This window comes from Coffea arabica, chromosome 7c, assembly GCF_036785885.1.
Source record: "Coffea arabica cultivar ET-39 chromosome 7c, Coffea Arabica ET-39 HiFi, whole genome shotgun sequence".
Taxonomy (NCBI): domain Eukaryota; kingdom Viridiplantae; phylum Streptophyta; class Magnoliopsida; order Gentianales; family Rubiaceae; genus Coffea; species Coffea arabica.
Window position 1 is genome coordinate 13,411,213 of NC_092322.1, and position 283,757 is coordinate 13,694,969.

The 283,757-nt window shown below is 35.5% G+C and overlaps 34 protein-coding genes, 2 long non-coding RNA genes and 4 pseudogenes across 40 annotated transcripts; 21 read left to right on the forward strand and 19 right to left on the reverse strand.

Annotated features, from left to right (window-relative positions):
* The first annotated feature begins 1,527 nt into the window (after window positions 1-1,527).
* LOC113699263 (uncharacterized) lies at window positions 1,528-10,306 on the forward strand. Its single transcript, XM_027219502.2, has 13 exons — window positions 1,528-2,354; window positions 4,160-4,238; window positions 4,380-4,436; window positions 4,890-4,945; window positions 5,360-5,585; window positions 6,127-6,213; window positions 6,318-6,392; window positions 6,497-6,580; window positions 7,351-7,415; window positions 7,495-7,687; window positions 7,817-7,905; window positions 8,872-8,986; window positions 10,019-10,306. The coding sequence occupies exons 1-13, from the start codon at window positions 1,729-1,731 to the stop codon at window positions 10,058-10,060; spliced, it is 1,794 nt and encodes a 597-aa protein (XP_027075303.1). The 5' UTR covers window positions 1,528-1,728; the 3' UTR covers window positions 10,061-10,306.
* Window positions 10,307-13,101: 2,795 nt separating this feature from the next.
* Window positions 13,102-15,704, forward strand: LOC113699580 (pentatricopeptide repeat-containing protein At4g19191, mitochondrial-like). The gene has a single exon (XM_027219952.2). The coding sequence runs from the start codon at window positions 13,224-13,226 to the stop codon at window positions 15,177-15,179; it is 1,956 nt and encodes a 651-aa protein (XP_027075753.1). The 5' UTR covers window positions 13,102-13,223; the 3' UTR covers window positions 15,180-15,704.
* Window positions 15,705-22,014: 6,310 nt separating this feature from the next.
* LOC113700056 (cellulose synthase A catalytic subunit 5 [UDP-forming]) lies at window positions 22,015-30,892 on the reverse strand. Its single transcript, XM_027220488.2, has 14 exons — window positions 29,932-30,892; window positions 28,837-29,032; window positions 28,524-28,741; window positions 28,299-28,401; window positions 28,023-28,209; window positions 26,353-26,619; window positions 25,798-26,143; window positions 25,479-25,616; window positions 24,816-24,941; window positions 24,502-24,714; window positions 24,149-24,422; window positions 23,571-23,767; window positions 23,088-23,438; window positions 22,015-22,990 (listed from the first exon to the last, which is right to left on the reverse strand). Exons 1-14 carry the CDS (start codon window positions 30,016-30,018, stop codon window positions 22,406-22,408), a joined length of 3,288 nt encoding a protein of 1,095 aa, XP_027076289.1. The 5' UTR covers window positions 30,019-30,892; the 3' UTR covers window positions 22,015-22,405.
* A 12,255-nt stretch (window positions 30,893-43,147) lies between these two features.
* Window positions 43,148-45,625, forward strand: LOC140010496 (uncharacterized). The gene is made up of 3 exons (XR_011817779.1): window positions 43,148-43,391; window positions 43,959-44,010; window positions 45,270-45,625. It is a non-coding gene; the product is annotated as an uncharacterized lncRNA (long non-coding RNA).
* Window positions 45,626-70,823: 25,198 nt separating this feature from the next.
* On the forward strand, window positions 70,824-71,992 carry LOC140010184 (uncharacterized). The gene has a single exon (XM_072056688.1). It carries the CDS (start codon window positions 70,877-70,879, stop codon window positions 71,990-71,992), a length of 1,116 nt encoding a protein of 371 aa, XP_071912789.1. The 5' UTR covers window positions 70,824-70,876.
* Window positions 71,993-73,401: 1,409 nt separating this feature from the next.
* Window positions 73,402-74,535, forward strand: LOC140010546 (uncharacterized). The gene is made up of 2 exons (XM_072057835.1): window positions 73,402-73,961; window positions 74,028-74,535. The coding sequence occupies exons 1-2, from the start codon at window positions 73,402-73,404 to the stop codon at window positions 74,533-74,535; spliced, it is 1,068 nt and encodes a 355-aa protein (XP_071913936.1).
* Window positions 74,536-75,944: 1,409 nt separating this feature from the next.
* Window positions 75,945-77,078, forward strand: LOC140010547 (uncharacterized). Its single transcript, XM_072057836.1, has 2 exons — window positions 75,945-76,504; window positions 76,571-77,078. The coding sequence occupies exons 1-2, from the start codon at window positions 75,945-75,947 to the stop codon at window positions 77,076-77,078; spliced, it is 1,068 nt and encodes a 355-aa protein (XP_071913937.1).
* A 1,410-nt stretch (window positions 77,079-78,488) lies between these two features.
* On the forward strand, window positions 78,489-79,622 carry LOC140010548 (uncharacterized). The gene is made up of 2 exons (XM_072057837.1): window positions 78,489-79,048; window positions 79,115-79,622. Exons 1-2 carry the CDS (start codon window positions 78,489-78,491, stop codon window positions 79,620-79,622), a joined length of 1,068 nt encoding a protein of 355 aa, XP_071913938.1.
* A 1,409-nt stretch (window positions 79,623-81,031) lies between these two features.
* On the forward strand, window positions 81,032-82,165 carry LOC140010549 (uncharacterized). The gene is made up of 2 exons (XM_072057838.1): window positions 81,032-81,591; window positions 81,658-82,165. The coding sequence occupies exons 1-2, from the start codon at window positions 81,032-81,034 to the stop codon at window positions 82,163-82,165; spliced, it is 1,068 nt and encodes a 355-aa protein (XP_071913939.1).
* A 1,408-nt stretch (window positions 82,166-83,573) lies between these two features.
* On the forward strand, window positions 83,574-84,707 carry LOC140010550 (uncharacterized). The gene is made up of 2 exons (XM_072057839.1): window positions 83,574-84,133; window positions 84,200-84,707. Exons 1-2 carry the CDS (start codon window positions 83,574-83,576, stop codon window positions 84,705-84,707), a joined length of 1,068 nt encoding a protein of 355 aa, XP_071913940.1.
* Window positions 84,708-86,116: 1,409 nt separating this feature from the next.
* Window positions 86,117-87,250, forward strand: LOC140010551 (uncharacterized). The gene is made up of 2 exons (XM_072057840.1): window positions 86,117-86,676; window positions 86,743-87,250. The coding sequence occupies exons 1-2, from the start codon at window positions 86,117-86,119 to the stop codon at window positions 87,248-87,250; spliced, it is 1,068 nt and encodes a 355-aa protein (XP_071913941.1).
* A 1,410-nt stretch (window positions 87,251-88,660) lies between these two features.
* On the forward strand, window positions 88,661-89,794 carry LOC140010552 (uncharacterized). The gene is made up of 2 exons (XM_072057841.1): window positions 88,661-89,220; window positions 89,287-89,794. Exons 1-2 carry the CDS (start codon window positions 88,661-88,663, stop codon window positions 89,792-89,794), a joined length of 1,068 nt encoding a protein of 355 aa, XP_071913942.1.
* A 1,409-nt stretch (window positions 89,795-91,203) lies between these two features.
* On the forward strand, window positions 91,204-92,337 carry LOC140010553 (uncharacterized). Its single transcript, XM_072057842.1, has 2 exons — window positions 91,204-91,763; window positions 91,830-92,337. Exons 1-2 carry the CDS (start codon window positions 91,204-91,206, stop codon window positions 92,335-92,337), a joined length of 1,068 nt encoding a protein of 355 aa, XP_071913943.1.
* Window positions 92,338-93,748: 1,411 nt separating this feature from the next.
* Window positions 93,749-94,882, forward strand: LOC140010554 (uncharacterized; annotated as a pseudogene).
* A 558-nt stretch (window positions 94,883-95,440) lies between these two features.
* LOC140010555 (protein NODULATION SIGNALING PATHWAY 2-like) lies at window positions 95,441-96,419 on the reverse strand. Its single transcript, XM_072057843.1, has one exon. It carries the CDS (start codon window positions 96,284-96,286, stop codon window positions 95,441-95,443), a length of 846 nt encoding a protein of 281 aa, XP_071913944.1. The 5' UTR covers window positions 96,287-96,419.
* A 180-nt stretch (window positions 96,420-96,599) lies between these two features.
* Window positions 96,600-102,516, reverse strand: LOC140003988 (uncharacterized). 2 transcript variants are annotated; one of them, XM_072058122.1, is made up of 9 exons: window positions 102,220-102,516; window positions 101,756-101,858; window positions 100,708-100,815; window positions 100,013-100,122; window positions 99,816-99,923; window positions 99,663-99,708; window positions 99,287-99,418; window positions 97,869-98,024; window positions 96,600-96,736 (listed from the first exon to the last, which is right to left on the reverse strand). In XM_072058122.1, exons 1-8 carry the CDS (start codon window positions 102,435-102,437, stop codon window positions 97,941-97,943), a joined length of 909 nt encoding a protein of 302 aa, XP_071914223.1. In that variant the 5' UTR covers window positions 102,438-102,516; the 3' UTR covers window positions 96,600-96,736; window positions 97,869-97,940. The 2 variants fall into 2 exon arrangements, with proteins under 2 accessions (XP_071914223.1, XP_071914222.1); XM_072058121.1 differs by lacking the exon at window positions 96,600-96,736 and adding an exon at window positions 97,308-97,638.
* A 1,688-nt stretch (window positions 102,517-104,204) lies between these two features.
* Window positions 104,205-104,612, forward strand: LOC113700583 (egg cell-secreted protein 1.2). Its single transcript, XM_027221054.2, has one exon. The coding sequence runs from the start codon at window positions 104,205-104,207 to the stop codon at window positions 104,610-104,612; it is 408 nt and encodes a 135-aa protein (XP_027076855.2).
* A 2,643-nt stretch (window positions 104,613-107,255) lies between these two features.
* Window positions 107,256-108,323, forward strand: LOC113700584 (egg cell-secreted protein 1.1-like). The gene is made up of 2 exons (XM_072057844.1): window positions 107,256-107,394; window positions 108,016-108,323. Exons 1-2 carry the CDS (start codon window positions 107,256-107,258, stop codon window positions 108,321-108,323), a joined length of 447 nt encoding a protein of 148 aa, XP_071913945.1.
* Window positions 108,324-110,227: 1,904 nt separating this feature from the next.
* On the reverse strand, window positions 110,228-112,587 carry LOC113699581 (putative late blight resistance protein homolog R1B-16). The gene is made up of 5 exons (XM_027219953.1): window positions 112,291-112,587; window positions 111,425-111,857; window positions 110,922-111,310; window positions 110,667-110,808; window positions 110,228-110,511 (listed from the first exon to the last, which is right to left on the reverse strand). The coding sequence occupies exons 1-5, from the start codon at window positions 112,585-112,587 to the stop codon at window positions 110,228-110,230; spliced, it is 1,545 nt and encodes a 514-aa protein (XP_027075754.1).
* Window positions 112,588-115,294: 2,707 nt separating this feature from the next.
* On the reverse strand, window positions 115,295-116,271 carry LOC113698295 (citrate-binding protein-like). Its single transcript, XM_027218071.2, has 2 exons — window positions 115,928-116,271; window positions 115,295-115,769 (listed from the first exon to the last, which is right to left on the reverse strand). Exons 1-2 carry the CDS (start codon window positions 116,174-116,176, stop codon window positions 115,386-115,388), a joined length of 633 nt encoding a protein of 210 aa, XP_027073872.1. The 5' UTR covers window positions 116,177-116,271; the 3' UTR covers window positions 115,295-115,385.
* Window positions 116,272-122,395: 6,124 nt separating this feature from the next.
* On the reverse strand, window positions 122,396-124,009 carry LOC113698144 (citrate-binding protein-like). Its single transcript, XM_027217850.2, has 2 exons — window positions 123,705-124,009; window positions 122,396-122,919 (listed from the first exon to the last, which is right to left on the reverse strand). The coding sequence occupies exons 1-2, from the start codon at window positions 123,951-123,953 to the stop codon at window positions 122,536-122,538; spliced, it is 633 nt and encodes a 210-aa protein (XP_027073651.1). The 5' UTR covers window positions 123,954-124,009; the 3' UTR covers window positions 122,396-122,535.
* A 6,026-nt stretch (window positions 124,010-130,035) lies between these two features.
* Window positions 130,036-134,811, reverse strand: LOC113699379 (putative disease resistance protein RGA3). The gene is made up of 2 exons (XM_027219719.2): window positions 131,206-134,811; window positions 130,036-130,447 (listed from the first exon to the last, which is right to left on the reverse strand). The coding sequence occupies exon 1, from the start codon at window positions 134,666-134,668 to the stop codon at window positions 132,524-132,526; it is 2,145 nt and encodes a 714-aa protein (XP_027075520.1). The 5' UTR covers window positions 134,669-134,811; the 3' UTR covers window positions 130,036-130,447; window positions 131,206-132,523.
* Window positions 134,812-141,863: 7,052 nt separating this feature from the next.
* LOC113699583 (gallate 1-beta-glucosyltransferase 84A24-like) lies at window positions 141,864-142,776 on the forward strand. The gene has a single exon (XM_027219955.2). The coding sequence runs from the start codon at window positions 141,864-141,866 to the stop codon at window positions 142,677-142,679; it is 816 nt and encodes a 271-aa protein (XP_027075756.1). The 3' UTR covers window positions 142,680-142,776.
* Window positions 142,777-143,294: 518 nt separating this feature from the next.
* Window positions 143,295-148,137, reverse strand: LOC113699584 (citrate-binding protein-like). 3 transcript variants are annotated; one of them, XM_027219956.2, is made up of 4 exons: window positions 147,865-148,137; window positions 146,773-146,851; window positions 144,812-145,161; window positions 143,295-143,927 (listed from the first exon to the last, which is right to left on the reverse strand). In XM_027219956.2, exons 3-4 carry the CDS (start codon window positions 145,091-145,093, stop codon window positions 143,544-143,546), a joined length of 666 nt encoding a protein of 221 aa, XP_027075757.1. In that variant the 5' UTR covers window positions 145,094-145,161; window positions 146,773-146,851; window positions 147,865-148,137; the 3' UTR covers window positions 143,295-143,543. The 3 variants fall into 3 exon arrangements, with proteins under 3 accessions (XP_027075757.1, XP_071912781.1, XP_071912782.1); XM_072056680.1 differs by having other exon boundaries at window positions 144,812-146,851; XM_072056681.1 differs by lacking the exons at window positions 144,812-145,161; window positions 146,773-146,851.
* A 1,262-nt stretch (window positions 148,138-149,399) lies between these two features.
* On the reverse strand, window positions 149,400-151,618 carry LOC113699585 (citrate-binding protein-like). The gene is made up of 2 exons (XM_027219957.2): window positions 151,134-151,618; window positions 149,400-150,014 (listed from the first exon to the last, which is right to left on the reverse strand). Exons 1-2 carry the CDS (start codon window positions 151,464-151,466, stop codon window positions 149,625-149,627), a joined length of 723 nt encoding a protein of 240 aa, XP_027075758.2. The 5' UTR covers window positions 151,467-151,618; the 3' UTR covers window positions 149,400-149,624.
* Window positions 151,619-155,329: 3,711 nt separating this feature from the next.
* LOC113699586 (citrate-binding protein-like) lies at window positions 155,330-157,094 on the reverse strand. The gene is made up of 2 exons (XM_027219958.2): window positions 156,822-157,094; window positions 155,330-155,738 (listed from the first exon to the last, which is right to left on the reverse strand). Exons 1-2 carry the CDS (start codon window positions 157,092-157,094, stop codon window positions 155,352-155,354), a joined length of 660 nt encoding a protein of 219 aa, XP_027075759.1. The 3' UTR covers window positions 155,330-155,351.
* A 3,443-nt stretch (window positions 157,095-160,537) lies between these two features.
* LOC113699587 (citrate-binding protein-like) lies at window positions 160,538-161,762 on the reverse strand. The gene is made up of 2 exons (XM_027219960.2): window positions 161,386-161,762; window positions 160,538-161,020 (listed from the first exon to the last, which is right to left on the reverse strand). The coding sequence occupies exons 1-2, from the start codon at window positions 161,659-161,661 to the stop codon at window positions 160,637-160,639; spliced, it is 660 nt and encodes a 219-aa protein (XP_027075761.2). The 5' UTR covers window positions 161,662-161,762; the 3' UTR covers window positions 160,538-160,636.
* Window positions 161,763-166,173: 4,411 nt separating this feature from the next.
* On the forward strand, window positions 166,174-167,120 carry LOC113699588 (citrate-binding protein-like). Its single transcript, XM_027219961.2, has 2 exons — window positions 166,174-166,446; window positions 166,625-167,120. Exons 1-2 carry the CDS (start codon window positions 166,174-166,176, stop codon window positions 167,012-167,014), a joined length of 663 nt encoding a protein of 220 aa, XP_027075762.1. The 3' UTR covers window positions 167,015-167,120.
* Window positions 167,121-168,905: 1,785 nt separating this feature from the next.
* On the reverse strand, window positions 168,906-171,584 carry LOC140010556 (receptor-like protein EIX2). The gene has a single exon (XM_072057845.1). It carries the CDS (start codon window positions 171,582-171,584, stop codon window positions 168,906-168,908), a length of 2,679 nt encoding a protein of 892 aa, XP_071913946.1.
* Window positions 171,585-175,484: 3,900 nt separating this feature from the next.
* On the reverse strand, window positions 175,485-180,297 carry LOC113700128 (probable mannitol dehydrogenase). The gene is made up of 5 exons (XM_027220615.2): window positions 180,118-180,297; window positions 179,198-179,311; window positions 177,417-177,930; window positions 176,618-176,771; window positions 175,485-175,896 (listed from the first exon to the last, which is right to left on the reverse strand). Exons 1-5 carry the CDS (start codon window positions 180,213-180,215, stop codon window positions 175,694-175,696), a joined length of 1,083 nt encoding a protein of 360 aa, XP_027076416.1. The 5' UTR covers window positions 180,216-180,297; the 3' UTR covers window positions 175,485-175,693.
* Window positions 180,298-185,498: 5,201 nt separating this feature from the next.
* Window positions 185,499-188,345, reverse strand: LOC113699155 (probable mediator of RNA polymerase II transcription subunit 26c). The gene is made up of 9 exons (XM_027219297.2): window positions 187,546-188,345; window positions 187,390-187,458; window positions 187,190-187,275; window positions 187,027-187,097; window positions 186,827-186,888; window positions 186,705-186,738; window positions 186,439-186,566; window positions 185,920-186,004; window positions 185,499-185,772 (listed from the first exon to the last, which is right to left on the reverse strand). Exons 1-9 carry the CDS (start codon window positions 187,996-187,998, stop codon window positions 185,663-185,665), a joined length of 1,098 nt encoding a protein of 365 aa, XP_027075098.1. The 5' UTR covers window positions 187,999-188,345; the 3' UTR covers window positions 185,499-185,662.
* A 2,644-nt stretch (window positions 188,346-190,989) lies between these two features.
* LOC140010745 (uncharacterized) lies at window positions 190,990-197,377 on the reverse strand. The gene is made up of 3 exons (XM_072058123.1): window positions 196,837-197,377; window positions 193,957-195,499; window positions 190,990-192,489 (listed from the first exon to the last, which is right to left on the reverse strand). Exons 1-3 carry the CDS (start codon window positions 197,237-197,239, stop codon window positions 191,280-191,282), a joined length of 3,156 nt encoding a protein of 1,051 aa, XP_071914224.1. The 5' UTR covers window positions 197,240-197,377; the 3' UTR covers window positions 190,990-191,279.
* A 6,707-nt stretch (window positions 197,378-204,084) lies between these two features.
* On the forward strand, window positions 204,085-209,545 carry LOC113701660 (WAT1-related protein At5g64700). Of its 2 annotated transcripts, XM_027222415.2 has the most exons (7): window positions 204,085-204,383; window positions 204,481-204,543; window positions 204,707-204,823; window positions 204,974-205,226; window positions 208,425-208,583; window positions 208,671-208,822; window positions 209,073-209,545. In XM_027222415.2, the coding sequence occupies exons 1-7, from the start codon at window positions 204,211-204,213 to the stop codon at window positions 209,269-209,271; spliced, it is 1,116 nt and encodes a 371-aa protein (XP_027078216.2). In that variant the 5' UTR covers window positions 204,085-204,210; the 3' UTR covers window positions 209,272-209,545. The 2 variants fall into 2 exon arrangements, with proteins under 2 accessions (XP_027078216.2, XP_027078217.2); XM_027222416.2 differs by lacking the exon at window positions 208,425-208,583.
* A 5,605-nt stretch (window positions 209,546-215,150) lies between these two features.
* On the reverse strand, window positions 215,151-216,379 carry LOC113699589 (uncharacterized; annotated as a pseudogene).
* A 2,523-nt stretch (window positions 216,380-218,902) lies between these two features.
* On the forward strand, window positions 218,903-220,816 carry LOC113699145 (trimethyltridecatetraene synthase-like). Its single transcript, XM_027219281.2, has 2 exons — window positions 218,903-219,871; window positions 220,106-220,816. Exons 1-2 carry the CDS (start codon window positions 218,966-218,968, stop codon window positions 220,727-220,729), a joined length of 1,530 nt encoding a protein of 509 aa, XP_027075082.1. The 5' UTR covers window positions 218,903-218,965; the 3' UTR covers window positions 220,730-220,816.
* A 2,378-nt stretch (window positions 220,817-223,194) lies between these two features.
* On the reverse strand, window positions 223,195-227,479 carry LOC140010471 (uncharacterized). The gene is made up of 4 exons (XM_072057634.1): window positions 227,132-227,479; window positions 223,792-226,536; window positions 223,617-223,718; window positions 223,195-223,545 (listed from the first exon to the last, which is right to left on the reverse strand). Exons 2-4 carry the CDS (start codon window positions 225,463-225,465, stop codon window positions 223,288-223,290), a joined length of 2,034 nt encoding a protein of 677 aa, XP_071913735.1. The 5' UTR covers window positions 225,466-226,536; window positions 227,132-227,479; the 3' UTR covers window positions 223,195-223,287.
* A 4,562-nt stretch (window positions 227,480-232,041) lies between these two features.
* On the reverse strand, window positions 232,042-234,746 carry LOC140010403 (uncharacterized). Its single transcript, XR_011817693.1, has 2 exons — window positions 234,022-234,746; window positions 232,042-232,228 (listed from the first exon to the last, which is right to left on the reverse strand). It is a non-coding gene; the product is annotated as an uncharacterized lncRNA (long non-coding RNA).
* Window positions 234,747-236,943: 2,197 nt separating this feature from the next.
* Window positions 236,944-238,183, reverse strand: LOC113699590 (uncharacterized; annotated as a pseudogene).
* Window positions 238,184-240,713: 2,530 nt separating this feature from the next.
* LOC113699026 (trimethyltridecatetraene synthase-like) lies at window positions 240,714-242,855 on the forward strand. Its single transcript, XM_027219064.2, has 2 exons — window positions 240,714-241,812; window positions 242,145-242,855. Exons 1-2 carry the CDS (start codon window positions 240,907-240,909, stop codon window positions 242,766-242,768), a joined length of 1,530 nt encoding a protein of 509 aa, XP_027074865.1. The 5' UTR covers window positions 240,714-240,906; the 3' UTR covers window positions 242,769-242,855.
* Window positions 242,856-261,043: 18,188 nt separating this feature from the next.
* Window positions 261,044-281,271, forward strand: LOC113699591 (trimethyltridecatetraene synthase-like; annotated as a pseudogene).
* The last annotated feature ends 2,486 nt before the right edge of the window (window positions 281,272-283,757 follow it).

Below are 283,757 nucleotides of genomic sequence, written 5' to 3' on the forward strand. Positions count from 1 at the left end.
AGCCCTATTGGGGAGGGGTCTTAGAGAAGAGGATGCTATATTATAAGGAGTCTTTGGGGAAGGGGATTTTGGGCAAAGGGAGATCCCTCCTACTGTTATTTCTATGGTATGCCTATTACTATTGTTGCTACTCCTTGGCGGATTGACCTGTTTGGAAGGTGAGTTTTTTAGGTGTTTGTCTAAAACTTTATTAGAGTTTACTGTAGAAGTTTTTAAAAAAATTTTTGAAGTGTGTTTTTTTTTAATATTTTGAAGTGTATAGTTTAAAAACTTTGAAAATTTTTTTAAGATTACTGTAGTTAAAGTTTTTAAAAAACTTGTAGCAGACAAATTTGGCAAAAAATTTGTAAGGTCTGGGGGTCGAACCTCGCCCAAGGCGGGTTTAAGGGGTGAGAGTCATGTGACTGCTCCCATCCACTATAAGTACGGTTGCTGGGCCTCCCCTAACAGCTTAAGCTTTTAGGTCAAGATTCAAACCTTGACAGATACTCCAAGGAGGAACTGAAGTTCCCCTGGTGGCCACCGGACCAAGGTTCTGTGGTTCACAAGTATGTTAACTAATCTAGAAAAATGGAGGGAACTATCTAAATTGACTGAAATTGAGTTACTCATACTTGATTGACGGTCAAAGCCTAACTTGGGTGCTAGGGAAAAACAAAAAAATGGTGGTTATCAGGATAATAGTGACAAGATATACACAATATTAATAATTAGTGACAGCAGTAGGCCTAGTAGAAGCGGGAGTGAGCATGATTTTGTTGTCTTCACTCCACATTTGGCACATTGTGATCATTTTTATTTAGTTTTTTTTTATTATATAGCTACATTTTTCTTAAAAAAAAAAAAGAGAATAATGATAAAGTAAGTAAAGAAGAATTTGGGGAAAATTAGAGAGGGTAGGGTTTATAAGTTTTGGACAAAAACTATATGGGCCGTCTATTTTGCCACACTAATTCAAGCATATGATCTGTGTATGATTTTTCAACAAAAATATGACTAGAAAAATCTTCAAGGACAAAATAGTTGTGTTTCTTATTTGTAAGACAATAAAATGCTTCATACATTTTCTATGATTGAAGACAATTTTCATATGACTTTGAAGACGAAAATATTTGCAAGTAATTAGTTTTATCTGGTGTCATTGTTTTAAATGTGAGCCGAAGAGGTTTCGAACTCGAATATTTCGGGTTTGTTAAGATTGAGCATTATTTTTTCAATTTTATTTGCTTATATCATCATTACAATTTTCAATATACCTTTCTATTTTTTCAATTATTTTTTTATCTCACGTACATCATGTCACAAAAAATGCTACGATAAAAATATTCCAAATAACTTACAATCCAAACAAACCCTCCCTCCTCCCGTACGTTCTCCTGTATCACTCAAGTTTCAACCCTTCTCTCGTCACAAGTAATTAGTTGACTCATCGGTTGAACCAAGAACCCACCCAGCCACCTCCTTCCCGACTTTCTCAATTGGCCCGACACGACTCGAAGTCAAATTGCCAATAAAACCACATTCCGTCTCAGAATTCCATCCAAGTCCCAGCCCATCCTGACTACCAAACAAACGCATGATATACACCACAATCCCCCACCGATTTCCACCTCTCAAAAACCCTAACAACGACAATAGTTTACCTCTCGCACACACTCCCATAGTAGGGTTCTGATAAACCAACCGGCGGCACCGCCACCAGCATTCCCACGTCGGGGAACACTAGCAATGGACTTCGACGAGTACGATTATTTGGAGAAAACCGTGGAAGAAACCAACGGTCCTCCGTCCAAAACGAAGGAGACTAAGGACTCCGCCGAGAAAGAGAGAGACAAGGAGAAAGGATATCGGAGAAAAGAGCGTGGCGACGAGGACGAAGGTGATATTGACGAGGACGAAAGAGATCGGAAAAATTCCTCCAGCAAAAGGTCCCGCGGAGATGACGAAAACGGCCGAGATAGAGACCGCGAGAGGGAACGAGATAGGGATAGGGAGAAGGAGAGGAGCTCGCTGCACCGGAGTCGAGATAGGGAGAGTGAGAGGAGTTCGAGGGACAGGGATAGAGACAAGGAGAAGAGGGAGAAAGAGAGAGATAGGGATAGGGAAAGAGACAGGGAGAGGAGAGACAGAGACAAGGAGAAGGAGAGGGAGAGGGATAGGGACAGGGACAAGGAGAAGGAGAAGGACAGGGAGAGGAGGGATAGGGAAAAGGAGAAGGAAAGAGATAGGGAAACGGAGAGGTCGAAGGAAATGGAGAGGTCAAGGAGGAGCCGAAGCAGGTCCAGGCTCGATCGTGAAAGGGAGAGAGAGTTGATCAGGGAACGAGAGCGCGAGCTCGAGATGAGGGAAAGCAGGTGATGCTCAGTTTTAACTTGTTTCTGCCGTTGCATTTTATAGATTTCTCAACACAGTTATGGTTACATACATTGCTGGTGCTTTACTTGGCAAATAATTCTTGGTTAATTACGTTTAGAGTGCTTTCAGATGGGGCATTACTTGCTAATGATTTGAGAATTTTTTTCCTCGTTGGTGGTTAAGATTCTTTGCACTTGCACGGGGACTTTGATATCATTAGAATCACATGATGGGTAAGTGAATTTGTTTGCTTGGAGTGGTTTTTCGTGAACTGATATGGAAAATTGGAACATATGATTTATGAAGTTCGGTTTTTGATGGTTTAACTTCACTGACTTATGAAGGGCCTTTTCGATTAAAGGTTATTTGCCCTACCTATACTTATGGAGGTAGCTTATTTTAATTATGTGTGTTTTTGCTTATTGTTTTTGCATCACCGATCTTGGAATTTATCAATCAAATGGACTCCGAGTAATTGCAGGAAAAAAAATGTTGAGTTCATATGTAGACATACATATATAGCACACGTGTGTACACACAATTGTTTCCAGTGTGGCTTGTTCTGTTATATGCATGTGTATCCAAATCTCTGCCAACAGATGAAATCACAGAAAGAATTTGTAGAATGGCTAAGTGCAGAAAAAAGTCTGAGTTTATGCATGAAGAATATAACTTTCTAACTTGGGTTGAAATCGTAGATGCATCTTAATGGGCTAACATGCGGAAACTTCTTCACGGCTTGTCTGAAGAAAGTGGCTTTTCCACATATTGGTTTTGATAAGGTCTGTTGTGTTTCTCTTTTCCGGCCTTAAGATTTGGCTCACTCTTCAATCCTTCTAATGTTTTTTGCATACCTGGATTAAGCTTGATTTCTTACATCTAAGCTGAGATGTTGATCAATGATGTATTCAATTTTTAGGTTGGCAACGCATGTGGTGAGGCTGTATCAGTTTTCCAGCCTTTTGTTCACTGTGAAGACGAAAATGCCTTATCCCCATAATTCTTGTTCCCACTTTGCAGTGAAACAGGGACCAGAATAGCAAATCCTCTGTTTGAATGACTTTTTTGATTCAAAATATCAGTGAACTCGAGTGTCCTAATGAACACAATCTTAATTGAAGTATAAATAATCAACGGTCTTAAATCATCCAGAATAGTGATTGGAGTGAACTTATGAACGTTATTCCAGTCATTTTCCTTGCTGAAATCATAAGCCAGATTTTAGGTTTCTGGTTTACTTCTTGTTATCCCCCCTGTTTTTCTTTGATATTCCTTCTAATCTTAATTGTACTTAAGCTTAAAACTGTTTTTTAATTTGAGTCATCCATTGCTGTTGGGTAGAAGTGACTTGGTCTACATGAATAAGGGGGCTTTAGTTGACAATTAGCGAAAACATTTAGTTTCTAATCTGCTTGTTATTGGAACCATTGAAGGTGGATTGCTAATGAAGTATAAAAATTTGCTAAGCATTGAAAAATGATGTGCTTGTTCTCACTTTCTTGCTGACCACTGGCTGAGGAACTTTATACAATCTTAGTCTAGAATGTTTTATGTTTATACTTGTTAAATTTGAAGTTGGTATTCGTTTTTGGTATTTCTGTTATCAAAAAGTTTGATTTATGGAAAAGTAGGGTGCTGGCTTGGAATTTAAGGAGGTTGATTATCTCTGTGGTAGGGAGGAGAACATGATGTTGAGGTTGAGATAAGTTTTTCTACAAGAAAATACACCTATAAGGCTTTATATGTTAATATGTTCCTCTCATTGTAGGGTTTATACTTACTATTTTCTGAGTCATTTATGCAGGAGATTTAAAGAAAAGAAAGAAGCGGTGGAACCTGAGGCTGACCCAGAAAGGGATCAGAGAACAGTATTTGCTTACCAGGTGGATGGCTTAACTTCCCAGATTTTTATAGATCAAGTGTTACAGGAATTACTTGCCTGTTCGAAGTTGCTTCTTTTTTGTAGAGGAGAGGCGTAGGATTAGACAATATTGTTTGCTGATGTATACATATTTTGATTGCAGATGCCCTTGAAGGCAACTGAGAGGGATGTTTACGAGTTTTTCTCAAAAGCAGGAAAGGTTGGTGTTCTTCTGTCTATTGTTTGGATGGATATCATCATTTTATGTATTTATGTGGTGTATTATAACTCCAACCTTTGCTGTATTTCTTTAAGAATAAATGATTCTCAATTTCTGTTTATGCTAATATTCGTACACTGTTATGCATATACATAAGGGAAAAATCTCACGGTCTGAGTGCGCTGAATTGCAAAAGATTCATGGTCTCATTGCATGGAATACGTGGTATTAGTTGCACGTTTTGCTTGTTGCTACTGATTACTAACTGATTTTTGATTATAACATAATAATTCTTGTGCTTGTTTGAGTAGATATGTTTTGTATGCATATGAATTCAATTTGTGAAGAATGACAAGTTATAAGACCCATTTCTTTGCTCTTTAACTTTTATTTTTCTTTTGTGGATCAAATTATTTGGCATTTCTTCTCAGTTTTGCTATTTTTAATTTCCAGGTGAGGGATGTACGTCTTATCATGGATCGAAATTCGAGGAGATCAAAAGGAGTTGGGTATGTGCTCCTTATGTATCTTTCTCCTTTTCTGGTTGCTCTCTATTTCTACCTTTTTTTAATATTATAAAATTGTAGTGCTGTCAAGTCTTGCTTTTGGATAATGTTCCAAAAGGAGTTCAAGCTAAATTCATGGATTTGGTAGAAGGCCTTCAAATGTAGTTAGCTGGTCTCTTTTGACGCATCTTTGAGATACGTTGGTATTCCCATGATTTTGAGCTTGATTCACTTTGGGGCTTTTTTTTTTTGTTATTCTTGGTTAGTTATTACTTAATACTATTAATCTCTTAGTTCTGAGCCTTTTAAGTTGGGATTCATCTTCCACAGCGATTTCTTTCACAACCATTGGTTTTCCAACTTTTTTCTTGACTTCTGTGTCTTGCAGTCTTGATATTGATTCCCTTGATACTGCAGGTACATTGAGTTCTTTGATTCCATGTCTGTGCCGATGGCAATTGCTCTATCTGGGCATCTACTTCTTGGACAGCCTGTTATGGTTAAACCATCAGAGGCAGAAAAGAACCTTGTTCCATCAAATGCTTCCAGTAATTCAAGCGTTGTGGGCCCGTATGGTGCAACAGATAGGAAACTCTATGTTGGAAATTTACATTTCAACATGACTGAATTTCAGCTTAAACAGGTAAGCTTTGCAAATTATGTTTTACCATAGTAAGCAGTTGGATGAAAGCAAACTTCATACCATTGTTCAACTAGTGTAGGAGATGAAAGTTGTAGGAGTTGGGGAAATTGCTCCTTTTAGAAGTTATCAGTCTACAAGGCACTTTTTTCCCCTCCATAATCATCGATCACCTCTGGTCTTTGGAGGTAGATGGGTTTTTAACTCTTGCACCTTTTTTTAAGTTGAACGTGTTGGCATATCAACAGATTCACTAATTCTTTGAGGTCTGCGAGTTTAGGTGAAGCAAAATAAATTTTAGCTTTAGGTAATTCAAAGGTAAATATCCTTGCCACTTCCTTTATGTATCAGAAATTGGCCATGGGATGATCTCTCCTTTTATCTGACTTGGTCTTTTTAAAGCTTTTTGTCACTGGCCTATTGGATTTTAATCTTTTATGCAATGGTCATTAGCTTGTAGTCCAGCTTTTATTGCACCTCCTGTTTAGCAGTGTTTTGTGGTATCTGGCTTCATTTGCTAAATCTGGTAACTATTTATTTGCAGATTTTTGAAGCATTTGGGCCCGTTGAACTTGTACAGCTGCCTACTGATCCTGAGACTGGACATTGCAAAGGTTTTGGCTTTGTTCAAGTCGGTATTGGTTAAGATTTTGATGTCTTGATTCTCTAGCTAATTATATCAGTTCAATGAATCCTTAATTCTGACAATGTTGATGACATGATTATTATTTTTAGTTTGCTCAACTAGAACATGCAAAGGCTGCGCAAGTTCTAAATGGGAAATTGGAGATTGCTGGTCGAACTATTAAGGTGCGCTTATGAAATTCAAGCTTCATTAGATGGTTAATATATTGTACTTCATTTTTTATAATTTTTATTGATGCAGTGTCTAATTCTAATGTTTTTGAGTGCAGGTTTCATCTGTTACAGATCATGTTGGAGTGCAAGATTCAGGGCAGAAAACTGCCGATTTTGATGATGATGATGGGGGTGGATTGGTTAGTTGATTTTGTGAAACTGCAGTTTTTTAAATGCCCTAATTTTGGATATAGTTAATTGATAATATATCTGTTTTTAAATTTTTTGCCAACCTAGTATTCCCGTAATAAATCAACATTTATTTGAATGTATGTTTTTGGAGAGGCAGGACTGAGGGTACTTTGTTATAATACAGTGGCTGATAGGTTGCAATAGCAGCATATCCTGGGATTATAGAATATTACTGTGGTGTTGATTATAGAATATTACTTTTATCTTATTGGGATTCTGGAACTTGTTTTCTAATTAGTATTATCTTTTCATCACGTCCCTAGTAGGATGGACTACTTAGCAAATGCATTTGAGACATTGCTTGATGGAATTGATAATTAACGAATGTGTCATTTGGTGCATTAACAGTGTAAATCACTAAATTGTTCAAATTCAACAGCAATATGATGCATGAATGTTGTCTAAGTGGGTTTTAGGTGTCAACTTGTGAAGTATGATCAAATTTCTTTTGGATTTTCAACGATTTCTATTCAAGATGTTAAATTATAATTTAAAATAGTTCTTGAAGGCAATTATTCTGAAAGCATCACTGTTCTGTTAAAAAACAGTTTAGCTTTAAGTTGAGAGATATTGTTTGTTGCATCACACACATTGAGCAAATTCTGAAGTAACAAATCAAATTGAGAATTTGACTGCTCTGACATTTGTTGAATCTAGTATATTGATTCCTTTTAGTTGCTAATTTTAAACACTTATTTATGGGTTTAAACTTATTCAGGCTTTGAATGCTCAATCAAGAGCAATGCTAATGGCAAAACTGGATCGTAGTGGGATTGCGTCAAGGTTTGTCTGTAGTATTATGTCTTTTTTCTGTGGAAATTCACTTTTTGCTGCGGAAGTTTGATATCTTTTGCCTATGCAGTGTTGCTGGTTCCCTTGGAGTACCTGCGCTTAATGGCGCAACTCCTGCACAACAATCCATAACCATGCCCATGGTTGCACCTACAGCAATGTCTGCTCCAGTACTTCCAGCACAAGTTTTAATGCCCCCAGAGCCCATTGGCAACCCAAGCGAGTGTTTACTTTTGAAGAATATGTTTGATCCTGCAACTGAGGTTTGTTAATTGTTTGATGATCTATGTACAAGTACACATACTTGCCATACGTGCATGGAATTCCTAATCAAAGATTTATGCGTTTGTCATTGCCTTTCCTTTTGCTTATTCTTGGAATTTTGTTTGCAGATGGATCCAGAATTTGATTTGGACATCAGGGATGATGTGCGTGAAGAATGTTCAAACTATGGCCCGGTGAAGCATATCCATGTGGACAAGTAAGAATCTTGACTCGAGTGTATGCTTGGTATTTGACTTCTGATGTATCCGCAACCAGAAATCATTTAGTTGCTGAGATGAATACTAGTTGAAGATGGTTGGCATTTCAAAAGGAGGAGGCTCTCAGAAAGATTGTTTAAACTTGAAACAGGATTTTTAGCAGAGTCCCATTATTAATTTTAGCTTTATAGACTCAAGATTTTCATTAATCAGCAAAGCTCTAAAATTAACTGCCAAAGCAACATTTTCTATGATAGTAACCAATTGTCAGGTGACAATTATCCTTGGTGCAATATGTCAAATATATGGAAAGAGAATAAAAAATGTGTTGGGTGTGATCTTGTCTTTTACTGTTAAGGTGGAAAGAAATTCAAGTAGGTAGGAGTGCAGCTATAAGGGGCTGTATGCGTAAACTGGAAGAATGAAGGAGAACGAATGGAAAAACTAAAAGAAGAATGAAGCATTAGAAGAAAGGACCCAAATTTGGATCATGCTAACAGGAATAAGCAAAATTTGGTTAACAATGAAATTGAGAACTAGGTATAGGAGTGAGAAAAAAGGGAATAGCTGAAAAGTTGGAGGGGGAGGGTAGTAGAGAACAGTTGGCATGGAAAAGGCAAAAAGAATTGAGGATACCTACCTTTTCCTGGCATAAGGGAAGTCAGTGAAGAAAAACAATTAAAATTTGAGAGTATAAACTTTTGAGCGACAGACATTCTATTGCATTGTATGTCTACTTGTTATGTTCCCGTGCTTTTACCATTCAGTCTATAAATCATAATGATGGTCCACTTCTCAAGAAATTATGAAGCTTAGCTGAAGATAATTAACAGCAGTTGAGAACCGGCCTCATGTACTCTCTTTTCCTTGGTATTTTGTATTTGTAGCAGCAAATTTGAGCTTTGTCAGTTGTTGCATTGTATTATTTATGCTTGATTTTGTCTTCCATTTTATGTCAATTACAGGAATAGTGCTGGCTATGTTTATTTGCGCTTTGAGAATGTGGAGGCTGCAGCACGCGCTCAACAAGCCATGCACAAGCGATGGTTTGCTCGCCGATTGATTTCAGCAATCTTCTTGGTAATATATTGGACCATAGTTTTTGCAAAATGGGAGGAGCACATTCACTATTTTTTTCCTTAATATTTATTCATGTGCTCTCTCTCACTTTCACACACACACACACACACACACAGACATTCACATTATATGTATATGTGTATATGCATGCATGCATATTTGTGTGTGTGTATGTACATACATGTGTGTGCATGTATGTGCATATGTATATATAGACACACACACACACACACAGGCAAACAGAGAGATATAGACATGTGTGTGCGCGCGTGCATGTACATTTGTTTGGTTCTGATACTACAATCAGTAATGCAATCGCAAAATGGCTCTTTTCTTTAGTTTGACCGACATGTTGTAGACAGAGGCCACCTGGGTGCCTGTCCTAACTGGTAGCTTAACTGATGAATTTAAAAGACTAGTTTCCTTCCACAGTTGAAATATGTGTGGAAGCATTCTTCAATTGAATAATAAACTAATTATGGTGATGTTGAACTCAACTGTCGATGTCAATGCTAAGTTACAACATTAGCTATGTTTGTGGAGAGTAAAGCCATATATGTTTAGCGAAGGTGCGCTGACAAGCACATGCAGACTAGTGTTCTTGCATTGCATTTCTCGTGCAAAAAGTAGAGCATTTGAACTTAAAAAACATGAAGCAACTTAAGTAGTTCTTATTAGTCAAGTTTTTATCTAACAGAATGTGTCTGTGAACTTGGGGCACTTGTATAGCTGGCCTCAAATTGTATGTTAGTGTGTATGGATCTTTAATTTCTTTCATTATTATTACTGCAATTTTTTGTATCTCCAGTCTATGATGCTCCTTTGAGGTTTAGAAATTGTAATTCTTGTCTGATTATGATGTGAAAATATTGGGGGCAATGCAAGCTAGTCTGGAGGCAAATGCTTCATTTGAATGTGATTGAAGGTTGAGAATTTGGAGCATTATGACTACTGGTGATATGTTTGTGTGTACATTGACCAATGCATATGTTTGGGTTGCTTAATTTTGACGAATATTTTATTTGTTTGCAGCAACCATATGAATATGATGCAAAATTTAAAGGGGCTGCTTGATACTGTTCTGCATGCTGGAATCAATGTGGATGGAGTACAACCTTAAAGTGGAGTTGCTGAGCGTGTTTGCTTATGGTTTCATTACGATGTGGATGACAATAACTCTACTTGCTTCACATGTATAATTTGGTTTTAGATTTGGTTATTGTTATGTGGTGGATGTGTATACAATTTGATCGGTTATTTTCCCTTTGAAATGTAGTACCGAATATTTTTATTAGCATGATAGCAAATGTTGTTGGGATAGTTCAAAATTTTCTACATATTTAACTCTATACTCCTTCCCCTTCACCTTCACCTTCCCCTTTCCGCCTTGCAATTTGGGTTGTAAATGAACCAAGTCGAGTCAAAGTTTTGGTCTAATTGAATCAAGTTTAATATCGAGCTCAAGTTTTGCATTGAAAGTTCGATCACAAATTCGAGCTTGATCGAGCATAGTCAAGCTCGAACAAGCCTATTTGAGTTTAAAAAATTAAAATAATTATTTTATCTTTAAAAAATGAATAAAATATTTATTTTTTAATAAATAAAAATATTAGAGATATATGTATAAAATTGGATGAGCTATTGAGTTTGAGTATCTTTATGCTCGCTCAAGTTAGGTTGTTTGATTTGGTCGACTCGATTTTAGTATTAATTGAGTTTGAATTGAATTTTAATCGAATTGCTCGAGTTCGGTAGTTTGACTTGAATTCAGTATTAATTGAGTTTTAGTCAAATTTTGATCGAACTGGCTTGGGAGCACTTGCGAATGAATTGATTCATTTGCAATCTTATTTGTTATGGATGGAATGTAATTTGACCATTTAAAGAATCTTTTTCGTTTTAGATCTAAATTATGTCCCTTTTTGATAGAGGTGGCAATTTTTTCCATGTTCCAATGGGCTATCTATGCTTAAAGGAATTTTAGACGGGATCGATATTTTAATTTTGATGTTGGGTTTGCAACGGGACTAATCTCATTTATACCCATCAATTGATGGGAATTTTTGGAAAATACTTGGGTAGCCATTGGGGCCCAATTGCCCAAATATCTTACCAAATATTTATTTGATCAATTGTTGTATATCTTTTAATGACTCTTTTTTTTTTCAACGGAAGAACACAACTCACACACACAACACCTAAAGTAACTCCACAGCAATAGTCAAAAGGTACCAACTTTTAACTACCACTGAGGACCCTAAATACTGAAGATGCAAACCACATCCTACCGATGTGGGAACTAGAGGGGTGGGGAAAGGGAACACACAGACGACTCTCCTGAATCTATCCTTACCAGTTTTTTTACCTCTCCTGAATCTCTGTTTCTTTTCAACGGAAGAACACAACTCACACACACAACACCTAAAGTAACTCCACAGCAATAGTCAAAAGGTACCAACTTTTGACTACCACTGAGGACCCTAAATACTGAAGATGCAAACCACATCCTACCGATGTGGGAACTGTATATCTTTTAATGACTCAAGTGTACCATTTTTATTCTTCCACCTAGGTCCTTCAATTTTTTCCTTGTAATTATGTTTAAAATCCCCATCTAGTTTTCATGAACTCTTTTGTCCCTTGGAAATAAGTTTTTTTTTTTTTTTTTAATTCTTTCCCCTTTTTTCGTAAAAATTCTCTGTTGCCAGACTTAATTTAGAGTGTACTTGAAAATTATCGAAAGAAACATCTTGTTTTCAGACGGGGACTTAATGGCTGCTCAATCAGGTCGAAGAGGGCCTGAACGAGGCTGGTGGGTGCTCTTTGAGACCTGTAAATGGTTTTGAGCTCCTTTTTTAGTTGAATGCTGGTCAAAATAAATATTGGAAGTTATATGGAAGTCATTAATTTGTAATCTTACTAGAAAATATTTTGTTCAATTTTAATGATTTTATGATGGCTTATAGTTCCAAACACCATCTTTGTCCAGAAAGAAGAAGAAGGTGACAGGCAGGCTGGCCACTTCAAAAGCTACATCCATGATCAAAGCCCCCCAAAAGGCCTCTATTGCAAAAACATGATGGTTTCACAGTCACTCAGTGCAAATTCCAGCTGCGTGGTCCAAATGGAGTATGAACCAACGCAGGCCTGGCTACATTTATAAAATGCAGCCAGCGTCTATTTCTCTCTCTCTTTTTAAACTACCTAGTCGCATTTCCAAAATGCAGCTATGTTGATTTTTTTTTTTTGCCCTTTTCAAATTCTTGCCCAAGACACATTTCACAACGTGTCAGTTAAACACACAAATGCATCTAGTGTTGGCTAGACACATTTTAAAAATTCATCGGACTTATATTCATAAAGACCCCCAAATTTACTCTATTTGGACCATTATTTCAAGAGATAGAATCATGTCTAACCCTTTTTTTATTTTTTTTTATTTTTATTGTAAAACCAAGCAACTTGAAAGAACAATTCTAATATTTTTTCTTCCCTCCCCACAAAACCCCCCCTTTTTTTTTTCTAACTTAAACTTTTTTTCTTTTTTCTAACTTTCAAACTAAACTTCATAATTTGTAAGACAGGTGTTTGTAGGGTTAAATAGTATAATATGATGATAAAATACTGTCCAAATTAACTCTATTTGAGCGTTTTTTTTTTTAAAAGACCATTATTTCAAGAGACAAAACCATGCCTAACCCTTTTTTTTTTCTATTTTTTTATTGTTAAAACTGAGCAACCCCAAAAAACAATTCTATTATTTTCTCTTCCTTTTTTTTTTTTCTTAACTTAAACCTTTGTTTTTTCTAACTTCCAAACTAGGCATTAACGCATCACAATTTGTAAGACAAGTGTTTGTAGGGTTAAAAAATATGAGACGATGATAAACTACTGTCCAAATTAACTCTGTTTGGGTGATTTTTTTAAAAAGACCATTATTTTGAGAGATAAAACCATGCCTAACATTTTCTTTATTATTTTTTTTATTGTTAAAACTGAGCAACCCAAAAATAAAATAACAATTCTAATCTTTTCTCTCCCCTTTTTTCCCCTAACTTGAATTTTTTTCCTCTAACTTCTAAACTACACATTAACGCGGTACAATTTGTAATACAAGTGTTCGCAGAGTTATAAAGTACAAGATAATGAACTAAACTACTGCCCAATAAGGAAAATTTTTTATATTAAAGGGAACTTTGAGCAAGGCCTTGAAAATTTCCCCAAATGAAAATGACACATGAGGAAGTCGAAATCGACCGTTTCTCCAATCCTCAACCGATTTTCAAAGTTCTCCAGGGTCACTTCAATGAACTCTGGTGTAAGGGATGCAGTTAGCCAAGGCTACCCAGACAAAGCGCTTATTCTCTTCCGCCAAATGAAGCAAAACGGCTTAGAACCCAACAAATTGACCTTCCCCTTCATAGCCAAAGCCTGTACAAAACTCTCTAGCCTCAAGTGCTCCCAAATGGTCCACACCCATATGTTAAAATCTCCTTATTATTCAGATAAATATGTACAGTCGGGCTTGCTTAATATGTATGTAAAATGTGATGAGGTAGAAAATTTTGCTTACGCAGTGTTTGATAGAATGCATGCAAGGGAGATTGCTGCTTGGAATGCAATGCTCATGGGTTTCGTGCAAGCGTCGTGTTTTGATAGAGCTTTGTGTTTATTTAATGAGATGATGGTTGATGGGGTTAGACCGGATTCAGTTACGGTTATGGGGTTAGCACAGTTGGCTTCTGGTCTGAAGGATGTTAAATTATTGACTTCTGTTCACTGTCTGGGGATTAGAATTGGGGTAGAAGCTGATGTTTCAGTTGCTAACACTTGGATTGCTGCATATTCTAGATGCGGTGATTTGTCCTTGTCTGAGATGGTTTTTAATGAGATTGATTTGGATGTTCTAACTGTTGTTTCTTGGAATTCAATGATTACTGGGTGTGCTAATGCAGGAGAAGGATTTATGGCTATGGAGTTGTACCATAATATGTTATATGGTGGATTTAGGCCTGACTTGAGTACCATTCTTAACTTGCTTGGATCATTTGCCAAACCTAATGCTTTGTTGCTTGGGAAGTTGGTCCACTCTCATGGAGTTCAATTAGGTTGTTGCTCAGATGTTTCTGTTCTTAATACCCTTGTTTGTATGTACTCCAGATGTGCAGACATAGATTCGGCAAGAAGTTTGTTTGACTCCATAGTGGACAGAACTCGTGTTTCTTGGACTGTCATGATCGGTAGTTATGCTGAGAAAGGGGATTTGGAGGACGCAATGGCCTTGTTCCATGCCATGGAAGCAGCTGGCGAGCAACCTGACTTAGTTACGGTGATATATTTAATTTCAGCCTGTGGCCAAGTTGGAGCCCTCGATTATGGGAGATGGATAGACAGTTATGCCATCTCAAGGGGATTGAAGAGTGATATAAGGGTCTCGAATGCACTATTAGACATGTACTCTAAGTGTGGAAGCGCAAGGGATGCTGAGGAACTCTTTTCTTCCATGAATGAGAGGACTATTGTTTCTTGGACTGCCATGATATCGGGTTATGCACTGAATGGACAATCTGGAAAAGCATTGGATTATTTTAATGTGATGTTGATGTCAGGTTTAGAACCAAACCATATTACATTTCTTGCTGTTCTTCAGGCCTGTGTTCATGCAGGTCTGATGGAGAAAGGATGGGAATTATTTCATAGGATGACTGAACTATACAAGTTAAGTCCTGGTCTGGACCACCATGCTTGCATGGCTGATCTCCTTGGACGTCAGGGAAAGCTGAAAGAAGCATTGGAGTATATTCAATGTATGCCTATTAAACCAGATGCTGGCATTTGGGCTGCTTTGCTTAGTGCTTGCAAGATTCACCGAAATGCAGATATTGGAGAGTATGCAGCTCATCATCTTTTTGAACTGGAACCCCAGGCTGCTGCTCCATATGTTGAAATGGCCAACATATATGCATCAACGGGAAGGTGGGATGGTGTTGCTTCCATTAGAACAAAAATGAAAAGCAATCAAGTCAGGAAATATCCCGGGGAAAGCACTATTCAAGTAGATGGCAAGAGCTATACTTTCAGAGTGGATGACAAATTTCATCCCAAAGGCTGCCTAATATATGAAGTACTAAGTAGTTTGGGATTGTATTCCAAGAAGCAGATAGATACGTTTAGGTCTGAGGAATTCTTTTGACAGTAGAATTGTTTTCTTTAGATTAGTGATTTAAGGTAGAGCTAAGAAGTTGAAGCTTCCCAGAACAGGATGTCAAGGAAGTGATACAGTTTCTTTAAGCAATTACCTGATCAATTTCCAGCGGACCTGAAGAAGTACTCTTCGACCATGTCCTTAACTAAGTCCTAAAGACAAGCGACTGCTACCCATCTGAGGGTCAAAGATCTTCTTGATTCTTTTCCAATAGGTCCCCTCCTCAAGTCAATAGCAGTTTCACTACGGAGCACAAACATCTTAACTCTGGAGATAATGTCAGCTTTCAGGATCCCTTGTATAATCCCTGATTGGGGCAGAAACAATTCTGGGCACTCATTTCATGTATACATGCGTCTTCTTCAACTGATGCAGATAAATGCAACAAAGTTGTGTACATTCATTGGTTTGGATCGTACACAATTTAGACCATAAGTTTGTTTTCAAAATCAATGTATCAATTAAATTTCATGACATACAAAAATTTTCTATGAATTCAGAAATATTCTTACTCATATTACCAAGTTACTATCAATATATATTTAAATTAAATGTCATCCGAATAGTTGGAAACAAAAAATGAAAAAAAAAAAACTCCACAAAGTTTTGAGAACAAACTAAATCCCCACCCTTTTGTTTGAATTATCAAGGGCAATTTGATGATTATTTCAACGAGTTACTAGCCCCAACAAGTAGCATGAACTTCACATGAACGTTAATTCAAATTGGTGAATTAAGTGACATGCATCCTACGATATCAATGTATATATTCTCAGTGTATTAAGATTAATCCAAATAAATATTAATGATCACAAAATTTTCTAAGTAATATAATTATCCCAATTTCTTTCCTTTCTCTTTCTCTTTTTTGCTCTTTCTGTCACACAATTGGAACAATCAAACGGTTTGTACCATGCTTATTACTTTGTTGTACGCTATCAAAAGTTATTGTTTTCAATCTTAAGTAAAGCATAATTAGATAAGATTGTTGCTAGCAAACAAGGCCACATCCAGGGCACCAACAAAACTAGTTTCATCTAAACTTGAGTGTTGACATTTACACATGGTTGGCCTGTTTCTACCATATACTTTAACTAATTTTCGTCAATCAATCCTTGATTGAATGAAATTGCTTGGTTCTTTTCTCTTATATATCAATGCTGGTACGTGAAGAAAATGAAATTTATGAACGTGTGTGAGAACATTTCTATTAGGGTAAATTATTGCACACCACCCTGTGGTTTTATTTATTCTTATATGATCCTCTTAACAATTCAAAATATTCATATAACTCTACATGATTTCATGTAAAGCATAAATTTAACAAAAGTAGCCCCATAACATCATTGATTGAAAAGCCAATATTATCCTTACTTAAACATTAAACATAACGAGAGGCTAACCACTTTGTATAAAATCATAGGAAGATTACTGTGAGATCTCTAGTTTGACTCTCATGCCTTTTCCTTCCCCGTAAGGCTTGGAGTCTCTCACTTTAAAAAAGAAAGGAAGAAAGAAAATTGTGTGGATATATATATGTAAAATAATATAGGGATTTACCGGATACTATGATCTCAACCTACACGTTTCTGCTAAGGTTATCCGTCAATTACAGTAACCAAAGTTCGTGTCCATCTATTTTCAACTTCACATAAAATAATAGGGTAATAATATAAATATCTCGAAAAAATTGAGTTATGTGGTAATAAGCGAAATCACATATGATGTATAGTAATTTAGCCTTTCTATTACTTGTGAGCATATGCTTACAAACATGTGTATACACGTATCAGTTTGACAAATTACCTCGAAGAATTGAGAAATACACACCTGATTGAAGATCTCGGCATCGCCAAACGTTGATCCCAGATGTTAAACGTCATAATGTAACATGTCACGATCCAAAATTTGGCATTTTCTTACTATAGTCGAGCAATCCTGGCCCTCCAGCAGAGGATAGTATTTTGTGAAACACAAGAAGTCAAAAGAAAATGCACTCTAGCCGTTAGATTGAAGACTGATGAGGAATTCTAAAGTCGGTGAAGCAATAGTTAATAATATGAAATGGACAGCACTAATTAAGGGTCTTAATAATAATTTCTCAATTTGATTGCAGGCAATTCACTTTTGACATGAAAACTACCGTCAGTCAAAACAAATTAACCATCCAGTTGAGATCAGTTGGAATGTGGATGGTAGAAAAATTCATCCCAATTTTATCTTTTAATTTTTTTTTTTTTGGTATGTTTCTTTTGGTCAAACTTCTACAATAGTCCATAGTGTAGGGTAAAATACTAGCCTTGATGCCTCTTTTTTGGGGTGGAAAAGCGCAAAAGAAAAGGAGAAAAAATTCAAGCAAGGATAAACATTGTTATTCTTGAAATTATGTTCAAAGATGAAGACCGCCAAATTCATGTCTTAGGGTTAAAAGGGCTTCTAGATACACATTTATCAATTTAATTTCTATAAAAATGTCGTTAAAAAGTCACATAGTAAACCAGCAGATATACTGGTGTATTGGTATAGATTGGTTAAAATATTCAGGCTCCTTTAGACTAGATGATGAATCTTGGATGGTTTGAAACGGTCATCCTTTTACTTTTTGCTTACTCATTGAAACTCGTCAAGTAAAAATGCAAGAGCAATCGTGCAATTGTTAGTTTTGTAATACCAATTTCTTAGCAATAAATATCCAAGTGTGAAAGATTAAAGTGCCAAAAATGAAGACCTTAGATAAGTTTTCAAAAGGAAAAACACATGTTAAAGGAACTAGGGGGGTTTATACCTGATTGGTCATTAGCAGTTGTTCAGTTATTAAATTTCGGTCAATTTTTTGTTTTATCTCAAGAAGCTACAGTCGGTTCCAAACCATCTTGACTTCTATCGCTAGATAAAGCACTAAAAGTAACATTTGATTATTAATCAACTGTTGACTCAATGACCAACATAATAGTAGTAGTAGTAGTAGTAGTACCGCTACCATTAGGGGTGGATGGTGGGCAAAAATACATGTTTACCCGAAAATCCAACATCTTCGATTCGATTCAATTCGATTTGAAAATTATGATATTCAATCCGTATTATTTGATCGAATCAAAAGAGGATCAGATATCCATTTAGATGTGGAGCAGGTTAGGATCACATAATTAAAAATTCGTAGGTACCTGACTCGTACCACATGTACATTTTTTTAATACACATAATTAAAAATCCGTGGATAAGGAACAGAAAATGATTGCTTCCCAAGATACGGATCGAGTCAGCCAAATGGTGTATGAGATGGATACCCGACTCGTTCCCACTCCTAATTACCATTAAAGTTTAATTCTTTTTGTAAATGAAGACTTTAAATCTTACCGGAGAAATGGAACAATTTTAGAGTCGAATGAAGAACTCAACAGTCACCTTACCAAATGATCCCACCATGTAATCTGTGTTTAGGAAATCTCCAATCTGTTGTTACTAAATAATCTTGAACTTTCAAAAATCCAGCCCGTTATTGGTTATCAAATATTAGATACCAATTAAAAAGTATTTTACCAATATTTTTTGAATAATTTAATGGTTAATTATTCAACAAAAAACTGAGTAACCAAATAATAATGGTACGGTCTGCTTTTTTTTTTTTTTTTTCATTCAAACCAATCCATGAAATAAAAGAAAAGGAAAGAATTTCTCTAACGGGAGTCTAATGGATGTTTGTTAACATATGTCAATTTTATCTAACTTACCGTATATTTACACGCACTAACAATTATTAGCATTCCTTCTATTTATATATTTTTCTTAATTAGTCTTATCTTTCCAAAAGTATAACATTGAAAATACATCTAAACAAGTGGCTAATAGACTCCCGTTAGACAAACCTGAAAGAAAATTTGCAAAATAAGAACAAATGAAGGAAGCTAGAATGGTAATTTCTTATTCCCGTACTAAAAAATCCACATATCTTCCATACATCTTCCATGCAAGCACACAGCTGTTTCTCTCTTATATCAACTAATACTACACGTATCCTTTAAACGCGCTTTATGGAGGACCAAAACAAATAAAGAAAAAAACACACCAATCCAAAACCATCCAACACGTACTGATCTAGTGATCTTCGTATCATCATATATATATATATATATATATATATATATATATACACACATACAGCTAGAGATATCAACATTTACAAATTTATTCACCTACACCAGCAAATATGTGTGACTCTGCAGGAGAAATATTCCTTTTTGGCATTCCAATTCTGCTGAATTCCGTACCAATGGCATGCAAAGATGATGAAGAAGCCCAAGAGGGATTCAAGAAAGACTCAGACATGGCTGCAGCAGAAGCAGAAGTAGCAGAACAACTCATGCAGGTAAGTGGAGATGAAGAAGATAGACAGAGTATAGCGACCACCTTTGAGAAGAAGAAAAGAAAGGACAAGGATGAAGATGATGATCAAGGCATTAGTGGTGCTGAGAGCAACTGTGGATTAATGGAATCTAAGAAGATTAAAAAAGATGATCCTCATAACAAGGGCTCTAACGCAAAGAAGAGGAAATCCAAGTATCGGTCGATCGATGATATTTATATGGTGACGAAGCCAATGAATGATTGCGTGCAAAGATGTTGAAACCCTGAAGAAGCTCTAAAAACTTTTGGTCAGGAATGTAGAGTAGTTTTTTTTTCTTTTTTCCTTCCTTTATTTATTTTTGTGGGAAAGTTTTTAGTAGGAATTAACCCTTTTGCCTGAATATTAACTTCTCCTTTTCTGATCAGATTAATACTTTGCTTTTTAATCTACTGATGCATGATTGAAAAATTCCATATTTCTGCCAGTGGTTTTTTTTTTGTGTATGGTTTTTCCTTTTCTTTCTTTTTCATCTTTTTGTTCCTTTAATCAGTAGATGATATCCTGATTAAACTAGCCTGTCGGCCGAATCTGAAAAACTTGAGACTTAACTAGCCATGGGAGGAATGTTAGAGGTCCAAAAGATAAATGCTTGTTTTGTGGTTGCTTCCACTCAGAAGCAATGAAAATTAAGTATCTGCATGACTGCAGGGTCATCAGCAAGAAAATGGGGAAAAAGCCCTTCAAAAGCTTGTCCAACCAAACATTGTATTAGTAAATTGTGATTTCAGGAAAGCATAAGGACAAATTAGATCCTGGCTAGTGAAGGGTGAAACTGCAAGTAAAAAATTCCACCCAAAGCCCATTCAATTCAGAAGCACTAGCATTAGAACAAAAAATTATCCTTTTGATATGGCCAGAAAAAAGAAATAGGGAAAGACTAACAACCTACAAACTTGCATCGTTAATCAAGAAGACAGGAGTTTTTGACTTCTTTGTTCCGCTTCTTTCATGTTATTTTTGTAGCTTGCGTGACCGAATTATATGCTCTTGAATGCAATAAGAAGCAAATATGTTCCGCTATTACTTTTAATGGTGTCCTTAAGATCTTTGCTTAGGTGTTAAGGCAGAATTATTGATACTATAACTCACCAAAACCATTCCATGGTGTGAATTCAATGAACTTGACTGTCAAATTTGTCATCCCAGACTATTTCTTGATTCAAAAGCAAGTAGGCCTCATGAGGTGCAAATATGGTGTGTTTACAGTTTTCATGGATGAAGTCTTGAACTAGTGGTCAAAAAACCAAAATTAACATTTCGATAGTACAGGGGTTTTCAATTCAAAGTCTTACTGGTACTTCTTGACTTGTAATTGTAGTTCACACTACAGTCTAAGGTGGTTGTCTAACAATTCTTTTAGTATTTGTTGAATTATTTGTGACCTTTTCGTTCATTCTTCTGATTTTGTAGCCAAACAAAAAAAGTTTCTGTATTGTGCTTATGTTCTTAATTTCACCCATTAGAATTTGCTAGGACTCGGGTTGGAGTGTTAGATACTATTGCCTTGTTTGCTTGGCTATTATACTTCTGTTATGTGGTGTTGTCTTGTTTGCCAGACTATTGTACTTTTGTTATGTATTTGTTAGACTAGCCTTTGGTGAACGTACAAAATTAGAATCAAGTTTGTGATATATATATACACATATCTACCTTGTTTATAAAAAGAAAGCCAAGTTACTGTAGCTAAATCAATATCTTTTTCATGAATTTTCCTTTTGCCGGAAGGGGATCGGAAATTTATTCGCTTATGCAAGCAATCTAATCTACCTTTGTCGATCTCTTTTCCAGGAAGCTAATAATTGCATGATTATGTATGAAAAACTTTCCTAATTAAGTATATAAAATCTGGAGGAGAAATATTCCTGCCTAGAGAAAAAAAAAAAAGCATTTAGGTGCATTCTACTTACAAAATTAGAGAGGTGGATATTTAGTCACATCTCCTAAGTCCTAACACTATATATTACTTATCAATTTCAGACATATCCAATTGTTGTGATCCAATTTTAACATCTTGATTTATGGACAGATAGGATAACACAAGCCAAAAATCAATAAATGTGTGTACAAGAAATGCATCATGTATTAGTGAGTCTGTCTCTCTTTTAAAACATCCAATTTTTCAATGCGACCTTTTTTGTTTCTTTTTTTAACCTTCTTGATTCTACCAGATTCTTTTTTTCAATGCAGGAGGCATTCTATCTGAGCAACACAGACTTCAGCCAAAGAATCATGACACAATTCTCCTGTTAAAGACAGACATCTGCAGCTAAGGAATCATGCAAAGTGACATCTTTCCATTGTAATCTAGCCTGGGATTACTCCTTACCACAAGTTTACTGGAGTAGTGGAGAATGATTCATTTGTCAAATTGAGAACACAAATTAGGAGGATCGTAGAGACAACAACAAATGCCTGTGCTTTTCCACCAGAAAGGTTGTAACCAGGTCCATTAACAGAAAGCACATTTGCAGAGTATAACATTTCAGACACTGATATAATGACCCCTTCAATATGGGGCAACTTTGTGACACTATATGCACTGACAAACCTTACACAAGGACACCGAAAAACCTCGTACAGGTATTCAACAAAAGAATGAATGGAACCATTCTAGAACAAATAATTGGTCAGCTGACAATGCTTCGTATCTACACCTCCGAACTATACTCGAATCTTATTCCGTCTACCCGTGCTATATCTCATCATGCAAAACCATTCCAGCATTACCTGTGTGCCTGGCTGCACAAGCAAATTCCCCAACAGCATTCTTGTTTCATGCAAGTTAGGCAAAGCTGTGGCTCGAGATGTCTCAATCGTCACAGTTCAATCCGCAGATCTCTAGTACAGGGCCATCCCTTGAAACAAATGGGTTAACTCGAACCCACAAAAGGGTTATTATTGAAGCCAGAAGAATAGACCAGACGATGATAATTGTTGGAGTGCGTTCTTGCTTCCCGGTCAATCCTTTGAGGAATGGATAAAGGTGAAGGATAACCCAGAAGGCAAAAAATAGCCGACCAAATAATGGACCCCAAGAATCATAACCGTTGTTGATGGCATCCGCTATCCCAACTATAACTCCAACAATGTTTACAATCAACAAAGTTGTTGGAGGAATTAGCAGTGACGTCCACTTGAAGATGTAAAGCTCCGAGAATTCTCCATCATCTCCTCCCTTGGAGGTGACGGTGAAATTTGTATCAATTCCACCCAGGACCTTGAGTAATCCTTGGAAGAGAGCAAAAAGGTGAGAGGAAACACCTCCAATGACCCAGAATTGTTCATTTCTCCACCAATCATCTATTCCTACACCACCCCATTGCATTTCAAGGATACCAGTGACAGCGATGGTGATGAAGAGGGCCATGAATACAACACTTGCATAGTTGCTAATCTGTGTACAGAAGACAGGTTATAGCCAAAAGTCACACACATATCAAATTAGCAGTTGAAATTCTCAAGGCACTAGGAAATTTCACATGAAAACATACCTCAGGGACAATAAATTTTCCAGTGAGAAGGCAGATGGCAGGCAGCATACAATACACAAGCAAAGGAATGGAAGTCCAAGGATATACAACAGAGTTTATGTATGAAAGTCGTTGAAGCCACTTCAGTCCACCTCCATAACCATACCAAATTGGACAGTGTCTGCTCATGAAAATCTCAACAGATCCGAGGGCCCACCTAAGAACTTGGTGAAGACGATCTGAGAGATTAATTGGAGCAGACCCCTTAAATGCAGGCCGCTTGGGTATACAATACACAGACCGCCAACCATGACAGTGCATCTTGAATCCTGTCAAGATATCTTCTGTGACCGAACCATATATCCAGCCAACCTGAATCAGCAAATGAAAATTGTTTCATCAATTAAGAGAACAACAGGAACAAAGAGAATACTTAGTAATTCTAGGCATTCTCCACGAATATTTCAATTATCAGAATTATAGGATGTTTGTAGGGTAGTTTACCTCCTTTCCCCATTCTGTCTTATCTTCATAACCACAGCTGATAACATGAATAGCTTCGTTCAATAAGGATGCAGAACTAGCATCCTTAGGATTTCCGCCATTCTCCAACAGTGTTGAGGCTACAAAAACCGGAGATTGACCAAACTTCTTTTCAAGTTTCACTTGGGAAAGCTGAGATGCATTTTCAGGGTTTATTTCTGCATTGGAAAATGAATTTACTGTCAGTGGGGGGTACATACATGCTTAGATTTCTTTTCAGGACAATAAAATCCCAACATCCATCAGAACTCGTAGTTAATTTAGACAAGCTTGCAAAAATGAAGAGAATTTTGAAAGTGGTTTTTCTTACAAGTTTCATAAAGATTTGAAGAAAGCTCATTGACATGTCAGTCATAAAGTCAGAAAATACAGGACTCAATTTTATATGTTTCAAGAAAACTTTTTGCAAAATTATGAATTCTTGTTTATTGATTTTCATGAAAAACTGGAAAGCATCAATCTTCTTGTTTCCATAACAAGGACGCAATGTCAACACAGCAGACAAACAAGATCATACTTTTATTCAAAAGAAGACTTACTTTTAATTCCTTCTTCAATTGTTTCAAGAGCATGTATTTGCTTAGAGGCTTCCTTTTGCTTCAGTTTCTTCTTATTTTCTTTCTTTCCTTTTCCTTTCTTCTTCTTGCTTGAACAGCAACATGAACAGCACCACTTGGGCAAACAATTGCAGGTTTTGCTGGGAGGCTTCTTACTGACAGGAGCATCAAAACCATAAAGTGCTTGCCTTCTGAAAACACAACCAGTTCCTACATATATTGGTCCCTGCAATCCATCTAATCCCTTCATGTTGATCTGTAAGAAACAGAAAAGTCAGACTCCCCAAGGAGCAAATGATGTAATACAATAGCCTCAAATAGGAAAGGGCACATACATCAAAGAAAACGACGTTCCGATTTGAGTATCTGTCATGACGGTCAATCCCATCAAATCTTTGTGGAAACTGCACATAGCAAACTTTCTTCCCCGAAGTGGGGTCCATCATGAAACACATGGCTTCCCTGAGAGCCTTGCTATTATTGATGTAGTGATCACAGTCAACATTGAGAAGATAAGGAGCATTCGAGATGACTGCTGAAACCCGCACCTGAAGGTATTATATTTACAGAATGCTTAATACTCTGAATGGAGTGTAAAAATTCCTTTCCTTGCTACACAATAACTATTAAGTTGGACACTACATCTTACCAAAGCATTCATTGCTCCTGCTTTTTTGTGGTGATCAAACCCAGGCCTTTTTTCACGAGAAACATAGACCAGGCGCGGTAACTGATTTCCTTCAATATCACGAACACCATCGTTCCCAAGGAATACCTACATAAAGCAAACGAGAAAACCATAAATGCCAAAGAACTGATCTTGATTAGAAATTTTTTTTTGGGGTAAAACTGATTTTAATTAGATGCATCATGCAAATCTAAAAGCTAGATTGACATGCAATAATCTAATCTTTAACACTAGAAAATGCCCTTGCTTCCTCAAAATAGAACAAAAGGTGGATTTGCCAGATAGAAGATGGAAATGACGCATGATATGGATGACAAAGTAGTCTGTTTAACCAACCTACACTCTTATATTGTAATCAATGCAAGCATCAGTCTCCAAGAGATGAATGTTCTCTCTTGATGTATTCTCCTCTTCTTCTTTTTTCCCTTGGCAGTACACCAAATCCTCAAGATTCGTACTTATAAAAAGTCCAACCCAAATTCTCAAATTCCACATTTTGCTTGAACCCTAATCTTACGTCTCAGTTTTACAACCCCAAGCAACAAACCACAAATATTAAGAGCAAGTCTGAACCAGCTTTTGTTGATAATAGAGGTGTGGACAAAAATTTAACGAAAAACCCACCTGGATCATACCAGGATGGTCTCGAACACTGTTACCAGGCCAGGGGGTACCATCCTGCATTGTCCACCCTTCCTCTGGAACCTTTTGGGCCGTAGCAACCAAACCATTTATTCGAACTTTAAATTCTTCGTATTCTCTCTGTACCCAGGAAAATGAAAGAGTTACTATGGTCCAAAAAAGAACCGCTTTTCCCATGTTTATCAGAAAATTTTGAACAAAACTACCCGCACAGCCGATTCTCTACAGAGAATACATGGGTCATCAATGAATACAAATATTTAAGTCATGATAGTAATCATATGTAGTATAAATTGCAAACCTTCATTTCTCGCCTCTCCCTCACAAATGCTGGATGAACTTTGTTTTTCAGATAGTCAATCTTCTGAGAAAAATACCATTCTGGAGCCCGAGGCTCAATATTAAACTTCTTGCAGAAGGGAACCCATTTTCTGGCGAATTCAGATGTTTCAGAAAGTGCTTCAAAAGTAAGCATCGCAGCACCATCGTCTGAGACATAACATGAAACTTTTTCAATTGGATAATCCACTGCCAGTATAGATAGAACAGTGTTTGCAGTGATCAGTGGAGGTTCTTTCATGGGATCCACAGTACTGACAAAGATGTCAAGATCTGCTAGCTCAGATGGCTTTCCCTCTTTCTCATACCTGCACGGTTACAATTAGAGATTTAAAAAGCAGAATACTTCAAAAGAGATTACCAAAAACGAACAAGAGTGTCCAAGAGCACATTGTAAAAGAACTTGTGGCACAAAAGCAGTTTAAATTCAGCAGCTATCAAGGTTGTTTTGCAGGACAAGATCCAAATGTCACCACTACGGAGAAGTAAAAAAATCACAAAATTTTGGTCCATGTACCTGAGAGATAACCGATCAAGGTATGTTTCTCGCTCTATGGGGTACCATTTCGGAAACTGATCAAGAATCCATGATAAAGCAAACCATATTTCACAGATAACTGATGTCATCCACAAGCCATATGCATCATGAACTGGATGGAGGATTCTGTAATGGAAAAATAAGCCCAGAACAGTAAGGCGGAGTATAATTATTAATCTATACGGACTTATTTTGCTTGAAGCCACCGGTAATTTCCTTGACAGTGGTTGCCTCCCTTCATCCATCCTGATTGAATGCATAAAAGAGAAATTGGCAATTAATATGAGAATCATGGGCAGCATTACAGGAAACATCTTTCCATCAGAAAGCAATAAACTAGAGTTTAATAGCAGAGTAATTTACCAAAGCAGCAGACATTCTAAGCAAGGGACTATGGCCATGGAATGCAAATTTAGAGAAAAACATAAAAAATTATGCTATTTCACCCACATAATGCAGCAAACAAGAAAGCCTTCCCTATTTTCAGGGAAGATATAGAGATTTACTCCTGAAAGATGCGAAATCCCATTCTTAAAGTCAACAACAAAGGGATATTCCGTAAATTAACTGTGTCATAACTTCATTTTGTATGCTCTAAGTCACAGCAACTGAACAAGGACTTCAGGGACTATGCACCCCAGTTTTTGTAACTACTTGGCTTGCCTGGTAAGGGATAAACGATAGACTACCTTGGAAAATTGTTACCATTCAACTTGGCTCTCGGAACTCACAGTTTTCCAAAAATGCTTAGGAACATTTACGGAAACATAAATGCCTAATTTGGGTTATGCCAAAAATCAACAACAGACATGGAAACATATTTCTAACATTTAACTGCAATCTGTACGTGCATATCTTCTAGTGCATGCCAACATAAATAGCAACTTTCAATTTTGGCAATTGACATGTTTGAGAGTGCTCTCTGTAAAATATTATCAGATATCTACAGAATACAGGCTGGTTTCATGTCCTACAGAAAGCTATTTTGCCACCACATTTTGTTACAAGAGCAAAAGTGCCTAATCATGCTGTCTAATGTTTTCCAGGACAGTTTGCAAGTCTACAATCTCATGTAAGTAAAGTAACTTTTTACCACAAAAGCATGCTTTATATGTATTTCTATATTCTTGTTCAGTGGTATTCAAAGCTTTAGATAAAGAAGAAGACAAGGTGCAAATGACGCATGACACATGTTTAAAACATGAGGTCTCCTGTGCATCATTAGTCAAAATTGGGATAAGCCAATAACTTATGGTAGATAGCTTAATGAACTTGGCAGATTGTGCAATCTAGCAAGTCAAGCCAGACCTTTTTCTTGCTTACAAGAATAAAATTGCCTTCAGGAAAAAATTAATCCCAGAAGGACAACTAGCCTCTGTTACTTAAATGATTAGTTTCTTTACAGAATGTCAAACATCTTGAATCATGTGATAGTCCATCCTCCTTGAAGACATCATCTAGCTAGAAAAGATTATGTTTCCTACAGGTAGTCTTTTGATGATGAAATCTTGCAAATTGAACGTGTTCTGATGATGTGATCTTGCAAATTGAACATGTTGTCAAAACAGTGAATTTCGGAATGTGTTTTCCTCAGAGAAAGACCACAAAGAGAAAGAACTAAGTTTAGACATTTTACTTCAGTAACTTACATTGGCAAATCAGGATCATCAAATTCACCACCATCAAAATTGCGAGAGTTATTTTCTCCTTCATGCTTGACCATTTGGAGTTTATCATTTTGTCTTTTCTTCCAATCCTCCATCCGATCCTTCCATGCAACACTTCCATATCCATATAGTGCAATGTCTTTCTCGGGAACCATTGGCCTTCGTTGCACTGTGACATAAAGAACACATCTTCTTCAGCCTTGGATACAGAATTTTGGGCATGCTAGGTAAACTTAGATGCTGAGCAAAACAACTTACAAGATGCTGATGGATCAGGAAAAGCGGGTGAATGTGAACCAGCTGCATGGCCAGCAAATGGGGGTACAACAAGGGCATGATGATCTGAAGAAATTTCAGCATCCTAAAACAAGAAAGAATAATTAAAATATAATCTTACGCTTTGCTAGGTCAAATCTAGAATCCAAGCACTTACATACTCTAACAATACAAGGCCAATATAAATTAGGTTCACTGACAGCTTACCTCTTCGCCATAGGTCAATAGAGGAATATCAAGACCATGGGATGAATTGTGTCCTGCGATGCCACCACCAGATGAACTTGCCTCACCGCCACGGGCATGCCGTCCAGCTGCCCCCACAGCATGTGGCGGACTTAGAGAATCAATATAGTTGTAATCAAACTCATGTTCGAGATCATCAATATTATCCTCTTCCTCATCCCCCTCAACCCTTGGACTACCTACCAAATACAAAACTACCAAACCATGAGTTCACTTGCTTAAGAAAGACCACAACAAGTATTCTTATGAAGCATCATGGGACAAACAAACTCGCCTTTGATACGCTTATATCTGGTTTTGCACTGAGGGCAAGCTTGGTTCCCCTCTCTTCTCTCATATTCATAGCACGGCCTGCAAACGGGGAAAGCACATTCATTGCAGGCCACAAAGAGTTCTCCATCAACAGTAATCTCCACTTCATCCCCACAAATCTGGCATATCTGTCCACTTAATTCTTGCACAGATTTAATCTGGACAACAAGACCAGGAAAGCGCGTTACTTGCTATCAAAACCACTTGAGAATGCCTAATAATGTTTCCCCAAAAACAACATCAAACTGGAAAAGATATTAAGAACACAATTTATTGTCCATATTCCACCAAATTAAAAACAAAAAGTCACCTAATTTGGAGAAACTGACATTGGACATTTTCTTTAGACACCCCCCTAAATCAACTCAAGTGTTTCCAATCCTCAAAATCTAATCAGCTCTGCAGGACTTATCTTCTTTGTTCCAGGACATGGCTAGTCCAATGTTCTCTAGAACAAATGCAGAGATAATTGCACGCATTGTCTCTTTTCTATTTCATGTTTATACAAGTTATAGCGACCCCATTATCTCCTCACATAACAGAGGCCAAACAGTCTTTTGTCTCGCAGCTCCAAAATAAAATACAAATTCAAAAGAAGTTTCCAATGCTAATGTGGCGAAATCACCCCCTTCAGTCAACCAAAGCCCCACCCTCCTACAACCTCCCCAAAAATAATTAAAAAAAAAAGATCAAAATCAAAAACAGCAAATAAAAGTAACCTCAAAAGGATAGGGAAAATTCTAAGATGAAAAAACAGGAAAATAAAATAGAACATCCTCAAAATCATATATAACTGACACGGTTCGATTTTTAAAAAAAATTGAACACTTAAACGGGGGGAAAGAGAAAAAAATACCTCTATTGTGAAGGCCAAATGCTTAGAAAATACTAGTAAAAACCAAATGCTAAGAAAATAAGCATCCAACTACACTGAAGAAAAAGCCCTAATAAAATGCATTACTGATTCACGCAAGACAGAGCATCCACCAAAATGGCCAAAAGGGTATCTGCAAAACGAAGATTAGAAGAAAAATGAAGGGGTTTTAGATAGCCTTACCTTTCCAATATCGTCAGCATTGATGAGTACAAACTCATTCCTGTTATGAGAACCAGCAATAAGCCTCCCACCTGTATCCATCACCATTTTGCACCTTACAAAAACTCTTCAGAATCCCACAATAACCCACTTCAACAATCAATTTTTCAGTGCCAAAAGCCCCCCTTTTCCAGCCAAAAACTCAATCTTGGAAATCTCACAACCCCCAAAGCCTAATGCGAAAATGTTCGAATGTAACCACCATCAGAAGATACCCAAAAGCAAAGGTTAAACAACCCTCCACATTTAGAAAAGCACTATTTAAAAACACCCCAAAAAACCCAATTGGGCAATGGGAAGAAAAATGAATAATATAACAATAACGATTACAATAAACAATACTATCCCACAATAAAGTAAAGGGAACTAAAAAGGTTGATGGGTTCTTGACAAAAAAATTTTTTAAAAAAGAAAAGAATAATATAAAAAAGTAGCAAAGTAGTAGTTGATTTCTTTACAAGCTAAGACTCTCTGCACTACTGTAATCTGGCTGGAGTGGACTTTAGACTTAAAAAGGGATCAAAATTGACACGATTTTAGAGAGGTGCAGCGAAATGTGGACGCGTAAGAAAGAAGGGTGAGCAAGGGAGATTGGATTGAATCATGAAGAATTAGAGGTGGTTCGGTGGACTTTCATCTCATCTCTTCTCTTTCTTGAAAAGAAGAAAACAAAATAAATAAAGGAGAGGTTTGTTACGGGAGATAAACAGTACTACTACTACTTCTACTAACTAGAAGAAAACAATTATGCATTTAATTAATACCAAGGGTAATTTATTCACTGTTCACTCGTGTGTGGAAATGTGTGAAAAGTAGGACCATCCATCCATGGTGGTGAACTGGTGATGGAAACGGGGATGGTGGAGCAGGAGCTTTACCTTTTCTTTTTTTTTTTTTCTCTTTATTCTTTTTTTGGTGTCTTCTTTTTGTGGGATTTTTGCCCCCACAAATCTAGTAGTACATGTACCGCAGTTGTGTAAGCAGGTAACTACAGTGCGTGTTGTGTGTGTCTTGTTTTTGCTGCACTTTGGGAGTGAGCTGTCAATATGTCTTTTTGGCTGTCTATTTCCTGTATACAATTCAAGATCCAGTTGTTTTCTTTCTTCAATACAAAAACAAAATTGTGGGCTGTTTTTCTTTTCTCCAATAACTTCTATAATTGTGATTTTTTTTTATGCGTTTCACAACTTTTATAATTCAATGAAAAGAGTCCACCTAAAAAAAATTAAAAAAAAAATCGTAACTCCTAGCATGTAAAGCATTTTTTAACATTTCGAAAATATTGAACTCGCATCATTCTCCCATAAAAAATATTTTTAAAATATTAAATTCTTAAGATAACATTAATTTAATAATGATTTTTCTAACGGATAGAGCACCTATTAACATATATACGTTCCATCCAACTTATCATTTATATATACACACTAATAATTACTATTTTCTCTTATATTTATATACTTTTTTTTATTAATCCCCTCGTATTTATATATTTTTTCAAATTAATCTTATATTTTTAAAATTTTAACATCTAAAATGCATTTTAACAGAGAATCCGTTAGACAGATCTTTTAATAAAAAAATTAAATTGGTATTCTTAGAACGCAGAATAACAAATAAGTTGAGTAGTGTCACTTTCTAAACGGTGGATTATAAATTTAAATTTTACCTTCCTCTAGTGTGTTGACTGTATACTCCTATGGCACCAAATATTAAAAAAAAAAATCTTTAAACGAAAACATAAGAATTATTTTATTTTCAAAATTAGTTTGTGGGGGAAAAAATCCTAGCTAATTGATAGAACCTATTTTCACAAATTGAAAAATTTGTCATTTTATTTAAGCACTAGTATGTAAAAAGTTTTTGGTGGGGTGGGAGAAGAGGACAAACGCAAAGGGAAGAGAGAAGGAAAGACGCGTAAAAGAAAGAAGTGGTCAGATGGGATGTGCGGGAGAACGGAACTGAACTGAACTGAACTGAACCCTCCAGAGTTATTAGTACTACTACTAAATTCAACAAAAAAAAAACAAAAGAAAACCGCGTGAGCAAACAGATCCGGATCCTATTTTTACTAGGTTTTAAGGACTCTGAATTATTCGCAAGTTTAATTCGCTGTTTTTTTTTTTTAAATTAATACGAAACGTTTGTGTATGTACGGTTTTAGGTTTAGCACTTGAATATTTTGACTATTGACTCGAAACGTAAAATGAGGCAAGGAGGACTGTGTTTATTGCTGTTTTATAGTAGTACTATTTTTTGGGTTATCTTTCTATCTAATTAATTGGAGTGTAAATGTACTTATGTGCGATACTCTCTCTCTCTCTCCTTTTTTTTTTTTTTTTTTGTAGCTTGTACTTTGTACTAGTAAAAATATTCTATAATTCTAGGGTTTTTTAGTTCTATTATTTCAATCATCGGATGTTTCATATCGATTTATAATTTTGTACGATAGATCAAACTGATTTACTTTTTTAATTCACTTCTCATCCTAATTTAGAAATTTTTCGATACGTCTAAAGATTTGTTTCTTGATAGAAGATTTGTTTTACTGTTAAGTGGCATGTGTTACGTATCGCTTCAAACTAATTTACCTTTTTAACTCGCATTTTTTTTTTCGATTCGAGAATATAAACAACACTAGTGGCGCTTCAGATTAATTCACTTTTTCAACGCATATAATTTGTCTCAACCCAAGAAGATAGATGAATTTGGTGTTGAGCACGAAGGCTTTCAAAATGCTTATTGTTAACCTCATTTAAATGTGTGGGTTTTGTAAATTCTTTCTTGACTACATAAAATCCCATTTAGATTTGGTAACTTTTTAATTTTGGGATGATTTAACTACAAAGTTGTCACTAGATTATCCCTTGCCTGATGTTATTACTCTTCTACAAACTAGTAGGATAAACATAACTATAGACAACTCAAGAAAAAAGTTCAGAGACCAATGATTAGTTGATTGACCTTTCTTTCTGACATGAAAAACCTATTAATCATACATCATTAGGGAAGAATAATCAAAAGAAAGTTGATGGCCAATCTACCTGCAGCTGCATGTTGTTTTCATATTCTGTTATGATGTGGGAAGATTTTTTGATTGTAGAAATTGGCCAAATTTCTTGGTGATTATTTGGAGAAAATTTAACTTAGGTAAGGATCTCCAGCTGGCTGTTGTACTGCTGGCTGCTATGATTTGTTGAATTGCAATATTAATTTGTCGGCCTGCACAGCATGTGTTCCAAGAAAGACTAAGCAGGAATGTCCACACCTAACTATAGTATTTTTATTGAGAGGGAAGAAAGGATTAATGAACCCTGGAATTGTCTATTTCTATGAGTTGGCAGCTGGTTGGTTTGTGTCAGGTCTTCTTCTTCTTCTTCTTCTTCTTCTTTGATGAGAAAATTAGAAACTTTTGTATTTCCTAATAGCCAGTAAATAAGCCATAATAGCATAAGCTGGAGAAAGTTTGGAGAATTAATCATTCTCCCATGCAATTTGATTGTTGGCAAGTTTTGGAAGTTTGGATTGCAATTTTCCACCCCAAAATTTTTTAGGTCTTCCGCAAATATACTTCCCAATCATTTTTTACCTCACCTACATCACTGTTTTTTAATAAGGGTCTGATTGAAATTTAACATTTCTAAACTCTTGAGGGGGCAGCCCCACAAATACATAATCTTCACCCTATGCGTCCTAGAAATTTGAACTAATTAGTTTAAATTTCCTAACCTTCATTTGACTCTTCTTTACCATTAGTCGAGGCGTCCTAGTAGTTCCACTAGGTTCCATGGTTAATTGCATTTTGCCTTTTACAACTCTCACAAACACTTGCCTTTTTGACCTTCTAATTGTTCTTGTTCTTTATTTCCTACAGGCCTACTATCCCATAACCAATGATTTTGGCCAATTTATATTCTTGCTTTGGAATGAAAAGACTTTAGTACAAGTACCTTAAAAAATAAAAAAAGGGACTTTAGTGCCTCTAGATTGAATTTGATATGCGAAATGCCCTTATTTCTTTGGGAGTGAGTACTAAAGTCTTTCTCATTAAAAGAAATGATAGCACAAGTTTGGATGGGGATAAAAGGTTGATAGTATCAAGAATTAAATGCAACAATTAATCCTCTTGGAGCAAATGGCAATTAATGATAGTTTATGGGGTATATTTACAGATAACACTAAAATTATTGCCATCTTCGAAAGTACATATATGTGCTCATCTAAATAACCCCCTCTTTTTAATTTTTAATTTTTATTCGTTGCCAACGAAAGAGCAATGAGATTTAAGAAACAAGAAGTAAACAGGAAAATTAGACTTAAAATCTCTAATTTTTAGAATTTCAACTAAAGCAAGACCTCCTCGCTCATAAAAATAACTTCAGCAATGTGGTTAAAGAAAAATCAAAGACTAATGAGCACGATGAAAGATAAAGAAGGAGAAGACTAAAAAGAATTGGTGATGAGCTGGAGAAATTATACATGATGGATCTTAGTTCTTAGTCTCATCATGAGAAGATACAGCTATTTGTTTCATTAGATTTCCATCTGCTTTTCTAATTTGTGGCTTTCGTCTATTGTGTCAGCTACTACAACTTTCATTGCCAGCTAGAAATTTATTACCAGTGAGCTGCGAAATTAACAATTTAACACTACTGTAATCTCAAATTAAAAATTTATTCTAGAGCAGCCTTCTTTTTCACAAGGTCGATTTATGTGAAATAACCACATCAAATTTAGTTAGACAATATAAAAGGAAGATAGTTAATTAATTATTAGTACTTAATTTTGTTTGTTGTTGGTTAATTAATTCTATGAACATTTGTATTTATGGACTTCTTTTGAAAAATACATTAGCAATCTTTACTAAAAAAAACTTTAAATAAGTTAGTTGCCAATGAAATGAAAATCAAACTAAGTCGTCAATATTCAGCTTAACTGGTAGAGACGTCAACAACTCTGATAATGAGATTAACTTTAGAATAGCGAAATGTGGATTACATAGTTTTCACGAAAAAAGAATGGAGGGATTTTATCTAACTATACGATATCTAACAGATTGTATAATCTGTCTGGGAAGTTGCTCAGCATTAGGCTTTAATGTATATTCCTTCTACGTAATACAAGTTGATGTTTTTGACCGAAAAAAGAAAAATAAAAACATGTTATTTTTTCTATATACACACTGTTAGCGTTTGATGAATGACGACTATGCAAAATTTAAATTTGAAATTCAACTGTTGCACATACGTCATGGATCAAACAATGATAGTGTACATTATTGTTAGTGTATATAAGATTTACTTTTCAAAAAATAATAAAAAAAATAAACGTGTGATTTCTGGTTCGACTCTTAAGCCTCCTATCGTCCTTTTCTTAGTAAGTCCTGTTTCATAATCCAATTCAATACTTAAAATTAATGGATTTAGACGTTCAGTTTTTTATTATCAAACATCTAAATTCATTAACTTTAAATACTGAATTGAGTTATCAAACAAGCTGGTAGAGCCCCCGCCCGCAGAAGAAAGGAAACTAAAGGGTTTGAACAATTTCACCAACTTGGCTAATCCATATCTTTTCACCCATATTTTATTTCATATAGATTGATCAACATTTTCCCTCTTCTTTCTTACTAATTCTTGGTACCTTTAAGGGACCAGGTGTCGCTAAGCCTTCAAAACTTTGAAATCAAACCATACATGCTTGTGCTTTTGTCAATATTGATCACTAAGAAACCTAACCTATTCATGGCATAATTGTCCAATCACACGTGCTACTCTGCCGCTGGTTTCTGAAGAATCAAATAATCAGTTTTTCTTAGTGCTTTTCCAAAACTTGTGACCTAAGTTTGAACAATGTCCATCTTCACACGCTCTAACAAACAATTGATATTCATATTCTAGAGCGAGTTAGCCCCCATAATTAATTTCTTAGTCACAAAGGACAAGTTAGGTTTATCTAAACGAGGGCTATAATTACCAATCATAATTGTAGCTCCACTCAAATGCCACGCAGACAAAAAGCAGCAAAAAAATAGCTTTATATATGATTTCTTTTTTTTTTTTTCCATTGAAAAGAAGCTTTGAGAAAGAGATCAAGCGGGACCAAGAAGTTCTAATGGGTTTGCCAACTCCATGGATCCTTTAGGAAATTTGCATCCCACCAATAAAACACTTGCCAGTTATGGAAACGGGATTTAGGCCATTGGTCCTAGGCTAGTTGGCTTTTATTAGTGTTGAAGAAAGGTTTCAATTTGACTTAAAGAACAAGAAAGTTCTTTTTTTTTTTTTCCAAATTTTTTTTGGTACCTTTTCCATCTTTCTTTCGTTTTCTCCTAATTGACTATTTGGCATTCATAATTATGGGATGCCTGACACACTTGATCCGATTCTAGTGATTCGATAAAAAAAAATTGATCCGTAATCGGTCCATGATTATGGGATATTCGACACATCTAGACTTCTAACCTCAGCACCTAAGTTTAAAAAAAAATTACATTGCAATAATTAACAATTTGAAAACTAACTAAAAATATAAAATACTTCATTATTAACACATCATTTGTTAAAAAGGATCATACATCCATCAATGCTCACATATCTATAGTAGACAAGTTTATAAAATGTCATATGTTCACAACAATAAAAAAAATTATAATATATATATATATATATAATTGACATGCGTAACAAGTTATCAACTTTTATTGTTCAAATAATAAATTAAAACATCTCAAATATGGAAGTTTTGATGAAAGATGGTTAGATCCTCCTCTAGTAATTTTAATTTTAATGAATAAATTTTCAAATTTACCCTTATATTTAATTCGAATCAGGTACCCAAAATTCCTAAAATATGTCAACTGCAACCTGTCTCGCTGCTCTCGCACCCATGTCAACCCAACCTACTACCCGAACCACATGCTAAAACTGGTTCGGATACCGTATTTTTTCAGTTCGAGTAGGGTTGTTTATTAGGGTCTTCTAATCAAAATGAATAGCCCTACTCTCCGGTGAGAGTTTCTTCTTTTTTAAGAATTTCTAATGAGAGTCTTTTTGCTCTTTTATTGCTTTTGTTAGATCTATTTTTTTTTTTTTGGTACGGTTTGGTTGTTAGTTTTGGGATTACCTAAATCTATCTCACCAAATCTCACCATTATATCGGAGTTTCAAGTACTTAATTAGTAGATTTGATGTTGGGGATTGAAACATACACATATGCAGTGTTTTATCTTTGAGTATTTTCAGAGCTTCACAATGATTTTTTAATCAATTTTTAGATTTGTAATTTCATTCTTTCACATCTGTTATATTTGTATATGCTAGATGTAACCTCTATTAATAAGGCAGTTTTAATAAAATTATGATGTTATATATATAAATATAAAAAATACTTCAGCCTGAATCTATGGTGGAGATGTTAAAATATGAAACAAAAAATTAGCCATGATTCTTTTCACTTTCCTTTCTTTCTTTTCTCTTGTTTGGTAATCAGTTCAACCCATACAATTTTTTGCCACGCTAGTGTGTTTGGATTGCTAAATTATTCCAAATAATAATTCGTTTGCATTGTAAACACATTTCTCAATCCACTTTTTTATATTCTCAACTAATTTTTTATCTCACATATATTACATGACAAAAAATGTTATAGTAATTATTCCAATTAATATTTTAAATAATACTCTACCCAAACACAATATTTTTTTGTAAATAATTTTAGTATTATCAGGTGACACATCTCAAATGTGCCTTAATGACTAGTAATTATAAAGCATGGCACCTATTTTCTAGGCCATGAGAAACCTTTATCATGGTTTGTTGGTCCTAAGGGCAAATTGCTACTAAAATAATCAGGGGGAAATTGCAACTGACCCTTTTGAAATGGGGCATCTAGTATAATTAAGCCTAATTATTGGTGACATACAGTTAATTTTCCAAAATATGTCACCAGTTTTCCAATATTCCATTTTTGCCTATGCCATCCTTGCAAGTTAAGTTCCCACGCATAAAAAGTTCGTTCCCACCAAACTTGTCATCTCAGATGAGACAGCTTGAAATCTCTATACTTTATACTAAACACCAACTGTATACTCAGAAGTGTAAACTTTCAATTTGTCCCCATAAAAAAATCTGCCTCCAACTAGTTAACCCTAATGCAATCCCAGCTCCAATGACAGAGAGACAAGAGCAAAAATTCCACCCAAAGAAAAAAAAAAAATCAAGTCAACACCATCCATTGATCTATCCGTTTCTGAATGCCTCAAACGGTCAATTTTGCGACCAATTTTCATAATAGTCGTTTGGGTGACAGATTGACCAAGAAGGCACATGGGTTATCTCATACAGTGCCAAATTAATGCAGTTTGCTGCTCTTCTATGCGTATATCAATTATCTATTGCAGAAATGCACTTTTGAAAATACAAAGATGTCCCACTTTGACAACTATTTTTATTCTGTGGCTGGCCCTTGGGACCGTTGAAGAATAGTGACTAGACAATTGAACTCACTTTTTAGACAGAAAAACGAAAGTCGTTTTATTTTGAAGATGTTGGGGAGCTGGTGAGTCTGACCATGGTGATAAATACCAATTTGAACTCTTCCAAGAAGAGCAATTGTGGTGACCAAGGAGATGAACATATGCGCTCTTCCTGGGCAGCTCGTTTGGTCATGACAGTCCCTTGGAAGTCGTTGTCCAACTTCTCCATCAGAGATCGAGTCCCAGTGATTATCGTGTTCGGGGGGAAGGGGCCTCTTCTCCCGGATCGGAGTCGGATTAGTCGGGCTCTATAAAAATTGACCCGGACACCCATTCCGTCGGGAAAAAAAAAAAAAAGAGATGAACATATGTGCATTGTTTGCTCGAACTAAGCAATGTAGGCTCGGGTCGGTTGATAAGGGTATGTAACGTTTTCTCGCGTCCACATAAAGTTGAAGTTACCGTTGAACTAGGAGAAAGGAAAAAATAACCATGCGACAATCTTTATAGGCGTGTTTTCTCATTTTGGCGGCTCGAATAATGTATATGCTTGAGTGAATAAGCAATCAGAAAGGAACTTGAATGTTCTTGTAAGTTTCAAAATAGCATACCTTTTACAAAATTGCAACAATATGTAATTTTTTCAAAAAATTCATACGAGTGTATAGTGCACCTGTCTAGTCTGATAGTGATTTAGTCTGCATTAATTTTCTATAGGTCTAGTTAGACCTCTCCCTAAGATTAGATTAGAGTAGGGTAGTAGTATAGATAAAGTGACGATGACAAAATAAAAAAAAAAGGATGATTGAGGACAAATTTCAGTACTCTAGTCTAAGCAATTGTAGCAAAGTTATATATTGAACAGTGTATAGAATGTGTTTTATCAAATCGAGTGAAGAGGACAACTCTTTCTTTCTCCTATTGACAATTCTTTCAATTTATGAGAAAATAAGATCGATTTATACGTTGACTTTTTTTATTTTACATTTACAAACGAGAATTTTTCAAATTTCTAATTCTATTTGTTTCAACAAAAAAAATTTAGTAAAAACTTGACTCGATTTTTGAATGGTGCAGCCATGTTAAGATAACACCATTAGTTATAAAAATCAAATAATGCTAATTCGAGATAGTTTTGGGGCAGAACTACGATTTATACACGTGCTACATTAGACAGATACTAGCAAAAATTAGAGAAGACAAGGGACTAAACGCATATTAGTAATTATTAAGTCTAGTTATAAACAAAAAATTGTAAATGCATAAAGCTAAGCAGGAGCGGACTTGTGCAACTTTTAAGGGTACAAATTTGTCCACTTGAGCTACGTTGATAATTCAATCAATTTATATATAGTTCATAAATATTTAGAAAACTTTGCAAAGGGAAGAAAAGAAAGGGAATGGTTAAATGTCAAACCACCCCCGAACACGATAATCAGATGACTCGGATCTTTGCGGGCACTGGATACCAGTACCTAAGAAGGTTTGTTGAAACCAATCGAATTACCCATGAGGGACAGACAATTTAGTGGAAGGCAATGGTTGAACCCTTGACCTCCCACCGGTGGCCACTGAGCTTTAACCATTTGTTTACTTGGTCATTGTCCTTTTCAATTCAATCGAACCGACCATTATATTCAATTGGACAAGTAATTGTTGTATACCTTTTAATTTTACCTAATCAGCCAAAGCGGGGCAGGTCTGGTCCAAGAACACTCAGGTCTAGGCAGCGACAAATGAGTAAGTAGAACCAATTAGTCCATGGGCATGAGCCCAAGCGTGGCATCAAATGATGGTGTCATTGAAATTTTTTTTTTTTTCAAGTATGGGTGGAAGATCTCGAATTCGGAACTTCTCATTTACGCTCTCTTCCCGTACTGTTCAATCTCTCCCTCCCCTGGTGTTATTGACTTGATTGTTCATTTGTCACAACATCGAAAACAATTGATTGTGGGAGAGCAAAAAGTTTAAATTTCATCATTAGTTCACAAATAAAAGACTCATCAATTTTTTTCCTAGAAGGAGAGGATAAAAATTTATATAGAAAATATCTTCAGATAGTATTATTAAATTAGTAATTAACAATAAGCGGAGAAAAAAAAATCAGTTTCACATATACTAGTATTTCTAGAAAACTCATGTTTAAAAAAATTTCTTGACGCGTTCCCTAACTACATTTTTAATTCACATATGATCTTCACGATAAAATGAGTATAGTAATAATTTAAAAATAAAAAACACTTTAAAAAGAACCGTTCAAGTAGAACCTAAGATTTGCAGATATATGGTGTTACTGATATAATGACTTATTTTATTATCTTTCTTTCTTTCTTGTATTTTTAAGTAAATCAAGAAATTTGCACTTCATTTTCAGAAACAAAATCCCCATGTGTTATCAATTATTAAGATGATTTCCATAAGAAGAAAGCAATTAGGTCATTCAAAAATCAAAGAAGGGAAAGGTCAAAATCCGGAAAGGGACAAAGGGATGTGAGAAGACAAGACTCAAGAGCTACAACTTGGATATACAGTTGGCAATCGGGAACAGGAGCACCAGCAGTTGCTGCTAAAAATCACGGGTTTCCTTTGTGTTTCAGTGCGTGAATGTGTGCTGCTGGGGAGGGTCACTCATTGTTCAGCCAAACATTTCTACGACCTTCCATGTGACAAATTGACCAACAACACGTTCGGATGCTTCGCTGATCGAGGGGAATGGACTGCACCACCCCTTGTGTACTTTGAGCTGTCGCCTGTCTTGTACGCGCAACCATTTCCAGCCATTTCTTGATGTGAGTGGTCATCATTATTATAAGGGAAGAGAAAAAAAAAAAAAAGAAAAGGGTTAACTTTTGTGAGAAAATGTTAACATTCTTCTAATATTATATTAATTTTGAAGGTGTTTTTTTTTTTATTTTAGTATTTTAGTGGTGGTTTAATGTTGTTTAAGTGCTTTCACTTTGAGTTGCTAAAATGTTGAATTGTAATCTATTGGTATTAATTTTGTCATCGTGACATAATTGTAATTTCGTCGAAAAAAGCGTTTTTTATTTGGTGCAAATATGAGAATTGCTTCTTAAATTCTACTCCTTTCTGTCATCATGACTAAATCGTAATTTCAACAACAGAAATGTTTTCAATTTAGGGTCATTATGGGAATCATTAGTGGGCAATCTAGACTTAAAAGGGAAAAATAAAATTTAACTTTTTGGGGCAAGAAAAATTATGCCATATCTTAGACCATAGTTAACAAAGATGTTTGGACTTCAAATCCCTAAAAACATATAACTAATTGGAAATTTGAACTCTCACACGATTATTAGTGTTTCTTTCTTTCCCTTCCTAGCTATTCTCAAAGACAACACACATTATGTTTAGTAATAGTTGACCAAATTATATGCTCTCTTTTCCTAAGAAATTTTTCTTTCTGTTTTTGCCAATCAATGGCCATGCTGCAGATGAAGGAAGGACAATCAAACTCTCTGAGTTCAAACATGAGCTTTAGAATCTACTTTCAACTTACGTTTTAACTTTTGAGAACTATCCTTGCCAACCAAAAGAGTTGATGGATTTTGCTTGCCTGAGTGAGTTTTTCGATCCAGGCAACTGCATTAACAACCCCACTTTTAGTTCAACTTCCCACGGGGCCGGTTTTGCCTTTCCCAATCCTTACCTGCTTCAAGAAAGTTTTAACTAAAAATGAAGGGAGATATCAGTTCTGGTTGAGTTGCTTTAGAGAGAGATCTGTGAGGAGGATGAGCAAGGAGGGGAAGCAATTGCTTCCCCATCAGCAAGGGAAAACAGGAGTGTCACCCCAAAAAAGAAAAATAAAGAAATGGAGACCAAAAGCCATTCATTACAAGCTTATCAGTTGCCAAACTTCCAAGTGAAACCCTCATAACTTTTTACACTTTCGGCCTGGGGACCGGCTCAAACATATCAATCAACACCCTTTTGGTTGCTTTGACATTCCTGGCTTCCAACTGGGATGATTAGGAGGGCTGCACTTGGCCAGCTCCTCCTCATGTTTAGATGCCTCTTAGAAAGGGCAAACCTGAGAACCACTGCTACAAAGCCATCAAATATGGTCACCTCCCCAAGAATATTAGCGTCATGAATTGGTAGCCTCTGGACCCAAAAGATTTGCAAACAGCCCAGTTGACATGTGTCTGAATATTCAGAATAAGTTAATCACAGTTGACGTGTATTCTCTGGGCTATACTTAACTAACTTTACAACCATTTATTTGTCCCCATCCAATTCGAATTAAGACTGATCTTGTAATATATTGGTGCCACAAGAAACTAAAATGTAAGACGAATAGCATATTTTGGTCTATGTATCACCAATCAAAATGTACTTTGATTGAGAGAGGAATAGGTTCCACGTGTAAAGTGGCCTAATACTAAATTATTATATCAAAGTAGAGTACCTTCTTCATATAGGCCAAATAAATCACGGAACTTCACAACAAATTCATAGGATTACGCAGATACAAATTTGCAGTTTATATCATTCAAGCACAAATGTTGTTTATTATATATACTCCAATTATTTGTATTCAGGCTCTGAATCATTCTTGTAGTATTTGGGCTAAACAACGCGTTAATAACAATATATAAAGGCTCTAAAGTCCGATAATGAATCCATAAATTTTAAGCTATCATGCGTGTTTTTCCTTTTTTGGTTTTAGTTTCAGGCTATAAGGCCCTAATTGGATTTTAGGTTCTGGGCCCATAAATTTGATTTGGGTTGCAAGGCCCAGAATTTGATTTTGCTGAGTTCAACTTGCAAATTTCTGTGCCCCCTCGCAGTTGATCATCTCCAGTCTCCTCCTTTTGCGGCGAGCGTTCTGTGTCCTCCTCTCTCGGGCTTCTCTGCTTCTTCACCCCCTTTCACTTCCTTTTTTATGCCTGACAATCACCGCAATTTCTTTCTTATTTTCACTGTAAGTTTCTTCCTTTTATCAGGTATTTGTACTTGCAGACATGAAACCCACAAATTTTTCCACAGATTAAGTGTGCACTTTTACCCTAAAATTCAGGGATTTTTTGCCCAAAAAATGGTCCCTCGTCTGATTCACTAAGCCCGTACGAACCCTTATTTCTCAACCTTCAGATCTTTGTCAACAATTTCTGACTCTAAATTTTACTCTCTCGGCTTCGATTTGATGGCTGCTTAGTAAGAGGGAAGTAAGTATTAAAAACCGGAGGAATAGAAAAAGGCGCTTGAGATTAGAAGCCTTATAGGATATACATCTTATTTCATTTTCTCATAGGTGAAAATAAAAATAGAGAGGTTTCTTGCCCTTTGGTGCATTCGTCTATGATAAAGAAAAATTTAAAACTTGTTTGCTTTTTTCCTCTTCGCATGGCAGACACACGAATGCTACACAATTAGTGTTTGTCTTTTTTTTTTTTTTTTTTTTGCTATTTCTTGCCATTCTTTTTTTCTTTATTTTTTTTGCACCACGAACATATTTACTGATCCGTATTTTTTTTCTTGTAATTTTCAGCTTTGGTCCGAAAATAGAAAAGGTTTTGCAGTAAAAATTCTGTTTGTTCCAGGTTAGTTTACCTTTGATTCGTGTCATTAATCTGCTGAAAATTTTGTTAATATTATATGGGCTGATATTTTTAAATATTTTAATATTAGTGTTATATGCCTATATGTTTGGCTATTTACTCTTATGATAAGTTTTTGCTTATGCTTCTTAAGAAGATATAGCTGCGTTTTACTGGTTTTATGTGGTATTTTAAGGCATCGAAATATTAATAAGTATATTTAAAAAAAATTCTTATTGGCCAAAAAAATTAGTGATTTTCCCCCCAATTTATGCTTGCCCTTCTGATTTACCTTCTATGTACACTATCTCATCTTCCGATTTACTCTAGGATTTGTTCGTCTCCTCTCATTTAATTAAAGTGTTTTGAGTTAATTTATAAATCATTTACACATTTTTGAATTTTTTTCCCAAATCGATGGATTGATAACTAAAAAGATACAACATGCTAATATATATATATATATATATATATATATGTGTGTGTGTGTGTGTGTATATATATAAACTTGATTGTATTATTTTGAAGTTAGTTCAAAACGGTATTCTCATGGTTATAAATTATTGCAAGTTATTTTTAAGCGTACTATAAATTATTCATAATTTTTAAGTAATTTAACCTATTTTGTCCGAACCAATGACACAAAATTTGTTAAAGAGACATTGATCAATTTGCAAAGATTAAGTTATAAATTCGGCGTATTATGATAATTAAGAAATCACAAGAAAAGGGCAAACTTGGAATAAAATTGTATTTGCTCTCCCAAAATGAATTTTTTAATATTATATTTTGAAATGAGTTTCAAATGGTACAAAAACATGACAATCTTGAAATTCCTGAACCCTCTTGCTGGCTTTAAATTTCGCTGGTTGCTGCACTTTTTGTATGATTTGCACTTGAGCAGTTCTTTAATTGTTCTAGTACCATATGAACCTCAGTGGCAGTTTTGTTTTTTTTTTACGAATAATACCTTTTGGAATCTGGAAGATGCTTGGTTATCAGCCATAATTCATCATTATTTCAACTATGAAGAGAAAAATTCCTCCAACACCCTCCTGGTACCTGTAAGTGGAGCTCTTCGTTAGTAATCTAGGCTCTGAATTTGACGTATAAAGATTGTGATTTTGACATCCTATATTTGTTTTCTGGTCCCAAATTTCACACAACGTTGTGTGCTTTTTTGTAGATAACTATATTGCTTTGCAGTTGTAAAACAAATTTTAATTGTTGCTGTTCCAACTTGGAGTCTCTTATTATTGCAGATCTCATTGACCTGGTTCCTTGCGTTTTGCTCGGAGTGTGGTTGGTTTGGATTTCTTGCTTTGACCCAAATAGTCCACGCAAAAGGAGCTTAGGCAGAAGAAATGCTGTCTGCTAAATCCCTCCCTCTCTCTTCCCCTTTGATAAAAGCATCCAAATCTCCTGATGCTAATCTCACCTCAAAATACTACATAGGCATCAACAAATGGAGTAGGAAAATGTATACCAATCCTTCTCTTAGTTTTCAGAGCTCCTGCCGCGAGACTTCATCAGAACCAGTAGTTGTACCTGAAGCACGTTCCATGTCAGCACAAAACAGAGTTGATATCCTTTGGGAGGCGCTGCCTTATATACAAAAGTTCCATGGCAAGACAATTGTGGTCAAATATGGAGGTGCGGCCATGACGTCTGAGGCCCTATATATATATATATATATATATATATATATATATACTAGCATGAGTTTGATATGACCAACTAAATTATGGATTAAAAAAATTGCTATTTATTGAAATTTTTTGTTTTTTTGGTTTTGCTGTAACAATGAGGATAATTTGCTAAAAAATCATAATGTATATATCGTTCAAGAGGTAAATAATATGTAAATTATAACCATACATTACATAAACTAAGTTATTCATGTTTTAGTAGAATACATACTCGAGTGCTAGCCACAATTACATATTAGGAGGCTTAAATAAGTGTCATTGCTTATTGAATTACAAGCCTAGATGATGCAAAAAGCATCACGTTATTTAAGCATAAAGCCACAGTTACATACTGTGGCTTGTTATTACATACTTATTTAAGCATCACTTTGTTGTCATTGCAAAGCACAAACAATTGCAAATTGCGTTTTTTTATATGGAACTGGATATTGTTCATCACTTGGTGGCTGCATGGAAATTCTATGTATAAAAACTTCTTTGTCACAAAAATCACCAATTGCAATTTTAGCACAAATAACATTTTTACTCAAACTTTTTATTATGAGTCTGGTTCCATTGCATAATCCTTCAGTAGGATCAAGATTTTTTAAAAGAACTATTGGGGCATTGGGTTTTAACAGCAACCTTGTGGAGGTAAGCTGCTAGGTGTAAGAGTTTTCAGGAGATCAATATATTCAGACTGATAATTTTGATTCAACGATTCATCATAACTTAAGTACTCAGTCAAATCTCGTGGAAATTTTTCAATCAATTGATCATTTATTTCATCTACAAAGTTATTCTATGTAGTTAAAATTGCTCTATTTTGTGAGTAATGCGGTTTCTTTGAAGGATCTTTAAATTCAGGATACATAATATTGACCAGCTTTTCAAAAAAAAAAAAAAAGAAAAGAGAAAGAGAAATAACAAATGAAGAACATCTAATCAAAAACTTAAAAAAAATGAAAAAAAAACCTTGTCAACCAAGATAAAATCCAAAAAGAGACTATGATCAATAACGTATATACATTAGTTTCTTTATTTATCTACTGTTGTTATTTGTTATGTAAAAAGATATTAACAAAAAGTAAAGAAAAAATCTATCTTACTGAAGGAGGCACCAGAGAAAAAGCAGCGAAGAGCAAGGTGGGTATTTTGCTGCTCCTATTTCCTTCTAATAGTAAAAGCTCAAATTGCAAGATAAAATAAGGAGTGATAAATATGTCTGTTTCCTTTTTGATTCCATATTTCCCCAAAACGTAAAGACCTAAATTGCTAAGAACCCTTATCTGTCATCATAACTGGAAAATCGATCAAATCAGCAAATATATCTTTTCTGCGATAATCACATGGTTGAGAGATGAGATAGAGTACGGTTTTTGTGAATCAAAAGGCCAGCCAAAATTTGGGGATTGAAATTTTTTCCATTTGTAGGAGCAGTTGAACTACTACTATTCTTCGTGTGAGATGAAATGGAAACAAACGGGAAAAAGCCACAATGAGAGGAGAAGACTGCTAGGTGAAAGATAAAAAATAACACTCAACTGAATTATGTAATTATTGAATAAACAAACAGCTAACATCATCATGCAACATTTGAAATTAAAAACAAAGGAAAAGCAAACAGTAGCTAATGCAAAAAATTAGCATCATAATTATTCTTTTATGCACAACATCAAACATATAGCAGTCTTTAATTAACGGAAGGCAATTAACAGAAGGCAACAACATTCAAACTAAAAAATTGTAGTTCAGAATAGAAGGAGAGAAGAAAGAAACATACCTATATTTTCTTTGCTCGTCTGAATGCTAGCAAAAGTCGGAAATAGAAGTATATATAAGGTTTGTTGTATCTTTTTTGTCTAAACAATAGGTTTTGAAAGCCATACCATACATGATTAAAAATTCTTTTTTGAAAGTAAACATCACTTCAAATCAAATACCAGGAAAATAGGAGAGTTTCAATGCTAAATTCAAACCAAGTACCAAAATGATTGATAAATTGGTACAACATTCATCCCTAAAGTGAGCTGATTTTGGGGGAAAAGAAATATTAGTGAACTGATTTTGGGGGCAAAAGAAAACTTCACGTGCATGTGGAGGATTTTTTGGGTTGCAATCAAAAGGAAGTACAATTAGTTGTTGGAGAAATTGGTAGAAAAATGAAGATTTTGCAGGCTTATAGGTACCTATCTCACCGAAATAAAGGGGAAGGAATTTTTGGTTCTGAACGCTAAACAATGATAAAAAATGATGATTAAGAGAGAATCACATTAGGGCTAAGTGTTATACTAACCACTTGTTAATTTTGATGCTTCACTAATTAACGGGTCTAACATGAGTTATACTAATAAGACTAACTCCATTATCTTAATTAATCCAAAAACAGCCCATGTGATAAAAGGAGCTCACAAATAGTCTATAACTATTTGCATTTGACCAGAAAACTATAAAAGAAATAATTTCAAATTTACAAAAATAACCCTAAATAGTTAGCAACTATTTAAAGAGTTAATTTTCATAAAAGGATTCAATTGACCTTTCTCACCAATTAAAAACCAAACAAAAGGAACAAATGAAAATAATTAAACCATTGTTACCAATTAGCCCCCAAATAGTAAGGAACTATTAAATCTTTGAATTTGAATACTAAGTCTCAAATAGACATTCTCACTCCTTAAACCCCAAAATTCAAAAAATAAACTGATTCCTCCAATAACACATTGACACTTGGCATTCAATGGAGAACTTCAGTTGATATCCATTATGCTATTATCTATACTAGTACTAAATTGGGACGATAGACTAATACTATAAAAATTCTGGGAATCAATTTGCCTATTCAAAAAGAGCAAATTGATGGCAAGGCAATATGATTTTATATGTAGTCAAATAGTGTATCAGGCACCCACTAATATTTTACTAGCTATACTCTTATTAACTCATAGGCATGTTAACGATTCGGCTCTAAGGAATTACTTTTTGCTGTTAGTATAAATATTTAAGCCATATACATGTGTGTGTAAAGACTTATAGAGCTCATTCTTTTTGACATTTACCCTGTAAAGTAACACCAAAGCATTGGTAATCCAAGGCTATACTATAGTTGCAATACACCTCCGACTTCCAAAATAAAATTATAAAAATAATATAACTAGTGATGGTATCTGTTTAAGCTTAGGAATTCATAATGGCCTCTCTTCAAAGTTTGATAAGAAAAGTCCAAATATAAGCAAACGGAAGTTGCAATAAACAAGCTTTAAATTCACACCAAATTATTTAGAAATTTAATTACTTCAACAGATAAATATTAAAACAAAACAACAAATAATCCATGTCACTTACCTTGGAAAAAATGAATTTGAGATCGGTGGGTGAGTACGGTAGCAATAAAAAAAATTGGGAGGAAAAAAATGATAAAATTATGAAAGAGTAGAAAAATGGAAAAAGGTAAGGAGTAGAAATGATGAAGAGGTCGAGGGAGCTATTCAAGTGGAGTAAGTGAAGGTTCCATTGGGGCCTATAACATAAGCTTGCGTGAAGAGGTTAAATGAAGCACTACAAACATTGGTTCGTGCGGCCCGAGAATCCAGTGGAGAGCCAAAGGCCATTGAGGGCCTCAACGAAGCGAGAGATGTTATTCTACTTTCAGCCATCTATGAGGATTAGCTGACCATGATTTGGCTAAGGGCCAATGGCCCATTATTAGTATAGGAGAGTGTAATAAAAAGGTCCAACCAGCTTGTGGTTTGGACCTTCGTCGTTGTTAGTCCTTGAGTCAATGGACTAGGCCATGTGGGCCACGTAGTTAGTCCCTATGCTGAGCTGTACGGGGGTCTCGCTGCCCGGTCAGCAAGCAGTCGGGGGTCTAGGGGGCGATGCGCCCCAACTTGGGGGCCTAGGAGCGCAGTCTTATTAGGTCGATAGTTAGGTTGGCTAGTTTCGGCCAAGTGAAGGCCCAAGGGGCTGGTCAAATTTTTGTTGTTATTTTTCCAGTCTTATTAGGTCTTAGTCACAGCTATAAATAGCCTCAAATCGGATGTTACATTCACTTTGGATGATTAATAAGATTACATTGAGAGTTCTCTCAAAACTTCATTGAAGCATCCATTGAATATCTTAGATTCATTCTTAGGTATTCAATCAACTCATCAATCTAGGACCGCGCTAGATTGTGGCGTCTTCTACCAAATACTAAGGTTCGTTGACCACGTGATCAACGGGTTTAGGTAATCCGCTGTCTTCGTCATTTCAACGTGAGCTCTACCTTCTAGATCCTTCCTATCTGTATGGGTTGCATCTCACGGTTGGTGCCGTTCGTATCAGCTGGCATCAGAGCTAGTTGAAGGTATCACGTACATCCCTTGGTCCTTGTTTCTTTTGTGTCGTTTTGTCTTTTTCGGTGTCGTTTCTTTGCTGTTTTTTTTGCGTCGTTTCCTCTTCATCGTGTAGTGTCATTTGTTCTTCAAATCTGTCTGCGTCAAAACTGAAGTTTTTGTCATATTTGAGAGTCAAATTTCTGTCCAAAAGAGCGTCTACAATCTGTCCAAGTCAGTCCACATTCGTTTCCTCTTGTCTTGCATGAAAACAAAAAATTGAGTTTGGGGTCCTTGTTGAGTCATCCATTGTGCGTGCACCGTAACCTGTCCGTTTTTATTTGCGTTTGTGTGTTGTGGTTCGTGTCTCTTCATCGTGTTTCTTGCTAGTTGTGTCGTATCCTTGGGGCTGCCACACCTTGTGGTTTAGCTGTGAGGTCATTAGGGTTTCTTAGGGTTTTTGCTTGAGTAAAAAAAAAAAAGGAAGAGCGAAAAAGAAGGAAGAGAGGCGGCTGCCTACCTTGTTGCTCCCTGATTGTCCGAAATTAGGGTTTTGCTTCCAAGGGTGGAAACCATTGTGGGCTGTCCAAATTGTCTCCTTGCAATTCGTGAATTTTGTGGACTGTTTTGGGGCAGAACACCGTACTTGGGAAGTTGAGACACGATAATCTTAAGTTTTGGAAGCAATCCAAATTTGTTTGGCTTAATTTGGCAAGTGTATGAGATCTGAGTTTCTTTCCTTTTCGGCCAAGACACAAGTTAATTGCGGCCATCTAGTCAAACCCTAGCAGCCGCACCTTTGTGTTTCGTTAGTCTAAAAAAAAAAAAAAAACAGCAAGCAAAGTATGTTAGGCCAAGCCAAAAAAAATTTCCAGATTTTTATTGCCAGTCAATTCGAAGTGACTACATAGTGGTCCGAACTATAAACAAAAACAAACACAAAGTTCAAAAGTTTTGGTCCACTACTTCTTGAAATTCTTGAGCACTTTGACTCTTGGGAACTTGCTTCACTCTTCTAGCAAAAAGCTTCTTGTACTCGCTTGCGATAGTAATGGGTTTTCGTGGTTTTGGAGTAAATTTCTTGGGAACATCTTGGGTAACCCGTTGAGGGAGAGCCTGAGAAAGGTTAGTCGCACTATCTTGGTTGTCCATAACTTGTTATTCTTGTCTTGATCCTAGCCGAAATTGCCAAACTGCCTTGACCAGAATTTGCGAGCTTGTGCGTTCTTGTGGGAGTTAAAAAAAAAAAAATCACGGCCTTGGGGTTTAAATAAACCTAGGGCAGCCGTGACCTTTGTGTGGGTTTTCCAAAACCAAATTGGCTTCCTAATCTTGAGATTTCCAAATTGTGAAAGTTTCCAAAAAAACCATCTCCTAAAATTTCTCCTAAATTTTCTCCCCCCGTCCTACATTTTAGCCGCCCATTTACTTAGATTTTAGGGATTACCTTAGCCACTCATATTACACCTCCCAACACTGCCACCTTGCGCCTAATTTTTAAGGAATCTTTTCCTACATTTTAGCAACATTTTCTCTTAGATTTTAGCCTCTACTTACTCCTACATTTTAGGAGTTTCTTTAGCCTTTTTTTTCCTTTTTCTTTCGGCCCTATCCCTCCATTCTATGAAGCTAACCGCCACCTTGTCAGCCTTCTAGAAACCCGTTCGGACCTACTAACAAGCAAGGCAACTTGTGTTTCTAAAAAAAAAAGTATTTTTCTCTTTTTGAGTCGTGTCTTCTTTTCTTCATTTCTATCAGTGTCTTAGTCCCTTGTTACTCTTTCATTTGAGTCGTGTCATCCCATGCCATTTTGTCTCTCAAGTCAATCATTTCATTATTCTCCATTCCCTTGAGGATTGCCACATCTACGTGCTCCAAATTGGTAGTTGACTGTTTGCCTGGGGAGGAGTTCTAATTTCTTCAAGGTGAGCTATCAAGAGCTTTTGAGAGTATTGGTGAGGTTATTAGAGTGCTCTTTGAGTGACATACACGAGAGTTGAGTATATACAGGCGAAGGAGTGAGTGAGATATATATATATCTACACTTGCTTTGCTACTAACTTTTTGCAGGTTACCTACATCATGGCCGACGGGAGCGAGCCTTCCAGATTTGACCTCAAGTTAAATAATCTAGCATTGATGGCGGAGTTCAAACACATGCTTAGGGAGTTTATAGAGTCCCTACACCAGAGGATGGACCAATTGGAGCTTTCTTAAGTTCGGTCCAACACTGGCCATCGAGATGCTCCACCTCGCGAGGAGTTGGCTTCTAATAGCGAGGAAGATGACTTCATCCATCGGCCAAAGCAGGACTACCGGAGAACAAATGACGGATTAAAGGGGGTCAAGATCAAGATTCCCTCATTCCAAGACTAGTCTAGTCCAGAGACTTACCTAGAATGGAAACAGCGAATCGAGATGGTATTCGAGTGCCAGGACTACACAGATGAACAAAAGGTCAAACTGGTAACCCTCGAATTCACCGATTACGCTATTGTCTGGTGGGAGCAGGAGCGCACTAGCAGGCTCTGCAGTAGAGAACGACAAATTAGCACATGGGTAGAGTTACGAACTACTATGAGAAAACGGTTCGTACCCAACCATTACTACCATGATCTATATCAGCGGTTCCAAACATTAGTCCAAGGAAGCCGAAATGTAGAGGATTACTACAAGGAGATGGAGATCACCATGCTTCGAGCAGACATTGTAGAGAATAGAGAGGCTACCATGGCGAGATTCCTTAACGGCTTAAGATCTGAGATCGCCGAATTGGTGGAGTTGCAAAACTACGTGGATGTGTCTGAATTGATTGACAAGGCATCTAAGATCGAGAGAAGGTTTAAGAGGAGGTGTAACCCTCGTAACCCTAGTTTCTCGGCCACGCCTGTGTGGAGGGGCAACCTGACCTTCGAGCGGGGACGGCCTAGTCCAGGGGTATCCAAGTTTATCCCAAAGACCGAGCCACCGAAGCAGGCGCCAAAGACAACTCCAAATCCTTCATTCGACTCCTCTAAGCCACAAAGCCGCGACAAGTGCTTCAAATGTCAAGGATTTGGGCACATTGCTTCTCAATATCCCAATAGGCGTACCATGATTGTCCTACCGAGCGGAGATATCGTATCTGACAACGAGGACGAGTTCGTCGAGATGCCTCCATTGACTGAAGAAGATTCCGAATATTATTTATTAATCATTGGGGGGTTATGTATATATATTGAAAATAATAAAGGGATTATATGATAAAATATAAAATCATGTGGGGTTAGACTGTCATACTTATTATGTTTATATATTTTGGTCACTTCAGTCATTTTAGTCAAGGTTAATTGCGATATTTTCATAGATTCCGTTACGGATGATCATTTTCGTCACATTGATACTTTAATCCAAACTATGAGGGGGTTATATATAGTTTTTAAAACTATAGGAGAGTTATGTGAAAATTAACTATACTATAGAAGGTAAAGTGTAATTTGTCTTTCTATTTATGGTAGAATAATGAGTTTGCAAGAAGAAAAATACCTGGGATTTTTTTTTTTAGAAAAAAAAACTCTATATCTTTTGCTAAACAAATGATAAAGTGGAAAGTCCGGGGAAATACCATAAGAAACCTTGGATGTATAGAATAAACTAAGCAATATGGAACTTCTATACGTAATATCCAGGAAATTGCTGTCATTCTGCTATTTTAGTATAATTCCAGCCCAGCTCACAATTTGAGCCCACAATGTAGTCCACTCACAAAATTTGAATGCAAACATAAACTATAAATTATGGTATTATTCAGCTGTACTCCCTTAATTCCAATTGTATTTATTTCTTTTTTTTTTGGGTCGATTACTTCTTAACTTCTTAGGAAATTCGTCTGCTGATATATAGTTTTCGATTTTGCAAAACTAGAATTCATGGGCGGCGTGAAGGAGGTATAATAATGATTGAGGATGCTGGAGGTGGCAATGGTGATTATCATCCGGATTATCCAGACAAATTAACATAGTATTTCTGGTTTACAACTATGTCAGCAGCATTAGGTGGTTTAATCTTTGGTCACCATACTGCAATTTCAAGTAAGCTTTTATTGTTTGTAGAGGTTATACAATCCTTAACAACGAACAAGAGCTAATCAAGTTCTATGGCGATGGTAATTATACTTTTGACATGAATATAATTAACTCAACATTACATTTTTTTTCCAACAAACGCAAAGTGGAAGAAATCTAAACCTATTCCTCAATCCCACCCAAAAAGGCAATTGCTGACTTCTGGGTGTGACCAAGGGATTTAAATCTCACTCACTCAACCCTCACTGGACCGATGTGGGAGAAAGGGGGAAGGGAAACACTCGCACTCTTGGTTTTACCCTCAGCATTGGCTATTACCCTACCCGTGACTCTTGTTTCTTTCCACCAAACGCAAAGTGGAAGAAATCTAAACCTATTTCTCAATCCCACCCAAAAGGCAATTGCTGACTTCTGGGTGTGACCAAGGGACTTAAATCTCACTCACTCAACCCTCACTGAACCGATGTGGAGAAAGGGGGAAGGGAAACACTCGCACTCTTGGTTTTACCCTCAGCATTGGCTATCAACATTACATGCATGCATATTTTGTGGACCTTTAATTCTATTCAAGGCAAATTACACTTTACACCCCGTGGTTTAGTGACTGTTTACATAACCCCACTATGGTGTACATAAGCCCCCTCATTATTTGGATTAAAATGTCAATGTGACGAAATTTGTAATCCATAATGGAATCAGCTAAAATGTCAAAAATATTCCTATGTAAAGTTAAAAATTATTTATTAATCATTGGGGGGTTATGTATATATATTGAAAATAATAAAGGGGTTATATGCTAAAATATAAAATCATGTGGGGTTAGAGTGTCATATTTATTATGTTTATATATTTCGGTCACTTCAGTAATTTTAGTCAAGGTTAATTCCGATATTTTCATAGATTCCGTTACGGATGATCATTTTCGTCAAATTGATACTTTAATCCAAACTATGAGGGGGTTATATAGAGTTTTTAAAACTATACGAGAGTTATGTGAAAATTAACCATACTATAGAAGGTAAAGTGTAATTTTTCCTTCTATTTATGGTAGAATAATGATTAATGGTAGGAAACCTGGCTATGGATATAAATAGATGGAGACAAGCAGGTACAATTACATAGATTGGTACAAGTATTACAAGATTGGCAGTGTAATTATTACAAAATTTGTTTTACACAAAATCAGATCCACGAGTATATTAAAAAATATCATAAAAATTAGACACTTTGAGACAAAATTCAACCGAACCTTTGCCTGTTTCATTTCGGAGCCATGTAAAAGTAGAGAACACGAAATTGGATTGATGCTAGGATAATCATCCTTTTAAGCTAATATAAAACTTCGAAATTTTCTTTTTCTTTGTTGGATTTTTGGCAATCAAAAGAGTTGTCAATTACTCACTGGAATGAGTTCTATTTCTACAGGCTGCTTAACTTATTCATCACAGCAGAACAGCAACATAACTTATTCATCACACGTGAAACTCATGTGGAGGACGACGACGCTCTAGAACCATCTTTCCGGTTTAAAATACTACATTTCTAATAAGCTTTTACTATTTGTAGAGGTTATACAATTCTTAACAACGTACAAGAGCTAATCAAGTTCTATGACGATAGTAATTATACTTTTGACATGAACATAATTAACTCAACATTACATTTTTTTTTCCGAAAAACGCAAAGTGGAAGAAATCTAAACCTATTCCTCAATCGCACACAAAAGGCAATTGCTGACTTATTGGTGTGACCAAGGGACATAAATCTCACTCACTCAACCCTCACATGTGGGAGAAAGGGGAAAGGGAAACACTCGCACTTTTGGTTTTACCCTCAGCATTGGCTATTACCCAACCCGTGACTCTTGTTTCTTTCCAACAAACGCAAAGTGGAAGAAATCTAAACCTATTCCTCAATCCCACCCAAAAGGCAATTGCTGACTTCTGGGTGCGACCAAAGGATTTAAATCTCACTCACTCAACCCTCACTGGACCGATGTGGGAGAAAGGGGGAAGGGAAACACTCGCACTCTTGGTTTTACCCTCAGCATTGGCTATCAACATTACATGCATGCATATTTTATGGACCTTTAATTCTATTCAAGGCAAATTACACTTTACACCCCGTGGTTTAGTGACTGTTTACATAACCCCACTATGGTGTACATAAGCCCCCTCATTATTTGGATTAAAATGTCAATGTGACGAAATTTGTAATCCATAATGGAATCAGCTAAAATGTCAAAAATATTCCTATGTAAAGTTAAAAATTATTTATTAATCATTGGGGGGTTATGTATATATATTGAAAATAATAAAGGGGTTATATGCTAAAATATAAAATCATGTGGGGTTAGAGTGTCATATTTATTATGTTTATATATTTCGGTCACTTCAGTAATTTTAGTCAAGGTTAATTCCGATATTTTCATAGATTCCGTTACGGATGATCATTTTCGTCAAATTGATACTTTAATCCAAACTATGAGGGGGTTATATAGAGTTTTTAAAACTATAGGAGAGTTATGTGAAAATTATCCATACTATAGAAGGTAAAGTGTAATTTGTCCTTCTATTTATGGTAGAATAATGATTAATGATAGGAAACCTGGCTATGGATATAAATAGATGGAGACAAGCAGGTACAATTGCATAGATTGGTACAAGAATTACAAGATTGGCAGTGTAATTATTACAAAATTTGTTTTGCACAAAATCAGATCCACGAGTATATTAAAAAATATCGTAAAAATTAGACACTTTGAAATAAAATTCAACCGAACCTTTGCCTGTTTCATTTGGGGGCCATGTAAAAGTAGAGAACACGAAATTGGATTGATTCTAGGATAATCATCCTAGTAAGCTAATATAAAACTTCAAAATTTTCTTTTTCTTTGTTGGATTTTTGGCAATCAAAAGAGTTGTCAATTACTCACTGGAATGAGTTCTATTTCTACAGGCGGCTTAACTTATTCATCACAGCAGAACAGCAACATAACTTATTCATCACACGTGAAACTCACGTGGAGGACGACGACGCTCTAGAACCATCTTTCCGGTTTAAAATACTACAATTCTAATAAGTTTTTATTGTTTGTAGAGGTTATACAATCCTTAACAACGTACAAGAGCTAATCAAGTTTTTAGGCGATGGTAATTATACTTTTGACATGAACATAATTAACTCAACATTACATTTTTTTTTCCGAAAAACGCAAAGTGGAAGAAATCTAAACCTATTCCTCAATCCCACCCAAAAGGCAATTGCTGACTTCTGGGTGTGACCAAGGGACTTAAATCTCACTCACTCAACCTTAACTGGACCGATGTGGGAGAAAAGGGGAAGGGAAACACTCGCACTCTTTGTTTTACCCTCAGCATTGGCTATCAATTTTACATGCATGCATATTTTGTGGACATTTAATTCTTTTCAAGGCAAATTACACTTTACACCCTGTGGTTTAGTGATTGTTTACATAACCCCTCAATGGTGTACATAAGCCCCCTCATTATTTGGATTAAAATGACAATGTGACGAAATTTGTAATCCATAATGGAATCAATTAAAATGTCAAAAATATACCTATGTAAAGTTAAAAATTATTTATTAATCATTGGGGGTTATGTATATATATTGAAAATAACAAAGGGGTTATATGGTTAAATATAAAATCATGTGGGGTTAGTGTGTCGTACTTATTATGTTTATATATTTTGGTCACTTCAGTCATTTTAGTCATGGTTTATTCCGATATTTTCATAGATTCCGTTACGGATGATCATTTTCGTCACATTGATACTTTAATCCAAACTATGAGGGGGTTATATATAGTTTTTAAAACTATAGGAGAGTTATGTGAAAATTAACTATACTATAGAAGGTAAAGTGTAATTTGTCTTTTTATTTATGGTAGAATAATGATTAACGGTAGGAAACCTGGCTATGGATATAAATAGATGGAGACAAGCAGGTACAATTGCATAGATTGGTACAAGTATTACTAAATTGCCAGTGTAATTATTACAAAATTTGTTTTACACAAAATCAGATCCACGAGTATATTAAAAAATATCGTAAAAATTAGACACTTTGAGACAAAATTCAACCGAAACTTTGCCTATTTCATTTCGGGGCCATGTAAAAGTAGAGAACACGAAATTGGATTGATGCTAGGATAATCATCCTATTAAGCTAATATAAAACTTCGAAATTTTCTTTTTCTTTGTTGGATTTTTGGCAATCAAAAGAGTTGTCAATTACTCACTGGAATGAGTTCTATTTCTACAGGCGGATTAACTTATTCATCACAGTAGAACATCAACATAACTTATTCATCCCACGTGAAACTCACGTGGAGGACGACGACGCTCTAGAACCATCTTCCCGGTTTAAAATACTACATTTCTAACAAGCTTTTATTGTTTGTAGAGGTTATACAATTCTTAACAACGTACAAGAACTAATCAAGTTCTATGGCGATGGTAATTATACTTTTGACATGAACATAACTAACTCAACATTACATTTTTTTTTCCGACAAATGCAAAGTGGAAGAAATCTAAACCTATTTCTCAATCCCACCCAAAAGGCAATTGCTGACTTCTGGGTGTGACCAAGGGACTTAAATCTCACTCACTCAACCCTCACTGGACCGATGTGGGAGAAAGGGGGAAGGGAAATACTCGCACTCTTGGTTCTACCCTCAGCATTGGCTATTACCCTACCCGTGACTCTTGTTTTTTTTTTCCAATAAACGCAAAGTGGATGAAATCTAAACCTATTCTTCAATCTCACCCAAAAGGCAATTGCTGATTTCTGGGTGTGACCAAGGGACTTAAATCTCACTCACTCAACCCTCACTGGACCGATGTGGGAGAAAGGGGAAGGGAAACACTCGCACTCTTGGTTTTACCCTCAGCATTGGCTATCAACATTACATGCATGCATATTTTGTGGACCTTTAATTCTATTCAAGGCAAATTACACTTTACACCCTGTGGTTTAGTGATTGTTTACATAACTCCTCTACGGTGTACATAAGCCCCCTCATTATTTGGATTAAAATGTCAATGTGACGAAATTCGTAATCCATAATGGAATCAACTAAAATGTCAAAAATTTTCCTATGTAAAGTTAAAAATTATTTATTAATCATTGGGGGGTTATGTATATATATTGAAAATAATAAAGGGGTTATATGCTAAAATATAAAATCATGTGGGGTTAGAGTGTCATACTTATTATGTTTATATATTTTGGTCACTTTAGTCATTTTAGTCAAGGATAATTCCGATAATTTCATAGATTCCGTTACGGATGATCATTTTTGTCACATTGATACTTTAATCCAAACTATGAGTGGGTTATATAGAGTTTTTAAACTATAGGAGAGTTATGTGAAAATTAACCATACTATAGAAGGTAAAGTGTAATTTGTCCTTCTATTTATGGTAGAATAATGATTAATGGTAGGAAACCTGGCTCTGGATATAAATAGATGGAGATAAGCAGGTACAATTGCATAGATTGATACAAATATTACAAGATTGGCAGTGTAATTATTACAAAATTTGTTTTGCACAAAATCAGATCCACGAGTATATTAAAAAATATCGTAAAAATTAGACACTTTGAGACAAAATTCAACCGAACCTTTGCATGTTTCATTTCGGGGCCATGTAAAAGTAGAGAACACGAAATTGGATTGATGCTAGGATAATCATCTTATTAAGCTAATATAAAATTTCAAAATTTTCTTTTTCTTTGTTGGATTTTTGGCAATCAAAAGAGTTGTCAATTACTCACTGGAATAAGTTCTATTTCTACAGGCGGCTTAACTTATTCATCACAGCAGAACAGCAACATAACTTATTCATCACACGTGAAACTCACGTGGAGGACGACGACGCTCTAGAACCATCTTCCCGGTTTAAAATACTACATTTCTAATAAGCTTTTACTGTTTGTAGAGGTTATACAATTCTAAACAACGTACAAGAGTTAATCAAGTTCTATGACGATGGTAATTATACTTTTGACATGAACATAATTAACTCAACATTACATTTTTTTTCCGACAAACGCGAAGTGGAAGAAATCTAAACCTATTTCTCAATCCCACCCAAAAGGTAATTGCTGACTTCTGGGTGTGACCAAGGGGCTTAAATCTCACTCACTCAACCCTCACTGGACCGATGTGGGAGAAAGGGGGATGGGAAACACTCGCACTCTTGGTTTTACCCTCAGCATTGGCTATTACCCTACCCGTGACTCTTGTTTCTTTCCAACAAACGCAAAGTGGAAGAAATCTAAACCTATTCCTCAATCTCACCCAAAAGGCAATTGCTGATTTCTGGGTGTGACAAAGGGACTTAAATCTCACTCACTCAACCCTCACTGGACCGATGTGGGAGAAAGGGGAAGGGAAACACTCGCACTCTTGGTTTTACCCTCAGCATTGGCTATCAACATTACATGCATGCATATTTTATGGACCTTTAATTCTATTCAAGGCAAATTACACTTTACACCCAGTGGTTTAGTGATTGTTTACATAACCCCTCTATGGTGTACATAAACCCACTCATTATTTGGATTAAAATATCAATGTGACGAAATTCGTAATCCATAATGGAATCAGCTAAAATGTCAAAAATATCCCTATGTAAAGTTAAAAATTATTTATTAATCATTGGGGGGTTATGTATATATTTTGAAAATAATAAAGGGGTTATATGCTAAAATATAAAATCATGTGGGGTTAGAGTGTCATATTTATTATGTTTATACATTTTGGTCATTTCAGTCATTTTAGTCAAGGTTAATTCCGATATTTTCATAGATTACGTTACGGATGATCATTTTCGCCACATTGATACTTTAATCCAACCTATGAGGGGGTTATATAGAGTTTTCAAAACTATAGGAGAGTTATGTGAAAATTAACAATACTATAGAAGGTAAAGTGTAATTTGTCCTTCTATTTATGGTAGAATAATGATTAATGGTAGGAAACCTGGCTATGGATATAAATAGATGGAGACAAGCAGGTACAATTGCATAGATTGGTACAAGTATTACAAGATTGGCAGTGTAATTATTACAAAATTTGTTTTGCACAAAATCAGATCCACGAGTATATTAAAAAATATCGTAATAATTAGACATTTTAAGACAAAATTCAACCGAACATCTGCCGGTTTCATTTCGGAGCCATGTAAAAGTAGAGAACACGAAATTGGATTGATGTTAGGATAATCATCCTATTAAGCTAATATAAAACTTCGAAATTTTCTTTTTCTTTGTTGGATTTTTGTCAATCAAAAGAGTTGTCAATTACTCACTGGAATGAGTTCTATTTCTACAGGCGGCTTAACTTATTCGTCACAGCAGAACAGCAACATAACTTATTCATCACACGTGAAACTCACGTGGAGGACGACGACGGTCTAGAACCATCTTCCCGGTTTAAAATACTACATTTCTAACAAGCTTTTATTGTTTGTAGAGGTTATACAATTCTTAACAACGTACAAGAACTAATCAACTTCTATGGCGATGGTAATTATACTTTTGAAATGAACATAACTAACTCAACATTACATTTTTTTTTCCGACAAACGCAAAGTGGAAGAAATCTAAACCTATTCCTCAATCCCACCCAAAAGGCAATTGCTGACTTCTGGGTGTGACCAAGGGACTTAAATCTCACTCACTCAACCCTCACTGGACCGATGTGGGAGAAAGGGGGAAGGGAAACACTCGCACTCTTGGTTTTACCCTCAGCATTGGCTATTACCGTACCCGTGACTCTTGTTTTTTTTTTTCTAATAAACGCAAAGTGGATGAAATCTAAACCTATTCTTCAATCTAACCCAAAAGGCAATTGCTGATTTCTGGGTGTGACCAAGGGACTTAAATCTCACTCACTCAACCCTCACTGGACCGATGTGGGAGAAAGGGGAAGGGAAACACTCGCACTCTTGGTTTTACCCTCAGCATTGGCTATCAACATTACATGCATGCATATTTTGTGGACCTTTAATTCTATTCAAGGTAAATTACACTTTACACCCTGTGGTTTAGTGATTGTTTACATAACTCCTCTACGGTGTACATAAGCCCCCTCATTATTTGGATTAAAATGTCAATGTGACGAAATTCGTAATCCATAATGGAATCAACTAAAATGTCAAAAATATCCCTATGTAAAGTTAAAAATTATTTATTAATCATTGGGGGTTATGTATATATATTGAAAATAACAAAGGGGTTATATGGTTAAATATAAAATCATGTGGGGTTAGTGTGTCGTACTTATTATGTTTATATATTTTGGTCACTTCAGTCATTTTAGTCATGGTTTATTCCGATATTTTCATAGATTCCGTTACGGATGATCATTTTCGTCACATTGATACTTTAATCCAAACTATGAGGGGGTTATATATAGTTTTTAAAACTATAGGAGAGTTATGTGAAAATTAACCATACTATAGAAGGTAAAGTGTAATTTGTCCTTCTATTTATGGTAGAATAATGATTAATGGTAGGAAACCTGGCTCTGGATATAAATAGATGGAGATAAGCAGGTACAATTGCATAGATTGATACAAATATTACAAGATTGGCAGTGTAATTATTACAAAATTTGTTTTGCACAAAATCAGATCCACGAGTATATTAAAAAATATCGTAAAAATTAGACACTTTGAGACAAAATTCAACCGAACCTTTGCATGTTTCATTTCGGGGCCATGTAAAAGTAGAGAACACGAAATTGGATTGATGCTAGGATAATCATCTTATTAAGCTAATATAAAATTTCAAAATTTTCTTTTTCTTTGTTGGATTTTTGGCAATCAAAAGAGTTGTCAATTACTCACTGGAATAAGTTCTATTTCTACAGGCGGCTTAACTTATTCATCACAGCAGAACAGCAACATAACTTATTCATCACACGTGAAACTCACGTGGAGGACGACGACGCTCTAGAACCATCTTCCCGGTTTAAAATACTACATTTCTAATAAGCTTTTACTGTTTGTAGAGGTTATACAATTCTAAACAACGTACAAGAGTTAATCAAGTTCTATGACGATGGTAATTATACTTTTGACATGAACATAATTAACTCAACATTACATTTTTTTTCCGACAAACGCGAAGTGGAAGAAATCTAAACCTATTTCTCAATCCCACCCAAAAGGTAATTGCTGACTTCTGGGTGTGACCAAGGGGCTTAAATCTCACTCACTCAACCCTCACTGGACCGATGTGGGAGAAAGGGGGATGGGAAACACTCGCACTCTTGGTTTTACCCTCAGCATTGGCTATTACCCTACCCGTGACTCTTGTTTCTTTCCAACAAACGCAAAGTGGAAGAAATCTAAACCTATTCCTCAATCTCACCCAAAAGGCAATTGCTGATTTCTGGGTGTGACAAAGGGACTTAAATCTCACTCACTCAACCCTCACTGGACCGATGTGGGAGAAAGGGGAAGGGAAACACTCGCACTCTTGATTTTACCCTCAGCATTGGCTATCAACATTACATGCATGCCTATTTTGTGGACCTTTAATTCTATTCAAGGCAAATTACACCTTACACCCTGTGGTTTAGTGATTGTTTACATAACTCCTCTGCGGTGTACATAAGCCCCCTCATTATTTGGATTAAAATGTCAATGTGACGAAATTCGTAATCCATAATGGAATCAACTAAAATGTCAAAAATTTCCCTATGCAAAGTTAAAAATTATTTATTAATCATTGGGGGGGTTATGTATATATATTGAAAATAATAAAGGGGTTATATGCTAAAATATAAAATCATGTGGGGTTAGAGTGTCATACTTATTATGTTTATATATTTTGGTCACTTCAGTCGTTTTAGTCAAGGATAATTCCAATAATTTCATAGATTCCGTTACGGATGATCATTTTTGTCACATTGATACTTTAATCCAAACTATTAGTGGGTTATATAGAGTTTTTAAAACTATAGGAGAGTTATGTGAAAATTAACCATACTATAGAAGGTAAAGTGTAATTTGTCCTTCTATTTATGGTAGAATAATGATTAATGGTAGGAAACCTGGCTCTGGATATAAATAGATGGAGACAAGCAGGTACAATTGCATAGATTGGTACAAGTATTACAAGATTGGCAGCGTAATTATTACAAAATTTGTTTTGCACAAAATCAGATCCACGAGTATATTAAAAAATATCGTAAAAATTAGACACTTTGAGACAAAATTCAACCGAATCTTTGCCTGTTTCATTTCGGGGCCATGTAAAAGTAGAGAACACGAAATTGGATTGATGCTAGGATAATCATCCTATTAAGCTAATATAAAATTTCAAAATTTTCTTTTTCTTTGTTGGATTTTTGGCAATCAAAAGAGTTATCAATTACTCACTGGAATAAGTTCTATTTCTACAGGCGGCTTAACTTATTCATCACAGCAGAACAGCAACATAAGTTATTCATCACACGTGATACTCACGTGGAGGACGACGACGCTCTAGAACCATCTTCCCGGTTTAAAATACTACATTTCTAATATGCTTTTATTGTTTGTAGAGGTTATACAATTCCTAACAACGTACAAGAGCTAATCAAGTTCTATGGCGATGGTAATTATACTTTTGACATGAACATAATTAACTCAACATTACATTTTTTTTCCGACAAACGCGAAGTGGAAGAAATCTAAACCAATTCCTCAATTCCACCCAAAAGGTAATTGCTGACTTCTGGGTGTGACCAAGGGACTTAAATATCACTCACTCAACCCTCAATGGACCGATGTGGGAGAAAGGGGGATGGGAAACACTCGCACTCTTGGTTTTACCCTCAGCATTGGCTATTACCCTACCCGTGACTCTTGTTTCTTTCCAACAAACGCAAAGTGGAAGAAATCTAAACCTATTCCTCAATCTCACCCAAAAGGCAATTGCTGATTTTTGGGTGTGACAAAGGGACTTAAATCTCACTCACTCAACCCTCACTGGACCGATGTGGGAGAAAGGGGAAGGGAAACACTCGCACTCTTGGTTTTACCCTCAGCATTGGCTATCAACATTACATGCATGCATATTTTATGGACCTTTAATTCTATTCAAGGCAAATTACACTTTACACCCAGTGATTTAGTGATTGTTTACATAACCCCTCTATGGTGTACATAAACCCACTCATTATTTGGATTAAAATGCCAATGTGACGAAATTCGTAATCCATAATGGAATCAGCTAAAATGTCAAAAATATCCCTATGTAAAGTTAAAAATTATTTATTAATCATTGGGGGGTTATGTATATATATTGAAAATAATAAAGGAGTTATATGCTAAAATATAAAATCATGTGGGGTTAGAGTGTCATATTTATTATGTTTATACATTTTGGTCACTTCAGTCATTTTAGTCAAGGTTAATTCCGATATTTTCATAGATTCCGTTACGGATGATCATTTTCGTCACATTGATACTTTAATCCAAACTATGAGGGGATTATATAGAGTTTTTAAAACTATAGGAGTGTTATGCGAAAATTAACCATACTATAGAAGGTAAAGTGTAATTTGTCCTTCTATTTATGGTAGAATAATGATTAATGGTAGGAAACCTGGCTATGGATATAAATAGATGGAGACAAGCAGGTACAATTGCATAGATTGGTACAAGTATTACAAGATTGGCAGTGTGATTATTACAAAATTTGTTTTGCACAAAATCAGATCCACGAGTATATTAAAAAATATCGTAATAATTAGACACTTTAAGACAAAATTCAACCGAACATTTGCCGGTTTCATTTCGGAGCCATGTAAAAGTAGAGAACACGAAATTGGATTGATGTTAGGATAATCATCCTATTAAGCTAATATAAAACTTCGAAATTTTCTTTTTCTTTGTTGGATTTTTGGCAATCAAAAGAGTTGTCAATTACTCACTGGAATGAGTTCTATTTCTACAGGCGGCTTAACTTATTCATCACAGTAGAACAGCAACATAACTTATTTATCACACGTGAAACTCACGTGGAGGATGACGACGCTCTAGAACCATCTTCCCGGTTTAAAATACTGCATTTCTAATAAGTTTTTATTGTTTGTAGAGGTTATACAATTCTTAACAACGTACAAGAGCTAATCAAGTTCTATGGCGATGGTAATTATACTTTTGACATGAAAATAATTAACTCAACATTACATTTTTCTTTCCGACAAACGCAAAGTGGAAGAAATCTAAACCTATTCCTCAATCCCATCCAAAAGGTAATTGCTGACTTTTTGGTGTGACCAAGGGACTTAAATATCACTCACTCAACCCTCACTGGACCGATGTGGAAGAAAGGGGGAAGGGAAACACTCGCACTCTTGGTTTTACCCTCAGCATTGGCTATTACCTTACCTGTGACTCTTGTTTCTTTCCAACAAACGCAAAGTGGAAGAAATCTAAACCTATTCCTCAATCTCACCCAAAAGGCAATTGCTGACTTCTGGGTGTGACCAAGGGACTTAAATCTCTCTCACTCAACCCTCACTAGACCGATGTGGAAGAAAGGGGGAAGGGAAACACTCGCACTCTTGGTTTTACCCTCAGCATTGGCTATCAACATTACATGCATGCATATTTTGTGGACCTTTAATTCTATTCAAGGCAAATTACACTTTACACCCTGTGGTTTAGTGATTGTTTACATAACTCCTCTACGGTGTACATATGCTCCCTCATTATTTGGATTAAAATGTCAATGTGACGAAATTCGTAATCCATAATGGAATCAACTAAAATGTCAAAAATATCCCTATGTAAAGTTAAAAATTATTTATTAATCATTGGGGGTTATGTATATATATTGAAAATAACAAAGGGGTTATATGGTTAAATATAAAATCATGTGGGGTTAGTGTGTCGTACTTATTATGTTTATATATTTTGGTCACTTCAGTCATTTTAGTCATGGTTTATTCCGATATTTTCATAGATTCCGTTACGGATGATCATTTTCGTCACATTGATACTTTAATCCAAACAATGTGGGGGTTATACATAGTTTTTAAAACTATAAGAGAGTTATGTGAAAATTAACTTTACTATAGAAGGTAAAGTGTAATTTGTCCTTCTATTTACTGTAGAATAATGATTAATGGTAGAAAACCTGGCTATGGATATAAATAGATGGAGACAAGCAGGTACAATTGCATAGATTGGTACTAGTATTACAATATTGGCAGTGTAATTATTACAAAATTTGTTTTACACAAAATCAGATCCACGAGTATGTTAAAAAATATCGTAAAAATTAGACACTTTGAGACAAAATTCAACCGAACATTTGCCTGTTTCATTTCGGGGCCATGTAAAAGTAGAGAACACGAAATTGGATTGATGCTAGGATAATCATCCTATTAAGCTAATATAAAACTTCGAAATTTTCTTTTTCTTTGTTGGATTTTTGGCAATCGAAGAGTTGTCAATTACTCACTGGAATGAGTTCTATTTCTACAGGCGACTTAACTTATTCATCACAGCAGAACATCAACATAACCTATTCATCACACGTGAAACTCACGTGGAGGACGACGACGCTCTTGGACCATCTTCCCGGTTTAGAATACTGCATTTCTAATAAGGTTTTATTGTTTGTAGAGGTTATACAATCCTTAACAACGTACAAGAGCTAATCAGTTCTATGGCGATGGTAATTATAATTTTGACATGAACATAATGAACTCAACATTACGTTTTTTTTTCGAAAAATGCAAAATGGAAGAAATCTGAACCTATTCCTCAATCCCATCCAAAAGGCAATTGCTGACTTCTGGGTGTGACCAAGGGACTTAAATCTCACTCACTCAACCCTCACTGAACCGATGTGGGAGAAAGGGGGAAGGGAAACACTCTCACTCTTGGTTTTACCCTCAGCATTGGCTATTACCCTACCCGTGACTCTTGTTTCTTTCCAACAAACGCAAAGTGGAAGAAATCTAAACCTATTTCTCAATCCCAACCAAAAGGCAATTGCTGACTTCTGGGTGTGACCAAGGGACTTAAATCTCACTCACTTAACCCTCACTGGACCGATGTGGGAGATAGGGAGAAGGGAAACACTCGCACTCTTGGTTTTACCCTCAGCATTGGCTATCAACATTACATGCATGCATATTTTGTGGACCTTTAATTCTATTCAAGGCAAATTACACTTTACACCCTGTGGTTTAGTGATTGTTTGCATATCCCCTCTATGGTGTACATAAGCCCCCTCATTATTTGGATTAAAATGTCAATGTGACGAAATTTGTAATCCATAATGGAATCAGGTAAAATGTCAAAAATATCCCTATGTAAAATTTAAAATTATTTATTAATCATTCGGGGGTTATGTATATATATTGAAAATAATAAAGGGGTTATATGGTAAAATATAAAATCATGTGGGGTTAGAGTGTCGTACTTATTATGTTTATATATTTTGGTCACTTCAGTCATTTTAGTCAAGGTTAATTCCGATATTTTCATAGATTCCGTTACGGATGATCATTTTCGTCACATTGATATTTTAATCCAAACTGTGAGGGGGTTATATGTAGTTTTTAAAATTATAGTAGAGTTATGTAAAAATTAACTATACTATAGAAGGTAAAGTGTAATTTGTCCTTCTATTTATGGTAGAATAATGATTAATGGTAGGAAACCTGGCTATGGATATAAATAGATGGAGACAAGCAGGTACAATTGCATAGATTGGTACAAGTATTATAAGATTGGCAGTGTAATTATTACAAAATTTGTTTTACAAAAAATCAGATTCACGAGTACATTAAAAAATATCGTAAAAATTAGACACTTTGAGACAAAATTCAACCGAACCTTTGCCTGTTTCATTTCGGGGCCATGTAAAAGTAGAGAACACGAAATTGGATTGATGCTAGGATAATCATCCTATTAAGCTAATGTAAAACTTCGAAATTTTCTTTTTCTTTGTTGAATTTTTGGCAATCAAAAGAGTTGTCAATTACTCACTGGAATGAGTTCTATTTCTACAGGCGGCATAACTTATTCATCACAGCAGAACAGCAACATAACTTATTCATCATACGTGAAACTCACGTGGAGGACGACGATGCTCTAGAACCATCTTCCCGGTTTAAAATACTACATTTCTAATGATTGTTATCTAGCTTTTCCAGTCTCCTCTTTTTCGGGCAAGCCTTCAGTCTCTTCTCTCTCGGCTTCTCTGTTTCTTCTCCATCTTTCTCTTCTTTTTTTTTCTTTCTTATTTTCACTTTTATTAGGTATTTGTACTTGCAGACATGAAACCCACAAATTTTTCCATAGATTACGCGTACACTTTTACCCTAAAATTCAGGGATTTTTTTTTGGTATTTCTTGCCATTCTTTTTTTCTTTATTTTTTTTGCACCATGAACATATTTACTGATCCGTATTTTTTTTCTTGTAATTTTCAGCTTTGGTCCGAAAATAGAAAAGGTGTTCATTCCAGGTTAGTTTACCTTTGATTCGTATCATTAATCTGCTGAAATTTTTGTTAACATTATATGGGCTGATATTCTTAAATATTTTAATATTAGTGTTATATGCCTATATGTTTGGCTATTTACTCTTATGATAAGTTTTTGCTTATGCTTCTTAAGAAGATATAGCTGCGTTTTACTGGTTTTATGTGGTATTTTAAGGCATCATAATATTAATAAGTATATTTAAAAAAAATTCTTATTGGCCAAAAAAATTAGTGATTTTCCCCCCAATTTATGCTTGCCCTTCCGATTTACCTTCTATGTACACTATCTCATCTTCCGATTTACCCTAGGATTTGTCGGTCTCCTCTCATTTAATTAAAGTGTTTTGAGTTAATTTATAAATCATTTACATATTTTTGAATTTTTTTTCCCAAATCGATGGATTGATAACTAAAAAGATACAACATGCTAATATATATATAGATATATATATGTATATATAAACTTGATTGTATTATTTTGAAGTTACTTCAAAACGGTATTCTCATGGTTATGAATTATTGCAAGTTGTTTTTAAGCGTACTATAAATTATTCATAATTTTTAATTAATTTAACCTATTTTGTCCGAACCAATGACACAAAATTTGTTAAAGAAACATTGATCAATTTGCAAAGATTAAGTTATAAATTCGGCGTATTATGATAATTAAGAAATCACAAGAAAAGGGCAAACTTGGAATGAAATTGTATTCGCTCTCCCAAAATGAATTTTTTAATATTATATTTTGAAATGAGTTTCAAATGGTACAAAAACATAACAATCTTGAAATTCCTGAACCCTCTTACTGGCTTTAAATTTCGCTGGTTGCTGTACTTTTTGTATGATTTGCACTTGACCAGTTCTTTAATTGTTCTAGTACCATATGAACCTCAGGGGAGGTAAATGTAATTAACCCTTATTTCAACTATGAAGAGAAAAATTCCTCCAACACCCTCCTGGTACCTGTAAGTGGAGCTCTTCATTAGTAATCTAGGCTCTGAATTTGACGTATAAAGATTGTGATTTTGACATCCTAAATTTGTTTTCTGGTCCCAAATTTCACACAACGATGTGTGCTTTTATGTACGTAACTATATTGCTTTGCAGTTGTAAAACAAATTTTAATTGTTGCTGTTCCAACTTGGAGTCTCTTATTATTGCAGATCTCATTGACCTGGTTCCCTGCGTTTTGCTCGGAGTGTGGTTGGTTTGGATTTCTTGTTTTGACCAAAATAGTCCACGCAAAAGGAGCATAGGCAGAAGAAATGCTGTCTGCTAAATCCCTCCCCCTCTCTTCCCCTTTGATAAAAGCATCCAAATCTCCTGATGCTAATCTCACCTCAAAATACTACATAGGCATCAACAAATGGAGTAGGAAAATGTATACCAATCCTTCTCTTAGTTTTCAGAGCTCCTGCCGCGAGACTTCATCAGAACCAGTAGTTGTACCTGAAGCACGTTCCATGTCAGCACAAAACAGAGTCGATATCCTTTCGGAGGCGCTGCCTTATATACAAAAGTTTCATGGCAAGACAATTGTGGTCAAATATGGAGGTGCAGCCACGACGTCTGAGGCCCTTCAAGTACCTGTAATATCTAACTTGGTTCTTCTCCAAAATTTTGGTCTTCGCATTGTCATTGTCCATAGTGCGGGTCCTGAAATCAACCAGTGGCTTGGTAGACTGGGCTTGAAGCCCAAGTTTGGGAATGGACTCCATGTCACTGATGCAACAACCATGGAAGTTGTTGCGATGGTATTGGGGGGTAAAGTTAACAAACATCTTGTTTCCTTAATCAACAAGGCAGGGGCTTCTGCTGTTGGCTTATCTGTTACGGGACTTACTGCTGTTGGCTTATCTGGTATGGGGGCTACTGCTGCTGGCTTATCTGGTATGGATGACCATCTTTTAACTGCCAGGCCGTCTTTCACAAATTTCGGTCTGCTTGGCTTCGTTGGTGATATAGCCACTGGGGAGCCGGCAGTGCTTCGACCACTCATTGACAATGGTTATATCCCAGTCGTTGCCTCTGTAGCTGCCGACAAGACAGGCCGGCTATACATCATCAATGCAGACACAGTTGCGGGTGAGCTTGCTGCAGCCTTGGCAGCAGAGAAGTTAATTCTTTTGACTGATGTGGCTGGGATTCTAGAGGAGCGAGATGATCCAAGAAGTTTGGTGAAGGAAGTCGATATCGAAGGGGCGAGGAGGATGATGAATGATGAGAAGAATGCAGGTGGGATGTTTCAAAAGGTGGATTGCTGCGTGAGGTCCGTAGCTCAAGGTGTCAGGGCTGCAAGTATAATTGATGGACGAGTACAGCACTCATTACTTCTTGAGTTTCTCACTGGTGGAGGAGCAGGAACAATGATCACTGGATAAATTGGAGAGCTTGCACCCTCGGTAAAGCTTACGTTTGTTAACCACTTTAGAAGATCTAAAGTCAAAGCAAGTTTAGTTACAATCATCTTTATTTTCTTTGTACATATGGAGAAACTTGAAAAACGATAGCACTGGGATAATATCTACTTTCAAGAGCATGAATCTGCTAATAAAATGGTCAAAGTTGAGAAGGTTTCGGGGCCAATTATTTTCCCCATGTTAATTTTGTAGGCACATTCTCCTCTTTCTAATGTGCTTCAGCACTAATTTTCCCCATAGCCAACAAAAGAAAAAAAAGTAAAAGCCATCTGGAAAAAAAAAAAAAACCAAAGGCAAAGAAGATTCCATTTGCTGCATTGGTCACACCTTGCAACCTAACCACTCACTGCACCTTTGCATGAAAAATTTTTAACGTATACAATCACTTTCAACTCTTCAATTTCAAATCTTAAAAACCAAACATGGCTATTCACGCTGTCACACTAGCTTCCAATATATAATACGATCCAAACTCCAAGGAAATTGATCTAAAACCAATTAAAAAGAAGTTGACCTAGCAAGACTGGTCTTGCTTGATGCGGTCCGCACCCAAATGGAAGCTGTGGTCGAAGGTCTTGATTAACTTGGACTGTTCATTTTGCACCCAGTAACTCCCATTTCAGGAGAGCACAAGACATGTTTTCCTCAATTTGAACCATATTTCAGGAATTAAAATAATTTCTTCTTTTTTTATTTTCCTTTCAATTTATCGAATTTTTAATATTCAATTTTAAGATTTAAAATAATTATTGATTCAAAACTATTTATGGAAGCAAAGATATGATTTTTATAAAGTAATAAGCAAAAATTTTTTTCTATTTTTTTAGATTGCTTCAGGGTTAATAAAATAAAAATATGTTCTTTTTTTAATGCAACATGGCCTCAATATGGGCATTTTCGGCATTAAGGGGGTTTTTGTTAAATGTTTGATCATTCAAAGGGTGAGACCGTTATTTGGACAAATTACAGGGATTGATTGGTAATATGGTCAAACCTCAGGGGAGGTAAATGTAATTAACCCTTATTTCAACTATGAAGAGAAAAATTCCTCCAACACCCTCCTGGTACCTGTAAGTGGAGCTCTTCATTAGTAATTTAGGGTCTGAATTTGACGTATAAAGATTGTGATTTTGACATCCTAAATTTGTTTTCTGGTCCCAAATTTCACACAACGATGTGTGCTTTTTTGTACGTAACTATATTGCTTTGCAGTTGTAAAACAAATTTTAATTGTTGCTGTTCCAACTTGGAGTCTCTTATTATTGCAGATCTCATTGACCTGGTTCCCTGCGTTTTGCTCGGAGTGTGGTTGGTTTGGATTTCTTGATTTGACCAAAATAGTCCACGCAAAAGGAGCATAGGCAGAAGAAATGCTGTCTGCTAAATCCCTCCCCCTCTCTTCCCCTTTGATAAAAGCATTAAAATCTCCTGATGCTAATCTCACCTCAAAATACTACATAGGCATCAACAAATGGAGTAGGAAAATGTATACCAATCCTTCTCTTAGTTTTCAGAGCTCCTGCCGCGAGACTTCATCAGAACCAGTAGTTGTACCTGAATCACGTTCCATGTCAGCACAAAACAGAGTCGATATCCTTTCGGAGGCGCTGCCTTGCATACAAAAGTTCCATGGCAAGACAATTGTGGTCAAATATGGAGGTGCAGCCATGACGTCTGAGGCCCTTCAAGCACCTGTAATATCTGACTTGGTTCTTCTCCAAAATTTTGGTCTTCGCATTGTCATTGTCCATGGTGCGGGTCCTGAAATCAACCAGTGGCTTGGTAGATTGGGCTTGAAGCCCAAGTTTGGGAATGGACTCCATGTCACTGATGCAACAACCATGGAAGTTGTTGCGATGGTATTGGGGGGTAAAGTTAATAAACATCTTGTTACCTTAATCAACAAGGCAGGGGCTTCTGCTGCTGGCTTATCTGTTACGGGGCTTACTGCTGTTGGCTTATCTGGTATGGATGACTTATCTGGTATGGGGGCTACTGCTGCTGGCTTATCTGGTATGGATGACCATCTTTTAACTGCCAGGCCGCCTTCCCCAAATTCCGGTCTGCTTGGCTTCGTTGGTGATATAGCCACTGGGGAGCCGGCAGTGCTTCGACCACTCATTGACAATGGTTATATCCCAGTCGTTGCCTCTGTAGCTGCCGACAAGACAGGCCGGCTATACATCATCAATGCAGACACAGTTGCGGGTGAGCTTGCTGCAGCCTTGGCAGCAGAGAAGTTAATTCTTTTGACTGATGTGGCTGGGATTCTAGAGGAGCGAGATGATCCAGGAAGTTTGGTGAAGGAAGTCGATATCGAAGGGGCGAGGAGGATGATGAATGATGAGAAGATTGCAGGTGGGATGTTTCAAAAGGTGGATTGCTGCGTGAGGTCCGTAGCTCAAGGTGTCAGGGCTGCAAGTATAATTGATGGACGAGTACAGCACTCATTACTTCTTGAGTTTCTCACTGGTGGAGGAGCAGGAACAATGATCACTGGATAAATTGGAGAGCTTGCACCCTCGGTAAAGCTTACGTTTGTTAACCACTTTAGAAGATCTAAAGTCAAAGCAAGTTTAGTTACAATCATCTTTATTTTCTTTGTACATATGGAGAAACTTGAAAAACGATAGCACTGGGATAATATCTACTTTCAAGAACATGAATCTGCTGATAGAATGGTCAAAGTTGAGAAGGTTTCGGGGCCACTTATTTTCCCCATGTTAATTTTGTAGTCACATTCTCCTCTTTCTAATGTGCTTCAGCACTAATTTTCCCCATAGCCAACAAAAGAAAAAACAAGTAAAAGCCATCTGGGAAAAAAAAAAAACCAAAGGCAAAGAAGATTCCATTTGCTGCATTGGTCACACCTTGCAACCTAACCACTCACTGCACCTTTGCATGAAAAATTTTTAACGTATACAATCACTTTCAACTCTTCAATTTCAAATCTTAAAAACAAAACATGGCTATTCACGCTGTCACACTAGCTTCCAATATATAATACGATCCAAACTCCAAGGAAATTGATCTAAAACCAATTAAAAAGAAGTTGACCTAGCAAGACTGGTCTTGCTTGATGCGGTCCGCACCCAAATGGAAGCTGTGGTCGAAGGTCTTGATTAACTTGGACTGTTCATTTTGCACCCAGTAACTCCCATTTCAGGAGAGCACAAGACATGTTTTTCTCAATTTGAACCATATTTCAGGAATTAAAATAATTTCTTCTTTTTTTATTTTTCTTTCAATTTATCGAATTTTTAATATTCAATTTTAAGATTTAAAATAATTATTGATTCAAAACTATTTATGGAAGCAAAGATATGGTTTTTATAAAATAATAAGCAAAAAATTTTTTCTATTTTTTTAGATTGCTTCAGGGTTAATAAAATAAAAATATGTTCTTTTTTTAATGCAACATGGCCTCAATATGGGCATTTTCGGCATTAAGGGGGTTTTTGTTAAATGTTTGATCATTCAAAGGGTGAGACCGTTATTTGGACAAATTACAGGGATTGATTGGTAATATGGTCAAATCTCAGGGGAGGTAAATGTAATTAACCCTTATTTCAACTATGAAGAGAAAAATTCCTCCAACACCCTCCTGGTACCTGTAAGTGGAGCTCTTCATTAGTAATTTAGGGTCTGAATTTGACGTATAAAGATTGTGATTTTGACATCCTAAATTTGTTTTCTGGTCCCAAATTTCACACAACGATGTGTGCTTTTTTGTACGTAACTATATTGCTTTGCAGTTGTAAAACAAATTTTAATTGTTGCTGTTCCAACTTGGAGTCTCTTATTATTGCAGATCTCATTGACCTGGTTCCCTGCGTTTTGCTCGGAGTGTGGTTGGTTTGGATTTCTTGCTTTGACCAAAATAGTCCACGCAAAAGGAGCATAGGCAGAAGAAATGCTGTCTGCTAAATCCCTCCCCCTCTCTTCCCCTTTGATAAAAGCATTAAAATCTCCTGATGCTAATCTCACCTCAAAATACTACATAGGCATCAACAAATGGAGTAGGAAAATGTATACCAATCCTTCTCTTAGTTTTCAGAGCTCCTGCCGCGAGACTTCATCAGAACCAGTAGTTGTACCTGAATCACGTTCCATGTCAGCACAAAACAGAGTCGATATCCTTTCGGAGGCGCTGCCTTGCATACAAAAGTTCCATGGCAAGACAATTGTGGTCAAATATGGAGGTGCAGCAATGACGTCTGAGGCCCTTCAAGCACCTGTAATATCTGACTTGGTTCTTCTCCAAAATTTTGGTCTTCGCATTGTCATTGTCCATGGTGCGGGTCCTGAAATCAACCAGTGGCTTGGTAGATTGGGCTTGAAGCCCAAGTTTGGGAATGGACTCCATGTCACTGATGCAACAACCATGGAAGTTGTTGCGATGGTATTGGGGGGTAAAGTTAATAAACATCTTGTTACCTTAATCAACAAGGCAGGGGCTTCTGCTGCTGGCTTATCTGTTACGGGGCTTACTGCTGTTGGCTTATCTGGTATGGATGACTTATCTGGTATGGGGGCTACTGCTGCTGGCTTATCTGGTATGGATGACCATCTTTTAACTGCCAGGCCGCCTTCCCCAAATTCCGGTCTGCTTGGCTTCGTTGGTGATATAGCCACTGGGGAGCCGGCAGTGCTTCGACCACTCATTGACAATGGTTATATCCCAGTCGTTGCCTCTGTAGCTGCCGACAAGACAGGCCGGCTATACATCATCAATGCAGACACAGTTGCGGGTGAGCTTGCTGCAGCCTTGGCAGCAGAGAAGTTAATTCTTTTGACTGATGTGGCTGGGATTCTAGAGGAGCGAGATGATCCAGGAAGTTTGGTGAAGGAAGTCGATATCGAAGGGGCGAGGAGGATGATGAATGATGAGAAGATTGCAGGTGGGATGTTTCAAAAGGTGGATTGCTGCGTGAGGTCCGTAGCTCAAGGTGTCAGGGCTGCAAGTATAATTGATGGACGAGTACAGCACTCATTACTTCTTGAGTTTCTCACTGGTGGAGGAGCAGGAACAATGATCACTGGATAAATTGGAGAGCTTGCACCCTCGGTAAAGCTTACGTTTGTTAACCACTTTAGAAGATCTAAAGTCAAAGCAAGTTTAGTTACAATCATCTTTATTTTCTTTGTACATATGGAGAAACTTGAAAAACGATAGCACTGGGATAATATCTACTTTCAAGAACATGAATCTGCTGATAGAATGGTCAAAGTTGAGAAGGTTTCGGGGCCACTTATTTTCCCCATGTTAATTTTGTAGTCACATTCTCCTCTTTCTAATGTGCTTCAGCACTAATTTTCCCCATAGCCAACAAAAGAAAAAACAAGTAAAAGCCATCTGGGAAAAAAAAAAAACCAAAGGCAAAGAAGATTCCATTTGCTGCATTGGTCACACCTTGCAACCTAACCACTCACTGCACCTTTGCATGAAAAATTTTTAACGTATACAATCACTTTCAACTCTTCAATTTCAAATCTTAAAAACAAAACATGGCTATTCACGCTGTCACACTAGCTTCCAATATATAATACGATCCAAACTCCAAGGAAATTGATCTAAAACCAATTAAAAAGAAGTTGACCTAGCAAGACTGGTCTTGCTTGATGCGGTCCGCACCCAAATGGAAGCTGTGGTCGAAGGTCTTGATTAACTTGGACTGTTCATTTTGCACCCAGTAACTCCCATTTCAGGAGAGCACAAGACATGTTTTTCCTCAATTTGAACCATATTTCAGGAATTAAAATAATTTCTTCTTTTTTTATTTTTCTTTCAATTTATCGAATTTTTAATATTCAATTTTAAGATTTAAAATAATTATTGATTCAAAACTATTTATGGAAGCAAAGATATGGTTTTTATAAAATAATAAGCAAAAATTTTTTTCTATTTTTTTAGATTGCTTCAGGGTTAATAAAATAAAAATATGTTCTTTTTTTAATGCAACATGGCCTCAATATGGGCATTTTCGGCATTAAGGGGGTTTTTGTTAAATGTTTGATCATTCAAAGGGTGAGACCGTTATTTGGACAAATTACAGGGATTGATTGGTAATATGGTCAAATCTCAGGGGAGGTAAATGTAATTAACCCTTATTTCAACTATGAAGAGAAAAATTCCTCCAACACCCTCCTGGTACCTGTAAGTGGAGCTCTTCATTAGTAATTTAGGGTCTGAATTTGACGTATAAAGATTGTGATTTTGACATCCTAAATTTGTTTTCTGGTCCCAAATTTCACACAACGATGTGTGCTTTTTTGTACGTAACTATATTGCTTTGCAGTTGTAAAACAAATTTTAAATGTTGCTGTTCCAACTTGGAGTCTCTTATTATTGCAGATCTCATTGACCTGGTTCCCTGCGTTTTGCTCGGAGTGTGGTTGGTTTGGATTTCTTGCTTTGACCAAAATAGTCCACGCAAAAGGAGCATAGGCAGAAGAAATGCTGTCTGCTAAATCCCTCCCCCTCTCTTCCCCTTTGATAAAAGCATTAAAATCTCCTGATGCTAATCTCACCTCAAAATACTACATAGGCATCAACAAATGGAGTAGGAAAATGTATACCAATCCTTCTCTTAGTTTTCAGAGCTCCTGCCGCGAGACTTCATCAGAACCAGTAGTTGTACCTGAATCACGTTCCATGTCAGCACAAAACAGAGTCGATATCCTTTCGGAGGCGCTGCCTTGCATACAAAAGTTCCATGGCAAGACAATTGTGGTCAAATATGGAGGTGCAGCCATGACGTCTGAGGCCCTTCAAGCACCTGTAATATCTGACTTGGTTCTTCTCCAAAATTTTGGTCTTCGCATTGTCATTGTCCATGGTGCGGGTCCTGAAATCAACCAGTGGCTTGGTAGATTGGGCTTGAAGCCCAAGTTTGGGAATGGACTCCATGTCACTGATGCAACAACCATGGAAGTTGTTGCGATGGTATTGGGGGGTAAAGTTAATAAACATCTTGTTACCTTAATCAACAAGGCAGGGGCTTCTGCTGCTGGCTTATCTGTTACGGGGCTTACTGCTGTTGGCTTATCTGGTATGGATGACTTATCTGGTATGGGGGCTACTGCTGCTGGCTTATCTGGTATGGATGACCATCTTTTAACTGCCAGGCCGCCTTCCCCAAATTCCGGTCTGCTTGGCTTCGTTGGTGATATAGCCACTGGGGAGCCGGCAGTGCTTCGACCACTCATTGACAATGGTTATATCCCAGTCGTTGCCTCTGTAGCTGCCGACAAGACAGGCCGGCTATACATCATCAATGCAGACACAGTTGCGGGTGAGCTTGCTGCAGCCTTGGCAGCAGAGAAGTTAATTCTTTTGACTGATGTGGCTGGGATTCTAGAGGAGCGAGATGATCCAGAAAGTTTGGTGAAGGAAGTCGATATCGAAGGGGCGAGGAGGATGATGAATGATGAGAAGATTGCAGGTGGGATGTTTCAAAAGGTGGATTGCTGCGTGAGGTCCGTAGCTCAAGGTGTCAGGGCTGCAAGTGTAATTGATGGACGAGTACAGCACTCATTACTTCTTGAGTTTCTCACTGGTGGAGGAGCAGGAACAATGATCACTGGATAAATTGGAGAGCTTGCACCCTCGGTAAAGCTTACGTTTGTTAACCACTTTAGAAGATCTAAAGTCAAAGCAAGTTTAGTTACAATCATCTTTATTTTCTTTGTACATATGGAGAAACTTGAAAAACGATAGCACTGGGATAATATCTACTTTCAAGAACATGAATCTGCTGATAGAATGGTCAAAGTTGAGAAGGTTTCGGGGCCACTTATTTTCCCCATGTTAATTTTGTAGTCACATTCTCCTCTTTCTAATGTGCTTCAGCACTAATTTTCCCCATAGCCAACAAAAGAAAAAACAAGTAAAAGCCATCTGGGAAAAAAAAAAAACCAAAGGCAAAGAAGATTCCATTTGCTGCATTGGTCACACCTTGCAACCTAACCACTCACTGCACCTTTGCATGAAAAATTTTTAACGTATACAATCACTTTCAACTCTTCAATTTCAAATCTTAAAAACAAAACATGGCTATTCACGCTGTCACACTAGCTTCCAATATATAATATGATCCAAACTCCAAGGAAATTGATCTAAAACCAATTAAAAAGAAGTTGACCTAGCAAGACTGGTCTTGCTTGATGCGGTCCGCACCCAAATGGAAGCTGTGGTCGAAGGTCTTGATTAACTTGGACTGTTCATTTTGCACCCAGTAACTCCCATTTCAGGAGAGCACAAGACATGTTTTCCTCAATTTGAACCATATTTCAGGAATTAAAATAATTTTTTCTTTTTTTATTTTTCTTTCAATTTATCGAATTTTTAATATTCAATTTTAAGATTTAAAATAATTATTGATTCAAAACTATTTATGGAAGCAAAGATATGGTTTTTATAAAATAATAAGCAAAAATTTTTTTCTATTTTTTTAGATTGCTTCAGGGTTAATAAAATAAAAATATGTTCTTTTTTTAATGCAACATGGCCTCAATATGGGCATTTTCGGCATTAAGGGGGTTTTTGTTAAATGTTTGATCATTCAAAGGGTGAGACCGTTATTTGGACAAATTACAGGGATTGATTGGTAATATGGTCAAACCTCAGGGGAGGTAAATGTAATTAACCCTTATTTCAACTATGAAGAGAAAAATTCCTCCAACACCCTCCTGGTACCTGTAAGTGGAGCTCTTCATTAGTAATTTAGGGTCTGAATTTGACGTATAAAGATTGTGATTTTGACATCCTAAATTTGTTTTCTGGTCCCAAATTTCACACAACGATGTGTGCTTTTTTGTACGTAACTATATTGCTTTGCAGTTGTAAAACAAATTTTAATTGTTGCTGTTCCAACTTGGAGTCTCTTATTATTGCAGATCTCATTGACCTGGTTCCCTGCGTTTTGCTCGGAGTGTGGTTGGTTTGGATTTCTTGCTTTGACCAAAATAGTCCACGCAAAAGGAGCATAGGCAGAAGAAATGCTGTCTGCTAAATCCCTCCCCCTCTCTTCCCCTTTGATAAAAGCATTAAAATCTCCTGATGCTAATCTCACCTCAAAATACTACATAGGCATCAACAAATGGAGTAGGAAAATGTATACCAATCCTTCTCTTAGTTTTCAGAGCTCCTGCCGCGAGACTTCATCAGAACCAGTAGTTGTACCTGAATCACGTTCCATGTCAGCACAAAACAGAGTCGATATCCTTTCGGAGGCGCTGCCTTGCATACAAAAGTTCCATGGCAAGACAATTGTGGTCAAATATGGAGGTGCAGCCATGACGTCTGAGGCCCTTCAAGCACCTGTAATATCTGACTTGGTTCTTCTCCAAAATTTTGGTCTTCGCATTGTCATTGTCCATGGTGCGGGTCCTGAAATCAACCAGTGGCTTGGTAGATTGGGCTTGAAGCCCAAGTTTGGGAATGGACTCCATGTCACTGATGCAACAACCATGGAAGTTGTTGCGATGGTATTGGGGGGTAAAGTTAATAAACATCTTGTTACCTTAATCAACAAGGCAGGGGCTTCTGCTGCTGGCTTATCTGTTACGGGGCTTACTGCTGTTGGCTTATCTGGTATGGATGACTTATCTGGTATGGGGGCTACTGCTGCTGGCTTATCTGGTATGGATGACCATCTTTTAACTGCCAGGCCGCCTTCCCCAAATTCCGGTCTGCTTGGCTTCGTTGGTGATATAGCCACTGGGGAGCCGGCAGTGCTTCGACCACTCATTGACAATGGTTATATCCCAGTCGTTGCCTCTGTAGCTGCCGACAAGACAGGCCGGCTATACATCATCAATGCAGACACAGTTGCGGGTGAGCTTGCTGCAGCCTTGGCAGCAGAGAAGTTAATTCTTTTGACTGATGTGGCTGGGATTCTAGAGGAGCGAGATGATCCAGGAAGTTTGGTGAAGGAAGTCGATATCGAAGGGGCGAGGAGGATGATGAATGATGAGAAGATTGCAGGTGGGATGTTTCAAAAGGTGGATTGCTGCGTGAGGTCCGTAGCTCAAGGTGTCAGGGCTGCAAGTATAATTGATGGACGAGTACAGCACTCATTACTTCTTGAGTTTCTCACTGGTGGAGGAGCAGGAACAATGATCACTGGATAAATTGGAGAGCTTGCACCCTCGGTAAAGCTTACGTTTGTTAACCACTTTAGAAGATCTAAAGTCAAAGCAAGTTTAGTTACAATCATCTTTATTTTCTTTGTACATATGGAGAAACTTGAAAAACGATAGCACTGGGATAATATCTACTTTCAAGAACATGAATCTGCTGATAGAATGGTCAAAGTTGAGAAGGTTTCGGGGCCACTTATTTTCCCCATGTTAATTTTGTAGTCACATTCTCCTCTTTCTAATGTGCTTCAGCACTAATTTTCCCCATAGCCAACAAAAGAAAAAAAAAGTAAAAGCCATCTGGAAAAAAAAAAAACCAAAGGCAAAGAAGATTCCATTTGCTGCATTGGTCACACCTTGCAACCTAACCACTCACTGCACCTTTGCATGAAAAATTTTTAACGTATACAATCACTTTCAACTCTTCAATTTCAAATCTTAAAAACAAAACATGGCTATTCACGCTGTCACACTAGCTTCCAATATATAATACGATCCAAACTCCAAGGAAATTGATCTAAAACCAATTAAAAAGAAGTTGACCTAGCAAGACTGGTCTTGCTTGATGCGGTCCGCACCCAAATGGAAGCTGTGGTCGAAGGTCTTGATTAACTTGGACTGTTCATTTTGCACCCAGTAACTCCCATTTCAGGAGAGCACAAGACATGTTTTCCTCAATTTGAACCATATTTCAGGAATTAAAATAATTTCTTCTTTTTTTATTTTTCTTTCAATTTATCGAATTTTTAATATTCAATTTTAAGATTTAAAATAATTATTGATTCAAAACTATTTATGGAAGCAAAGATATGGTTTTTATAAAATAATAAGCAAAAATTTTTTTCTATTTTTTTAGATTGCTTCAGGGTTAATAAAATAAAAATATGTTCTTTTTTTAATGCAACATGGCCTCAATATGGGCATTTTCGGCATTAAGGGGGTTTTTGTTAAATGTTTGATCATTCAAAGGGTGAGACCGTTATTTGGACAAATTACAGGGATTGATTGGTAATATGGTCAAATCTCAGGGGAGGTAAATGTAATTAACCCTTATTTCAACTATGAAGAGAAAAATTCCTCCAACACCCTCCTGGTACCTGTAAGTGGAGCTCTTCATTAGTAATTTAGGGTCTGAATTTGACGTATAAAGATTGTGATTTTGACATCCTAAATTTGTTTTCTGGTCCCAAATTTCACACAACGATGTGTGCTTTTTTGTACGTAACTATATTGCTTTGCAGTTGTAAAACAAATTTTAAATGTTGCTGTTCCAACTTGGAGTCTCTTATTATTGCAGATCTCATTGACCTGGTTCCCTGCGTTTTGCTCGGAGTGTGGTTGGTTTGGATTTCTTGCTTTGACCAAAATAGTCCACGCAAAAGGAGCATAGGCAGAAGAAATGCTGTCTGCTAAATCCCTCCCCCTCTCTTCCCCTTTGATAAAAGCATTAAAATCTCCTGATGCTAATCTCACCTCAAAATACTACATAGGCATCAACAAATGGAGTAGGAAAATGTATACCAATCCTTCTCTTAGTTTTCAGAGCTCCTGCCGCGAGACTTCATCAGAACCAGTAGTTGTACCTGAATCACGTTCCATGTCAGCACAAAACAGAGTCGATATCCTTTCGGAGGCGCTGCCTTGCATACAAAAGTTCCATGGCAAGACAATTGTGGTCAAATATGGAGGTGCAGCCATGACGTCTGAGGCCCTTCAAGCACCTGTAATATCTGACTTGGTTCTTCTCCAAAATTTTGGTCTTCGCATTGTCATTGTCCATGGTGCGGGTCCTGAAATCAACCAGTGGCTTGGTAGATTGGGCTTGAAGCCCAAGTTTGGGAATGGACTCCATGTCACTGATGCAACAACCATGGAAGTTGTTGCGATGGTATTGGGGGGTAAAGTTAATAAACATCTTGTTACCTTAATCAACAAGGCAGGGGCTTCTGCTGCTGGCTTATCTGTTACGGGGCTTACTGCTGTTGGCTTATCTGGTATGGATGACTTATCTGGTATGGGGGCTACTGCTGCTGGCTTATCTGGTATGGATGACCATCTTTTAACTGCCAGGCCGCCTTCCCCAAATTCCGGTCTGCTTGGCTTCGTTGGTGATATAGCCACTGGGGAGCCGGCAGTGCTTCGACCACTCATTGACAATGGTTATATCCCAGTCGTTGCCTCTGTAGCTGCCGACAAGACAGGCCGGCTATACATCATCAATGCAGACACAGTTGCGGGTGAGCTTGCTGCAGCCTTGGCAGCAGAGAAGTTAATTCTTTTGACTGATGTGGCTGGGATTCTAGAGGAGCGAGATGATCCAGAAAGTTTGGTGAAGGAAGTCGATATCGAAGGGGCGAGGAGGATGATGAATGATGAGAAGATTGCAGGTGGGATGTTTCAAAAGGTGGATTGCTGCGTGAGGTCCGTAGCTCAAGGTGTCAGGGCTGCAAGTGTAATTGATGGACGAGTACAGCACTCATTACTTCTTGAGTTTCTCACTGGTGGAGGAGCAGGAACAATGATCACTGGATAAATTGGAGAGCTTGCACCCTCGGTAAAGCTTACGTTTGTTAACCACTTTAGAAGATCTAAAGTCAAAGCAAGTTTAGTTACAATCATCTTTATTTTCTTTGTACATATGGAGAAACTTGAAAAACGATAGCACTGGGATAATATCTACTTTCAAGAACATGAATCTGCTGATAGAATGGTCAAAGTTGAGAAGGTTTCGGGGCCACTTATTTTCCCCATGTTAATTTTGTAGTCACATTCTCCTCTTTCTAATGTGCTTCAGCACTAATTTTCCCCATAGCCAACAAAAGAAAAAACAAGTAAAAGCCATCTGGGAAAAAAAAAAAACCAAAGGCAAAGAAGATTCCATTTGCTGCATTGGTCACACCTTGCAACCTAACCACTCACTGCACCTTTGCATGAAAAATTTTTAACGTATACAATCACTTTCAACTCTTCAATTTCAAATCTTAAAAACAAAACATGGCTATTCACGCTGTCACACTAGCTTCCAATATATAATACGATCCAAACTCCAAGGAAATTGATCTAAAACCAATTAAAAAGAAGTTGACCTAGCAAGACTGGTCTTGCTTGATGCGGTCCGCACCCAAATGGAAGCTGTGGTCGAAGGTCTTGATTAACTTGGACTGTTCATTTTGCACCCAGTAACTCCCATTTCAGGAGAGCACAAGACATGTTTTCCTCAATTTGAACCATATTTCAGGAATTAAAATAATTTTTTCTTTTTTTATTTTTCTTTCAATTTATCGAATTTTTAATATTCAATTTTAAGATTTAAAATAATTATTGATTCAAAACTATTTATGGAAGCAAAGATATGGTTTTTATAAAATAATAAGCAAAAATTTTTTTCTATTTTTTTAGATTGCTTCAGGGTTAATAAAATAAAAATATGTTCTTTTTTTAATGCAACATGGCCTCAATATGGGCATTTTCGGCATTAAGGGGGTTTTTGTTAAATGTTTGATCATTCAAAGGGTGAGACCGTTATTTGGACAAATTACAGGGATTGATTGGTAATATGGTCAAACCTCAGGGGAGGTAAATGTAATTAACCCTTATTTCAACTATGAAGAGAAAAATTCCTCCAACACCCTCCTGGTACCTGTAAGTGGAGCTCTTCATTAGTAATTTAGGGTCTGAATTTGACGTATAAAGATTGTGATTTTGACATCCTAAATTTGTTTTCTGGTCCCAAATTTCACACAACGATGTGTGCTTTTTTGTACGTAACTATATTGCTTTGCAGTTGTAAAACAAATTTTAATTGTTGCTGTTCCAACTTGGAGTCTCTTATTATTGCAGATCTCATTGACCTGGTTCCCTGCGTTTTGCTCGGAGTGTGGTTGGTTTGGATTTCTTGCTTTGACCAAAATAGTCCACGCAAAAGGAGCATAGGCAGAAGAAATGCTGTCTGCTAAATCCCTCCCCCTCTCTTCCCCTTTGATAAAAGCATTAAAATCTCCTGATGCTAATCTCACCTCAAAATACTACATAGGCATCAACAAATGGAGTAGGAAAATGTATACCAATCCTTCTCTTAGTTTTCAGAGCTCCTGCCGCGAGACTTCATCAGAACCAGTAGTTGTACCTGAATCACGTTCCATGTCAGCACAAAACAGAGTCGATATCCTTTCGGAGGCGCTGCCTTGCATACAAAAGTTCCATGGCAAGACAATTGTGGTCAAATATGGAGGTGCAGCCATGACGTCTGAGGCCCTTCAAGCACCTGTAATATCTGACTTGGTTCTTCTCCAAAATTTTGGTCTTCGCATTGTCATTGTCCATGGTGCGGGTCCTGAAATCAACCAGTGGCTTGGTAGATTGGGCTTGAAGCCCAAGTTTGGGAATGGACTCCATGTCACTGATGCAACAACCATGGAAGTTGTTGCGATGGTATTGGGGGGTAAAGTTAATAAACATCTTGTTACCTTAATCAACAAGGCAGGGGCTTCTGCTGCTGGCTTATCTGTTACGGGGCTTACTGCTGTTGGCTTATCTGGTATGGATGACTTATCTGGTATGGGGGCTACTGCTGCTGGCTTATCTGGTATGGATGACCATCTTTTAACTGCCAGGCCGCCTTCCCCAAATTCCGGTCTGCTTGGCTTCGTTGGTGATATAGCCACTGGGGAGCCGGCAGTGCTTCGACCACTCATTGACAATGGTTATATCCCAGTCGTTGCCTCTGTAGCTGCCGACAAGACAGGCCGGCTATACATCATCAATGCAGACACAGTTGCGGGTGAGCTTGCTGCAGCCTTGGCAGCAGAGAAGTTAATTCTTTTGACTGATGTGGCTGGGATTCTAGAGGAGCGAGATGATCCAGGAAGTTTGGTGAAGGAAGTCGATATCGAAGGGGCGAGGAGGATGATGAATGATGAGAAGATTGCAGGTGGGATGTTTCAAAAGGTGGATTGCTGCGTGAGGTCCGTAGCTCAAGGTGTCAGGGCTGCAAGTATAATTGATGGACGAGTACAGCACTCATTACTTCTTGAGTTTCTCACTGGTGGAGGAGCAGGAACAATGATCACTGGATAAATTGGAGAGCTTGCACCCTCGGTAAAGCTTACGTTTGTTAACCACTTTAGAAGATCTAAAGTCAAAGCAAGTTTAGTTACAATCATCTTTATTTTCTTTGTACATATGGAGAAACTTGAAAAACGATAGCACTGGGATAATATCTACTTTCAAGAACATGAATCTGCTGATAGAATGGTCAAAGTTGAGAAGGTTTCGGGGCCACTTATTTTCCCCATGTTAATTTTGTAGTCACATTCTCCTCTTTCTAATGTGCTTCAGCACTAATTTTCCCCATAGCCAACAAAAGAAAAAACAAGTAAAAGCCATCTGGGAAAAAAAAAAAAACCAAAGGCAAAGAAGATTCCATTTGCTGCATTGGTCACACCTTGCAACCTAACCACTCACTGCACCTTTGCATGAAAAATTTTTAACGTATACAATCACTTTCAACTCTTCAATTTCAAATCTTAAAAACAAAACATGGCTATTCACGCTGTCACACTAGCTTCCAATATATAATACGATCCAAACTCCAAGGAAATTGATCTAAAACCAATTAAAAAGAAGTTGACCTAGCAAGACTGGTCTTGCTTGATGCGGTCCGCACCCAAATGGAAGCTGTGGTCGAAGGTCTTGATTAACTTGGACTGTTCATTTTGCACCCAGTAACTCCCATTTCAGGAGAGCACAAGACATGTTTTCCTCAATTTGAACCATATTTCAGGAATTAAAATAATTTCTTCTTTTTTTATTTTTCTTTCAATTTATCGAATTTTTAATATTCAATTTTAAGATTTAAAATAATTATTGATTCAAAACTATTTATGGAAGCAAAGATATGGTTTTTATAAAATAATAAGCAAAAATTTTTTTCTATTTTTTTAGATTGCTTCAGGGTTAATAAAATAAAAATATGTTCTTTTTTTAATGCAACATGGCCTCAATATGGGCATTTTCGGCATTAAGGGGGTTTTTGTTAAATGTTTGATCATTCAAAGGGTGAGACCGTTATTTGGACAAATTACAGGGATTGATTGGTAATATGGTCAAATCTCAGGGGAGGTAAATGTAATTAACCCTTATTTCAACTATGAAGAGAAAAATTCCTCCAACACCCTCCTGGTACCTGTAAGTGGAGCTCTTCATTAGTAATTTAGGGTCTGAATTTGACGTATAAAGATTGTGATTTTGACATCCTAAATTTGTTTTCTGGTCCCAAATTTCACACAACGATGTGTGCTTTTTTGTACGTAACTATATTGCTTTGCAGTTGTAAAACAAATTTTAAATGTTGCTGTTCCAACTTGGAGTCTCTTATTATTGCAGATCTCATTGACCTGGTTCCCTGCGTTTTGCTCGGAGTGTGGTTGGTTTGGATTTCTTGCTTTGACCAAAATAGTCCACGCAAAAGGAGCATAGGCAGAAGAAATGCTGTCTGCTAAATCCCTCCCCCTCTCTTCCCCTTTGATAAAAGCATTAAAATCTCCTGATGCTAATCTCACCTCAAAATACTACATAGGCATCAACAAATGGAGTAGGAAAATGTATACCAATCCTTCTCTTAGTTTTCAGAGCTCCTGCCGCGAGACTTCATCAGAACCAGTAGTTGTACCTGAATCACGTTCCATGTCAGCACAAAACAGAGTCGATATCCTTTCGGAGGCGCTGCCTTGCATACAAAAGTTCCATGGCAAGACAATTGTGGTCAAATATGGAGGTGCAGCCATGACGTCTGAGGCCCTTCAAGCACCTGTAATATCTGACTTGGTTCTTCTCCAAAATTTTGGTCTTCGCATTGTCATTGTCCATGGTGCGGGTCCTGAAATCAACCAGTGGCTTGGTAGATTGGGCTTGAAGCCCAAGTTTGGGAATGGACTCCATGTCACTGATGCAACAACCATGGAAGTTGTTGCGATGGTATTGGGGGGTAAAGTTAATAAACATCTTGTTACCTTAATCAACAAGGCAGGGGCTTCTGCTGCTGGCTTATCTGTTACGGGGCTTACTGCTGTTGGCTTATCTGGTATGGATGACTTATCTGGTATGGGGGCTACTGCTGCTGGCTTATCTGGTATGGATGACCATCTTTTAACTGCCAGGCCGCCTTCCCCAAATTCCGGTCTGCTTGGCTTCGTTGGTGATATAGCCACTGGGGAGCCGGCAGTGCTTCGACCACTCATTGACAATGGTTATATCCCAGTCGTTGCCTCTGTAGCTGCCGACAAGACAGGCCGGCTATACATCATCAATGCAGACACAGTTGCGGGTGAGCTTGCTGCAGCCTTGGCAGCAGAGAAGTTAATTCTTTTGACTGATGTGGCTGGGATTCTAGAGGAGCGAGATGATCCAGAAAGTTTGGTGAAGGAAGTCGATATCGAAGGGGCGAGGAGGATGATGAATGATGAGAAGATTGCAGGTGGGATGTTTCAAAAGGTGGATTGCTGCGTGAGGTCCGTAGCTCAAGGTGTCAGGGCTGCAAGTGTAATTGATGGACGAGTACAGCACTCATTACTTCTTGAGTTTCTCACTGGTGGAGGAGCAGGAACAATGATCACTGGATAAATTGGAGAGCTTGCACCCTCGGTAAAGCTTACGTTTGTTAACCACTTTAGAAGATCTAAAGTCAAAGCAAGTTTAGTTACAATCATCTTTATTTTCTTTGTACATATGGAGAAACTTGAAAAACGATAGCACTGGGATAATATCTACTTTCAAGAACATGAATCTGCTGATAGAATGGTCAAAGTTGAGAAGGTTTCGGGGCCACTTATTTTCCCCATGTTAATTTTGTAGTCACATTCTCCTCTTTCTAATGTGCTTCAGCACTAATTTTCCCCATAGCCAACAAAAGAAAAAACAAGTAAAAGCCATCTGGGAAAAAAAAAAAACCAAAGGCAAAGAAGATTCCATTTGCTGCATTGGTCACACCTTGCAACCTAACCACTCACTGCACCTTTGCATGAAAAATTTTTAACGTATACAATCACTTTCAACTCTTCAATTTCAAATCTTAAAAACAAAACATGGCTATTCACGCTGTCACACTAGCTTCCAATATATAATACGATCCAAACTCCAAGGAAATTGATCTAAAACCAATTAAAAAGAAGTTGACCTAGCAAGACTGGTCTTGCTTGATGCGGTCCGCACCCAAATGGAAGCTGTGGTCGAAGGTCTTGATTAACTTGGACTGTTCATTTTGCACCCAGTAACTCCCATTTCAGGAGAGCACAAGACATGTTTTCCTCAATTTGAACCATATTTCAGGAATTAAAATAATTTTTTCTTTTTTTATTTTTCTTTCAATTTATCGAATTTTTAATATTCAATTTTAAGATTTAAAATAATTATTGATTCAAAACTATTTATGGAAGCAAAGATATGGTTTTTATAAAATAATAAGCAAAAATTTTTTTCTATTTTTTTAGATTGCTTCAGGGTTAATAAAATAAAAATATGTTCTTTTTTTAATGCAACATGGCCTCAATATGGGCATTTTCGGCATTAAGGGGGTTTTTGTTAAATGTTTGATCATTCAAAGGGTGAGACCGTTATTTGGACAAATTACAGGGATTGATTGGTAATATGGTCAAATCTCAGGGGAGGTAAATGTAATTAACCCTTATTTCAACTATGAAGAGAAAAATTCCTCCAACACCCTCCTGGTACCTGTAAGTGGAGCTCTTCATTAGTAATTTAGGGTCTGAATTTGACGTATAAAGATTGTGATTTTGACATCCTAAATTTGTTTTCTGGTCCCAAATTTCACACAACGATGTGTGCTTTTTTGTACGTAACTATATTGCTTTGCAGTTGTAAAACAAATTTTAATTGTTGCTGTTCCAACTTGGAGTCTCTTATTATTGCAGATCTCATTGACCTGGTTCCCTGCGTTTTGCTCGGAGTGTGGTTGGTTTGGATTTCTTGCTTTGACCAAAATAGTCCACGCAAAAGGAGCATAGGCAGAAGAAATGCTGTCTGCTAAATCCCTCCCCCTCTCTTCCCCTTTGATAAAAGCATTAAAATCTCCTGATGCTAATCTCACCTCAAAATACTACATAGGCATCAACAAATGGAGTAGGAAAATGTATACCAATCCTTCTCTTAGTTTTCAGAGCTCCTGCCGCGAGACTTCATCAGAACCAGTAGTTGTACCTGAATCACGTTCCATGTCAGCACAAAACAGAGTCGATATCCTTTCGGAGGCGCTGCCTTGCATACAAAAGTTCCATGGCAAGACAATTGTGGTCAAATATGGAGGTGCAGCCATGACGTCTGAGGCCCTTCAAGCACCTGTAATATCTGACTTGGTTCTTCTCCAAAATTTTGGTCTTCGCATTGTCATTGTCCATGGTGCGGGTCCTGAAATCAACCAGTGGCTTGGTAGATTGGGCTTGAAGCCCAAGTTTGGGAATGGACTCCATGTCACTGATGCAACAACCATGGAAGTTGTTGCGATGGTATTGGGGGGTAAAGTTAATAAACATCTTGTTACCTTAATCAACAAGGCAGGGGCTTCTGCTGCTGGCTTATCTGTTACGGGGCTTACTGCTGTTGGCTTATCTGGTATGGATGACTTATCTGGTATGGGGGCTACTGCTGCTGGCTTATCTGGTATGGATGACCATCTTTTAACTGCCAGGCCGCCTTCCCCAAATTCCGGTCTGCTTGGCTTCGTTGGTGATATAGCCACTGGGGAGCCGGCAGTGCTTCGACCACTCATTGACAATGGTTATATCCCAGTCGTTGCCTCTGTAGCTGCCGACAAGACAGGCCGGCTATACATCATCAATGCAGACACAGTTGCGGGTGAGCTTGCTGCAGCCTTGGCAGCAGAGAAGTTAATTCTTTTGACTGATGTGGCTGGGATTCTAGAGGAGCGAGATGATCCAGGAAGTTTGGTGAAGGAAGTCGATATCGAAGGGGCGAGGAGGATGATGAATGATGAGAAGATTGCAGGTGGGATGTTTCAAAAGGTGGATTGCTGCGTGAGGTCCGTAGCTCAAGGTGTCAGGGCTGCAAGTATAATTGATGGACGAGTACAGCACTCATTACTTCTTGAGTTTCTCACTGGTGGAGGAGCAGGAACAATGATCACTGGATAAATTGGAGAGCTTGCACCCTCGGTAAAGCTTACGTTTGTTAACCACTTTAGAAGATCTAAAGTCAAAGCAAGTTTAGTTACAATCATCTTTATTTTCTTTGTACATATGGAGAAACTTGAAAAACGATAGCACTGGGATAATATCTACTTTCAAGAACATGAATCTGCTGATAAAATGGTCAAAGTTGAGAAGGTTTCGGGGCCACTTATTTTCCCCATGTTAATTTTGTAGTCACATTCTCCTCTTTCTAATGTGCTTCAGCACTAATTTTCCCCATAGCCAACAAAAGAAAAAAAAAGTAAAAGCCATCTGGAAAAAAAAAAAAAAACCAAAGGCAAAGAAGATTCCATTTGCTGCATTGGTCACACCTTGCAACCTAACCACTCACTGCACCTTTGCATGAAAAATTTTTAACGTATACAATCACTTTCAACTCTTCAATTTCAAATCTTAAAAACAAAACATGGCTATTCACGCTGTCACACTAGCTTCCAATATATAATATGATCCAAACTCCAAGGAAATTGATCTAAAACCAATTAAAAAGAAGTTGACCTAGCAAGACTGGTCTTGCTTGATGCGGTCCGCACCCAAATGGAAGCTGTGGTCGAAGGTCTTGATTAACTTGGACTGTTCATTTTGCACCCAGTAACTCCCATTTCAGGAGAGCACAAGACATGTTTTCCTCAATTTGAACCATATTTCAGGAATTAAAATAATTTCTTCTTTTTTTATTTTTCTTTCAATTTATCGAATTTTTAATATTCAATTTTAAGATTTAAAATAATTATTGATTCAAAACTATTTATGGAAGCAAAGATATGGTTTTTATAAAATAATAAGCAAAAATTTTTTTCTATTTTTTTAGATTGCTTCAGGGTTAATAAAATAAAAATATGTTCTTTTTTTAATGCAACATGGCCTCAATATGGGCATTTTCGGCATTAAGGGGGTTTTTGTTAAATGTTTGATCATTCAAAGGGTGAGACCGTTATTTGGACAAATTACAGGGATTGATTGGTAATATGGTCAAACCTCAGGGGAGGTAAATGTAATTAACCCTTATTTCAACTATGAAGAGAAAAATTCCTCCAACACCCTCCTGGTACCTGTAAGTGGAGCTCTTCATTAGTAATTTAGGGTCTGAATTTGACGTATAAAGATTGTGATTTTGACATCCTAAATTTGTTTTCTGGTCCCAAATTTCACACAACGATGTGTGCTTTTTTGTACGTAACTATATTGCTTTGCAGTTGTAAAACAAATTTTAATTGTTGCTGTTCCAACTTGGAGTCTCTTATTATTGCAGATCTCATTGACCTGGTTCCCTGCGTTTTGCTCGGAGTGTGGTTGGTTTGGATTTCTTGCTTTGACCAAAATAGTCCACGCAAAAGGAGCATAGGCAGAAGAAATGCTGTCTGCTAAATCCCTCCCCCTCTCTTCCCCTTTGATAAAAGCATTAAAATCTCCTGATGCTAATCTCACCTCAAAATACTACATAGGCATCAACAAATGGAGTAGGAAAATGTATACCAATCCTTCTCTTAGTTTTCAGAGCTCCTGCCGCGAGACTTCATCAGAACCAGTAGTTGTACCTGAATCACGTTCCATGTCAGCACAAAACAGAGTCGATATCCTTTCGGAGGCGCTGCCTTGCATACAAAAGTTCCATGGCAAGACAATTGTGGTCAAATATGGAGGTGCAGCCATGACGTCTGAGGCCCTTCAAGCACCTGTAATATCTGACTTGGTTCTTCTCCAAAATTTTGGTCTTCGCATTGTCATTGTCCATGGTGCGGGTCCTGAAATCAACCAGTGGTTTGGTAGATTGGGCTTGAAGCCCAAGTTTGGGAATGGACTCCATGTCACTGATGCAACAACCATGGAAGTTGTTGCGATGGTATTGGGGGGTAAAGTTAATAAACATCTTGTTACCTTAATCAACAAGGCAGGGGCTTCTGCTGCTGGCTTATCTGTTACGGGGCTTACTGCTGTTGGCTTATCTGGTATGGATGACTTATCTGGTATGGGGGCTACTGCTGCTGGCTTATCTGGTATGGATGACCATCTTTTAACTGCCAGGCCGCCTTCCCCAAATTCCGGTCTGCTTGGCTTCGTTGGTGATATAGCCACTGGGGAGCCGGCAGTGCTTCGACCACTCATTGACAATGGTTATATCCCAGTCGTTGCCTCTGTAGCTGCCGACAAGACAGGCCGGCTATACATCATCAATGCAGACACAGTTGCGGGTGAGCTTGCTGCAGCCTTGGCAGCAGAGAAGTTAATTCTTTTGACTGATGTGGCTGGGATTCTATAGGAGCGAGATGATCCAGGATGTTTGGGGAAAGAAGTCGATATCGAAGGGGCGAGGAGGATGATGAATGATGAGAAGATTGCAGGTGGGATGTTTCAAAAGATGGATTGCTGCGTGAGGTCCGTAGCTCAAGGTGTCAGGGCTGCAAGTATAATTGATGGACGAGTACAGCACTCATTACTTCTTGAGTTTCTCACTGGTGGAGGAGCAGGAACAATGATCACTGGATAAATTGGAGAGCTTGCACCCTCGGTAAAGCTTACGTTTGTTAACCACTTTAGAAGATCTAAAGTCAAAGCAAGTTTAGTTACAATCATCTTTATTTTCTTTGTACATATGGAGAAACTTGAAAAACGATAGCACTGGGATAATATCTACTTTCAAGAACATGAATCTGCTGATAAAATGGTCAAAGTTGAGAAGGTTTCGGGGCCACTTATTTTCCCCATGTTAATTTTGTAGTCACATTCTCCTCTTTCTAATGTGCTTCAGCACTAATTTTCCCCATAGCCAACAAAAGAAAAAAAAAGTAAAAGCCATCTGGAAAAAAAAAAAAAAAAAACCAAAGGCAAAGAAGATTCCATTTGCTGCATTGGTCACACCTTGCAACCTAACCACTCACTGCACCTTTGCATGAAAAAGTTTTAACGTATACAATCACTTTCAACTCTTCAATTTCAAATCTTAAAAACAAAACATGGCTATTCACGCTGTCACACTAGCTTCCAATATATAATATGATCCAAACTCCAAGGAAATTGATCTAAAACCAATTAAAAAGAAGTTGACCTAGCAAGACTGGTCTTGCTTGATGCGGTCCGCACCCAAATGGAAGCTGTGGTCGAAGGTCTTGATTAACTTGGACTGTTCATTTTGCACCCAGTAACTCCCATTTATCTTTGGGGACAGTTTCCTCAAACCGTTGAAAAATGTTTCGACCAACGAGCTTTCTCTATGAGGCATGTGAAGCTGATTGATCATACAATTAGCTATCAGGGTATGCCCTACTTTGATCTCTTCAAAATCTTCTTCTTTCTTTATCAGAACTTGGTCAGAGGAGAAAGAAAGATTGATTGAATTTGCGAAATCTTGTAATCTAAAACCTGTTTGTTGAATATTACATGAACTTCCTTTGTCGCCAACAATAGCTGTTATCCTAAGAGATGCATCTTCTCTAGCAGCAAGGTCAACCATCAAAGAAGGCCATTGAATTCCTTCCATGAAGTCAAAATCAATAACATGAATCTCCCGATGACCTTCGGTTGCCTCCAGGATTGCCTGGTTGGCTGTGAAATGCGCGAACTTCACATATGGCGAGAGCTCCTGCAGCATTTGGAAGGCTGAGATAGCATTGGTTTGTCGGGAAACAGGGTTCTCCGGATGCTCAGGAGCAGTGAGGCTCTTGTCAAGAAGGCCCTGAGTGAAGTATAAAGCTAACCTATCCATTGGATTGTCACCATTTTCTTGATCAGATAGGATATCCTTGAGCCTGGGTGCAACTATTGAAGCAAGACGAACATTTCCTGCTTCAATAGCTTCTGCCCCCATCAGCAGCAGACCAGTTAAGCTGCTCTCTTCCATGAGTTCATCTTGAATATCCTTCAAATGGGATTGCTCAGCAGCCAAAAAATCCATAGTTTCTTTGGATATCTCGACAGGGGAACAATCTTTTGTGTACCATGTTTTCGTGGTGTAAAGCACAATTTTTAGCTATGAAATCGAAATCCTTGATATCTGTTTCCATTTCAAGAAACTTTTCAGTGCTAACAATATCACTGGAGACATAATCTTGGAAATAATAAGGTTGAATCAAATGGTTGTTTTTGGAAAGGTAATGCAGTTTCCAAGCTACAATGATGACCTGAGAACCACTCCTACAAAGCCAACAATATGGTCACCTCCCCAAGAATAGTAGCCATAAAGTCATGTGGGTCTGAATATTCAGAATAAGTTTATCACTACAGGCTTCATAAGAACCAGAATCAAACAGTGGTTTCAGCTCCTCCAAGCATTTTCTGTCCTAAATTTCATTTTCTTAGTCCCCTTATACCGTGATTCACTGACTGAAAGACCAGTCCCATAGGCCTAAAAGAATAATTCAATTAGAAACATATGAAAATATGGTAAAGATTCTGAATTGCAGTAGATTCTGGAGGATATAGGAATCAAAGAACTGTTCAGCAACATAAAACAAGCCCATTTGACAAGAAGAAAGGCAGTATATATATGCCCGCCACACTACTTAGAATTCTTAGCCATTTCTTTTTATGCAGAGGGGGGGGGGGGGATATGATAATTAACAACTGCATGCCAGAAGCAAGCAGTAATAAGAACATTATTCCATCTGAAGCAACTCCAGAAAACAAAGCCAGGACGGGAATAATAAAGCATTAGATAGCTCGCATGCAATGCCTTATGCACAGCCAGATGACAAAAAAATCTAATTATCACAACACAACAGCCTCTTGACTGTTCATTTTTATTCTTTGAAGCCAGCTACGAACACTTTCACACAGAAAGCAGAGGATAAAGCATAAGACATTGAAAACACTCAACTTGCCAAAATATTGCATGCTAAGGAGCAAATTCAGAAAATGGAGTTCATGTTTTGATTGCTAACCTGCCTATAAAATATGTAGTTAAAACTCCTAACCAATAATCAAAATTTAAATCTGACAGGATCAGGAATCTGATAATGAATATCAGGATTGTTTTCCCTTTGGACTTTGAACAAATCAACATTGAGTAATAGAAATGCCAAAAGAAGCTGGTGTAATCTGTCAAGTCTAGAGAAGATGTTTCTACCGCTCAGACAACATTCCTATAGACGTCAAAGTTCCTCAGCCTTAATAAACCAGGTATTCTCACGTCCGTACAAACAATTACAAGAGGGGATAAAGGAGGATAATAAACTACAAAGCATTACTATTAACTGGTTCACTTCTCTTGCTCTATACCAGCATACATAATGTGTCTTTACAGGAGGCCTGCAAAATATTCAAATAAAATAAACTGAATGCAACTTTTGTCATTTTGAGTAGCACATTCACCATAATTAAATAGAACTAACTTTATATACTGCTCGACGAGAATCATAAGTATCCTTTGATGAACTAAGTTTACATTCAAAAGATCGTGATTTTACTGGTAAGAGGACATAGACAAGGCATTAGATTATATACTTATAAGAGAACAACAAATACATTTATCTACAAACCTGAGTAACTCTGATGAGCAAGACCAAGAATCATGGAGAAAAAGAAAGGAAATATGGAGAAGATATCTTGTCTTAGGTTTTCCACACCCGGATAGTTCCATCAACGGATGAAGTCACCATACAGCTATCTTTTGGGTGATAGCTTACACTGGTCACCTGCCACCAGCGAGAGCAATTGATGTCAGTCCACTTTTCACAATATAGGAAATTTAAAAATACATTCTTTCTTCATGGACAGCAAAAAATGTAGTTAGATTTTTTCCCTCAGGACTATTCTTGGAAAAGGTAGGCGATCCTTCACTTTGTTGACTATATTCTTTTTGATATAGACCAGTAGTGAAATGGCATAGTCAAGATCCATAAGCTGTTGAGAGTTCTGGAACATTATCTTAACTCCTCTAGGACTCCCACATACACCTTTGCCCAAGAAAACAATTTATGACACTTAACAAAGGAGCACAGTTCTTTAATAACATTAATTTTATTTCTCCTCCACCAAGCATGACATTGGGTTGTAATGTCTAATGCAATGATTGCAACCATAAATGGTTGGCTGCCTAATCTGTTAAAGATGAAGATAACTTCTACAAATTCAACAAACACACAACAAAATGTTGTTGGTTGAACCAAGTCACCTGGTACCAATATACAAGTGTTATCACATGTGAAGCTGAAATTGCGAAGACTAATGTGAAGTTCCAAAATGGGTCAGTTAATGATAATCACTCAATGCAGACACAAAACACTAAATCTTCAATTTCCAGTTTTCCTCATTTAAAAAACCATCCTAACCTCTATAACTTTTACATGGGATTCTGCAGATAGGTAGATAATTAGTACAAGCCCCAAGCGACTCGAAATTAAACCCAAAACTTAAAGTTATGAAAACTTTACCCACCTAAAGATCTAACCAAAGATCTCCTCCCTTCAGAGAGAGAGAGAGAGAGAAACAGATTTACCCAGAAAAAGGTTAAACTTCATAGGGAAAAGTCATGAACGTGTACTTTATGATCCTGAATTAGAAAATCAATTGATAAAGGCATACGAAAATCTCAAGTGTCATGACCCACCCTCAAGGTATGCTAAATAAGCTTTTCAACATACCCAAAGCAAATACTAAATCATGCAAAATTAGAAATCAGGCATAACTTTCTCAAAAAGGTATTTTGAATTTCAATAAGGCTATGATGCTTCATGTATCAGAAGCTGCATTGATCTATTAAAAAAGATAATTAGCCATTTTCCTGAAAATATAAACAGATAAAGAAAAGTGGACCGAAAAATTTTACTTCCTGCACTAAAAGGGAGGACTTAGAATATGAGGGTTGTTTTAGTTGAGATCAACTAAAACTCAAACCGGTTATATTAGTGAAACACTGAGTAAATGCAATAACAGATATGTCAGTGTAGAATGTTACCACTGAGGAGTGAGCTCGGAAGCTTGATATGGCAGATGCATCCACCAAATCCCAGAAGTAGATAAAGCCATCTTCAGAACCCCCAGTCACATGCGCATCACTGTTTGTGAGGCAGCAGTCCATCTTAAATGACTGACACGGCAAAAACAAAACAGAGAAAATTACTACTCAAAGACAAAACACTAAGACACCAGATAAACAAAGTCAAAACTTGCTTTGAAATGGGAAAAAAATGTAGCAGCGTCGTCACAGAAAAGAATTGATCTTGAGCATTAAGACGGAGAAGTGCAGTATGTTTCTGTTCAAAGTTTAGGAAAAGAAATATAAAACTTATACTACATCTGTATTAAGGACCAAAATGAGGCTCCACAAGCACCTTGCAAGTATGACCTTTATATTCTTGCAAAAGTTCACCAGTATATCTATTGTCATCAGAGAGAAAAAGAGATTATGTCAATGATTCAACAGATAAAATACATGGGCATTATACAAAAGTATATGACAAAGAAAAACTCCCAAGGCCAATCACCTGTCCAATAGTCGTATAGTTGAATCCAGGCAGCTTGCTAAGATACAATTACCATCATTTGACAGAGAGATACAGTTGACAGGTTGGCCCAAGTCATCAGAAATTTCTCTAAGAAGCACCAAAAAATTGTAATAAGATAATGCCTAAGGAATCAATCCTTAGAAAGATTAACCATTGCTATAAAGTCAAGTGCATACCTACCAATTCGAATATCAAATGTCCGAACAGTTCCATCAACACTTCCAGCAATTATCTCAGTTTTTGTTAAACAAACAGACATGACAGTATCCCGAAAAGTATCAATGATCTGCAGAGTTATTAAAATATTTAGTTCAAAGTAATCAAATTCCAATTATTAGAACTGTGAGAGTAGGGCAAGACACAGTAAACAAGGAGCAAACTAAAGGAAACACCAAAATAGTGCTCCTAAAACTAAAGTGACTTATGATATCTTTTCTTAGATCTCAAGAGCTCTGGAATTTTCATTTTCATGTAAAGCTAGAGCCAAATGTTGTTGAAGCAAAAATTGCTGCTATGATGATGGTCTATTAATACTTCTAGAGAGTCAAGAAACTTTAGGAAATTTGGCGTCAAGAATTCCTTGCAAACTCCATCTATCCAATTTATCTACACAATGTAACCAAAACTCCAACTGGAACACAACATTGTCGTTCTCACCCTCAAGATTTGGCACTAGGTAGCAACATAGCCTTCAGCTTTCACATTTAAAATGGTCACTCAAACAAGTCTTATCAATGCAACCATTCCCTTGCCTTTTGGCAATTACAGGAAATGCATATCTTAGCAATCCAGAAACCCCAATCTATCATCCACAGTCAACATCGCTATTCTATTTAAAGAAGTCAATGGAAGAATGAATAATGAAATTGACCTGAATAGGCTCCGTATTATGAGACCTGCAGTCCCAAGCACGCAAAGAGTGATCATTTCCTGCTGATACTACTACAGTTGCATACTCATTAAACTTAACAGCATTCACCTGTAAAAAGATAAAAATGGAGCAAAATGTCAGATAAGACTGATTGACATGATACTCATCTTTATTCTCTACATTCTAACATCTTGGTCATCAATGACAACCAAATATGCATGCAATCATTACTTCCAATGAGGCAAAAACATACCACGAGACTTAGTTTTGTTTAAAGGTTATTAAGAACTCAAAAAACTGTTAAGTTCTTCAAGGAGATTACAGGACTATGTAAACTAGTTTTTAACTTAAATTGTCACCTCTAAGCTTTAAAATTAAGAAAATGGCTTCAAAGAATTGTAGAAAATTGGCCACCAGTGGACTTATGATAAGGCCTCTTTTACTCATTGCCACAAGTTTTCTCCAAACTCAAATATAGAATTAAAAAGCTGGGATTGGACAGACATCATGGATAAGCATAAAATTTCAATGTCACATATAACTGTACAAAAACTATCTGAGAACAAAACATACACACATTTCATCTGAGGAACTAGGGCAGAAGCTTTGAAGATTTCAATCTTAGCTTTAATTGGATAACCGAATAAAGGATTGGGCTGCAATTTAAAAAGGTAACCAATTCTTTAACAGATCAACCAACATGTCAGTCCACATTATACACATTCCAACTCCCACCATCAAGCACAATATAATAACGCCAAAAAAGAGAATCTCTATCATCAAGGAACCAAAAGGAATCTTTTATCAAATTCAAATCTGATCTCTGAAACCTTCTGAATTCAACAAATAGCTATATAGGTCATTATCGATCTCTTAAATTGAGTCAATTGGAACTGAGTACACAGAGGCGGGAGGGTTTAAAGAACTGCTGCTATGAGAAGTGAGACGAATTTATTATTATTCTGATAAAACTAACAATTTACTACTCCATCTGTATCTATTACAAAAAAAAAAAAAAAAAGATTCTAGTGATGGAATTGCCATGAACCTCACTGTCATGGCCACGGAATTTTCGAATTACTCGACCACTTGCTACATCCCAATAGAAGACTTGTCGATCACCACCACAAGAACAAAGCTTGGAATTGTCCCTACAACACAAACAACCATTATTAACCCAAATTATCCAACAAATTCGATAACCATAAAAATCCACATCAAAATTCACCATATCAATTTAGTAAACCACAGATTCAAAAATAATAAAAATTGCATTTTGCTGGCGAGAATACCAAAACAAGCTGATAAAAAACAACCCACACAAAAAAAAAAAAAAACTTTTCATCTAATTCAACCGTATTTTTTCGTGGCATAAAAAATAGGGTTTGGGATTTGCATTCGAATTCTACCCAACCAAAAGCTGAAAAAACTCAAAAAATTTAAAATCTTGGTTCGAAAGAATTAAAACCCATGTCAAGGGATTACTGGAAAAGGGAGAGAAAGAGCATTTACGGAGTAACGTGGACATCGCGGACTTCGCGGCCATGGGATTTGTAGGTTTTGATGTGAATTCCACGGTGGGGATTCCAGAGGCGTATGGTACGGTCCTTGCCGCAGCTCAGACAATACTCGCCGTTCGAGTTGAATCTCGCTGCTAAGACGGCGCCCTCGTGTCCTTTCAGCACGTTTACTTCCTTCGTCGGCAGGCTCTCGGCGCCGGCGTTGCTCATTTTCGGGTTCGTATGCCGGAAGGGGTGAAAGGCTCAGCTGATGCAGTAGAAAAGAGCGGCAAAAATCTGGGTCGGATCAATATTCCCAACGAAATAGGAAAAGTTTTATTGGGCTTTAAGCAGGATTGGGCCTAATAGACTGTAGGCCTGTCAACTGAATTAGAAATTTAGCCTGAGTCTAGCCTTCAAAAGCTTATAAAAAAGCTTATAAATGCAAGGCCTAATCTTGGCCCATTTGTATTTGGGATTTTAATTCTACAGTAAGTGTATGCTTAGAACTTTTAATTTATTTTTCTCTACTAGCAGTGGCGGCAGCAAGGGCGAAGGATATTAAGAAGTGGGGAAGGAAGAGAAGGATTTGAACATAGATTGATGTCAATATTAGTCCCTACCCAAAATGCGAGTTTAGAATACTAATTTGAAAATTATTTTGGAATATCATTTTTAGCATAGTTTAGACTCAGATTCTGTTACATTTTCGAATGTATAATGAAACATAGTGATACATTCCAAGTGAGAGAAGTCAGTTCTCTCTTCGCACACATAGTGGAAGTAATTTCGAGTCATTAGAAGGAAAATTAGATAAAACTGATGTGTTACCAAGAGAAGAATAGAATATAATGTATGAGAAAATTCTTGATTTTGAAATGTTCATGTCATTTCTCAATCATCATTAGCTTACCTTTGGAAGAGAATAAGGGAAAATTGCAGTTATTCGTTGTTCCCTTATGTTTATGCTTCATTACATGTTGTCTTGTCCCTTTCTTTCTTGTGCCTGTTTTTTAACTCAATCGCTCATCTTTTGGCTTCAACACTTTGGACCCTCACTCTCACTAATTTGTAATTTTAGTACGTTGTTCATCACGTCATTGTCCTCCCACCGCATTGTTTTAGAAAGATAAGGGTCCAAGTATGCTAGTATTCAACATGAGACACAAAGAAATGATCCATATAAAACTCATAGAACGCCTTCAGGCGAGGTGAGGTAGCTCAGTGATAATCTCATTGGATCTTTACCTAGATGTTACTATTTTGAATCTCACTTGTTACCGTGTAGTGCAATCCTTGGAATGGGTTCTGCACTATTGCAGGGAGAATAGTCTGGTGTAAGCCAAGATACCTCCCACACGTCAGGGGAAAAAAAAAAAAATCTGTAGAACATATTACTATTGTAAACTAAAACTACTTCAGATAATGGATAACACTAGTATTACCGTAAACGAAAAAAATGTGAATTTTCCCTAATAATTATAATGCTTCTCTTAGTAAGAATCATAAGAATAATATTCCTTTTGTTGTTAGGAACACAATCAGAATAATATCTATTGTAATTCAAACGTAATATTTGAAAGTTATAGGCTGTTTAATCTGGCTCCATACGTACATAAGTGGGCAGACTGGAAGACCAAACAATTCAAACTTCTCAAGTCCATCCCCATTGAAAAGCTGTCTTCAATGTACATGCCGCGTGAGAATCTGTGTTCTAGCACATAACAGCCGATGCATCTCAAGAGATTCAACTAGACTGCCTTCTCCTACTTAGTTATTACTGATCAAAGCTGCCTCAAAAGTTCACATATTTAATGAAACTCCAGCCGTTCATATTGTGTTGCTTCCATTACTTTGTAACAGTTATGTCTTTCCCTATGCCCTTTTGATTATTTACCATTGAATACACTTAATAATAACATGTCCTCTCCCTCCTTCACCACCCTATAAATCCCTCCAAAACCCTTCAATTTTCTTCACAACTCTATTCGGCAAAAGATGGCTCTCAACTCTGTCAAATTGCTTTTTCTTGTCATAACTTGTTTTATGGTGATTTCCTGCTCATCATCAGCAAGAAAGATACTGCCAAGAAACCTTTCTGGATCAGATGATCAATCCATTTCCAAGCTTAACTCCCGGCTTGAGACCAATAATGGAAGTGTGCTAGAATGCTGGAATGCCCTGTCAGAGATAAAATCATGCACAGATGAGATTGCTGCTTACTTCACAAATGGCACAACTGATATTGGACCAGGATGCTGCCATGCCATCATTGTGATTACACACAATTGCTGGCCTACAATCTTGTCTGCACTTGGTTTTTCAGCGGATCAGACCTATATCCTTCGAGGCTATTGTGATGCATCACTTTCCTCCTTTGGACCAGCTCAAGCTCCATCAGCATGATCGTTAGTCGATAATCACCGATTAATTACCGCAAATAATTAAGACTATTATGGTTAATGTAATAGGTCTTAAGTAATTTATTTCCAGTCCTTTGATGATTGTGGTTGTGTTGCTCGACTAATTAGGTATGTCGTATTGGAAATTATGGGAGGTTTGATGGCTTTCCTAGCTAGTCTCTTATGTACGAGTTTGCTTGTTGAAGTAGTAATAGTCATTTTACCACTTCAATATGAATAATTGTCTTTGCTATAAATGTTTGCCTATGCTTTGTGATTCCATTAATTATCACACTTGTGCTTACTACCTACTTTGATGATTATTGTCGAGATTAAAAAAAAATGTTATCTCTGGCTATAACTTCTAAAATTCAAGCATGAGGTTTCCTTAAATACAGAAAATTCGCCTTTTTTATCGAGATTAATTATGAAAATTCCCCCAAATTCGTTACAAATTCCACAAATAGGGTGAGTCGCCAGTGGTAAATTATGAGCAGGCTAATTAAATACTACTTACCTCAAAAAAAAAAAATGTGTAAGGGTTAAAGCAAATTCTTCAACCAAGAGGAAACTTGATATAAAAATAAAAATAAGGAAAAAAAAGCAGATGGGTAATTGGCCATGATTAGAGAATTTGCCCTAAAAGAAAGCAATGAAGGAAAATGAATAGGAGATAATGAAATCAAACCCCTCAAGATATTCAGTTGTCTCGTAGTTTTTACTGGGAAATGGTTTATGTAAATTGATGCATGAGATACCTTAAGGTTCCACTCTAATTCTTTTTTCTTTTTCTTTTTCTTTTTCAAAGTTGCTTGGGTGAAAGCTTCTTATTCTTGAGTACAATTTTCTGACAGCCATATCGTTTACCCATTTGAAAGAATTTGATTGGGTACACAAAAATAAAAATAGCTAATTTTACTGCAGTATATCCGCCTATCATGTATCTATATATGCACACACATATCAACTAACACAAAGTATTGGCTAAAAAAAAAGAAAGAAACCATTCTATCACATGAGGAGACATTCAAAGTGATCAAAATACTACTTTTGCGCAAAATCAACATAACTTATTTTCCCTAGATGAAATAATTGATAAATCAAAGGAAAATTTGCCAATTCAGTCCCTCACATTTTCATAAAGAACTTTTTTAGCCCCTCACATTTAAAATCAATCAAAATAATCCTTCAAATATAAAAAAGTTTGCACGTTTGGTTCCAAAACTCATTTTCGCTCATTTCTCCAGCCAAGGAGTGCACGTCTCCATCACTTGCTCATAATTTCAAGCACAAGCCATCCTCAACAAGATGAGCACATGAGGTAGTCATGCAGTTTTTGCAGAAAAAGTGAGCAAAAATGAGTTTTGGAACCAAATAGGCAGATTTTTTTTAATGAGGAATTATTTTGGTTGATTTTGAATGTGAAGGACTAAAAATTTGTTTTCTGAAAATGTGTGAGACGGGTCCGTTTGGTTGGGAGTAAAATGTTTTCCCTGGGAAAATATTTTCCAGGAAAATCATTTCACTTTCATCATTTTCAGGTGCTTGGTTAGCCCATTAAAAATATTTTCTTACTTCATTTTCTAGTGTTTGTTTAACTTTTGAAATATTTTCCAACTTTGAAATATTTTCACTTTTACCTCTATCTTTACTTTCTACACATTATAACCACATACTTCTTCCCATGCAAAATAAAAAAAATTTATCTCATTGTTTAACTTTAAAAAAATCTTACAGAAATGTATGTATGAATAAAAAATTTCTCCTTAAACAATAAACAAATTGCTGGCCATTCATTGTCAAATATCAATCACACGCAATGCTTATTGTGACATATACCTTGCACTCTCACTGCTGAAAGCTTCCCTAGAAAAGAATGTCCCTATTATACATAATTAATTACTAGAATAGGTGAGCAGGGTGAGGCCTTTTTTTGATTTTGAACATCCTACAAGTTTTGAGAGTTTGACAGATACCTTTATCAAGCGGGATGCGTGCGTTTAGGAAAACAACTTCGGTAAAGTTAGAAGAAAAGTTGTTTTCCATAGGATGAGTGAAAAACTTTTACACAGTAAAATATTTTCAGTAACTTTTGTGCAACCAAGCACGGGAAATTAGAAAAATATTTTCCTGGGAAAGATTTTCACTAGAAACAAACAGACCCCAAATTGGCAAATTTCCCTAAATCAAAATGCACTGTCTTAACCTGAAACGCAAGGTGATTATAACTTGAAACGCAAGTGACATACTACTAATTTTCCTAAACGGATGAAGCAGCAATCATTTGGGGACTTAATGAGCTATTTACATCTGAAACCTAGCATATATCTTGTCATTTATGATCAGAACTGAGAAGCCCCATGAACTGACGAACACTACCCAAATTAATATCACCAAGCTTAACACGTTTAATCATTCTAATTACTTCATTTAAGCATGATCAAATTTCCCATGCATGATAATCACGTCATTTAATTATAAACAACTTTACCCTTCCATCGGTTACAAAATTAAACAAACCACATGTCTATTTTATCTCCATATAAATTGTTTATAGTCCCTTCACCTCCCATGCTCATAACTTGCCTTCTATAAATACACTAACAAGTACTAATATCCTCCGCAACAAAGACTTAAAAAACCAACAATGTCTTACTCTTCCAAAGTCCTTCTCCTAGCTCTATTGGCATGTTCCATTTCCATGACACCCTCCATGTTCATGGCTCGACCGATAAACTCGAAATCATCAACCCTAATGGGTAGGCTAAAGTTGGAAGATGAAGAGGGTGTGTTATGGTATCGAACAGTAGCCAGGCAACAGAACAGCTCCCAATGGACAGATATAATGAATTTAGCACAAAACAAGATGAATAACAGGAAGTATCAATAATGTACCAGTGAATGATCAATGAACTGAAATTGATATTGATTAAACAAGAAATTACAGAATTGGCGGGATGAAGGAAAGAAATGATAGAATGAAGGAAATCAGAGAAGAAAGGTTCAGGGAATGATCCCTTACAAATTGCTAACAATAATCCTGCCTTTTCCTCTACTATTCCTGTCTATATATAGAGCTAGCTAATAACAAACTCCTTCCGCGTTCACCCAGCTTGGCCATGTGAATAGCTAACTGAATCTGTTTGCAGAGCCACTTGCTGTTGAGCTCAAGTTGCTTGAGCTTGTTTCCAGCAAAGGCGTGTTTCTAACCTCACGCCTTTGTTTTCTGCTTCTCCTTCCTGCTTCACGCTTTCCTCTCCTAATGCACGCCTTCCTCCTTCTTAGTGGACGTGATATCAGTTTTCACGTTTTCAGCTTCCCTTCTGTTATCTTTACTAAGGCGTGATATTAAGTTCACGTCTTCAGCTTTATTTCTGCTCCATGACAGGGTGATAACTCGTTATTAGCTACTTGTTGGGAATCTCTCTTTGAGCTGAGGTCTTGCACTGGAGAAGTCATTCTGTTTTTCCTTAATGGGGAAACCTATCTTGGACCGAGTTGTTGCCGTGCCATCAGAACCATTGAACACCATTGCTGGCCTTCCATGCTTGGCTCTCTTGGCTACACTGCTGAAGAAGGTGACATCCTTCGTGGTTATTGTGATGCAGCTGATGAACATGATGATTCCGGTGGTTATGGTTATCCTCAGCCACCATCTCCTCCACATCTTGTGAATTCTACCACAAATTCGTCTTCCCACGTCTTGACGCCGTAGTTGATGCTCAATGTATTTATTCGAAAAATAAAAATCCCACATTAAATATTTTATTTAATGTTCTTGTAGTGACTTTGCCTCTTGAATCTCAATATCTTTCATGTTTTTAAGTATTTTTGTACCTTCGATTTGATAATTGTGTTGAACATCTAGCCTTATAATTAACCAAGCATACAAATGTGTCCTGACTCCATTAAAATACAGGACAAGCATGGGGCTTTCTAGAATGATGTAGCAAGGGGCTTTTCAGCTGATTGGGATGAAAAATACAAGAGAATTGAAGAAAGAATAGAAAACCAGAAAATACAAACCATATCTAAAGGCTCATAGTTTTTTTTTTTCTTTTTCTGTATGTGCAATGAAGGGATTCCACAATTAACCAAACTGGATCAAAAGGGTAGCATGAATAGGATGTATACCAGGAAATCACTCTATTTACTAGTACCCTGTAACAAAATAAGAGATCCCATTTACTAGTACAAGCATGAAAATTTGAAAAACTATTGAACAGGTGAATACAAGCACTAAATCAGGTTTCAGTTGGACAGGACATCTGACTCTTGCAGTTTCAATCTTGACCACTAAATCAGGACCTCAATGGCACTTCTTTTTAGGTATTCTGCGAACACAAATTTAGTGGTAAAAGAAACCTCTACTGTTTAGTCATTTAACTATCCAAGTACTTTTGAATTCTGGCATTCAGGTCTTCCAATTGAAACCATACACAGTTTTGGTGTGTTTTGTGGCCATAGGTTGCATCTTCAGAAAGCTGTTGATCTGTAGGATTTGCTTTCCCTCCTCGTTCCAAGTAACTATCAGCAGAGAAATGAGAAAGATAACACATCTCTGCAGCAGCATGAACGCAAATTATACTAAGAAATCATCCTCTTAACTACCATCTTGCAACAAATAAGAGATAGTATAGTGATATCTGAGTACAAAGTTTCAACAGCTGGATAATCCACTAACAGGGACAGCATCAGATGCATGCACAATCATCTGAATACATAGCAATCCTATCCAACCAAATTTGCTACTTCCGAATTGGGTATCAAGCACCCATTAACATCAGAAACTGTCCCTTGAACATATTTTACCTGCAATATCTTTTCTCAACCATAACATCAACGTGATATATTGGAACTTCTGTCAATCTTGTTGATTCGTTAGCTCTTCTATCAGCTTTCTGTGATTCAGGTCTAAATAGTTTCAAATCAAACATTATTAGCTCTTTTATGAAGTTCTGTGATTCAACTAATTTTTCTGTCGTTTTCTTGCGCAAAACAGGATTTGCTTGTTAACTGCCTTTATGAGAATTAGACTAGCTGTTGGATGTGATGAATTGGGAGTTCTAAATTAAGACCTGTGGTGGGCTGGAATTGTTTGCAGAAGTCTTCATTACTCTGGTTGAAATGTATAGAAGGAACAGAAAAGGGCACCTCGCACATATGGCATGTGTTCTGCCGCTTTTAAAAATCATATCAATCTGTAGCAGCATTTTGAAAAGACTAGACTCATGAACATCATTAAACAACAAACAGGAAAAAGAATATGGAGAAGATTTTGTCTTGCCACATGCAATTACAAAGTTATAGCTGAATCAAGTTGAGACCAAAGAATTGGGGATCTTCAGAAATTGCTTAAAGAAACATGAATAGTTGTCATCGAACTAATTCAGAATATACAGGTGGTACTGTGGTAGTACATCTAACCTACTGAATGGAATCCCACTCTGAATTGATTCTGTCCCAATTCAAGAAAAGACACGAATGGCTCACCACTGTAAAATACGATGAGAGGGCAGTGAGTCTGTGACTCCTTTTGATCTGAGTAGTAAGAAAACAGAAATCACCAATAACTTCAATTTGATCTTAGTACTAAGGAAACATGGATCAGCAATAACTTCACATAATGATCTTCAGACCCTCATTTCCCATTTCCATCTGTTCTTGTCCAATTTGCTTTACAGAACATACAGCAGACTCACTACACCCTTTCACCTCAATCATTTCAAGAGTCGAACATTCCCCTAAACAAGAAGGGACCTCTTCCAGCACCTCGCAATAATGCAAAACCAATTTCTCAAGACGGGGAAAATTATCAGCAGAGGCAGTCCACCTGCAAAAGCCTAAATCTGATAGCTCCATGTATCGAAGATTACAGAATTCCCCTTCTTTCATTTCCCATTCTTCCCCCACAAAAGGAGTCTCGAACTTTAAGAACTTCAAGGTTGGGCAGCTTTCCAATTGCTGAAGTTTCACTCCATGTCCGGTCATTGCATGAGAGAGTCAATTTTCTCAAATTTAATGGAAATTCAAACTCGAATGCTTCAAATCCACATACCACCTTTAGGGATTCTAGTAGACTCGAATGATCCAACATCAGAGTCCCATAGCAAATTCCAGAAGATGCTGTTTAGAGCCCTGAGACTCCAACACACTTTAGCCTGCGGATGTTGGGTAACTTTTTCAGTATCTTTTGCAAGCTTTGAGAAGAGGGATCAATTATAAGGTTTAGAGTTTCTAAATGAACTAAATCCGGGGATTCTTCAAGATTGTCACTGGGAAAACTAAAACCGTATATATAATAACTTTATACCCAAAGATGCCTCAACGTCTTAATATTCCAGATAGTCTTTGGCAACTCGACATGAGTAATGCTTCCATAAACCACCAAAGTATGTAACCTTGAGAGATTGGCTATTGCAGATGGAACAAAGTCTATTTTCAGATTAATCCCCCAGTATCTCAAGTGAACAAGGCATAGTACTTCCAATGGAAATGATTCACAAAAGTCAAAGTTTCCCAAATCCAACACTCTAAGAAGTTTAGACATCAAAAACCCCAAATCCAGATCTGTAGCATTCTGCTCATAGCTAGGAAAGAAGAGCAAACAGCGTAAATTGGGAAAAATTTGCCTTGACTGCTTAACCACCTCTACCATTGTATTGTAAATACACATTCGGTGGGGATTGTAGTTGCAAGGTCCTGTAGGACAAGAAGGGTCTTTATACCTATCAATTATATGTAGAAAACCTTCTAGTTTGGCTTTTTCCACACAAAATTAATGTACCAAATCATGAACTTGGCAGGCTTTGGCACCTCCCAGAGTTCTTTCTCGAGTAACCATAACTAAACTTCTAGCAATCAAATCCATCAAGCAGTCATTGGCCACTTCCTCTAAGCTCTTTCTTTCAGTCTTTTGAACAAATCCTTCAGAAATATAAAGCTGTAACAACCTTTGTACAGAAATATCTCGTTCATCTGGAAATACACTAAAGTAAAGAAGACATGGCTTCAAATAATCTGGTAAATGACTATAACTCTGCTCAAGAGTCTTCATGCAGTTTCCAGTGTCAAGAATAATGCTGGCATTTAGAGTTTCTGCAGTTTCTTCCCAGCAATCTTGATCAGTAGTAGCAAGAATTCCAGAAACCAGGATAACAATGAGAGGTAGTCCCTTACAGTTTGTTGCTATTCGGAATCCAACTTCACTTAGTATAGGAGGACATCCTTCTTTGCCAAATATCTTAGTCTGCAGCAAAGCCCAACACTCTTTATCAGTAAGTTGACGAAGATGGTGACTTGGTGAGGCTTGCAATCTTCTTTAAATAGCGAAGACAAATTCTGATATCTGCTGGCGAACATGATCCTGCTTCCATTGGCATCATCTAGTAGTGAGTTTCTCAACAAATTCCATACCCCAATGTCCTACACGTCATCTAAAACAATGGGATACCTATGTCCCTTCAAACGCTGGTATAGTTCTACAGCCAAAACATCTTCTTCAATCTTAACACATTGGTTAGGACTCCTAGAATCAATGCTACATAAAATCTGAACTAACAAATTGTGATTGCTGTATACTTGAGAAACATAACACCAAGCATGAATATGAAAGTGCAGTTTAATTGAAGGATCACTGTAAACTTTAATGGCTAATGTAGTCTTACCAAGCCCAGGCATACCCACGATAGGAACAACATCCAACTGCTTTGTTCCTCTTGTACGTCTGCCAGTGATAGTTTCCACCTCGTCTCCAAGACCCACAAGATCTTCATGGCGGCAGTTAATTGAGATGGCATGTGAACGGAAGCCCGGGTAACTCTCTTGATTTCACCATTATAACTTATGCTGTCACAGATCTCTTGGGCCTCGATCTTCATAAGATTGATGTCTTCAGCAACAGCATCCAAAAAGTAATGACCTTTATCACTGACAACTATCGAGTCAATTACTAACTCTGCCTTGTATGCAATCTCCATAACACGATTCCAGCAAGTTTTGAGTTTGTCATTCTGATTGCGCTTCTCCTTGATATTCTCGAGGAAAGATCTTAAGAATGTGAGATTTTTTTGGACTATGTGGATGCTATCAACTGGGAAAGCAAGTGAATGATCAGTTTCATCACAGCTTGCTAGCTCCTTTAGATTTTCCAACAGAGCCTAACTCATTGGTCCTGGGAAAACTAAATGAAGATGATGATGTTAGTGGATACATGTATGCTACTTCTGCCATTATATACTTGAGCACTTTGAGCAAATGGAAAAGTGCAAGATCTGTTTCCTCAGTCAAGCCTTCTTTCATTTCATTTGGAGAAAGGGTGAACATCAAAATTCCTGCATCACAAGCCACAACTCCAATAAGATCCTTCAATTCATCACGTAGCTCATTGAACTTCTTCTTGAGTACGATACTCATGAATCTTTTTTTCTGATGGAGTTTTAGCATTTGCTCCTTCACTTGAACCTGAAAACTGTTATAAGATCCTAGTAGATCGATAAGGTAATCTAGGAAAGAATCAACAAAGTTGGCCACTGCATATTCATTCTCCTCCAGGGCTGAAGCATATGATGATCTCGATTGCTTTGAAGCTGTCAGGACATGGATATAAGTTTCTTGGACCTGGGGGTCAACAGGATTAATCTTCTCCTGTATCAATTGAGAAATTTTGTACTCCATTTCATCGAACACTTCATCATCTCTGCAAACCGACATACAGAAATCAAGCGTGCAGCCACAACTTCAACGTGAATCAAGAGATCTATCAATTGCATATGCTCAACACCTTGCACTGTGGCCAAGCCAATGAGGTTCCTTAACAACATTAGCTTCTCTTGAAGGGTTTCTATTAGCTTCTCCCATTTTCTCCCGCGAAGATCATCCAGATACTCTACAAGGGAATCAATGAGATCCATAACTAGTCGTGGATCACCTAGCGAGTGGTAGTCCAACAAGGTGAGGATGCATGATTTCTTGATATCAGTTTCAAGAAACAACTTGATATTTTCCCTGGACCTGTTGAGCTCAATTTGGATGATGCGTCTACGATCCAATGCACGGGAATGGATATATCTCTGATAAGCTAAGTGAAGATGATGCGTCATCCCATTAAGCAATTCTTGAATCCTCAAAGAAATAGTACTAAGCCTTAAAGTTTCAGACATGGCATTACCCTTGTTCTCGTGATCATGCTCCACACAGGTTTCCCCATCCCCACTGTTCCTCCTTCTCCTCCTCCTACAATTTCTGACATACAGAAAAAAGGTTTTCAATAGCCTTACCTCCATCTTCAGCTTCCAAATATCAGGATACCAGTCAAAACAGGATTTACAGGACTTGTCCAGCCAGGCCAGATAATCTAAAGCAAAATCAAAGCAACAAGTGTTATTGATGGAAGACGTCTCCATCATGGTATCTACTTTTCCCTTGGACATCAGATTTCTATCTGGTCTAGCAATCAAATAAACTTATCTGAAGATCTGAAAATTTCTGTGATCTAACAATAGCCAGTACTACAGGCCAGGCTTTTTATTTTTTTGGGGTAAGTGGTACAATGCGCTATCTTGTTCACAAAAGATGCGGTACTATGATAGTAAAAAGTTGAATAAATGTGACAACAGTTTCCCAACAACTTCTGTTGTGGCAAACAAAGACCAAGACTTATACACACACAAGGACCAAGACCAAGAGGTCCAAGAGAATTACAGGCGTTTTTGTTCAAACCAATGATTCGTATGTAACGGAAATCATTCTATCAAAGGGAAAAATTATCATTTTTATTCCTCATTTTTGAGGCTTTGACCAGTATTGTTGTCCCTTATTAGTCACAAGGTACTAATTTGCTAGGTTTTTACTGAAATTTGAGGAAGTCTAGCAGAAGACTTGACTTTAGTTGCATTTGCTGGTTAAATTAGAATGAATAACAAAAGCAAAAGCAAAGTCAAATTTCTGACTTTTCTCATTATTCCAAATCCTTATTCTCGAATTTTACCAATTATTGAAGAAACAAACTCTAACCATAAAATTTTCCAAGATGCCAGGCGCAAAATCTGGACTGCGTTTTCTATCTTGTTTATAAAAGAACTCTGTCACACTTCTTGGCCACAAAACAGAGCTTTTTAAATCAAGCTGCTTGTCTTGCAATAAGTTCTCATGGGAGTTTGGAACCAGGTTTCGATCTCCTATAAAGATATCAAAGGGGTATCTTATTTATGATTAGAGGTGTCAAAATGGGTGAATTGATTGGATTTGGACGGATCAATATAATTGAATTGTGATTGATACCTTTACTTATAAGTGATTTTCAATAATTTTTAGTGCTTATAAATTTGAGGGTACAAAGCAGGCTTATTTGTTCTTCACATGGATATCTAGAAATTACAAATGATACTTTTAGACAAATGCCCTCTCTCTCATCCCAATTTTTATGATCCCTGTCGTCCCAATTCTTCTCAATTCCACACCCTTGCCAAACGAAGGAATCCCATATTTTGAGCAACTATATTGTACACTTACTGAACAACTTTTGGACCTCTATAGGCTGAAAAGGAAGGGCCAAAAAAAAAAAAAAAAAACCCTGCATTCCACAAACCTTGAATAATTGCAGTTATTATTACTTCAATAATGCAAAATAAAAGCAGTACAGCGAATTGTACGCAACCATTATTTTTCACTGAGAAACAACAACCATCAAGCCAAAGTGCAGTTATTATTACTTATTAAAGATACTTAGAACTCCAAATTTTGGGCGTAACATATCCCATAATTATGCCACAATATCTCAGTTTTTCTTGAGAACTCTGATTCCACTCCAACGAGACTCCATATAATCAGAAGGATTGTCTTGCGTATACACTCCAAACTTGAAATAATGTGTAGCAGGACCATTATCATTAGTTTCATGCTTGAGAACTCCATCAATGTACACTCTAACTCTCCCAGCACCTGTATCATGTATCACATTGACGCGATACCATTTGTTGTAGACATTAGGGATTATGACAGGACTTCTGTAGTATGTGAGGGATGGATTGTAGACTCTTAGCATAGCAGTTGTGGCCTGAGTGCTTGCTCCAAAAACTTGCATTACGCTAACACCAGTGGTTCCAGAGGGTACATAGACATTACCCTCGAATTGCCATACACCTGAAGTGTAATCGTAGCCCTGAGAAGCGAAGTAACATAATTAATGGTTCTTAAACTTCGTTGTTTTGCTATGTATTGTCAAAGTTGAAAGGGGTAGAAGTTGAAAGGTCTATTCCAAAGTTGAAAGATAGTTTTCTATATGAATTGCCGGAAGAAGAAAAGAAGAGAAAAACTTACATTAATGCGAACTTCAGTACGAGGTTTGGTAGTACTACCAGCAGAAAAAGGTTTGTCTGTCTTATAAACCCACAGTTTATGAACGCCACCAACGTAGGAGTAGCGTTGATTGACAGGGACATCGTAAGGCTTCTGAACTTGAAAATTTGCAGTACTGAGCGAAACAGGGCTGAACCCATCAGTTGGATCAGCCTTCAGAGCCCTCAGCAGGGTTAAGATCAAAGTGGTGAAGAAGAGGAAAGTTGTCATTGCTAACTCAAGAAATGAAGAGCAAGAAATTGCTTTAGGTGTAGTGAAGATATGGAGGACTGAATCTGGGCATGGGTTTTTATAGGTGGTAGAATCTGATCTTGGGTTTTATTTTTCATTTTTATTATTTTTGTTGGGGCGGCTTAAATTCGATTTGAAGGAAGTCTTGATAATAAAACTGGTAAAAAATGCAAGCAGTGCCCTTTTAGTACAGAAATTCTAAGGGTCTACTTTTGAACTCAAGAAGGCCATGACAGGTAAAGATAAGATAAGGGATAATTTCAGAAACCTACCTCGAGGTTTTAAACAATTTCATTTAGCTCCTTCAATGTTTTAAAAATTACATATACATGCCTTGTCATTTAAAGTGACAATATTACCCCTAAATATTTTAATGAAAAATTCCCTTATTTGGTATGCTTGTACTTAGAATGGCTTTTAAAATTATTTTTTCATTCTTTTTCCTTCTTATTCCTTTTTTTAAAAAATTTTTTGCCAGTAAAACTGTATAACTAGCACTAGTACCTCTAGTTTCGATTGTAACTAAATGTCGAACTAGTGATTTTTTTATGAGTTAACTTATATGTAATTCAATATTTTTGCTGATCTTTGTTTTCTACTTTTTTTGGTATTAAGATTAATAATAAATAAAAAAGAAATAGTCCAAAACCATTACTAAATTATGATAATCTTACTTCTCAAAAAATTCATAAATTCTAAATGAATTATTTTAACATTTTCTTTCCATCTTATAAATCTAAATCCATAATAAAATACCCTCAAAAGTATCATATCATAGTGATAAAATTATTATTATAGTTGTTTATCAAACAGTAGGTATGGATATGAAAATTTTGGTACCTTTTCCTTATAATTGTACTAGATAATCTAATAATTGTATAGGAAAATGAATTAAAACTCATTGCACAAGGGCATTTTTGGGTATTCATTTAAAAAATTTGTCCAAATCAATATTATTTTAAGGTTTAGTTACTAAAACTATCAAATCAAGGGAGATAGGTGTAATTTTTCAAATCTCAGCAGAGTTGAGTGAAATTGTCAGAAATCTTAGGGGAGGTTTATGGAATTATACCATAAGATTAATTTTATTAATCTTCTACTACGAATCTACCTTGTTTTTTAATTGTAACGAAGATTGCAATTCTAATTTGAAAATTTGTCAGGTATTAGAATCTTAGAAAGTGTTTTTCTTTTTTTTTTTTTTTTTGGGTATGTTGTGGTATAAGACCATGGAGATGGCAGAATAGATAATTTTAAAAATCCACATATTCAAGACATTGGAAACCTAAAATTTCCAATTGTGCTCTTTTTGGAGGCATTCCAAAGTTGAAGTGCCGGTGTCCAGAAAATGGGGGAAATATTTCAATCCTGAAGAAGTGAAATTGCGTAAATTGAAACTGAAAAGAACAGTCAAGTCCCAAATGACAGAGGAGTTTTGCATTATTGTAGCCTACTTGTTTTCAGAACACAAGAAGTGTTAGGCTTTGCAAAAGAGTTGACAAAGTGAAAAGGTCCAACTAAAAGACTAATTCCATTCAATGATCTCAATAACATCAATTTGTATCTGGAATTATTGTTTTAAATGAATCCATTTGGCAACAATCATGCAAAATTATTGCACGATTAGTATTGGACTTTGTCCCTCCGGTACAGTTGAGTTGCTTGTGACGAATGTGTAATGCCCAAATCTGAAATCTTTTGCAAGTTGACTTAAGCCGGCCAATATTACAAGTTTCAATTTCTGTTACACCAAGCATGAGGCTGACGAGGGTGACACCTTTTTTTTTTTTCTTTGATATCAGTTAGAATAAGGTGACGGGTATGAATTAACATAAATAATGATAAATGTATATTCGATATGTGTGAAATAAAGAAATGCATAATATTTATAGTGAATGAATTTTACATACATATGTTTATTGTTAAAGAAAGTTTTAATCTTCTAAATTATTTGGAAAAATTACATATAACCCCCTCTAGTTTTGTCTATTACCATATGACCCTCTAACATTTGAAAATGTCTGTTTCACCCCCTATAGTGTTATGTGAAGTGAAAATTTGGTGAAAAATAACACAGTAACATCGTTAACTAAAATACCAATAGTGTCCTTACTTAAATGATAAATCAATTAATAGCTTAACTACCTTGTATAAAAGTATATGGTGGTTACGTGGATAAATGCAAAAATTATAGGGGATAGAGTGGATAATTATACAAACCATAAGGGGGTTATAGAGATTAAAATTTTATCACACACACTCTTAGAGTGCATTTGGTATAAACCCTGTAATTGATTGTGCATTTCATCTATTTTCCACTTTACACAAAAATCATAGGGGAATTATGTGGCTATTTTGAAATCTGAGGGGGATCATTCGGGATTATATAAAATCATAGGAGACTTGTAAGTAATTTATCCAAATTATTTTGATAAAATGATTGTTATGTTGGTAGTTATTGCTTAGGGGTGGTTATATTGAAAAAAAAAAGTCTAAATAGTAAATTAAGAAATGCTTAAAGGTAGTTATCTTGACAACATGTATTTAGGTAATTAAGGTAAAATTAGTTTTTATAAAGGTGAAAATAATAGTACATAAAGTGAGATAAATTGAAAGTACATAAAATGTAAAGATTAATTTTTTATACACTAACACTGTATATACTTTCACTATTAGATGCGTGACACATAACCTAAATTTGAATTTGAAACTCAAATTTTACAAAAATGTTATATATTCAACCGTGATAGTGTATACATCATCAATGTGTATAGGATTTACTCAAAAAGTAATAGGACATCTAACACCAAAATTTTGATAAAATATCCAAAGCCAAGTTAGAGCACAATTCCTTTTTAAAAAAAAAGAAAAAAAAAAGTTAGAGCACAAATTGTCACAATATAAAACTCACTATAACATGTTGAAACCGCAAGAAACCAAGGCGGCAAAATCACTTAGGTTTATGGAGATTAAAGGTCATTTGCTCCCAGCAAATGACTTATTATGCCCCCCATTTGTTAAAGCGCTCTACTATCATAATGTTAGAATTATTTTGTTACTCGAGGACCAATAAAATCCACTAAGAAATTGTTGATGACACTCCACTTTTTGTTAATGATATTTCCACTATCATTTTTTATCATGCAATTTTTATTTATTAGATTATATAAAATAAATTAATGGTAAGCGTGTGATTAATAAAAAGTAGGGTGCGATTACATTTTCCAATCCACTATTATATGGTCTGTTAAATTTTTGCATTGCCTTTTGGACGAGACTGAGAATTAGGGAGTAATATAATTAATCATTAAGTAATTTGGTTCTATTAGCGGACTTGTTAATTGTTAAACCAATCATTTGGTGGAAATAGGAAAGCTGACTTTTTGACCATGTTTCTTAGCCGCCCACGCAATTTGCCTTTCCCACGGACAGTCGGGTGAGCATAAAATTAGTTATCCGAATTTTCAACCCAATAAAATTTAATTATATGCCCCCAAAAAATTGGTTATCCGAATTTTCAACCCAGTAAAATTTAATTTGGTTAATCGATTTTGATTTCGGATGTTTGATTTCAATTTTAAATAACAATCGATTTTTTGGGGGTATATTTGGTATACTCATTGATCATTCATAAATTTCTTTGGACTTAGGATTTACGTATCCCATATTGCACTTTAGAACTTATAATAGATACAAAAAGACACATAAATATTTATTAGTAATTATAGGTAGGAAGTTCTGGATTCAAGATACCACTTAAAAAAACGAGTGTAATTGTAGACTTTCATCAACTATCAATAATCATATTTATGACTTTCAATAACCTCACCTGCCCGTAGCCTCTAGGTCCTCTACCCTAATTCCCCCTCATCACTGCCTGTTGACTCCATCCAAATTAATGCTACCAGCTGTGGGTGTGTCTATATATATATACACATATATATACACACACCATTTTTACTAGGTTGCTTTTAGGATCTCTCACGTCCAAAAATTCACGAACTCAAGATTTTTGCAAAGCCTTTTTTCTCCCTTGTTTTTTGAGCAAGGAGGCAAAATACATCAACATACATAAATAAAGGATTACTATACTATTTTTCGGTTTTGAAATCTAGAAATGGTCCTTAAAAAAAAATCTAGAAATGGTAAACTTGTATTATTCCTTAGAAGTACTGAAAATTTTCAAATTTCAAAGGAAACATATAACATTTGACTTAGCTTCAAAAAAATTCAGACGGGTATGTTATGCACTCGTTTGGTCCGGTGGTGATTCAGTCCCCTCCGGATTATTCCTGGGCCTCCTTAGGTCCACCCCCTCCCCCTTAGTGTAGAATAGATTAGGTTATATAATAATTGTCGTCTCCGAAAAAAATATATATATAACATTTGACTTTGCAGGCGGCTTACCATCGTGTAACCATTTCTATGTAGAGCTGTTAATCGAGCCGAGTCGAGCCGAGTATTTGGCTGCCGAGCTCGACTCGAGTTTAATTCGAGCCGAGCTCGACTCGAGCTCGTTAAGAAAACGAACTTTAAAATGTGTTCGAACTCGGCTCGTTAAATGTACATGTGGCTCGACCTCGAGCTCGAGCTCGACTCGTTTATCACAAACGAGTCGAGCTTCACGAGCTCGAGCTCGAGTTCGTACAAATTAACATTAATAAAAACCTATAATTTTTAATTTATATAATTTTAATTTCTAAAATGACAAATATACCCTTCATTAACGAGCTCTAACGAGCTACTCGAGTATCAAACGAGCCGAGCTTACTCGGCTCGTTAACTAAACGAGCATGTTTCGAGTTCGAGCTCGACTCGTTAACCAAAATTAACGAGCCGAGCTCGAGCCTTAACGAATCGAGCTCTAACGAGCTTTCGAGTTACTTGATTGGCTTAACAGCTCTATTTCTATGTCTACATGTCCAGGGTAACGACAGAACCTGGCTAAGGGGTTGAATTCATTGTATGTTTCACAGGAAATCTATATCCATTTGAAATTTTTTTTTGAGATAAAATAGAAGTCAATATTATTAATAAATTAATTAAAAATCTTCCAATTGATCGATTACTTGATAAAAAAAAAAAAGTTGTATTAATGGTAGAATATACATAGAACATGTCACAGGCATATCTATTAGAGACTTCTTCAGTTATTCATTTGTAAATACTTAAAAAATAACTAACTCTAACTCTAATAGATGCAATACATCGATTACGTGATTATATATGATAGTAATGGATTATTTAGTAAAATCCCTTGCATAATCATGATAGTAATGGATTATTTAGTAAAATCCCACTCATACTCTTACATATGAATTTTGGGAATTTAAAAGAATCACACTCAACACAATGCCCACACTCAACACAATGTCTCTCCGCCATTGCGATGAATGACATCAACAAAACCAAAATTTGAAGCATCCAAGAAGTACATAATTAAGGGGTACAAAGTCTACATACTTTTCATCCTTTCTGAAATAATTTCATTCTGCTAATTAGTGAGCTAAATTGTTATCTTGATGAGAATGGTTATGATGAACAAGTGGTTAAAAAGATGGAAATGGACAAACAGAACTCAAGGGTTAATTGTCGCTTTTTTGTTTCTTGGTTTACATGAAATGAAGCTTTCTTATCCTACATGAGACAATACTTTGCCTTCCATTATCTTTTTCATTTGTGTTCATGACACAAAGGGATATTGTAAGATACATACGTATAATAATCCGGGGTATTGAAGTAAATTCAGCAATGAGATCCCCTTCATTTGTAAATTCTGCTTTACTCAGTGACAATTCAATTTGAAGTCATAGCCCCACTTACTGGTGCCCATCCAGCAGTCTTCTCAACTTCCTTGCTGCAGATGACAAATAAGTTGGACAAAATTTCAAATCGTATCGAGTCCTCCAATCATCTATTGTATCGAGTCCTCCAATCATCTATTGAATTTCCACATAAACGAGTTTTTTTGGGGGCTATAATATATGTAGATGAGTTCTTCCAAAAGGATATTAATGAGTGTGTTTGGACAGTAGATTATTTGAAATAACCATGAGATTATTTGAATAAACTTAGTCGAAAGGGACATTAATCAGGTAACCATGAGATTTCCGGCTCCGTTCTCTAATCTTGTGTTTTTTGGGTACTTTATAGTAGGTTTAAAGTTTCACTTAAACCAACAAAAAAAAAAAAAAGAGATGAAAAACAAAAACCTTTATCTTCCATTATTGAGAAATATCAACCATCAAACCGAAGTACAAGGGTTATTAATATTATTATTAGAAGTGCACATTGGCCTTCACATATCCCATAATTATTTATGCCACAATACATCGATCTCAGTTCTTCCTCAGAACTTTGATTCCAACCCAACGGGACTCCATGTAATCAGAAGGATTGTCTTGTGTATACACTCCAAACTTGAAATAGTGTGTAGCAGGACCATTATCATGAGTTTCATACTTGAAAACTCCATCAATGTACACTCTAACTCTCCCTGCACCTGTGTCATGTATCACATTGACACGATACCATTTGTTGTAGACGTTGGGGATTAGGACAGGATTTGTGTAGTATGTGAGGGATGGATTGTAGACTCTTAGCATAGCAGTTGTGGCCTGAGTGCTTGCTCCAAATACTTGCATTATGCTGACACCAGAAGTTCCAGAGGGTACATATGCATAACCCTCGAATTGCCATACACCTGAAGTGTAGTCGTAGCCCTGAGAAGCAAATTAATTACCAGCAATGTTATGTCAACTTCATTTTATTTTTTTTGGGGTAGCTTGCGAGCTTGGTAGAGCAAAGTAGGGTCCTCTTCCAAATTCAAGATTGGGTTTGGGGCCTCTGACGTTGCAAGTGCAATCACAGAGTGTTATTAATCACTCAAAATCATGTCAATTTCAGTTCGATTTATTTCAATTTTTTTTTATTTTAAAATGAATGATACAGATTAGATTGAATTATTGTGGCCCGATTTGGACCATATATTCAACGCAATTGCAACAGCCCATGTCCCTCTCTGAGTGAAACAATTATTATCATGGACAATACTCTCTTTTTTGGATAAAATACACTATTTCATTCCATGAAATTTATACTAATGATAAAAAATACATTAAACATGTCACAGGTATAACTAATATGGAAACCATGGACAATACTCTGAGTTCGACACCATTTCATGCATTTTCATTTACAGTTCATCGTTCAGTTTCAAAGTTTTCCTACCCTATCCACAACCCAAAATTTACTTTGCTACCCGTTTGGATTGGCCATTTTTTCAAAAACAAGTTTTTCAAATACAATGCTACATCAATACACAATAACTCAAAAAAAATTTCATCCATACAATATATCAAATATTTCAAACAAATTTTATAGTCAAAATTTTTCATATATACTGCTACAGTAAAGTTTTTCAAAAACAGCTAATCCAAACTGAGAATCATATCTCTAGTAGGGAAAACTTTTTTTTTTCTTTTTTTTGCCAGGAAAAAATACTTACTGTGATGCGAATTTCAGTACGAGGTTTGGTATTGCTAGTTTGAGAATAAGGTTTATCTGTCTTATAAACCCACAGTCTGTGTTCACCACCAATGTACGAATAGCGTTGATTGACAGAGACATCGTACGGCTTCTGGACTTGAAAATTTGCCTCACTCAGCTTAACATAGCTGAACCCATCAGTTGGATCAGCCTTCAGAGCCCTCAGGAGGGTTAAGAACAAAGTGGCTAAGAAGAGAAAAGGCGTCATTGCTAACTGAAGAAATGAAGAGCAAGAAAGTGTTTTAGGTGTGGTGAAGATCAGGGAAGATGATGGAATGCTACACTGGGGGCTTGGGTTATATAGCTAGATGGTGGAGTCTTATCTTCTTTTTCATTTTAACTTCATCTGTAGAGTTAAATTTAAGAAAGTCTTTGATATAAAAATGGTCCATAAAGCAAGTAGTCCCCTTTTTGTACATAAAAAAAATTCCAATATCCGTTTTAGGTTCTAGAAACTTTGAGCCTAATTACTAATAAGTTGCCCATATATATATATATATATATATATATGTATGTATGTATATATAAGTTGCCAATATCAAGTAATATTTTCTTGGTGACAACACTGCAATTTTAATGCGAAAACAGCGTTAGCTTGTCAGGTGTTGGAATCTTAGATAGTAATTTATTTATTTTTTTCCTTGTTTGTGTTTTGCGTTGTGGGATATGACCATGTACAGATGATATTTTGAAAAACTTATAGAATATAGGTAAGTACATTGAAGGTATTTCAAAGTTAAAGTGCCAAATTGCAAAAAATGGAGCAAATTTTGAAGAAGATGCATGAACTGAATAGTAAAAGAACAGTGAAGTCCTTGGTGCCCGCAGACGCAGAGTTCTCCATTAATTGTTAACTGCACTGGCCTGCGCAGGGGGTTCTACAAGTAGATAGTGGACTTTTACTGATCTGGGGTTCAATTATTTAAGCAAGTAATCCACTTTTAGTAGCCACTGGGCCAGCTCAGTAGCCACCAGGGAGGGACTTAAGTCCCTCCTTGGGCTGTTGGTGAGGGTTCAAATCCATCGGCAGCGAAAAAAATCTAAGGGTTGTGCCATAGCACTTTTTTGATCTAGTTGGGTCTGTATACCCACTAGTCCCTACAACAGCCTCCTTAGGCTCCCCCTCCCCCTAGATTAGGATAGAGTAGGTTATACAAATGTATCGTTGCTGACAAAAAAAAAAAAAAAAGTAATCCACTTTTAGTACAGAAAATTGTTTTAAGATTTTCCTTTTAATTCTATAAATTTTGGGTCTACTAGGGAACTAGTTTTCCACACATACACATATATATTAACTATGGAAATGGAGTTCCAAGAAGCATTTGAGGGATTTTCTTTGTTAAATTTACCAGGTGTTTTCATAAGTTATTGCAGTTCCAATGTGACAGCAAAATGAGGTCTTAGGAATTAGAATCTTAGGAAGCCAATTATTATTGTTTTTTATTGTGGGATAAGACCACAGAAGATATGTTCAATTATGATGACTATTGAGGAATTGAGCATTCATTTTCCAGAACTAAAAAAAAAAAAAAAAGAAATGTTGAAAAACTTACTTTGCAAAAGAGTTGACAAAGTTCAGTGCTCTCCAATTATTGTACTTGTAATTTTTGCAGTCAAAAACCAATTTGTACCTCAAAATATTGTCCTCAATGAAACCATTCCGTTTGTGGAATAAAACCAATCTGTACAAATTGTCCCCAATTTGTACCAAAGTCGTTTGTGACAATCCAGAGATGGTTTTATTCCAAATCCGGATATTTTGTTAAAAGTCGACTCAAGTAGACCGGACTACATGTTTAGGACCAAAATTCTCAATAAACAATTTTGGACTGTAATTTATTAGAGTAACGCTTTCGGTCCACGGGTTAGTCCAAATAAATTTCAATTAAAACTACAGGTTCAAAATGGTTAATTCAAATTACTTAGTAGCCTCTGAGCTCAAACTTATATATCATTTATATTTCCTTCCCCCTTTCAATGTGAAATTAGTTGTGGGATCATACATTCATCCTTATTTAAGGACGTTACTTTCGCGCAAAACCCGTCACAATTCAAACTGTTCACTTGATCGAATTCAAAGTTTAGAGGTGGCTCGTACGAGTTCTAAATAACCTTCAGCCTATCAAAAATTTGAAATGAAAAATAATGAAATATAGTCTTGGGCCTATGGACTATTAAAAAATAATTTGGGTTAACAATTTTGAATCCATGATTTCAATTAAAAAGTTACTTGAACCGGTCCATGCATCTCTGCATCGGATGAGTTGGGACCAATACAGTTATAGGTTCGACCATGCAATGGAGTGTAAGGAGTTAAGTGCTATAAGGGTTGAGTACACCGTCCAATGGGGGCTATCTCTAAAAAAATTTCACATTGACCAAGGGTCATCTCTAAACTCTGTACGAGCCACCTATAGAATCTATGCGTGACTAAGTGTATAGTTTGGATTATGATCCGATTTTGCAAAGATGCAAAATTCTTAAGTGGGGATGAATGTGAGGATCCGTCCCACATTGAATTGAAGTGGAAAGGAGTGAAATATAACTTTGGGTCCATGGATTACAAGTATAATTATTTTGATCCCATGGTTTCAGTTCGAAAGTTACTTGGGTTAACCCATGAACCCGAAACTTTTTCCGTTGGACATAAGAAACACCAGCTTATTCATTCCGAAATGCGTTCATCTATTCTTTAAACACATTTTTTTTTTTTTTGAAAAATGTTGCAATTCAGGGGTGAGTTGTAATATTAATGGTTATAATAGTGGGTCACCTTTTTTTTTTTTTTTTTTGGTTCTTATCTGCTGTCCTAAGTGCAGCAAATTAAAAGAAAAAAAACTTCTCAAGAAAACTACCTTATGTTCGTGAAATTTTTTATCATGTCATGAAATAATGCCAGTAATACTTACAAAATTTCATTCTAGTCCTCAAATTGGAGATATACATAAGTATAAAGTAAGACTGAAAGATGAACCAAACTATTTGATATTCGAATCGAACTTAATTTGGTAAGAATTCATTCAAATTTGATTCACTAACTAATTAAACCAAGGGTGAACAACATTTTATATTTGATAATCATTCAAACTTGATTCAGTAAATAAATAAACTAAGTTTGAACAAAATTTTCAATTTGTTACAATAATCAAATAAATTTAAACACTAGAATGCTCGACTTAATTAAACTTATTTACATCCCTAGTTAAATATGACAAAATACTTTCTCGTTGCATTCACTATATCAGATTATACAGTAAGATTGTTCTAATTTGTAACTTCTTAAATTTTGCAAATTGTCTAAGAATTAAAGAGTAACATTATGACATAGTTTAGAATTGAGCTGCCTCTGCTAATTAATTGACTTTTTTTTTTCGAAGACAACAACAGTTGTATAACTTAATCTATTCTATACTAAGGGGGAGGGGGCGGACCTAAGGAGGTCCAGGGATAATTCGGAGGGGACTGAACCACCACCGGACCAAACGAGTACATAACACACTTGTCTGAATTTTTTGAAATAAACCACTTAAACGTGACTTGCTTGCTTTACACAAAATTTTTTGTCTAGAGGGTATCCAAAAATTGACTATTTGGTCATGTTAGGGGGCCATCCTCTGAACTTGAATCCATATCCGCCGCCCCCTCGCGGTTTTGTCTCCCTAATTCCCCATCACAAACGGAACTAGAAAGTTTACTTTGACAATGCAAATCTTAATATATTTGCATTCAAGTATGTGATATAAGATATTTTTAATTTTTGCATGGGCAAATATCTAAACTTATAGGGAATAGTTTAAAAATTTTCAATTTTCTAAGGGATAAAAATCTAAAATTACAGAACTGTGAAGGATCAGGGGTTCAAACGGTTGTCAAAAAAATCATTTGGACCAATTTTGCTTCATTTTTCACGGGATATAATTTACTTTTAACAACTTGTAAATGTAAAATAAAATTTTATAGACCTCAAATATGGTGGTAAAATCGATGTATAAGATGTAATTTGGGACTTATATATATATATATATATATATATATATATATATATATATATATATATATATATTTATAGCCAAATTATGGCTGTCAATCTTTCGGTGCGATTGCTACTTGGCCCAACCGTGGGGAAATAGGGCAGGTGGCCCCTCCTGCCACTCCTCCGGTTCCCTCTATGATCACCACACTACCTATTGACTCAATCCGAATGCTTCATTCTAGAGATTTTCTTAGCTGAGATTAATACTTGTTATAATTACAAGTCGGCGGCTGAATTTTTTTTTTTTTATCGAGGATTTTTCTATCGAAACTGGTCAATAAAGATCGTCACATATTGTGATAAATTTTATAGAAAGCAAGATTCGAACTCTTGATCGCCTGCACCAAGTTTGGGATGACCACTGGACCAACGCCAGTGGCTCGGCGGCTGAATTCTTTGACCAATAATTTAACAAAGGTAGCTGTCCCTACAGGCCTATTGCTCCATATTGTCATTTATGGAAGTGCCGGCGTACAGAAAGTAAGATTTCGAGAAATAAACCTAACTCCCAACAGTACCTCCAAAAATCGGTAACTTTTGAAGGCTACTGGAGACTTATAACCCAAGACCCAACCCCCACCCCCCAATACTGATGTGTCGGCATTTTTTCTTTCCCCCCTTCTTGGGGCATGCGACCAGAGGGACACATAAACATAACACAGTGATGTTGTTTTGTTGAAACCACTGAGTTCCAATCTGCAACGGATCTTCTGTCTCAATCTCTAATTTTGCATATTACTCAATTAATAGTTATTAAATCTTTAAATAACAAAAAAGAACTAAAAAATAATATTTATATAGGAGAAATAGAAATATAATAAAAAGTAAGAAAAAGAGTAGCACAGAATATGGGACGGAATATCTATTGCAGTTCCCATCCTCTTATATTAGAGCAGTTACTCAGGGCCATAAAAAATCTTCAATACTACTCAATGAAGAATTTAACTTGTCACATCCTGAGATATCTAGAAAACGTAGAGATTGGGAGTTTTCCATATCTAGGGAAGCATCTAAATTAGAGCAGTTGCTCTGCGTCATGGTAAAGTGTTGAAGAGATGCAAGGCTCTTCAAATTCCTCGTACAAGCCAAACTTCCGCATTTCTCTATGCTTGAGAGATAATCAGAATTGGTGGATATGAAAATAGAAAAGAGTTATGTGGAAGAGTTTTTTTTTCTTTTGTTTTTTTAACAAAAAAAAAATACCCAGAAGACTGGAGGAAATTTAAACTTACAGGAAGTAGAGAAAGTCCACAGTTACAAATAAAATATCCTTGATTTTAATCGTGGGCATATGTGCAATCTCCTCTGCAGCAATCGGTGCCAATGTCAATTAGTTGGTATTTGAAACTTAAAATGATCAACAGGTGAAGATTTAGGTAAGATTAAATCCTATATACACTGACAGTGTATACACTATTACCGTTAGATCTATGACATATGTATAAAAATTAAATTTCAAATTCAAATTTTGCATAATTATCATTCATCCAACGTTGACAGTATGTATATACACTGTTAGTATAGAAAAGATTAATCCTTTTAAGTAATGGAGTCTGCCCAAATTTGTTCATCAATGGGTGAAATCATAGCGTTTTGACCTTTTGAACATCATAGGTTATGAAAACATAAGCAAGCTTTTCTCATTGCTAACTTTATGCATCATTTCCAATTAGTCTGAAGGATGAAATATACTACTCAATTACCTCATTTAGTTTCCAAGCACCAAGAATCTGATATGGGATTCTGACCCGTTGGAAGCACATTAACCTATTACTCGGCGTGTAACCACCACGAGTTGAATGAGCAACTAATCTGTCCAAAGAGATAGAGAGTTTCTTATGCACCCAAACTAAATAGCATTCATACATTTGATTAAATATTAATGTGTCGTTTTTTTATCCATGAACAGTAATTAGAACCTTACAGCGGAATCAAGAACCTTCTCATTTCTTACGACTACTTTTGGAATCTCACATGAAGCCCATTGGCATCATTACACTAGACATTCTGAGTTAGAAATAGGGATCCAAAGCAGTCCTCAGCCCATTGTGTGTGCGCTGTGGCATGCGTCTGTAAATTACCAGAGAGTAGTTCATTTTGACAAATGAAAGATCTTCTCTTAACAACTGTTTCAAGCATTATTCTTGTTCAAATGCAAACCGCTAGCCTTATTGGATCTCAATATAGTTCTATTGTTTGCATATATACATGCCGTTATATAGTTTCATCATTTGCATAACTGTTGGTCCCAGTACAAGTGCACAACAGGTCCTCCATGTACTTGTTCAACAATCTTTATCATGTTCCTCGCAAAATCAGAATAAATAAAGTTGGTAATAGCTAGTTCTGAAAGCAAGACTTGGAAATTTTACAAGAGGTAATAACTATGCTGTTCAACATGGTTACAACAGGTTTCATCAAAATCCCCCAAAATGTCCATCTGGCCTCAGCTCACCGCATGCAAGCTCTGCTGCACCATCGTCGATGCACAGGCACTCAGTCATTCATAATTGGACGGATGCTGATTCTCATTCCAACACAACAGGGCACTCAAGGACACGTAACATCGTAAAATGAGTTGTCTGGTTGCATATAACACTGTGAAGCTGTAACTCAGGTGTCCTCATGGAAATACTTTGGTCGGTCTTGGTGAGGAAAGGTTGTTGTCCCTGCAGCATAACAGACATGAGCTCAACAAATAGGCAGTCATTTGCTGAATCAGGAAAAGGAAAATAGTAGAACGTGTAAGAATTAGCTTAGCAAGCTATTAAATGCCAAAAACAAAATCAAGCTAAGTGACTGCAGCTCAATTATGCGTTGTTCATAAAGGAGCAGGTCAGAGATGTTAGATTTTGTTGGCCCGAAAATGCCAATAAGGTTGATTACATAACAGAGAACAAAAGTATTTCTAAGCATTTAGCTACAACCTTGTTTGAAATTTTGAGCAACTGCTTCACATAAAGAATCCCCAGGGTCGAGAATGACTGACAAAGGTCAAGCAGATAAGTTGTTTAGGATCAAATGCAGTTGCAACACTGGAAAAGCCACCTTTGGCTCAGGGAAAATACCTATACTTGGGATACTTGAAAAGAAAATTTTTATTCAATTCCTAATCATTTGTAATTTTTCTTTTAAAAAACATGCTCATGTCTATTCTACCAATTCGATGGCAGGGCTCACCCAAAAAAAAAAAAAGTAAATTTTCATAGTCCACTACTAAAAACCTGGTGCATTGAAGTTTTTTAGATGATGTAATGAATCGTTTTATTTAAAAAAAAAAAAGTTTATTAATACTTATAATCTATCTTAAATTTTCTGAATCGTGTCCAAGAATCAGAATAAGACAATCAGCAGACATCTGGTATCAATAAGGCAGCTTGAGAAAACAGAGAATAAGTAGGATAAAACATTGGAAAAATTAACTTACAGGGCGGTTTGTTTCCCTAATGTGAAACGAGTCAAACTTTGTTCAATCGGTATCAATAAGGGGAATACATGCAATCTTGGGCCACTTTTCGCCACTTCCTTTGGTGCATCTCTCTGCTAAAAGAGGATAGTCGGCGATATACAGTAGATTTAAACTGGTGAGTTGTTGTATTGCTTCTGCAGAGGGTAATTGTTTGAGGTTAGTGCAATTGCCAATGCACACTTCTTGAAGATTTTGAAGGCTACCTATCCATTCTGGAAGAACTTCCAACCCCTCAAACTCCTGTATCTCTAGAACTGTCAAGGTAGAGTGATGCTGAATTTGGTCTGGAAGAGACGTGATTTTTGGCCATCCAGACAATTCAAGTTTTTCTAGAGAGAAGAAATGTTGTTTTGCAGAATCATCATCATCCTTGGTGACGGAGTCTGGCCACGGGAAATAATCAAGGTTGTCAGAGAAGCCACCGAGTTCCAACTCACAGAGGTTGGCAAGATATTGTAGACCCTTTGCCCAACAACCAGGGTCGTCAGAAAAGACCGTCAACCGCTCGAGCAATGTGAACTTCTCAAGATTATTACTCAATGAAGTATTCAACTTATCACATCTTGAGATGTTTAGAGTATGTAGGGACTGGGGGTTTTTCATATCTAGAGAAGCATCTAAAGCAGGGCAGTCTTCTAAGGATGAGGATTCAAGAGATGTAAGGCTATTCAAATTCCTTATACATGCCACAATTCCACATCTCCGTATCTCTAACTCCTCAAGAGATGTCAAGTTCTCCATACCTGGTAAAACAGCCAAGCTGGGGAGCCTTTCGATTACCAAGTACCAGAGATTAGAGAATACCTTAATTGATGAGGAAGAATTCGAGGGAACCATTGCATCTGACCACTCCTCTAGACTTTCCATGTCCTCCAACACAAAACGCGATAGTTTCGGACGGAAACAGATTGATTGGTTTCGCCTCTCTACTACTGCTACAAGTACTGCTCCTGGCATTATCAAGATGTTCAAGACCATAGAATTCAGCCCCAATGCGTTTCACATTGTGTAAGGACACCATCTCTAAGGACTCGAGACAAAACAAGTCCCCCCAGTGGTGGTACTTGTTCACACTTACCCAATTTCTCCAACCTGAGGTGTGCCAGATTCCGAAGTACCATTAAGTGATCCTTTGCCACCATCCGCAATGGAAACCTTGAACCTTTGAAACCCCTAATACCTAAACTTTTCAAGTTTGGGTGAGGTTGGAGACCTTCCATGACACTATTGATATTGTTGTCGTCACAATGTTCTTTCGTGTCATCCCATGAAAGTCTTATTTTTTGGACAAATTTGCTTTTGCTGCTGATTCAAAGCTGCTCACATTCTCCAGTCCAAATATTTCTAACTCGCCTCGGAGGTTGCTCAAGTGTTCCAACTCCTCAAGTTGACATCCCTTGGCTTGGCTTACCACAAAGTAGGGCAATGTCTGAAGATTAGACAACTGCCCAATTCCAGCGAACAAACATGATTGGACCAAAGCAGCACCAAATAAAAACTGGAAATGCCTCAAGTTAATTAAATTGCTAAACTTCTTGGGTATCTCCTTCACGCAAAATACTTTCAAGGTTATCAAATTGTAGAGCTTTGTGATGGAATCTGGCAGAGCAGTGACACGAGTTTTACTGATATGAAGATGTCTTAAATGTTTCATATCACCTACTGCATTCGGGAGATGAGTAACATTCGTGCAGTCTCCTTTTAATACACAAAGGTGTCTAGATGTTTTGGTGATGTCTTCGAGCATACCATCACCCACAAGATAAAACGTCTGCAAATTTGGAGGAATCCCTTTGATATTCTTTAGCATCTTCCCTTGACTCAGAATGATGATCAAATGCATAACTTCATCATCATGACTGACTTCCATGCCATCCTCTGTATTTAAGCAACAATTATTTGACACTTGCAATGAAAGATCATGCACAAGGTCGTGCATCCGGCAGAACTTGATTTTGTTAATGGAATTCCCAAAAGTAGCTTGCAACAAAGAACTCCGAAGTAATATGTTGAAATAGTCACTGCCTATATCCTCCATTTGCAAATGACCTCCTCCCTTGGCATCATTAATCAATCCCTGGGCCATCCAAATCTGTATCAAGCTTTCTTTTTCCATGACAGTGTCCTTCGGGAAAATGGAACAACTTGCAAAGCATTGTTTCACTGACAATGAAGGTAAGTTTTCATAACTCAGCTTCAGGACAGAAAAGACTCCATCTGCAATATTGCTTGACTTATTCCATATTTCACTTTTCTCAATCATCAACCATTCAGAGGCATCCTTTTTAGAGTACAATAGACCCCCAATCACTTTGATCGCTAGTGGCACACCACCGCACTTTTTCAGTATCCTTCTGCCAATGTCCACTAGATCTCGAGTCTTTCTTACACCACCGTCTGCAAAAGCTAATTTTTCAAACAACATCCAGCTATAATCATCTGAGAGGATCTCTAGATGATACAAACCAGATGTTTGCATTGCTGGGGCTACCTCATCACTACGTGTGGTGGCCAATATTTTGCTTCCTAGAGCACCCCCAATTGCCAACAAACATCTCCTCATGCGATCCCATTTCTCTCGATTGTCATTCCAAACATCATCAAGCACAAGCAAGTAACTTTTTCCTTGCAAATTTTCTTGAAGCCTGCTCACCAATGCTTCCCTGTTTGTCGTCTCAGCATTCTTTTTCTCGAGGGATTGAAGCATCTCATTCAACAGCCTTTCCACTTTGAAATCATCAGACACACAAACCCATATTGTTTCATCAAAATGCTTCACTACACTCCCATTTTTTAGCACCAGCTGTGCAAGGGTTGTTTTTCCCTGGCCACCCAAACCAACTATTGACATGACAGGTAAATCCTTCTTATAGTCTGAGCTAATTAACATCCTTACAACATGAGATTCCTCAACTTCCCTTCCCATCATTTCCGACCCATCCACAAAAGGATCCGTTGACCGATCCTCTTTGTGATCAGCAGATGTCATGGTTAGCTGAACTGGATGAAGCCCTATCTGATTTGCTTCTCTGTAAGCTTCCTCTAGAGATGCGCTAGCATTCTTGATCTTGTTAGCCATCTCTAGATGAAAGGAAATAGGATTTGAGGAAGAAAAGAAGTTGCGTACCTTGTCGCGCTTCCGATTCTCAACCTTCTGCTGCAAAACTTCATATCCGAAGTCATCCAACACGATCTCAGCATCACGTGCTACGGACTGGAGCCTTTTCAGCCAAAGCTGCACGGCTTTGCTTGATGATTTCTTGCATTCAGCATAAAAAATCAAAGCTTCCACCATCTCTACTTTCTTGGCAAGCTTCTGAAGGTCTTTCTTTACACCCCATACCCGGCTGATCTCGTCGGCAGTAAGTGGAAGTATCTTATTCAAGATTACACCAACAAAACTGAGTACAGCTTCAGCCATCTTCAGGGAAACTCTTAACAGATGGAGGTAAAATGCTTTGGTTGAATAGTTGGACTACTTTTTGCAGCCAGAGATGGTCAACATTCAACAGGTGTGAGTTACAAAGCACTGAATCCATTACTTATCCTTCATTTTTTCCAAAACGAAATTTCCTAGTCTTCACTGAAAGAAGTATTATATTCTAGCCGTACATTTTTTTGTTTGTTGTTTTTTTTTTCTTTGGCTTTTGGTAGGGCCTTCACATGTTAAAGCTGGGACAACAATAATTAGAATAGTACGAGTGAGATTCCCAGACAAAGGGCGTGAAAAACTTAAAGAAAAGTTTTGCCTTTGCACAGACAAAGGGTATTAAACGACACAATCAACTGAATATTGCAAATATAATATACACAATACACGATGCATATTTCAAATAATCAGATTACAAGGACTTCATTCATTTAATCCAAGAGAAGCTTATTTAATGACTGAATTTATTGTATTGAGATATGTGACTGTTCTACAGATATTTTAGCACTAAATTAAAATAAATTAGTAATTAACTAAGTCAAGTTCTTAGAGTTGTTCCACACTTGTTGTTTTTGACTAGTTCAAGCTTGTTCTTTGTTCTATATATTATGTTGAGATTTGTTAGGAGAGATTTGGATAGTGTGTTGAGGTTTGTCACAAAAAAATTGTGTAGACTTATTACTTACACTTTCGATTAATAGAGAGATATTGAATGAGAAATCTAAAATCATTTTTCAACTCTCAATACAAGTCTTAGTAAACTATTTTTTTGGCAGGTCTAAATGTTGTTTTAGTAATTTAAGCTCTAAATTCTAACATATTGGCGGGTACTACAAAATAGAGATGTTCCAATTTCTCTTCAGTACATGCGAATATTATCACATACAAGAAGCTAGTGTTGAATATAGGACCAAGAGTTTGCTTCAATCCAATTGAAAGCAATCGGGCTCAACAAACCATCAGGAACGCCAATGGAGCTGACCAAGAAAAGTGCAAGTGGTCTCAGTTCCCCTCAAATCCAGCATTTTCTATTGAAAGGTGGAAATCCGAGCCTTCTTCCAAATTCCAAAGTAACCAGGGCATACATCGATTTTAAAAGACCTAATATGCTCTGCAAAAAGATTCATAATCAACTGGTCATGCATTGTAAGTTGACATTTAACCGACTGTGGAAATTGTTCATTTTATTTGTCAACAATCAATTGTCAACTAGAAGAGGAAGATGATAACAAATTTCCATCTACGAACCTGCAACATGAACTCAAGATATGAGGATAAGGCCTGGAGAAATATCCTTCTCTTAGGTTTCTTACGTATTGTCTCTAATTTAAAGCCATAACAACACTCTCTGCTCCTCGTGTTTTTCATACAGAAAGGGTCACCCTAGAGCTTCTGTTTAGGATGCATTACACCAGAGTACTTCACAAGCATGACAATTGTTGTTTAATCTACACACACAGAGACATACAGAGCATATGACTGCCAGAGAGCAGAAGATTCTTAATCATGTCATTCACAGGGAAGAGAAGTGTTCTGTTGAGAAATTTGACTATTGAGATATTAGGAAGGTTGGGGGTAATTTGCCGTTAGACATAAGAAACACCGGCTTATCCATTCTGAAATGCGTTCATCAATTCTTTAAACACACAAATTTTTTTTTTTTTTTTTTTTTAGCAAAATGTTGCAATTCAGGGGTGAGTTGTAATATTAATGGTTATAATAGTTGGTCACCTTTTTCTTATTTTTTTTTCGTTTTTTGTTCTTATCTGCTGTCCTAAGTGCAGCAAATTAAAAAAAAAAAAGGGTAAACAACACAAAATCCCTCTATAGTATAGCTATTTTATAGAATAATTCCCTATAATTTCAAATCATACACATCGGTACTTCATGGTTTGAAGTAAAGTGAAAAATCAAAGGAAATCATTAAATTCAACGCGTGTGATGTAAACGTGCTGGAAATGTGCTTGGTTCTTCCAAAAAATAGTTTTTTAAGGCAAATTTTGATCTGAAATACCTATTTTCTCCCTCATACATTAATAAAACAACCATGATTCTTTTTCAAATTTGCTCTAAACTTGTAGAAATCGACGTTTTTTGTTTATATTATTAGTGAATGAAACTAATGAATCAAAAATTGGTTGTTTTAGGCTATTTTTTGCTTATATTATATGATCATTTCTATCATTTCACTCAAAATCGTTTTTTTAACGATTTCCGACAATGTTCAAATTACTTCAAACCATGAGATACCAACACATATGATTTGAAACTATAGGGGGTTTTCTGTAAGATAGCTATACCACAGGGTGTTTTTTTTTGTTGTTTACCCAAAAAAAATCTTCTAAAGAAAACTACCTTATGTTCGTGAAATTTTTTATCAAGTCATGACATAATTCCAGTAATACCTACAAAATTTCATTCTAGTCCTCAAATTGGAGATATACGTAAGTTTAAAGTAGGACTGAAAGATGAACCAAACTATTTGATACTCGAATTGAATTTGGTTTGGTAAGAATTCATTCAAATTTTATTCACCAACTAATTAAACCAAGGATAAACAACTTTTTGTGTTTGATAAACATTCAAACTCGATATAAAAAAAAAAAAAACTCGATCAAACTTGATTCAGTAAATAAATAAACCAAGTTTGAACAAAATTTTAAATTTGTTAAAATTTTAAACTTGCTAAAATAATTAAATAAATTTGAATAGCAGGGTGTTTGACTTGATTAAACTTGTTTACATCCCTAGTTAAATACGACGAAATACTTTCTCGTTGCATTCACTATATCAGATTATACAATAAGATTGTTCTAACTTGTAACTTCTTAAATTTTGCAAATTGTCTAAGAATTAAAGAGTAACATTATAACATAGTTAAGGATTGAGCTGCCTCTGCTAATTAACTGACTTGCTTTACACAAAATTTTTTGTCTAGAGGGTATCCAAAAATTGACTATTTGGTTATGTTAGGGGGCCACCCTCTGAACTTGAATCCATATCCACCGCCCCTTCTTGGCTTTCTCATCCCTAATTCCCTATCATAAACGGAACTAGAAAGTTTACTTTGACAATGCAAATTTTAATATTTTGCATTCAAGTATGTAATATAAGATATTTTTAATTTTTGCATGGGCAAATATCTAAACTTATAAAGAATATTTTTAAAATTTTTCAATTTTCTAAGGGATAAAAATCTGAACTTATAGAACCGTGGAGGCCTAGGGACTCAAACAATTGCTGTTTGAGTCGATTTTGCTTCATTTTTCACTGGATGTAACTTACTTTTAATAACTTATAAATATAAAATAAAATTTTATGAAATTCAAATATGGTGTCAAAATCGATGTATATATGTAATTTAGGACTTATACATATATAGGCCAAAACATGGCTGTCAATCTTTCGGGACGATTGCTGCTTGCCCCAACTCCTCACTACTCATTGACTCAATCCGAATGCTTCATTCCAGAGTTTTTCTTGGCTGAGATTAATTCTTGTGATAATTACAAGTCGGCAGCCGAATTCTTTGACGAATAATTTAACAAGGCCCTGTTTGGAACTAAGGTTTTTTACCCGTTTTTAAGCTACTACTTTTTTAACAACTTTTGCTACGGGAATCCCAGAAAATTTTTCAAAATTTTTTACCTACACACTCCCAAAAATCTAATACACACAAAATTTTTCAAAAACTTTTCTTCTTTTTCCTCCCTCACCCACCACGCCAGCCACCACCTCCACCACCTCTCTCGGCACCGGTCACCTCAAAATTTTTTTTTTCTGTCCCTCACCCTCACCCCCTCTCCTCCCCTTTCCTTCCCCCGCCACCCTCCCCCTCCTGCTAGGTGCGATCCGGTCGCGTGACCAGATCGCAAAGGGAGAGGGGGAGAGTGGCGGAGGAAGGAGAGGGGAGGGGGTGGTGGGCCTGAGAAAAAAAGCTAAAAAAAATTAATGGTCCATGGCCGGCCTTCCTCTGTGGTCGGAGTGCGAGGGGGAGGGGAGAGGGAGAGGGAGAGGGGAGGAAAGGGGTGGCAGTGGAGGGAGAGGGAGGCGTGGCGGGGGAGAGGGGAGGAAAGGGATGGTGGGCAGAGGGAGTGGCGGGGGAGGGAGAGAGAGGGGTGGCGGGCCTAGGGAGATGGTGGGCAGAGGAGAGAGAAAGGGGATGATGGAAAAGTTTGGGGGTGGCGGGGAGGGAGAGGAGAAAAGCAAAAAAAAAAAAAAAAAAAAAAAGAGAGAAGTGGTGCTGGCGGAGGTGTTGGAGGTGGGAGGCAAAGGTAACGGGGAAGGGGGAGGGGGAAGGAAGAAGAAGAAGAAGAAGAAGAAGAAGAGAGGAAAGAAAAGAAAAAGAAAGAGAAAGAGAAAAAGAAAGAAAAAAAAAAGGAAAAACATGTTTTTCATCTTACAAAAATTTCTATAAAATTTTTCATATTACAAAAACTTCTACAAAAAAGTTTTTCACCTTACAAAAACTTCTATAAAATTTTTTCAAAAACTTCTACAGTGCACTACAGTAAAGTTTTAGACAAACTTCCAAAAAACTCAGGTTCCAAACAGTCGCAAAGATAGCTGTCCCTGCAGGTCTACACAATTAGACAATATTGCTCCATATTGTCATTCATGGAAGTGCCGGCATTCACGACGTGGGAGATTTTTGCTTCAGCAGCCAAGGCTTTTTCTTTTCCCTCTTTTTGGGGCATGCGACCAGAGGGAGAGTTGCAATAAACAATTTCTTCCTTATTTTTCCCTTCAAAAAACCATTAAACGGTTAAACTTTATTTTATTTTATCTGAAATACTCAATATTAGAGGTATTAATCACAATTCAATTATATTGACCCGTTGAAACCCGCTTACTAATAAGTGGACTTGAGTCCGTAATGAATTTTAAATGGGTCTAAATGAATATACAATTAATAGCATTTAATTGATGGGTAGTAGGTTGATTTGGTTCATCAATTTAAAAATAAATATGCATTTAAATTTAATTTTTAGTGGATGTTAAGTGGACAAATTTGAATTTTTTACCAATCTAATATTAAAAAAATGTCGTTATTTCTGGTTAAACAACTTGCAAAAAATAAGAAAAAATAAATAAAATTTCAAGTGAGTTATAAATGGGTAATTGAATATATATCTATATCCATTGCTTAAATAGATATAAATGGGCTAACTCATTTTGATCCATTTATTAAATAAATATAAATAAATTGATCCAATTATATTTATTACTCAATTATAACCCGTCCAAACCCTTTATAATTATTCATTTTGGCACGTCTGCTTAAAATTGTCAAAGTTCAATGGAACTATAACATTTGAGTCATTGAGGCGGCTCCCTCAACCGGGGGTTGGTTATTGGATGTATGGACCACGGATGATTTACATCCATTAGAAACCTTATCGAGTTATCCACTTGTAGGACTTTGAAAACACCAACTTGCAATGTAACATCTTCTAACATCCATCCAGTGGTGATTGCATTACATTCAAACTTTGAACCATCAATGTGACATCTTCTAAAAATTTTTCGCATAGTAACTTGGGTTCTTCACAAAATCGGCCGGTTGATCTGTTGAATCACCGGTTCGTTGAAAAGTCAACGATTTTGCTGTTCAAACGATCTAATTAGCAATCTGGTCTGATTCTATGGCCGGTTCATCAAGTTGACCAATTGAATCGTCGGATCGGACCGGATTTAATAACTATGGTATAGATGCATGTCAGATATATAAAAAGAAAATTTTGAATTTGAATACAAGGGCTAATTCATAAAAAGTTTAAAATTAACTAATTATAACTTTTTTCAAGCTATGGCTGATGGTGATCCAACCATCATCATTAGAAAATTTTGTTAGTGGCATCCATATGGCTAGTGAGCTATAAGAAGTTTCAAATCACAAGTTGACAAAAACTTAGCAACACAATCCTAGGTCTATGTTGCCACTTAATTGTTGTCTAGATCTTTTGTAATTTATCAACGAGTTACTTTCTCATTCTTATTCACCGGACGACCAACTATATTTAGGTTTACTCATTTAGCGCCTGCTTTAATCGGCCGTCGGATAGGGTTCCGTCATGTCTAGAAGAGCCAAGATAGATAAACAATTCTATTTTCTGGCCTAAGTCCTTGGTGCAGATCTCCATTTGGTGGTTCCCGTTTATTTCTTGGAGGAATTTCTTCTTTGTCTTTCACTTCTCCTTGCCGGCCATTTGGCAACCTTATCTTCTTCCTTCCAGTAGACCAAGAGAACAATGAGGTATTTTTGGGCTTTAATATAGTTCTGATTTGTGTATTTTTTTACAACATTTGGTGTTTCCCTAAATAATTAAGTTACTATTCTTATATATTAAAATGTTATATGTGAATAAAACTTACCTGTATGACAAAGTTACACAAAATCATTTAAGAAAGATATCAATTCAACATAAAAAGTCAACTAAATTCTTACTAAACTTGTCACATTCCAAATTTTGAATTAGCTGTTTTTGGAGATGTTTTTGAAAAATTTTGTTGTAGCAGAATTTTTAGATTATATTTTGGGATATTTTCAGAAAATATTTTGGGATATTTAAGAGTAGATGAGTCTCTAGAATATATTTTGAGATATTTTTTAAAATTTTTAAAAAATTTAAACTAATTTTTAGATTACCTTTTAGAGTACTTTTTAAAATTTTTTATTATTTTTGAAAACTAGTTTTTGAAAAACACTCCCATCCAAACAGAGCAATAATTTTCCACGACTAAATTTGAAGCATTAATTGGGTACTCCCCATTTAAATTCTTCATAGTGGCCATCCGGGATTACAGTCACCTTCCTTCTAGCAGATCAAGAAAATGTGCTTCTATTTCTAAAAGAAGAAAATTGTCTAGTACACGATTTCATTTGAACCGTTTAAAGGTTAAGAATCAGATTAAAAAAAACAAAGCAGCATTGTAATCATTTTCTAAAAGTAGAAATGCATATGGAATTTCCTGAGTAATTAGATGCAAAGTTTTATGAGTGTACATTTTTTAAAAGTATTTGTTATACTTGGTTTAGAAAAAAATGAATTGTGCACGTGAACTTTATCTGTCAATGTTATGCTTGTTTTCGTATAAATAAAATGCAAAATTAGTAACGAATACAGCACTAAAATTTCTTTGAAAAAAAAATTATATTCAAGTAAGTTATTCACCAAAACCAGTTATGACCAAGGCCATCTTGGGCCAGATGAAGAACCTATCGAAAAGTATTTGCATATTGATGGATACTTTCCAGGAGCTTGAAGATGATGTCCTTGACTATATGTCAAAGCTTTGCCCAGTCAAGCCTATAGGGCCATTGTTCATCAATCCCAAAGTCTCAAGCTCAAATATAAGTGTTGATATTTTGAAGGCTGATGACTGCATGGGGTGGCTCGACTCAAAGCCACCGTCTTCTGTCGCGTACATCTCTTTTGGAAGCGTCGTTTTCTTGAAGCAAGAACAAGTCACGGAGATTGCATATGGATTGCTGAATTCTGGGGTCTCATTCATGTGGGTGATGAAGCCGCCCGAGAAACTATACTCCAGCAAGCCACATGTTTTACCAGATGGTTTCTGGGAAAAGGTTGGTGATAAAGGGAAGGTAGTGCAATGGAGTCCACAGCAACAAGTGTTGGCACATCCTTCCATTTCCTGCTTTTTGACTCATTGTGGATGGAACTCGACTCTGGAGGCACTTGCTTGTGGAGTGCCGGTTTTAGCTTTTCCCCACTGGGGTGATCAAGTTACCAATGCCAAGTACTTGGTGGATGAATTTAGAGTTGGGATAAGGATGTGTAGAGGAGTGGCGGAGGACAAAATTATTCCAAAGGAAGACGTGGAAAAATGTTTGGTCGGTCCGAAGGCAGCAGAGATTAAAGAGAGTGCGTTGAAGTGGAAGAAGAAGGCTGAGGAAGCCGTGGCACTAGCCGGTTCCTCTAACCAAAATATGCAAGACATTCTCAATCAAATCACCTTGAGATCCAAGGTCAAGCTGTAAAATACGTTCTCGTGCCACTGATGACACATGACCAAGTATGGTAGCATGAAACTATCAAATGTTAACTAAGGGTTGGTGGATTTTGAAAGATGCCTAAATGTAGCAATTATGGACAAACTTATTTATAGGTCTATAAGTGGAGTCATGAACTTAGTTCACCTAACTATTTTATGGACTTTAGAAATGTTAAATGTAAGAAAAATTTTATTTGAGTTAGTGACCAAGTACTTAGTCTTTGACTCTTCTGTTTTTTTTAAGAGAATTGAAACTCAACATCTCTTACTTGTAACTTCTCTTAAGTTACAACCAACCCAATCCTCCTCCTACTTAGTCTCTGACTTTTTTTTTCTAATGTAAGTGGAAGGATTCGAATCCGAAACTTCTTGCTTACACTCCCGTTTCTCGTATCACCCAACTCATCCCTCCCCCTACTTAGTCTTTGACTTGATAACACTAATTGAACAAATAATTTTCCAACAATCTTATGTTGATAATATACTTCACAATCTTATTCAGAGCATTTTCGTTGATCAATGATCACTATTAAACTTGGTAAGTAATTGATCCGGATTGACATAATTTTTCGTTAAATGTGCTACAAACACAAACCATGTATTGATTAGAAATTACACGAACTTATTTGATACTATATAGATGATAGCTTACTCTCCTCTCTATTTTAACCCTCCAAAAAGGAAAAACAAAAAGAGGAGAATGAAAATCATACATTGTCTAACAGAAAATGTTCACGGACTATAGCAATTATATATACATATATAGTTAAGGAAAACATCAAAAGATAGACATATTGATTTGGATTACAACCAAAAAAGCATCAATAGCACATTTCTTGTCGTTAATAAATTAATCTTTTTTAAGAATTTTGATTCCTTTCCAACGTGACTCCATGCGATGAGAAGCATCATCTTGTGTATAAACTCCACACTTGAAGAAATGGTCACTTCCACCTCTCCCATCAGTTTCAAACATTTGCACTCCATCAATGAAAACTGTGACTTTGCTAGCTTCCACATCATGAATTACATTGAGTCTGAACCACCTGTTGTCGATGTTAGGGACTATGACAGGATTTTTATAGTATGAGAGGTTTCCATTGTAAACTCTAAGCATTAGAGTCGTAGCATGAAGCTGTGCTCCAAAGACTTGCATGATGCACACACCAGATGTTCCAGATGGCACATATCCATAACCTTCAAATTGCCAAACCCCCGAAGAATAATCGTAACCCTGAGAGCAAATTAGTGAGAAAAAGATAATCACCATGTTTCTTTTAATCTGTAGAAGGCCCACAAAAAAGAAAGGGCGAAAAACAAGATGTTAGAGATACATGCTACTTTTATTTCTTTAAGCTGTTATTTGGGCTTTAGGAGGCTCAGGTTATACCAAATATATACATGGTTTGGAAAAACACAGCAGAAGATTGTGTATTTAATAAAACAAAAAGTGATTGTCTTGTCTTCGAAAGCTCATCGGTCTTAGGATGTTTTCCTCCCTTCTTTCCTTTAGATTCGGATTTTTGCTTTAGATTCCGCTTCTTGTCTTCAATTTTTTTTTCTTTTCAATAATTGATAAGTTGTGTAAGTCTCTTGACGAGGAGCTGTTTATTGTTTGATTATTTCATCTGATTATATATTTTGATTTTTAATGATCAATTTTTGTTTTTTGGGTTGATGTTCTCGTCTAGTACTTTTGCGTCTAGGTTTTATATTTTTCTAATAGCAAAGAATTTAATACCAAAGACTAGTTTTGATTAATTTTAATTATTCTCTATTTCAACAAAATCTACTGCAATCGAGAACAAGCTGAAAACCCTTCACTACTTTGCAGTGATCTCTTTGTAATTAATTAACTTGATGAATGATTTCAAACCTTGTGCCTCGAAGCCTATTAGCTAGTGAAATGATCACGCTGTGTGCTTCAAAATTCAAAAGGTGCAAAACTTTTTCGTGTTAGAGAAGGTCCAAATTCAGAATTTACCCTTAAATTTTCATATAAGCACCATACGTAATTGCTTTTACAAAACATATGCAGCCTTGCTACTTTTTTTTTTGTTCCATATAAAACTTGACCAATATGGCAATCATAAATTTAGCTGCAATATGTAAACTTACCTCTATACGAAGTTCAGTACGAGGTCTGGTATTGCTCGCAGGAAAATGAGGTTTATCGGTATCGAAAACCCACATTTTATGAACTCCATCAACGTACGAATATCGCTGATCTACTGGCACGTTATAAGGTCTTTGAATTTCAAAGTTTGATTGATTTAGTGGAAGAGAAACGAAGCCATCAGTTGGATCAACAACCTTCAAAGCTTCTGTTTTGTGATATATTGTTACATTGATGAAAAGGGTGAGCAAGAAAGTGGTTAAAAGCTGAGGAGAAGAGGCCATTGAGTTTGTTTTAGATGAAATGTCGATGGAAGAGAAAAGCTAATCAGGGCCTGAGATTTATAGGCAGCCTACAATTGAAGATGCAGATTAATTAAAAGATGCCATTGCATTCATTGGTCTATTAGATATTCTCATGGGGTGAAATCCAGAGGCAATTAACCTTTCTTTTTACTGAAGAATTCTTTACGTTCAGTTGATGTTTCAGTTGTGGTATGTGACAAAATTTCAGTCAGAGGATTTACAAAGTATTTGGAGAGAAACCAAATTGTTGGAGAACAGAATCAAACTTACAATGTTTCCTTTGAGGTGTACATTATATTAAGGTTTTAGTGTTACTGCTTTCTATCAAATAAGATACTAAGGCTCTAGTTAGATTCTTGTGTTGGTGTCTTTTTTTAAAAAAAAAAAAAAAAGAAATTGCTATATTGAGGGGCAGAGCTACATTAACAATTTTGCAGAGTTTATAGAATAATCATAAAAAATTTACAGAGTTTTTAGATTTTTGTCACGATTGCTCCCCTCAATTCTAAGAAATATCCTTCTGATCCCTTGAAATTCCCCACCTATATTTTGAAAAATCCTATTCCCCAAATAACCAATAACTTTAGATATCTCTCCTTTCGGTACAATTGTTTCAAAGCTAATTAAAGAAAAAAAATTAATACTACTTGAATAAGTAACAAATTTATAAAAATGTAAAAATGACTTAAAAATAAATACATAATTTCAAATCAAAATATCTCATTGCACAGTAATTTTATCATTTTTAATGTACAACATTGTCTTCACTGACCAAAGGTTCTGACTCCATCATTGACTATAAAACTTTTTTTGCATAAAAGTATATTAAAAAAAGGATTAATTTTTTTTATATTGACAGCGTATACACATTCACTTTTAGATGCATGACACATAATTCAAATTTAAATTTGAAATTCAAATTTTGCATATGTATCGTATATCTAACCGTGATAGTGTATACATCGTCAATATATATATATATATATAAGATTTACTCTAAAAAAAAAACGGAGTAGGAGTACCATTTTGAAAGTGTTTTATAATAAGAGCGGAACCAAATAGTGAAGATCTGCTCGTGTATACAGTGAAGACATGCGAGACAATGATCCCCTATTAACCAGAGAATCAGGAAAATATAGTAGTTAAAATTATACTAAAAAAGATATTGAGCAAATTAGACAATTGTGGCATATAAAACGAGATTGTTTGTTAAGGAATTCAAATTAAAGTATGTTACTCAACTAGGGTAATTTTTTTTTGGACCTCAAAATCCAAATCACAAAAAAAAAATAAAATTAAAATTAACAGCTCTACGTCCTTCCTACCCTCAATTGTTAGGCACAAGATTTGAACTCTGCATCTGACAGTGAAGATAACTGCCGAGCATATTCACCATAGAATACTGCAAACTAAATGTTAAGGGGTTTCTTTTCTGTCTTGAAATTGAAGTATTTATTGGAAAAAGAGAAAGTTGTCTTGTTAGAAGATATTCTTGCCTTTACAAAAGAATTTACAGAATGAAAAATGCTTGACTTTAAGACTCAAATAATGCATGCAACTTCCATTCCAATTTGTCTGGGGGATAGCGCACTCAAGAAGTAGAAAAAAGAGTAGCACGCTACAAATAATACGGCAACAACTATTAGGGTGGTGCATACCCCTCAATCCACGCACAATCAAGAAACTGCGTGTCTTGAAAGTTGAAAGCAACCCATTCAAGACACCCCAATTGGTCAACTGAACAAAAAAGGAAGTATATTAGCAGTTGGTTTTATTAAGAAACTTAGATGGATCGAGACAAACAGGACGAATTGGTAAACAACGTTGTTGTTGTTCATCAAATCAGGGGATACGGGGGAAAAAACGACATAATTACAGCATTCTTTAAACACTTGCATTATGCACACACCAGAAGTTCCATTTGGAACAAATCCGTACCCTTCGAATTGCCAAATTCCCGAAGAGTAATCATAACCCTGACATGAAAATTAGCCAAAATTTCTAGCTTAAATGTGTTCTGTAACAATAGAAGAAAGTGTAAACTTAAAATTTCTATAACTGTGGAACATGTTGAGACTATTTAAAGTTTATCAGATTTTCAATTAGTCAAAACTAAGAAGTGTATTCATCTTTATGATGTACTCTATAAAAATGTCTTAATAAACAGGTCAGAGTCTATGTCTAATCCCTCAACACATCAATGTGGTTTTTTCTTTTTTTCTTTTTTTAGAAAAAAATAGGGATAAAGTTAAATGTTCCATACATGTGCTAAATTGAACTAAATTCTCAATTATATGATATATATGATGCCCTTAATTATTAATGGACAAAAAAAGGAACCTCTAATTTCGTATATATCTCACTTTGTCACTTATTTCACTAAATTTTCTAAACATTATTGCACGTATAAAAAATTTGAACATACGAGAAAAAATATTAAAGAAAAAGGGACCATTGTTGGCAGAAATAATTATCAATTTCATTTTTATATCTTCTTTTTTCAAAAGCAGACTTTTCTCTTTTATTCATCAAAAAAAAAAAAAAACGTACATCATAAATAAATTCTAAATACGAAGACTCTAAATACATCACTATACTCTATACAACCCAAAAAAAAGACAAAAAACAGAAGAATTGTGATGAAAAATTCTGATTCTGTTTCATATCTTGTCAAGGGTATATATATACATATGATGGAATTTGTATATACACATAAATAAATTTGTAGATACTGCAGAATATATACTTACAAGTATACGGATTTCTGTACGAGGTTTAGTGTGACTTTCAGGAGAATGAGGTTTATCAGTCTTGAAAACCCACAATTTATGCACTCCATCAATGAAGGAATAACGTTGATCTTCGGGCATGTCATAAGGCCTTTGGATTTGGAAATTTGATTTCTTTAGAGGAAGTGAGCTGAAGCCTACAGTGGGATCAACAGCCTCCGAAGTACCAAAAATCTTGATGGAAGAAGCTGCCATTACTGCTTACTAATTAAGTTAACTAGAAGATTAAATATGCCTTAATGCAGTGACGATGGAAGAATAGGAGTTTCACGGTTCTATATATATAGTTAAAGGTGCTGGCTGAAATATTCATTTTGAAGCTTTGTTGTCATCAGAGAATTCCTTTGTGTCCCAATCGCTATTATCTCTTCACAGGAAATTACATCCAAGAGTTAACTATCCAGGTAAATAATTCATTTGTACGAAAATCCATGCAAGTTGAATATCCACCATCACAAGTAAGTTTGGACATTGGATTCTTTCAACATCTTTTTTCCTTTTCTTCATGGGTTTTTTTTTTTGGTTGTTGGTTTTTTTCTTTTTTTTTGGGGGGGGGGGGGGGGGGGGGGGGGGGGGTGTGGGTGTGGGGGAGGTAGATTCTTTTAATTGAACCCGAACAAATTCATGAAAGATATTCCCCAGCCCTCTGATCTTTTCTCACATAAATAGTAACCTGCCCTTTTCCTAGAAGCCAGCAAATGAAAAGGAACCTAGCAATAGAAGATTGAGACCAGTATACGAATCCACAAGTGGAGAATTAGAATTAAAAACTTTAACAGCTGTCTAAAAAGAAAAGATACCACATGGTGAAGGTATGTACCCATCTCATCTGGTCCTTCGTGACTGAATTTCATGGGTGGAACAACGAAGGGTCGCTGAGGTGACACTGAACCAAGTTCTAAAAATTTAGGTGTTTCTTCCTTGAAATTGAAAATTTTCTGAAAAATATTTTATAGATTTCAATTTTTGACCTTGCAAAAACATGAACAAATTTTTTGTAATAAAACTAAAAATTTCCCCCTCAAAGTAATTTTTCTAGTTCCATCAATATATGCTGAATTTGTCATGGTAGAATAAGGAATATAGTGAAAGAAATATTTGCAATTGAAGCATATGCCTTCTAAAATACCATAGCCAAAGTTAGTCTTATCCCAACTTAGCTTGGTCAGATGCATTTAAGTGTAGCTTTGCCTTCCAATAATCCCCAGGACAGACAATTTTTTTTTTTTTTTTTTTAAAAAGAAGGCATTTCGTTTTTGTTAATCAGATTAGTTAACCATATAACAAATTAATCGAAACAAATAAAAGGGGCTAGCATGCCTTAATTATAAATTTGAGGAGGAAAATAGACAATGAAACCGAACCTAAGGGGACAAACTGAAAATTAACATACTCAGATTTGGCTGGGAAGGACCATTGGAAACCAAATTTGTTAGTTGAGGAACGTAATAAACACTTTCAAAAGTTGAGGGACCAAATAAAATCTCGGGCAAAAATTGAGGGATCTTTGAAATCGTTTACACAATCACTTTACCTAACCAAAAATAGGTTTTGCTCCAATACGTTCTGGTATTTTTCACTAATCAAACTTCACCAGCACTAACTAATGCCTTTTCCATTACTTCAATACAAAAGAAGTAAAGACAAGTGAAGTAGTTTGGCAAAGGCGAACTAAATCCAAGGCGAACTAAATCCAAGGCGAATATTACAAGGAAAATCAATCACATTTGTTTAAGAACTTTGATTCCCTTCCAACGTGACTCCATATAGTAAGAGTCACCAACCTGTGAATACACTCCACACTTGAAATAATGTGAGTTTCCACCTCTACCAGCTGCTTCAAATGTGAAAACCCCATCAATGTAAACCTTCAATTTGCTAGCAGCCACCTCATGGATTACATTAACTCTGAACCACCTATCATATATGCTGTGTACAAGTACGTTTGCTTGTTCAAAGTATGTAAGGGATCCATTGTAAACCCTAAGCATTAAAGTTGTGTTATGAGGTAGGCTTGCTCCAAAGACTTGCACGATGCACACACCAGAAGTTCCATTTGGAACAAATCCATATCCTTCGAATTGCCAGACTCCCGAGGAGTAAATATAGCCCTAAGACGTAAGAATGAAGTAATTAGTGAGCTCAAAATTAATTTGTCATCTCAATTAGAGTAATAGTTAATAGGAGAAATGGTAAAGAAACAATACTCCTGTTTAATTCGTCTTTTAGTACTTGGTAGTGGCGAGCCTTATTACAATGATTGTGTTTTTTGTTTTTCTCATCTTCAATAGGATTGTTTATTGAACGAATTGCACCCAAAAGCTAGTACTTCCAGGCGGACTCACATTTTTATATTGAATAGATCTGCAATAAATTCCATGTTATGTGATAAACAATAAAAGAGACCCTGGAAGTTTACAAGTTTTCCCTTCTTGCCTTCAAACAAAAATTAAATAAAAGAGACCCGGCAAGGAATTTTACAAGTACAAAAAAGGATATAAAATAACTATAAGTGAAATCTATAGCCTTGTTTTCAGTTGCTCTAGATTTTGCAAAATTCGATTATGGAAAGTGATTGTAGAGAATAATTAGAATTAGTAAAAACTACTCTTAGGTGGATTATGGATTTTAACTTTTTGGCTATTAAAAAATTTATAATCGAAATACGAAAACAAACAAGAACACCCAAAAACTGATCATCCAAAATCAGAATGTAAGCTAAAATGATCAACGTAGAACAAGCTAGTGATACCTGGATTATGAAAGAGAGCCACTCATGAAGATTTTAAATGAAAAAAAAAAATTTCTCCTTTTTGTTCTGTTTTAAGATTTTTTGTATTGAAAAAGAAAAATGTACCTGAAAATAGGGAAACAGAAGAAAAATATAAAAGAAGAAAAAAACAGAATAATTTTTCCAAACTATCAGAGGTAGTCCTTTATCACCTGGAGTTCTTGCTTCCCCAGGAATAACAGTAGAAGATTATAATTACCCTATGCAGTACAACAGAAGAAAATATATAATATCGGCTTTAAAAAAAAAAGACGAAGAGATAATTCTTTAATCAAGAAGAAATTTAAGATGCAAAAGGAACATCTGTGGACTTTCATAAGAATCATTACCACATTAAAGCACAAAAAATAAAACATGTAAAGCACTAAAGCATAAAAACCTAAAGTAGTCAGTAAGAAATTAAATAGAAAAAAAAAAAACAAGAAAACGAGGGATTTACCTGGATCATAATTTCCGTTCGTGGCATCGTGGGACTATTCCGAGACAAAGGGTTATCTGTGGAGTAAACCCAAAGTTTATGCACTCCATCTACGAAGCTGTATCTTTGGTCTACAGGGAGGTTATACGGTTTCTGAATGTGATAAAAGGATGTATTAAATGGGAGTTCAACAAAGCCATCAGTTGGATCAGTTGCGTATACTATGGCAAGTTGAGAAGTATACAAAAGAAAAAAGGCTGAGAAGAAAAGGAAAATTACACGGCAAGTAGCCATCCCTATGTATTGCTTCATGCAATAAATTTTGGTATTTGTAGAGCCCCTTAACCATATCATGGCTCGGGACAAAATAAATGTAAGAAAATATAGGTGCTATAAAGTACTGGCCATATTGAATACTCTCATTTGCAGTGAGATCATAAGCATCCAAACGCTGGCAAGATGATTGCAATCAATCACGTATAATCTCAATTCATTGATGTAGTGACTTCACATTTTGGACCTCTTTCTTTAAACGATAGCTAAACTTTGTGTTGTTTGTTGATAGTAACAACACCTTGTGCTATAACATTTTCTGTTTGTATGGGGTTAGTTAATTGGTAAGAGCTCTACACTTTGTGAGAAAGATATTTTTTGCTATTTTGGAGCTACTAAACTTTGGCTTTTTAGGCCTTGCTATTAAATATTGCCGCCTTCTATCATCAGAATTTAACTTTTCAATTAGTACATAAAATTTAATATTGAACATCTTCTTGTTATTGGTTAATTAAAAGAGACTCCTTGAAACTACTTCATTCTTTGGAAGGTTCATTCAAAAATTAAGACTTTCATGGTCCAAATTCTTACTTGACATAAGATCTAACAAAAAGGAAATCTAAAGTCTAATTAGATGACAATATCCTGAGTTTGGTGGCATTTTCATCCATCCAAATAGACATGATTTTAACCATTTTTGGAGAGAAAATCATATTATGATTTAAGGTTTTAGATGTTTGTATGACTCTAAAGGACCTAAATAGTTATATACCCGACTACAAATCACTTGAAATTTTTTGTTATATGACCATGTCTATTTAGTATTTTCCAGTTTGCTTTTACCAAGAGAACCTAGCTTTCGGTCTACAATAGTCAATGCGCCTCCCCGAGATGTTACAGCAACATTTGGTCTTTTCTTGCCAAAAACATTAATTGACCTGCCGTTTAGTCACAAAAATTAAAGACATTTAAACATTTCGCTTACACGTTCTTTCATCTTCTGTCTATCCTCGGGTTCTATAGTAAAATTATACTACCTCCATCCCATTTTGATAATTTTATTTTTCTTTTTCATCCGTCCGAAATATAGCTCACTTTCCAATTAAATAACATAGTTAAATTTTAACTTCTTTAAAATGCCCTTATATAATATATTTTGCTATCACTGAATAAACCTACCTTATTCATTAATTACTTTGATTCATGTTTTAAATGGTGCAACTTTCTATTAATATTACTATTGTTATTAATATAACGGTATAATGGTTAGTTATACTGATAATATTCATATAAGGGTATTTTAGAAAAATAATAGGTTGATTTACTCTTTCAATAAAGTTAAATAATTTTTCTTAAATTGTGTGAAAAAAATCAAGACTTTCAAAGTGGAACGGAGAGAGTAATAGAAATTTCTATACATATCGTAATCATATGTTTTACTCTCCAACTCTTTATTATAGGTATTACTCTCTCTATCCTACTTTGATAGTTTTGATTTCTTTTCCCACACAATTTAAGAAAAATTAGTTAACTTTATTGAAAGAGTAAATCAAGCCTGTTCTTTTCTTAAAATACCCTTACATTGATATTAGGAGTACGATTAATCACTTATTTTCATTTTCCTTTACCTCGCTTTCCTATATAACTTCCTTTCTATTCAAACAGAGCCTATAAATTTTGAATGTTTTTTTGTTAGGAAATTTATGGAACCCACCATATAAAATCTTCCCATAATTGCTCATTTTCCTATAAATCTTTTCCTGCTGAAATTCATAGGAAAGTGAGTCAAGGGAAAGTTTCAAATAATTAGATTTTTTTTACAACCATTTTCTTTCTAAACTGTTTCCTCCATTCTAAACTTCTACATCAATTAGAATAATTTAGAATGTACAATTCAAGCAGGTGGCTTGTAGTTAAACATTTTATTCTTATTTTAACAATTAATGAATTAGTAATTTATTGAATTTATTTGACATTAGTAGTTTTTTCTTTTATATTTTATGCTCTTTTTTAATTTTTGTATATTTTTTAAATAACTTATACACATATAACACACACACACACACACACACACACACACACACATATATATATATATATATATAAACTTTTTGTTAAAGAATGTGATTAATTTTCAAGTAAACAACTTTTCCAGTATGCAAAATGTTTTAATTATTACATGTTTTTAGTATATTCAATACCAAAAATGAAGAGGTTCAGTATTGAATATTTTCTATTAATGAACGCACTAACCAATTTTTTTGTGATTTTCGGCTAAATAAACACAATAATTTATATTTTCTTGTATAATTTTCTAGTTAACCAAACATATGTGGAAAAGTTAGTTTCTTTTTCTTTACCTTATTTCACTTCCCTTTTCTCATGACACACTTTCTTGCACAACTATCTTGTCAAACAAACAAACAAACAAACGGAGCCTTAGCGTCGTTACCGAGCAGCCAAGATTGAAATTAATAACACATCAGTAAGTTGGGTTTTGAGATCAGTTCAATGGGTATAGAAATTTAATTCTCCAAAAATTTTAAATTCTTTTTTGGTCAATGAGCATGTAAATTAGCTTTTTAATGTTAGCCTCCATTTTTTTCAAGCTATAAGTGTTTCATGATTCAGTTGAATTATTCTATGTATACTGAATTTTAATGGGAAAATAACCGCATATTTTTCAGCGAATCACGTGTCTTTTCGTCTTATCGGTAAGGTAACTAGGCATAATCGTTAACTTCGTCACTAAACTAAGCATATTTCAATCATGTGGCCTCAAATTGGGCCACATCAGTTGTCACACTAGTGAACATCATTCTGAAATAAATTCTTAAAACTTTCTAAAATATATCCGTTTGGGTCAGTGGTAGTTCATCCCCTCTAGGTTGTCCTTAGGTATCTTTAGGTCCCTTTTTCCCCTAGTATAGAGTAGTGTATGTTTATCGTATCTGACAAAAAAAAAAAAAATCATTTTTACAATGATTTACTATAGCCAAAGATAGGTAATGCTCCAACTTCATTTTGGCACAGATGCCATTGCTTTCAAAAAAAAAATATTTATATATTTTTTATCTTTGGGTACTTATTAAGGTATTAATATTTAGTAATTATAAAACTAATTCGGCAAAGCATCTAATTTTGGGGTGAAATAAATATAAATATTTATTTACATATTAAGTTAAATATAAGGGCAAAATATACTTTATCCCCCTGTGATATAGCTATTTTTCACATAACACTCCTATAGTTTTAAAAACTATATATAACCTTCTCATAATATAGATTAAAATACCCTTATTTAAAAACTAAAATGGTTGAAGTGATCAAAATATATAAATATAACAAGCATGACACTCTAATTCCTACGATTTGATGCTTTACCATATAATCCCCTTATGGTTTAGTGCTTTACCATATAACCCCCTTATGATTTTCTAAAAATAAAAAAAAATATATATATATATATACATAATCCCCCTCTGTGGTTAATAAATAATTTTTAACTTTACATTTTTGATATTTTAGTTGATTCCGTTATGGATTCAAATTCCGTTACTTTGACACTTTAATCCAAATCATGAGGGGATAATGTATAGCTTTTAAAACCATGAAAGGGTTATATAAAAAAACACTAAATCACAGGAGGACAAAGTGTAATTTGCCCTAAATATAATGAGTACCAGCTAAAAAATTTTTCTTTTTGTTTTACCTACTTTGATATAATTTAATCATTTGAGTATTTTTTTTTTTTAGCTTTGTTTCTCGTGTCTATTTTATCTCTTGCACTTTTTGGCTGATTTCTCATGCATTGCTCCATATAAGTAAAGCTTCACAAGCATTAAGTCATTGACTAGTACCTTATCCATTACCTCAACACCAAAGAAGTAACGACAAGAGAAGTAGTTTGGCTTTAACATGCCAAACGTAAACTAAATCCAAGACAAATATTACAAGGAAAATCAATCACATTTGTTTAAGAACTTTGATTCCCTTCCAACGTGACTCCATGTAGTAAGAGTCACCAATCTGTGAATACACTCCACACTTGAAATGATGTGAATTTCCACCTCTACCAGCTGCTTCAAATGTGGAAACCCCATCAATGTAAACCTTCAATTTGCTAGCAGCCACATCATGGATTACATTAACTCGGAACCACCTATCATACACGTTGGGTACAAGTACATTTGCTCTATAGTATGTGAGGGATCCGTTGTAGACTCTAAGCATTAAAGTTGAGGCATGAGGTGGGCTTGCTCCAAACACTTGCATAATGCACACACCAGAAGTTCCATTTGGAACAAATCCATATCCTTCAAATTGCCAAACTCCCGAAGAGTAATTATAGCCCTAAGAAATAAGAATCAAGTATTGAGTAAGCCCAAAATTTGTTGTCTCAATTAAGTGTGCTAGTTGATAGGAGAAATGGTTAAAAGACAATACTCCACTTTTATTTGTCTTTTAACACTTGGCAGTGGCAAGCCTTAGTATAATACAGTTATTCTTTGTTTTTCCCTTCTTCAATAGAAGTGTTTAGTGAGCTAATTGAACCCAAGAGCCAGTCCTTCTGGGCAGACTAACACTTGTAAATTGCATAGATTTGTAATAAATTCTGAATTACATGGCAAACAACAGGAGAAACCCAGCAATGAATTTGATAGGGATACAAAAGAGGGTGTAAAATAATTATAAGTGCAATCATAAGCATTTTCTCAGTTGCTCTAGATTTTGCAAAATTCGGTTGCTCTAAATTTTGCAAAATCTGATTAAGTATAAAAAGTAATAGTAGAGAATAATGAGAATCAGCCAAAGTTACTTTTGGTAAATTGTTGAATTTACTTTTTTCTATTATTAAAAATATATAATTTAAATACCGAAGCAAATGAGGGTATAAGAAATTGATTATTCAAAATTAAAATCTTTAATCAGCTAAATAATTAGCCAATAACAAGTCCATAATACCCAGATTGTGAAAGCGAGCCATCTTATGAAGATTTTGAATAACAATTATTTTCACATTTTCATTCTATTTTAAATATTGGTATTGAACAAGGAAATAAGTACTTAAAAAAATGGAAACAGAAGAAAGAGACAAGAGAAGAAAGAACCAGTATAATTTTTCTTAAGTATCAGAGATAGTCCTTTATCACATAGAATTCTTGCTTCCTCACGAACAACAGTAGAAGATTATAATCACCACATGCTATACCATAGAAGAAGATACATAAAATTGTGGCTGAAAAAAAATGAAGAGAAAATTCTTTAATCATGAACAAAGTTAAGATAGAAAAGGAGCATCTGTAAACTTTCATAAGAATCATTACTACATTAAAACAGCAAAAATAAATATGCAAAGCACTAAGAATCAAAACCTGAAGTAGTGAATGAGAAATTAAATATAACCCAAAAAAAAAAAGAATATGAGGAATTTACGTTGATCATAATTTCCGTACGTGGCATCGTGGGACTATTCCGAGACAAAGGGTTATCTGTGGAGTAAACCCAAAGTTTATGGACTCCATCTACGAAGCTGTATCTTTGGTCTACAGGGAGGTCAAATGGTTTCTGAATGTGATAGAAGGATGTATTAAATGGGAGTTCAACAAATCCGTCAGTTGGATCAATTGAGCATGCTGTGGCAAGTTGAGAAGTACATAATAAAAAGGGCAGGAAGAAATGAAAGATTAAATGGTAAGAAATAGCCATCTCTGTCAATTGCTTCATGCAAGAAATTTTGATATTTATAGAGCCTTAACCACATCATGATTCCGGACAATATACATGTAAGAAAAGATAGATGTAAAGTGGCCGTATACAATACTCTTAGTGTGTGATGAAATCTCAAGCTTTCAAAATCATGCAAATGATCTCAATTCATTGATATAATGACTTTACATTTTGGACCTCTTTCTTGAGAATGATAGCCACACTTTTGTGTTGTTTATTGAAAGTAATAACAGCTTGTGCCATGATCTCTTCCGTTTGTATGGGGTTAGTTAATTGGTAAGAGCTCTACACATGATGAGAGATATATTTTTACGATTTTGGCACTATTAAACATTGGCTATTTAGTCCTTGCTTTTAAATATTGCCGCCCTCCATCATTAGGATTTAGCTTTTTAATTAGTCTATAAAATTTAATTTCGAATATTTTTCCTATTATTGGTGAATTATATCGAGTCTCCTTGAAACTATTTCATTCTTTGAAAGGTTCAATCTACAATTTAAGACTTTCTTAGAACAAACTTCTCACTTGCCATGAGATCTAATAATAAAAAAAAAAAATCTAAACTCTGTTTAGATGACATTATCTTGAGTTTAGTTGCATTTTCATCGCTTCAATTAGACATAATTTCAACTTTTTTTGGAGGGAAAATAATTTTTTTAGTTTAAAATTTTAGATGTTTGTGTGGCTTTAAAGGATGCAAGTAGTTATTATACCCAAGTATTAATTACTTGAAATTTTTTGTTTACGAGACTATGTCTATTTCAATATTTTTATTTTTTCTTTACGAGACTTTGCCAGTTTGGTCTACAATGGTCAATGTGCCTCCCCAAAATGTTACAGCAGTATTTGGTCTTTTCTTGACAAAAGCATTACTTGACTTGCCTTTTAGTGACAAAAATTAAAGACATTTATACACTTTCTTCTCATCTTCTATCTTTCCTCGGGCTCTTTAGACATATTAGAATAGAAAACTTATCTAACAATCCACAAAAAAAAAAAAATAATAAAAAAAATTGAAGAGTATTTTGCCTTTCTCTTAAACTGTTTATTATAGGTATATTTGTCAACAGTAGTATCGAAAGGCCAAAAAAAAAAAAAAAAAAAAAAAAGTAGTATCGAAAGGCCAAAAATTTATCTGCCATTTGGAGGCAATTTCTCTCCAACGATCAATCCCAATTTCGGATGATCCCAAGAAACCAAAGAAGATTCATCAGATTGGGAAAAAAATTTAGTGCCATCATCGAACAGCTAATATTCAAATTAATAACATATCAGTAAGTTGGTTTTTGAGATTCAGTTCAGCGGGTATAGAAATTTAATTCTCAAAATTTTCAAAAATATTGATTTGGTAAATGAGCATGTAAATTAACTTTTTTTTTGGTAAATGAAATTTATTATATTGCTCTCCAATTTTTGTGACGTGCTTATTTGTCCTTTTTTTTGGGTAAATTTCACTTTACCCCCCTGTGGTTTAGTAATTTTTTACATAACCCCCTTATGGTTTCAAAAACTATATATAACCTCCTCATGGTTTGGATTAAAGTGTCAAAATGACGGAAATGATTATTCGCAATGAAGTCACCTAAAATGTCAAAAATACCCTTATGTAAAGTTGAAAATTATTTATTAACTAAAGAGGGTTATGTGTATATTTTGAAAACCATAAGGAGGTTATATGGTAAAGTATTAAACCATAAAAAGGTTATATGGTAAAATATAGGGTAAACTCCACTTTACCCCCCTGTAGTTTACCCTTTTTTTACATAACCCCCCTATGGTTTCAAAAGCTATACATAACCCCCTCATGGTTTGGATTAAAGTGTCAAAGTAACGGAAATAGTCACTCGTAACGGAACTTCTAAAAATGTCGAAATTACCCTTATAAATACATGATACATTAACCCCCTATGATTTTTATATTTTACCATATAACCCCTTATGGTTTAATATTTTACCATATAACCCCCTTATGATTTTCAAAATATACACATAACCCCCCTTGGTTAATACATAAATTTCAACCTTACATAAGGGTATTTTTGACATTTTAGGTGATGCCGTTACGAGTGACTATTTCCGTTATTTTGACACTTTAATCCAAATCATAAGGGGATTATATATAGCTTTTGAGACCATAGGAGGGTTATGTGAAAAAACGCTAAACCATAGGGGGGTAAAGTGGAATTTGCCCTAAAATATAAAAATCATACGGGATTAGTGTGTCATGTATTTATAAGGGTATTTTCGACATTTTTAGAAATTCCATTACGAATGACTATTTCCGTCACTTTGACATTTTAATCCAAATCATGAGGAGGTTATGTATAGCTTTTGAAACTAGAGGGGGTCATGTAAAAAAATGCTAAATCACAGGGGGTAAATTGCAATTTGCCCTTTTTTTTTTTTCAATCTATAACTGCTTCATCATTCAGTTGAATTGTTTTTTGTATACTGAATTTTAATGGGACAATAAGGGCATACTTTTTATAGAATCTCGTATCCTTTCGTCTTATAGGTAACTAATCATATTCGTTAGCTCGCCATTTAAAAATTTTGGGTATTTCACTGGGGACGACCACTCTACATCTAAGCTTCCAATGTTCCTCAATCCGTCAAAGGGCTACTTCAACAAGATTGAGTGCTGAACTGTATTCAAGTTGGCCTGAAATGGGAAAAGAGAAGTGTGTATGCCACGTCCCTTGTAGTTATTTTGTATTTCTTTTCTTTTTTGGATAATTAAAAATTTGGATAATTTCGCTTTAATCACCATCACGAGTCAGGTTAGGCCTTGAAATTATATATAGGTCACTTAAAGGGTATTTACAAATGATTTACTAATACAATTCTCACATCGATAACACGATTTTAGTATATGATTTTTTTTATTAGGGCAAACTCCACTTTACCCCCCTGTAGTTTAGCGTTTTTTCACATAACCCCCCTATGGTTTCAAAAGCTATACATAACCCCCTCATGGTTTGGATTAAAGTGTCAAAGTAACGGAAATAGTCACTCGTAACGGAACTTCTAAAAATGTCGAAATTACCCTTATAAATACATGACACATTAACCCCCTATGATTTTTATATTTTACAATATAACCCCCTTATGGTTTACTACTTTATCATATAACCCCCTTATGATTTTCAAAATATACACATAACCCCCCTTGGTTAATACATAAATTTCAACCTTACATAAGGGTATTTTTGACATTTTAGGTGACGCCGTTACGAGTGACTATTTCGGTTACTTTGACACTTTAATCCAAACCATAAGGGGGTTATGTATAGCTTTTGAAACCATAGGGGGGTTATGTGAAAAAACGCTAAACCACATGGGGGTAAAGTGGAGTTTGCCCTTTTTATTATGAAGAAATGGTCTGTTTTCAACATTGACAGCATCCATGTCAAACTTTTTATTACTTATAACAGATAACTTTTATTCCACGAAAAGAAAATAGGCATTAACATTCCACACTTAAACCAAAGCCCAACATATAGATCATAAAAGAAACAAATTACATTTTTTTTAGGATTTTGATTCCTTTCCACCTAGATTCCATGTAGTAAGAAGCATCAGGTTGTGAATACACTCCACACTTGAAATAATGAAATTTTCCACCTCTTCCAGGTGCTTCAATCACTTGAACCCCATCAATGTAAACCGTCACTTTGCTGGCATCTGCATCATGAATTACATTGAGACGAAACCACCTATCATAGATGTTTGAAACTAGGACAGGAGCTCTATAGTATGAAAGGGTTCCATTGAAAAGTCTGAGCATTAGAGTTGTGGCATGAGGGCTTGCTCCAAAGACTTGCATGATGCAGACACCAGAAGTACCATTGGGAACAAATCCATATCCTTCAAATTGCCATATCCCCGAAGAGTAATTATAACCCTGAGAAGCAAATCAGCACAAAAATTAACATGTCACATGTTGTATTTCACATGTAGCAAAAGGATTTTTCCCGTCCATACATGCAATTCAATTTGTACTTAAATATATATTTTCTTGATCTAATTTCATACGTATTTATAAAACTTGGTACACTTGTTTCTAAGTATCATGTGTTACTCCATAGACTATGCTACGAAAAAATGTGCTAAAATTCAAAACAAAAAAGGGCAATTATGAAATAGTTACTCTAACACTAATAATATTGTTTTGCTAATTGATCTATATCTGTTAACTTAAGATATGGGAACAGAAGTGTAAAAACTGGAAAAGAATTGGAAGAGATAAAGGGATTAATAGTGATTTACTTGGATTATAATTTCTGTACGAGAATTTGTAGGACTATTCTTAGCTAAAGGCTTGTCAGTGGAGTAGACCCAGAGTTTGTGAATTCCATCAATGAAGCTGTGTCGTTGGTCTACAGGGATATCATATGGCTTCTGGATGTGATAAAAGGATGTATTAAATGGGAGTTCAACAAATCCATCTGTTGGATCAGTCGGTCCTCCAATAGCAAGCTGAATACTTGCTAGAACAACGACTAAGAGGGAACAGATGATATTGTGGTAAAAGCTGCTACCCATCTCTCGACCTTAAGACCAAGAAAATTTTTGTGGTACTTATAACAACGTATTGAAAGTAACAATGAGAGAAGAAAAGTTGGTGCTGCATCGGCAATTGTAAAGGCGATTACATGACAGTGTTATCTGTGATTTAGATTGGGTCGCGTTTAAATTGTCAAATTCATTTTTTGAAATTCTTTTTAATTGTGCGGTCTCGATCTATGCAGCATCAGCATGGCCGAACTAATGAATATGAAATTCCATTTTGAAAACGTACCAAAAACAACAAAGTAAAAGTTAGTTCTTTGACCATTGAATTATTACAACGTTGCTTTTTTTTTTTCTTTATTCTTGTGAAATGGTACATATGTAATAGCACAAAGCCGGTACATAATAAGTTATGTACGTAATCTGCAAATAATACTTGCATGTATAAGAATTTCAGTACGAGCATGTGTTTTGCTTGTAGGAGTATGAGGTTTATCAGTATTATAAATCCACAACCTATGAACTCCAACAATGAAGGAATAACGTTGATCTTCCGGGACATCGTAAGGCCTTTGAATGACGAAGTTTGATTGATTTAGAGGCAGAGGATCGAAGCCTTCAGTCGGATCAAACCCCTTCTCACCCTCTGCTTTGTGATCTAATGCTATCTTGATGAAAAGGGTGATAAAAATGGTTAAGAAGAAGGAATTTGCCATGGCTTGCTGGGCCATATATTGTGAAAATTGATCTGTATATAGTGTAGAATCTTGACTATGTATAGAAACCTAGGAATGCATGGGGATTATGTCTAGCTGAAGTTGCACGTAAAATAGCTTCAAATTTTAATTTCAGATATAAAGGAATTGAAGGTTGTTGATTTCAGTATTTTTTTTTCTCAAAGAAAATGTGTCAGCCTTACCAGTTTGTATGAATTTTTATGTTAATTATCCATGAAAAAACATGTTAGTTAGATACTTCAAGAAAAAACATGTTAAATATCAAACCCCTTCTTTTTCTTTTTTAATTTTTCCTCCTTTATCATTTACTCATGCTAAATCAATTGTATTTATTTAGGACCAAATATTTAACAAATGGAAACAAAGAAATATTACATCTTGTCTTTTTTCTTTTCTTTTTTTTTTTCCATTTTTAACAAGTGATGCTAATAGACTAGTATTTTATAAAAATCACCTTATTGGTACGGCTTGAACAGTTCATTTCAGGAGTTTCAATAGCTTTTCCTACTAAGGAGTTCAATAATTAATACGTGCTAAGACTCACATATTTATTCAATGAGCCATGTATAACATAATTTGAATTGTCAAGAAATTCTCTTGTAATTGTGATAATCTTGGATTTACAATGGAACCAGTCTAGAACATGACCGGTTTCAACTGTAATTTTATATATTCCTCGTATAAAAGTACTTCTATTTTATCCCAAGAAAACTGAAGACGAGATAAGTACAAAAGTTGCAGGCCAGCGTTTTGGTTTTAGTTCTCTGTTTTTACTAGTTGACAGCTGATAATTCATTGAAAAACCAAAAACATGAAAAACAAAAATAAGCAAAGAAAAACGAACGTAGTCATCTGCCTCTGTTTAAATCAGGTGCGTAAGAACGAGTATAAATTAATTCTCCAATTCCCATTTATAACTTCTCTGTACATTCACCCTGTGAAAATGACAATGCAGGTATCTGGACAAGAATCATTTTGGTAAAGTAGAAGTAAAAAAATCATGTGAAATGAGGTTTGAATAATTTTTTCCTTGGATCAAAAAGTGATAAAAAAAATTTATTTGTCTTCTTGTATCTTGTCATATCATACCTTCTCCTTCCAAAATTGAACTTGTTTGTTTGATCCAGTTGCATTAAAATAGACAATGATTTGTAATCTGCTTTACACATAAACAGACAAATATATGTATCATATGTAATTTGGACAAGTCAAACAAGAGAAAAAGTCAAATAGAAAAGCTCTAAAAACCTTTTAAGATTAATGGTAAGAAACTTACAAAATCATGTGAAGAGCAGTTAGCAAGAACTTGACCTTTTTCCATAAAGCTAGTTTAAAAATCATAAACTAGTCTTCTTCTTGTTTGCTGCATTATACACTTTATCCCTAACCATGACAATGTAATGACGATGTGACATTTTGTTCTAACTATGATCCCTAACTTTTTTGACCTGTTGCCCGTCATTATTGATTTGTATGGTTTTAGTTACTAATCTTATTAGCAAAATTAGCAAGATAAAAGATAGTGCAAATTAATGATAATGTATTGTTCTATTTTTGTTATGATACCTTGCTACCTTTGGACCGCCTTCAGCACACGTTATCATTGATTTGTTAGGTCCTCTATACCATTAATTTTCGCTAAAGCTGTCATTGACTATATTTAAATAAGACAAACTTGAGAATTTAGGTTGCAAAGTGTCCAAAATTAAGAATTTAGCATATAAATTGTTTAAAATTAAAATTTATGGTGCAAATTGAAAAAATTATACAAATTCAGGGATGCAATGTGGAGTTCGTCCTTTGAATTAAGAACTTTCTAGGTTTAATTTAAGTACCAAATAATCACCTCAATTAAAAGCATAGGTTAGTATGTATTACTTCGGATTGGAAGCAAGAGTGCTAAGAAGCAGAGCCAAAGATGATATTAAGCCTTTTTTTTTAAGTGATCAAGTAGGATATCATATCAGCTTCTGCTTTGAATATGCTTTTCTTGCCTTCCTAATATGTTTTATGACTTGCATTAGTTATTAATATTCAAGAGACTTACCTATTTATCCTCAACACACTGTCTTTTCTTGTCATATTGTGCCATGGAAGCCATATACCAGGAGGGTTGCATTAACGGCTAAGGTGAAGTATAGATAAGAAATTATTTCCCAAAGGTAATATTGTAGTCGGTGGATTTTACATATTCAATCAAATGTTCAGATTACATTGAATTATTTCCTTCTTTATTTTTGAACTTAGCTCCTCGAGGGGATTCTTTCTCTCCATTTTTCATAGTACACATCTGGATGAATGACACGTGTCTTCATTTATTAACAAGTGTTAAAATTAATCAAATTTAAAATAATTATATCCCTTCTTAATAAATAAAAACACATATCATATATTAGATGTGCATTGTCAAAAATGGAAAAAGAATCTATTGGAGAGGAGCTAAATCCCTTTATTTTCTTTTTCCATTACATCTTAGCGTCATACTAAGACTCTTTCTTAGTAACGGAGAAAGAAGGAAAGAAAAACGAGCAAGATGGCCACCATGGTCTCTTTTCTCTGTTTATGTGTATGTCTTTTCGGCTTTTTTTCGATAAGCTATCAAGCGGAAAACCCAAAACAAAGAAAACCGAAACAATTTCCGACTCTACACATTGAATATGTTTATTCTTCAGTTTTCATGGTCTAACGAGGAAAGTACAAAAAAGCAGTTGAAACCTGTGTGATCATGCACTAACCTCATTCCATTGTAAATCAAAGAATATCCCTATGAAGATTACTTCAAAACAGTTTGAACAATGTTAAAGCGAGCCAAATGTAGCAAATATGCGAGTTTCATTATTCACATCTATTTTCATATGCACTGACTGATAGATATGAGATTAGCACGTCAATTATCATCGGCACTCCATATAACAACGTGCCTATGGGTTCAATTCAATCTTGGGGTTGGTCAATCATACTGTTTCACAAATTAATCTGCAAGAGTCTACAAGTGAACTGGGCAGTAAATATACGTTATCCTTACAGCTAAGATGATAGATACGCTTTTTTCTTCTAATAATCAAGTAACATATAGCTTATTGATGTGAAGACTAAGCCATCTGTTAATCTCAAAGTCAATCGGGCAGTAATTAACTACACATATTTTACACCTAACAGCTAAGGAGATAGATGCATTTTTTCTTTCAAGAACCAGGTAATTAACATTGTCCTTAAGCCATCTGTCAATTGTAAACAATTTTTGTGGATTTATGAAAAGAGCCACAGCTATGCATACTATACATTTGCTTATTTCTTGTTTTCTTTCGCTTAAGCAACCTGCTCAGGAGGCAAACTAGCTATAGGGAGAAATCCCGAAGTTAATGTAACTTAGGGCACATTCTGTGCTCTATAAATATAAATAAGATTCAAACTCCCAACTTGTCATTGAAGAAAGTATTAAATTCAAATGTTTGAATAGGTTGGAATATCATTATTTAGAAAGTGTACGAAGAATCAGTATTGTCCATATGTCCTTTACACAACTTAACTTTTCTCTTCTATGGATATAAATTTCTGTGTCTTGTACAAAGATTAGATGTACGTACCAAGATTGCATTATGATATTAAACAATGCTGTTTTACTGAACTTGCGTGACGTTGGCTCATGTTCAAACTAATCAAAAAGTTGAGAAAGTCATTTCCTTGGCCTTAGCAATTAAAAATTCGTGATAGTATGATACCATATGAGGAATCTAAGTAGGTTTAATTTTCTATAAATCCCTTCTCAGGTATTCATTGAAGTCCACTACTTTGTTCATGGTAAGAGATGACGTCTTTTTCCTCAACCTTCTTGCAATTTGCCATTCTCCAATTCCTCTTGTACAAACTCCTCAGCTGTGAAGGACCCAAAGATCCATCCAAGGGCTTCATTTCTTTGCCTTTTAATACATCGTTTTACCACATTCAGAAGCCATATGATGTGCCTGTAGATCAAAGATACAAGTTTGTAGATGGAGTTCACTATTTGTGGGTTTTTTCAACCGACAAACCACACACTCCCACTAGTCATACAAAACCTCGAACCGAGATTGGGATACAGGTATGAAAAATTCTATTGCCTATCCATTCTTTGACAAAAATATGCTCAAATGTAGAAAATTGTTCATACCAGTAGGTTTGGATACATAACAGGTAACATTCATATAATTTTTAGATACTCTAAAATTCTTTCCAACATTCGACACCAATATGAATTTTATTTTCGCCAATTCTTGTAGGGGTATGACTATTCTTCAGGTGTATGGCAATTTGAAGGGGATTTTTACGTGCCATCGGGGACATCAGGTGTCTGCATCATGCAAGTTTTCGGGGCAACTGCTCCTCATGCCACAACTCTGATGCTTAGGGTTTACAATGGCTCACTCTTTTACTATACGGATTCTGTTCTGGTTCCAAGCGTCTGTGACAAGTGGTTTCATCTAAACGTGGTTCATGATGTTTTAGCTGCAAAAGTGAAGGTTTTCATTGATGGCTGTCTAAAGATTGTCGCAGATGGCCGTGGAGGTACCTCACATACTTTCAAATGTGGTGTTTATGCTCAAAATGAGGATTCTTATCGCATGGAATCACGATGGAAGGACATAGAAATTCTAAAAATAAGAGATTAATGTTGTATTTAAGATGGTTTTTCTTTTGTAATGCGGAATAATATAGTGGTTCATTAATGATTAAACATTATTGGTGTTTGTTTGTTGTGTTGTTGTTTGAGGAAATTATGCCAAATGGGATTACCACATATACTTTGATGTCAATATAAACATATTTTTGAGTAAATTTGTTGTGTAATAGCATATGACACAAATCTCTAGAGGGAGAAGAATATTATCATAAGAACTGTTTTTCTGGAGTCTTAAAGCCGTGGTTTGCCTTTGGTTTGATCTTTGAAACCAATCAGAATAGAATATGAACACGCAAAAATAATTTGTGGTTTCAAATCTAGAGTCTATTGCCCTTTTTTTTTTTTCTTTTGGGGTGAATCAAAGTCAAGGTCATTTCAGGGGTATAATTAAGATTAATAAGGAAAACAAGAATTCATCATTTGAGGACAAGGAGAAAAAGTTCTCTAATCACAGAATTATTCTGGATTCTTGTATCCTTATATTTACCTAATCCACCCACTACAAAAGTTTACTCTTTGACCAAAATATCTTAATTGATTTCTATCATATTTTAATTGACCATTAAGACCAAAAAAAAAAAAAATTAAAGTCATTTTTATTTTTCAGAGGGTTTTAATTTCCGAATGCTGCATTACCTATGTTTTGAAGTCAGAATTTTATTCCATGAGAAATTGAGATGGTAACCATTAGCGGAGTAACTTTCTAATCCATGTCTGCCAATAAATATAGAATTAATTTTTCATCAACTACTAGTTACTAGTGTAAAGTTTTCTTTACACAATCTATAGCTTAAATGGGTAATACATGTAAAGAAGATGCTTATAAACTTGAATGGAGAATATATGCCTCGCATCTAAACCCACTAGTATAAATAAATCTTCAACTATCACGTAAGAAATAATTTTATCGATTAATAGAGTTTTCTATTGTTAGCGACACTTATCGAACTGCTCATCCAAGTTTTCTAAAATCACATTTGCATATGCTACATATATAGCAAGGCATTGATGCAATTAAAATTATCCTAATGGGCTGACAGCACTGATTTGGCACGAGGCATTTTCCTCTCCAAGAGAAATCTCTTGTTAGTAAATGTTTTTTTTTTTTTTAAATGTCAAAACAGTATTTTCTTTTCTCTATACACAAAATGAGAAGTTAGGCAAGTTACTTTAAACATGCCAAGTGAAATATTCGCTTCACGTCACACTATTATAATTATATATTCTCAAAAACATATCACATTTATGTCAAGATTAAAAATCAAAATTTCTCTTTTCATCCTCGACTATCATACACAGGATTTGAAATCTGAACTTGACAGTAAAGAAAATTTTGAAAATGCTCCGCTAGCATTTCATTGAACTTACAACCCCACTTGAGTAAAAACTTATGTAAACTGCTAGTGCATAAAATTTATATTCCTTTTGCATGTGCTAAACAATACTTCAAATTCATTGATTAGATAAGGATGGAAAGACCGCAAAAAATGTATCATTTTTAGGTATGTGAAATTGCTTGGTAACTCTTTGATAATCACTACCATGATGTTGTAGACCCGCTTGCATTTATATGCCAAGTTTCGTTTATCTTTTTCTTAATCCAGCCAACTTATTTTCAAAGACACGAAATTCACCATTATATTTCAAAGACTTGTATCAAGTCTATCTTCATGATAATTTCGTGGCACTAATGCATTCAAAGATGGTCTAAATGCGTACTTAGCTAATGTCTGATGTTATGCATCAGTGCACTTCTTTACCATAAGAAGAGGTTGACAGAGCTCAATGTGCAGCATTTTTGTTTTTGGCAAGAGCCAAGAGAATAGATTGCAAGAGAAACACACGGGCAAAGTTAGTTTGGCTTCCAGGCTTCAACTCTTTCAAGCTAGCTTATTTCTCAATCTGGCAACCTTAATAGCTATCATCACATAAATCTTGTCGCTCCATTTGTCCAAAAATTGGAAGTATGCATATCGACAGGATCTAGACAGCAGCAAAGTGATCCAAAATGCCCAGAAGCTAACAGCAAATCCAGCTGCCAGACCAAAATAGAAAGATGTTACTTCAAAACCATCGTTTTTTACTTCATCTTGTAAGCCCTTGTTCTCAATCCTGCAAGAAAAATCGTTGTAGAGAGGTTTCGAGCAGTCTTCAGTGAGGGGAAGCCCACAAAGGTGTTGATTGCCAATAAATGATGATGCATCAGGAGAAGCCATTGGGAAGCCAGAGGGAATCTTTCCTGACAAGTTGTTATAGGACAAGTTAAAACGAGCAAGAGAATGAAGAAGAGATATGCTGGTCGGAATTGAGCAAGAGAGGGAATTCCTGGAGAGATCAAGATACTCCAACAATTTCATTGTACCAACATCAGGTGGAATTTCTCCTGTAAGATTGTTGTTTGACAACCTTAAGAAAGTCAAGCCAACAAGGCTGGTGATTTCTCCAGGGATATCTCCTGATAAATGATTGTGTGCAAGATCAAAAACCATGAACTTTGAACTGACAGGATTCATTCTGATCAATACGTTCAACAGAGCCTTCCTATATACTGTGTAGGGGTCATAGATAAAAGATTTGTCTGCCTCCACCATAGCCATGGTAAGAAAATTGTCGATACACCTTGGAATCTTTCCTGATAAAGAATTGCCAGCAAGGTTAAAGTATTTAAGGTCTTTAAGTTGGCATAGCTGCAATGGGATGTTTCCATCAAATTCGTTGTATGATAACTGGAGAATCATCAGATTTCCCATATTTTCCCCAATCCATTCTGGTATTTTGCCAGATAGAAAATTGAGTCCAAGATCCATGACATATAAATTTGTCAAGTACTTCAACGATGCAGGAAGTTCACCAGAGAGTGCATTTTTACCAAGGATCAGTGCCTTGAGATGAACTAAATGTCCAGCTGAGTTTGGTATCATGCCAGATAAGTTATTGTATGCCAAATTCAGAACAACCAAGTTATTCCCTTGAGTCCAGCAGTCAGGAATGGATCCAGACAAGGCATTCAATGATAAATCTAGATAACTCAAAGAGTTATTCACAACAAGAGATTCACATATAGGGGATATGGTTCCAGTGATCATATTTTCAGCTAGAATTAGGGACATCATGCTCAAAGAAAAATGAGGCAAGGGTCCAAAAAAACTGTTGTTGCTCATGTCTAGTACAGAAAGATTAAGTTTTGATGAAAAATCTGGCAGTTTTCCTCCTAGATTGTTAGATGACAGATTCATGTACTCAACCTTCATTGAGATATTCCAAAACCAATCAGGCACAATGCCTGAAATGTTATTGCTGGAAATATCAATTGACACGAAGTCTTTCTGTGTTTGTAGCCATCTGGGAAAATCCGGACCTATTTGGCAAGACTGCAACCCTATGGTATCAAGGTCAAAAGGAGGTGTCCAATCTGAGCTGATATTGACCATAAATGAATTAGAAGACAAAACTAATACTTGCAAGTGACTAAAATTCAGAAAATCTTCAGTAATTACACCATCCATGGAATTCGAAGCAAGATCCAGGACTTCTAATTCTGAAAGCTGTGCAATGCCTGGTGGAAGAGACCCCTTAAGTTGATTATTGGAGAGATACAATTCTCTCAACGATGGCCTCGTACTATTGTCGTCATCTGCGATCAAGCCTAACGTTTTGGGAAACTCTCCTGCCAGATAGTTGTCTGAAAGATCAAACATGGTGAGGTAACTCATGCTTTCAAAAGCATCAGGGATGGAAGCTCGCAACTGACTTCTTTGAAAATTAATGACGCTAAGACTCTGGCTGATATTGAAGAGCCAATATGGCATGGGAGAATTGAATTTGTTAAAAGAGAGATCAAGAATCTGAAGCTGTGTGAAATTTATAGCAGATAGTCTCAAGGGAAGTGTGTTGAGTTCACAGGCAAAAAATCCTAACTTCACCAAAGAAGGCAGCATGTTAACAGCATCAAGCCAATTAACAACCAAACTAAGATCCACACCACCTAATTCCAGTACTTTCAAGGAGGAGAGACCATGAAGCCAGTCAAGCTTGTTTGCTCTAAGAGCATATTCATTACCACTTAGATCAAGGTATTGCAACTGGGAAAGGTTCCCAAGATGATCAGGAATCATTCCTCGAAAATTGGCATTAGACAGGTTTAGATACTCTAGATTTTTCAAAGAACCAATAAATTCAGGAACCTGTCCCTGAAGAAAATTATTAGAACTCAAGTCCAGGTAGCTTAAATATGGCAAGTCAAGTAAAGAATCACTTACTTGATCACCTTGCGAGTTTTCAGCTGGACCATGACCACGAAGATCGAGCATTGTAACATGCCATTGACCAGTTTGATTACTGCACATCACACCTCTCCAGTTGCAGCAATCTTCTTCAGTAATCCAAGAGGAAAAACGGTCCATTGAATTACTGCAATCTTCTCTGAACTTGACCAAAGCACTTTTTTCACTTTGATTGCAACGAACAACTAGATTGCCTTGGCTTGAGCTCAACGCACTTGACTTAACACAAGAAAGTACAGCCACAATAGTCTTAAGAATCAAGTATACAGTTCCCATGACCAAAATTCAGAATTCTAAACCTTCAATGTGTTCGAGCTGAAAGTAAGAATGTCGGTTCGTTTAATGGCCTACTTTATTTGTGAATTGTGAAATCAGAGAAATAGTGCGTAATTTTTTATTTGTGACAAGAAGACTCTTCAGTAGGACCATGTAAGAGTAAACCAGTCGGCTGGTCAAGTCAAGTTTATTAAATTAAGCAGACTCAACATAACAAGTACACGGCAAATAAACACGGTTCTTCAGTCTTCAATACGACCATGAGCATCTTAATCATAAACATTTCTTCTTTATGACGAAAAAAATAAAGTGAACCGTCTTCTTTCTGATTTCAAAGAAAAAGAAACAGCCGAGGTATCCTCTGTTATAACGATAAACGAGAGGAATAAAAATGTCTCTGCCGTGCCAACCCAAATTTGCCAATATTTCTTTTGGCTCAATATTTTGCAAGTGTCCTAACTCTGATGATGTAATTTGCAATAAATTTTCGTTTGGCTGTTAAAACTTCATAAAGAATTTGAGTCAGGATTGAACTTTCCAGTAGCATTCACATAAAACCGCGTTTAGAGTTCCTTCACATTTTATGAAGGCTGGTGTGGTGATGATTGTGTGCTAATGCTTATGAGCCACATCTATCTTTTCTTTTTTGTGGGAAAATAACGTAAAGAGGAATGCTGCTGCTTGTTATCCTGGTAACTGGAATTCTGAACCTGCTAAAGCTTGTATTTGCATGACGACATGTAAGCCAATGAAACCCACCATGAATGATCATTCACCGGATGGTTCATGCAAGAAAGGACAGATATATACCAAAACAATTTGAGGATAGGCAAAGAAGAAACAATTGGGATAAGCCAGATGCTTTTTCCAAATACTTTTATGCAAATGTTATTGACATTAAATTCAAGAGCGAATTGAAGGGAATTCGTATGTTTCCCACTGACATCAACTTCCAATAACTAAACCCACCTTGACATCGAGTTTTCTCCCCCCCCCTCCCCCCACCCCCACTCCCGCGAGATGGCAATTGGGGCGGGCGGACACTGCCTGTTTAAAATAATTATATGTTATTAATTATACTAATAATTATGTATTTATATTAATACAAATTATTGATTAATTATATTAATATATTTATACTAAATTATTAATTATACATTTATGCTAAATTACTAATTATATATTTTTATTAATTATAAACTTTTCCCCCCACAGGTGCCCGTGGAGGAAGTGAAGCAGGGTGAAGTCCTTCCCCGCTCTATTGCCATTCCTACCCTCCTCACCCCCACCCCAAAACACAAAAAACACCTAACCAACCTGCCTAGGAATGGCAATAGAGGCAAGTGCCTTGCGGGAGAGTAATGAGGCTAGGGGTGGGGCAGAGCGATTTTTCGCCCTTTTTGGTAGATTTATACAAAAAAATTTTGAGTTAGTGATTAGACGCACCTCGTTTAGGCTTCGTTTGGGAGTGGATGATTTGAAGAGAAAAGAAGGGAAAAGAAGAGAAAGTGAACATTTCCTTCGTTTGTTAGTTTTTATTAGGAAAGAAAAGAAGAGAAATGGAAGGATTTAAGAGAATCAATAGTAAGTAAAAGTTTTCCTCCCAAATTGGAGAGAAATGAAGAGAAAGTTGGAAGAAACTTATGAAAGTTTTTCAAAATACCTATTTTATCCTTAAAAATGTCTTGAACAAATATTTAATGACTTTTATATCCAAAATTATTCCATTAATTCTCAAAACTCCCAAACAACACAATAATCCCTTCTCTTCTCTTCTCTTATAACTTAAGTTTTCCCTTCTTCTCTTTTCTATCCTAAACTCCCAAACTTAGATTTTCCATACAATAGCCCATCAAATTAGTATTTTCGCCCTTTTTGGTGGATTTATACGAAAAATTTTTGAGTTAGTGATTAGACGCACCTCATTTAGATTTTCCATACAATAGCCCATCAAATTAGTATATGTTTTAATTTTTTGGGTCCAATAAGTCAAGGAAAAGAATAAGTGGAATTCACCAAAAGAATATTTATTTTGAAAAATTATTGCATGAAAAATGAAGCGAAGTATAGACTTTTTATAAAGTAAAAAGAAATGAGGTTTAAAAAAAGAAAGCAAAAATACAAAATTCAAGAAAACGTAAAATGAAATTTATTAGATATTTGGACCGTATCAAAATAGCCATAACTTATTTTAGTCCCACCCATATTGATTGATTGCATGACCTTTGTAGAAAGTTCGGCGCAAATTCCACCCACCCATCGGCGGAAACCCGTTTACTATCTCTAGGACCATGCAAGTCAGCCGGTCATGCCAAGTTTATTAAATTAAGCAAACCGATGTCCGTCTTTGTACCATAAGCATCTCAATCATAAAACATTCTTTTACTATCTTCTTTTTTATTTCGAGGAAATGGAAACAACGAGGGATCCAAATCAAACGTGACGGGAATGACAGGAAAAGTCTCTTTAAAGACCAGCATTAAGGGCGTTATAACTAACGGTGACAATGGAGCAAGGTTGGGGCGGGAACGGGTGCAGGTGATTGTCAAATAACTCTCCAAATAACTCCCCCGATCCCCTGCCTTCTATCTTCCACCCTGTCCTCACCTCTTGAATCGAATCTCTTTAAAAAGAAGAATTTTTGTCTCACGGTAGCTTGCTCCAATCCCCTTACGAAACTTTCGTTATTGGGTTAGCCATACACTTCACATGTTTCTGGCGATTCACATGACACCATCAAATGATACAAGTCTTGGATAAGAATCTACAACGCACTAGAACGCCCTTGTTGACGATCCTTTACTCCGACATCATCTAGGGTTCCTCGAACAATGTGATATCTCACACCGGGTAAATCCTTAACCCTTCCCCCTCTTACTAAGACTACAGAATGTTCTTGTAAATTATGACCAATACCGGGTATATAAGCAATGATATCAAATCCAGAAGTTAATCGTACTCTGTCAACTTTTCTCCCGCGGTCTCCTGCTAGGGAAGAAACCAATGTACCATATTTAACAATCTATTTATGTACGGGACAATTTTATCGTTCATTTTATGTCAAAATATTCAATAAAGACATACTCAAGTACACAATTTTAGACCATTTAACGAATTGCAAATACTAATAACAAATAGAAAATTAGCAACCACCAATACCATAAAAATGATATTAAAACATCCAATTAAGATGTAATAGGATCAAGTCACAATTATATGTTCACAATTATGTTATTAATTATATTGTTAAATATAAAGAATTGGATTATAACTAAATCATTATATTGTGTGCATATATACATCCATAAATTTAAATATATATATATATAATTTTTTTTCTATACGAGGGACGGGACGAGAGATAAGGCAGGTGTATATTGTCCCGCCCCCACCCCATTTTAGGGCTGGGCTATCCCCGTGGCCACTTAGTTATACTTATAACGATGATGGAGAGGAATAGAGAAAAACTCTACTAGTTGTAATCCTCTGCCGTCCCAAATTTGTCAATATTTCTTTTGGCTCAATATTTTGCAAGTGTTCTAACTCTTATAACTATGTAATTTGCAATAAATTTTTCTCTGGCACTTGTGAAGTACATAAAGAATTTGCTTCAGGATTGAACTTTCCAGTAGCATTCACAGAAACTGCGTATAGAGTTCCTTCATATTTTATGAAGGCTGGCAATGACTCTGTACTAATGCTTATGAGCCACATCTATCTGTTACCTTTTGGAAAGTTAATAAGAAACAAAAGAGGAATGCTGCTGTATTTGATCCCAGCAACTGGATTCTGATCCTGTTAAAGCTTAACCTCGTTGCCTTAGACATATAAACCAACAAAATCTACCATCCCTCTCTGCCAATTCAATTTAAAGTTGCCAAATAAAGAATGCAGAAACGATAGGGGAAGCCAAGCCAGGCGGTCTTTCCAATTATTATTATTTTTTTATGCAACTGTTATTGACATCAGATTCAAGAGCAAATGGGAGCATTTCCATTGGAGGGAATTCATTTGTTTCCCCTTTGACATCAAGTTCGAACTACCACTTCAAACCAAGAGAGTTCCAATACACAGCAACAACAGAGGCCTTATAGCAATTTATCAGTCACTTAGGGACTGGCCAGAGAATTCGCCACATCAACCACGAATCGATACCTGACGTCAGACTTGGCGAGCCGTTCCATTGCTGAGTTAATTTGATCCATGCGGATAAGTTCAATGTCAGCAGCAATGTTGTGCTTTGCACAAAATTCCAGCATCTCCTGTGTCTCTTTCATGCCTCCAATCTCACTTCCCCCGACAAGTTTCCTTCCTGTAAAAGCATTGAAGTTGATAATACATAAGATGAGGCTGCTATGACCGTATCAGTCTTAAAAGATTGCAGTTGAACAAGTCATATATCATATATCACTGAGGCAGACTGTTCTATTAATATTTTATTTCTACAGTTGTGTTTATGAACCATCTAAACAGAAACTGTGTGCCCGCCAACTCAATAAGACATTAAAAATCACATCAGATTTCTGGGAAATCGCAAAAAAGTACTCGGTGTGAAAGGCATATATCACTATATTGTATGGGAAATTGCAACTAAGCTTCATGAGATTTTTGATAGTTGTAACGCATGTCACATGTCATACATAACAGAATTAGGATTTCAGGAAAATGTGTTCATGCACATTACAAGTGCAACTACATTGACTTAAAGTTTCGTCCTTAAATCAGCATCCAGTGTTAACTGAACAGAACACTCAACAAGCCTAAAATTTATTGGAAGGCCGACAAAGGGAAGCCAACAGACTTCACAACCTAAAAATGTGACAAAGAAAGTTTCTGATCAAGTTAATACTGGGAATTCCCATGCTATCTTCACTGTCATTTGGCTGAGAACCAAATTTGAATGCATTAGAAACATACTCAAGTCTTTCAAAAACTATAGGGAAAGCAAATCCAGTGCTAGAACTGTCAATGACAGGAATATCCATGTCATGTTCTTTACAATGGAAGGTGACTTAAATGATTATCCGACTTACCCAGAACTAAAGGGAAGATGGGCAGCTCTAGGGGCTTATCAGGCAGGCCAACAGTAATAAGCTTTCCATTGATCTTCAGCAAGCTAACCAATGGAGCCAAAGGGTGAACAGCAGCAATGGTGTCAATGATGTAATCCATTGAACCTATAGCAGCCTGCAGGAAGCAGAAATTGGAAATTTAGAACCACAGACATAAACTAAACCTCTTACCCCCAATATAGAGCAGCTAATTGGCCAATTCAAAACCGTCCACATGTATTACAAATATCAAGTACATGATACAAAAATATGTCCAGCGTAGTAAAGACCACTGCAAATCGACATAGTCAATATAGTCTAAACGGAAGTTCACCTTCAAAAACAAAGAACTTAAAACTATTACTCAAACATTGGCAGCCAAAAATATAATAAGCCATAGCCAATCGACCTAGCATGTACAAAAAATATAACCTAGCCTGTACAAAAAGCTACTAGTCAATAGCCAACATAGTTTAAAAGGAAGTTCACTTTATAAAACAAGGGACCTAGAACCATTAATTTTGGCAGCCAAAAGTATAATAAGCTTATTGCCACATGGGAGTAGTTTGCATGAGTATGACTGTGTTGCCCAACATGGAGGCTTATTGTAACAATTCCATCCATCATTAACGAATTAGCCAAGGTAAATGCATTTAAATGAATTACTTAGCAGGCTTTATATCTATTGCAGCTAGTGAAGTTCTGCATGACAAGTAACTCTACAAATTCAATGTTCAGGTGTGAAGATTGCCACTCTCCCCATTGTTACTTTTAGTCATACCTTAAACTTTTCTGGATCAGAGCTGAGGAGGAAAGAATCAGCACCAAGCCTGTCAATGGCCTCTACCTCCTTCTTTGGGGAGGTACTTATGACAGTAACCTTAAGCCCAAAAGCTTTTCCAAGTTTCACAGCGACATGTCCAAGACCACCAAGCCCAGCAACACCCAAATGCTTGCCAGGCTCAGTCATTCCATAGTATTTCATTGGGCTGTAGACAGTGATCCCAGCACACAGAAGAGGTGCCCCAGCATCAGCAGGTAAGTTATCAGGAAATCGAAGCACAAAGCGTTGGTCAACCACCACAATATCTGAATAACCTCCATATGTCTTTGTGCCATCTTGATCTTTTGAGTTGTAGGTTGATATCACTTTAGGACAGTAATTCTCCAAGTCTTGTTGGCAGATGTCACATGTCTTGCAGGAACCTACAATCACCCCAACTCCAACTTGATCACCAACTTGGAATTTCTGGACACTGCTCCCAGTCTTGGTGACAAGACCAACAATTTCATGTCTGCATAAATATATATATTGAATTTCAGTTGAAATATTGTTATCATGGAGACACACTGGTGAGATTTTTTTTAAATCACAATCATTTATGATTAATAAAATTTCCAATGTAAGACTATTGTGGAGACCTTGACACCAAGACAAGATGCTTTGTTCTCTTCAAGCAGTTAAAAGGCTGAATTTCCACATCCTTCATGTTTGCTCACCCCAGAAAGAAAGGGAAGAAGTACACTGTCAGACCTTGTTTTTCTTCTTCTTTTTTTTTTTTTTTTTCAATATTTTTTCCCAATAGGTCAAGTTACCATAGTACATTCAACTATGCTTACAAATTCACTGAGAATCAAGCCAGTAATCTAATGGCTAAGTGGATTTTCATGAATGCACAAGTACATTAGAGAAGTAAACCCCCGGGCCTGGAGAGATGTGTGGTTATGTTTTACTGTTTTATGTAAGCAGCTGAAAAAAATCCAGCTACAAAGAGGAAAAGCATAGGTTATGAAGCTTGGAGAATGTAGATGACAACTGACAAATGCACGGGAATTCTAACCACCAACGGTTGCTTCCAAACAATGGCAATCCCATTTGGACCTAATGCATTTGTCAAAGTCCAGGTAGTTGTAGAACAACGCCGCATTTCATACATAGATCACAGTAGCTTTGATGCATTTAGCATAAATGAATGCAAAACGAGATTGAGCCTCCATAAGTTACTGACAAGCAACAAATGAAGGTAACCAAGGATACAACTCAAGAGCATATTGGATGGAATACAGGTCTTGAAGCCACAATTGAAGAAACATGTACAGCATGAAAAACAGCTTGAAATTATACTCCTTAGCCCTGTGCTGCCTTCACCATTCAAATACAGCAGTGACTGAAATGAGTCCTCACGGGGCAGGCATATGAGTGCCTTCATATAACTTATTTAAATTGATGAAGTTCCAGCAAGAAATGAATTATCCACTTTGTAGCAAATGAAACAACTCAAATGACTTGAACAATTAAACACAGTAGTAATTAGGCTGAACTGTAAGACACTCCTCAGCAGGAATCTTCTATTTATGGCGTCCCCGAAGGCAAAAAGAATAAAATAAAAACCATCAAAGCTTGGCATATTATGACGGAGTATCATAAAAGATGACAGGAAAAGGAGCCACAATTATAACACCCCCTACATTACTAATATAGCAGGACAAATGCAAGAACCTCTTTGATAATAAGCAATGTGCAAGCATTGTTAGACACCAGATTGGAGATAACTATCATACCCTGGTACAATTGGGTAATTTGTGAACCCCCATTCATTTTTTGCAGCATGCAAGTCAGAGTGGCATACTCCACAGTAAAGAATTTTGATCAGCACGTCTTCAGAACCAAGTTCTCTGCCAATCAGGGAGACAGGATTGTCAACTTACAATACCAAACAAGATATACAAACTGACATGAGAATGACACCATAACCTAATATCTATGAAGCATTTGCACTGTTACATCAAGAAAAGGTCCATAGAAACCAATATTTGAAGCTACCTAGCCCCACAACATAGCACACTTAAATGCATAGTTTCCGTCAACATCCAGCACTGCCGGAGTCAATGACAGAACATCAAGTTTAGGCTTCAACTACTATATTCGTTTTACTAGGAGGAGGAACTAAGAGAAGTGACATAGACACTGCTTACTGGTCAGAAACCACAAAAATAACAAATTGATTTTTCAGAACTACTTATTGACAACCTTCTAATCAAACCCCACAAATTCTGTTCAAGAAAATCAACAGAAAAGGACAAAAACAAGAAAAAAAAAAAAAAGGTCAAAACACTTGAACCACCCCCCAGAAATGACACCTTTACATCTGTACAAATATAAATCAATTTCATACCTCATCATCCTATCATATAAAAAATAAGAGTGTCAATAAAAAATACAATTAACAAAAGAAAAAAATTTAAAAAAACTTCGGCGCAAAACCTGACATGCAAAATAGAGGAAGCCCTTCTGGAGTTCATTTCGTAAAGTTCAATCTTAAGAATCACCCCATCACCAAAGTAACAAAGAAAAGGAACAAAAGGGAACTGACCTTGCTGAGAGAAAATGTGTATAAATAACATTCTGATTAGCCTACATATGATTAAATAAATGCATTAAACATCATCGCAAACGCATGTAAAAATTGCTTTGCATGAACCTGCGAGAAAAATTGAAGGGAGAGAGACTTCCAGAAGCATCTCTTGCAGCCCAGCCAAAAGCCTTTTGAGGGTGCTCAGTTTCTGGTGTTTTCGCCATTGTCTTGTTTTCTATGTCTCTGATGCAGCACTGTACTATGTTTCTGCTCTGTGTGTCCGCGTTGTAAGAAAACAAAATACTGTAACGCACTATATAGCAGAGCAGGAGTCCATTCAGAGCGAAATGCGGCCACACGGACGGTTGTTGGAAACAGACTTTAATATCTTTAAAGGACCTCAGCTACTGCAACTCTGTCAGCACTGCCAATATTAGGATGGATTTTTTTTTTTTGCCTTTTTAAGAAGAGGCTCCTCCAATTGAATTTTGAACCTAGAGAAAGTTTATCTATTAGCTGTAATATGCATCCTTTTACTATTAATATGGAATAATCCAACCATACTACGTACTATTTTATTTCATTTATGTTTTTTTGCTGAAGACAAATACTTGCACGCAAATTGAAGTTATGAACGTGTCTAATCATACTAAACAGGCATGTGTTAAGTATGTTTGATTATTTTAGCAAACTTGAAATTGTGTTCAAACTTACCTGTTTTTTCTATCAAACAGAATTTCAACGATTTTTTTTTTTTTATTAAGCAAAGCAGGTTCAACTTTTTACTTGTCAGTTTCAATTTTATGCTAATAACACCAAATTTAATCTGAACTTCAAATTTTATCAAACTTATTATTTCAAGTATCAAATAATTTAGTTCATTTTTCAACCCAAAGGAAACTATGTAGACAAGCATAAAGTGGTTATGTATTTTCCCTTATCAATATGTTAAAACATTTATTTACTTTTATCATAAACTACTGTTAATAAAAACATTTTGACATACATCCGCTATTTATCATGTAAAAAAAACTAATAAATAGTTTATCATGGTACCAGAGTTGGGTCTTGATTTGTTACTCCGTTTATAATTTGTCAAAAATATCATGATTCTAATGGCTAAAGTTGAAATCTCAGCGTTAAACCAAAAAAGAAAAATGTTGAAGCCTCACTTAGAGGTCTTATGTTGAAGCCCCGGTACATAGAGATCCTAGGTTCAAATCACATAGTGCTTTTTGATAAGTTAGTTTAATCCTACATTAAATTTGGGGATTTAGAAACTCTGAATAAAATCTTGGGATTTAGTTGTTTGTTAGAGAATAAAATAAAGTAAAAATATTAAGATGTGATATGTGTCATATTGTTAGAGTATTAGAAACCTTTTAGAAACTCCAATAACTCAGCTGGTGAATAATTGTAACAAATTTTCTCATGATTTTTTACCTACATTGTATCACACTGTTGACCAAATTTAGTTGTTTGATTAATTGTAATGATTTTTCTCAGGTTTTTTTTACCTAATTTGTATTATACAAATGTTTGCTATAAATTGAGTGACAAGGCAAGCATAATTGATTTAATTTTTAAGTATGTTGATCCATTCATCAAAATAAAAATAAAAAGATACAAACAAATGAATCCAAATAATTTTAATTAAAATAAAATAATTGTAAGTAAATGAATATATTGAATCCTATACTTAGTCGTTGGGGTGGAAAGGATGTAGAGAGAGATTAGAATGCTAAAAAATAAATGAATACATAATTGGAGATAAGAGTAATAGAGAAGTGCCTAAATATATATTAGAATTGGCTTAATCAATTTTTTTTTTCAAAAAAAAAGTAGTAATCCCTCCATCCCGTTAAAAGTATCATACTTTTTATTTTTGAATGTCTCAAAATATTTATCATTTTATCAAAATCAAAATTACTTTTGATCTCCTTTTTCAATGTTATCATTATTTTTTATTTATATTTCATACTAAAATCAAATTTCAAATTTGAATCTTTCACATTAACTCTAGGAAAAATTCCACTGACGCCACTATCAAATTACTATTTTAAAAAGGTTGGAATATATATCACATCTGTTTCGCTAATATATTCACAATCAATGTAAAAATGAATTATTAATGCTCAATACAAATCATAAATGGCTTCATGTAATGTACTGATTGCAGCAAGATCGGTCACTTATTTCTAAGCCCAACAAATTTGCCACTAAAAACTAGTACTAACATTGACGGAGGAAAGAGTGGAATTTCAATGGCCCTTTATGGACAAGAAATTTTAGCTTATACGCATAAATGAAGTTGGTTGGATGACACATCAATTCCACCATATTTTGACGGCCCCATCAATTGCATGTCGAAATTTTTTGGGTTAATTTCAGTTTGTACCCATCAACTATACCTAAATTTTGTCTTAGGCCTGGTTTGATAACTCAATTCACCACTTAAATTTAATAGATTTAGATTTTAATATATTCAAATCGTTTGATAACCAAAAATTGAACATCTAAATTAATTCAATGGCACTGAATTTTTTAAGCAAAACTTTCTCCCAAAATTAAGTGATAAACTGTTCACTTATTACTGAATGTGATAGGCACTCAAATGTATTAGATTTAATACTTAATAATTTAATGAATTCAAATTTCAAATTTCAGATTTCAATTTTATCAAACGTACCCTTAGTTTCTAAACTTTAAAATGGAACATTTTAGTTCCTAAACTACAAAATTTGTTTTACTTAAGCAAGATCGGGTCTGGTCTGGTTTTATACTTATATGGGTATACTTTATGGACAAAAGTGTGACTATTTTATAATTCAGAGGTTAAAGTGGACTAGGTTTACGCTTTAGTGGCTGGATAGGTGCTACAGTTTATAGATTTAAGTATCTCACTTTAAAAATTGAGGACCAAAGTGAAAATTTAGCTATAATTGAAGGGTGTAAAGTAGAATTAACCCAAACGATTTACGAGCCATAACACTCACTGTCTATCCACATACTGTTCACAGAGCATGGATTGGAGATTCGATGCATTTTACTTGGCTCGAACTTTTGCCCTCCTGGATCAAGTTTTATATTGTGACAAAGAGCCCATTTAGAATTTTATATGTGGTACAGATATGTTTGATGTTAATTGCATCCATATTATAAACACATTTTTTAAACACTTTATTTATACTTTCAATAATATTTTAATTTTACTTATATTATATCATAATAAATATTATTGTAATTATTTTAAATAATATTTTGTATCCCAACAGTATTATGCATCCATAAACTAACAACATTTTTTTTACTTTGCCCCCTAAATTATTTGATTGTCATATTTAAGAATCATAATTATGCTAAACCACACATTGCTATTGCTTGAAAATTGATGATGTTTTAAAATGATTTTCAGTAAAAGAACTGCATTACTGTTAATTTACACCGGTTAACTAAAATACAGACTGAGTGTGTTTGGATAGAATATTATTTGAAATAATTACTGTAGTACTTTTTGTGATGTGATGTACATGAGATAAAAAGTAGTTGGGAATATAAAAAGGTAAATTAGAAAATGTGTTTACGATGCAAACGAAATATTATTTGAGATAAATTTGAAATCATGTAAAGGTAGCAAGAGTCATTTCATTCGGAGGTAGCTATCAAAATTGATAGATTTTCAACCGCTCAGAGTACTGTACTGTGCTATAACTTGACAGTAGAAGGTACTAATTTGCAAAAATTTGATATTTTAGGTAGTTAACTTCAAACTGGCGAAACTTTAGCAGTGCAAATGGCCATTTCGCAATTATAAAAGGGGGTGAAATTTTAGTAATTTATATTTTCAGAGGCTCTATTTTTCATTTGAATCCTGTTGATGAAAAGAACATGAAATGTGAAATTAGGAAATTCATTACAGTGGTGTTATCCACTTTTTATTATTTATTAGTTAAAAGAAAGAAAAAAAAATTCATTCTTAGGCATTCAACTTTGTGCTAGTTCTAAATCTTTTTGAAAAATCACTCTAACATGTGAATGAATCCAAGCATTTCTTTCTTTCTATTTTTTTATATATATTTTTTAGACATGTTTGGGAAAGTTTATTTGAAGTGCAATGATATCAAATATTTTCTCATGGACTTGGATTTATTGGTACAAGTAAATAGTAGGATTCAACAACCTCTTATATTTCTTATTCGAAATTATTTTCAACATTTTATAGTCAACTTTAAAACAAAAAATAGTCAGTGATGCTTATGATAACGATTCTTTAACCATAGTTTTTTATTTATGCATCATTCAAATCTTTAAAATGTCCAAAAAAAAAAAAAAGGAGTCATAATTATACATAAATTGTAGCCAATAACTTTTTTTGAAGTGATTATCCGAATTTTTTTTTTTATTCAGCTTCTTAGTGATAAAAAAAAACTTTCGAGCTAGCGAAAAATGGGTGAGCATATTAAAAGGCAATATTAAGTTGATTTTTATGATGCTGCAAAAAAAATAGTTTAAAAAAATACGAGACCCAACCCAACTACTAGTTTTTCTTGTACTAGATTTGGAGTTTCCTTCCGAACAAAAAAAAAAAAAAACAATAATGATAAAAATGTAAAATTATGTTTAGTTTGGTAAGAGAGAGTGAAATATAATTTTCTTTTTTTTTTTTTAAATACTTTGCAGAATCTTCAGCAAGAGAAGTTGGAGAAGAAAAAGGAAGAAATTGAACAAAGCAATGAGTAGGCTGAGGAATTGCCTTCGAGGATGAGATTGAACTCCCAATCTGCCAATGTACATTAACAAATATAATAACTACTTGGAACAATTACCGACCAATTAGGCAGTAAATGTATTGCAATTTTATTAATTTTTTTTGTACAGAGAGGAAACATATTTTGGCAATTGATTCACTAGATGCAATAATATAAACAGCGTCTTTCGCTGTTCTTTCCAAAATAAACTAACTTTAAAATTTCCTAACCATCCATCTGAGAACACCGTAACGGGAAAACTGATACACCCTTCAAATATGTCATACTTTCCATTTTTTAGATCTTACCACTTTTAATTTCTTCTTCCAATTAATGTTATCTCCACCTTTATCTATATTTCAAGCTAGATTCAATTTTGAGTGTAAATTTAAAAACAAATTCATTAATATCACCGTCAAACCTCTACTCTTAAAAAAAAAGTTAAAAATCCTAAAATGTCACAAATAACTTGGAACAGAGGGAGCGTATAGTGGTGGAATAGCCGATAAAAAAAATAACTTTTTTTGAAGAAAAAAAATATCAAAAGGAGTTAATTTAATTTGCCAAACTTCAAAAACAATAATGTTTTCAAAACCACGAAAAATCAAAAGAATAGTTAGAAAAATAGTCATAGCTTTTCCTTTGTTTTTGTAAATAATAAAAATTTATGCACGGATTTAGAGAGCAAGAAGCACCCTGTGGGGGCTGCAAATAGTTCCATCATGCCATTACTCTTTAGTTATATACCAAGATAGTAAATAAGATTAATAGTGGTAATCAAAAATATTATTGTCTTGGTTTAGTGGTGATAAAAATGCAGAACGGATTTAGCCACTTTTTGGCAAAACCCCATTAGATTTCACAACAACAGGAGGAAGCGGGAGGAGGTCTCGCAATTTCTTGTTCCAACATTAACTGACAAATCAGCGATGATGCCTCCCCTGAAAGCCGCCTTTGTTCTTGCCAAAGAAGGCATTCTTTGGCTTTGGCAACTCATGGATATCCATCACTTGTATTGTCCTTTGCTTTTTGGCTTCACAAAAGCAAAAACACAACACAAAAGGCGAAAGCCAATCAGTACGAAAGCAACCAAAACCCAGAGAGAAGTATTCAACACTACTATTATCAGCACCAGTATATTACTACTAGCGGTAACAGATTCAAAGTGCAAAAACCAGACCATTTTCAGCTTCTTGGTAGTTCTCATGCAGCCGCCTTCTTGCTGAATTTAGCTTTTCAAGATCTATGGTTGGTTCCTTTGATCTCTGCACAATCCCATTACAGTAATTAACACCATCTTTCAAGCATTACACACATCTTTTCCAGTTCTCACTTCTTTTTTGGGACAAACCGAACCTTGACTAAAAAGCCACATCTGTAACTACAAGTCAACAACACTTTTTTACTGAGATGCAAAATGCCATCCCTCAAAAGCACAGTAATGCCAAAATACAAATATGTTCATTCACCTAGTCTCTTAGATCTACAAACTTAAACCTATCCAGGTATTCACTTGAGTTTACCCATGTCAACCATTAGACATTAGTTATTTACGACCTAATCTAACCGTGTAAACAGAATCTCTATGCATAAGCTGTACCAGAATCACTTAATTTTGAATACTGTAACCCAAGCAAATGCAATGTACATGTACCATTTCACTTGTAAAGACATTTATATAAAAGTTTAAGCTAAGTACACTCGGAGGAGGGGCAGAAGCAGATTTGTGAACTGATTGTGGTGGTCTTGATGAGGCTTCTCTGGGAGGAGCCGGTTTTGGCTTTGTCTGTGGTTCGGAGTAATTCTTTTCTGAACTAGAACCCCCATCTAATAAAATCAGCAAAAAAAAAAAAAAAGGGAAATCGGAATTACTACTATTCAAAATATGACAAATATAATAGAAATCAGCATTACTACTGTTCATCAAGTCTAACATAGAGTAGCAAGATCTAATTCTATTCTTACTTCGTGGGTTTGGAGAGTAAGCAAATTCAGAACCCTGCAAAAGATATGACAACTTTAGAACCTCCATCTCATTCTCCTAGTCCTCATTACTGATTAATGATCAAATTACACTTCATTTTCACCTGATGATGACCATTTTGCTGAGTTTTCGGTTGAATATTTTGTTGAGGTGAATCACCATCAGCTGCCAAGACCACAATTACCTTTAATGAGAAATCACACCTCTTTACTTACTAAAATTCTAATCCAACTCACTTCCCACAGTAATCTTACCAATCACTGATTTCTACAAAAATTTTAAAATACTCAACAAGAATAATACCAATGAGGGCTACTGATCCTTGATCAGGCTGATTCAACCTCACCCATTCATCTACAGTTTCCTTCCAATTTCTGCTAAAAGTAAAAGAAAATCAGATTTCCAATAGCACTATAATAAGTATACAATGAATTTCTAAGTTGCAGAAAAATGATGCAGATTAAACCTGACGAGTAACTTTGCTAATTTTCGAACTTCATTAGAAGGATGTTGTTTCCGGAATCCACTCACAACTCTCCCTATGTCAGTTTCCTGAATAAAAGAAAACAATTCCAAATTTCCAAAATTCACGCAAAATTAGCAACAATAATACTTTCACCATCTACAGAAATTCAACTAAAACATGGGGGAAAAATTGAAATTCACCTGAAGAGCTGTGAAAGTAATATCCATATCCACTAAAGTTTGCAATAACTCAACCACACTTTCTTCACTCTACATAAAATTCATCAAAAAGTTAGCGAAAGCAGCGCAAAAAATTGCTAAACAAAATAAGGAAAAATTTAGTAAAAATTTGCTAACCTGGTCTGGATCTTCGAGCAGTTCTCGAACTTTGACAATTTTCGTCTGCTCATCGTCGAATAATCCTCCGTAAGGATCCATCTCATTATCTTCATCTTCATTTTCATCGTTTCCATGACTCGATTCCGGAGTCAACGGACTCTTACTATTACTACTACTACTCCGATGACTTTGATTCCGATTTTGCTCTTTGTCCTTTTCCTTTTCCTGCTGCTGCTGGTGCTGCTTCTGGCTCGGTGGCTGAAGATAATCGTCCCCGACGTCGTTCGAGTGGCAGTTCCGGCAAACTTGACCGGAGGAGCTCGGAAAGTAAAGCTTCTCGACGATTTTATCCCGCCGATCCTTCAACTCCTCGCTGTAGTCTATCCCCGCCACCGTAATCGCCGCCTCAATCAATGACCATACATCCACTTTCGATTTCGATAATATCACCCGAAATTCATCCAAATCCATCGTTTGACTTTTTTTTTTAATTAAATTCAAATTTCTCTTTTTTTTCCTTCCCTTCACAGAAAATATTCGGAATTTGCTAATTGTTTTTCCTGACGCGAAAAATTATATTTACGTTAGCAGATCTGAGTCTGTCCTGTTTTTAGATTCCTCAAAACGGCGACGTATGGAAGCAGAGACACGGAAACAGCAGTAGTACGATCTGATCTGAGGGCATTTTTAGGGAAAGGAAAAGGGAAGGGGCAGATCTGGTGTTGTTGGTTTTCTGATAGACCCGAAAAAGCTGTGATAAGAAACAAAGAAGGAAAGAAAGAAAGAAAGGACGAGGGGAAAAGTTCCTTTGGCCCCTTCAGAAGTGGATTAGTATTAAATTTTGTAATTTTAGTTTATTCTTTTTGGGTATGATTTTGGTTGAAGTTAGTAGCACTACTTGTTTCTGGCTATTATTCACCAAATGAATATTTTTTTTATGAGAAAAAGAATATGAAAATGGAATAATTATATTCAAAATTTTTTTTCTATTACTATATGGATTTTCAAGGGAATTCAACTCATGCCATTAGGATTATTCGATTCTATATGTCCTTTTAACGGAAAAGATGTTACGTTTTTTTTATGAGAAAATGTATGTATTTTTGTTTTTGAGATTAAAAAAAATTTCATGAACTCGATTATTTTGTTGAGAATCAAACTCGCAAAATAACTCAATCCCATGTATTAAATGATCTTTATTTTTACTTTTGTGGATCTCTGCTTAGTCTTTGGGGCTTCTTCTTTTTTTTTTTTTTTTTGGCATATATGACTCTAATGCCTTTTTTTTTCATTTTCTTTCTCAAAACCACTAAATTTTGTAATTGGCTCGAAAAATTTCCTTATTTTATAGTCCTAATGTCATTTCATTAGGCTTTTTTTTTTTTTTTGGCATATATGACTCTAATGCCTTTTTTTTCATTTTTCTAATCTCAAAATCACTAAATTTTGTAGTTGGCTCGAAAAATTTCCTTATTATTTTATAGTCCTAATGTCATTTCATTTTCTTTTCTTGTCGGGAAGAATGAAGGGTTGATTCAGGGATTGAATAACGCAGGGTTAAGACACAAAGCACTATACAATATCAGTGGCATTAGGGTTTCAATACATCGATATTTTATGAAATAGTGATTCGTTCTTATTAATTAAAATAATTTGTGCCCACGTGCTATAAAGCCTGTATTACTAATAAATCAATTATAAATATTATGGCACTGGTGGAAGGCATGTTACAAGCATCTTTACAGATCATTATATTGCACGGATTTGTTATTTGATGTTGTCTACTCTCTTCAACTTTCTCTCTTTTTCTATCAGTTTTCAAAAGCAGAAAAACTTATCCTCAATATTATATTGTCTTCTTCTGATGGTCATGCTTTCGGTTTATTGTCTTTTTTAGGCTGAAAATATGCCAAAATCGCGAGTTGAATGCTGACCTCCTGGACAGAAGCATCCTATTGATACAGCAATAGGATCAACGGAATTATTGGTATTGCTTTCATATTCAATGCATACAACTAGTCATGAAGAAGTATGAATCCAAAGTGTAATTTGGTTTTTCTTTTTGTTCGTTAACCCTATTTGCAGTCCTTTTTGTTATTGCTTTGGTTTTTCATTTAGATTACAAATCTTGGAGCTTAATGTTATATAATTATACTCCAATTCCATATATTTTGGTTTCATATAAGTCCACATGCACTCACTATTTCCAATTGGATATTGTTCAAGAACTAAACTAATAATGCTTTGCACAACTTTTTTGGAATATCAAGATCTTTGATTGAAAATCTTACACAATCCATATATATATATATATATATATATATATATATATATATATATATATATATATATTATCGATATATCTTTCTCTACTTTAATTTGAAAAGTTGAACTTCATTTTTGTATCTTTCAAGCATTTCAGAAGATTGGAATAATGAGAATATGCCATACTTGCCTTTGAATGTTGAAACTAGATGCTCTAACATCTGGAAGGTCTCTTTTTTTTTTTTCATTTTTTTCCTAATTGGGGAGAGGTGAAATTTAAGAAGCCAGGAGAGGACAAAGAGGCAAAAATCCGAACTTCTAACTTTTGAAATTTCAACCTTAACCTCTAAATCAAGACTCGAAAGGTCTTAAACTCCAAGAGTTAGATAATTGCCTTTTTTATAGTGTCATGAAGATTTTTTTTAGGGAAGTTATGAAGATTCACCATGATTTAAAACTAGATTACGTCTGTACCCTAATTATGGTCCTTCGGGTTTGTTTGGATAAAATATTATTTGAAATATTATTTGGAATAATTACTATATCACTTTTTGTGATGTGATGTATATAAGATAAAAATATGATTGGCAATGTAAAAAGGTGAATTGAAAAATGTGTTTATGATGCAAGTCAGATATTATATTATTATTATTATTTAGAAAATTTTGCTATCCAAACAAGTTTTCTCAACTCAGCAGTGGGGTGTGCATGCTGCAGTCAAGGGGGTTGTCCCTTTTGAACTCCATGGCGTAAATCTGTACAACTGCACGTACCGTTCAATGGAAGTAGCATATGGCATGTAAATCATTATTGCAAAGTATTACAAACTGTTTGGGATGAGTTATAATACATTATTAACAACAAATATTGTACATTCTTTAGAGCAATTGGACTGATGATTTTTCTAGCTCCAAATCCATAGAGAATAGGGTCGGTTACACAAGCGCGTTCTTGACAATGGCATGCAATCCTCGTAAATCATCATGGCATGTATCTTTACAAAGAAAGCCAGATTTGTTGTCATTCAGCTTCTTATTTTATTGAGACTCTTAACCAACCTTCAAAGTTTTGTCGTGTTTTAGCACGAAAACAGTCTGATGATGAGAGACTCCATTTTCCTTGAACCTACTCATTAAATAACATACCTGAGAAGAGTTCCTGTGTGCTGTTCCAATTATGAGTCAAGCTGACCATGAGTTTGATCTGAGTTACCACACAAAAGAATCAACATTAACAAGCATGAGCTGATTAGAGCATGATAGTGATTGTAATCTTATACTAGCACTAGAAGTAAATCATAAATATCCTCCATGGATTGAAGGCTGAAAATAATGATGATATTAGTCTCTCTCGTGACCTAATTACTTTATTGCTACTCTGAGCAGAACTAGAAGCCATCAACATGATGTTAGCCAGAGAAACCAGGACTCAGATTTCCCCACAAAATATTTTCCTAAGCTATTACCTCAAGAACCTCTAATCTCTCTCTATATCCTTGTCTCTGCGGACTTCTCACCTGACTTCTTCAAGCTCACTAAAATACCATCAACCAACTTGTCTTTATTTTCCACGGCTTGGTCTTGAACGAACGAGTAACCCTTCAGTGATCTCTGCTTCTTACCATTTTTCACCACAGAAGGTTCATTCTTGGCAGTGGATGCAGCTTTAGTTGAAACCCAAGAACTATTTCCGGAAGAATCAGCCCCAGCCTCAGGATTCTCTAATGTACCCCTCTTAGTGTTTTCCTCCTTACTACTGTACCATGATTCCAGAATCTGCAGTAACGAACTATCTTCCTCGTTGATTCTTTGCTTCTTTTGGCTTTCTGATTTCATGGACGACGAAGGCTCTTCTTCAGAATCAGAGAAGTCATCATCAGACAAGCTTTCATAATCATGACGAATCTTTTCAACAGTTTCGTCTTTTACTTTCCTACTCAATGCTGGCCCACTTTCATTCCTCTTGGAGCCCAAGTTAGCAACTGGACCAAGTTCATCCCATGAAGAATCAGTATCATCCTCCTTCCCTGACGAATCAGATAATTCGGTCTCAGAATGACCTTCTCTACTCCCAAAATTGCTTCTCTGAACAAATGGATCCATGTTGTCTGGGCTAAGACTCTTCAAGACTTCAGTAGTGGGAAGAATATAAGTGGACTCTATCCGCACCCCAGGCATTATTTGAAGAAGAGTTGCTAATTTTTGGTAACCTAGCTTCTGTACATCCAGAGGATAGCTGTATCTCTCAAAAAACACTTTCCTAAAGGATCCAATGTTAAATCCCTCTGGGTATTTCTTTGCAATTTCATCAAGAAGCTTCTCACAGTCTGCAAGTATCTCAGTCCTGGACTTTCCGGAAAGCATTCCCTCAATGGCAGGCTGAGACACTCCGGTAAATGGAGGATTTTGGTGTCTTTTCTGTCCATCAATTTCTCTCAGTCTCTGTGACAAGGAAGATGGCTGTGTGTCTGAAAAGATAGAACTTAACCCATTGGATTGACGAGAAACATTAGTAGATTGACTTGATAAATCTTTCTCATCAGAGTTGACGAGTTTGAAAGGATAATTTTGGGAGGGAGATTCTTCTATCCACTTCTTATCTGAAATCAATAGGTCCACAAGGTGAAGAAGATCAGATTCATTAAGGGATTTAAGAAGTGACGGTCCTTCTCTTTGTAGGTTTTGCCCCATCTGCACCCTGATAAAAAATGATAGTAGCCAAGTAAATCCTTGTAACTTTGCAACCTTTATATCATAATACCATAAGAAGGAAAAGATCCACATACAACTACAGTTCAAGTTGAACCTGTAAAATAAACGAGCACTATTTGAAAAGGCAAAGATGCAATCATCATTTTTCTGAATTTTCCAGGGTTTGAATCTTGTTCACCAAGATTACTATACTTTTTGCATTCTAATTTCCTACTATGTGCTTTGTTTACTGTTTGTCAAAATACATTAATACGAGACTTCAAAAAAGCAAATGACAAGGACAAGTTATAATTTGAATAAGATTATACCTCGAAGAGGAAAATGGTGGTGTTAATTTCTAATAGAAAATATGAAGCATCATATATCATGTAACAAGGTTTAAGGTTCATGTACCAAAGACATTCAAACAGCGAAAAGATATATGACAACTAACTGTGCACAAAAACCAAAAAAAAAAAAAGGCTCAATTCATTTGCTGAACTCATTGCTGCATGTGACAAGTTCCAAGAAAAATTTTTTTTTAAAAAAAAGTACTTTTACCAATAACTTCAATTGTGTGAAGAAAGATTAGCAGGAAACCCTTGCCCACAGTTATATGTTCCAATAGTTGGTCTCATAAATAACAACCTTCAGCATGCGGAAAACATACTTTCCACAGATTTGGCAATTTTCTTCTGATGTAATTGAGAACACTACCTTAACATACACAGGTATTTCTGAAATAACACAATATACTTAAAAAATTGGTACCTCTTTGGCCACCTGAATGACAGTATAAATGTCAGACTTTCCAAATCAATCACGACAGAACCAAACAGGGCTCAAAACATAAAAAGTCCAACAAAAAATACTTCTTCTCTCTCTATATGGTTGTGAGGTATGTGCGTGCTCAACAACTTTCAAGTTAAAAAGAAACCTCTAGGGTCTCACAAAACCGTCTAGTAATTCAAACTTCATCATGTCGAGATGCTCTATGGTTACTTAGGGTTGGGAGGGGAAAAGAAGGCAGTAGAAAGCACCAGAAATTTACTGATGAACGAAAAAATGGCATTAAGAGCTATTCCAGCTGATCACAAAGCCTATGTTGTAAATATGCAGTTACGAATATCAGACAAAGTAAAAGGAATCAGACCGAAAACAAGGTCAGAAAAAGTACTTTCAATTTGTTTGAAAGAAACAAAAGTCATGAAAGTGATTATTAAAAATCCCTGTCAATAAACATGAAACTCATTCAAATTTGACAATTGAGGCAGTAGGTAACTTGAGTATGCATGAAATCTCAAGGAAGAGTTTCTTTTTACAACTTGTTTATTCCAGATATTATTTTTAAATAAGCTGTAGCTTGCTCAAACCAGTAAATAGAATTTTAGGTACAGTTGCTAGTAGAAAATCAAAATAGTTCAGTAAGCACAAATGAGAAAAGATATGACAGATAGCATGACAGAAGGTTTACCTGGTCTTTGACTGCAGGACGATAGCTGAAGCATTGACAGTGCCTAAAAATGTTTTCAAGTCATCCCAAAAACTTTCCTTTGCAAATATTCCATTCTTATTACAAGCAAGCTTGGTATCGTTCATCTTTTCACTTGATTTTCCACCTGAATCATCAGATTGCTCTGAATTCTCCCAGATTCTAAGCATGCTCAGAAGTTGTCCGAAAAAGCCAGAGCTTTTCCTGGATTTGTCATTAGTGGGTGGAGAACTACTAGAGATATTGTCATCAGGAATCATTTCAGTAGTTGCCAATGAATCTGGAGAGACAGATTCAACAGACTCAACTCTTGATTGCACATGCTCTCCCTTGGCTTCCATCTTCTCATCCAAAATCCCATCACTTGTACTTGAAAGTTTTTCATCTGGACTGTCATAACTGGGCCCATACCATATCCTGCATATCCTTCTGAAGAACCCCAGTTTGTTCTTCAGTTCAGATTCGGGCCTATGTACTACTAGGTGCAACTGACTCTCAGTTGCTTTAGTATTATCCGCAGCCTGAACACGTGCTGATGATTCTTGTACTTCTCTGGGCTGCTCCTGCACTTCAGTTTTTGCATCTTCCGGTGTTATTGAAGCACTCTTCAATTCTGGCTCATTCAATGGAGGCACAGGAAGGGTTCTTATTGGCTTCTGAAATTCAGTCAAAGGTTCTTGCGGTTGTCCACCATTTTTCATTGGAGCTTCAGAAGATGCAGGTATTGATTGCTTCCCAACCAACTGGTCATTACAAGGTCCTTTTCCAGCACTTAGTTTGCCAGCATCAACAGAATCGACTTCTCCTTTATGTATAGGCCTTGTGGTTATGCTTGGACTCGGACTGAGGTCAGCTTGCTCAGAAACTTTAGTTGCAATAGCAAATACAAAAAACTGGCCGTCATTTCTTGGTTGAAGCCTCAATATATGTGGCAGCGCCAAAAGAAAACGGGAGAACTTCCTGTACCCATAAAAGTCTTTGTCTATGGTTATACTACTTTTTGACAATTCAGCACGAAGTTCTGTAATGGAAATTCCTTTTGGATTTTGATGTAAAATGCTTCGTATTTGCTTTATAACTGCCTTTGGTATTGGTTGAGTTTTATTTTCGGAATTGGAATCAGGTAAGACCTCAGCTGGGGGACAAGCTGATTGCTCTGAAGCTGGAGGCTGGGGGAAAGCTGTCTGCTCTGTAACTGCAAAGGGGTCTTCAAGAGGTGCCTTATAGTGGCCGTACCAAGAACCATATGGACCATCTGGAGGTTGATTAAAATGCTTTCCAGAAAGGTCTTCTCCTTTAAGCAAAGAATTCCAATGCCACATGATGCTTGCAGCACTGCAGAGTACGCTAGAAGCACCATGACTACTAGCAAGTAATATGTTGTAATTGTTCATTCTTAGACGATGCAAAATGCCAGCAAAATCTCTATCACCAGATATTAGAAAAAGATGTGCTGGTGGAGGGTTTTGGGAAACCCAGTACATGAGGTCAACAAGAAGAGACCTATCTGCACTGTTCTTCCCACCTGCAATGACAACAGAAAATTAACTGGTAATACAGATTATAGCAATAGAGAAAATTGCAGACTATAAGAGATTTATAAATTATTCATTGAACCATAAGATGTGAATATCAGAACCCAAACGAGATCTCTAAATAAGTATAACGTGAGCAACAGTACAAATAAGAGCAGAACATAAAAATGTCATGCAGACTGGTTAAAGCATATATGACATGTTTAGCCTAATAATAAGTGTGAAAAGCAGCAAAGGAGACAATTGTTGTTGCATTAGCAGATCAATCACTGTGTACACCCTGAAAGGCATTGATAAGACTAGAAAGGTAAAAGACCAAGGCAAGCAGCTCAAGCACTGTAAGCGCCAAATGAAGCAACCATATCTGATTACCCCATTATTCACCCTCAAAAATTTCATTGATGGATAAAACAGCTTAATTCCACAATAAGTTCCAAGTAGCTTTTTAGACCACAACTAGTCATCATGCAATATTCCCAGGTGTGACATTTTACAAAGTATACTCACATTCTCATGGAGCCATCCATTAACAGAAGTTCAAAAAATGGAACTAAATGCAGTAAACTGTTACAACACTGTCCTCCAACCTGCTAAGCTATCTAAGGAATGTTGAACTCTTAACAAGATCCTTTCACGAATTAGTAGTATTCTGCATAATCCTAAAAGTCCCAGCATATTCTTATTCAGTACAAGCATTCTAGTTCATTGAGAAGCTATGACATTTCACACTAAAATTGCATTTTATTGCTACACACCACTTAGTGAAAAGTCATAATCATCAATTATTACTTAAAGATAGAATAAACCAAAGACTTTTACTAATTTTATAGCTGATTGTTACTAATTAATATGAAATTTTGTTAAGGCCACCCTTTTCAAACATCCCAAAATCCCAAAAAAAAAAGGGACAAAAAAGCATCGTTTCAATCAAGGCCAGGCCCAATGCAGCAGTAATATCAATCACGAAATATAAAACAAAAAGAAAGCAACAACCCCTGAGAGTGATTGCCTACAAGTAGAATTTCCTTTACACACCAACTATCATCAGAACATCCACAGCTAATAAAAGAAAAGCACAGAACAACCAAAAAACCACAGAATTGTACGGATATTAGCAAATCTTAAAAAAAAAATTTTTTTTTTCTTCCCCTTTCTATTTCCTCCTAATAAGTATACTTCCACTTTTTTCCTTGTAAGTTCTTTGTTGTCTTAGGACGAGGGCTAAATTCTAATCTACCTCATTCCCCCTTCCCTTCTTCGTCATTCACATTCTTCAAAACCAAATACATAAAAGAATCACGAGATAACAGAGGATTAAAAGGTTCACCACGAGGAATATGAGTAAGATTCATCCCAGTAGACGAAAAGGCCTCCTGATTAACCCTCGAAAGCTGCATTACGTCCCCAAAAGCAGTGATCTGAATAGGACCCTTGATCCCATTAGCCCTGATGGCAGCAGTGATGGCCGGAGCAACTTTAAAAACATTAGTCCCGGCAGGGACGTTACAGTTCTCAAAATCCCACCACACTGATACCCTCACGCTACGGCTCTCGTCTTCTTGCCGCCGGGACTGGTAGGACGGCGTGTTGGAACTAATATTTGGCGAATATGTTGAGAAATGGGAGATTTGGACAAGGAATTTTGGGGTTTTGGCTGAATTTTCATTGGTGGATGTGGCCAAAAGTATGAAATTTGAAATGGGTTTTGCTGGGAATTTCGATTTGATCATCGTTCTTGATGATTTTTGGGAGAGTTTGAGAGGATGACGATGGAAATCAGAAATCCTTCATTTCAATAGAGGAGAAGCAGAGGGTTTTAGGAGGGGAGAAGAGAGACGAGGGAAAACTAAAAAACGAAAGCGCTAAAAGCCCAAAACCCTTAAAACCTTAATCACAGGGCACGTACTTGTCACGTGATTTTTGTTTTTATTTTTATTTTTTGTTTTGCTTTTGATTTTGGTGTGAGGAAATTTTTTGTTGCTCATTCTCTCTCATACCTATAATTACTAAAGTCTAAGGAAATTTAGTGCATCATTTATAAAGTACTATAATTCATGATAGTTTTGCTGTGGCCCATATTTGTATCCCTAATTTGATGGAAAATGTCTGCAAAAGAATTGTTTGAGACTTTCTCTAATGGCAATAAAAAATCAAAAAATTTAATCTTATATACACTATTAATGTATATAATACCATGGTTGAATATATGATATTTATACAAAATTTGAATCAAATTCAAAAGCATCATATCTCATCGATGATAGTGTATACTTTGATAATTCATAAAATATACGTTGTTTTCTTTTTCTACACTTCGATAAGTTTGGTATATTAGTGAAAAAGACCAAAATGCTAAACAAAGAATTGTAAGATGCTTTTGAACTCCCTTCAAATCAAGGCTATCCAACACTCTACACTCAAATCTCCTCACACACATTCATATAACTCGCATTAGATTTTATGTAAAACATAATTTGACTGTTTCTTTTAGCAACTATTTTTTCTGCATCTAGTTTTTAGTATGGTAGATAAAATTTAACGAATCGACAGGAGGAAAGGAGAGAATTAATCTAAAACATCGAATTTTTAGAGTGTTTTAACTTTAGTTACTGGATCAAAATTTCTTCAACTTTTTTTTTGGGCTTAATTAGAGGTCTAAGAGACGTTGACCTAATAATAGTACCACATGACCAAAAATAAAATGATCCTTAATTACAAATTCAAGCTCATCTTCAAGAAATGAGGTTGTAAATTGTATAAGACTGATCATGTTGGGCTTGTCAAGGAAAAATTTTTTGTTTTCCTTGTCCATCTATAGAGTACAAAGTTGGTCTGCATTCATAAATCACAGCCCACACCATCTGAACTGCACAACAAGATAGTGTAATATTTGGGCGCGTCCAGTATCCAAAAACTCAGAGGTTTTTCTTTTTGTCCTCCCAACATGCAACATGGAACAAATTCATTTGAACTATGAATTCAGACGAAAATTTATGGTCAATTGGTGAGGACGAATTACTTTGTTACAAAATATTGTCTTTTAAAATTTCATTATCGATTTGGGAGCTATGGGCCTGTTTGGAACCTGAGTTTTTTGAGAGTTTGTCTAAAACTTTACTGTAGTGCACTGTAGAAGTTTTTGAAAAAATTTTGTAGAAATTTTTGTAAGGTGAAAAATTTTGTAGAAGTTTTTGTAAGGTAAAAAACTTTTTTTTCTTCTTTTTTTCTCTTTCCCTTTCTTTTTCTTTTTCTTTCTTTCCTTTTTCTTTTCTTTCCTCTCTTTTTCTTCTTCTTCTTCTTCCCCGTTACCTCCGCCACCCCCAGCAGCAACTCCACCTCCCCCCGCCCCCCTCTGCCCCGCCTTCCCTCTGCCCCCGCCACCCCCCTCTACCCCGCCTTCCCCCTCTGCGCCGCCCCCTCCCCCCGCCGCCCCCCTCTGGTCCTAAGATTCAGTCTAATGAGCAAAAAAAGGTTTTTCAAACGAGAACCTTCCAAGATCTGCTCAAAGACGAATATGATGAAGATTTATTTGAGTACTATGCTACTACACAACTTGTTGTGGCCTCTCTGGATGGGTCAGTGGAGCCAATTGGACCACCGGCCATATATACTTCAATGGAACCATCTCCAGATGAGCAATATGTTTTGAGTACTTCAATTCATAGGCCATTTTCTTTTATCGCTGCTCCCCTCTGCGCCACCCCCCTCTGCGCTGGACGTAGAGAGAAAAAAAAGGATAAGAGAGGATGATGGTAGGGGAGGAAGAGGGGGAGAGGGAAAAAAAGGGGGGAAAAATAAAAGACCGGCACCGGAAATTGGTGACGGAGCCGGCAATGGAGGTGGTGGTGGAGGAGGAAGAAGAAGAAAAGGGGAAGGAAATTTTTTTTTGTTGTGTTTTGGATATTTTAAGTGTGTAGGTTAAAAACTTTGATAAATTTTTTGGGGGTTTTTGTAGCAAAAGTTGTTAAAAAACTAGTTTTATACAAACTTAGTAAAAAATCAAGCTTCCAAACAGGGCCTATATTAGTGGGTGATATTCTTATCAACGATATATGGTTTTGGGACATGCTCTGACCCATAGCAATGATCGGAACCGAGTTCAATCAAACTTCTTTCTAAAAAAAAAAGGATTAAAATTTGCTCCTCTAAGAGACAAGTCCTTTTTGCATTTCATTTTCCCAAAATGAATTTTACAAATTGGACTTTGAAAATGGATAAAGCTAGAAAAACTCTTGCTTGAACATACACCTTAGAAGTACTCTGCGTTATTAGTGCTTTACTAAAAATTAATTTTGGGATAGGATGCTTTTTTTTTTTTTTGTACATCTCACGGGTAATTTGGTTTGTGACTTATTAAACTTTGTCACAATAGAACTCAAATCTGGTGTTCCCATCATCCGCATGGAACAACGTTCATTGGTAGCACAACTAAATTGTGGAACAATTCAGCACAATCATCACTTGAAGTTGAAGAAGAGCCTTCAAGTAAATTTAAACTTGATTAATTCTTGTGTTGAAACATGTAAACTCCTTCAATCTCACTGGGAATATCATGCTTTCACTCTTTCGATATTCAAAAATTAAAGTCATAGTTCTGAAGGCATCAAAAAGTACTAGTTAGTTTTTAATTTTGTTATTTAAAAACATAACTTTTCTGAATATTATTGACTTATCAAGTGAATATTTTGAATTTAAAGGTTGCTTATGAAAATTCCATCGATACAATCTCATCTAGACAATATAAACATCTTTTTTAAAAAATGCAAGCATGTTTACATAAGATGTTAAATTTTCATAAATAAAAGAGAAATCCATCCGATGGGACCATGGTAATTGGTAAGTGTTGGCCACTGTCAAGTTTGCTTTCGAGCTACTAATTATGGAAATTTGTGTGATTCTATTCAATCATGAAGCATGAACAATTACTACTTCTGGATGTTTTTGTAAATGTGATAAATTCCCTCTGTATTTGAAGAAGATTTTTCTGTGACTTTGTGAAGTTAATATATACTTAATGTAAGGTAGGGGTGGAGCTGAACCTCGCGAGCTACTTGGTCAGCAGCTCAAGCTCGAGCTCGGTTGACCAAGCTCAATCTCGAGCTCGAGCCGATCGTTAGAGCTATCGAGTCGAGCTCGAGCTTGGAAATATGATACTCGAAAGCTTGACGAGCTCTATCGAGCTTTTTATAATATATATTTTAATTTTTATTATTGTGAAATGTCAATAATATCCTTTATTTAAAATTATATATAAAATATTAATTTTTATTACTTGAGCTTGATTAGGTTTGATTGAGCTCGAATAAGCTTGATTTGAATTGATTACATTTAATTAAACTCGAGCTCGAGTTCCATAAATTGATGTCGAGCTCGAGCTCGAGCTTAGTTATTTTGCCTCGAGTCGAGCTCGAGTAGTGCACTACTCGAGCTCGACTCGACTCGACAACAACCCTAAATGTAAGGTCCCGTATTTGTAGTCCCAGTGTATCAAACTTTATTCATAAACCTTACTCTCGCGGATAAAAGGTGTAGCTTGATCACAACCTACATGCAGGTATGTGTAAGGGTGGGCAATTGTTCAACTTTGAAAAATTGTAATTGTATGCAAGAAAAGTTTTATAACTTTTAATTTTATCTTGCATTTGCACCTCCTGAGATTTTCAAATTTCCTTTCTTTCTTTGTATCGCTCCCCTAACATTGTAAAACTAATTGCGTTTATAGTCTATTTTAGCATGAAACACTTACGGGGAAGGACTAAAGAGCAAACCAAGGAGAAAGAGAAATGTGGTTCAACTCCATATACACAAGAAAAGCACACAATGGCAAAGGATGAAATTGATCTGCAGGGAACCACTGCAAAGCAATTTGTTGTCCAGAAATTTAGCTCTTGCATTCGATTGCAAGGCTTGTTAGAAAAGGGCTTATACTATTTACTTGGTCAGAAATGAGATTATGATCTAGAAAAACAAAACAGCATGATATTTGATAAGTGTCTATTTCGCATGATTTTGGTATGTTTTTATTATTTTAAGAGTTAAATAACTAGGTTTCTAGTAAATTTTGCATTTTGTAGTTAAAGTGAGAAAATTACGTTTCTATGGATTTAAATGGTAAAAACTTTATATATATATTTTTTGTAAGTTTTAATGATTCAATCATCAATTAAAATGAAATGAGAAGATATTTGGATGATTATTGATGATTTAAAGTAATTTAAAGTGAGCATAAAGTGCAAAATATTCAAATAATGAAGTGTAATCAAGTACAAAGAAGAAAAATTTTGGCAGACCTGACACAACTGCTTAAGGAGTATCTCATGAAAGTAATAAAACACCTTTGTCACTTTAATAAGTAATTTCATAGATTACAATGAACTTATACATAGTTTCTTCATGAAACGTGGGTGAAAAATAGTTATTGATAAAGTTGGTATATCGGCAAAAGCAAGCCTCACGTATATTAGGAAATTAAACTATAATTTACCGAGATAATCAACTTCATTTAACCAGTAATTTTCACTCGCAAGGGTAGTTAGAAATTTCATAACCCTAGGCACATTTTCGTTGTCATTTTTACTTTGTAGAGAAGATTTGCTTGCTTTAATTGTGATAGTTTAAATAATAGAAGAATTCAAATCACACTAGTACTTGAAATCTTCCCTATACACATGTGCGACCTGTGTACTTGCATTAGTAGAAGTTTAATTAATATTTAAAACTTGAAAACAATCAAGGTTCAAACTCCCCACCCATCAAGATTCTGCTAAGAGATAGTAGTTTCCATGCTACAATCATTAATTTATAAATATCTTGAAAATTAGAAAATTTTTGTTTCTCTTTCTTAGAAATGTCATAGTGGCACAAGTTTGAGATTACAACAAATCTTCTATCACACTTACTGTTCCACTTTTTGCCGTATTTTTTATTATATTGCTATTTTTTCTTTCTAAATATTATAGTTTAATTATTTTTTTATTTTTTACTATTAAATAACTATACTTAAAAATAATTATTAACATATTTATGTGTATAAAAAACTACTAATACAATAAAAATAAATACAAAAATCTCAAAAAATAATATATAAGAGAAAATAAAAAATACAATAGAAAATTCACAAAGAATCTTTTTTTGGTGTATTTTGATTATTTCATTTTGTTCAATTTTGTTTGTTACTCAGTTAATAGTTATTGGGTTTTAAGAAAATAAAAAAAGAATTAAAATATAATATTTATGAAGGAGAAATAGAAATATTATAAAAAGTAAAGCAGAGATTGAAATAGGCAATGAGATAGAAAATCCGTTACAGTTTGAGATCAGACAAGAAGGAAGCATGACATTACCAGCTAAAGCAGGACATTACCAATTGGCTAAGCTTGAGGATTGTGTTGGGATGCAGTTATGAAAATTCAAACTAAACATGTTTTACATAATTCTATGCTAGGTTAGTCGAGGTGCACAATCATGTGTGAAGAGAGAGATTAAAAGTGGGAGATGAAATTCAAGATTAATGTGAGCTACACCATCTATGGAAATAAGAAGGACGAAGTTGTGAGGATGTCAACTCAACTTGAACTGATACTCACTAACAAAAGGAAAGGCCCGCAAACAATCAAAGGGAAAGAAACACACATAAACCCACAGAAACAATCTCAAGAATTTGATATATGAGACAAAGGGAAAGAAATTCTCTTCTTTTACTCAAAGGAGGCTATGGCTACAGAAGAACAAAAAAACTAAAAACCACAATGGCTTTTTGCTCTTGTTACCCTGCTTGACACCCGAGGCTACAAATACCCTTTCTACGGCTCCTATTTTGACTCTACTACTACTACTAATCAATGGGAATAATCCCACGCAACCGCACTACAAGCTAAACAATGATGTTGACCACTCACACAAAGACATATGGCCATTAACCCAAGACTCACCAATAATCTAGCTTGGCTTATATTTCTACAGGTCTGGATTCTGATGAAAACTAAGAAGCCAGACTTCACTAAAGCCTACATTTGTGTGGCCAAGACTCCATCAACGTTTGCGGGAGTTTGATGAAAACCTGAGCCTTCATTGTCATAAGTTAGCGATCCTGTTGCAGCTTTCCCAATTCTTAAGTCACATGGTCCAATAATACTCTTGATAATCTGGACACAATCTACAGTGGGAGTGTCGTATTGACCATGCAACTCTATATATGTTTTCAATGCAAACAGGGGCTTGGGCATTCTTGATCAGTCAGCATCTTATTTCATGTACTCATAAAATGAGAGCTATTGTGGCCAGCTAGCGCTACTTGTCACTGGATTATTGTATTTTCGTGTTGTTTTCAAGCTGTTGTTGTATATTGGGTATAACAATGTAATGCAAGTATACATTAAACGTCATAACAAGTATAACAACTGGACAGAAGCGGACCAAAGTTAATCGTAGGTGCCTCATTTCCATGCAAACTAATGTATTATTTAAGAAAGCTACTCAACCATTCCATCCGGGACCTACCCTAATTTTATAGATGTTTCTGGTATTACGGACGTGTGAAATCACACATGTAGTCTTACTTCCTCCAACTTCTACATAAACATCTCATTTCTACAGAATTGGACTGTAAAACAACAACAAAGACCAAAGCTATTAACGTTGAGCTCAATCGACAAAAAGAAACCAGTGAAGCTCAATAGAAGTCATATACCCAACAGAAAAAATGGAGGGCTACAAACTTTATTTAGCTGCTGTATCGGTACAAGTATTCCATTCTATCATGCACATAGTTTCCAAGGCTGCAATTGATGATGGTTTCAAGACATATATACTCGTCTTCTACAGACAAGCCATTGCAACAGTCTTCTTAGCGCCCATAACTATCTTTCTTGAGTGGTATCGTTCAGCTCAAATTTAGCATATTAATCTTTATTTTTCTGCTCTTGCTTGCTCGATCGATCTAACACATAGTATACTTTTATCCAATTTACAGGAAAAGTGCACCACCTCTGACCTTAATGACATTTGTCAAGATGTGTATACTCTCTCTCCTTGGGTAAGATGTTAGCAAAAATTTTCTAGTGAAAATCACTTTTGTATTTCAGTTGTCTCGAATTTTTTCTAATGAACTGATCGTGTATGTTTCTTTTTTCTTGAAGGTGTTAATTGAATTATTGTTTTCCTCACAGTTGAAGTTCATATCTACTTGTCTATTTCAGGTTCACATTGACCTGGAATCTCAATAATATGGCTCTTAGGTACACATCTGCCCCGTTGGCTGCAGCAATCAATAATACAATTCCAGTCATTACTTTCTTCCTCGCAGTTCTATTCAGGTAAGACATACATGTTACAAATCTAAGATTTCTGTTACTCTAAATTATGGCTTCAATTGTATGAATAAATTCTTCAAATTTTAACTTGGGTGCTCAATAAAAATTAAAAAAATAAAAAGAAATTAGCCAACATGCTTTGACTCCTTACAGAATGGAAAATTTCAATTTGAAGACTATCCCCGGGATTTCCAAATTTGCCGGAATAGCACTATGCTTAGGAGGATCTGCAACTATTGCCTTCTATCATGGAGCCCCTTATCTGAAACTATTGGTTCATCATCACCTGTTGAAAATTCACAGCCTAGAAAATCCGGGTCATGCTCCTTCTAGCACCACATGGGTCAAGGGTGTACTTCTAATGTTTCTTGCCTACATATTATGGAGTTCCTGGCTTGTATTGCAGGTAAAATTAATGACTTTTTATAGAGCATTTTTTTTTGGGAGGGTTTTTCTGGTCAATGCAAAAGAAAACCAAAGAGTAAGAAATCATCTATTGATGGGAAAAATGCACTTTTCATCTCAATGTTTTGGGTGTGGATCAATTTCACCCTCAAATTTCCAGTCAAAACACATTTTGTGTTGATAGTTTCATAATTTCAATAGAGTGAGGATAACTTACAGATTGCCAATCAATTTTGATGTTATATCTTAACATAACGAACACGTCTTGTTGGTAAAATATTACATTGGGTTGACAAAAATATTGAAAGCCCTATCTTAGTTTACTTTCCCTTTTTCAGCTCTAAACAGTCTTAAAAAGCTTTAGCCACCATAACTCTCTCCTCAGTCCAGAGCTGAATAAGAAGCTCGAGAAGGACTGAAGCCATGGAAAAGAAATGATTCCGTTATAGCCAATTGAAGAAAAATGCCACTATGAAAAAAGAGTTTAACAATAGGTTACTCCAAATTGTAGTATTGTTTCTGTAACTCAATCAGTGGCTGAATAAAGTGCTAATAATGCATTTACTAACAGACTGGTCATTTGATTATATTCTATCTAAATTGGTTTGCAATCCTTCGATTTTTCTTAATTAGTTGAAATTATGAAATTATGAGGATGAAATGTATTTTTGGTGAAATTTTAGAAATAAAGTTGGTCCATACCCCAAAATTAAGGATGCAAATTTATTTTTCTCCTTGATTATCAAACTCTTATATTTTCATATATATATATATATATATATATATATATATATGTATGTATGTATAATCCATTGCTTTTGTTAAGCACTAAAAAATTATGCTCTTTGATTTCGCTGCCATCAGTCAATTATTCAATTTAGGACATGCCACGCTGTGATACATATTTATAGCTTGTTTTGAATCCTATCGTATCCATGCCTTACTCTACGTAACCAATATGTTATGGCAGAAAATTTTACAACAGATCGAGTGAACAAAAATTAGTAAACCAAATTCTAAAAAAGAGCAAATGGCATAAACAGTCTGTCAATTACTTTACAGTAAAATAGTCCATCAACTTTATTATTTTTAGCTGATTTCATTCTTCAACCATTTCTTTTATTGCAGCTAATCAGGTCTGAGCCACCCATATTGTTAGGGTTCTCCGCAAATAATAACTAGTTAAATCAAGTTAAAAATAGGAAAACTACCAGCAAACTTTCATTAAATTTAGAAAACCAGATTAAGTCAGGCAATTGCAAGGAAATTGGATTTGATCAAGAGCAAAAAGTCGGGCTTTTTTTTGGCAATTTTTTTTTGATAATACAATCGAGGAATGCTGAAAAAAGCTACAATTTTTTACTCTCAATCTGGTCTAATTTGTTTGGAATTTTCTGGACTAAATCTGTTTTTCCAATTTTAAGAAGAGCTGTAGGTGGATTCGATCAAATCAGGCAATTGCAAAGAAATTGATTCCATCAAGAGCAAACAGTTGGGTCTTTTTTCAGCAATTGTTTGATAATAGTATTGGAGTTTGCCAAAAAAAAAATGCCACAAATTTTACTCTCCATCAGGTCCAATTCCTTCGTAATTTTCCTAACTAAACTTGTTTTTTTTTAAGTTTAAGAAGGGCTGTAGGTGGATTTCTTATCTTGTCACCGGAAAAATCTTCCTATTTGGATAGCTCAGTCAAATAAGAAATAAGGACCTAATCGGCTACCAAAAAAACAAAAAAGGTACAAAGACTAAATTGGCTATAAATAAAGTTGAAAAACTGTTGTAACATTAGTCAAATATTTGAAGGACCATTTAGGTCTTTTGCTCTTCCCAGAAAAATGTGTTAAAAATTGGAGTTTTGAGTTGAGAGCCATGTCTTACCCTTTCATATGCCAGACCCTACTCTATCCATCATATTTTTTTTTCCCGACAAAGATAACACCCTTGAATTTTTTGGTGTCACCCTTGAATTTTCTTTTGCTGCAAGTGGGATTTAAATCCCCATCTACAATCCAAAGAGGGACTTAAGTTTCTTTTTGATAGCCACCGAGACAAACTCAGTGGTTCCTACCGGTCGCATTGTCCTAGCCCAATTACAGTTTGTCATACATATAGTGGCAGATTTACCTTTCTTGATGCATGTGATGTTTATAAAAGAAAAGAGTGAATGTGTTTCGATAGTGGTTTATTGGCCAAATTTTACTTACTTACGTTACAAATATATTTTTTGACAACTCTTTTATCTTTCGAATCACTTTTTTATCTTATATTAATCATATTAAAAGAAAAAAAGGCAACAATTTTTTAAAAGGGAAAATGAGTAGTTCATTTCTCACATTTCACAAAAATATTCTTTTTATCCCTCACTTTAAAACGAAGCGAATTCATCCTTGACATTTAAAAATTGAAATTATAACATCTCTGAATTCAACTTTCAATTTGAATCCAACCACTGAGCAACCCAATTACAAATTTCAGAAGTATAATTGGTTGATCACTTGATTAACTAAACTTGATATTCACATAAAAGTTAATGAACCCACAAAGGAAAAATAAAATATTATAACATAAAAAGGGATTAATCTTTCCTATATTATTATTGTATATGTTGACGGGTCTAGATATCTACCACATAAATTCAATTTAAATTTAAATACCAAACTTGTATAAATGGTATACATCTAGACTTATGAGTGTATAAACTCATGGTGCATGAAAAAATTTATCCAAAAAAGAAACCTACTATTCCGAAACAAAGAAATGGCCTTTTTATGTTATAATTTTTTATATTTTTCTTTTTTTGTTCAACAAATATCATATGAATGTGATGGAATTGACTAAGTGATCCATCAACTTTATTTCTGAAATTTGTTATTAGGTTATTGGATGGTTTTATTCATATTGAAAGTTGGGTTCACGGGTATGTAATAAGCTTCAAAATTTAAATATCGGGTATGAATTTGCTTCATTTTAAAAGTGAAGGATGAAAATAATATTATTTTGACATGTAAGAGATAAAACAAGTCATTTTTACTTTATAAAATACTAATCCAAATAATCTCCTATTCAAATACACTAAGTGCAGACGATTGAAACACGTGCTCAAACTAAAGAGAAATAAATTATACAAAGTGCCCCTAATTCCTTGACCTTCTAAATAAAGAAAGTAAATGGCTAAGTACTGACATTTGAATGACCACAGGGCTACCTATCGAAAAGCTATCCTTCAACACTTATTAGCATAAATCTTCAAAACTTCTTCGGCGGAATTTTCTCTTTTATTATTGCCATCTATTTGGAAAGAGATTTTGATGAATGGAAGCTTGGATGGAATGTTAGACTTCTATCTGCTGCTTACTGTGTAAGTCTATATATTTGTCCAGAAACATTTGTCAAGACCCCAAACAATTATCTACATGATTAGCAACTTACAAACAGAAATGGACAGGGAATCATGGTCAATGGTGTTGGATTTAACTTGATAGCTTGGGTTCTTAGGAAGAAAGGGCCCTTATTTCAAGCCATCTGGGTTCCACTTGTGCTGCTATTCACAACTTGTTTTTCAGCTGTCTTTCTTGGGGAGATAATTAGCTTAGGAAGGTAATTTACTTGATTTATTTTTCGTTTGCATTTTCGACTTTAATTTCTCACCATATGCTAGTTCGCTTTTGATAGAATCCAGTGTTGAACATTAACCTCGTAAAGGAAAAGGCTTCTCAGACACAAATGAAAGAAAAAATTGATCAAGTCTAAGAAACATCCAATTCTCAAAATCAATTTACATGACAAAAAATTGAGTATCACAAAAGATTTGTATTTATTCATCCTGAAATTTTCCTGTATTTTCCAGTGTTGTGGGAGCAGTATTGCTGGTTATGGGGTTGCACTGTGTACTATGGGGCAAGATTAAAGAGCAAAGCAAAGAAACGGAGAATTGCTCTTCAACTGTCCACCTCGCACAAATATCACAGACTGCACCAAAGGATGAAATACAGGTGGGGAGCACTCCAAAGCACTCATTAGCTCAAAATGCTTGCTCCTATGTTTGAGCGCAAGGCTTGTTTATCCGGTGCGCACTATCGAGTAGCAGTTGTGGGTTTGCTTGTTAAAAAAAAAAAAAAAAAAAGATTGTGAAAGTGTTTGTTGTTAGATACTTAGGCACAGAGAGCAGGATTTTGGTTTAGATTTACAAATGGTAGGCAATAAATTTAGTACATCGAGTACTCATTATTTAGTCTATCCAAAATACCTGACAATAGTGACATCAAGCACTCACTAGTTACTCCATTCTATGACGATCATCCCATTTTGATCAATCCCAAATACTTGGCGGTGGTGACATTAAGCACTCATTAGTTAGTCCATTTCATGACGATCATCCCAATGCGATCAATTAGTAAATACTCTAAAGCGCGATCAATTACTAAGTACTGTAAAGCACGATCAATTAGCATTACTTGATCAATCCTCTTCGTCTCTCTATTATGTTTTAGCATTATTTGATCTTATCTCTTCATCTCTCTATTATGCTTTAAGTAACGGGAAAATTGACAAACGTCGATTAGATTGAAGAAAGGGACCAAGAACTAGGATATATATATATATAAAGACTCCTGTTTGATAATTTAGTTCAACATTTAAATTTAATAGATTCAAATCTTAATATATTCAGACAGTTTGATAATCAAAATTAAACATCTGAATTCATTAAGTGGCACTGAATTTTCTAAGCAAAACTTGCTCCCAAAATTAAGTGATAAGTTATTCACTTATCATTGAATGTGATATGCACTCAAATATATTAGATTTAATTTTTTATTATTAAACGGTTTGAATATGTTAATATTAATATAATATATATATATAATATAATATACATAATTGAAATATACCTATTAATATATATTAATATACATATTATAAAACAAAATTGAAATAAAAAATATTATATATATATAAATAAATAAATATTAATATATAGAAACAGAGTCAGTATATATTTAAAAAAATTATAAATTATAAAAATGCTCAAAAATATATTTTAAAAGTACCTCTAAAAACAATACTAAAAACATCTACAGTAAAAATTTTTCATATACATAGTTATAGTAAAGTTTTTAAAAAATACCTCCAAAAATAGCTAATCCAAATGGATATAGATGTATTCTAGTATTCCACGAGCTATTTTGTGTTGCCTTTCGTTTTTGCAAGGAAATGTTTTTGCAGCTTTAGCTGGGCCAGATCCTCATAATATTGTTTTCAAAAAAATCTGTCAAATATGGGTCTGTCGGCCATGTAGGCGCGACAGGAGGTCCAAATTTTTTTTAAAAATATGGCAAAGGGCCGTCGTGCCCTGGTTGTTTTTTTACCACACTGTCGCGCCAACGTGGCGCAACGAACCTGGCAGCTGCGCTCCAGCCTTTTTTTTTTTTTTTTTTTTAAATTTTTTGTAAAAAATGTGTAGGTTCCGTTAAGTTTTTTTTTTTTAAGGGGGTTTTGGTTTATTAAGTTTAGCATGTTTACGATTTACAGTTTATTATTAAAGGGTTTAGGGTTTAGGATTTGTTCAGTTTGTTGATAAAAGGGTTTGGATATAGCCATTGTAGTTAATAAAGAATTTATTAAGTTTGTTAATATAGTCGATAACTTACTTAAAAATTAAATTAAACGTAATTGTATTAAAGAAAAAAAATTAGTACATGAATCACGGTTTTTGTATTTTAGAATTTATATAAAATGCAATAATGTAAAAAAATTAATAATATATTAAAAAATTAATAGTTGTTTATAGAATGCACAGAGTAAAAGAGCTCTTATAGGCCGTTATTTGGCATACGATGATACTTGATATTTATACTAAACGATTAAATCAATTAAAGTGGTCGTAGATTTACTTATACCTCTATATTAAATATAAATTAATGGATCCTTTTATCAAATTGTAGGATTTCATCAAATAATTTGTACTTTTGTATTTTGAAAATATATAACGTTATTAAACTTTAAAACGATTAAATGTCAAGATAGTGTGCAGTGCATTGAACGGATGAGATTTAAATCTGAGTAGAAGATAGGATAATATCAACACCTCAGGGGTTTCTCACTTTTATCCTTGTCCTTAGCCTTCTCACGAAGTCTCGCGGGGGACAATGGTATCGAGTAGGCGCGATGGCCCTTTGCCATTAAAAAGGAAGAAAAAAAATCTCCATTACCTATCGCGCCCATATGGCATGACTAGCATACTTTAATACACAGAGCCATATTTGTTTGGATAGTGTATTATTTGAAATATTATTTGGAATAATTACTGTAGCACTTTTTGTGATATGATGTATGTGAGATAAAAAGGTAATTGAGAATATAAAAAGGTAGGTTGGAAAATGTGTTTGTGATGCAAGCGAAATATTATTTGAAATAATTTTGGTATCCAAACACTCCCACGTTACGAGGACTTGCTCGTCATTGTTAGTCTAGCTACTTGACTTCAATATCGAAGATTGTCCGGCACATAAAATCCCAAGTCGTGTCTTTCCATGGGCTTTGAATCTCCATTAGGCCCAAAAATGATAAATCCATGGGCCAAAAAATTGATAATCAAGTTGATTATTATGGTTTCCATCTTCCCATGTAATCATTTTTCAGATCTTTGTCATGTAGCGCGACATTATTGCGAAAGAAAGTGTCCTCCGTACAAGGATTTATGACAGGACAACGTGCAAGTCATGTCAGACGCAGGAGCTGTGACAGCCGTCTGTACATGTAGTGCATTAACCTTTCCGATTTATTAGTAGTGGACCATCGGTAGGGTGTGTCGGACGAAGGATATCACATGTCAAATTTGATTTGATTTGTGGCTGGAAGGCTAAGGACGCTGGCTGTCGGCCCTGAAGCAAAATTAAATTGGTCCACAAAGATTGCCAAACTGCTTTTGCATTTCTTAATTTATTGCATTACATATTCTTTCTTCCCAACAATTCTACAGCCCATCATCATCATTCCAATTTTAATTCAATAATCTTCGTACAAATTCGTGACATACCTTATGGCATTTCAATTCTCAAAATCTTATGGCATGCCTTACTTTATAATGGTGTTTATTTAAGTTCATAAACAGTCAATGGTATCAAAATCATAAACTTGTATCGTACAATAGGATGCTCTTCGCATCATGATCAGAAGTTTAGCAATTAATCTTCGTCATGTCACAAGTAGTTTCAATTTCGCAGCTAGGGGTGAAATTGCAAAGCATTTGTTTAATCGGATGTTCGAACAAATTTAATTAATTAAATTTAATATGAATTCAGTTCGGTCAAATAGATTTCGATATGGTCTTGGTAAAAACAAAATTATGAGAGCGCTTAATTAGTTTGAAAGTAACTCGGAATTCTCGATATTTTATTTTAATTGAGATAGTGCGCACACACACACTATGTTACACATGTTCACTCCACGTTATTGTGGATATCGAATATTCTTAATTACCATTCTCTTTTATTCTTTTTTTTCCATCATCTCTTCACTTTCCTTCGTTCTTTTTATTGATCACTTGCATTTTGTGGAATTATTTTTCATATGTCCAATAGTTTGCTTTACTTGCTTTCCATATTTGTAATTATTTTCGTTAATATCAATTTCATCATATTTATGACTAACAATCTAACAGGGATTTATGCCTTTACAAATTGTTAATTATTTGGTTAAAAAACCTTTAAAAAGATTTGTTTTATCGCATGGCAATTTTTGGGGACCAATTAATTTTGCTTCAAGCCCCACATTTTCCTTGCTAAGTGTGTTGTGAGGTTACACATGGCCTTGTTGGTATTGTGCCTTTTTTATAGAAAAATTTTTACATTTTTCACAATAACATTTTTCAATTATCATTTTACCTAAAAAACATCAAATCGTTACATTATTTTTTTTGCAAAAACTCCTAAAAATAGCAATACAAATGGAGCTCTTGCAGCCACAAATCAAATGAATTTTGACGTCATTTTTAGTGTGACTTCCTTCTTCTGACACGTATCCACTTTCTGTGGTTGGAACATCCCGCTATAGAAGATCCGGTCGGTCGTGGCCAATAATGGGATAGCATAGCTTTTTGCCCAATCACTTAAGCACGGCAAGAAGTGTTTTTTTTTTTTTTTTTTTAATTTTACTTTTAAATAGCAGCAATAAGTTATTAACGAAACATAATATGCTAGCTCTAATACTATGACGCTATTCCCGTTTCCTCTAGAGGATTTTTCAGCCAACAAACTCCTCCAACTGCCTTCCTCAAGTCTTTCTAGGGTTCTTTCTATTTGTTTCTGTAATACATTTTCTCACAAATTTTCAATCCTAGTATTTTCTCAGTGGAAGTATCTTTTTTTCTTAGTGAGAATTTTTGTTTTTTGTTTTTTAGTTTTTATTAGATTTAAGTTTATTCAAGTCTAAACTTTCTCGTAGGGCTTGAAAATCTGTCCGGAGAAGGCTTACAAATCATTTGCAACTACAACATTTATATGCATTTAATTATAAGAAAATTTGGAGCTTTCTAGTTTTTTTTTTTATTGGTTTCTCTGATTTGAAGGAAGTCACTTCTATTTGCATTTCCATTGCGTCTTTTTCATGTATTTTCTGCTATTTGTACAGCTTTTATGTGAATAAATAAAATTTTTTTCTTCGTTAAAATAAATGAAAGAAAATATGAAGGAGAAATTAATTGATCTAATTGACAATATGTCTTTATCAATAGATGCCTCCTCAGATATTCTCAAAAACTTCCATACTCTAACTATCATTATTTTTACACAATAGTATTTCTTTAACAATTACTAGCATTTCTATTTTGTAATTTGAACTACTTCCTTTCCATCTTTGGTACACTTATAGTTGCAATTATCTTATGTTAAATTCAATAACTTTCAACTACATGTTATGGTGAGAGATATTTGTTTGACATGATATAAACCTAAGAAGAAAAGAATTCAATTTGAAAACACACGTAAGACAATATATATAGGTCCATGTACATAACCAAAGACCAAAATTATATCAACTCAGTAAGCACATTTAATAATATTCCCTGGAGTCTTAAAATTAAGCATAAGTTAAACATTTTATCTGGAAATGTCTCCTAATAATCTTATATGTGAATGAAATAATTAGGCAGAGAACTGGGAAATGGAAAGACTTGAGCATATGCTCTTTTTCTGTGAAATTGCACAACAAATATGGTAAGTAGCACCAACCCAGTGGGATGGCCTAGGAAATAGAAGCAACCTCTGCCATTGATGAGGGGAGTTGATGGAAGAAAACGCATTGCTTTGAACTGTAAACCTGCGCAGATTTGCAAAGAAAGGAGGTTGTTCAAGTGTTAATTTAGTGGCCATGACACCACCTGGACGGTCGGACCATTCAGTACTGACAGAGCCATGTTAAGTCAAGGGCGGAGCCATGTTAGAGATCAATAATTATTTCGTAATTTTTCAATTTAGCTCACATTTGCACTGACAATTTTGTAAAAATTTTATTTTGCTCTCGCATTGCCCCTTAGAGCATCTACAATGGTTTACACCCTTCACGGTGTAATCCACATGCCACATCAGCATTTCACTATCTCCTCTTTTTATTATACTCTCATCCACAATGGATTACACTCACAGAATATAATAGCATGGGTCCATATGCCACATTAGCATTCCACTATCTCCTCTTTTATTATACTCTCTCCCCTCTTTTATTTTAACAATGCACAACTCATAACCCATAATTAAATAAATTTATTATTTTAAAAATGGTTATTTTAAAAATAAATTATTGACGTGACACCTCAAACGTGAAAATATCGTAATAATCCATTATTCATTAATAATACCCTATCTACTTAATTTAACTCCATGACATAATATTAAAATTAAATAAAATACAAATAATAATATAACGAATACTAATTTTTATTATTATTGCCTCCAAATCGTTCCCAAATATGCTCGAACAAATCCGACAGAAGTTGATGATGTACTTCCCGATCACGTAGTTTCGCATTCCTCTGAAGATAATGGTGAAAATTTTCGACTTGAGTCACAGGGATCATTGGTTCTTCATCATCATCATCCCAGTTTTTTATTGCATCTCCCTCATCCTCGACAATCATATTATGCAATATGATGCATGTGTACACTATATCTTTCAATTTAGCTTTATGCCAAAATCGAGCTGGGCCACGTACAATTGCCCAACGAGATTGGACCATTCGCTCGACGTCTTTGTTTGCAGCCTCCTGTATTTGCTTAAATTTGATCCTCTTTGGATCTTTAGGAGATGTAAAACTTTTAACAAATGTTGTCCATTCTAGATATATGCCATCTGCTAGACAATATCCTTTGTTGTACTGTGTGCCCTTTACCATAAATTGAATATTAGGAGCATATCCGTGTAACACGTCATTAAATAGTGGAGATTGATTGAGTACATTAATGTCATTGTTAGACCCCGCGACGCCAAAAATGCATGCCATATCCACAAATCTGCTGATGCAATTGCTTCTAGCATTATTGTGGGAGATCCTTGATCACCCCGAGTAAATTGACCTTTCCATGCCACAAGACAATTCTTCCATTGCCAACGCATGCAGTCAATGCTACCAAGCATTCCGGGGAAACCATGGCGCTCAGAATGCAATTGAAGTAAACGTTCAACATCATTAGTATTAGGCCTTCTCAAGTATTGTGCCCCATAAATATCGATTACGCACCGACAAAATTGTGACAAACATTCGATTGCAGTGCATTCACCCATCCTTATGTACTCGTCCAATTGGTCAGCAGGTGCTCCATATGCTAACTGATGGATAGCTGCGGTGGTTTTTTGAAGTGGAGAAAGTCCTTTTTTGTCGGCTGCATTGACCCTCATTTGAAAAAACTCTGAATGATTTGTCATCGACTCCACAATTCGAAGGAATAATTCCCTTCTCATTCAAAATCGTCAGCGGAATATATGTGAAGGATACACTAGCTCGTCGGTGAAATAGTCATTAACAAGTCGAACATGTCCAACACCACGCTCTCGATTGTAATATCTTTGACTGTGTGGACGGATGTTACTACTTGAAGATGTATGTTGCATTTGCCATTGCTCCAACATCTTCATATTTTGATCATCAATGTCATCCATCATTTCATCGGCTAAAAACTTTTTAATTTCTTCTATAAGAGAGATATCAGGATATTAATACATTTTTTGAGTGTGTTGAGTATTTGGTGGCAATGTATTTCTAACGGCTAATTTTCCAACGGCTAGTCTTCTTACTTATTATAATGAATATATCAGTATAATGAATATATATAATATATATTTATATAATATATTTTATTATAATATTAGTATAATTATATAATATATTTATAATTATTTTTTACATATACATAATAAATTATATAAATATATATTACAATTATTTAATTAAGTATAATTATATTTATCTAATATAAATTATAAATTTATGAATATTATATTAATTTAAAATGATAAAATTTAAAATTTCGTTAGCTTGGTTTCGAATCCATGGCCGGATTTCATAGTTTGGTTTCGAATCCATGACTAGATTTCATAACCTAGTTTCAAATCCATGGCTGGATTTTATATGTTGGTTTCGAATCCATAGCTGGATTTCATAACTTGGTTTCAAATCCATGGCCGGATTTTATAGCTTGGTTTCGAATCCATGGTCAGATTTCATAGCTTGTGTCTAGTTACTCCATAAATGTACTACATAAGTGATTAATATGATACAACATGGTTTTTTCTGCATCTTATTGCACCGTATAGTAAAATAAAATTAAAAATAGACTAAGAAATATTACATTTGGCTTTTAGGATGGAGCACATTTGCTCATGAATTCGAAGCTGTTAATCGGTCATACGCGTGGTATCCTTGAGTAATATTTCATAATCACTTTGAAAATTATAACTTTCTAACTTATTTGCCAAGTTTTCCATAGCCTGCAAGTTTTCTTCTTTTTGCTGCATCAACACTTTTCGGATTTGATCAAATTCCTCACTCACATTTGATTTTGCCTTTTTCTTTCCCTTCTTTGATGCTTTTTGACCAGGTGGGTGAACTTCACGTGCTTCATTATCATTGATGTCAAAATTTGAATTCGTATTGGATGAATAAGTGTATGCCCCGCTTTCATCAGTTATTATCTTTTTTGAAGAACGTTGCATAGGAGTATTTACTTTCCACTTCGGATCATTTTTCAACAACACCCACACATGTTCATGTAAAAAATGCTTGTTATTATTCTGATGAAATAGCTCACGTGCGTGTTGCTTGATCTAGTCATCATTCCACCTGCTATGATGTTTGCCGACCAATCTGTTGTAATATTGGTTGAACTCATTAACCATCCGACTCAACCAATGCCAATGTGATTTCACTGCTTTATATTTTCGTGGTGGTCCAGATTTTCGATTCTCATTGAAGTAGTCGACGACTCGTTTCTAAAAACTTTTTTCATTTTGAGAGTTACCTACAACGCTGCAATTTGAAATTGTGAGCCAAGCACTTGCAAGAATCTTGTCATCATCCACACTCCATGGAACACATTTACGGTCAGATTCTTCCACCGCCTCATTTGTGAGATTTATATTTTCTACCTCACGTTGTGTTGAATACGGCAAAAATTGAGAATCCTAAATTGACTCTGTTGGTGTTGCATTATCTTGTTGACTGGCGAAATCAAAATCCTTCCTTATCTCCGACGGAGTCGTTGAGCCTCCATAACCCATACCAAGGTTATAATACCCCGGTGTATAGTGATTTCCCATAGAATGATTAAAATAATTAGGTGACGGATACATGGGAATTTGATATGGAAAATGTGGTGGATTTTGGAAATTTGATGGATGATTGGAATTGGGTAAATTTGGGTAATTTGGAATTGGAAATGGATAATTTGGCAAATTTGGATAATTTTGGTGGTTTTTGATTTTGTGAAGCAGATGGATTTTCTATATTTGGACTATTTAACATATTTCTAAAACTACTAAGATTCTCATCTATAATGATAAAATACTGAAATTTATAAAATTATGTAAAGAGATTGAAAATAATGAATAAGGGAGTAGGAGAGATAATGGAGTAGAAGATTGTGAGGTGAAATAAAAAAATTACCTTGTTTATTTATATGAAGTAAAATAAATTATTCGTTGCTAAAATATAGCCGTTGTAAAAAAAGGCCGTTGTAAAATGACTGGTTCCAAAAATGACCATTGTAAAATGTTTCAAAAAATGACCAAGTAAAATGCTGTCTCATTTTGGCTATTTGGATGTTTGCTGGTATTGTAATGCCGTTTGGATCTCAGAACATCTTCCATGGCATGCATCATCAGTATTGTGCATGTCAGATGACACGCAACATCAGTATTGTGCGTGTAATCTCCATGACACGGTCACGGTCTCCCAACCGTGTCATGGAGCGGTGTAATGGGGGCATTATACCCCCCATTATACATTGCTGTGGATGCTTCTTAAAACAGCTAACGTATTTGAAAAGTAGAATGTACCACCTAAATAACCAAGATGCCGCCGATCACAATAATTTGCATAGTGAGTTCTTGCTAGTAGTTATTTAGTGACTGCCAAGCCTTTGCTCATTATAAATACCGGGCCCCTCCACATTCCAAACATACTCAACCAGCTTCCTTGTGCTACATTCTGCTATCTTCTGCCACCACCACCACCCCCACTACTCCCAGAAAATGGAAAGCTTTTCTCCCACCTGGGCTGCATATGCACTCGCCTGGGTTACAACGGTGGTTATCGCCCATCTCTCGAAGCATTTCCATCAGCAAAAACTCAACCTCCCACCGGGTCCAAGGCAATGGCCTATAATTGGAAACTTAAACCTCATTGGCACCCTTCCTCATCGTTCACTCCATCAACTCTCCCTAACATATGGTCCCCTAATGCACCTTCAATTCGGCTCCTTCCCAGTTGTCGTTGGCTCCTCCGTGGAGATGGCCAAAGTTTTCCTCAAAACCATGGACGGCACATTTGCAGGGAGGCCTAAAACTGCAGCCGGAAAATATACCGCTTATGATTGCACCAACATGACTTGGTCCCCTTACGGACCATACTGGCGCCAGGCACGTAAGATTTTCCTTACGGAATTATTCAGTGCAAAAAGACTCGAATCATATGAACATATTCGGGTGGAAGAAATGAATTCGCTTCTGCTACAGCTATTCAAGTCATCAGGCAAGCCTGTCGTGTTGAAAGATTATCTTTCAACAGGAAGTTTGAACGTGATTAGCAGGATGGTCCTGGGGAAAACATACATTGATGAGTCTGAGAACTCAATTGTCACGCCCGAAGAATTCAGGCAAATGATGGACGAGGTGTTTTTGCTGACTGGTGTGTTTAACATTGGTGATTTCATACCTTGGATCGATTTCTTGGATTTGCAGGGGTATATCAAGAGGATGAAAATCTTGAGCAAGAAAGTTGATAGGTTTCTGGAGCATGTTCTCGATGAACATAATGCCCGGAGGAAGGACGAAACTGATTGTGTCAGCAAGGACATGGCGGACGTCCTTCTGGACCTTGCAGATGATCCCACTTTGGAGGTGAAGCTAGAGAGGCGTGGAGTCAAGGCATTGACTCTGGTATATGTTACTTACAAACTGCATAACGCATGCTGTCAACTTTTAAACGACTGAAAACTTGAGAGAAAATAGTCAGTGATCTTTTGAACTTGAGAGAAATCTTTTTAACTAATTTTTTAAAATTACGTTTTCATTCAGATATCACATTCGGAACATTGAAACATAAATAAGTTTAAGAACTTCAATGATTGGACTAAGTTTCTTGCTGCACTTTGCGTAATGATTGAACTCTAGGACCTACTTGCTGGTGGAACCGAGACCTCAGCGACTACAATAGAATGGGCCATTTCGGAGCTACTGAAAAACCCAGAAATATTCAACAAGGCAGCCGAAGAACTCGACCGTGTTATCGGTCAGAATCGATGGGTGAACGAGAAGGACATGCCAAATCTTCCTTACATAGAGGCTGTTATTAAAGAAACAATGCGTATGCATCCCGTGGTCCCATTGCTAGTGCCAAGATGTGCTCGCGAAGATTGCAAAGTTGCAGGGTACGATATTCAAAGGGGAACTCGAGTCATCGTCAACGTTTGGTCAATTGTGAGGGACCCTGAATTGTGGGAGAAGCCAGAGGTATTTTGCCCCGACAGATTCATGGGAAAGGACATTGACTTCAAAGGGCAAGACTGTAAGTTCTTGCCATTTGGTGCTGGAAGAAGAATGTGCCCAGGGTATAGTTTAGGCCTCAAGGTTATCCAATCTAGTTTGGCCAATCTTTTACATGGATACAGATGGAAGTTGCCAAATGACATGAAACCTGAGGACCTGGACATGGAAGAAAGATTCGGCATTACTACACCAAGAAAAATCCCACTTGTTGCCATTGTTGAGCCTCGGCTTCCTCGTAATCTTTATTGACTATGATTCACTACGTGTATGTTTGATCTCCCAGTATCATCATTATCAACTTGTGTTCAAATAAATCAGCTCTGCAAGTTTAGAATTTGTAGCTGCGCTTATATGTGTTTGCCAATTGCCACAACGCTACAAAACCCTTGTAGTTGGTGCATGGCATATACGTAATCACTGAGATTGTTATGCGTATTGAAGTCCAAATTTGTTCGCAATTATGTGAAACTGTGAATAGGCACACCCCTGATGTTTCAAATACATTCTATAACACTCTGATGCTAATTTAAATCTGCAATAGTAGGTTCACAGTCAAAGCAATGTGCTCTCTGCCATCTTTCCTCTTAGCATCTTCCATCAATTCCTGTGCACCTCTAAGCCATGCCACTGGATTGGTGCTACTTTCCGTACTTGTTGGGAGGAAGAGAGAAAGAGAGAGAGAAAAAAAAAAGGGCAAATTACATTTTAGCCCCCTGTGGTTTTCGAAAAAACCACATAACCCCCCATCGTTCAAAAAGCTATACATAAACCCCCTGTGGTTTGGGTTGAACTGGCAAATAGACGGAAAGCATCCACCGTAACGATTCGTGGGCAAAACGCGCCTGTTCTTCTGGTAGCAGTAGGAAACATACCCATATTACCCCTGACCAATTTGACGTACCCAATAAAGCCTAGATGGGTGCTCCTCATCTCTTTCCATCTTCCGAAATACTTTGTAGCTGACTTTGCACTGAATGTTGGTGAAGGAACCCAAGATAGAGAACGAAGGAAATCTGAAGGTGAGTTCTAACATCAAGGTGCAGTCTTTTCCTTTTCCTGAAATATGACTTGAATGGATTATTAATTTTTTTTCAATAAACTATAGATGTCATGCTCAAGCAGTGCTGGTGGAAGTACTGAAGATCTAAGGTACCAATACCTATTTTGTTCATGTGGGAGAAAAGCAGCGGTAAAAATTGTTGAATCTGACAAACCTTCAAAAGGAAAGCTATATTTTGTTTGTGCGACAAGAAGTTGTGAATTTTTCTCATGGTGCAATCCAACAAGGAGAATAAGACAAAATTACACTAGTGATTTGAATGTTACAAGGAGAGACATATTTAGTGGAGAATCAAGTATTGATAGTTCAGAAGTGGAAGGCTTGCGCATGGATGGTGGTTTATATTTGAGGAAAATGAAAAACATTGAAGAAAGCTTAGGAGCCATGAAGATTTGCGTGGGTGCTTGTTTTGCTATATCTGTGCTATCATTTCTCATTTTGATGTTTAAGTGAAAATAATTCAGATGAATTGTGGCTCTAAAAGTGTTGTAAATATGAACCTGTTGTGTTCAATGAATGAATGAATGAATCTGCTTTGGTAGTCAATTGATATAATAGGCAAACATGATTTCCAGTTGGTATGAACCTGCTTTGGTACTCACAGGCTGAACTTGGTACTCATCGAGACAGCATAGCCAAAAAGCACATACATGAGCTATCCAAAGTGGACATTTGCAATGGTTTAAAGCAAAAGAAAGTATCTCAATTAATTTAAGGGATAATTTCAGAAACCTCCCCTGAGAGTTGGACGGGTAACTAGTGTGTCAGAGAGTTGCCATAATCTCCTTAAACCCGCATGCGGGTTTAAAGAGTATTCGGATATTCTCATATGCACCTATGCAAATCGAACCAACCGGATATCTTATTCGTATCCCATTTTTTTAAATAAAAATCTTATAAATTTGAAAAATAAAATCAAATTTAGATGTATTAGGGTTTTAAAAATATTATATAAGTGATAAAAATTTTATAAATTGTAAAAATAAAATCAAATTTAAATAATTAAATGTTATATTTGCATAAGAAATAATACAATAATCATAATAATGATAATACAATAATATTGGTGTAATAAAACTGCCATTAATTTAAATATTTACTTATAATGCCCAAAGAGCCTAATTACCAATTTTTTCTTCTCGCGCTCAAATATAACATTAACCCGCATGCGAGCTAACCTTGAAATAGAAAAAACACAGAATCCCGCTTGCGGGTTTCAGTGTTATTATGCAGGCGGGATTTTAACCTGCTTGCTTGTAAACATGTACCACGTTGCTCTGAAATTATCCCTTAATTTAACTACCATTATAGCTATGCGGCAAGAGTTCAAGTATAGACAAATAAGGAGCAGTAAAGGTTCAGACTAAGTTCTAAAGCAAAAAAGCACACATCAAAAGCCAATTTCCAAGATGCCTCAAGCATGGAACCAAATTCTGAAGCATTGAACCAAGCATTGAACCAAATTCGTATGACTTACTTAACATGGGCTCACACCACTGAACTTTGGATTCATTTGACAATATAGCTGTCCAGAAGTTCATAACCAATTTTTACAAAACAAAATAAGGTACATAAGTAGCTAATCATTAAGTCCAGCAGACACCAAGATTCAACAAAAAGTGTAGCAACAACATATTAACAGTAGACACCAAGATTCAACAGAAAGTGTAGCAACAACATATTAAAAAAAAGCATTTGCAGACAAATAACTTAATTGAATTACAAACACGTTTAGCCCTCTTAGTCCTCACATTCTAGAAACACGTTTAGCTTTCTTAGCCCTCAAATTTTCCAACACACTTGCAACTGTTGGTACAAGTTTTCTGACTCTAGTTGATCTTCTAGTATCCAAAATGGGTTCAACAGCAGAAGCAGTTCTTGTAGTATCCAAAACAGGTTCAACAGGTTCATCAGTTGGTCTTCTAGTGTCCAAAACAGGTTCAACAGGTTCATCAGTTGGTCTTCTAGTTTCAAAAACTGGTTTAGCAGCAGAAGTTTCACAAGGCTGCATAAATAGATAGGTTTAAGTCAGTTAAATGCAGTAATTGCAGTAATAACCATCATCATTAATAGTACCTGTGACACTGAACCCTGTTGTGAGACAGATCCAATACTTGTATTTCCAGCATTTACAACATCTTCACCTGCATTTCCAGCATCACTAGCTCCAGCAGGCACCTATTTTAATGGTAACACATAAGGTAACAAATTAAGTACATATGACACTGATTACAAATTAACTACTACTTACCTTATAAAACTTGGACTTTGGATGGATTGGGAATTTACAAGTCCTAGAATTATGTCCTGGCCTAAAACACTTCTTACAGTGCACAACAAGTCCTTTTCTTGTAGATGTGGTGCCTCTAACTTCATCAGCTTCTCTTCTTCTCACTTTCTTGGGTCTTCCAGGTTGCTTTCTAATCTTTGGGGGATTCACCTTTTCAGCTCCTTTTGAATCGCAATAGTCTTCAGAGGGCATTGCAGCTATAGTGTAGTTATAGGTGCTCAAGTATGCTTCTTTGCTATAACAAGGATCAACATAGTGTTCAGGCTCTGATTTATCCCTTTGAATGGCAGCAATAGAATGTGAGCATGGAATCCCACTTAGTTGCCATGATCCACATGTGCATGTTCTACGACTTATATCAACAACATATACTCTAGTCCCACAATCCACTTCATACTCAGCATCCCGAGAATAATGAGCTATGCAGAACCTACTATTTAGCTTGTTCCTCTCAAGTCGTTCTTGTATGTTTGGACAAAGGTTCCCTTCATACTGTTGCATGCCTTCCCTTTTCACATTTAGCCTCTGCATGAGTTTTCTTCTTATCCACTCAAACATGGAGATGATTGTGAACTCTCTTGCTGGAAGTATGTAGGAATTAAATGACTCATTCAAATTATTAACAAGAATATCACTCTTGCATGAGGAGCTGAAATGTGACCTGGACCATAAATGTGCAGGAATCCTGTTTAACCAACCAGCTGCATTCATAGCTTCTCCCACCTTTGGATCAGCCCTTTCCAATTCAGCCATTGCTATCTTGAAGTCACGAATGTTCCCAGCAGACGCAGCTGCCCAAAAGTACTCCTTCAACTCCTTTCCCTTGAACTTCTGTTTGAAATTTTGATATATATGACGAAGGCAGTACCTATGCTCTGATTCAGGAAACACATCATCAATTGCACTGACTAATCCTTTTTGCCTATCAGATATGAATGTCCATGGAGCTCCATTTTCAGCACCAACTTCAATTTTCAACTCCATCAAAAACCATTTCCATGAGTCATATCTCTCGGCTTCCACTACAGCCATTGCAATGGGAAACATGTTATCATTGCCATCCCTACCCATAGCTGTCAAAAGTTGTCCACCAAATGGACTTTTTAAAAAGCAGCCATCTAATCCAATTATTCGTCGACAACCAGCTAGAAACCCATTCTTCATTGCACTTAAACTCCAATACATTCTTTCAAATATCCCAACCTCGTTCTCATCCAGTCTAGTCACTTGCAGGACAATATGGCTACCAGGATTCCGGATCAACAAGGTAGCAGCATAATCTCTGATGACATTATACTGTCTTATATCATCCCCTTGTAGTGCCTCTCTTGCCAATCTTTTAGCTCTATAAGCCTGTCTCATGCTTATGTCCACCATAATCTCTCTCCTCACAGTCATGACAAATCCTTCAATAGAAGAACTTGGTTCATCTCTGAACCTGTCTAAATATTTTTTGCTCAAATATCTTGCATTTGCATGATGATTGCTGTATTCTCTTCCACACACATGCACTCCCTTTATTGATTTGATCTGAAAGGTGCTTTCATTTTGAATTGGGCTTGCCCGTATTTTCCAAGAACAACCCTTTTTGCACATGGCAATAACTTTTGCTCTTTCATTTTTTTTGTACTTCATGGTGTAGCCTTCCCTGACATTCCATTCCACAAGTGCTTCTCTAAAGGCCCGTAAGTTCTTAAATTTATCCCCAACTTTCAACTCAAAATCTGACTTTCTGAATTCAACTGCAGCATTAAAATCTCGACAACTATTACCTTTCCCATTTCTTTCATCATCTCCTCACATAGTGTCAAGCAGTTCTTCATCATCAATAGCAAATTCATTCCACTCTTCATTAGTTTTAGAACTCTCCCCTTCTTCAAATTTGTTCTTAGAAGAGCCTGGTGTTTGCAGATCCTCCATTGTATATGTCTGGTTCGCTGTTGTTGGTTCTTCATCTGTGCCTTTTGCCTGCTGCTGATTTTCTATTTCATTAGCCTTTGCTCTGTTTGCAAAAATATCCTCATCTTCTGGTCCTTCTAATCCCTCTTTCAACCACTCAGGCTCTTCTAAACTATCAGATGTAGCATCACCGTACTCATCTTCATTTTCAGGCTGTTTTTCAACTTCATCTTGCTTTTCTACAGCTTTTTCACCTTTTTCCTTTGCTGAATTAGACTCTGCTTTGCTGTGCTTTTTGTTTCCAGTTAGCTTGGTCTGTCTTCTCACTGACTTCTTGACTATCTGTTTCCCCTTTTTGTTTGCTAACTTTTTTGGGGTATCTTTATCAGATGCCACATTTTGTGCTCCACTATGTGGGGCATCAGTGGGGGCACTTTTACCATGACTTTTTACTCCAACTGAAGCAATTTCACTAGGCATTTCATCACGCAATTCAGCATATATGTTGATAACATCTACTCCTTCATGTGCAGTTAACATTAATTCTATTTCTTTATCTCCTTTAATTTCAGCTGCTCCAACATACAACCCACAATTTGGTATTTCAAAATATAGGTTCACATTCGAGGCATCACCATACCTACTATACAATTTACACAACATATCCCTGGACAATTTTCTTGTCTCACAATTTTTAAATATGGCTACATTGTTACCAGTATAGACAGTTTCTGGTTCCCATATGAATATACCACCGAAATGCAATTTTATAGTAATTCTTTTTGAAGTTGTCATTTTTTTCAAAGCCTGCATTAGAAATAGTGAAACACATGATAAGAAAAAAAAAAACACAATCTGATTAAGAAAAGGACATTTAATAGATTACACACTTCAATGAAAACACATGATTACAAAAAAATACAATCTGATTAAGAAAAGGACATATTGCATATCGCATACTTCCATGGACCACATGACGGCCAATAAGCCGACAAGCAAAAATTATTCAATGTCCAAATTGTCAAAACTTTATCAGCAGCCAAATCACTCTATATTATTGAAAATCAAGCCACCCACATTTGACCCAAATCTGACACTAATCAACAAATCTCAAACTAACAAAGTCGTATTCTACCCATGTTTAGTTGAAATTCCGGTGATTTTAGAACTCCCGAATGCAATTTTCTTTACCCTAATCTTAATGCATAAATTCAATTCTAGTCGATAAAATACTCTATGCTTAAATATGATAATACAGATTGTCCCAAAGCAGCAAAATTTTAAATTAATCAACGCTTAAGCAAAATAATCACTGATTTATTAACTTTCCAATGCCCGCTAGTTTCTGTTCAAAAACCATGCAAGTGCATCTTATATGCTAAAATGATGTCAAAAAACTTACCAGATGCAATAACAGCTTTCGTGATGCTTTTTCACAGCTACTTTTTGGTCTTCAATGGTAGATCTTTGTGGGTTAAATTTCTCTCCTTCATTCGGTGGTCATGTTTTTCTCTCCTTTTCTCACGACAAAGACAGAACAAGGAAGAATCTGACTCATCTGCTTCCTTTTTGTATTTATATTAGGGTAATTTGGACATTTTGCCCACGAATCGTTACGGTGGGTGCTTTCCGTCTATTTGCCAGTTCAACCCAAACCACAGGGGGTTTATGTATAGCTTTTTGAACGATGGGGGGGTTATGTGGTTTTTGCGAAAACCACAAGGGGCTAAAATGTAATTTGCCCAAAAAAAAAAAGTGTGGTGTGGTGCGGGGAGAAAGAAGAAGAAGAGAGGAAAGAAAAGAAAAAGAAAAAAAAGGAAAAAAAAAACCAAGATTTGGAATTTTTTCAAACCTTCAAATGCACAAAAGTTTTCTTACAAATTTATAATAGTAACACTAACACATATAAAATAGCAATCATTTTGGAAACAAACCCTTAGATTTATTATAATATCACTTAGCTTATCTAAAATTTTTAAAATTTTACTTTCTTCCCCTGCCAACTTGGGAAGATCAAATGTTCCTATCAAAGGTCACAAATTTACAACAATTATGGTTGCACTCTTTATGACTATTTAACTGAAAAACCGAAACAAGAAGAGAGTTTTTAAAAGACCAAAAACTATAGATGAAAAAGATAACCAAATTGCTATCCAATATTGGTCGATATTTCTTTGTATCAATGTGGTGGTGGAATAGTAAAAGACATGGGTAAATTAAATTCTAGTTAAAGACATGGGTAATTTTTGTAGAATAGTTATGAGGAAATCAAGAAATTCTTTTAGAAAATATGTTCTAATATAGGATATAATTTAAGTTATACTAAAAATTAAAATAACCTCTTCATACATGTGGTTTGTAATATAAATCCTACTTATAGAAAAAAATTATATAAATAAGTCAGAATTTAAAAAATTAGTCAAAAATGTTCTAATGACCAAATATATATCTAGGAATATTCTTTTTTTTGTTAGAACATGATTTGTTATACAAGGTAATAGTTATTGTACATCTACAAAATTATTCATTATTGCATTTATAGTTGATCGTATTTTCAACTTTTTACTTTTCAACTTTATTTTATTTTTTATTGTTGTTGTACGCTTAATAAGTAGGATAGCATAAGAGTAATATTAGAACAAAAATTTTATCTTTCTTGCATTTCCTTCAAAGGGGCTAAAATGTATGAAAAATATGAATCCAAGAGAGGTATGTGAGATTTTAAAAATTGAAAGAGTTCTAAGTGATATTATGAGAAATGTCATGCGAGGTTTCTGAAATTATCCCAAAAAAATCATCCAAATGAACCTTCTTGTTGTTGCAAAATCTTTGCTTCGGAATCCTAGTGCCATATTTCCATCTTCTTTAACTCTCCATCTCTCCACCAAAAAAAAAAAAGAAAAAAAAGAAGCAATTTTGGTAGCGAGCTACTTTGAATAAGATCGTGAAATAATTGCATGTAGAAATTTGACAAGAAGTGAAAGCAATCAAATTTACAATATGCCAACATATATTTTTATATGAACACGTATTCTAGTATTCCATGAGCCATTTTGTCTTGCCTTTCGTTCTGCTAGGAAATGGCCAAATCCTCCTAATATTTACTTCCCAAAAAAATCCGCCAAATATGGCTTTGTCGGCCATGTCGCACGACGGGGAGGTCCAGAATATATTTTTTAAAAAAAATGGCAGAGGGTCGTCGCGCCCTGGCTTTTTTTACCACACTGTCGCGCCAACGTGATGAAACGAACCTGGCAGCTATGCGACGAGCCTTTTTTTTTTTTCAAATGTTTTGTAAAAAATGTGTAGGTTCCGTTAAGTTTTTTTTTTTTTTTTTTTTTTTTGATAAGGTGGCTTTGGTTTCTTAAGTTTTAGCATGTTTAGGATTTACAATTTATTATTTAGGGTTTAGGAGTTGTTAAGTTTGTCGATAAAAGGGTTTGGATATGGCCATTGTAGTTAATAAAGGATTTATTAAATGAAATGTAATTGTATTGAAGAAAAAAATGAGTACATGAATCGCAGTTTTTGTATTTTAGAATTTATATAAAATGCAATAGTATAAAAAAATTAATAATATATTGAAAAATTAATAGTTATTTATAGAATGCACACATAATGAAAGTACTTTTATAGGTCGTTATTTGGTATACAATGGTACTTGATACTTATATTAAATGATTAAACCAGTTAAAGTGGTCATAAATTGACTTGTACCTCTACGTTTAATAAATTAATGGATCCTTTTATCCAATTATAGAATTTCATCAAATAATTTGTACTTTTGTATTTTGAAAATATGTAACGTTATTAAACTTTAAAATAATTAAACAGGAAAAGTAGGACAATTAATTAAATGTCAAGATAGTATGCAGTATATTGAATGGATGGGATTTAAATCTAAGTAGAAGACCGGACAATATCAACACTTCGGGGTTTCTTGTCTTTATCCCTGTCTTTGGGCCTTCTTACAAGGTGTGGTGGGGGAATAACAATGCCTAGTAGGGGCGACGGTCCTTTGCCTTCTTTAAAAGAGAAGAAAAATCTGGATCGCCTGACGCTTCTATATGGCACAACGGGCATGCTTTAATACACAACTTACACATAGTTATATTTGGCGGATTTTTTTGGGAAGTAACAAATAATATTCTGAGGATTTGCCTTGGGGTAAAAGTTGCTTGTAATTGTTAGTCTAGCTACTTGACTTCAATATTGAAGATTGTCCGGCACATAAAATCCCAAGTCGTAGTCTCCAAGATATATGTATGAAGTGACGACGAGGTTGTTGATAAATCCATTTATGACAGCACCATGTGCAACTCATGATAATTAAATGTAATTTTATTTAAAAAATACAGATGAATTTTATTATGTTGCAGGCTATCTTATCGACAAAAAAAAAAAAAAATCTCCATTTGGCCAAAAATCATAAACCCATGGGCCAAAAAATTGGTAAACAAGTTGAGTACTACGCTTTGCATCTTTCTCTGTAATCATTTTCACGAGTTTGTCGTGTAGCGTGATATTATTGCGAAAGAAAGTGTTCTCTATTATGACAGGACCATGTGCAACTCCTGTCAGACTCAGGAGCTTCCACCTTTCCGACTGGATGTGTCGGCCGAAGGAAATCACACGTCAAATTTCATTTGATTTGTGGATGGAAGGCTATGGAAGCTGTAGGCCCCGAAGCAAAATTAATTGGTCCACAAGAATTGCCAAATTAGTTTTCTTTTTCCAAATTCAGTTATGCGAGTAAATGAAAGCTTTTACAACCATTAGTTCTTTTAAAATGTTTTAAAGCGTAACTGCATGCACACATTCTATATTCTTTTGTCTCTTTTTCAGTTTTTATACTCCATCTAGGATGTCTAATCATTATTTCGTAAAAAAGGAAAAAAAAACTATGTATATTTTTTCTTTATAATTAGTCAATTACAAATTGGTAAAGTTCTAATCAATTTCATCCATTATCTAACTTGCAAGAAAGGAAAAGATATCTCCTAAATACAAAGTTCAAAAGGAGTTTCTAGCCTTTTATAATCACGTTCACATGATGTTTCGGTGGATATCCATTTACCCATTTTCCGTTAAAGAAATTTACTTATTACAATCTTTTTCTTTACACTCCTCTAAAATAGTATGGAATATTATCATAATTCTTCACATGTCATTATTAAACCGAGGGTTAAGGTTTGTTGGAAAGTAATCAATAAATAGTATATGAGTTAATTATTCTTAATAACTTTCAAAGTATGTTTTATGTTTAGTGTCTTACATTCATTAAATTTATTGTTTTGGTTCATTTATATCCATGTTTTTTTGGAAAATTAAAGTTTGAAGCTAAAAAGAAGTTAATGCAAATGCACGGCTGAATAACTAGTGGTCTAATTCTATTGCTTGCTTATCCACAAGAACGACCACGCCAACACTACTACATTAATACACTCATACTTTTGCATTTCTTAATTACTTGCATTACTTATTCTTTCTTCCCAACAATTCTACAGCCCATAATCATCATTCCAATTTTAATTCAGTAATCTTCATACAGCTCTGAACATATAACTATATTTAATATAAATTCGTGTCATTCCTGCATTTCAATTCTCAAAATCTTATTGCATGCCTTACTTTATAATGGTGTTTAATTACTTAAGTTCATAAACAATCATTAGTATCAAAATCATAAACTTGTATCGCACAATAGGATGCTCTTCGCATCATTATCAGAAGTTTAGCAATTAATCTTCGTCATGTCACAAGTAATTTCAATTTCGCAGCTAGGGGTGAAATTGCAAAGCATTTGGTTAATCGGATGTTCGAACAAATTTAATTAATTAAATTTAATATGAATTCAGTTCGGTCAAATAGATTTTGATATGGCCTTGGTAAAAACAAAATTATGAGAGTGCTTAATTAGTTTGAAAGTAACTCGGAATTCTAGATTTTTTATTTTAATTGATATAGCACGCGTACACATACTATGTTACACATGTTCACTCCACGTTGTTGTGGATATTGAATATTCTTAATTACTATTATCTTTTATTCTTTTTTTTTTCCATCATCTCTTCACTTTCCTTCTTTCTTTTTCTTGATCACTTGCATTTTGTGGAATTATTTTTCATATTTCCAATAGTTTGCTTTACTTGCTTTTCCATATTTGTAATTATTTTCGTTAATATTGTGACAGCCCCACCTTCCCCTAAGGCGAACCAAAGGGTTTAGCGGACTGCCAGCCCAACTCTCGCTGGGACTCAGTCAGTCATTTCAAGAAAAGACGATAAAATCCACAAAACAATTGAAATAACAATAATTCCAAACTTAAACGTAAACTTATATATATTTCTATCTCAAAAGCAACACAACTCAAGTACAAAGGTTCTCCTTTCTCCATACAACCAGCCCGCCAACCGCTAGGACAAGAACCATTACAAAAGAAATATCAAAACTAGACCAAACTAGTCTATACGGAGCTCTCGTCCTTGCGCGCCTTCCCCTGTTAAGGAAAACAACTAAAGGGATAAGCTAAAAGCTCAGTGAGGTTCTGAACACATAAACAAACAATAAACTCAAAGCATAGAACACCAATAATTCAAGTAACATTTACAATATAAAGCGGTAACATATTCATTAAAGGATACGTGCTCACAAGGAGCCATTCATTCATTCGTTCATTCATTCATTCTCCTTTCATTCCTTTATTCCTCCAATCATTTGAAAATGCATCTTTGTAAGTAAAAACCCTCGTTCATTCATTCGTTCATTCATTTCATTCACTCCCTTCCCGGACATTGACCAGGCTCCACCAAACTTCAAGGTAATACTCGAGTATACCAAACGTTCACCCAAGTCACCAAATCGCCAGACCGAGTTCGCTTCTGGCTCGAGTCGATCGGTAACAAGGGGCAAGGCCCAGTTCAGCCAGAAGGCTTACATTCATGCACAAGTAACACTTCAATCGTTCCATCATTGAAAACTTCACAATCATTTAGGCCGAGTGCGATGAAGTACACACTCGCCTAAAAACTTGTTTTAGCAATCATTGAAAGCATTTAACATGTTATCAATTATTCAGACAAGCCATATAATCAAGAAATATAACAAACAAGGAACACTCACCTAGTTATGCAAAATAACGTCCAAAATATCCTACCGGGTATTACCCTCAGTTACCAATGAAACTTAAAATTAAACAAGAGAAACTATTACAGTTTATCTAGCAAAACAATTAAGGGAAATTGAAGGAACCTGACTAATTACGAATACAACATATAAAGATGACTTTCAAGTGAAAAGAGAGCATTTGGATTCCGTGGACGGGAATAATTAGGGTTTCATAAACCAAACGAGAAACTAAACTCAAAAGAGTTATAAAAGTTCCAACGGAAAACACTTGGACCAAATACAAGTCGGAATCCAACTAGATAGGCTAAGAAATATTGTTTTCAGAATCGCTTATGTGGTTCAAAATCAACTCATATTTGAGTAGATATTAGTTTTCAAATATCTCAATGAAAATCATGTAAAAAGGAAGACACTAAAAGCCTTACTTTGAAAGTAGTTTCCCGTAACCAAGAAAACCCCAATTCATACCTCTTTATTTTGGTAAACAGTAAGTAAACGTTGGAAGTGTCAAACTGGAGAGGTATTATATTTTAGAATGGTAAAATGGTCATGATATTCATTAAGCAGAAATATAGGAGTTCAAATAGAAAATAGCTTCTCGAACACCCTTCGAGAGCACAAATGTAGTTTTCAAAGAAGTACATTCAATTTGACACAAAAATTACATTTTCACATTCACTGGAACTTACTCACAATTCACGAAAGTAAACGGACGGCATTTCCCCTTAAATTCTTTATTTCACCTTACAATCAAAATACCCAACCTTACAAGAATTAACCACAATCACAAATTCGGTTTATAAACAATAAAACACATCCAATTGGGTCACAATATCCCTCAATTAAAGCCAATTAGAAGTTCAAAAGCCAACTATTAGAAAACCCCCAATTTAAACCCTAGAAACCGGAATTTATCCCAACAAGCGTAAATTTTCCGCAAACGATTGTAATTAACGAATAAAGTTGCAATTAACACCATTTAGAGCTATCAAATCAAAGCCAATCCATGACTATTATATAAAATCGGAAAAATCCCCAATAAATCAGAAAATGGCCCAACTTGACCTAAAACCATGAAATCATCCACAATATAACAATCTTAACCACTAGAAACGACCATGATATCATTATTAAGATCAAGGAGAAAGTTCCTTAGCATCTCACCTTAATCCCAAGAAAGATAGCACCTTAAAGCTTTTCCCTTCAAAATCACTCCACCAAGAGTTTTAATCCCTCTTAACTAACACTTGTACGGAGTAGAATAAAAATCTATCGGTGAAATCTCAAGATTGAAGCAAAAATTGAAATTAGAAAATGAAACCTTTTCTTGGTTTTTCCTCTCAAGAGCCATGGTTGAGCAAGGAGCAAAATGAAGATATTTTGGACCAAAACAAGATAAGAAGGAAGAAAAATCGCTGGTCAAAGCTGCTGTCCCATCACAATCCGGCCAGATTCCTGGGCGGATTCAGGGCAATAGCGAAACTCAATTTTTTCAAAAATCTCAAACAATCCGGCCAATATCTGGCCGGATTTGGTACTAAGCAGTTTCGACAAAATTTTTCGTTTCCAAAATCACACGCCGCGTTCATCCGTACTCCCAGAAAGTATATATATCCATAATCTTATACAAATACACTTAATACACACCATCACATGTTCATGTATAAGAAATGAAAACCCTCCTTAACAATGGATAGCCAATTCTCTTCATTTTCTTCAAGGAAAGTGAAATTAAACAAAATACCAAGAAAATGTGAAAATTTTGGGTTCTCACAAATATCAATTTCATCATATTTATGACTAACAATCTAACAGGGATTTATGCCTTTACAAATTGTTAATTATTTGGTTAAAAAACCTTTCAAAAGATTTGTTTTATTGTATGGCAATTTTTGGGGACCAATTAATTTTGCTTCAAGCCCCACATTTTCCTTGCTAAGTGTGTTGTGAGGTTACACGTGGCCTTGTTGGGATTGTGCCTTTTTTTGCAGAAAAATTTTTATATTTTTTTACAATTATCATTTTATCTCAGAAACATCAAATCGTTACAGTATATTTTTTTACAAAAACTCCTAAAAATAGCAATACAAATGGAGCTCTTGCAGCCACAAATCAAATGAATTTTGACGTCATTTTTAGTGTGACTTCCTTCTTCTGACACGTATCCACTTTGTATGGTTGGAACATCCCGCTATAGAAGATCCGGTCGGTCGTGGCCAATAATGGGATAGCATAGCTTTTTGCCCAATCACTTAAGCACGGCAAGAAGTATTTTTTTTTTTAATTTTACTTTTAAATAGCGGCAATAAGTTATTAACAAAAGATAATATGCTAGTTCTAATACTATGACGCTATTCCCGTTTCCTCTAGAGGATTTTTCAGCCAACAAACTCCTCCAACTGCCTTCCTCAAGTCTTTCTAGGGTTCTTTCTATTTGTTTCTGTAATACACTTTCTGACAAATTTTCAATCCTAGTATTTTCTCAGTGGAAATATCTTTTTTTCTTAGTGAGAATTTTTGTTTTTTGTTTTTTAGTTTTTATTAGATTTAAGTTTATTCAAGTCTAAACTTTCTCGTAGGGCTTGAAAATCTGTCTGGGAAGGCTTACAATTCATTTGCAACTACAAACATTTATATGCATTTAATTATAAGAAAATTTGGAGCTTTCTAGTTTTTTTTTTTTTTTGTTATTGGTTTCTCTGATTTGAAGGAAGTCACTTCTATTTGCATTTCCATTGCGTCTTTTTCATGTATTTTCTCCTATTTGTACAGCTTTTATGTGAATAAATAAAATTCTCTTCTTCGTTAAAATAAATGAAAGAAAATATGAAGGAGAAATTAATTGATCTAATTGACAATATGCCTTTATCAATAGATGCCTCCTCAGATATTCTCAAAAACTTCCATACTCTAACTATCATTATTTTTACACAATAGTATTTCTTTAACAATTACTAGCATTTCTATTTTGTAATTTGAACTACTTTCTTTCCATCTTTGGTACACTTATAGTTGCAATTATCTTATGTTAAATTCAATAACTTTCAACTACATGTTATGGTGAGAGATATTTGTTTGACATGATATAAACCTAAGAAGAAAAGAATTCAATTTGAAAACACACGTAAGACAATATATATAGGTCCATGTACATAAACCAAAGACCAAAATTATATCATCTCAGTAAGCACATTTAATAATATTCCCTGGAGTATTAAAATTAAGCATAAGTTAAACATTTTATCTGGAAATGTCTCCTAATAATCTTATATGTGAATGAAATAATTAGGCAGAGAATTGGGAAACGGAAAGACTTGAGCATATGCTCTTTTTCTGTGAAATTGCACAACAAATATGGTAAGTAGCACCAACCCAGTGGGATGGCCTAGGAAATAGAAGCAACCTCTGCCATTGATGAGGGGAGTTGATGGAAGAAAACGCATTGCTTTGAACTGTAAACCTGCGCAGATTTGCAAAGAAAGGAGGTTGTTCAAGTGTTAATTTAGTGGCCATGACACCACCTGGACGGTCGGACCATTCAGTACTGACAGAGCCATGTTAAGTCAAGGGCGGAGCCATGTTAGAGATCAATAATCAGAGGCTTACAAAATTTCGTAATTTTTCAATTTAGCTCACATTTGCACTGACAAATTTTGTAAAAATTTTATTTTGCTCTTGCATTGCCCCTTAGAGCATCTACAATGGTTTACACCCTTTAGGGTGTAATCCACATGCCACATCAGCATTTCACTATCTCCTCTTTTTATTACACTCTTATCCACAATGGATTACACTCACAGAATATAATAGCATGGATCCACATGCCGCATCAGCATTCCACTATCTCCTCTTTTATTATACTCTCTCCCCTCTTTTATTTTAACAATGCATAACTCATAACCCATAAATAAATAAATTTATTATTTTAAAAATGGTTATTTTTAAAAATAAATTATTGACGTGACACCTCAAAATGTGAAAATATCATAATAATCCATTATTCATTAATAATACCCTATCTACTGAATTTAACTGCACGACATAATATTAAAATTAAATAAAATACCAATAATAATATAACGAATACTAATTTTTATTATTATTGCCTCCAAATCGTTCCCAAAAATGCTCGAACAAATCCAACAGAAGTTGATGATGTACTTTCCGATCACGTAGTTTCGCATTCCTCTGAAGATAATGGTGAAAATTTTCGACTTGAGTCACAGGGATCGTTGGTTCTTCATCATCATTATCCCAGTTTTTTATTGCATCTCCCTCATCCTCGACAATCATATTATGCAATATGATGCATGTGTATACTATATCTTTCAATTTAGCTTTATGCCAAAATCGAGCTGGGCCACGTACAATTGTCCAACGAGATTGGAGCACTCCAAAATCTCGCTCGACGTCTTTTTTTTGCAGCCTCCTGTATTTGCTTAAATTTGATCCTCTTTGGATCTTTAGGAGATGTAAAACTTTTAACAAATGTTGTCCATTCTGGATATATGCCATCTGCTAGACAATATCCTTTGTTGTACTGTGTGCCGTTTACCATAAATTGAATATCAGGAGCATATCCGTGTAACACGTCGTTAAATAGTGGAGATTGATTGAGTACATTAATGTCATTGTTAGATCCCGCGATGCCAAAAAATGCATGCCATAACCACAAATTTGCTGATGCAATTGCTTCTAGCATTATTGTGGGAGATCCTTGATCACCTCGAGTAAATTGACCTTTCCATGCCACGGGACAATTCTTCCATTGCCAATGCATGCAGTCAATGCTACCAAGCATTTTGGGGAAACCATGGCGCTCAGAATGCAATTGAAGTAAACGTTCAACATCATTAGTATTAGGCCTTCTCAAGTATTGTGCTCCAAAAATATCGATCACGCACCAACAAAATTGTGACAAACATTCGATTGCAGTGCATTCACACATCCTTATGTACTCGTCCAATTGGTCAGCAGGTGCTCCATATGCTAATTGTCGGATAGCTGCTGTGGTTTTTTGAAGTGGAGAAAGTCCTCTTTTGCCAGCTGCATTGACCCTCATTTGAAAAAACTCTGAATGATTTGTCATCGACTCCACAATTCGAAGGAATAATTCCCTTCTCATTCAAAATCGTCAGCGGAATATATGTGAAGGATACACTGGCTCGTTGGTGAAATAGTCATTAACAAGTCGAACATGTCTAACACCACGCTCTCAATTGTAATATCTTCGACTGTGTGGACGGATGTTACGACTTGAAGATGTATGTTGCGTTTGCCATTGCTCCAACATCTTCATAATTTGATCATCAATGTCATCCATCATTTCATCGGCTAAAAACTTTTAAATTTCTTCTATAAGAGAGATATCAGGATATTAATACATTTTTTGAGTCTGTTGAGTATTTGGTGGCAATGTATTGCGTCTTGCCAATACAAATATAGTGCTAGTGTTATAACGGCTAGTTTTCCAACGGCTCATTTTTCTAACGGCTAATTTTCCAACGGCTAGTCTTCTGACTTATTATAATGAATATATATAATATATATTTATATAATTAATATTATATTTATATTATATAATATATTTATAATTGTTATATACATATACATAATATATTATATAAATATATATTACAATTATTTAATTAAGTATAATTATATTTATCTAATATAAATTATAAGTTTATGAATATTATATTAATTTAAAATGATGAAATTTAAAACTTCGTTAGCTTGGTTTCAAATCCATGGCCGGATTTCATAGTTTGGTTTCGAATCCATGACTGGATTTCATAACCTCGTTCCAAATCCATGGCTGGATTTTATATGTTGGTTTCGAATCCATAGCTGGATTTCATAACCTGGTTTCGAATCCATGGCAGGATTTCATAAATTGGTTTCAAATCCATGGCCAGATTTTATAGCTTGGTTTCGAATCCATGGTCGGATTTCATAGCTTGTGTCTAGTTACGCCATAAATGTACTACATAAGTGATTAATATGATACAACATGGTTTTTTCTGCATCTTATTGCACCGTATAGTAAAATAAAATTAAAAATAGACTAAGAAATATTATATTTGGCTTTTAGGATGAAGCACATTTGCTCATGAATTCGAAGCTGTTAATCGGTCATACCCGTGGTATCCTTGAGTAATATTTCATAATCACTTTGAAAATTATAACTTTATAACTTATTTGCCAAGTTTTCCATAGCCTGCAATTTTTCTTCTTTTTGCTGCATCAACACTTTTCGGATTTGATCAAATTCCTCACTCACATTTGATTTTGCCTTTTTCTTTCCCTTCTTTGATGCTTTTTGACCAGGTGGGTGAACTTCACGTGCTTCATTATCATTGATGTCAAAATTTGAATTCGTATTGGATGAATAAGTGTATGCCCCGCTTTCATCGGTTATTATCTTTTTTGAAGAACGTTGCATAGGAGTATTTACTTTCCACTTCGGATCATTTTTCAACAACACCCACACATGTTCATGTAAAAAATGCTTGTTATTATTCTGATGAAATAGCTCACGTGCGTGTTGCTTGATCTAGTCATCATTCCACCTGCTATGATGTTTGCCGACCAATCTGTTGTAATATTGGTTGAACTCATTAACCATCCGACTCAACCAATGCCAATGTGATTTCACTGCTTTATATTTTCGTGGTGGTCCAGATTTTCGATTCTCATTGAAGTAGTCGACGACTCATTTCTAAAAACTTTTTTCATTTTGAGAGTTACCCACAACGCTGCAATTTGAAATTGTGAGCCAAGCACTTGCAAGAATCTTGTCATCATCCACACTCCATGGAACACATTTACGGTCAGGTTCTTCCACCGCCTCATTTGTGAGATTTATATTTTCTACCTCACGTTGTGTTGAATACGGTGGAAATTGAGAATCCTAAATTGACTCTGTTGGTGTTGCATTATCTTGTTGACTGGCGAAATCAAAATCCTTCCTTATCTCCGACGGAGTCGTTGAGCCTTCACAACCCATACCAAGGTTATAATACCTCGGTGTATAGTGATTTCCCATAGAATGATTAAAATAATTAGGTGACGGATACATGGGAATTTGATATGGAAAATGTGGTGGATTTTGGAAATTTGATGAATGATTGGAATTGGGTAAATTTGGGTAATTTGGAATTGGAAATGGATAATTTGGCAAATTTGGATAATTTTGGTGGTTTTGATTTTGTGAAGCGGATGAATTTTCTATATTTGGACTATTTAACATATTTCTAAAACTACTAAGATTCTCATCTATAATGATAAAATACTGAAATTTATAAAATTATGTAAAGAGATTGAAAATAATGAATAAGGGAGTAGGAGAGATAATGGAGTAGAAGATTGTGAGGTGAAATAAAAAAATTAATTTGTGTATTTATAGGAAGTAAAATAAATTATCCGTTGCTAAAATATAGCTGTTGTAAAAAAAGGCCATTGTCAAATGATTGGTTCCAAAAATGACCATTGTAAAATGTTTCAAAAAATGACCAAGTAAAATGCTGTCTCATTTTGGCTATTTGGATGTTTGCTAGTATTGTAATGCCGTTTGGATCCCATAACATCTTCAATGACACGCATCATCAATATTGTACGTGTCATCTAATCAGTATTGTGCGTGTAATCTCCATGACACGGTCATAACATCTTCCATGACACGTATCATCAATATTGTACGTGTCATCTAATCAGTATTGTGCGTGTAATCTCCATGACACGGTTGGTCTTCCAACCGTGTCATGGAGCGGTGTAATGGGGGGATTATACCCCCATTATACATTGCTGTGGATGCTCTTAAAACAGCTAACGTATTTGAAAAGTAGAATGGACCAGCTAAATAACCAAGATGCCGCCGATTACAATAATTTGCATGGTGAGTTCTTGGTAGTAGTTATTTAGTGACTTCCAAGCCTTTGCTCATTATAAATACCGGCCCCCTCCACATTCCAAACATACTCAACCACCTTCCTTGTGCTACATTCTGCTATCTTCTGCCACCACCACCACCCCCACTACTCCCAGAAAATGGAAAGCTTTTCTCCCACCTGGGCTGTATATGCACTCGCCTGGGTTGCAACGGTGGTTATCGCCCATCTCTCGAAGCATTTCCATCAGCAAAAACTCAACCTCCCACCGGGTCCAAGGCAATGGCCTATAATTGGAAACTTAAACCTCATTGGCACCCTTCCTCATCGTTCACTCCATCAACTCTCCCTAACATATGGTCCCCTAATGCACCTTCAATTCGGCACCTTCCCAGTTGTCGTTGGCTCCTCCGTGGAGATGGCCAAAGTTTTCCTCAAAACCATGGACGTCACATTTGCAGGGAGGCCTAAAACTGCATCCGGAAAATATAACTCTTATGATTGCACCGACATGACTTGGTCCGCTTACGGACCATATTGGCGCCAGGCACGTAAGATTTTCCTTACGGAATTATTCAGTGCAAAAAGACTCGAATCATATGAACATATTCGGGTGGAAGAAATGAATTCGCTTCTGCTACAGCTATTCAAGTCATCAGGCAAGCCTGTCGTGTTGAAAGATTATCTTTCAACAGGAAGTTTGAACGTGATTAGCAGGATGGTCCTGGGGAAAACATACATTGATGAGTCTGAGAACTCAATTGTCACGCCCGACGAGTTCAGGCAAATGATGGACGAGCTTTTTTTGCTGACTGGTGTGTTTAACATTGGTGACTTCATACCTTGGATCGATTTCTTGGATTTGCAGGGGTATATCAAGAGGATGAAAATCTTGAGCAAGAAATTTGATAGGTTTCTGGAGCATGTTCTCGATGAGCATAATGCCCAAAGGAAGGACGACACTAATTGCGTCAGCAAGGACTTGGTGGACGTCCTTCTGGGCCTTGCAGATGATCCCACTTTGGAGGTGAAGTTAGAGAGGCGTGGAGTCAAGGCATTGACTCTGGTATATGTTACTTACAAACTGCACAACGCATGCTGTCAACTTTTAAACGACTGAAAACTTGAGAGAAAATAGTCAGTGATCTTTTGAACTTGAATACTCCTCAAAATTTTCTTTGCTACTGAAAACTTGAGAGAAAGTAGTCAGGATCTTTGTAGTTTGATGAAAATTTTTCAGTGGAGGCAGAATTAACAAGAAAATTCTTTTTAATCCTTCTAAAAGAAATTGCTTTTGATAAAGGTACTCAAGTAAGTAAGAAAATTGTTGGCCAAGTACAGTCAATTTGCAACTTAAAAACGTTTCTTGCTGCACTTTGCGTAATGATTGAACTCTAGGACCTACTTGCTGGTGGAACCGAGACCTCAGCGACTACAGTAGAATGGGCCATTTCGGAGCTACTGAAAAACCCAGAAATATTCAACAAGGCAGCCGAAGAACTCGACCGTGTTATCGGTCAGAATCGATGGGTGAACGAGAAGGACATGCCAAATCTTCCTTACATAGAGGCTGTTGTTAAAGAAACAATGCGTATGCATCCCGTGGTCCCATTGCTAGTGCCAAGATGTGCTCGCGAAGATTGCAAAGTTGCAGGGTACGATATTCAAAAGGGAACTCGAGTCATCGTCAACGTTTGGTCAATTGTGAGGGACCCTGAATTGTGGGAGAAGCCAGAGGTATTTTGCCCCGACAGATTCATGGGAAAGGACATTGACTTCAAAGGGCAAGACTGTAAGTTCTTGCCATTTGGTGCTGGAAGAAGAATGTGCCCAGGGTATAGTTTAGGCCTCAAGGTTATCCAATCTAGTTTGGCCAATCTTTTACATGGATACAGATGGAAGTTGCCAAATGACATGAAACCTGAGGACCTGGACATGGAAGAAAGATTCGGCATTACTACACCAAGAAAAATCCCACTTGTTGCCATTGTTGAGCCTCGGCTTCCTCGTAATCTTTATTGACTATGATTCACTACGTGTATGTTTGATCTCCCAGTATCATCATTATCAACTTGTGTTCAAATAAATCAGCTCTGCAAGTTTAGAATTTGTAGCTGCGCTTATATGTGTTTGCCAATTGCTACAACGCTACAAACCCTTGTAGTTGGTGCATGGCATATGCGTAATCACTGAGATTGTTATGCGTATTGAATTCCAAATTTGTTCACAATTATGTGAAACTGTGAATATGCACACCCCTGATGTTTCAAATACATTCTATAAAATTCTGATGCTAATTTAAATCTGCAATAGCAGGCACACAGTCAAAGCAATGTGCTCTCTGCCATCTTTCCTCTTAGCATCTTCCATCAATTCCTGTGCACCTCTAAGCCATGCCACTGGATTGGTGCTACTTTCCGTACTTGTTGGGGGGAAGAGAGAAAGAGAAAAAAAAAAGAGCGGAGGGTGAGGTGGCTGCGGCAGTGATGGCATGGGAAGGGAGGGAAGAGGAAGAGCAGTAGTGGTGTGGTGCGGAGAGACAGAAGAAGAAGAGAGGAGAGAAAAGAAAAAAGAAAAAAAAGGGAAAAAAAGCAAGATTTGGAATTTTTTCAAACCGTCAAATGCACAAAAGTTTTCTTAAAGTTTTATAGTAAAGTGTTATTCTTGGTTTTGATGATCACAAAAGTTTGTTTATACAGACCAAGAAAGTGAACACTTTGATCAGGTCTGTTGGAACAAAGAAAGCGTATGTTCGTTTATCTCCTGACTACGTTGCTTTGGATGTGGCAAACAAGATTGGAATAATATGAATGAATTTAGTCATTGTTTTGTTTTCGATCAAAGATATTGTCTTTTAAGTATGTCTAGTTTGTCATTCTTGGTACTTTGAAATATTTGTCTAACCTTCCTCAAATACAAGTGTTTTTTTGTCTATCCAAGAATCAGGTTCAAATATGTCATGAAATGTAAAACAACCAAAATGAGAAGCAAAAACAGGACAATCAGGTCGGACGGCCGAAAGGAAACTGTCGGACGTCCGAAAAGATAAAGAACATCAGGAAGGAAGCACCGTCGGACGCTCACATGGAAGCATCGGACGTCCGGAAGGATCGGACGCTTGCCATCGGACGTTAATCAACCGCATCGGACGTCCGAAAAATTCCAAGATAACTTGCTAGCTCTCGGCCCAAGGTCGGACGCTGTGCTGTCGGACGACAAAGAACTTATCGGACGTCCGAACCTCAACTTGGCTATCATCGGACGATTGGTTCGGACGATGATTCGATCGTCGGACGTCCGACAGCCCCAACGGCTAGTTGACTCTTCAGCTGCCTTCTATCCGTTGGAAGCATTGATGAATCCCATTTCTGGATCCCTTTAAAATCAAACTGGTCTGAACGAAGTAGGGACTTTTGCTCACTTTGTTTACAAGTTCTCAAGGGATATTTTAGCTAGAAAATAGTCTCCAAAGCAGATTTGTATTAAAGTGGTGTGAATTTCTGTTGAGCATTTCTTTTGTGGTTGAAAGGATCTTTAGTGTAGCTTTGTTGAGGGTTTTCTGAGTGATTGTAAAACTTCCTAGCTTGACTAAGTGAGGCTTAGGGCAAGGAGGAAGAGCTCCCTCCATTGTACATCTAGTTGATCTTCGTTCATCAAAGAGAAGTTGCTCTTCCTAGTGTTTGGTCTTCAAGTTTGGGTAAAGCTTGGTAGACACTTGGTTTGTTTCTCTATTTTATATTTCTGTTTAATAAAATCTTCATTGCTTATCTATACTTGCTTCTCTGATTAATATTGCTATTGTCTTCTAATCTACTTGGTTGATCATTACTAAAAAGGAAGGTAAATTTTCATTAAAGAAAAAGTGCATAAACTTGGTTAAGTTTTTAATCAACCAATTCACCCCCCCCTCTTGGTTGTCTGTGGGACTTACAATTGGTATCAGAGCTTGGTCTCTTTTGATCAAGCTTAACCGCTTAGAGTAAAGATCATGGCAACCATAAAAGTTTCTTTTTTAGAAGGGCAATCTATTGATAGACCACCTATGTTTAATGGTTCTCATTTTAGCATGTGGAAACAAAGAATGATGATTTTCTTACAATCTGTTTACATTGAATTATGGTATGTGGTAGAAGATGGTCCTTATGAAGCTAGAATAGTTGACTCTATCACCAATTTGAGTAGATTAAAGACTAGACAAGAATTGAATGAAAAAGACAAGAGATACCTTTCTTTGAATGCCAAGGCCATGTGTATATTGTACAATGCATTAGATGTAAATGAATCTACTAGGATTAAAGGTTGTAAATCAGCTAAAGATATTTGGGATAAATTGTGTGTATTTCATGAAGGTAATCAAGATATTAAAGAACAAAAGAAATCTTTACTTGTTTCTCAATATAAATTTTTCAAAATGCATTCTCTTGAAAATGTTGATAAGATGTGTAGTAGATTTTGTGACATTATTGAAGAACTTAAATTGCTTGGAAAAGAATATTCTTTGGATGAGAAAAATAGAAAGATTTTGAATGCCTTGCCAAAAGAATGGGAAAACAAAATAAATGCTATAGAAGAGGCAAAGGATTTAAATTCTATGTCCATTGAATCTCTTGTGGATACCCTAACCTCTTATGAATTAAAGCTGGAATTCAAAGTGCAAGAGGAAGAAAATGCAAGAATGTATAAGAGAGGCATAGCTTTTAAAGCATCTCAAGTGGGGGATAACCCATCTTTCATGGGTAATGAAATCATGGAAGTGGACAATGATATAACTCCTCACATCAAAAGTTTCAAGAAGATCTTCAACAAGAGATGTTCAAGAGGAGATTGCAAAATTACATGGGATGAATGCAATTCAAAAAGAGAAAAAGAAGAGTTGTCCCAAATGGCACTAATGGCCGTTGGAGAAGATGAGGTAAGTTCTTATCACTCTTCTTGTGATGAAGATAATGAAGATGATGATGTGAAAACTCTTATGATTAAAATGCATAAAAGTTTGAAAAAATCTTATGCTAAAAATAAAGATTTGAAAACAAAAATAAATGATTTGTTGGAAGAAAACTCCAAACTTTTTCAAGAAAACAAATGTTTGAGAATGGAAAATGATGATTTAAAAAATCAAAAAGGTGTTTTTGATTGCAAAAATAATTTGAAAAGAAAGTTGGAAGAGAAAACAAAGTTTTATGAAAAAATGTTGGAGGAACAAAATTTGTTAAAGAAAAGAATTAATGACTTGAACGAGGTTCTCCAAAATGAAAAACAAAAGTTTTCTCAAACAAAAGAAAGCAAATCTTTTCAAGGCACAAATAAGTTTGCTAAGAAAATTAGTTGCATTAAATCCACTTATATGCAAAATACTTCTATCATGTGTCACTTTTGTTGCCAATTTGGACACATGTAAAATGATTGCTATGTAAAGAAAAATATGAGAAAAGATATGAAATCCATGTGGATTGCTAGATCATGTTGTAATAACTCCCAAGGACCCTATTATGGTCTTGACTTGAAAAATAAAGGGGGAGTTTGTTTTTTGATTGATGCCAAAAGGGGGAGTAGGATTTATTGAAATTTCTTTGCATGTTGGCACTTTCTAAGGGGGAGCTTTATTTGAACTTATTTGATAAAAGAAATCTTCATTTTGTTTGTCATCATCAAAAAGGGGGAATATCCACCAGATCATACCAAAAGAAACTTAAAATATCCATTACAATACATATTCATTGTTGAATACCACAAACACGTAAAGATGACAACCAGTCATGCTATGTTTGTTGAGGGGCAATCTGTTACTAGGCCTCCCATGTTCAGTGGCTCTAACTATGTTAGCTGGAAAGAACGAATGATTATCTTTTTGCAATCTATCGATATTGAACTATGGTTTATTGTGAGTGAAGGACCGCATGAAGCTAACTTTCTTGATGCAGATACAGGGTTGCTTCGGCCAAAAACAAGAGTTGAAATGAATGCTCAAGATAGGACTAACCTCACATTGAATGCCAAGGCCATGAATGTTATTTATAGTGCCCTAGATTCAAATGAATCAATCAGAGTAAAAGGCTGCAAATCGGCTAAAGAAATGTGGGATAAACTAAGAGAAATCCATGAGGGTGGTGACAATGTGAAAGAACAGAAAAAGGCCATCTTGGTCACGAAATATGAATCATTTAAAATTGAACCTCTTGAGGATATTGACAAAATGTATTGCAGGTTCACTGACTTGATCAAAGATCTCGAGGCGTTGGGCAAAGAGTACACCTTGGGAGAGAAGAACAGGAAAATTCTCAATGCCTTGGGCAAAGAATGGGAAAATAAAGTGACAGCAATAGAGGAGGCCAAGGATTTAAGTTCTGTGCCTATTGAATCTATCATTAACTCACTAACCACTTATGAGTTGAAACTGAAATCTAAAGTGCAGGAGGAAGAGGATGCTAGAGCAAAGAGAAACATTGCTCTAAAGACTACTCAAGGTGAAGATGATTCTGCTCATCTGGATGATGAAGACTCGGATGGTGATGATAATGATCTTGCTCTCATCACCAGAGGCTTCAAAAGAATCCTGAATAAAAGAAAGTTTAGAAGGGGAGGACCTAGCAATCAATTCCAGAATCAGCCATCTATCGCAAAGTATAAAGGTAAACAAGATTTCAACAAGAAACAGTTGGACAAATGCTTCGAATGTGGACAGATTGGACATTATGCAAACGAATGCCCCATGAAGAAGATGAAAGATGGAAAAGCTGATCGAAAACCAAGATTCAACAATTTTCAGATTACTTGGAATGAATGCAACTCCGAAGGGGAAGTTGAAGAAGAAGAAGAATCTGCTCAAATGGCCTTCATGGCTATTGGAAATAATGAGGTAACCTCCACACACTCTCAATCTGAAAGTGATAATGATGAAGATGATGATCTTGAATCTTTTGTTGAAAAACTGCATAATGCCTTGAAGGAATCCTATGATAAAAACAAGCAGTTAAAACAGAAAATGGCTTTTCTCATTCAAGAAAATGCAAGTCTTTTTCAACAAAATAAACAACTAAAGACCGACAATGAAAGTCTAGTAAGAGCTGGATGTAATGTTCAAGATGAGCTTGATAGAAAGACAAATATTTGTGAAATGCTGAAGGAAAGACATGGTGATTTGAAAAAAAGGATGGACAGCTTGGATGAGAATTTGAAAGCAAGAAAGCAGGAGTTTAACAAAAGGAACATGTTATCTACACATCCTACTACTTTTCAAAGAACATTTGCACACAACAAAATGGCACATGGTTTCACAACATATAGAAGAGGTGAATTAAGATATGTCAAACCAGTACATGTTAAGGACTCTTCCATTATGTGTGTTTTTTGTTGTCAAAGAGGGCATTTGAAAAGTAATTGCTATGTGAAAAGAAATCTGAATAAAGGGATGAAGTGCATGTGGTTAGTTAGATACAATGCTAACTATTATGGACCCAAAAATTAAAAAGGGTACCAAACACGTTATCTTTTCAGGATAAAGGATCAAACAAGTCAAAATGGTTTATTGATAGCGGCTGCTCAAGGCACATGACCGGTGATCCTTCCTTGTTCATAAAGCTGAAATCAAAATCAAGTGAAAATGTAACATTTGGTGATGATGTGAAAGCTAAGACAATTGGAATAGGTGATGTTGGTAAGGATGGTGAAACTTTTGTTCATAATGTGCTCTTGGTTGATAACTTAGGTTATAACTTGCTTAGTGTTAGTCAACTGTGTGATAAAGACTTGTATGTGTTATTTAAAAAGCATGAATGCATTGTACTTGATTCCAAATATAATGTTGTGTTCAAAGGTAAGAGGTTTAATGACATATATATTGTGATTCTTGATAAAGTTGATTCTTCTAGCTTAAAATGCCTTAAAGCTTCAAATGAAGATTCTTGGTTGTGGCATAGAAGACTTTGTCATTTTAACATGGATTTACTAAAGGAAATTTCGAAAAAGGAGTTGGTTAGAGGCTTGCCAAAAATTAGTTTTGATAAGGACAAAATATGTGATGCATGTCAATTTGGGAAGCAAACTAAAATTTCTTTTAAACCAAAAATGTGTGTATCTACTTCAAAACCTTTGGAACTCTTGCATCTTAATTTATTTGGTCCCACTCAAATCACTAGCTTGGGAGGTAAAAAATATTGTTTTGTAATTGTTGATGATTATTCCAGATACACTTGGGTGATATTTCTTGCTCATAAAGATGATGCCTTCAAGAATTTTACTTCAATGTTTGCTAAAGTGCAAAATCTGCTTGGGTTAAAAATTGTTAGGATTAGAAGTGATAATGGGACGGAATTCAAGTATTGTGGTTTTCCAGAATTTTGTGATCATAATGGTATAACACATGAGTTTTCTATTGCAAGGACTCCACAGCAAAATGGTGTTGTAGAAAGGAAAAACAGGACTCTCCAAGAGGCTGCTAGAACTATGTTGAATGAATGTAGGTTGCCTAAATATCTTTGGGCGGAAGCGGTAAACACTGCATGTTATGTGATGAATAGAATACTCTTGAGACCTATTTTAAAGAAAACTCCTTATGAGCTGATTTTTGATAAGAAACCTACGGTTGGTTATTTCAAAGTATTTGGTTGTAAATGTTTTATTTTGAATCTAAAGGAACATCTTGGTAAGTTTGACAAAAAATCTGATGAAGGAATATTTTTGGGGTATTGTGAGAATAAAAGAGGATATAGAGTTTTTAATAGAAGGACACTTGTGATTGAAGAAGCTATACATATAACATTTGATGAAGCCAATGATGATAATTCCAAAAGTTTGTGTGAGGATGATGATGTAGGTGTTCGAGAAGGAATGGAAAAGCTATCAATTGGAAATGAAGGAAGTTCTGAACCAGCAGCAACTGAAATGGAAAATGAAGTTCATAATGATCAAGAAGAGGAAGATGAAGACAAAAATGATGATCCACTCAAAGATCTTCCCAAGGCTTGAAAATTCAACCAAAATCATCCAAAAGAGCTTATAATTGGTGATCCATCCGAGAAGGTAAACACTCGTTCCTCATCTAGAAAATTGATTGATAATTTTGCTTTAGTTTCTCTTTTTGAACCCAAAAATATCAATGATGCTTTAAAGGATGAAAATTGGATTTTGGCTATGCAAGAGGAACTTAATCAATTTGAGAGAAATGAAGTTTGGACACTTGTTGATAGACCTCAAAATCAACCTATCATTGGCACAAAGTGGATTTTTAGAAATAAGTTGGATGATAAAGGTGTTGTTGTAAGAAATAAAGCCAGATTAGTTGCTAAAGGATATGCACAAGAAGAAGGAATAGATTTTGATGAAACATTTGCTCCCGTACCAAGATTAGAATCTATTAGAATGCTTCTTGCTTTTGCTTGCTTCAAAGGTTTCAAATTGTTTCAAATGGATGTTAAAAGTGCCTTTTTAAATGGTTTTATTGATCAAGAAGTGTATGTGGATCAACCCCCAGGTTTTGAAAATACAAAATTTCCAAGTCATGTGTTTAAACTTTCTAAAGCTTTCTATGGTTTAAAACAGGCTCCAAGAGCTTGGTATGAAAGATTAAGTGGGTTCTTGATTGAAAAAGGTTTCAAAAGAGGTATTGTGGACACCACACTTTTTACTAAGCATGTGTTGAATGACCTTTTCATTGTGCAAATATATGTTGATGATATTATCTTTGGTGCTACTAATGAGTATCTATGTAAGGAGTTTTCCACCACTATGCAAAATGAATTTGAAATGAGTATGATGGGAGAATTAAATTTCTTCCTTGGACTTCAAATACATCAAACTCTTGAGGGAATCTTTATCAATCAAGCAAAGTATACCAAGGAATTACTGAAAAGGTTTGGCATGGAGGACTCAAAACAAGTTGGAACTCCAATGTGCACTTCCACAAAGCTTGACAAAGATGAAGAAGGTAATCATGTGGATGAAAAGCATTATAGAGGTATGATCGGAAGCTTACTCTATTTAACTGCAAGTAGACCTGATATTATGTTTGCAGTTTGCTTGTGTGCTAGATTTCAATCGTGTCCAAAAGAATCACATTTGAATGCTGTAAAAAGAATTTTTAGGTATTTGAAAGGTACATTAGGCTATGGTCTTTGGTATGCTAAATCCAGTGAGTTTGCACTATATGGTTATTCGGATGCTGATTTTGGAGGGTGTCGTGTAGATAGAAAGAGTACTAGTGGATCTTGTCACTTTCTTGGAAATTCTTTAGTCTCTTGGTTTAGCAAGAAACAAAATGCAATCTCATTGTCTACAACCGAAGCAGAATATATTGCCGCTAGTGCATGTTGTGCTCAATTTTTATGGATGAAGCATACCCTGAATGACTATGGATTGTTGTATGACTGCATGCCTGTATTCTGTGATAATACGAGTGCTATAAATTTGACCAAAAATCCTATTCAGCATTCTAGGACAAAGCATATTGAAATAAAGCACCACTTTATTCGTGATCTTGTTCAAAAAGGTGAAATTTGTGTAAATTATGTTTGTTCTAAAGATCAATTTGCTGATATTTTTACAAAAGCTTTGCCATTAGATCAATTCATTCATCTAAGATCAAAATTAGGAATGTTCGAAAAATCATCATAAATTTTTCATTGCCTTCGGACGTCCGAAAGAGGATGAATGGACGTCCGATGATGTTCTTCAGCCATTTTCCAGATTGCACCTGTTCGGACGCAGCTGTCGGACGCACAACTTCGTTCGGCAGTCCGACAGTGCAACGGCTCATTTTTTAAAATAACTTTCTTCCTTATTTGCTTCAGTCTCTTCCTATTCTATCTCTTCTCGGACGAAAACCCTCTCTTCTCTCACTCTCAAATTCGTACCATTCTGTAGCTACCATTCCCAAATTGACTCAACCAAAACATTTCCCCATCGTTTGCGTTTCATTTCTCCTGATCATTTCACCAAACTGAGTAACACTTCGCAAATCCCCAAATTTTCCTCACAATCCTACTCTTGCATAACCGCTCTGTCAAATCTCGTTCAAGGTGTTTTTGTCCCAAAATTTCTGTGCGATTCACTTCCCTACTGTTGTGTGCATCATTTGCATCCTCCATTCCACACATTTAGAACAATGGTGAATCTAAGGGGAGGAAAAGTTACTGCCGGACGCAAGCATCCACTCAGGGATGAGGATGAGAATCTTCCTACTGTCAAACGGACATCCAAACGCTTCAAAAGGGGAGCTATCAAGGGTCAAATGTCACGACCTACTCCACAACCCACTTCTCAACCAGAATCTGGACAGGGGACCTCTTCTCAACCGCCACCTAAATCAGTCCCTCTCCCTCCATTCTTTGATGATGCTGCGAAAGACAAATACGCCTGGATATCTCAGAAGGGTGTCATCCCTCAAAGAACTGTAAACCCCTCTGAATTTCGTTCCATAGGTTTAGAATCCATTCTAAGTCTATTTGATTTCCAGAAATGGTCGCATCTCATTTCCATGCCCAATGTCTACTATCCTGATATGCTGCATCAATTTTTTGCTAACCTTAGGAAAGGAACTGACCAAACTGAGATCATGTCTAGGGTAAATGGGGTAGACCTAATCTTTGATTCTGATACTGTGAATTCCATTTTAAAGACTACCATTGAACGTTTGTGCAAAGATAAGGTTGCTAATTTCTTTTCTTATGAAGAGCTTCCTACTGCTGCAAATCATTTTGATGGGACAAAAATGTTAACTTATTTTCAAAAGAAGTTTTTCTTCACCTGCTGATGCTAAGTTGAATGATTTGGCTCCTGTGAATTTGATTGCCTTTTCTATCATTTCAAACTTGCTTGTGCCCACTGATGGCCATAGAACTGATGCAAACAAAATGGAGCTGTATCTTTTTTACTGTTTTCGAGAAAAAATTCGGATTGATTTTGGTTTTGTCATGTGCAAGTTTTTACTTCGCTATGCTACTGACTCTCGAAGAAAACTATCCTATGGGAAGTTTCTTCAAAAGATTTTTGAATTTTACAAAGTTCCAATTCTAGGTGTTTGTCCCAAAGAAGCATCTTCTTATGCTTTTACCAGAGCATATTTTGAAAGGAAAAATCTTATTTTTAAAGATAATCTGTGGGCATATAAGGGGGCATCATCTAGTGAACAAAGATCTAAGACTGTACATGATTCTTCACCCATTTCACTCACTCCCATTCACCCTAGGAAGTCTACCACTAAAGCATCTTCCTCTTCCAGTAATGAGGTAATTGAGCTTCTTCATGAACAAAAACAGCATGTTCTTCTTCTAGAATATGGCCTAATGCTCACCATGTCTTCTGAGCAACAAGCTGCCTTTCTTGATAAAAAGAACCTTCTTTTTCCTCCACCTGTGGTTGAGGAAGTCTCACATGACAAAGAACCTCGAACCACTGATCCAGGTTCATCAGTTCCAGATCCGAATCCATCAACTCCTGTGACTCCTCATGGCCCTTCCACATCAGACAAAGGCAAGGCACCAATTGAAGAAGCTACTGAAGATGATGAAGAAACTGATGAGGAAGACCTCTCTCAATATCAGCTCTCTCGGAGGACTCCTGGATCCACTTAGTTCATCATTTAGGACATTTGCATTCTGTTTGTCTCTTTTATGTGTTTGTGGTATTCAACAATGAATATGTATTGTAATGGATATTTTAAGTTTCTTTTGGTATGATCTGGTGGATGTTTAAGTACTGTTTTGATGAATGTCTAAATATTTTGATGAATGATTGTCTATTCTGCTTGTGTGAATGTAATGAATTTGTGGATTGTATGATTGTCTATTGAATATGATTGTCTATTTTAAGTACTGTTTTGATGGATGTGTTGGATGGTGTCACCAGGATGTTGATTTGTGAACTTGTGTAAATTTGTGACTGTGTGGATGACAAAAAGGGATGTTGATGTTGATGTGATTGGTTGCCCTTTTGTGATGACAAAAAGGGGGAGATGGTATAATGATTGGATTGAGTGATGATTGGTGATTGATGAATGATTGGATTGAGTGATGATTGGTGATTGATGATTAGTGATGTTAGGATATGTTGGATTGATTGTTTAAATTTGGATTGGCTGATATGCTTAATTGTTTAATGTTTAATTGTTTAACTCGGATGGGCAGCCAAGTGAGGGGGAGGTTTTCAAAATTTTTAAATTTTAGGATTCACTAAGACAGGGGGAGTTTTCATTTCAATCATCAATTTCATTTCAAACTTTTGTTTTGTCATCATCAAAAAGGGGGAGAATGTTATTCTTGGTTTTGATGATCACAAAAGTTTGTTTATACAGACCAAGAAAGTGAACACTTTGATCAGGTCTGTTGGAACAAAGAAAGCGTATGTTCGTTTATCTCCTGACTACGTTGCTTTGGATGTGGCAAACAAGATTGGAATAATATGAATGAATTTAGTCATTGTTTTGTTTTCGATCAAAGATATTGTCTTTTAAGTATGTCTAGTTTGTCATTCTTGGTACTTTGAAATATTTGTCTAACCTTCCTCAAATACAAGTGTTTTTTTGTCTATCCAAGAATCAGGTTCAAATATGTCATGAAATGTAAAACAACCAAAATGAGAAGCAAAAACAGGACAATCAGGTCGGACGGCCGAAAGGAAACTGTCGGACGTCCGAAAAGATAAAGAACATCAGGAAGGAAGCACCGTCGGACGCTCACATGGAAGCATCGGACGTCCGGAAGGATCGGACGCTTGCCATCGGACGTTAATCAACCGCATCGGACGTCCGAAAAATTCCAAGATAACTTGCTAGCTCTCGGCCCAAGGTCGGACGCTGTGCTGTCGGACGACAAAGAACTTATCGGACGTCCGAACCTCAACTTGGCTATCATCGGACGATTGGTTCGGACGATGATTCGATCGTCGGACGTCCGACAGCCCCAACGGCTAGTTGACTCTTCAGCTGCCTTCTATCCGTTGGAAGCATTGATGAAACCCATTTCTGGATCCCTTTAAAATCAAACTGGTCTGAACGAAGTAGGGACTTTTGCTCACTTTGTTTACAAGTTCTCAAGGGATATTTTAGCTAGAAAATAGTCTCCAAAGCAGATTTGTATTAAAGTGGTGTGAATTTCTGTTGAGCATTTCTTTTGTGGTTGAAAGGATCTTTAGTGTAGCTTTGTTGAGGGTTTTCTGAGTGATTGTAAAACTTTCTAACTTGACTAAGTGAGGCTTAGGGCAAGGAGGAAGAGCTCCCTCCATTGTACATCTAGTTGATCTTCGTTCATCAAAGAGAAGTTGCTCTTCCTAGTGTTTGGTCTTCAAGTTTGGGTAAAGCTTGGTAGACACTTGGTTTGTTTCTCTATTTTATATTTCTGTTTAATAAAATCTTCATTGCTTATCTATACTTGCTTCTCTGATTAATATTGCTATTGTCTTCTAATCTACTTGGTTGATCATTACTAAAAAGGAAGGTAAATTTTCATTAAAGAAAAAGTGCATAAACTTGGTTAAGTTTTTAATCAACCAATTCACCCCCCCTCTTGGTTGTCTGTGGGACTTACATAAAGCATAGTAAAATTTTAAACTAACACCTAGAAAATAGCAATCATTTTGGAAACAAATCCTGAGATTTATTATAATATCACTTAACTTCTCTGAAGTTTTTAAAATCTTACTTTCTTCCCCTGCCAACTTGGGAAGATCAAGTGTTTCTATCAAAGGTCACAAATTTACAACAATTACTGTTGCACTCTTTATGACTATTTAATTGAAAAACCAAAACAAGAAGAGAATTTTTAAAAGACCAAAAACTAAAGATGAGAAAGATAACCAAATTGCTATCCAATATTGGTCTATATTTCTTTGTATCAACGTGGTGGTGGAATAGTAAAAGACATGGATAAATTAAATTCTAGTTAAAGACATGGGTAATTTTTGTAGAAAAGTTTTGAGGAAATCAAGAAATTCTTTTAGAAAATATGTTCTAATATAGGATATAATTTAAGTTATACTAAAAATTAAAATAACCTCTTCATACATGTGGTTTGTAATATAAATCCTACTTATAGAAAAAAAATTATATAAATAAGTCAGAATTTAAAAAATTAGTCAAAAATGTTCTAATGACCAAATATATATCTAGGAATATTCTTTTTTTTTTGTTAGAACATGATTTGTTATACAAGGTAATAGTTATTGTACATCTACAAGATTATTCGTTATTGCATTTATAGTTGCTCATATTTTCAACTTTTTACTTGTTAAATTTATTTTATTTTTTATTGTTGTTGTACGCTTAATAAGTAGGATAGCATAAGAGTAGTATTAGAACAAAAATTTTATCTTTCTTGCATTTCCTTCAAAGGGACTAAAATGTTATGAAAAATATGAATCCAAGAGAGGTATGTGAGATTTTAAAAATTGAAAGAGTTCTAAGTGATATTTTGAGAAATGTCATGCGAGGTTTCCGAAATCATTTCCGACTTATTAGTATTGGACCATTGGTAGGCTGTGTCGGACGAAGCAAATCACATGTCAAATTTCATTTGATTTACGGCTGGAAGGCTAAGGAAGCTGTAGGTCCTGAAGCAAAATTAGATGGTTGCCATAAAACAACAAATCTTTTTAAAGGTTTTTTTTAACTAAATAAAATATTCCCTCTCAAATTAGTTTTCTTTTTCCAAATTTCAGTTATGTGAGTAAATGAAAGCTTTTACAACCATTAGTTCTTTTAAAATATTTTAAAGCGTAACTGCATGTACACATTCTATATTCATTTGCCTCTTCTTCAGTTTTTATACTCCATCTAGGATGTCTAATCATAATTCCGTAAAAAATTAAAAAACTATATATATTTTTCTTTATAATTAGTCAATTATAAATTAGTAAAGTTCTAATCAATTTCATCCATTATCTAACTTGCAAGAAAGGAATAGATATCTCCTAAATACAAAGTTCAAAAGGAATTTCTAGTCTTTTATAATCACGTTCACATGATGTTTCGGTGGATATCCATTTGTCCATTTTCCGTTACAGAAACTTTACTTATTACAATCTTTTCTTTACACTCCTCTAAAATAGTATGAAGTATTACCATAATTCTTAACATAATTAAAATAGTATTAATTATTCTTAATAACTTTCAAAGTATGTTTTATGTTTAGTGTCTTACATTCATTAAATTTATTGTTTTAGTTCATTAAAATTCGAAGATAAAAAGAAGTTAATGCAAATGCACGGCTGAATAACTGGTGGTCTAATTCTATTGCTTGCTTATCCACAAGAATGACCACACCAACACTACATTAATACACTCATATTTCTTAATTACTTGCATTACTTATTCTTTCTTCCCAACAATTCTACAGCCCATCATCATCATTCCAATTTTAATTCAATAATCTTCATACAACTCTGAACATATAACTACATTTAATATAAATTCGTGTCATTCCTGCATTTCAATTCTCAAAATCTTATGGCATGCCTTACTTTATAATGGTGTTTAATTACTTAAGTTCATAAACAATCATTAGTATCAAAATCATAAACTTGTATCGCACAATAGGATGCTCTTCGCATCATTATCAGAAGTAATTTCAATTTCTTCGCATAGTTTGTTTGCCCCATCACTTAAGCACGGCAAGAATTTTTTTTTAAAAAATTTTAAATAGCTGCAACAAGTTATTAACAAAAGATATTATGCTAGCTCTAATACTATGACGCTATTCCCGTTCCTCTAGAGGATTTTTCAGTCAACAAACTCCTTCAACTCCCTTCCTCAAGTTCTTTCTAGGGTTCTTTCTATTTGTTTCTGTAATGCATTTTTTTGACAAATTTTCAATCCTAGTATTTTCTCAGTAGAAGTATCTTTCTTGCTTAGTGAGAGTTTTTGTTTTTTGTTTTTTTAGTTTTTATTAGATTTAAGTTTATTCAAGTCTAAACTTTCTCGTAGGGCTTGAAAATCTGTCCGGGGAAGGCTTACAAATCATTTACAACTACAGAGATTTATATGCATTTAATTGTAAGAAAATTGGGAGCTTTCTAGTATTTTTTTTGTTATTGGTTTCTCTGATTTGAAGGAAGTCACTTCTATTTGCATTTCCATTGCGTCTTTTTCATATATTTGCTGCTATTTGTACAACTTTTCTGTGATTAAATAAAATTCCCTTCCTCGTTAAAATAAATGAAAGAAAATATGAAGGAGAAATTAAATTGATCTAATTGACAATATGTCTTTATAACTAGATGCCTTCTCAGATATTCTCAAAAACTTCCATACTCTAACTATCATTATTTTACCACAATAGTACTTCTTTAACAATTACTAGCATTTCTATGTTATCATTTGAACTGCTTCCTTTCCATCTTTGGTACACTTAAATTTGCAATTATCTCATGAAATTCTTAAATTCAGTAACTTTCAACTACATGTTATGATGAGAGATATTTGTTTGACATGATATACACCTAATAAGAAAAGAATTCAATTTGATAACACACGTAAGACAATATATATAGGTCCATGTACATAAACCAAAGAACAAAATTATATCAATTCAGTAAGCACATTTAATAATATTCCCTGGAGCCTTAAAGCATAAGTTAAACATTTTATCTGGAAATGTCTCCTAAGAATCTTATACGTGATGAAGTAATTAGGCAGAGAACTGGGAAACGGAAAGACTCGAGCATATGCGTTTTTTTTTTTTTTTTTTTTTTGTGAAATTGCATAACAAATATGGTAAGTAGCACCAATCCAGTGGGATGGCCTATTATAAGTGCATATTTTGCATGTTTTAAGTGTGTTTTATTATTTAGTTTTGGTGTGTTTTAACTACATTTATAGCTACTTAACTAAATTTCTAGTGAAAATATGCTTATGGTTAAAATTTTAAAAATTGCATTTCTATGGATTTTAATAGCGATAACTTTATTTTTTTTATAGGTTTAATAGTTCAATCATCAATTGGAGTGAATTGAAAATATACTTGGATGATTATTGATGATTTCAAGTTGTTTAAAGAAGACATGAAGTGCAAAAATGAAATGCAAACAAGAACAAAAGAAAGAAAGTTTTACAACTTTGACACCTTGTGATATTTCGGCTATATCTTGCACTACAAACATCAGATTGAGATCATTATTAAGCATTTGAAGCTAAGAGATATATCTATATTTGTTATGAAGACATCAAAGTGCAATTCAATTTTTTTCTTTTTCAAAAAGTCGAAATATAGAAGTGCAATTCTATTGTCAAATCTGTAGCAGAGTCTTGACCAGGTGATGAAATTTTGGTCATTTCTCAATCCACAGAGCTTCAAATTGGATGATTCCTAATGCATTGAAAAGCTAACTCAAAAAGTTACAATTTTTATGTTTTGCACAAGAACTAGTTCAGCCTCCATCATCAAGAAAAAATCAGTGAAAGTTAGGAAAAGCAGAGAAAGTAAATTCGAGTTCGGATATAAACTAAACCCGACCTCGGATAAACTTCTGTAATCGGAGGCTACATCTAAGAGGAAGATCCGAGCTTGGATCCCCATGTTATAGGCCTCAGATCCTAATGTGTAGTGAAGATAAAAATGGAGAAAACTGAAATCCAAGGAGTATTTAGAGCAATCGAACCTCGGATCCCCAATTGCGAATCTGCAACTTGTGCTCCATTCACACAACCTTTTTTATCACTTTTTCTACAAAGATTCTGGCTGGAAATGAGCATATGAGCATGGAAGTTTTGAGAAGAAACCTTTGAGATTTTCAAGAGTCGAAATGCTAACTAGAAACAACTCATCTTGAGCTTTAATCTTTCTATAAATAGAGGCCTTGGAAAATATTTTTACAACTTTGGAAGGCTAGAAAAACTCACCAACAATGTAGTCTTTACTAGAATTTCCTTAGTTTCTTAGTTAGAGTAGATTAGTATAGTTAGGCTAGTTTATCCACTCTTATATAATGGTAAGATTAGGATGAAGATGGAGATGAAAAAGGAGAGGATAAAACTCATGTGACAAGGGCTATCTCTTCTCCATTATCTTTTACATTGGATTCTTAAATATGGTTAATATGCAAGTTTTGGAATTTGTTTTCATGTTTTGCTAAAGTTTATACCTAGAGTTATGAATGAACTTTTTATATCTTACTAGTGATGTTTATTTGGTTATTTGATGATGTTATTTTGAACAAGTTATTTATCACTTTTGCTTATCTAATCATGATTAGATAAGCAATTAATTATGATAATCTTAAAGTGTTAAATTTGTAATGAAAATTGAAATTTAGCACTAGTTCAAGAAAGTGATAAACCTATGGAATACACTCACGAAAGTAGAGGTGCAACTTTGTAACTTTAGTGACTTGTTTCATGTAATTTCATAGAAGAAATGAGTTTGTAGTTAGTTTCATAACTACGAAAATAGGTATGAATTAACTATTGGTATAGTTGGTATATCGGTGAAAGCACGTATCACGTATATTAGGAAATTATGTCATAACTAGTCAAGATAATAGTAACTTAACCGATAATTTCATTTGTAAAAGTAGTAAGGAATTCCATACCTCTAGGAGCTTTATATTGTCATTTTTATTACTTTTATCTCATGTTTGTAGTGAAATTTTAATTTCTTGCGCTTATGATAGTATAAATAATAAAGGAGTTCAAAAATCATCGGTAATTGACAATCTTTCCTATGGGATCGATACCTAATACCCCTATACTCAATAAACGACTTGTATACTTGCGAAAAATCGTGTGTGGAGTATTTAAAATTATATAAATGTAGAACTTGAATGTGGATAAACCAATTATTATATATATATATCCGGCGTTCATTAGCTCTCTGCCATTGATGAGGGGAATTGATAGAAGATGCTAAGAGGTAAGACGGCAGAAAACGCATTGCTTTGAACTGTAAACTTGTGCAGATTTGCGTGGCCATGACACTACTTGGACGGTCGGACCATTCAGTACTGACAGACCGTGCTGTAAGAAAGAGTGACATCCACAGTCAACTCAAGGGCGGAGCCATGTTAGAGATCAATAATCAGAGGCTTGCAAAATTTCGTAATTTTTCAATTTAGCTCACATTTGCACTGACAAATTTTGTAAAAATTTCCTTTTGCTCTCGCATTGCCCCTTAAAACAGCTAACGTATTGGAAACGTAGAATGGACCAGCTAAATAACCAAGATGCCACTGATCACAATAATTTGCATAGTGAGTTATTGAGTGACTTCCCCGCCTTTGCTCATTATAAATGCCGGCCCCCTCCACATTCCAAACATACTCAACCAGCTTCTGTGCTATATTTTGCTATCTTCTGCCACCACCACTGCTCCCACAAAATGGAAAGCTTTTCTCCCACTTGGGCTGCGTATGCACTCGAATCATACGAACATATTTGGGTGGAAGAAATGAATTCACTTCTGCAGCAGCTATTCAAATCATTGGGCAAGCCTGTCGTGTTGAAAGATTATCTTTCAATAGGGAGTTTCAAGGTGATTAGTAGGATGATCTTGGGGGAAAACATACATTGATGAGTCTTAGAACTCAATTGTCATGCACGAAGAGTTCAGGCAAATGATGGACGAGCTATTTTTGCTGACTGGTATGTCTAACATTGGTGATTCCTTACCTTGGATCGATTCCTTGGATTTGCAGGGGTATATCAAAAGGATGAAAATCATGAGCAAGAAATTTGATAGGCTTCTGGAACATGTTCTCGATGAGCATAATGCCCAGAGGGAGGATGAAGTTGATTGTGTCAACAAGGACATGGTGGACGTCCTTTTGGACCTTGCAGATGATCCCACTTTTGGAGGTAAAGCTAGAGAGGCATGGAGTCAAGGCATTGACTCTGGTATATGTTACTTACAAACTGCATAATGTGTGCTGTCAAGTTTTAAACGCCTAAAAACTTAGAAAGTAGTCAATGATCTTTTGAACTTGAATACTCCCCAAAATTTTCTTTGCTACAAAAAACTTGAGAGAAAATAGTCAGAATCTTTTGAGTTTGATGAAAATTTTTCAATGGAGTCAGAATTAACAAGAAAATTTCTTTTTAATCCTTCAAAAAGAAATTGCTTTTGCTAAACGTACTCAAATAAGTTAGTGACGAGTGCAGGGTATACATATGATAGGGTGTTAATTGTTAGTAATTTTATTGTTAATTTTCCCTTTTATCTTTGTCAAATATTGTTTTAATTATTAATATTTACTTATATTTGGTATTGGAGCCAATTTCAGGGAATGAAGCAGAAAACTACAAAAAAGAAGGGACTTTCTGAAGATAATTGAGACTTCAAATAAGCCACAGACCTGGCCCACATGGTGATATACGCGGACTGCATTTCTTTTTTGCGGATTAGGAGTATCTTGGAGTGTTGAAGTGTTTGACTATCAAGAGGAAACTAAAGAAAGAAGGACTTCAGAGAACTTCACTTTATGTACACTCCTTTCTCAATTTGTGCGAGGACCACGGAAAGAAGAAAGGCATTAGTCATTTGAATTGAAAGGAAACAAACGTGCAAAGAGTTGTCTTTGTTCCTTATTCGTGGGGACCACTGGATAGATAGCTTGAGTCATTTCCTTTTGGCTATATAAGGACAATAGTAAGAAAGACTATGGAGAGTTTTTTTAATATAGTTTAGTTTTATTCTTTCTTGGTTCCTTTGATGGCCTGGACCTCAGTTAAATTACTTGGAGATTTTCTCATGATACGTGGCTAAGTTTTCCTAGTCGAAGGTCAATTTGAGGACTCGGTTTCGAACATCTGTGAGATCTAATTATTTTATTTACTTCTTTTATTTATTGGTATTTGTGCGTTTTCTGATTTAATTGCTTATGCTTGTTATGTTATTTGAATGTCAAGGGCCCGATATTCGAATTAACCTAATGATCTAATGCCAAATTAATTGATTGAATCCGTAATTGTTCAATTGATTAATACCAGTGGCGACTAGCGTGATTGGTTTCATGTTAGGGAAACGTATGATCTAACTTAAACAAACCCTCGTAGCGTGTTTGTTGGTTAGGATTGGGCTTTTCTAATTATTAATGCAATCGAGTAATTCAATCCTATTGTCGTACCTAGGGTTATTTCTTGGTTAGAGAAATAGTTAACGGTCGTACCTTAACTATCGAGAAATTAAGGAAAGACTGGTTGTTCATCGCGTGTATGGCAACTATAACCAATTTATTAATAAGTAATTGAATTATCTTTGCGTCGATGATCAGTTGCATGGACCGTATCTGAAAAGTTGCACCTTTGGCTAGAGTCATATTGGTTATTGATTAATTTCTATTAGTTGTTTTATTGGTTAGTTAATTAGTTATTTTATATTCTCCAAAAAAACCCCACATACTTTGGACTTTAAAATAAACGAATTATCCCCAGTCCCTGTGGATTCGACCCTACTTATCACTATCTACAGAAATTATATTTTATTTAAGTAGGTATTTATTATTGCACAGGTTTGACACCCTGTCAATTTTTGGCACCGTTGCCGGGGACTGGTGTCAGATTAATTTGTTTCTTTTTGAATTCATCTTGTTTTCATTTTTTTTTATTTTTCTCTTATTTTTTTATATATAGTTTATGACTTCTAACACTCCGTATTTTGGTGATAGACTGGATTTTGTTTCCAGGGAAGACAATGAGGCTTGTTTTTTTTTTTTCTAAATTTGCATATTCAGAGGCACTAAACTCTCTTATTGAAAGAATGGCTGATGCAACCTGTGGAATTTGTTATGTCAGGGATCATTCAACCGGTATGTGCCCCGAATATCAAGACTACCTGAGTGATTATCTCACAAAAAAATTTGGAGATTCTTCACCTCGATCTCAAACGTGGTATGACTCTTATTCAAACGGGTATGATCAAGGATGGTGGGATAACTCCAGTTATAATTATACAACAGGGTCAATGAATTTTCAGCAGTATGAGTCTCAAGAATCATCATCTATGTCAGGTATGTCTTTTGAAGAAATAGTTGAATCAATAGCTACTAATACATATCAATTCCAACAGGAGACACAAATGAGAAATGGGATGATGAAGGATGCAATGAGTAATCTGGCAGATCAAATATGTCTATTGACATCTAGAATAAATCGATTGGCTTCTCAAATTGAAAAATTGCCCTCGAAAATCATTGTTGATTTTGAAGAAAATGAGAGTTCAATTTGCTTGACTAGTGATGAGGAGATGCAAGAGTGTCAAAATGAGAGATCTACAGATGCAGTTTAAAAAGAAGTCGAAAAGGAAGAAATGGAACCCCAACCGCAACCCATTCAAGTGAAAGAATCCAGTGAAGAATCATCAAATGTGGTGACACCACCTCCATTCCCTAACCCGCATTTTCTTAACTCTTACTCTATGATTTCTGTTAATGAGATTGATTTTGCTATACCGAAAGTTTTTGAGTCTCATGGCAGAAATAAGTTAAGAGTAGCTATGGTCAAATATCTTGAACCGTTGAGTGCTCTTGATGAAGGAGTGGATGAAGAATTGAGATCACTGCTTGATTATTTGGCGCCATCAACTAGTCCATGGAAGACCGTAGCTCGTGTGCTCAAGGATTACTCTATTTACGAGGGCTATCAGGACTATATAGAGGATGAAGCATTGAAACGAGTCACAAGATTTTGTCCTCCCTAAGCAAACATGATAATATCTAGCCAAAAACGTTAAAGAAAGGCGCTTTTTGGGAGGCAACCCAAATATTGATTTTATTGTTTTTCGTTGTTAAATTCTTTAATTATGCCGTTTCTTATTTAGGTTGTGGTCGGTTTTAATGTTTTCCTCCACTGTGATCAGGACAGCAATCTTGGCGTGCCCACGCGGTGTTTATAACTCCTGAAGTCAGTGGACATTTACCAATCTTGGCGTGCCCACGTCATGTTTGACGACCCAAAAGCTAAGAAAAAAAAATTTATTATTTATTTATTTATTATTATTATTATTTCTAAAAAAACAAAAAGGATTAAAGTATTTTAGCAATTACAATTTTCGAAATTTGAATTCAAAAAGGAAAAAAAAACTGAAAAAAAAGAAGAAAAAAAAAACAAAAATCCACAAAAACTATTTTTTCTTTTCTTTTTCTCCTTTCTTTCTCTTTTCTTCTTTTCTTCTTTCTTCTTTCTTTCTTTTTTTTTTTCCTTTTCTTTCTTTCTTCCTTCTGCCCCCGCTGCTTTCCCTTTTTCCCTTTTTCCTTCGTTTCTTCCTCCATTGCCGCCGCCGAACCCAGCTTCCTAGCACGACTACCACCTCGCAGCTCTACCGCGCGCCAGCCCGCCGCCAACCGTCGCTGCCCGCTTCTCCCACCCGCTACCAGCTCGCGGCCAAGCTCCTCTACCGCGCCTCCAGGCCGTCGCCCTGCTCCGCGAGCTCCACCGCACACGCCCCTCCCTCTCCAGCTCCACTTCACCCACAGACCACGGCCGCACTCTTCTCACCTAGCGTCCTACCACCATCGCAAGCTCCACCCCAGCTTACCACCACCACCTCCCTCTGCTCTCTCTCCACTTCACACCAGATCACGGCCAATAGCTCCTCCTCGCAGCCCCCAGCTCCTCCACTATAGCGACTCCGTGCGCTCCGCCGCTGCTCCACTGCTCCACCACCCATGGCCATCTGCTTGGTGTCTCTGGCATGCAACAGAGGTACTTGTTTTTCCCAATTTATTGGCTAATTTTCTAAGGTAAATCACTTATATTTGGGGTACTATTTCTAGAATAGATCTCTAGAGTGAATTGGACACAGGCTTTGGGGTCTATGTTGAACTTTGGTTTTCGGGTCCCTGCTAAATTATTTTACTGAATTTTTTATTCCCTATGACTGTTGATTTAAGTTGCTAAATTATTCGGGCCTCTGCTGAATATTAGTTGGCAGAGTTGTGCATTTATTTGTTCAGTCCAGCAACTATAATACTTAGTGCATTGATTGCTGATTCATGGTCGTAGTTACTATCCCAATTCATTCATTTGGGACTTCTTTTAGCCCTTGAGATTGATATTTTCTGGACTCTCTGATAGCTATTTTATTTGGAAGTTATCGGGGGTTGACTTTGGGGTTTTGCTGCTTTTGTTGGGCGTTTGTTGTGATTTTGGGTTGGGCATTTAGTTGCTGTTTCTGTACACCATCGGTTGCGATTTCTAAGAGGTTCTTGTGGCTGATTTAATTTTGCTCTGATTCCATTTTTGTTGTGCACCATTGACTATTGGGCTTTTGTGCTTAAAGTGTTGCTCCTGCTAGATCTCCGAACTGTTGCTGGAGTTACCATTTTCTTGGATCAAATACTGATTTTGGCAGGTTGAATTGGGGAATTGACTGTCCAATTGGAGGCAGCTGTTACCATTTTGGGACCAATTGTGTCTATTTTGCTGTGATTTGTGTCTAATTGTGGGTAATTTGCTTGTTAAATTGGGAGGTGCCTATAACGCTTAAATTTGCTTATTGAAGTTAGTTGCCTCTGATTGCCTTGTTTAGGAGCATTTTATCCTTTTGGTTTCCTTTACTAAGCTATTTGGAGCACTTGTTGCATGATTGGACTGCCTTGATTCTGAATTTGACTACATTTGGACCACAGGGGCTCATTGATTGCATTTGTTATTAGTGTTGAGGTATTCGTATAACCTGTGGGTGATTGAATTGTGCCTATTGTTCATTGGGTTGGTTTTAAACAAAAAATTGTTATTACTTTAAAATTCCTGTTTCCATTATTTGTTGGCAATTGTAGTCCCTTGTGATTAGAGTGACATCTAGAGATCATGGTAAGGCCAAGATCCGCTTCTAGGTTAAGGACACCTAGACACTCGCAACCTCCTCCTACCCCAGGGGCTGACGAATGGCACCAGGTCCAGATGCGAGTTGAGCGACTAGCGACTCGGATGACCCACATTGACGTCAACCTGCATCACATGCGCAGAATTTGGCAGCATTTATGCCCCATGCAGGCCTTGATCCTCAATTTCCACCTGAACCGCCCCTGTTTTGATGATTTCAAGGAAGTACCGTTGCCCCTCTCTTTTCTTCTGTTTTTACATTATCACATTGAGGGCAATGTGTGACTTAGGTGTGGGGGGGTCAGTTTGGGTGCTAGTATTTTTAGTTTTTAGGTTCTAGAGGTTTTTCCTTTGTTTTAGTTTGATATTTATCTCCTTTTTCGTTTATTTTCTTTTCTTTTCTTTTTCTAGTGGTCAGTCTTCATATGAATACCAAGTTTGATGCTGGATTGTTGTCTCTAATTCTGCTATTGCCAAGTTTATTAATAAAAAGGTATCAAGTTGATGTGGTTGAGTTCAGGAACATCTCTTTGGTGAATATCAATAATTACTTAACTTTTCCAATTTTTGGTTAATTTTTCTAGGCATAGGGAATGATTGTTGGCATTTTTCATGTGAATTGGTCCAATTATTAATTTTTGTTCTCCATGTCTGGAAATTTGAGGCTGGCTGCTGTTATTCTTGTGTTGCTTTTAGATATCGTGCTACATGGTTGCAAATAAGAGTGACTGTACACCGCTAGTGGTTACTACTGAGTAACCGGGGATCTTCACTTGAAGTGTTGATTTTCGTGTCAAAAGGTAGTAGTTGCTATCAGTGCGTGGTCCCGTAGCAATTGGAGCTGAGTAACCGGGCTCCTCCTCTAGCAAATGTTGGAGTTCGCGTCAAAAGACTCTAAGGGCTATAGACTAAGTCTTTTGTTATTCAAAAAAAAAAAAAGAACAAAAAAAAATGAGGAAAAAGAAGTGAAGTAAAGATTGTGTTAGTATGTGAATAAGTCAGCTTGCCGGTTTGTGATCTTAATGTCGAGATTTTGGTTAATAGCTGGACCATTTACTGATAAATGTGAGCAACCATTCCTTTTTCTTAGATTAGTTTGCTTTAAATTGGAGGAGTTGGTGGTTGGGAAGCTAACCGGAGTGGTCTTTCTTGGATCTTAACTGTGATGCGTGATATATGTTTTTCTAGGTATTTTGGCAATATGATAGTTAGAGCAATAGCCATTGTCAAATTTTGGTGTTCAAGTGCTGTTCTTATGCTTGAGGGCAAGCACGATTTAGTGTGGGGGGAATTGATAGGGTGTTAATTGTTAGTAATTTTATTGTTAATTTCCCCTTTTATCCTTGCCAAATATTGTTTTATTTATTAATATTTACTTATATTTGGTATTGGACCCAATTTCAGGGAGTGAAGCAGAAAACTACAAAAAGGAGGGACTTTCTGAAGATAATTGAGACTTCAAATAAGCCACAGACCTGGCCCACATGGTGATATACGCGGACTGCATTTCTTTTTTGCGGATTAGGAGTATCTTGGAGTGTTGAAGTGTTTGACTATCAAGAGGAAACTAAAGAAAGAAGGACTTCAGAGAACTTCACTTTATGTACACTCCTTTCTCAATTTGTGCGGGGACCACGGAGAGAAGAAAAGTCATTTGAATGGAAAGGAAACAAACGTGCAAAGAGTTGTCTTTGTTCCTTATTCGTGGGGACCACTGGATAGATAGCTTGAGTTATTTCCTTTTGGCTATATAAGGACAATCGTAAGAAAGGCTACGGAGAGTTTTTTTAATATAGTTTAGTTTTATTCTTTCTTGGTTCCTTTGATGGCCTGGACCTCAGTTAAATTACTTGGAGATTTTCTCATGAGGCGTGGCTAAGTTTTCCTAGTCGAAGGTCAATTTGAGGACTCGGTTTCGAACATCTGTGAGATCTAATTATTTTGTTTATTTCTTTTATTTATTGGTATTTGTGCGTTTTCTGATTTAATTGCTTATGCTTGTTATGTTATTTGAATGTCAAGGGTCCGATATTCAAATTAACCTAATGATCTAATGCCAAATTAATTGATTGAATCCGTAATTGTTCAACTGATTAATACCAGTGGCGACTAGCGTGATTGGTTTCATGTTAGGGAAACGTATGATCTAACTTAAACAAACTCTCGTAGCGTGTTTGTTGGTTAGGATTGGGCTTTTCTAATTATTAATGCAATCGAGTAATTAAATCCTATGATCGTAGTTAGGGTTATTTCTTGGTTAGAGAAATAGTTAACGGTCGTACCTTAACTATCGAGAAATTAAGGAAAGGCGCGTGTATGGCAACTATAACCAATTTATTAATAAGTAATTGAATTATCTTTGCGTCGATGATCAGTTGCATGGACCGTGTCTGAAATGTTGCACCTTTGCCTAGAGTCATATTGGTTATTGATTAATTTCTATTTATTTCTATTAGTTGTTTTATTGGTTAGTTAATTAGTTATTTTATATTCTCCAAAAAATCCCCCATACTTTGGACTTTAAAAGAAACGAATTATCCCCAGTCCCTGAATTATCCCCACTATCTACAGAAATTATATTTTATTTAAGCATGTATTTATTATTGCACAGGTTTGACACCCTGTCAACATATAACAATTAGTTCATTTCACAATCAAATTTTATATTTATAACATTCTAAATTCCTTAGAAGCGATTTTTTTGCAAGTGCATGAGTTGTGATTGAGTATATGATATTAAGGGTCGAACCTACAGGGAAGATTTTCAAATATTATGGATTTTCGAACTCCTTTATTATTTAGATTATCATAAGTGCAAGAAATTGAATCTACACTATAAATATGAAGTAAAAGTATTAAATATAACAATAGGAAACTCCTAAAGGTATGGAATTCCTTACTACTCTTGCCAATAAAATTACCGGTTAATTGAATGTTATTATCTTGGTTAGTTATAGCGTAATTTCCTAATGTATGTAAACCTACTCTCGAAGTGAATCAATTATATTTATAGGTAAACCATACTTACTCTCGTAGTTATAAAATTAAGTATAAGTTCATTTCTTCCATGAAATTATATGAAACAAGTCACTAAAGTCACATAGGTGCACCTCTACTCTCATGAATGTACTCCCTAAGTTTATCATTTTCTTAAACTAGTATTAAATTTCAATTCTCACTGCAGATTTAATACCTTAATATTATCACAATTAATGGCCGATTAATCGTGATTAGATAAGCAAAGTGATAAAATAACTTGTTCAAAATAATATCATCAACTAACAAAATAAACACCACTAACAAAATATAGGAAGTTCATCGATAACTCTAGGCATAAACTTTAACTAAACATGGAAACAAACACCAAACTTGTATTATAGCTAAATATAAAATCAAATACAAAAGAGAAAGTGTTAGGAGAGAAGTCACCCTTGTCGCATGAGATCCAACTCTCCATCTTTGCTTTTCAAATCTTCATTCAAATCGAACTACAAACACAAAAAGGATAAACTACACTAACTATACTATACTAATGAACTAAGAAAAACTAATGAAAACTATATTTTTGTGGAGTTTCTCTAGTCTTCCAAAGTTATCAGAATGTTTCTCAAAAGCTGCTATTTATAGAGAATTCAAGCTCAATATGAGTTGTTTCTTAATTGGCAAGTTTGGCTTTTGAATTTACCAAGAATTATTTTCCAAGTTTCCACACTTTTCTTGGTCAGATACAGCCTTACTGGAATTGAGTTGGAAAGTTGTGTGAACAAAGAACAAGTTGCAACCGAAAATGATGAATATACGATGACGTGCGCGGGGTATACATATACAATAAGTTTATCCACAATCAAGTTTTATATTTATAATTCCTAAATATCCTACACGGGATTTATTGCAAGTATACGAATCGTGAGCGAGTATAGGGTATTAAGGGTCGATCCCACAGGGAAGAGTGACAATTATCGGTGTTTTTTGAATTCTTTTATTATCTCAACTACCATAAACATAAAATTAATGAAAATAAAACTAGAAAACTCCTAGAGATATGGAATTCCTTACTACTCTTGCAAATGAGATTACCGGTTAAGTGAATGCTATTATCTTGGTTAGTTATGGCGTAATTTCGTAAAGTATGTGAAACCTACTCTCGTAGTGGATCAACTATACTTGTAGTTATACTATACCTACTCTCGTGGTTATGAAATTAACTACAATCTCATTTCTTTATGAAATTACATGAACAAGTCACTAAAGCCACAAATGTGCTCCTTTACTCTCGTGAGTGAAATCCCTAGGTTTATCACTTCCTTGAACTAGTGTTAAACTCCAATTCTCATTGTAAACTTAATACCTTTAGATAATCACAATTAATGGTCTATTAATCATGATTAGCTAAGCAAAAGTGATGAATAACTTGCTCAAAATAATATCATCAAATAACCAAGTAAACATCGCTAACAAGATATAGAAAGTTCATCCATAACTCTAGGCATAAACTTTAGAAACACATATAAAAACATAAATCGAAACTTATATTATAGATAAACATGAATTCAAATACAAAAGAGAAAGTGATAGGAGAGAAGTCACCCTTGTCACATGAGCTCCAACTCTCCATCTTTGCATCTCCAATTTTCATCCAAATCTAACTACAAAAACAAGATGGATAAACTACACTACCTATATTATATTACTCTAACTAATGAACTAAGGAAACTCTAGTGAAAGTTACATTTTTTGTGAGTTTCTCTAGCCTTCCAAAGTTTTTTAAAATGCCCTCCAAAAGCTTTTATATATAGAGGATTCAAAAGCCAAATGAGTTGTTTCTAGTTGTCATTTTGAAACTCTCTAAGTCTGTTTCTCAAAGTGTCCATGCATCATATGATCATTTCCAGTCGGAATCTTTGCAAAAAAAGTGATAAAAAAGGTTGTTGATAAGAGTTTATTTTACGTATTTTTAGTGTGTTTTATTAGTTAATTTTGGTTTGATTATTTAGTTTTATAACTAAAATAACTAAGGTTTTGGTAAAAAAACTACATTTTATGTTAAAATGGCTAAACATTGCATTTTATGGATTTTTATGGTAAAAAAACTTCATATTTTGTAGGTTTAATGATTCAATCATCAAATGAAGTGCATTGGGAAGATATTTGGATGATTGAAGATGGATTAAAGTGGTGAAAAAAAAATATGAAGTGTAAAAGGAAAAATGCAAGAAAAGTCAGGTTTAACAACTCTGACACGTTTTGGTATTTTGACTATATCTGGAGCTACACAGATCGGATCAAGGTGATCTTGGTACCATTTTGAAGCTAAGAGATATATCTACATTTGGTATGAAGACATCAAAGTCCAATTCAGCCGTTTTCATAGTCCAAAAGTTGAAATACCGAAATTCAACTCAGCTGTCCAAAGTGGAAAACAGAGCTCCGACCAGTCTATAGTATTTCGGTCATATCTCAGGCTACAAAGCTCCAATTTGGATGATTCTTGAAGCATTGAAAAGCTAACTCAAAGGGCTACAACTTTGCTGTTTTACACAAAAGCTAGTTCGGCCTTTATGAGACAAAATCGCAGATTAAGTAAGGCCAAAGTGAATACGCGAGTACACAAAACGTGACTTGTAACCGCGTTTTGTGTAGGCGCGTTTTCTGGCCGAAATTCTGCAATTTGACTCAGCCATTTCCCTTGTGTTCATACCACTTTCCAGCTATAAGATGCAAGGGAATTCGGTGCACATGCTTCAGAAGACAAAATGGCAGACAATATGGCTTATTTTCAAGTCAAAAACAATGGTTTTTGACTATCTTAACAAAATGAGATTTGAAGAATCATAGCAGCAAATTTGGACTGGGAGAAGAGGAACTTTTCATGAGTTTATATGCAGAGACAGAGAGCCATTCATTCATTATCATACGGGGAGAGAACTTGAAGTGCAGAAATGTAGTTCTTTCATTTCCTTAGTGTAGGATAGTGTAGTAAGTGTAGTTAATCCATTCTTGTATAATAGCTAGATTAGGATGAAGATGGAGATAAAGAAGAAGGAGTTGAAGCTCAAGTGACATGGGTTATCTCTACTCCAATTCTTTATCTTTTGTATTGGATTCTTAACTATGGTTATAATGCAAGTTCTGGAATTTATGTTTATTATTTGTTTCTAAAGTTTATGCCTTGGGTTTGGTTGAACTTCCTATGATTGTTAGTGTTTATCATTTGGCTATTTAACTGCTATGATTTGAGCAAGTTATTTAGCACTTTAGCTCTTTAAATCATGATTAATCTGGTACCATTAATTATGATTATCTAAGGTGTTATTTCTACAATGAAAATTGAGATTTAACATTAGTTCAAGAAGTGCTAAACATAGGGAATACACTCACGAGAGTAGAGGTGCACCTATGGGGTTTTGGTGATTTATTTCATGTAATTTCATTGAAGAAATGAACTTGTAACTAATTTCATAACCATGAGAATAGGTATGGATTGGTTATTAGTATAATTGATTCACTACGAAAGTAGGATTCAAATGCATAAGGAAATTACACCATAACTAGCCTAGATGTAGTACTCAATGATCCAAATATAACACTTGCATGAGTAGTTAGGGATACCACAACCTAAGGAGCTTTTATTTGTTATTTTGTATAATTTCAGTAGGTTAAATTTCTTATAATTCATTGATAGTCTAAATAATAGAGAAGTTTTAGTAATACCGGTAATTGTTCACTCTTCCCTATGGGATCGACCCGATATATACCCTAAACTACTAGTTGATCTGTATACTTGCAGTGAACGGGTGTAATTCGATTTTTTAACTTGTACGTATGTAAAATACCCGTCAAGTTTTTGGCGCCGTTGCCGGGGAAGATTTGGCAATATCGGTGTGAAGAGCAACTTTATTAGTTTAGACATTTTATTAGTTATAGTGTGAATGTTGTTTTCTGTTATTTTAGTGTTTTAAATGTGTATGTGTTTTATCACCTATTCTTCTTACTAATTTTGCTCTTAAGTTGTTTAAAAGTAATTTTAGGTGATGAGAAAGATAGGTCAATTTGGAGGACAATGCTTGAGAAGTGGAAGATTGGCAATGGATGGTTATCAAGTGCAAAGCTCCTTCAACAGAGGTAACCAAAAATTTACTGAATGTATGTCTTTTGAAGATGGTTTAAGGTGCTTAAAGGCTAAATTTGATGTTATGATGTTACAAGTTCAAATGGACACAATTAAGCATGAAATTGAGCAAGGGAGGAATGTTAATGCTTTTAATTCTTATCATGTGATTTGTGACTTGTGTGGAGGTTATCATGCTACTAATACATGTATGCAAGCACAAAATGTGGATTATTATTATGAATTCGAGCATTACAATCCTTGTTTTGATCAATATAGTGCTAATTGGAGCAATTCTCCTGCTTATGGTTGGGATAATCAATTTACTTATAGTAATTCTTCATATTTTTATGATTACCAATCTGAATGTGTCCAATATGAATCAAAATCATCTTGGGAGTTGGCAATAGAAAAAGTAGCTAATGATTCTAAGCCATCTTGGGAGTTAGCTTTAGAAAAATTAGCTAATGCAACTTCTGACCGTTTTGATAGGATTGAGGAAAGAATAGATGAATTAGCTTCTCACTTTGGTAGAATACATGAGCAATTGAATGCATTGTGTGAAGTTATTTTCTCTAATAATTTGCAAAACGATCCTAGCATGAATGGTGGGAATGTTGTATGTGAAAATGGGTTGCATTTTGATGAAAATGATGAATCTCAATTGTGTTTCAATGAGCAAATGTCCATTTCACATGATAATATTGTTGGAACTAACTTTGAACCTCAAGAGGTGAGTTTTAATGACTCATTTTTCACCCCTCTTGAGGAGTGCATTGAAAGTATAGGTTCTAAAGGTATTCCTGCCCAAGATACTCTCATGACATTTCTTTTGGTAAGTTCTCAAGTGGTGCATATTCAAGATAATATTTATGAAACACTTGGATTAGGTAAGTCACTTCTATTTCTCACATCATTAGATCATGTGGCTTTTGCTATAAAGTCACCTTTTAATGATCCACCACGACCTAAAATGGTGGATTATTCTTTAACCAAGCCTCCTTGATAATGAGGTTCAATAGTCGAGCCAACGACTATAAATAAAAGCGCTTATTGGGAGGCAACCCAATATATATATATATATATATATATATTTTTTTAGCTATTTATGTTATTTTGGGGTGATTTTATGTTTACAGTATGAGTTTGAGTTATTTTGATGTTTTTCATTTGTAGGTATTGGAAATGAAAGCAAAAGTGACCAAATGAGGTGAAAAAGGCGAAATTTGATCAAGGAACTCAACCCCTCGATTTGAGTAATTGTTGTTTTTGATTTGTTAGAAGGGGTTAAAATGCATATTTTGATCATTTTACATGTGCATGCATTGAGAATTTTAGCAAACAAATGATCTATGATGCATTTTGAAAATTTGGGGTATCATTTGTAATTATTCTTAAGTTAAATTTCTGCTAAATTTCGCAGCAGAAAATGCATTTTTCTAAAAAAACGCGCCAGTGAATCGCGTTTTCATAGAATCGCGTTTTCAATTCTGCGCCTATAATGAAGAAAACGCGCCTTAAAAATGCGACAGAAAGTCGCGTTTTCCAGCCTGATCAAAAATTGAAAACGCGCCTTTAGAAACGCGACATTAAATCGCGTTTTTAAGCATAGCCGCGTTTTCGATCCTGCAAGATATGTGAAGAAACGCGACTTCAAAAAACACGGCTTGGTGGCGCGTTTTGATGAGTCACGTTTTCTGAGCGAAAATGCAGCTTCCTTGATTCTCTTTTTCTTCTTTTTCTCATATATTTTCTTGTACCTTGAGTTGCTTATTGTATTTTTTATAGGTACATCACCAAAACAAGAGCTTGAAGTTACGGATCGCCGTTTTGATGTCTTAAGCCTTTGTTATCACTTTTGTTTCTCATTTTCCATTTTTAGGTTTACATCACTAATGGTTATCCAATGGAACTCATGAAGCGTTGGAGATACACGGACAATGGATCTTGAAGCTTCATATTCAATCACAACAATAGGGGAGTATTACTTTCTTCATCTTAATTTCCCTTTTTACACATTGAGGACAATGTGCATGTTAAGTGTGGGGGGAAGAATTGAGATTATATACATTGTATGTGATTGAATTATTAGTTGCAAATATTGGACTTGTGTTAAAATTCAAAATTTTTCTAACATCTTGTCCAAAATTGCAAATTTGCCCCAAAAATTTTAAAAATTTAAATTTCATCCAAAGGGGTAACAAAGTTCCATACCATTAGTAGTTCAAATTCCTTCTACATTTGAGATAAATATATGTGGTTTAAGCACTTCTTTTCTCATTTAACTTGGAAATGACTATTATGTGATTATAATTTTTGCATTTGTAAGAAAGTATATCTTTTAAAGTGGAGAAAATTATGCCTATATTTTTTTTTGCATATTTGATGAAATTTCTTCGCTTTATTTGATTTTATAAGTTAAGTGATAAATATGGTCAATAAGTGCAATACTCTTCTCATGATTATTCTTTTGAGGAATTTATTATTATCTTTGCTGTAAAAAGAAAAAAAGAAAAAAAAAGTGAAAAAAAAGAAGAAAAAAAAATTTATTTATTCTACTCCAATGATTCTTGTACTTAGTAACCGGGAGTCTTCATCTACAAATGTCGACTTTCGCGTAAAACGGTACTTGAATTAAGAGTATGCAAAGCAACTTGAGTATGTGAAGTGTTGAGTAACCGGTGATCTTCATCTAAAAATGTTGATCCTCGCGTAAAAATATACTTTCACAACTTAAGTAATATTAGCTATATTATATAAATAAATCCCTTTTTAAATTAAATAAGAAGATGATCATGGGTTTAGAAAGCATATTATTGACCATATAAGTTACTTACTTGTAAGATTGGGTAAGGATGAAAAATGGATTTGAACCTGTTATAATTACGGTATAATTGGCTCTCCTTTACTTGATATTATGAGTACTTGAATTTAATTGAATAATTGCATAATGGTTATTTACTTTGTTTTGAGGAAATGAAGTTGAAATGCTACATATGTTTATTTTCAACTTTTGGATCATGGTTGGTTTGTATTTCTTATTGCTTGAGGACAAGCAATGATTCAAGTGTGGGGGTATTTGATAAGAGTTTATTTTACGTATTTTTAGTGTGTTTTATTAGTTAATTTTGGTTTGATTATTTAGTTTTATAACTAAAATAACTAAGGTTTTGGTAAAAAAACTACATTTTATGTTAAAATGGTTAAACATTGCATTTTATGGATTTTTATGGTAAAAAAACTTCATATTTTGTAGGTTTAATGATTCAATCATCAAATGAAGTGCATTGGGAAGATATTTGGATGATTGAAGATGGATTAAAGTGGTGAAAAAAAAATATGAAGTGTAAAAGGAAAAATGCAAGAAAAGTCAGGTTTAACAACTCTGACACGTTTTGGTATTTTGACTATATCTGGAGCTACACAGATCGGATCAAGGTGATCTTGGTACCATTTTGAAGCTAAGAGATATATCTACATTTGGTATGAAGACATCAAAGTCCAATTCAGCCGTTTTCATAGTCCAAAAGTTGAAATACCGAAATTCAACTCAGCTGTCCAAAGTGAAAAACAGAGCTCCGACCAGTCTATAGTATTTCGGTCATATCTCAGGCTACAAAGCTCCAATTTGGATGATTCTTGAAGCATTGAAAAGCTAACTTAAAGGGCTACAACTTTGGTGTTTTACACAAAAGCTAGTTCGGCCTTTATGATAGACAAAATCGCAGATTAAGTAAGGTCAAAGTGAATACGCGAGTACACAAAACGTGACTTGTAACCGCGTTTTGTGTAGGCGCGTTTTCTGGCCGAAATTCTGCAATTTGACTCAGCCATTTCCCTTGTGTTCATACCACTTTCCAGCTATAAGATGCAAGGGAATTCGGTGCACATGCTTCAGAAGACAAAATGGCAGACAATATGGCTTATTTTCAAGTCAAAAACAATGGTTTTTGACTATCTTAACAAAATGAGATTTGAAGAATCATAGCAGCAAATTTGGACTGGGAGAAGAGGAACTTTTCATGAGTTTATATGCAGAGACAGAGAGCCATTCATTCATTATCATACGGGGAGAGAACTTGAAGTGCAGAAATGTAGTTCTTTCATTTCCTTAGTGTAGGATAGTGTAGTAAGTGTAGTTAATCCATTCTTGTATAATAGCTAGATTAGGATGAAGATGGAGATAAAGAAGAAGGAGTTGAAGCTCAAGTGACATGGGTTATCTCTACTCCAATTCTTTATCTTTTGTATTGGATTCTTAACTATGGTTATAATGCAAGTTCTGGAATTTATGTTTATTATTTGTTTCTAAAGTTTATGCCTTGGGTTTGGTTGAACTTCCTATGATTGTTAGTGTTTGTCATTTGGCTATTTAACTGCTATGATTTGAGCAAGTTATTTAGCACTTTAGCTCTTTAAATCATGATTAATCTGGTACCATTAATTATGATTATCTAAGGTGTTATTTCTACAATGAAAATTGAGATTTAACATTAGTTCAAGAAGTGCTAAACATAGGGAATACACTCACGAGAGTAGAGGTGCACCTATGGGGTTTTGGTGATTTATTTCATGTAATTTCATTGAAGAAATGAACTTGTAACTAATTTCATAACCATGAGAATAGGTATGGATTGGTTATTAGTATAATTGATTCACTACGAAAGTAGGATTCAAATGCATAAGGAAATTACACCATAACTAGCCTAGATGTAGTACTCAATGATCCAAATATAACACTTGCATGAGTAGTTAGGGATACCACAACCTAAGGAGCTTTTATTTGTTATTTTGTATAATTTCAGTAGGTTAAATTTCTTATAATTCATTGATAGTCTAAATAATAGAGAAGCTTTAGTAATACCGGTAATTGTTCACTCTTCCCTATGGGATCGACCCGATATATACCCTAAACTACTAGTTGATCTGTATACTTGCAGTGAACGGGTGTAATTCGGTTTTTTAACTTGTACGTATGTAAAATACCCGTCAGTTGTGTAAAAAGAACACAAGTTACAGAGCAAGTTACAGCCTGAATATACTAAAATGCAGGTATAAAATGCGGCCTATGCCCTAGTTTTGAGCCCTCGTTTTGCTTTTTTTACAGGTTTGCCAATTCTGGCCAGATTTCATTCTTGCTCTATTTTTAGTCCAATTTCTACTGATATTTATTTGATGATGGAGACCGAACTAACTCTTGTACAAAACATGAAAATTGTATCCCTTTGAGTTAGTTTTCCAATGCCTTAAGAATCATTCAATTTGGAGCTTTGTGGACCGCGAAATGATCAAAATACCATGACTGGTCAATCTCTTGTTCCGCTTTTGACCATGCAGATGAGCTTCTGTATGTCGACTTTTTGACAATGAAGACAACTAAACTGGACTTCTATTCTTCATACCAAATGTAGATCTATCTCTTAGGTCCAAAATGGTTCAAAAATCATCTCAATTTGATCATTGTAGCTCAAGATATTGCCAAAATACTACAATATGTCAAAGCTGTGAAACTTGCTTCCTTTTATTCTTGATTGCATTTCCTTTTTTGAATTTTCTATTCTCTTTTCATCACTTTAAACTATCATCAATCACCCAATTATCTTCTAAAACCATGCTATTTGATGATTGAATCATTAAACCTACAAAACATGAAGTTTTCACCATAAAAATCCATAGAAATGTAATTTTTACCACTTTAACCATAAAATGCATTTTTCACTAGAATTCTACTTAATTAGCCATAAAAGTAACTAAAACACACCAAAACTAACTAATGAAACACACTTAAAACACGTAAAATATACACTTATCACACGACCTTAAAAATGCGACCTTAGGTCTTGTATTCCACCCCACATTTTCTCCTTTACAAGTTTGCACTTTTTGGGTAGAATTTATCCTTGCTCTGTTTTTTATCCAACTGCAATCATATTTTTCTTAATGATAAGGTTCACCTAGCTCTTGTACAAAACACATCAAGAATCATCCAATTTGGAGCTCTGTGGATAGCAAAATGACCAAAATACCCTCAACTAGTCAGAACTCTATTTCAACTTTCGACCATAAAAATGCACTTCTATATTTTGCCTTTTTGACAATGAAAATGACTGAACTGGACTTTGATGTCCCATATCAAATGTAGATCCATCTCTTAACTTCAAAATGGTATGAGAATCACCTCAATCCGATGCTTATAGCTCAAGATATAGTCGAAATACGAAAATATATCAAAACTGTGAAAATTCCTTTCTTTTGTTCTTGTTTGCATTCCATCTTTGCACTTCATGTCTTCTTTAAGCTATTTCAAATCATCAATAATTATTCAAATATGTTCTCAATTCATGCCATTTGATGATTGAATCCTTAAACCTACAAAACATGAAGTTTTCACCATTAAAATCCATAGAAATGTAATTTTTCACACTTAAACCACAAAATACATATTTTCACTAGAAACTTAGTTAATTAACTATAAAAATAGTTAAAACACATTAAAACTAACTAATAAAATATGCAAAAACATGTAAAATATGCACTTATCAGTAAGACATTATTGGCCATGTACAGTCAATTTGCAACTTAAAAAGTTTGTGGGTAAAGTCAGTTTGCAACTGAAGAAGTTGATTAGAAGTTGAGTTTTGCTGATAAGTACATTGATTCTATTCATTTGTTTATTCTTTCCGAAATTATTATAGTATCCATGACAGTGAGATTTATTTCACATTCCAGTGGGAAGCGCAAATAATAATTCTTAAGAAATTCCAAGCCTATTATAAGCAATTTTTTTGGTGCCATGCTTGTGCAAGAAATAGCCACTTTTTTTTTTTGCAATTTTTTAGGTTATTCTCTAAACACGGTTTTAAATAATTTTTATTTTTTGTTATTACGTTGTCGTCCAGATATCACATCCACAACATTGAAACATAAATAAGTTTAAGAACTTCAATAATTGGACTAAGTTTCTTGCTGCACTTTGCTTATTGATTGAACTCTAGGACCTACTTGCTACTGGAACCGAGACCTCAGCGACTACAATAGATGGGCCATTTCAGAGCTACTGAAAAACCCAGAAATATTCTACAGGGCAGCTGAAGAACTCGATCGTGTTATTGGTCAGAATCGATGGGTGAAAGAGAAGGACATGCCAAATCTTCCTTACATATATAGAGGCTATTGTTAAAGAAGCAATGCGTATGCACCCCGTCGCATTGCTAGCGCCAAGATGTGCTCGCAAAGATTGCAAAGTTGCAGGGTACGATATCGAAAAGGGAACTCGAGTCCTCCCCGAATTGTGGGAGACGACAGAGGAATTTTGCCCCGACAGATTCACGGGAAAGGACATTGAATTCAAAGGGCAAGACTGTAAGTTCCGAGCATTTGGTGCTGGAAGAAGAATGTGCCCAGGGTACAATTTAGGCCTCAAGGTTATCCAATCTAGTTTGGCCAATCTTTTACATGGATACAGATGGAAGTTGCCAAATGACATGATGCCTGAGGACCTGGACATGGAAGAAATATTTGGGCTCACTACACCAAGAAAGATCCCACTTGTTGCCATTGTTGAGCCTCGGCTTCCTCGTAATCTTTATTCACTGTGATTCTCTACATGTATGTTTGATCTCCCAGTATCATCATTATCAACTTGTGTTCAAATAAATCAGCTCTGCAAGTTTAGAATTTGTAGCTGCGCTTATATGTGTTTGCCAATTGCCACAACGCTGCAAACCCTTGTAGTTGGTGCATGGCATATGCGTAATCACTGAGATTGTTATGCCTATTTAAATCCAAATTTGTGCACAATTTTGTGAAACTGTGAATATGTACACCCCTGATGTTCCAAATACAATCTATAACATTCTGACGCTAATTTAAATCTGTAATGGCAGGTTTACAGTCAAAGCAATGTGCTCTCTGCCATCTTTCCTCTTAGCATGGCCAGTGCCAGAAGTTGTTCCTACTTCCTATGCACCTCTAAATCATCCCACTAGATTGGTGCTGCTTTCCATACTTGTTGGGAGGGAGAGAGAGAGAGGAAAGAAAAGAGGGGAGGGTGGGGTGGCTGTGGCAGTGGTGGCAATGGGAAGGGAGGGAGGAGGAAGAGCAGCAGTGGTGTGGTGTGGGGAGGAAGAGGAAGAAGGGCGGAAAGAAAGGGAAAAAAAAAAAGGAAAGAAAAAATAAGCAAGATCAAATGTCAAAATGTCACAAATTTATAATATTACCGTTGTGCTCTTTATAACTATTTAACTAAAAAACCAAAACAAAAAGAGAATTTTTAAAAGACCAAAAAATATAGACGAAAAAAAAAAACCAAATTGCTATCCAATATTGGTCCATATTTCTTTGTATCAAGGTGGTGGTGGGATAGTAAAAGATATGAGTAAATTAAAATCTAGTTAAAATCAAAAAGTTAGAAGGATTTCTTTGAAGTTATATTTGGCGGATTTTTTTTTGGAAGTAACAATATTATGAGGATTTGCCTTGGGGTAATAGCAGCTTGACTTCAATATTGAAGATTGTCCGGCACATAAAATCCCAAGTCGTAGTCTCCAAGATATATGTATGAAGTGACGACGAGGTTCTTGATAAATCCATTTATGACAGCACCATGTGCAACTCATGATAAATTCATAGGCTTTGAATCTCCATTCGGCCATAATTAAATGTAATTTTATTTAAAAAATACAGATGGATACATAGTACGTCCATTTGATTAAATAGTGATTCAATTTCTTACGGATTACTTTAGGATCTCTTCGAGCTTTTTCCCATTATGTAGTAGGCTATCTTATCGACAAAAAAAAAAAAAAATCTCCATTCGGCCAAAAATCATACTCCCTCCGTCCCAGAAAGTGTGTCGTATTTCGGGGGAATTGTAATTATTATCAACAGTGCAAGACTTTTAAATGATTTGTATTTAAGTTCCGGCAATGTCCCTTGACTTTCAATGTATTCATAACGTGGGTGAATGATAAAAGGGGCACAGGTTGTGATAAGACATACGGGACCCAAAAGATTTAAATGCCTCCACACTACTTTGAAAGAAAGTGTCATGCACGATTGCTATTACCATTTCACGTGAGAGTCACGAACTATTGAGTGTAGTGTTGGTACTTGGTAAGTGAACAGAAATGTGTCACATTGGGCCCACTAAAAGGTAAGAAAAGGCTGTCACATTGAAGGGTATGGAGCGGAAATGTGTGAAAACTTTCATTGCCAATTTTAGTAAGTGACAATTATTTTGAGACGGATAAAAAAGAAAAGTATGACATTATTAATGAGACGGAGGGAGTAAACCCATGGGCCAAAAAATAGATAAACAAGTTGAGTACTACGCTTTGTCATGTACCGTGATATTATTATTATTGCGAAAGAAAGTATTCTCTATTATGACAGGACCATGTGCAACTCCTGTCAGACTCAGGAGCTTTCACCTTTCCGACCGGACTCGCTGTGTCGGGCGAAGGAGATCAGATGTCAAATTTCAGTTGATTTGCGGCTGGAAGGCTAAGGAAGCTGTAGGTCCTGAAGCAAAATTAGATGGTTGCCATACAACAACAAATCTTTTTAAAGGTTTTTTTTAACTAAATAAAATATTCCCTCTCAAATTAGTTTTCTTTTTCCAAATTTCAGTTATGTGAGTAAATGAAAGCTTTTACAACCATTAGTTCTTTTAAAATATTTTAAAGCGTAACTGCATGTACACATTCTATTATATTCATTTGTCTCTTCTTCAGTTTTTATACTCCATCTAGGATGTCTAATCATAATTCCGTAAAAAATTAAAAACTATATATATTTTTCTTTATAATTAGTCAATTATAAATTGGTAAAGTTCTAATCAATTTCATCCATTATCTAACTTGCAAGAAAGGAATAGATATCTCCTAAATACAAAGTTCAAAAGGAATTTCTAGTCTTTTATAATCACGTTCACATGATGTTTCGGTGGATATCCATTTGTCCATTTTCCGTTAAAGAAACTTTACTTATTACAATCTTTTTCTTTACACTCCTCTAAAATAGTATGAAATATTACCATAATTCTTCACATGTCACTATTAAACCGAGGGTTAAGGATTATCGGAAAGTAATCATTAAATAGTATATGAGTTTATGTTTAGTGTCTTACATTCATTAAATTTATTGTTTTTTGGAAAATTAAAGT

Excerpts from the sequence above, each read along its gene's own strand:
- LOC140010548 (XM_072057837.1), top strand. The coding sequence starts at position 78,489 with ATGCTGTCTGCTAAATCCCTCCCCCTCTCTTCCCCTTTGATAAAAGCA. Across the intron at positions 79,049-79,114 it reads GGGGCTTCTGCTGCTGGCTT|TGCTGCTGGCTTATCTGGTA; the intron begins ATCTGTTACGGG and ends TATGGGGGCTAC.
- LOC113699145 (XM_027219281.2), top strand. The coding sequence starts at position 218,966 with ATGGAAAGCTTTTCTCCCACCTGGGCTGCATATGCACTCGCCTGGGTT. Across the intron at positions 219,872-220,105 it reads GAGTCAAGGCATTGACTCTG|GACCTACTTGCTGGTGGAAC; the intron begins GTATATGTTACT and ends ATTGAACTCTAG.
- LOC113699584 (XM_027219956.2), bottom strand. The coding sequence starts at position 145,093 with ATGGCCTCTTCTCCTCAGCTTTTAACCACTTTCTTGCTCACCCTTTTC. Across the intron at positions 143,928-144,811 it reads GTACTGAACTTCGTATAGAG|GGTTACGATTATTCTTCGGG; the intron begins GTAAGTTTACAT and ends ATTTGCTCTCAG.
- LOC140010745 (XM_072058123.1), bottom strand. The coding sequence starts at position 197,239 with ATGATCAAATCGAAATTCCCAGCAAAACCCATTTCAAATTTCATACTT. Across the intron at positions 195,500-196,836 it reads TCTTACTCATATTCCTCGTG|GTGGGAAGAACAGTGCAGAT; the intron begins GTGAACCTTTTA and ends TTGTCATTGCAG. Across the intron at positions 192,490-193,956 it reads GTCCTGCAGTCAAAGACCAG|GGTGCAGATGGGGCAAAACC; the intron begins GTAAACCTTCTG and ends ATTTTTTATCAG.
- LOC113699586 (XM_027219958.2), bottom strand. The coding sequence starts at position 157,094 with ATGGCTATTTCTTACCATTTAATCTTTCATTTCTTCCTGCCCTTTTTA. Across the intron at positions 155,739-156,821 it reads GTACGGAAATTATGATCAAC|GGCTATAATTACTCTTCGGG; the intron begins GTAAATTCCTCA and ends CTTATTTCTTAG.
- LOC113698144 (XM_027217850.2), bottom strand. The coding sequence starts at position 123,953 with ATGACGCCTTTTCTCTTCTTAGCCACTTTGTTCTTAACCCTCCTGAGG. Across the intron at positions 122,920-123,704 it reads GTACTGAAATTCGCATCACA|GGCTACGACTACACTTCAGG; the intron begins GTAAGTATTTTT and ends TTTGCTTCTCAG.
- LOC113699581 (XM_027219953.1), bottom strand. The coding sequence starts at position 112,587 with ATGGAGATTGCATACAAGGCAGAGTTAGTAATTGACTCGATAGTTGTC. Across the intron at positions 111,858-112,290 it reads GGATGTTGTTCCTATCGTGG|ACTAAGATATTTGGCAAAGA; the intron begins GTATGCCTGGGC and ends GCTTTGCTGCAG. Across the intron at positions 110,809-110,921 it reads AGACGTTGAGGCATCTTTGG|CTTGCAAAAGATACTGAAAA; the intron begins GTATAAAGTTAT and ends CTCTTCTCAAAG.
- LOC113699588 (XM_027219961.2), top strand. The coding sequence starts at position 166,174 with ATGACGTCTTTTTCCTCAACCTTCTTGCAATTTGCCATTCTCCAATTC. Across the intron at positions 166,447-166,624 it reads GAACCGAGATTGGGATACAG|GGGTATGACTATTCTTCAGG; the intron begins GTATGAAAAATT and ends CAATTCTTGTAG.
- LOC140010555 (XM_072057843.1), bottom strand. The coding sequence starts at position 96,286 with ATGGATTTTTTGGCTGCTGAGCAATCCCATTTGAAGGATATTCAAGAT.
- LOC113701660 (XM_027222415.2), top strand. The coding sequence starts at position 204,211 with ATGGAGGGCTACAAACTTTATTTAGCTGCTGTATCGGTACAAGTATTC. Across the intron at positions 205,227-208,424 it reads GTTCCTGGCTTGTATTGCAG|GGCTACCTATCGAAAAGCTA; the intron begins GTAAAATTAATG and ends GAATGACCACAG. Across the intron at positions 208,584-208,670 it reads TTCTATCTGCTGCTTACTGT|GGAATCATGGTCAATGGTGT; the intron begins GTAAGTCTATAT and ends AGAAATGGACAG.
- LOC113699587 (XM_027219960.2), bottom strand. The coding sequence starts at position 161,661 with ATGGGTAGCAGCTTTTACCACAATATCATCTGTTCCCTCTTAGTCGTT. Across the intron at positions 161,021-161,385 it reads GTACAGAAATTATAATCCAA|GGTTATAATTACTCTTCGGG; the intron begins GTAAATCACTAT and ends TTTGCTTCTCAG.
- LOC140003988 (XM_072058122.1), bottom strand. The coding sequence starts at position 102,437 with ATGAGCAACGCCGGCGCCGAGAGCCTGCCGACGAAGGAAGTAAACGTG. Across the intron at positions 99,709-99,815 it reads ACTATACGACTATTGGACAG|ATATACTGGTGAACTTTTGC; the intron begins GTGATTGGCCTT and ends TGATGACAATAG. Across the intron at positions 98,025-99,286 it reads TCCGAGCTCACTCCTCAGTG|GTGACCAGTGTAAGCTATCA; the intron begins GTAACATTCTAC and ends CGCTGGTGGCAG.
- LOC113700583 (XM_027221054.2), top strand. The coding sequence starts at position 104,205 with ATGGCTCTCAACTCTGTCAAATTGCTTTTTCTTGTCATAACTTGTTTT.
- LOC140010184 (XM_072056688.1), top strand. The coding sequence starts at position 70,877 with ATGCTGTCTGCTAAATCCCTCCCCCTCTCTTCCCCTTTGATAAAAGCA.
- LOC140010547 (XM_072057836.1), top strand. The coding sequence starts at position 75,945 with ATGCTGTCTGCTAAATCCCTCCCCCTCTCTTCCCCTTTGATAAAAGCA. Across the intron at positions 76,505-76,570 it reads GGGGCTTCTGCTGCTGGCTT|TGCTGCTGGCTTATCTGGTA; the intron begins ATCTGTTACGGG and ends TATGGGGGCTAC.
- LOC113698295 (XM_027218071.2), bottom strand. The coding sequence starts at position 116,176 with ATGACAACTTTCCTCTTCTTCACCACTTTGATCTTAACCCTGCTGAGG. Across the intron at positions 115,770-115,927 it reads GTACTGAAGTTCGCATTAAT|GGCTACGATTACACTTCAGG; the intron begins GTAAGTTTTTCT and ends TTCGCTTCTCAG.
- LOC140010550 (XM_072057839.1), top strand. The coding sequence starts at position 83,574 with ATGCTGTCTGCTAAATCCCTCCCCCTCTCTTCCCCTTTGATAAAAGCA. Across the intron at positions 84,134-84,199 it reads GGGGCTTCTGCTGCTGGCTT|TGCTGCTGGCTTATCTGGTA; the intron begins ATCTGTTACGGG and ends TATGGGGGCTAC.
- LOC113699026 (XM_027219064.2), top strand. The coding sequence starts at position 240,907 with ATGGAAAGCTTTTCTCCCACCTGGGCTGTATATGCACTCGCCTGGGTT. Across the intron at positions 241,813-242,144 it reads GAGTCAAGGCATTGACTCTG|GACCTACTTGCTGGTGGAAC; the intron begins GTATATGTTACT and ends ATTGAACTCTAG.
- LOC140010552 (XM_072057841.1), top strand. The coding sequence starts at position 88,661 with ATGCTGTCTGCTAAATCCCTCCCCCTCTCTTCCCCTTTGATAAAAGCA. Across the intron at positions 89,221-89,286 it reads GGGGCTTCTGCTGCTGGCTT|TGCTGCTGGCTTATCTGGTA; the intron begins ATCTGTTACGGG and ends TATGGGGGCTAC.
- LOC113700584 (XM_072057844.1), top strand. The coding sequence starts at position 107,256 with ATGTCTTACTCTTCCAAAGTCCTTCTCCTAGCTCTATTGGCATGTTCC. Across the intron at positions 107,395-108,015 it reads AAAGTTGGAAGATGAAGAGG|CTACTTGTTGGGAATCTCTC; the intron begins GTGTGTTATGGT and ends ACTCGTTATTAG.
- LOC113699585 (XM_027219957.2), bottom strand. The coding sequence starts at position 151,466 with ATGATATGGTTAAGGGGCTCTACAAATACCAAAATTTATTGCATGAAG. Across the intron at positions 150,015-151,133 it reads GAACGGAAATTATGATCCAG|GGCTATATTTACTCCTCGGG; the intron begins GTAAATCCCTCG and ends CTTACGTCTTAG.
- LOC113700056 (XM_027220488.2), bottom strand. The coding sequence starts at position 30,018 with ATGGTGATGGATACAGGTGGGAGGCTTATTGCTGGTTCTCATAACAGG. Across the intron at positions 28,742-28,836 it reads CAGATATAAGCGTATCAAAG|GTAGTCCAAGGGTTGAGGGG; the intron begins GCGAGTTTGTTT and ends TGTATTTGGTAG. Across the intron at positions 25,617-25,797 it reads GGGAGAGGCGAGAAATGAAG|AGAGAATACGAAGAATTTAA; the intron begins GTTTGCAATTTA and ends TCCTGGGTACAG.
- LOC113699583 (XM_027219955.2), top strand. The coding sequence starts at position 141,864 with ATGACCAAGGCCATCTTGGGCCAGATGAAGAACCTATCGAAAAGTATT.
- LOC140010471 (XM_072057634.1), bottom strand. The coding sequence starts at position 225,465 with ATGAAGTACAAAAAAAATGAAAGAGCAAAAGTTATTGCCATGTGCAAA. Across the intron at positions 223,719-223,791 it reads CAAAGTCCAAGTTTTATAAG|GTGCCTGCTGGAGCTAGTGA; the intron begins GTAAGTAGTAGT and ends CCATTAAAATAG. Across the intron at positions 223,546-223,616 it reads AACAGGGTTCAGTGTCACAG|CCTTGTGAAACTTCTGCTGC; the intron begins GTACTATTAATG and ends CTATTTATGCAG.
- LOC140010556 (XM_072057845.1), bottom strand. The coding sequence starts at position 171,584 with ATGGGAACTGTATACTTGATTCTTAAGACTATTGTGGCTGTACTTTCT.
- LOC113699580 (XM_027219952.2), top strand. The coding sequence starts at position 13,224 with ATGAGGAAGTCGAAATCGACCGTTTCTCCAATCCTCAACCGATTTTCA.
- LOC113700128 (XM_027220615.2), bottom strand. The coding sequence starts at position 180,215 with ATGGCGAAAACACCAGAAACTGAGCACCCTCAAAAGGCTTTTGGCTGG. Across the intron at positions 176,772-177,416 it reads CTGATCCAGAAAAGTTTAAG|GCTGCTATAGGTTCAATGGA; the intron begins GTATGACTAAAA and ends TGCTTCCTGCAG. Across the intron at positions 175,897-176,617 it reads CATCTTCCCTTTAGTTCTGG|GAAGGAAACTTGTCGGGGGA; the intron begins GTAAGTCGGATA and ends ATGCTTTTACAG.
- LOC113699379 (XM_027219719.2), bottom strand. The coding sequence starts at position 134,668 with ATGGCTGAAGCTGTACTCAGTTTTGTTGGTGTAATCTTGAATAAGATA.
- LOC113699263 (XM_027219502.2), top strand. The coding sequence starts at position 1,729 with ATGGACTTCGACGAGTACGATTATTTGGAGAAAACCGTGGAAGAAACC. Across the intron at positions 6,581-7,350 it reads ATGATGATGGGGGTGGATTG|GCTTTGAATGCTCAATCAAG; the intron begins GTTAGTTGATTT and ends AAACTTATTCAG. Across the intron at positions 7,906-8,871 it reads AAGCATATCCATGTGGACAA|GAATAGTGCTGGCTATGTTT; the intron begins GTAAGAATCTTG and ends TGTCAATTACAG.
- LOC140010551 (XM_072057840.1), top strand. The coding sequence starts at position 86,117 with ATGCTGTCTGCTAAATCCCTCCCCCTCTCTTCCCCTTTGATAAAAGCA. Across the intron at positions 86,677-86,742 it reads GGGGCTTCTGCTGCTGGCTT|TGCTGCTGGCTTATCTGGTA; the intron begins ATCTGTTACGGG and ends TATGGGGGCTAC.
- LOC140010549 (XM_072057838.1), top strand. The coding sequence starts at position 81,032 with ATGCTGTCTGCTAAATCCCTCCCCCTCTCTTCCCCTTTGATAAAAGCA. Across the intron at positions 81,592-81,657 it reads GGGGCTTCTGCTGCTGGCTT|TGCTGCTGGCTTATCTGGTA; the intron begins ATCTGTTACGGG and ends TATGGGGGCTAC.
- LOC140010546 (XM_072057835.1), top strand. The coding sequence starts at position 73,402 with ATGCTGTCTGCTAAATCCCTCCCCCTCTCTTCCCCTTTGATAAAAGCA. Across the intron at positions 73,962-74,027 it reads GGGGCTTCTGCTGCTGGCTT|TGCTGCTGGCTTATCTGGTA; the intron begins ATCTGTTACGGG and ends TATGGGGGCTAC.
- LOC140010553 (XM_072057842.1), top strand. The coding sequence starts at position 91,204 with ATGCTGTCTGCTAAATCCCTCCCCCTCTCTTCCCCTTTGATAAAAGCA. Across the intron at positions 91,764-91,829 it reads GGGGCTTCTGCTGCTGGCTT|TGCTGCTGGCTTATCTGGTA; the intron begins ATCTGTTACGGG and ends TATGGGGGCTAC.
- LOC113699155 (XM_027219297.2), bottom strand. The coding sequence starts at position 187,998 with ATGGATTTGGATGAATTTCGGGTGATATTATCGAAATCGAAAGTGGAT. Across the intron at positions 187,459-187,545 it reads TGCTCGAAGATCCAGACCAG|AGTGAAGAAAGTGTGGTTGA; the intron begins GTTAGCAAATTT and ends AATTTTATGTAG. Across the intron at positions 186,739-186,826 it reads AGCAAAATGGTCATCATCAG|GGTTCTGAATTTGCTTACTC; the intron begins GTGAAAATGAAG and ends TATCTTTTGCAG.